We start from the raw sequence: 288,358 nt of genomic DNA, 5'->3' as shown, positions 1-288,358 counted from the left end.
TTTGTAGAGATGAGGTCTCACTATGTTGCCCGGGCTGGTCTCAAGTTCCTGGCCTTAAGCAATCCTCCCGTCTCAGCCTCCTCAAAGTGCTGGGATTATAGACATGGGACACAGTGCCTGGCCTGAAGAGTTATTTTGATCATTTCATCATGATTACAAACATCAGAATAGTGAGTTTTAATTCAGGGTGGGGGACAGGAGTTGAATACTGGCTGTAGTATTGCCTAGGGCAAAACATCCAAATTATTGCCTGCCTCAAGGTCTGACAGATGAAAATTCCTTTTCATAGACTAGAAGTTAACAATTACATTCCTAGAGTTAAAAGGCAAGAGAGAAAAATGGAAAAATATGATAGCAGTGAGGGGAAAAATAATTAATGGGAAACCACAGAAAGATCCTGGGAGTCTGTCCTAAGCAATGTCCTCGGTGTTCCGCCAGACTCCTTTAAGGATTATCTCTCGTCTTCTGAAAAGAAAATCTTTCTCGACTCACCCCTGCCCACGCGATATACTTCACTGTTGGTCCTCTCCAAAGGTCTCCTGATTTTTAAAAAGGATCTACACATATATTTAAATATTTACAAAGACAGTTTCATTGGAAATCCACATGAGAGCTCGGTGACTTCTAACTTTGATTGTGGTTATATTCTTGGGCTCAGGCAGTGTTTAGATTGGCAAACGTACTTCAGTTCAGTCAGACTGAAATCCAACCCCTCCCTAAAAATAGGACGCACAATTTTGCATGGATGTTTGCTTCAGAACCAGCAGTGCTATGTGTTTTATAGCACTTGGACTTGCCATCTAACTTCCTACATTCTCTCACTTCTATCTATCTGTCTGCATGGCAGGTTCCATCTTACTTTGCAGTCACAAATTCCCATCACACTGGGGCACAGCAGTTAATCAAGTAGGCAGAAAAATCAGGAAAAAAGAAAAACTTTTATCTTTTGTGGAATGTAACTGGCGGCGCTATATGTGGGAAGAACTATCAGAGATACCAAATGGAACAGCCCTGTGGCATTTGGCACCAGACATGAGGCTTCAGCAGACAATGGGCTGATTCCTTGGACAAAGGGAATAAAGGGCCAGGAACTATAGGAATTGCCTTCTTTGAGCACAGTAGGCCAGTTCCTCTCAGCATATTCCCTGTTTGGGGCTACTATTTCATTAGCAGCTGCAAGGGAAACCCTTTATCTTTCCATGTATGAATAAAAGAAAGCTGTCCTACAAGGAAGAATAAACTGTCTGCTACAAGCCAAGTCTGAAATCCTCTTGATTCTCTGGCAATCTGACAGTCTGTACAACAATGTATAGTACTTCTCTATTCTCCTGGACTGTGTGCCCAAAACTCTGGACATTACAAGGCAATGATGGTTTGGTTAAAAACTGTTCCAAGTCACTTCAGATGAGTATAAGGCTTTTATCTTAAAACTGATAAAACTAAATTATTGTTTTATCTAGAGAAGAGACATGTTTAAAAAACAGTATGTATGCCATTAGAGAAATAAAGAAACCTCTTTCTCTTAGTAGTATTATTTCTGATTTTTTTTTTTTTAACCACCATACTGTCAGTGGTAAAAACCACTGAGAGATCAAGTAAAAACCTACTCCTGAAAGATCTGTCATAAATCAACACCACCACCACCACAAAACCTCCAGAAAACCCTCGTTAACATTCTGGAGCATCATCTGACGCACACAATTCTTTCTTACGACAGATAAGAACATGCTTGATTGACCTAAGTGACCCTCCCTGGTAGTACATGTGGGTGGAGCCAGCCACATGGAATATTCCGCTGCCAGGAAAGTGGTATTCCTCGTGGCCCAGATCTGTGCTCAGAGGCGTGCTGATAAAACAATCTCCAGAAATGCTGAAGCTGCAAACACCACTAGATTTGTGTCCATTTTCGATGTGTTTCTCTGATGCCGTCAAATCGCAGATTTGTCCTTGCTTGCTAATTGCAGTAGGGTCATTGTACAAAATTACAGAATTGTCAAGGCCATTTTCTTTGAAAAGGAGAGAAATTAGCATAAAAAAGGGATATTCCTGGACTGTGCCATTAAAACCATAGTCACGTAACAGTAAGTGGTATCCCTGGAGAATTTTGGTCTCTCATTCCCGCACAAAAATCCGTGACAGATGATAAATGAACCAGGCGGCTTCTTAGACAAAGGTGCAGCTTTCCTTGGGGCTACAGGACCCAGGTCAAGAAGTGTGTCAACGCAGGGAGTTCACTACCCACTTAAGCCATTACTTCTCTCCCAATGAAGGATGGCAATTACTGAAACTGAATCACAGTGAGTCTCCAGGGAAGTATTTATGGGGAAAGAGGAGGAGGAACCCAATAGCGTTTTCTCCTTGAGGCTTATGGTTGTGTTAAAAAATACCTAGAGTAAAGCATTCTGGTTGATATAACATTTTATATGTTCAAGATTCTTTCTGAATTCTATCTTGGCATAAAAGGCAAAACAAAACAAAGATAAAGCAGTCCCTCTCAATAATTTCCACCAAAGTAGCCTCAACCATAGAGGAGGACGCACTTCTAGCGTGTTTGCAGCCCAAAACACTCTCTGTGAGCTGGAAATTTCTTTGAAGTCTATTTGTTTTATCTTTAAAAGCCATAAACATTTTTCATTCTACTTCATAATATGTCTCAGAGACATATAAACCATTTGTAAAACCGAGACTGTCAATCTTGGGCTTTTCCCTCCTTGGGATTTAAAAAACTTCAACAGATAAGATGTAATGAGTCGATCTTACTGCAATATGTCAGATAGGTATCATTCTAAAAAATGGCATGCAGAAACCTGTTGTGATTAGGAGTCTAAACACTTAGTATTATTTCCAACTATTCCTATTTCTCTCATTGCTAGTGTACCACAAACATTAACAGCTGACTTCACATCATTGTACTTGTAAGTCACTGACAAAGCTTAAAAAAGTAGTGATTGGAAGTGGAAGTACAGAAAATGGAGGAGAACAATTTTTGAACTTCCTGGTACAAATCATGATGCAGAACACAACCAATTTAACTGACTACAATTAGGATCCTATAGTAAAGGGTTTCTTTCTGTCACTGCCACCATGCCTCCTCTTAGCATTTTGACTAAGAAACATTTTTTGAACTTTAAACTTGTACTGGAACTCTATGTAAGTGATTTCTCAGACTCCCACTTTATTCTCCGGATACTCCTGTGGGGAGGCCTGGAGAAGTTTCCATTTCTTCCAGCAAGTGACGAACAAGAACTACAACTCAGGTCTTCTTAGGCACAAGCCGCAGATCGGATGGCTTTCAACACAAACACTGAATCGGATGGTGCAGTGCTTAAGAGCAGGGCCTCTGGGCATTTGAGCAGACTTGAATCCCAGGTCCCACTAAGTGATCTTATAAGCATGTTAGTTGGCCTTTTTTGAGCTTCAGTTTCCTTATGTGTAAAGGTTGGTAACAGGACCTGTCTCACAGGGCTGTTATAAGGGTTAAATGAGTTAGTAACGCTAAGGTGCTAAGCCCAGTGCATTGCACATAGTTGAATGCTCACTCACAGGCACCTTCCATATCATTACCTGGTCTTTTCCACATAATAAGCATAGTTTTAAAATTTTATGTAAACCAAAGCTTTCTTTAAATGCAGAGGGAATGTTTATAGAGGAATCTTAGTGTAAATTTCCCTACAGTGTGAATACTGACACTCCAATTTATCTTTTGTAAAAACCCAGATTTTTAAATATGTTTGCCAAAATCAAGCTACTTATAATCTCAGTCCTTGAACACTGACTGAGCCACTGCAATTGTAAGACTATGATAAATAATAGGTGAATAAAACAGGATGAATAAAATGTAATTCCTGGCTCAGGGCACCCTATATCTGACAGAGAAGCTACAATAATTATCCCAACCCGAAACTGATGCTCTACTGAAACTTTAGAAAGAGAACATGAGCACAGAAAAGGGACAAACTGATGAACATCAGAAAAGGTTCTAAGGCAGACAGCTCTGAATTTGAAACTTGAAGGGTTTACTTTTACATGTGTGTGTGGGTGTGTGTGTGGGGGGGTGTGTGTATTAGAAGGGACAGAAAAAGCAGGAAAAGAAGAAAAAGAGGGGGACATGGAAGGAATAACATCAATGACTGTAAAAATGTACTAGGCCATGAAACTGTATGATGCATTTGGGAAACGGCATGGAGATGAAGGACTCAGAAATGAGGCTAGAAATGAGAGTGAAGAAGAAAGCAAGACAATGCGTCAACGCTAAGCTAGCAAGTTTCTACAGACGTTGGGGCACAATTAACAATTTTTGAAATAAGGAAAGAAATTATTGCAACTGTATTTAATTACACAACATTAAATGGCCCAGAAGGAATTGAGACTGGTGAAAGCAGAGAGGAGAAAAATCAAGAGGTCCTTCAATGAGAAAGATATGCAAAGACGTACACTGGCAGTGGCAGTGAAGTAAATAAAATAGCCAAACTGAATATACTGTTGCTTGGAGAATATGTGTTCTCTGTTCATCTCATGAGACTGTAGAAAATCTGTTTATGGAGCTAGTTCTGGCTCAGTGAACCCTTGCCACCAGCTTGGCATGATTTGGGCAAACTCTTGGATTACCAGGAATCCACCAGGAGGAGTAGGGTAGGGTGTGCTGCTGGAGCTCAGCCTCTGTTTTGTGAACAGAGTGCTCAGGGTATTATGAGGGGAACAAGGGCCATCTTAGACAAACAATAAACAGTATGCAAGACAACTAAGGAGGAGGAAGAAGAAGAAGAGGGGGCTGGGAAGAGGGAGAGGAAGAGTAAAGTAGAGGGGCAGAGGATAGGGGAGGAGGAGGAGGAATAATAATGGCTAACGTTTACTTAGTGCTTACTATGTACCAGGTATCGTTCTTTAAAGTCATATATAAGTGTGCCAGTCAACTATGTGTGGTAGATACTATTATTTTGTCCACTTTATTTTGAGACAGTGTCTCTGTCTGTCACTCAGGTTGGAGTGTAGTGGCACGATCATGGCTCACTGTAGCCTGGATCGCCTGAATTCAAGTGATCCTCTTGCCTCAACCTCCCAAGTAGCTGGGACTACGGGCATGCACCACCATGCCTAGCTAATCTTTGTATTTTTCATAGAGACAGGCGATTGCCATATTGTCCAGTCTAGCCTCAAACTCCTAAGCTCAAGTGATTCATCCGCCTCAGCCTCTCAAAGTGCTGAGATTACAGGCATGAGACGTCGCATCTGGCCTGCTAATTTTAAATATGAGGGAATAGAGACACAGAAAGGTTAAATAATTTGCTCAAGGTCAAACAATTTAGAAATAAGCAGTAAAGGCCAGGCGTGGTGGCTCACACCCGTGAGTAGGCAGGAATTTGAGGCAAGGGAGTCCAATTACAGAGTTTGTGCTCCTAAACACAAGTGTAATATCGAGGCAGCAACAAAAATTTCAATTCATTTTCAAGGCCAGCCTGGTTTTATTGATCCACACTGATCCAGGAGGGAAAGTCTAGAGTCTCCATCAGAACAAGCTCCTTTGAGACCCTGAGATGCCTATGAAGACTGGCCAGTGTCTGGTTCCTGTCAAGACTGCTCCAACAGCTCTTCAGGCAGTCCCCGAACCACCCCAAACTCCATCCAGTGTGGAGGTCACCTTTCAGGGGGAAACTCAGACTCAACCTTCTTGAAAGATCAGGAAAACAGAAATGACCTCCTCTGAGGTCCCTACCGGCAGTGGGGGCAAAAACAAACCTCTGAGCGAATATTCCAGTCTAAGTCCATTCTAGTCAGTAAGACTAGAAATAGAATTTACCCAGAGGGGAAGTCAAGGTTACAAGCTCACTAAAGGGCTGTAAAATTAAGAGTAGTATCTTCAGTATGAAGGCAAAGCCTTCCCTCTTCAGTCTTCTAAATAAATACAACATTATATATTTAATATTTTAAATCTGTGTATATTAGTGTGACACAACGCCTGAATCAGCAGCTATTTTTCCTCAAAGTTTAAGATATTTCAGTGTTTTATATAACTAACCTTCTGTTATTTTACCACATATATGTAAAATGAGGGAGGGGGGAACTGAGAACAGGACCAAGGCAGTCATCTTAAATGTCTTATACAATATGTTTAAATTTAAAGAGATGTTCTTTAATAAACTACTTGTCTGAATCTTCAAATTCCAGGTTTCAAAGTGTGTTCAATCCTAGAACAGCCTGGGTAGGCTACCTTAATCAACTGTCTATTATCTTATGTGCCCAGATTTCTCCAAAATTGTCTTCTACAAAAAGGCAACACCTTATATTTGAGTCCTTTCAAAGTTTCATATGACATGGGCCTCTTTGAAGAACAAAGAACTCCTCCAGGAAGACACTTCAGCTTGAAATAACCTAAAAATCAATGCAGTTTTGATTGAAAAAAGAAGAGTCATGTAATCAAATAGTCAAGAGGGAAGCAAAGAAATTTAATGCAGATTTAGTTCTCATTCTTGAAGGGACACATGACCTCATAATTTCTAATGTTAGAAACTGTCATAAGCAAGCCTTTTAAAGATTTCTTTAAAAAGTAGTAGTATTATGTCTGCCCAGAATACATAATCTGAATTCAATCACGAGGAAACATCAAACCAACTGAATTGACAGACATTCTGTAAAATAACTGGTCAGTATTCTCAAAAGATAAAGGAAGACTGAGAAGTCAGGACAAGTAACTGCTTTATGATCCTGAATTGGACCACAGACTGGAAAACGGATATTAGCATTTTTTCAAAGGGAGTCTCAGTTACTTTGGTCTGTTAAAAACCTGGAATTCCCCTAGCTATAGTGAAAATGATGTCTACTAAGAAAAGCATGATACTTCTTAAAGATTTTTTTGTTTTGTTTTGGCCAGCATAATATTAATAGCACACATATCTTAGTGTCTTAATTCAGTCATAGGCATACAAGTACATTCTTCTAATGGATTCTTGAATCTGAAAGATCAGCCGTAATCATATGACAAACAGAAGAATAATCCCATTTTGTCTGTATTAGGAAACAGTGAGATCAAGTGCATATTTTGCTAGATTACTGTGAAAGTTGTTGTGGGTGTTTACACTTGTTTACAACGCATTTTTGCTAGCAAGAATGTGAATTATCAAAATACCCAAAGTATATAAACCAAATATTTAAAACAAAATTGACATGGTGGGGAACCATTAAACATTAACTGCATAATGATGAACACTATACAACTTTAGCATATTCACAATGGTTAGTGTCATCACAAGTATGTCCACTCTTGGCAGAGCTTGCAAACATTAATGCCAGGAAACATTATTCTTTTTCAAAACATTTACTCCACATTCAAATTCTGATAGTTTTAAGTTTTAAAATCCTTTGGCAGTGGGTTTTAACAATTAGTTGGTTAATAAAAAATATCGGGCAGGATAAACTAAAACGATTCTGCTGTTTCTGCCACACATATAATCATTAGAAGCCATCATATTTTGGAATTAAAGGTGGTATTCCATAACACGCCTTCTCTCCCTGCTGAATTTCAGCAGACATTCCCCTCTCTCACTGGTTCAGGCAATATAGCTCTAGATCCTTGGGAGTCTGCAAGGGTACTAGGGCCCTGCTTCCGCAGCCATGCCAGATCCTGTGGCCACATCAGCTTGCAGAGGTGCCTCCCACCCTTCCACGCTTCCAGGAAGCTGGGCAACAGCTGCACAGGAATGTCCACTCTCTGAGCGCCAGCCACTGAAAGACAAAGCACTTCTGTCTCCTCCTCCTTCTGCATTCCTGGAGGATGTTCAAACAGACCAGGGGTTTATTTAACTAAGTTAAAATATAGGTCGGGTTAGTGTTTTTGGTCACCGGAAATCTTTAAAGTAGCCACAAAAGAGAGAAATTCTGAGCATCATTACATAGTTTATCTTAAGCACATCCTCAATCAAAAATACTACTGACTTCTTGTGTTTTAGACGAAATTGCCGCATAGTGTAATAATGGGCTAGTCCACCCGGGAAGGATGATAGTGCAATGTGGTTTTTTGGTGATGGTGAAACCAGGAGACAACAGCAGTGGGAGTAGGTGTCTTGCAGCCACAGAGACACAGATATAAATCTCTCTTTCACCCCAGTTGTACACTCTTGGGATCTTGGGCATGTTAACCTAATCACACTGTGCCTCAGTTTCCCTATCTGTGGAAGGCATTGATTATTTACCTTGGAAGGTGGATTAGGGGATTCTAGACAATATATGTAAGAGCCAAGCAGGTGCCTGGCATACAATAGGCACTGAATATATTTATTTCTATAATGAGTATACATTTTATTTCCAAAAGACAAACATTCAATTTATATAGAAAAAAATTCAAGGAGAAAAATTACTTGGCTTTATTGCTATGAATGAATTGCAATTCATTATTCATTTTCTAGTGAGGCATCTAAGCTTGAAAGCTCAAGAATCTAGAAATGAGGAGGCAGATCATGATCACCTTGCAAGCTGGCTTGAGATATGTAGTTAATTCCATTATTTTCTGTCTTTTTTCTCTTATAATATAGAGATGGGGGTCTCACCATGTTACCCAGGCTAGATTGCTTGAACTCCTGAGCTCAAGCGATCATTCCTCCTAGGCCCCCCAGCGTTAGGATTACAGGCATAAGCCACCGCCCCTGACCTTTTCTGCCTTTGTGTATATTTATGAATATACCTCAAAGATGATGGAGGAAACTCCCTGGTGTGGGAAAGCCACATCCATTCTCCACATCCTGCTTTGGGAGGATTTGCTTCCCTTAGTTGCTCTCACTTCAGCCTCTGACGTGACAGTCTTATGCAACAGAATGATTCCTCCACTGTTATGTCAGCAGGTGGAATGAAATGCTCATCTTCCGGGCAAGGCAGATGCTTCCCCAAAGAGACCCGTGTGGAAAAGCTGCTTCCGGCCCTGCAGCACTTTGCATCACTTTTCACACTGCGTCTCTGACACTCACCCCCTCCTCAAAATCTGAAAGAAACCTCCTGGCTATTGAGGGACTCCCTGACAAATGCCTCCATAAGTTAACACACATTAGATTACCAGAGGTAATGGAACAATAAGTGTTCCCAGGGGCCTTCAGCATCCCTGGAAGTGTCATCCTGCCCATTTGAGTCAAACTACAGTTACAAAGTTACCAACAATTATATGGAAATTACCATCTTGACTCTGTCGGAGTAACTCAACCATCATTAAACAGACAATGTTCCTAGGGATTAAAAATCGATCTTAGATCTTTTTATCCCATGGGAGCTGGTTTAGATCTCTGAATTGTCACAAGGCTTGTCTGGGCTTCTAAACTGTAGGAAGAGGCAGCAGGAGTGAGGAAGCAACTCTGAGTGCAAAGATCAAGACAGGTGAGAAAGCTGTGAGTGTCTGAGAAATTATCAGTAGAGCTAGCAGGCAGACAGGATTTTACCTAAAACGTGTATCATTTTTAAAGTTGTGTGCACAGAGAATTTCACAAAATCTCTATACTCAAAAGAATGTATGCAAGATTTTGTTATCGTTTTCGAACTGCCCACTTTCCTTGGGCTTAGGATCAAAGGGTCATTGTGACTGTGATTTCAGGTTCCAGTGGGCTAACAGCACATCTCACAGCACAAAACACTAAATTTCAAAGGCTACTCAGGAAACTGAGCTTTGCACTTGCCATTTTCTTCCCCAGAAAACTCTGAACCCAGTCATACCTAAAGAGTCCATTCCCTTACCTCGTTTTGGGTCTCTGCTCAAATGTCCACTTACTGATGATGCCTCCCTACCATCCCATTGGAAGTGGCACAAAAACAAAGGCAGGCTCTACATCACCTTTGGATGCCTTCATTTTCGTTATTCCTTTTCTTTCTCACCATCTCTCATACTACAGATATATTTGCTTATTTTCTACCTTCCTCTCCCCGCAGATGCAAGTTTCATAAAGGAACTTTGTTTTTTCACTGTTACACTCCAGTTCCTGACACAGTACCTGAAACATAGTCACTCTTCTATTCAATAAATATTTGTCAAATGAATAATGAACTGTAGATGGTTTACCAAATGTCACGTATCTCCAATTCTCTCCCCAGCAGCACTGACACTCACTCAAAGGTTCTGAGACACACACAAGGTTCACATCTCCTTAGATGTCTTTTGCTGTTTCAGCTTAGGAAGTAAATGTATTCTTCTAAGTTCCCCCCAAGAGCTTACACAAGCAAGTTTCTCTTCTAATCTTCTCGGGATATACTGTTCATTAACAAACCACTTGCCCTTCTCTGCAAATATCGAAAATTTTGATGCTCAGAGAAACCCCGGTCTCTTTTCTTACCATATTGATCTGAAGAGCTGGTGAAGAGAAGATAGTCAGAAGCACAGGTCTGGGATTCGATATCCAAATCTCCCAACCTCAGAATCAGTCTTTTCCCCTTTGGTACTGTAATTGTCTTTTCGCAAACAGTGTGATTGGGGTAGGTCCCGGGATAATTCTTAGATGTCATTGTACCACTATCCTGATAAGTCACTAGGTGTCCACAGCCATCACCTGGTAAAGAAAAAAAGGCGGGGGGGAATAAAAGAAGAAAAGGTAATTAATTCTTACTGAGGACTGAGAGTCCAATACAATCTCCAAGCTACGTATTTTATTGTTTTGGGGGAGAAGGAAAACCAAAAAACAAAAAAGAAGATTGAATTATTAAAACAATATCTATTGTTATTTCATCTCTTGTTTTCCAGTTTTATCTTCTTGTTGATCAAAATGTTTCACATATTAGAATGGAAAGCCCTTAGGAAACAAATCATTTAATCATTATTTTTTTCTAATAATCTATTCACCCATCCAAACTTGCTCAGCAGGCCTTGCATGCATTTGCCAAGCCACTCCCAAAGTCGATGTCATATAATAATTTACAATGGAGAAAAAATATTATTCACTGTAGAAGGTGGTTGTGCTGATTAAATGAGATAAAGTACAGAAAATGCTCCTGTCAGAATCTGAAGCTTAAGCTGACATAACTCAGTTTAGCTGCAAGTTATTTAGCTGGGGACTGGGCCTAATAATCATTTGAAATGTATGTCGTAGTTAATGACAGTCACAGATTCTAAGGTTCCTCATAGACTTGGGATGTACAATCAGAAAATGTCAAGGATCTACTCTGTTGAGTGCTTTTCATAACCAGACATGGTGTTAAAAGCTGGGAACACAAAAGCAGCACTTGTTACCTCATAGAACTCAGAGTAAAATGGCAAATAGTCACACATTCAGATAACTGTAAGTCTAGGTGCTATGTGTTATATACATCAGGGGTCTAAACAAAATGCAAAGGAGAGAGGCAAGAAAGAATGTTTCAGCAAATTATCAGCATTTCATCAAAACAAGACATTATCTGAAGACTTTTCTGAATAGGGAAGTTCACCTATTAACCTACAAGTTGTTCTAGTTGATTAAAGTGACCAAGTCGGTCACACAACTATCTAAGGACATGCACAACTAGGTGGGCTGCAAGGAGAATGAGCATACGCTGCATTTAGGTTGCAAAATGCCTGTGGTTAGTATAGCTTCACGTTTCAAAGCAAAAATTTCTGGTCTCAGCTGGAGGGAGAGAGGCAGAAAGCCGCTGAAGTAGGAACTCTCAAAGGTAGTAAAATAAGACCTCTCCGTCCCAAAGTCTCTGATGGAGAAGCCTCAACTTGGGTATACTGGGAATCTGAGGACTTCAAAGCAGCCTTCTTCCCTCTCAGCATCTTCCCCAGTTAGAGCTGGATTCACCTGGAGTCTTCCTTTATTCCACTTCCTTCTTGCCTTGAGGTGTCAGGGCCAAATGGTAATAGAGGTTTATCAAAAAAAAAAAAAAAAAAAAAAATTAAAAACTCCAGAATCTACGTCACCTCAACAGCCAAGGCCTAGGGAAAGGATCTACCCATTATCCAGAAACTCCCACAAGATTCCTGGCAGCCCCGGAAAGGGGGCTGAATTGGGGAAGTAGAGTTGGCTTTAATGGATCAATGGGTTAAGGAGTGCCGGGGGGAAATTTAGACAGCCAAGATAAAACTACTATGCAGCCCTGAGATCTAGGCAGAATTAGTGAAATTTACACAGTAGGCAACAAGCACACATAGAATTTTTGGAGTAGGAAGATAACAAAAGAGGTATTAGAAAAAGATGATCAACCTGGCTGGACAATGCTACAGGAACTAGAATGGGGACAGAATCTGGATCAGAGGAGCAGTAGGCGGGCTAGCAACAGGGGTGGCTGGAACAGGAAGGAAGGGAACAGAAGACAGGGAAATTCTTGAGACAAAATCAACAGACTCAGGTTTTGGGGAATTATAGTGGGAAGGACAAGAGAAGAAAAAACACCAAGGCCTTGTTCAGTTCAGAAATGACTGGAACACTGAGGCCAATATAAACAGCAAAAAGAGTCCAGAGAGGGAGCAGGTTTAGGGATAAAGGTTGTAAGTCTGGTTAAGTGTGAGGTGACAGCTAAATTCCTTGGGCTCCCTGGCAGTTGGTAAACATAAAATTGCCAAGAATTAAATGAAAATGATACTAGAGAGAAGCATACTGTGCAGGAGCACACAGTGCACAGGGCTTTGATTTAAAATCTGAATTCTTTGTTGGCTTTAAAGGGCTTTAATAAAAAATACAATTATAGTTTCTCTTTAAAACTGAAGGACAAACTCTGAGTGGTGGCTCATGCCTGTAATCCCAGCATTTTGGGAGGCCAAGGTGGGCGAATCACCGGAAGTCAGGAGTTCGAGACCAGCCTGGCCAACATGGTGAAACCCTGTGTCTACTAAAAATACAAAAATTAGCCAGGCGTGGTAGTGCGAGCCTGTAATCTCAGCTACTTGGGAAGCTGAGGCTGGAGAATCGCTTGAACCCAGGAGGCAGAGGTTGCAGTGAGCTGAGATCATGCCACTGCACTCCAGCCTGGGTGACAGAGTGAGATTCCATCTCAACAACAACAACAACAAAAACTGAAAGACGTGGCAACCACATGATCGGCCATTCTCACAGGGCTAGTGATATAGTGGCTGTCCCTGAAAAGGAGCCAAACACCTTAGTTCTTCACCAGGTCCTTGTTACTTCTATTACCTGCCCTACCTTTGTAAGCATGTATTTTGAGCACCCCCATAAAGCAATCCTAGGGTAATTAGTACAAACGAATATGCATCTAAATATAAACACAACACAACCTCTCCAGGCCACCAAGAAATCTCCTGTTCAAATATTTAAATGTCACTTTTCTTAGGACTATGAAATTCTCCTTTCATAAAAGAAGAGAAAAACTTTTTTTTTTTCCAGAAAACACAGTTAAATAAAATAAGGAGCAATTATATGAATCAACCTACATGTGACTATCATATTCTAAATTTTATTTTTTTAAAGTAACATGTGTCAGCAAAGGAAAATCTTAGGGTGTCACTTTTTTCTTTGAGACAGAGTCTCGCTCTGTCGCCCAGGCTGGAGTGCAGTGGCCGGATCTCAGCTCACTGCGACCTCTGCCTCCTGGGTTCAAGCCATTCTCCTGCCTCAGCCTCCTGAGTAGCTGGGATTACAGGCGCCCGCCACCACGCCGGACTAATTTTTTGTATTTTTAGTAGAGACGGGGTTTCACTGTATTAGCCAGGATGGTCTCGATCTCCTGACCTCGTGATCCGCCCACCTCGGCCTCCCAAAGTGCTGGGATTACAGGTGTGAGTCACTGCACCCGGCCAGGGTATCACTTTTATTCAGCCCTGTAATTATATTTCTCTTCCACCACTTCCACTCTAAGGCCCAAGAGGAAACTTCTTTACCCAGCAATGCTGGCACAAGGCAGGCAAGTTCAAATCGTCAACATTTCCATCGTTACTTTGCCTGGGGATCTGTACTTCCTTGGGAAAATTTCTCTCTTCCATTAACTATCAGAACAAAACCCCATGAGTCTTTGTTCTGCCAAAGACCTGAATCGCAAAATAAGTGCTAAGTCCTAATTTATTAAAAAGCAAACTGTCATCAGAAGTTCTAATATCACTCTAACCTATGGAAGTAGACTATTTATGGAGTTTTCTGTGGCAAGACTAATATAATAAGTTTATTCCATGGGTATTAACCACATCAGGAATTTCCCACAGTTTGGGTGATTTCAAACGATTAGGTAGAAAGACACCAAAGGGTAAAATGAAAAACTGCTAGGGAGACAAAATGCCTACAATGTCATGTGTTGAAGAAGGGAGATGCATACACATGAAAACCAATGGAGAAGCATTATTTATTTACTTTTGAGATGGATTTTCGCTCTTGTTGCCCAGGCTGGAGTGCAATGGTGCAATCTCATCTCACCGCAACCTCCGCCTCCTAGGTTCAAGTGATTCTCCTGCCTCAGCCTCCTGAGTAGCTGGGATTACAGGCAGGCACCACCGTGCCCAGCTAATTATATTTTTAGTAGAGATGGGGAGAAGCATTATTCTTATGACCTCATTCTGACACTCAGGTAGCCTACCTCTCATAGCCTGACTCTCTAATTGACAATAACTGACAAAGAAGACAAAAGTTACTTAAAAATCTATTTGTTTATCTTCTTTGTCTTATGTCATATCCTGGTTGTGATATGGTATTGTAGTTTGCAAAGATGTTATAATTGAGGGAAACTGGGAAAAGGTATACAATATCTCTCTGTGTTAGTTCTTCCAATTGCATGTGATCTACAATGATCTGAAAATAAAAAGGCTAATTAAAGAATTGAAAAAAGAATGTAAATCAAGTTTGCCTGGCTGAGGATGGAAGTAAGGAGGCTTTTACTTTTTCTATTTTATACTTTTTTATACTCTTTGTATTTTGTTATCCTGTATGCTTTTTCTTTTCTTTTTTTTTTTTTTTTTGAGACAGGGTCTCATTCTGTTACCCAGGCTGGAATGCAGTGGCACAATCACTGCTCCCTGCACCCTCGACCTCTGGGGCTCAAGCAATCTTCCCACTTCAGCCTTCCAAGTAGCTGGAACTACAGGCGCACACCACCACACCCAGCTGATTGTTTTTTTTTTTTGGTAGAGACAGGGGCTACACTATGCTGCCCAGGCTGGTCTGGAACTCCTAGGCTCAAGCAATCCTCTCGCCTTGGCCTCCCAAAATGCTGGGATTACAGGTGTGTGCCACTGCACCTGGCCTAATTTTTTTTTTAATTAAAGCATTTAAACAGATCTGCAATAAAAAGATCTCTATGAAATACAGTTGACCTAGTTTCTTCAGGATTGAATTAAATGAAGAGGCACACATAAAGAAGTGTTTATTTTAGATTTAAAAGACACTTATGTGCCATAACAATTAAGTGAGACTTGCTTGAATCCTGATTTGAAAAACCAACCTTATAAAATCTTTTAAATAGATAATTGGGATATTAAATAATTTCAGATGATTATTAATTTTATTAGGTGAGATAGTAGTATCGAGGCTACATAAGAAAATGCCATTTTTTTGAGAGATGCCTACTGACATACGTAGGGCTGAAATGACATAAGGTCTGGGATTTGCCTTAAAACACCTGGAAAAAAAGGGGAGAAGCAGAATAAATGAAAAAATATGGAGAAATGTTGACGGTTGCTATAGCTGAATGATGAGGGCTCACGGTTCTAAGAATATTAAAATTAAAAATTAAAAGAAATATTAAATTAAAATATTAAAAATTAAAAGAAATAAAGATCCATCTTTAAGGGAAAAAAATAAAACCACGGTCTTATGACTAAACTCCAAGTAGGGTTGTGGGCAGTGACACAGTAAAGTGCCACCTATCTAACATCAAAATAGGGGGAACGGGCAATGAAAAGGGGAGGAGGAAGTTTTGCCATACGGAATCTGACCACTCTTCAAAGTGGCTACTACACAATGTTTATCTGTTCCTTCCTTTCGACTGTAATTTCTTGCCAAAGCACATGATGACTAAACTAAGTATCATTTCCTCCTCTTCTAGACTGAAAGCTCCTCTCGACTATAGAATACTTCCAGGGTGGTCTCTCTGTAATGGGCCTAAATCCTGGTGTCTGTTTGGAGCCACAGCTGGTTTGTGACACTGACCACCACTTCCTCAAAACAATGTACAAGAATAAAACTGATGTATGAAGCTTAGATTCTGGAAAAAGGTGCAAGTATTCATGAATATTTTAGAATTCCCAAAGTGATCTATGTATAGAATTTAAGTATACAGATTTTAATACTGAACATTTGGAAACAATCTAAATTAGAAAAGAACAGCCAAACTGATATCTCCAAGCAATGTGATGTTAAGGAAGTTACTCATGTTTTAGAAGAATATTTAACATAAAAACACTTTAAAACAGAATATATTGTACACGCATAGATATGTAATATTTAAAGTGTTTACTTCTATGGTATAAGTTTACAAGTGATTTTCATTTTATTTATACATTTATCTTCTGAATTTTCTATAATATGAATACATATAAAGCAGAAAAATAATAAAATTAAACCTACCAAATTCACCTAACATTCTTTGTAACACTAAAGGCTACTTTCAACATTAGCCTCATAATACAGATAGGAAGAAGTCTCGGACTGTCATTAAAATTTCAGGAAACAAACAACTAGGAACTTAGTATACTGTAGTTCTCACTTCAAGAAGTCCACAGTCAAGAGGAGAAACATATATTAACAAGTAAATTATTGAGACTAACTTGACATGTACAAATATAGAGATATGGACTCAATATCTATTCTCTAAATGCCTGAAATTAATGGATAGGTCTTTACCTTTTAGCCTTTAACATCCGCTATTCAGGGATTGTGGATATACATGCTACTTTCTAAATAAGCTTAGAACAAATCCTAGATGCCTGTATACACAAGCCAATCCTTTATTTAGTCTACTTTGATTCCATCCACTACGAAAGGAAAACAATAACTTCCCTAAAAAACTACTTCCCTTTGATAAGAAATCATGTTCCACTAAAAGAAAAGCAAAAAGTAAGATATACCTGGTATGGACTAAGTTCTGCAATACTAGAAAGCATGATTAGACTTTAAAAGAAAACTTGTAACTGAATTGTACTTCTTGGAGAATGATTTGGGTGGAGTAAAATGAATAGTGCAAATACACTTTTTAGATTGATTATTAACTAGTCCCTAGAGTAAGACAGAAAACTCAAGCTTTTTAAAAAAATTATTATTATGGCCTATAGTTAGAACAGATTTTTTTTATCACACCCCAAGTAATCACATATGCATACACATGCATAAACAATGAACAAAAATTAAATGATACAATTATTTTATTATATGTAATGCACTGTGATTATTTCCTATTCTATTAGGTTTCATTTTTGTTTTTGTTAAAGCATACTGGTTGTGCCTACTGAAGTGATTTCATCACCTATTAATGGGTCTCAACCTGCAACTTAGGAAAGAGTGCTCTAAAATATCACAAGAGTAAAACCATTTCTAGAAACATGATTTCATTAGTTGTATCCTTGCTCTTCTAATATTCAAGTTACAACAAGTCTCAACACATATACAATCATCCATGTGTGGGTGTGAGAAAATTTCTTCCCATGTCTAAGATCAAGTGAGCTCTTGATGACTACTATCTTTTCAACCACAAAGGAGAGCTTGCAGTTATTACAGAGTTTTGTCTGATGGTAGGGCAAACAGATTTTCCAAGGTATCATTAATTCCATTCTCAGCCTTAGAAACTTTGCTCTTCTTCAATTGTGCTTAGCTTTTTACCTTGCATGCTGTCAGAAGCAAAAGAAAAACAGGGGCAAAAGGGCCTCAGTTGCTATGTGAGGATGAACAAAGGCAAAACAGAACTTGTAATGAAAAAACCAAATAATTATTCAAAATATTTAGTTTTTCTGAAAGGAATAAAGATAATAATACTATGCTGAAAGAAGTTACAGCTATAGACTAGAAACACATGGCCATGTTTTATAAAACTGACAATCTCTTTCAACTTTATTCTCACCACATATAAAATAGATGCTAATGATATGACTAGTGATCTAATGAGGTTGATAATGCTGTTGACTCAGCAGATGAAACATTTGAAAGTAAAATAAAAGGAAACACAAGGAATCTGTCAAAAGTCTCTCCGTGGAAACTTTCAACATTCCTATCAGCTAAAAGTATCACTTAAAATAAATCAATCTGAATGTATGAAAATGAACCAAATCATTTCAAGAGGTCCTATCTATGATTCCTCTCTGATTCCCTAAATAATGTGGGATTACTTCCATCAGTGTCCAAAGACATCGATGATTACCATGTTAAAATATTTAAAAGATTCCTAATTTGCTGCCAATGGAAAAAAATCCCCAAATCTAGCCAATGCTATTCTTTAATGTGCTATATGTAAAATCAGTGAACACTGCAGTTCTTGGTCACTCTCCAGTCTTGAGACTTCTGCTGAAAAGCAAAAGATTAGTAGGAGGCTTGTGGATGTGGGGGAGGAGAGTTGACACACCTATCATTTCCTAATTCATAAATTATTTCCATATACTTGGGAGGTGACAGAGCATAACGGTTACAACCTGGATTCTGGCACAGCCCTGCCTAACACCGGTTTTGTGGCCTTGGGTGAGTCTTTTTACCTCTCTAAGGTAAAACTGAATTCCATCATCTGCAATATAAAGACAACAATAGTGCCCAATTTCATGAGCATTAAAAGGGAGAATGCTAATAAAAGCAAAGTATCAAGCAAAGAGGCAACCATATAGTAAAAGTTCAATACATTAACTGCTACTACTTTTATCTTAAAATTCTACACATTATTAAAGTATCAAAAATATTGCTTTGAATTAGTTGACTTTGTCCAAATGCCATTACCCATTGGCTGTATGATCCTAAGAAATCCCCCATCTAGTGTGTATCAATTTTCCTCATCTGTAAAATTACCAACCATAACTGGGTGTGGTGAAGATGAATGAGGCTGTGTGCGTGTGCTTTAATCGGCTGAGAAAGTCTAATTAGAATGCATTTCCCAGTATTTATCTAATGCCCACTTACTGCTATGTCAGCATGTCCTGAAGTAGACACTGTGGTATTAGTCTGGGCGGTTTACCAGGAGGTTATGCCCTCGCCCTCCTCAAAAGAGCTGCAAGGTCAGTAAGCTTGCAGAATCCCACCTTTTTCTTTACCACAGAACATCTCAAAGCCCTTAGAGTGCACAGTGAAGCTCTGATGCATGTTGCAGTTTACAGCATTTCCCAGAAAACTCTTTCCTCTTGGGGCATCTCCTGGGAGTAGTGTTCTGTGAGACATACTGGTGAACTCCTGGGTTAGACTCTCGCAAGTGGGACACACAGAGACGTCCTATGATAGGGCTTCTGGGATTAAAGATCTTATGTGGAGAAGTGGACTCTGGCCTCTGGAGTTCTAAAAATGGTACTGAAATTATATTATGTGACTCGATTCAAAAGCAAGACTTTTCCCACTGTTGTTGTTAAGTTATAATTGCTTTGTGGGCATCTACAACAAATTGGACACACTGGTTAAGAGAAGTTTCTTAATTTCAAAGACTTTTAAGGAAAAAAAACTTGTTTGTACAGCAAAACAATTCTAAGAGAACTGTTTTATCTCTGTTCAATAGATGCTTAGAATAAGGAAGTCAGAGAAAAGAGGCTGCTGACCTTTGTTACTAATGTCAGGATGCTGATGTAATATCCAAGCTGCCACTGCTTCAGCTGAAGGTAACTCAAGAAATCTTTCCTGCCACTAGAACACGCTATCTTTCTAACCTTGGTTTCATGTTAAATATGCATACTGCCAGTATTCAGATAAAGTATAATGCTGATATTGACTTTTCTCTATGGAGTCCAGAAAATCCAATATTACCATGTAAAGACAAAGTTAAACTGAGTTTTATAAATTAAAACTGTAAACATTTCTCCTTTGCACATAGACGTGAGTCTTCACTTTCACAGATAATAGTTTTTTAAAAATTGAGAGCCAAAAAGTTATTGGGAAAGGAAAAAAATAAAATGATGAAAGGGCCCTTACTAAAAACTAGCATTTACCAGAAATTCGTTGTAAAAAGTAGCAGATACAGTGTTCTAAGGACTTTATATTACCTTATTTAGCCTTCATGACAACCATATCTGATGATAGTTTTTAAAAATTGATTACAAATTATTTCACATATATATACACACACACACATATATATACAGATATACATATACAAAGAGTAATTTCACAAACATCAAAGTGTATACCCAGTAGCTTATAAGATAGGACATCTCCTATACAACAAAACTGAAGCCCACAATACCCTTTCTTCACCACACATCCCTCTTATTATCTCTATTATGTGTGTGAAGGAGTCAAGGCTCTGAGATGCAGAGTAACTCAGCCCATGTGGCTGGGCTGGGATCAGATCCTAACCTGAAACTAGTCTGACTTCAAAGACGATGGAATGGAATCACATGCTCTAAGGCCACTATTGCCTAAGTGGTGACAAAACTGAGGTAGCGATATTTAAGACATTGTCCAACCTCACATTACTGCTGAGCAGCATAACTGACATTTAGTTTTTTGTAGTCATACTCTTTTTGTCTCAAAATTAACATGAGAAAAACAGTCATGTTTAATTAGGAGGGTTTTTTTTTTTGTAAAAATGATGATATGAGAAGTTCTATCATCCCGTTTTTTTAATCATCGAAGTACTCTTTACTAGACTGTTAAGGGAAAGGTCTAATGAGAGGTGCCTATTTTACTTCCAACAAAAGTTGTTCACTTTGCTTAGCTCCTGAAAGATGCTTTGTAAAAGAAGGTGTCAGTGTATTGAAGTGCTGCTTCTCACACTTCAGTATGCAAACGAATCACCTGGGGATCTTGTCAAAATGCAGGGTCTGGAAATACTACATTTCCAAAAAGCTCTTATTAGTGACTATTCTATTGGATCCTGTAAGATATATTCTATTGCCATGAATATTTTTTAAAGTGAAAGAAAATCCTCAAGATAAAAGTTTTTATGGTTTAATTTTAATATCTATTCCTGCAATTGGAACACATCTGTATCTGATACTTATTTTCACTCCAGATTTCATTTATATGTCTAGGACAGACAACAATAAGTTCCAGGATCTATAGTTAAGCCAAAATGACATTTCTGAAACCTGGATAAAAGTGTCAATTCAGAAATTACTTGAGCATTCTGTGGAAAATAAACAAAGAAATAGGATGAGAAGGTTTGTGCAAGCGTAGGTTTATGCACCATATTCAGGGAACAAGCAATCAAGGTTTACTGACAAGAAAATAGCAAATCTCAGTAGGGAGACAGATGGTATCTTATCATACATCTAATAAGGTATGAAACATGAGAGAGAAAAAATAAATCTCATAAAACTCATATCACAGTCCAGTCCTGAAAATTGTACTACTTTTGCACATTCCATATTCTGCACTGCTGGATGTATTGCAATACTCTTAAGCAATGGTTAGCTGCCAGCTGGGACTTTTAAAAAATCTTAGTATTTCTATGGCAAATGTGATCACCTCTAAGAGAAACCAAAGACTGTGAATTTCAGGCTTAATTGCATAAGTAACCCCCTCAAACTGTGTTCCCCCATGACTTCTTTCCTAACTTTTTCTCCCCTGGATAGGAACATATGATGGGTATCCTTGGAGACAAAGGGCAGGAAACCATTTCAACGCATTTAGAATTGTAAGGTACGTGCCTGGGTTCCACTTCGGACACACAAAGTAAATGTGTCTTGGTAAATAATTGTTTCTCTGAATCTCAGTTCCCTCAACAGCTCTCAGAATTGTTGGGATTAAATTCGATGTAAAAAACATACAATGATTCAAAATACATATGAAGATAGAGGTTTAAAATTTGTCTATATGAAAAACCAGACTGGACAAGCAACAACAGTGATTGGATGCTTAAACCCTAGAGTGAATTGTTGATGGGGAAGTACTTTTATTGAGTAAGAAACTAACATTCCAAAAATTACTTGTAAGTCATAGAGAAATGGCAGTTTTATAATGGAGAGATCAATGTGTCACTTCTTAAAGTCACTGGTGATTCTGAGCATCACTAAAAGTGGAGCAATAATCACAATAATAATAATATATGCGTCCTATTGTGATACAATTAGAAGTACATAGCACCTTTGAGTACTTTTACCAAAAACACTTAGTCTGAATCTAATCAAGTCGTTAGGTCAGATTTCGGGCTTATACAGAAATACACGGATAATGCACCAAGTAAAAGATAAACTACTCTGAAGTGGTGAGTACACTGTAGGATGTGAGCTGTGTCACAGAACAACTGAACCTGGTTTCCTTGCAGGAAAAGAAAAAGTATGTGGGTGGGGGTCAGCAACAGATTAAAAGTGACTAAAGAGACATAATAACTAATATGTAGACCTTGTTTGGATCCTTGTTTGTACAAACCAGAGGTTAAAAGACATGTCTAGGACAGCTTGGGAAATGTGAATATGACTTGAGTATTAGATGATATTAAAGAACAACTATTAGTGTTCTTAGGTGTGCTCATAACATTGTGGCTATGCAAGGAAATATTTAGAGATTCAAATGAAATAGGAAAAAAGTCAAGAAATCCTTAATAAATTTTTAGTTTATTAACAGATTTTGGAGTCTCAAAAGACTTGTAGACCCTTCTGAGCCGGCAGCAACAGTAGGGACAGGGCCATTTCTCTGTCTGCAATAGGCCATCTCTTATTTTAGTCTCTTGGCAAAGCCCCGGAGCTTTCCAGGGATCCCAAAAAAATGGTGGGCAGGGTGGGGGCAAACTTTGGTTCATTTTATTCTCAAAATGAGCAGCCTCCATTCTAAAATCCTCAGAATGGAAGCATTCAATACATGAACCTCATGTTCTAGTGGTCCCATGGGTTATTAAGTCTCTACAAGTTTTCTCTTTTGGGCTGAAATCAACCACATTTTCATATGAGGTAAACTTTCTTTTGTGAAAAGCAATAAAAAGGCCGAATTAAATCCACTCAGCCATTTAAAAGTTAGGCAACAAAACGCACAGATGTTTATCTATTTTCCCTGTAGGAAAGTTTACGCCTTGGTAATTCAAATTTAACTGGACATCACACTTTTAATATCCTTTTGTCTTGTTTTCTGTCAGAAATAGTGAAATAAAGATTTTCTTTCCTTTGTTTTTCAAGAATACTGTGCTTCATAAAAATCATTTACACACCACCTTTAAGCACAGCCACTAAATGTGCTCAAATGCAAAAATGACGCTATATATATTATTAGTTTTCAAGGATTTTAATTTTGTGATGAAAGAAAATAAAGACTATTCTTTTTCAGTAAATGTAAACATGTTGAACACTGAATAAAAAGGCCACAATAGCAGTTATAATTTGAGTTTGAAGATGCTGACTATAAAAAGTAATGTGGGTCTCAACAAAGATAAACTCCAAATAGTCTAGCAATGAACAAGCCTGATCCATTCAAATGAAGAATCTCACCAAAGAAGGATAAAAAAATACACCTTAACTTTCTGACACTTAGTATATTTAAACTTATGTGCTTTTCTCAAATAAAGTATGAACAGGCAAATTATTTCTGACTCCCTTAGTAAGAAAGAGTTATTTGAATAACATAAAACAAAAACATTGACAAGACACATCGATTATAAGTTTGCCCAGACAAAAATTCCACCTTCCCATTATATATTTCTCAGTAGCAATAAATGACTTAGAAATAAGTTTTTGGTTTACTTCAAGGCAAATTCTAAAATAAATAAAAAGATGCAATTTTTCCAAGTAACAAAAACTTTCAATAAAACATAGGTTTAAAAAAGCAGAATATAAAAGCATACACAGACTAGGTAGCAGAGGGGGGAACCTAGGTATTAGTTTTATTGTTGTTCTTTATACCTTTATTTATAGTCTATAATTTTGTGTCTACATAATATTCAATAAAAACAATAGTAAATGTGTATGTACACACATGTATTTGCTATAGGGGTGTGTGTGTGTGTGTATTTACAAGAATATATAGAACCAAAACATGTCCTCAATGGTCCTATGTGTAACAGTTTCCAAGATTATGATATATCAGGACAATGTTATTTATTGACACCCTACTTTGTTTCACAACTACTCTGCTTCTGTTGTAAGCATTAGGGAAGATCATTGGGAAAGTAGGGAAGAAAGCTGCAATCTAAGAGAAATTTATTCTTTTTTGTTTTTTAAAAAAGAAGCTCAAGCACAGCTCTATTTTTAAAAGGGAGGCGGTATGGGGGTAACACAGAGCTACTTAAGCTGTTACCTTATTTCAGTATTATCCTTTGCAGCTTTTCCTACAAAAAGATCTACCTAGCCTAAAATTATTGTTGATACGGTTTGCATGTTCTGTCCCCTCCAGATCTCATGTTGGAATATGATCCCCAATGCTGGAGGTGGAGCCTGGTGAGAGGTATTGGATCATAGGGACAGATCCCTCATGAACGGCTTGGCACCATCCCCTTGGTGATGAGTGAGTTCTTGCTATTACTTCACACAAGAGCTGGATGGTTAAGAGCATCTCTCTTGCTCTGTTTCTCACTATGTGATGCACGCGCTTCTCCTTCTCCTTCTGTCATGATTGCAAGCTTCCTGAGGCCCTCACCAGAGGCCAACCACATGCTTATGCTATGCCTGTACAGCCTGCAGAAGCTTGAGCCAAATACACCTATTTTCTTTATAAATTTCCCAGCCTCAGATATTCTCTCATAGCAACACAGAACAGACTAATGCAATCATATATAATTATATACAAGACACAAGACATTTCTGCAAATATTAGGTGTATTACTACACAGCATGTAGCTCCTAAGGAAACAGCTAATGAGATTAATAAATCAAGTAGAAATGGCAGTAAACAGTAAAGTCATACACGACAATATGGCTTAACACAGTGCTGATGTCACAAATGCCTAGACACTGTCCCCAAATGATCTTTGAGGGGAAGTAGGCACCTGATGCCCTAAATGTGTAAGCATTAGCAGACCGTAGGGGACCCCTGGTCTAAATCAGGGGATCATTTGCTCCTCCCTCTAATCTCAAGACTGCCAGTCCCTCACTCATGGCAGTTTTCCTGCTGTTGCCTGTAAAAGGGTCTTTCTTGGAGATTCCCAGTTCTTTTCAGAATTGAATTTAGTTATTTTCTTTTTCCTTTTTCTTTTTGAGACAAGGTCTCACTCTGTTGCCCAGGCTGGAGTATGGTGGCACCATCACAGCTCACTGCAACAGCTGCCTCCCGGGCTCAAGGGATCCTCCCACCTCAGCTTCCGGAGTAGCTGGGACTACAGGCGTGTGCCACCACGCCTGGCAATTTTTTGTAGAGACAGCGGTTTTGCCATGTTTCCCAGGCTGGTCTGGAACTCCTGGACTCAAGTGATTTGTCCACCTCAGCCTCCTAAAGTTCTGGGATTACAGGAGTTAGCCGCCCCGCCCAGCCTAGTTATTTTCTTAAATACATGCACAGTGTTTCCTAACGCTCCACAATAGCCATATATACAATTTCTGTTTAAAATAACATAGTGAATATTATCCTCCTTTCAATTCTTTCAAATCTCAACCACAGCATTTATGCGCTGACTCAGGAACTAGTTATCTGGAGCCAGCTATGTGCCAGGCACCGTACTGAGTGCTAGTGGTGAAAGAAGAGGCTGAGATTCATCTCTGCTTTCATGGATCTTAGGGAATCCTGCAATGTTTATCCCCCAACCCCTGAAAACCCCTCCTCTTCAACTCCCACTGAAAGGCAAATTTGGCAGTTGGTTCTAGATTCAGCATACCAGGGCTCACAGTCACGACTCTATTTCCACATCGGGTAAGAAGTCATCACATGGGTTTGTTTTATTTTTCCCATAAATTAAGTCTCCCTCACCCAGTAAAGCAAACAACTATTTTTTTAATATACAAAGCAGACAATGAACATCTGGAAGATGACATCCACATGACTCCTCAGTTTGCAAAAAAGCAAAACTACTCCTCGGTCTAATGAAAAAAAACAATCTGAAATTCTGGCTATATTTTTCCCTTCACCCTCAATGCCAAATTTCTAATATGCCAGAATGAATTTCTCTATTTTACATACATACTTTCAGACTTTTACATTCAACGTTGGATTAGACATACAATTTCATTACTTTGCTGTGTCCAGGTTTTAATTTCTTTTCTTTTTTAATTTGAGACTGGGTCTTGCTCTGTCTCCCAGGCTGGAATACAGTGGCCCAATCTCAGCTCATTGCAACCACTGTCTCCCGGGCTCAAGAGATCCTCCCACCTCAGCATCCCAAGTAGCTGGGACCACACGACACCACCACACCTGGCTAGTTTTGTTCTATTTTCGCTAGAGATGGGTTTTCGCCATGTTGCTCAGGCTGGTCTCAAACTCCTGAGCTCAAGTCTGCCTCAACCTTCCAAAGTGCTGGGATTATAGGTGTGAGCCGCCTCCAGCCGGTTTTGCTTTCTTAACTAGAGTGAGGTTTGAGTCTTACAGGGCAGGAACTGTGTTTTCACTGCCTTCTCACCCCATCCTCACTAAGTCCCCATCGCCTATTGAGCCCCCAGTATGGTCACTGTTCAAGGCACAAAACTCCTCATGGACCTTATACTCTAGTAGGAGGAAGGCAGACAATTTAAAGTGTAAATTATACACTTTGTTGGAAAAGCGTAAGTGCTCCAGAGCAGTGGTCCCCAACCTTGTTGGCAACAGAGACCAGTTTCGTGAAGGACAATTTTTCCATTTATGGGGATGGGTTGGAGGGGGATGGTTTCAGGATGAAACTGCTCCACCTCAGATCATCAGGCATTAGATTCTCATAAGGAGCATGGCAACCTAGATGCCTCAAACACGCAGTTCACAATAGGGTTCAAGCTCCAATGAGAATCTAATGCCTGGCTGATCTGACAGGAGGCGAGCTCAGGTGGTAATGCTCCATCACCTGTTGCTCACGTCCTGCTGTGTGGCCCGGCTCCTAACGGGCCACTGACAGGCACCAGTCTGCGGCCCAGGGCTTAGGGATCCCTGCTCTAGATAAAACTGAAAGCTAAGAAGGGGAACATGGAGTTCTGGAAATGAAGAGAGGGTTTCAAGTGGTTAGGAAAGTTCTCCCTGAGATGGCAACATCTAAACAAACACTGAAGGAGGAGCAAGCTTTGTGGATATTTGTGGAATAAGACTATTCCAGGCAGAGAGAACAGCAAAGGTTCTGATGTAGAATGGTGCCTGTCATTTTGGAGAAATAACAAAACAAAAACAAAAACAAAAACAAAAACAAAACAAAAAAAATACGGCTAGAGGCCTGAGTATGGGGGAGCATTTCAGGGAATGAGGTCAGAGGGGCAGTGGAGGGGACAGAACAAAGAGGCCTCAATATTTGTCAAATCAATAGTAATAAACAGTAATGAATACTACGATAGCTAACATTTATTGATTTATTTATTTTAATAAAGAAAAATAACTAATTGCTCTAATATGTACAGAGTTGACTTCATGCTTTAAGACACACATAGAAATAGGTCTAAAACGCCATGGGATATATTTCCCAGAACGAATTTTTTTTTCTGCTTTAACACAACTAAAACCTTTGCTAAATGCTGCAATTAAATTAATGCCCCCATGTGTCTTAAAAATAAGACGTAATTCCTCATAAATGTCAGATGCCTTACTTGTTTCCAAGTTGTGGTTTTTTTAAATATGATTTTCAAGTCTGTGGCAGTTCTACAAGGCTAAAGGGTTCAAATTGTAACATGAAAAGTTAATAAAAGCCGTTTGGGACATTATTCAGAGTTCGAATTCTGCTTTAAACATATCATTTGATTTGTTTAATGAATTCTTTAACATAACCTCTTTCCTCTCTGAAATATTAATATATAACTTACTGTTTCTGAGTGTACAAATTATATCTACCAGAGCCAAAAGATATTGTACATATTGTTCTGCTGGCTTGTTCCCTTTTTTCTGCTGTATTTTCATTTAAAAGGCATCCTTACATACAGAAATAAGGATGCCAAGAGAGCTGGGCTTGATAAACAAAATTAATTAGTAGACGCAGCAGATGTACACCTTTATAAAGAATGTCAGTAGGCTCTTTATTACTTGGTTTCCACTAGTTAGGAAGTAATTTGAAAATATATCCTAAACACAAAGAGATTGTTCAGTTCAACTCAAGGAACACTGAGCACCTTTGTCAGATACTAGGAAGACAAAGACTATATAGTCGCAGTCTCTGCCCTCAGGATCTTAGAGTCTACAAGGCTGGCTGTCCAGATGAGACAAGAGAAGGGTAAGTGCACACACTGGTACAGAAGGTGACTGAATAAACTTGTGCTGACTTCTGAAAAAGCCACTCACCTAAAACATCATCTATCAGTTGATCCTATGTCTAACCCAAAATAAATGACAGATGATTTAACAGCAGACCTTCTAAATAACAAATTAAGAGTTGGGCAGAGGGTTTTGAAGAATTTTTAAGTATGCAAGATTTGAATCTATACTTAGAAGTTTCCTCAGAGGTCAAGCGCTCATTTTGATTCTTCATTTATATCACAAGGGGGAAAACTTTAGCTAATAACCATTTGCAAATCTTGTGGTGGACAGAGAAGCAGAGAGTTTTAGGTTGCAGAAATTCATTACACAAATGAAGGGTATTTTATGCTACAAAAATCTATGTCAGGGTAAATTTGGACTAAATCCAGACCTATGAATTTATACAAGTTGAATAAAAACTAATGATCAACTTAATGTCTTATTATCAAAGGTCAAAATTATGTGAAACAGTCTATGTAAATATGTACCTTTAGTTAAGTGGATCCAGAGGAACAGGGCCATAAGGAGCCGAAATAATCCCAAGCTCTGGCCACTAAACCCAAATGCCTGGGAGCTGGCTGGCTGCAAACAGCGGGAGGGGTGGACACTTTTTTAAAAATGTAATTCAAGAGAAACACCAGATAGGCAAACAGTTGCCCTACAAAGGACCCAGTATAGCTTTATGAGGTCATCAGACTCTGACACACAAAAATTTAATTAATTGTACTGATTAGGCTTATAAACATTGAGGTTAAATTATGGCATTTGTTTCCTAAAACCATACAATAAATAAAAGTCTAACACGAAATTGCTTGTAACACAGATGGTAGCATTTTATCACAACCCTAACATTATAAAATGTTTTCACGGTCTCATAGCTGATTAGAATCAGAATTACCTGAGGTAACTTTTTCCAAGTGTATATTCCCAAGCTTCACCCACTAGAATTTGATTCAAAATAAGGGGTGGGAACTTTACATCTCTAGGGAGATGCGTGATCAGATAGGTTGGGAAGCTTGGGAGAACCAAGAAGCACCAGGTTAAGCTGACTACAAAAACAATGAAACTGAAATGCAAAAATTGCTATTTTCTTCTCGCCAAAAACAGACAAAGCTGCTCTCTCCTAAACACTGAAAGCACTACTATCATTTATGACCACCATCCAATTAGATAGCCAAAAGTATATCTCAAGATCTAAAAATAGGAGTGCATGCTTAACTCCGTGAAAACTCAAAAAATAAGTGACCAAGTGCTAGTTGGGAAAATCACAGATGTGAGAAATATTCAAAAATAATATTCAAAAGTAACTGATATATCACTCAAGAAGTATCAGCACTGGAATTCCTAGATGTGTTTCAGTAAATGTCTCAAATCTAAGCTTTACTCTTTGTGTGTGATTGAATATCTGCTCCTTCACTGGTTCTTTTAACATCCTGAACATATAGGATGTTTCATGGAAACTCCAATGATACTATCTTCTTCCATCAGTCAACTGCAATAAAGTTTCAGATTTGAAGCCCAGTAAGAATCTAAGCAACTACATGCCTGTTGTCCCAGCACTTTGGGAGGCCCGGGTGGGCGGATCACTTGAGCTTAGGAGTTCAAAACCAGCCTGCGTAATATAGCTAAACCCTGTCTCTATAAAATATACAAAAATTAGCCAGGTGTGGTGGGATGCCCCTGTAGTCCCAGCCACTCAGGAGGCTGAGGCGGGAGGATGGCTTGAGCCCAGGAGGTTCAGGCTGCAGTGAGCTGAGATTGTGCCACTGCATTGCAGCCTGGGCGACAGAGTGAGACCCTGTCTCAAAAATAATAATAATGATAATAATTTTTAAAAAAGAATCTAAGCAATCACACTTGTTCCTAGAGAACTGCTCTCACAAAGTGCCCAGTTAACAGCCTGGATGACCATACAAAATTTAAAACTTTATTGGGAAAGATTAAGTGACAGCTTTGGCCAGATTAGTACAGGAACACACTGTTGGAACGATTCTCACAGACATATAGTATTAAAGGTGCACCTTCAAACAGTGAGTTGAGAAAAAAATAAAAATATTTAAAACATCCATTATAAAAGTCCTACGCATTTAACAAAATCTTACGTATTTGTTGTAATTTTACAGTCTGCCTAGTACTGTGCTACAGTACCAGACAAAATAACTTCAGGGTTTTAGGGATTTTGTTTTTTAAACAAACTGGTATGTCACATAAACTTAGGAACCACCACCACCATCTCGAGTATCAATGTTTCAGAATGGAGGCATAGTTCAGTGAAAAAAAAAAAAACGCCAGCACCGGTTTTAGTCTTGATTGTTGTTTCACCAGAAAGCACGGTGGCTGGGGGAGCTGTCAAAGTACTCCGGATAGACTCAGAGCCATTAAATAAGCTCAGGCATTTAGGGCCAGGAGCAAGGGAGGAGAGGAAACACTGAAACAACTCGGCAGAAAGCTGGCCCTTGCTATGAAAAAAAAAAAAAAAACCAAAAAACACTGATTAATGAGGATGAATGAAACAGGGACACCCAGGGCTGGTTAACGGGGTTGCTGCTTTAATCTGCTGGACAGACAGAGTGTAAACTCGGTTGTGGGTTAATTAGGTCTAACTCCAAGTCAAAGACCAGCTCCAGAGAAAAAGCAGCCTGGCTGAGAGTCTACCCGCTCAGATACACAGGAAGCCACAGGATTCCAACTTGCGGCGCCAGCAGGACACTCGGGAGGAGGTGGCAGCACCGCCTGCTCGCCCGCGTCCAAGGCCAACCTCGGCAAACGTGCCCCGGCCATTCCGCACGAGCCCAGAACACACACGCCAGGATTCCAACCCCGCGCGGGAGGAGCAGCGGCAGGGAGGGCAGGGCCCAGCGCCGGCAGAGGAGCGGCTTTGTCAAAAGGCGGCTGGAGAGAACCCGCCCTAAACACGGCTGTCCCCTAAGGCGACCCTCGGGGTCAGGTCACTTCTCACGGGGCCAGCAGAGTCAGGAAGTCTGGAAACTAAGTGAAATGGGCTGGGGGGCGGCGAAGAAAGTGCAGAGACGCCAGGTTGATTCTCTGGTTTGGGGGGAAGGAAGGAGTTTGGTGGGGGAGCGATACGTAATGCAGTAACCTACTTCGCCCCCAGCCCCGCGGGCAGAGCCGGACTCCGCGGATAGCAGGCAGCGAGCCCGACTTCCTCCCGCGCTCCGTCCCCCGAGGCCCGGCCCGGCCCGCCCCGCAGCCCGCAGCCCGCAGCCCGCCCCCGGGGCCCCGGGTCCCGCCGCCAGCCGGACGCTCTCCACTCACCCAGCTCCTCCGCCTGCAGCCGGAGCGGGGCGCAGACCGTGAGCAGCAGGGCCAGGAGGCCCGGCCCGGCAGCCCGCGCCAGCGCGCCGCCGCCGCGGGCGCCGGGCACCATGACCCCGCTGGGCGCCAGCTTGGCAGGCTCGGCCTCCCCTCGACGGACCCCGCGCCGCGGCTGCCGGGGCCGCGCCGCCTCCTCCGCGGCAGAGCGCGGCGCCGGGACGGGGCGCAGCCGCTGCCCCGCACCGAATCCCATTGGGGCGGCTTTGAGCCCAGCCCTGCGGGGGCGTCTCCCGCCCCGCCCCTCCCCTCCCCGCCCCGCACGTCGGCCCCCAGAGGAGGAAGTCGCGCTCCCAGGCAGTGACCTACGGCGAGGCCGGAGGCGAGCCAGGCGCCGCCCGCGCTCCCCTCCACGTATCTGGCGCTCCCTGCTGCGCTCCTTCCTTCCCCTCCTCCCCACCTGCACCAGTACACGTGAACCTGCTAGGCAGCAGGACACCTCGCCGCCGGACCCGCCCCTCGCCGCATGGTGCGCGGGGAGTCCTTCCTGGAGGGGCTGAGTCCGCGGCGGTGCCTTGGAAGGCTGCCCCCTCCAGGGTTTTGCCAGCCCGCGGGGATGGGCATGCCAAGGATAGCAACACCGAGGGACTCGAAATATTTTGATGATAGGATGATGACAGTGCCAAGTAGGACCTTCACTCATTCATTCATTCAAAAGTTACTCAGTTCAGCAGTGTGCTTGTCAGGAGCAGGGCTAAACCCATGTGGCACTTGCAGACGTTAAAAATAATCAGGCAAGTATTCAATGCAAATTGCAATCAGTGACATGAAGGGTGCTGTTGAAGCACATTTAGAGAGCTCTAATTAGATGGCGGGTAACGGGGGTGAGGGCGGGAATCAGCTAGGAAAGGCCTATGTGGCATCAAAGCTGAGATTAAAGCAGGAGCCAAAACAGACCAGTTGTGCAAAGAAGCTGGAGGAAAGGGCCAGGTGGCTGAAGCACGGTGAACAGGTGGATACACGGTCAGATGTAGAAGCTACTGTACAGAGTAGGGGCCAGGACGTGCAGTTAACAACCTCAAGGATGTTTAACTTGATCTTCGGAGCAGTGAGCAGCCACGGAAGGTTCAGAAGGGACAAGGACTCCACCCGGTGATCCTCTGAGGAGCTGCCTACCGAGAAGGGTTTGGGGAGGGCAGATTGGAGAGTGGAGAATTACAAGGTTATTACTGAGTAGTTGAATAGGGTGGTGGCTGTGGAAAGTGACAAGGACAGATTAAATATGCATTTTAAGGACTATCTCACGTCTCTGGTCCCCTGCAGTCCCCATTTACTTCCTCTGCGCACTGCCCTCACCTTCGCATCACCGCGCAGCACGCTGAAGGTTCACCTAGAGGTGCAGCGCAGGGAAGCAAGGAGGCGGAGAGGAAGAAACAGCCCCTCCAATGGCAAATACTGGCCCCTCGTGATGTTTGGATACCCTAGACAGACTCATTTCATACATGCGTTCCTTTTTTCCTCTTTCTTTTCTTTTTTTAACTAAATAAACAAGCTGATAAAATCTCAAATGAGATTGTCTTTGGGGCTTTGCTTTCTCTGAGGCAGCATATGTTAGGGGAAAGAACTTGGGCTTTAAAAATGGAGAGAATCAAACTGGGTATATTTGTGTATATTAAGTGTATACTGAATGTATATATTAAGTTCTATCATGTAGAGAAAGTACCTAACTGAATGTGTATAATAAGTTGTAGTATGTAAAGTACCTAATACATGGTAGGTTTTACCATTTTTTAATATAAAGTAAATTCACGCCCATAAGAATATTGAGTATTCTTACACTCAAAAACATAAAATGATACTTTGATACATTGAATCTCCTCCTAACTTCAGTTTACCCTTTTTTCTTGTTTCTCTTCTTTCTTTTTTGCTTTTTTCTTTTTTTTTCCCGAGACGGAGTCTTGCTGTGTCGCCCAGGCTGGAGTGCAGTGGCCGGATCTCAGCTCACTGCAATCTAAGTGAGTTTGGGCAGCTGCTTCCAGGCTCTAACAGGTTTGACACTGTGAGCTATGAATGAAGCAAAGACAATGGGGAGTATTGTTTGCCAGTGAGGAATTCATAATGTGAGGCAGGTGGGGTTTCAGGGGTCACCCCCCCTTTTTTTTTTAATCTCAGTCAATACCTTGATGGGAATGGAATTATCTGCTGTACACCTGAATCCTGAGCCAGATAAGGGGAAAGATTTAGAATCTGGTAACAAGAAACAGAAAGACCAGCCAGATCTTATTGGTTTCATCATGCCATTCCTTCCTTGAAATATAAAATCTCTAGTTAAGAAAATCATAATAAAGGAAAAATGTAAAAATACAACAGATTATCAAATATATATACCTGAGAGGTGTGTGTGTGTGTATACACACACATATATATATGTATGTATCGTTTTTAGAGAAAGGGCCTTACCATGTTGCCCAGCTGGAGTGCAGTGTCTATTCACAGGCCTGATCATAGTGCACTACAGCCTCCAACTCCTGAGCTCAATCCTGCTGCTTCAGCCTTCTGAGTAGCTGGAACTACTGTATATTTTTGTATACAATGAAATAAGCCTTGTTGAATTAACATACTTGTTTTAATCTTGAGAAGATTCCATTTTGATTTTTTTAAATGATGCATGATGGAATCCCAGAACCAAGTTCCATTAAGAAAAATTATACTTGTTAGGATCTATCTATAAACATTTCACATACTGAGATGGGAACTATCTCTACGGAAGTGTCTCTCATAGGTTATTTCACTTTTAACCCATCCCCCCCTTGCCATCCAGTCTTTATTTTGCATATCTTACTGCAATTTATGCTTACATTTGCCAGCTCTTCTGTAAAAATACATAACAGCTGGTCAGGAGCTGCCTTATTTTATATTATAAATTATGTGCTCTGTCTTGCTTAGGTAAGACAGAATTTAAACAGAACTGCAAACCTAGTATGATTCTAAATAGTTAGATAGCTTCAAAATAGATTGTAGTCCAGTTCAATGACCTACTTCAATCTATCCTTAACATTTAGTAACCCTGCCTGAGACTCTATGAGGAAAACTATCTCAGCTATAAAACTGAAGCCCTTATAGATGTCTGATATGGTTTCAATCTGTGTCCCCACCCAAATCTCAAGTTCATTTGTAATTCTCAATGTTTTAGACATTTTCCATATGTGAAACAACATGACGACGGTACAATAAAAATACAGTTACCTTCTCTTCCTCATTTATGATCTGATAAAAATTTGAGAAAGTTAATTACACAGACAAAATGAATTATATAGATTGACAAGCACAATGATAGAAGAGGTGCAGGGTACCATGGAATCACAGAAGAAGGGCATATAACCCAGATTTTAAAAGTCTGGCAGGGCCTGAGAGAGGTGAAGATATTAATTAGAAAGAAAACAATGTTTGTTAGACAAGGAAAAGATATTATTTTAAAAGCTCAGAAACAGAGATCACAGGGTGCTTATAAAGATTGAACCTGGCCAGGTGCGGTGGCTCATGCCTGTAATCCCAGCATTTTGGGAGGCCAAGACGGGCTGATCACCTGAGGTCAGGAGTTCGAGACCAGCCTGGCCAGCATGGCAAAACCCCATCTCTACTAAAAATACAAAAATTAACCAGACATGGTGGTGGGCACATGTAATCCCAGCTACTCAGGAGACAGAGGCAGGAGAATCACTTGAACCCAGGAGGCAGAGGTTGCAGTGAGCCAAGATCATGCCATTATACTCCAGCCTGGGCGACAGAGCGGGAGCGAGACTCTGCCTCAAAAACAACAAAACAAAACAGTTCATCTGTGAACTTGAGCCTACTTCATCAGTGAACTTGCGCCTGAATACAGAGTGGGAGGCAGGAGCAGAATCTGAGGGTTCCCGGGGGTAATGGGAAGCAGGGAAAGTGTAGAAACTTGTTCAGATTTGCATTGCAATAGGTGTCAAGATTACGGCAATAGAGGAGCAATCAGGCTCAACTTTGAATTCAGGGATTTCTAACCAGTAAGCAGGGTGAGGGGGTCCGTCACAAAAAATCACTAGGAGGAGACATCAGGGATAGAGGGGATTCTTATAAAGTGGCTTAATGGGATTCTTGCTGAATTCCGGTTCAAGGACTTATATGTCAAAGACAAGGGAGGAGAAACTTGATCCAATATAGAGGGTGGGGGATTCTCTCTGAACTAACTTAGCAGAATTCTTGCTATAGCTGGACTAGGCAGGCCAAAGACAGGGTTCAAGGACAAGGCCTAGATAAAAAGAAGGCTCAGGGGAGCTTGACTGTTTGGTCACAGAGAGTCTTTGTCACCCCCATGTGGATATTTTTGCCACAAGCACTAAACAGCTAGGCTACAAAGGTCAGACCCCTCCCTCCCTGTGGCAGAGCTCAGCAGGGCACGGTCAACACTTCCCTCCCAAAGCAGCCTTTCTCTAACTTCCATTTCTGATAAAACTTACCATTGTCCTGCGATTCCTTCTTTAGGCATTCTATTGAGGCAAGCAGGCTGTCTCCTATCCAGGCTTTCTCCCTTATTCCGTCATTGTGTTTGATTCAGTATTCATTGATTTATGGTATAGCTTTCCAGGGCCAGCCCTATTTTTAAATTCTAGTTGCCTCTGTACTACCTGCGATACATTTGTGTCCTTTCAAGAAATAGGTTTTAAAGAAGTTTCATATACTTGATCTGAGTTGGTTCTTATGACAACCCCCGGACAGCTGTTTCCTAATTGTTTCTCTTTCTCTTCTTTCTGTTTTCTGACTTTTCTGTTAGGTTAACTGTCCACTCTTTCATCTTGCCCAGAGACCACATGTTGAAAAATGTCCTTGGGAGCTTGACCTTGTAACCATGTGGCGGTACTTTCTCTTGGTCTCCGCCATCCAGGGAACAGGAATTTGGGAGTTCATGTCATAGTTATTCCCAAAGTTTATGCCTTTGCAAGCTCAAAATTGGCTGCTCTAGGCTCCTTCTGGAAAGTGCAATGGGAACTTCCCAATGCTGTAGCTTAATAGTTAAGGCTTATGGGTTTCACCTGTGAGGTTATTTCTGGTAAAGTTCAAAAGCCAGAAATATTGGCAGTTTGGCGTGGCTAAAGGTGGTAGTAAGAGACTTAAAAGGACTTAAAAAAAAGAAAAAGAGTGCTATGGTGAAAAGTCAGCTTAATTAAAAATGGATATTCAAGTTCTGACAGCCTGGGACTCCTTGGGAAAAACAGAGGAGATGCCACAGACCCAGTGTTGAGAAAAACCTCTGTTTTCCTCAGAGAACCTAGGAATTGAAAGTGGACAGATCCCTCTCAAAATCTTAGGCTCTGTTCTGTTTTGCATTGCGTTGTGTTATCTGATGTTTTAACTCTTGGGGGTATCAAAAACTACTTTGTGCATAATAACTAGGTAGGAAATATACTTTTAGGAAAGGCTAATGGCAGTTATGGGCGAATACTTGGCTCTTTGGTGTTTGGATTAGAGAAGTATGCGCTTGGCCACCTGGAAGGTATGCAGATGTGTCTGCCCAGCCCCCACACGCCCAGCGATAAGGCTTCTATGAGGGATGGGCTAATGACAGAATTGGATGATTGGCTTTAGATTGCTTTGCAATGAAATGCATAGTAAAATCATTGTACTGTCTTTTTTCCGTAGCATTTCTTTTTTTGGAGATTCAGGATCTGGTATAAAATGGGACCCTTTTTATAGTTGGGGGATTATAATTTTGGGAGATTTGTTTTGCCTTACAGCTGTGCCTGCTTATTAGGCTGTACAAACTGCCTGTTTTCCTGTCCCTGTTCCACCCTGAAGCCAGTAATTCAATTATGAAACACTGGCAAATTAAAAATCTTACAACTACTGGATTTTCTTCTATTTATATGTGTTGTGCATGTGATGTTTATATATACAAGAGTTCTAATTAATTAGCTTAAAAATAATAAGTGCTTAAATCAAACATTTTGTCAGAAAAGTAAGAAGTGTAATGCCTTTTAGTTCACATAACTTAAGTAATCTTTGGGAAATTAAAACGGTTTTACATGCAAGTTGTGTAAGGAAAGTGAAATGTGTTTTTGTTAAAGATTATATAAGAAATCATGGGAATGTGGATTTTTGCCTAGATAAAAAGGTTAAAGGATTGTTTTAAGTTAGATACGAAAAAGCTGAAGGTTTGGGCAAGTTGTGGAATGTTTGTGAAAAATTAATCTTGTAAAAGAAATTCGGTATATGAACATATTAGCTAAAGTTAAAGGAGTATTATTATTTTTCATAAATTGAACATTGGAATAAAAGTACAACAGGCTTTTTCTTACAACACTGGTCTGCTCTGTCACAAAAATTGTAAAGGGTTACAAAAGATTTATAAGAATCTTAGCGTATGGTCATAATGATTAAGATTGGACAGATTTGTCTATAAGGTTTTATTAAGAATTAGGTTTGACATCAATAATGCACTAAGGCAAGGGAAAATTTGGCTTTCTCTCTTGAACAAGATTTTCATGTAATGTTTTAAAAAATGAAAGTTTTTTGCCTACCCTTTTGAATAAACTGTAGAAAAAAAAAAGGAAAATGACAGATTGTTTGGAAAGCTAAGTCTTCCCTCTATTGATGAGTAAACGTTTTGTGTTTTAAAAATTTTTGTGGCCTGGCGCAGTAGCTCAGGCCTGTAATCCCAGCACTTTGGGAGGCAGAGGCAGGCAGATCACCTGACATCAGGAGTTCTGGCCAACGTGGTGAAACCCATCTCTACTACAAATACAAAAATTAGCCAGGCATGGTGGCAGACACCTGTAATCCCAGCTACTCGGGAGGCTGAGGCAGCAGAATTGCTTGAACCTGGGAGGCGGAGGTTGCAGTAAGCTGAGATCTTGCCACTGCCCTCCAGCCTGGGCAACAAAAGTGAAACTCCATCTCAAAAAAGAAAAAAATTTTTTGAGCTCCCATTTTGGCTAAATTAATGACTTATGGTAACCTAGGATTTGATATTTGACAAACTTTCCAAAATCAAATTATAAATTGTGAGTTTTTCTGACCTAAATTAATCATTTAGATATTAGGGGGTCCCTGTCCAAAAATGACATTTGGCTTATTTGGTATAAAAATCATACAGGAAGCATTGTTAAATATGAAATGGTGTTTGACTTTCTTTGGGTTGTATTGTATAAATATGTTATCACTATGTGTTCCAAAATTATGGGAAACTCCTATAATTCTGATACGACTTCGTCTATGTTATTAATAATTATCATTGTTATGTAAAATTGTCTTATGCCACAGAAGTAACCAAAATTTCTAGTCAGTTGTGGTTTTAATAATGGCTGTCCTAGGACTTTTTGTCATCCACAGACAGTTATTATCTTGTTTAGATTCTCTTCAAACGATAGTTTATAGTCAGCTGTAGGACTTTGACGGGTGCTCTTGAATGCAGGTTTCTAATAATTTTGGAGATTGTGACATTAGAATAGAGGAAAATCATTCAGGACTTTCATGGAGAGCTGGAATGTTCATGAATATCCATCAGAACAGGAGTTAACTGCATGGACTGAACCAATTAGAAGGCTGAAGTATTTTTTTTTTTTTTTTACTTTTTCTTAAAATATTGTAGATCCTTGGTTTTGTTTTTCAGAGTTGAGAGAACTTTTGAGCTATTGGCAGCTTTTAACAATTGAATGAAGTATACTCCCATGAACAAAATTTGGAGCATATTTATTTCTTTGTACCTGATTTTTCCAGAATTTGAAGACTATTTGTGAATAGCTTTAACTTATGGAAATATAATTGTTTGCATAAGTGCAATAAGAATGTTTTATTTTGCAACAGGACACAATTGGAGAAACTGATTATTTTTCCAAGGCTTTGACTGGAATTGTGTGTTTTCCTTTAAGGAATCTAACTTGACTTCCAGAGTCAATAAAACTCCCTTGGGAAGACTGGCCCCATACCTTGTCTACACAGTCCCTGTTCAGGATTCCTGATGTGTGGTAGGTAAAGAATATCACTTTGTGACAGGCCCAGGAACTTCAGGTTATCTTGGGACCTCAAGAGGAGAGGAAGTTACCCAACTCATAGGTATTTGAGGGTACAAACCCATGGCTGGGCTTGGCTTTAAAAAAAAGTATTTTCTGAGATTCCTTATGAAATGAGTTCCACCAAAGTCAATTGAAAAAGCCTATGTGAAAAATAATTATTCTTGCTGTACTGTGTACAAATAATCAGGCCAAGTGTAAAAAAGCATACCGGTCTTTATATATATATATATATATATATATATATATATATATATATATATATATATATATGTACTTTAAGTTCTAGGGTTCATGTGCACAACGTGCAGGTTTGTTACATATGTATACATGTGCCACGTTGGTGTGCTGCACCCGTTAACTCGTCATTTACATTAGGTATATCTCCTAATGCTATCCCTCCTTCTCTCCCCACCCCACGACAGGCCCTGGTGTGTGATGTTCCCCACCCTGTGTCCAAGTGTTCTCATTGATCAATTCCCACCTATGAGTGAGAACAAAGTATATTGATCTTACCATGATTTGTCTTTAGTAAAAATGGGAGTCTGGATGGAGAAAAATTATGTTTCAAAAACTGTGGTACACCTGTTATTAGATTCTAGTGTCATCAGTTGTTTTTGAGTTTTTTTTTTTTTTTTTTCCTGCAATTCAGATTAACCCTGCTTATTCTTGTGAACCAACAAGTGATCTCTGGCTGCCCAGAAGAAACAAAAGAGATGGGTAATGTAAAAATCTGGATTAGTATTGTAATTCTGGGCATGTACTGGAATCATCTGGTGACTCCGTATTAGCTTGGTTTCAGCAATTGCCCAGTTCATGGAAAGCCTTCTTATTTAGTTTACTTGGGATAGTATTACTTATTTAGCCTTACTCTTGCGGAATATATTGTTATTGTACTCTATATGTAGGAATGCAGGATAAGCTTAATCAATGTTCTCTTAAATTAAACACTTATTAATCTTCCTGATACTACTTTCTGTCAGAGCTCAAGAGTTATGAGTGGCCCTTGACATACTAATGCTTTCTGACTGATCTCCTCTCTACCCTGAATACAAGAGACCCTAATAGTTAGACAGGAATATAATTGCCCCATTCAGTCTGAAGAAGTTACGGAAAATGAATCTTCATCTCTCCAGAACTCTTAGGATGAAGGGTTCCCTTGTAAAAGGGAAGGGAGAAATATGTCAGAGGCGTTTGAACCACAGCAACTCCATATTGTATAGAGGCTGGTAAAATAAGACTGAGACCTAATGGGCTGTATTCCCAGGAGGTTAGGCATTCTTAGTCACAGAATGACACAGGAGGTCAGCACAAGATACAGGTCACAAAGACCTTGCTGATAAAATAGGTCGTGGTAAAGAAGCCAGCCAAAACCCACCAAAACCAAGATAGCAATGAAAGTGATCTCTGGTTGTCCTCACTGCTTATTACACCATTTTGCACTAGTTATAATACGACAGCATGCCAAAGACACTCCCGCCAGTGCCATGGCAGCTTACAAATGCCATGGCAACATCAGGAAGTTACCCTATATAGTTTAAAAGGAGGAGAAACCCTCAGTTCCAGGGATTGCCCATTCCTTTCCCAGAAAACTCATCAATAATCTACCTCTTTTTTAGCATATAATCAAGAAATAACTATAAGTATCTTTAGCTGAGAAGCCCATGCCACTGCTCTGCCAATCGAGTAGCCGTTCTTTTATTTCTTTGCTTCTGTAATAAATTTGCTTTCACTTTATGGATTCGCCTTGATTTCTTTCTTGTGTGAGATCCAAGAACCCTCTCTTGGGGTCTGGATCCAGGACCGTTTCCAGTAACAGTGGCATGAAGCTGCAATGTGTTGAGATCAGTTGATAAAGGTAAAAGTTACCAGAGGAATTTAGAGAGGGTCCAACTTCCCAGGAGTTGGTTCACTAGATGTATAAGGAAATACAAACTAACAATGAAAAAATGAAATCTTCAATCTCTTGGTTATTGTTATCTATAACAGCTAAAATGAAATTAAAAGAGAATGCTGTGTTGGATTTCAATCTGGGCTTAGGCCACCCGCCTCAAAGATGCCCCCCAAGGGCAGAATTAGGCAGGAACAACAGAAAGTACCTCTAAGACCTGTGGTTACCAAGAGGGCAGTCAATGTGAGAGAAGGGCAAAACCAGGTAACTATTGAAACCAGAGGACACAGTATGAAGGAATTGTTTTGCAGATTGGTATCATTAATTTCCTGTGGAACCTGTGCTATAATAAAATGGATTATGAGAGTGACTAATGTAGGGGCAGTATTTTCGGTTTTAAATGCTGCAGAGTGGAAGAGTGTGTTTGGGTTGATGCCGGACCCACGGCTCACCATTGAACAACTGCGGAAGAATATATGATGCAGACACACAGGAGGTTATTCCTAAGGGAACAGCCAGCCTGGTGGACAGGGTAAAAGCCAACTGAAGGTCTGTTTACCCTGAGGGAGGGATTATCCAAGACCACCTAAAAATGCCAAGTAGAACACCCCAGATGAGGTAGCTGACATGCTTTGTATGCAAGCCATGTGGGACTGGCTTTATGATGATAGGAATGTTCACCTGCTGAAGTGTCTATTACCCAAGTCATGGTTAACGCTGTGGTTAAAGGGGCCCCTTCTATGGGTACCCCATGTGTTATTAGTCCTGCAGAATTGAAGGACTAGAAGTTCAAGAAGTTCAAGAAGCCTTGTCAAATTTGCTATCTCAGCTTGCCAAGTCTTACAAATGCTAAGAAAAACATTAAGTTAATTAACAAGAGAATTGGGGAAGACAAAAAGGAGGGTCAAAACTCATTCAGGAAGGTGGAAATTTTTAAACGGTTATTAAGAAATAAACTGAATAAAGAAAGTAGTGATGGGGTAAAACTAAGAAGAAAAAGAAAGGGAGAATCATGGGTCTCACCTTAGCAGGATGGAGATCTCTAGATGGTTATTAAGAAATGAAACGAATAAAATGGAAATTGACGGGTTAGAACAAAGGACTTACAACACACTGAAAGTTTGGTGGACCAAAGGGAGCCCCATCTTGTCCACTATCTTTAAAGGGCCCCAAACCACCTTGGTGTATTTCTCCCAGTTTGGAGAAACTTTAAAACCTGGAAGACAGAGATTATAATGAAAAATCTCATCTGAAACTGCCTAGGGCAATAGTCAGGCCCACTAATCAAGAAAGATGGACAAAAGGGCCAGGGTTCTTTGGTTCAGCCCTTTGAGTCCCCCTTAGCTGAGGACTCAAAGCCTTTTGCACAAGAGGGGGTAAATTGGTCTGGGGGTGGAGAAGAGATGTTCCTGAAACTAGGATATAAAAATGTAAGGGTTGACAGGATTATGAAAGTTAGTATATTTGAGTCGGCCAGGCACGGTGGCTCAAGCCTGTAATCCCAGCACTTTAGGGGGCTGAGGCGGGCGGATCACGAGGTCAGGAGATCGAGACCATCCTGGCTAACACGGTGAAACCCCATCTCTACTAAAAATACAAAAAATTAGCCGGGCATGGTGGTGGGTGCCTGTAGTCCCAGCTACTCGGGAGGCTGAGGCAGGAGAATGGCATGAACCAGGAAGGCGGAACTTGCAGTGAGCCAAGATCGCACCACTGCACTCCAGCCTGGGTGACAGAGCAAGACTCCGTCTGAAAAAAAAAAAAAAAAAAAAAAAAGTTGGTATATTTTAATACACTTCAAGAGAAGTGGTTGCATCTTTTTTACCTGATTGTGTTGTGGGAATGAACACTGTATCTGATTGGGGAATGTTTCCCATACCAGGTACCATGAAACGGAAGGCATGTAAATCTGCCCTTTAAGCAGCCCATGTGGCTGGGCTGGGATCAGATCACCACTGAACAACTGCAGATGAATATATGATGCAGACACACAGGAGGTTATTCCTGAGAGAAAAGCTGGCCTGGTGGACTGGGTAAAAACCACCATAATCTGTTTAATGGGAACCAGTGAGATTGCCCAAGTGCACACAATGCATAGCAGAACGTAGAGTGCTGGTAGGGACAAATTCTCCACTTGATAACCCTCTGTGAAGCATTTCCTGGAGCTTATGGCAAAAGCCTCTGAGCTCCTCCCAACGACACCTACGGAGAGACTGGACTAGAGAATTTCCACATGAGAAGCATTTACTGCTTTGCTATGAAACGTTAACTGAAGCTACCCTATGACACCTGAAATACCCGTGCCATCTTGAGTGATGTCAGAGAAACATTCTGATGGGGATGGCAGTCCCCAGAGGAGTTCCATAATAAAATGGAGATGGTTTGCAGAGGATCTTGCTACTTAGGGAATGCAAGGAGGAGATACTCTCCAGCAGGGAGTTTCTTTTCTCCTAGGACTGACTCTGAAACTGTGTAAGAAACTGCTGGATTCTACAGTGCCCAATAAACAGGTCTCAGTTGACCGACCAAGAGCTGCTTGGTGTGTGGATGGTAATTCAAAGGCAAATGGACACCATCCTGTCTAAGAGGTCACCACTTTGACAAAAAAGGTGGAAACAGATCTGCTTGGTGGGCTAAATTGCATGCTGTTTTTCTAACAGTGATGGACGAATTGAGCAGTGGTAAAAGCCCCCGAATTTGAGTTTTTACTGACTCATTGGCAGTTACCGATAGCTTGGCCATACTCATGGAAGAGGGCAATGGAAATCTGGCCTATTAAAAGGATGCCCATATGGAACAAGCCCTGTGGAAATGTGAGGGGTGTACTAATGTAGAACAAATCGATGACCATAAGAATAATGAACTTCCAGGTTCAGAAGGTGACTAGAATCGACAAGCAGATATTCCCATGTTTTCCCTTGAGGAAGCTACCTGGGTCCGTGACATGAGTGGTTACTGCAGCAGCACAGATATGGGCTGAGTCTAGTCATGTTCCTTTTGCACCCTCTCAGGCACAAAATGCCAGGAAGAACTATTCTGTTTCTCAGCAAGAGTGACAGAGACTGCTGATGGCTATGAGGCACATTCTCTGGTGGGAAGGCCCTGAACACAGTAGGCAGGTAAGACTGGTCCTGGTAACCTTGTGGGGCTACAGATGGGTCTTTACAGGAATAGACAGTGCCTCTGGAGTAAGTTTTGCTTATTCAATGAAAAATGAAAATGCTCAGAGTGCCATTAAAAAAAACCGGAAGAGAAGATATCGCTAGGCTGTTTGGATGGCTGACCATCATTTCTTCAGACTGATGAACTCACTGTACAACCCATAAAGTCTAACAATGAACAGAGAGTTATCCATGTTGGAGTAATAGTTTGATAGAAAAGTAGAATGGGCAATTGAAACATTGATTGTCTAAAACAAGAGGAAATAAAAGCATGAAGGGCTGGCTTCCACATCTTCACAAGTGGGTGCTCACACGCAACATGAATGGGACTAGAGTGTGCTGCAAGATTTTTTTCTCTGTTTTTCTGATTGACCTGGGGAAGAGGAGGTGGGGAAGATGCTGGTATGATGTTGCAATTCTTGCCAAGAGAGGAGTACATTGGTATAACGACTATAATTTTTTCTTTCTTCCTGGTCACCTTGAAAAAAGATTAGTTTTTCCCCTCTACCTGATGCTGCGGTCCTAAGACCAGGGCTGCAACTACAAGTTGCAACAGCAGGGATGATTTCTAAGCAAAAAACTGTAACTATGTTTTTAAACCTTATGTCAAAATTCCTAAGGGCATAATGGGAGTAGGTTGTGCCTTTACTCCCTCTAGCAATATTGGGGCTAGGAGTGAATGCAGCTATATTGCCTGGTGGTAAAAATAGTTCACTAGTTCTGCACCTATGTGACCTTACCCTGTCTGAATGAGAATGAACTGAGGAGGAGCTAGTTGATTGATTTGTATTGCTCCCTACAATCTAGACCAGCACAGTGGTGATTCTAGTGTCCCCTCCAAAGGCAAAAGTTTGGGTAATAATGGAGAGAAGGAGAAATCGTAGCTGAGAGTAAAGAAATGGATAAATGAGTTGCTGAGAAAAATTTAATTTTATATTAACAAGGCAAAATAGTCTCAGAGCAAGAGACGATGTTGTCTCTTAGTTCAATTATCCCAGATGCCTGAAAGGGCACATGATTACTTTTGCTTTTGGAAGCTGACAAGATTGAGAGGAAGCCTGCAAACCTGAGTGGCCTCATCCTGGGAGACATTCATACAATCTGATGAACTGGATTAATTATTAATGATTGTGTGTAATATATATTTCACATGCATGTTTACAGCAGCACAATTTTCAGTTGCAAAAATATGGAACCTGCCCAAATGACCATCAACTAATGAATGGATAAAGAAAATGTGGAAGGCCGGGCGCGGTGGCTCAAGCCTGTAATCCCAGCACTTTGGGAGGCCGAGACGGGCGGATCACGAGGTCAGGAGATCGAGACCATCCTGGCTAACACAGTGAAACCCCGTCTCTACTAAAAAATACAAAAAAAATAGCCGGGCGAGGTGGCGGGCGCCTGTAGTCCCAGCTACTCGGGAGGCTGAGGCAGGAGAATGGCGTAAACCTGGGAGGCGGAGCTTGCAGTGAGCTGAGATCCGGCCACTGCACTCCAGCCTGGGCGACAGTGCGAGACTCCCTCTCAAAAAAAAAAAAAAAAAAAGAAAATGTGGTATATATATATACCATGGAATACTACTCAACCATAAAAAGGAACTAAATAATGGCATTCACAGCAACCTGGATGGAGTTGGAGACCATTATTTTAAGTGAAGTAACTCAGGAATGGAAAACCAAACATTGTATGTTCTCCCATATAAGTGGGAACTAAGCCATGAGGACACAAAGGCATAAGAATGATAAATTGGACTTTGGGCACTCGGGGGAAGGGTGGGAGGGGGATGAAGAATAAAAGACTACACATTGGGTACAGTGTACACTACTCTGGTGATGGATGCACCAAAATCTCAGAAATCACTACCAAAGAACTTTCCCATGCAACCAAACACCACCTGTTCCCCAAAAACTATTGAAAAAAAATCACTGTGGGAAGGCGGTGGTGTTATGATATGTATTGGTTTATATCCATGGTTCCTGGCTCACAGCTCCCATCGTCCTTGTTGCAATCTTTTGTTATAATATTGGGTTTGTCAGGCTTCAGGGGCAGGCCTCTGACCTTTTTCTGCCCTCCTTTTACTCTAATGTCCCCCCACTTTTCTGATTGTGGGTCTTAAGGCCCTCCCATGAGAGGGTCCCCCCTATCCTCTGGAGGAAGGAATGCTGATATCACGAAGCTTCCATAAAAACCCAAGAAGAGGAAGTTCAGTGAGCTTCTGGATAGCTGAGCATGTGGAGGTTCCTGGACAGTGGCACGCCAGGGAGGACATGGAAATTCTGCATCTCTTCCCCCATAACTCACCCTATGTGTCTCTTCATCTGCATCCTCTGCAATGTCCTTTATAATAAATCGATAAGTGGAAAAAAGAAAAAGAAATTGAAACTGAAGGGACAGACAAGTGTGCAGTGCTTGATAAAGCAAGCCGGAGGAGAATTCCAGGCTTTACTGTCTTCAGAGTTTCTATTTCTTACTCAGAGGCTAGGATTCCACTGTGCCTTGAGGCATTCACCTGGGTAATGTGGAGAGGAGGGGAACGTGGAGGCTCAACATCCACGTGTCAGGCAGAGCTAGGGTCCTTGTACTCTGGGAAAATTCTCCTGGAGTCATGCACATCTATAACAGTACAACCATCATTCAGAGCCCACAAGATAAAGATGGAAAACTCTCCGTTTCACTCATAATAGCCACAAACTATTGACCTGAGCATTGGAATCAGACCCAGAAGCTGAGTCTCAGGAGGCTCAGCTAATAGGCTCCAGTGCCTCACCCTTTTTGCTCTGGGCCCCTCCATCTGAGCCAGGAACCAAAGTAGGAAGAGCTGGAGAGGAACCCTGGAGAGCAAGTGGTTAACAGGGAGAGGGCAGCGGGAGGCAGAGGATACCATTGGTTTGGTAGAGGGCTGGAGGGTCTTCCCATACTGAACCCAATACTGACCTTCAGCCTTTAGGCTGAACTGAGAGATTAAAACCTCTGAGAAATTAAAACCAATATGGTCAGAGCAGGGGAGTCTGAGAGGAGGGAGTAGGAGAACTGAAGAGCCCTGAGCACAGCCTTGCTCCTGCCCTCAACTGCTATGCTCATGTGATATATGACACAGTGAGAAGGTGCTGGACAGGCAGTCAAAGAAAACTGGGTCCTAGCCCTGGTTCCACAACACCACGACCTGGTGCAAACCCCTCCCCATCTTTCAGCCTCAGTTCATTCATCTATACAAGAAGGAGGCATGGATGACCTGGATCACCTCCTGTGTGGCTGTCAGGATGCTGTGAGACTCCGAGGAAGTGGAGGCAATCTCTTGGGATCTCTGGAAAGTATTACCGGAAGCTTAAAAAATAACAGAAACAATAAAAATGCGGTTCCCATCCCCTGGCCTCCCACTGTGACTCTCAGATGTTCAGACCTGAGATCTGAGAGTTCCCAAATACAGGTATCTGACATGGATGGGGCAAGAATAGAACATCCACGAACACTGCAGTGCCCACAGAGAGGAAAGGTATGAAGCGTGGGACAAATGAGAGTATCCGTTCAGAAGTCACTTTGGTGCCGATGTTGCTAATGTGGGGGTCGTTAGTGTGTGGGGAAAGGGAGCGTATGGGAACTCTGTACTTTCCACCCAGTTTTGCTGTGAACCTAAAATTGCTCTAAAAGTAAATTTTACTAATTAAAAAAAACCTATCATCCGCTTTTCTAAAGCATTTTATCTCCTACATTTACAAGTTGTATCCTGAGAAAAGGTCCTCATTTAGTTAAATACATTGAATTTCAGCATGTTTGAGAGCAGAGAGGCTTTGCCTTTCAAAGAGATTTTTTTTCCATTTTCTCTGAAAATGTTAATGTTGTGTCATGTGATTTAAACATTTTCCTGATTCCAGACCAAATGAAGATGATCAAAGTTCAGAGAAAAACAAGAGAGATAAAAATCTTGAAATCAAGAAGTTGAATAATCTTTCTTAGCAGAGATTTCTAAGTAAATAGGGAATCCTTTATGAAGTTTAATTCCAAAGTCTTTAGTCAGACAACTATTCTCTTAGTTAATGGAACTTCTATTTGGATAGAGAGTATAGAATTAGGAGATTGAGAGGCAGGTTATAAGGGATCCAGAAGCTCTGACACTCGGTTGGCAGAACTCCTGTTGGAAGCCAAGCAGTCTGATCCCAGGCACTTTCCTTTTCCCCTCTCCTTGCCCCCTGTCTTTATGTCTTTATTTTTTGAGACAGGCTCTTGCTCTCTCTCTCAGGCTGGAGGGCAGTGGTGCGATCCTGGCTCACTGCAGCCTCAATCTGGGCTCAAGTAATCCTCCCATCTCAGCCTCCTGAGTAGCTAGGACCACAACTGTGTGCCACCACTTGCTCCATCTTGGCACCCTGCTCTTTACTGCCTTCTCAAAGTTACCAAATGAGATCTTTAAGGAGACAAATTTAGCGGACTGTGGTTAAAATATGAGCTAAACAGGTTTTCCTCCACCTCCTTTCCACACTGTTCCTCTATGCGGTTTTTTTTTTTTTTTTTTTTTTTTTGAGACGGAGTCTCGCTCTGTCACCCAGGCTGGAGTGCAGTGGCGCGAGATCTCGGCTCACTGCAAGCTCCGCCTCCCGGGTTTACGCCATTCTCCTGCCTCAGCCTCCCGTGTAGCTGGGACTACAGGCGCCCGCCACCGCGCCCGGCTAATTTTTTTTTTTTTTTTTTTTTGTATTTTTAGTAGAGACGGGGTTTCACCGTGTTAGCCAGACGGTCTCGATCTCCTGACCTTGTGATCCGCCTGCCTCGGCCTTCCAAAGTGCTGGGATTACAGGCCTGAGCCCCCGCGCCCGGCCTCCTCTTTGCAGTTTTAAAGGGTGCTCCATGCTTATTCTATGATCCATTTTTTATAAAGCTTTGCTCTCTTGTTGCAGCTCAGAGATCTCTTTGAGATGGTAACTGATCGCATCTTACCAAAGATTTATATTTTAAGAGGAGCTATTGAAAACTAACAGTATCAATCCTGTCTCATTTCCTCAGCCAAGGTTTTCTGTCCTTCCTTGAAGGTGAACCCAATTGGCTTTATTCCTAAGACTTCCCCTGAGTGCTGGGACACATTTGATATTCTTCCTCACTAACAAGGGGACTTGGAATTAAGTACTGTTCATCAGATTCGGGGCCTGGGACCCACGACGTCTTCGTACCTATATTCTTAAGTTTTTTCTCTAGTTATCGAGTATAACTGGGATTCAGAGCATAAGCTTAGGGTTTCTGGAGTCACCAGACCCTCCCTGGGAGACTAAGAGGGTCTTGCTTTTCCTTGGAAGGAGCTAGTCTGCCTGATCTCCAGTTAGAGACATAACAGGGAACTGCCAAAGACAAAATGGCACAACGCTGGAAACTGTTGAGACCAAGAAAAATGTCAAGACTAGGCCGCAAGTAGAATCAGGGTTGGGTTTTCCAGAGCCAAGCAAACTAAACAGTCTGGTTTGGGGACAAAAAAATCTACTCATGTGGGATGGTAAGGCCCCTATTATGCTTCTCATGCATGTCTGACTAACGTATTAAAAGAAAGCTTCTATGCTCAAAGAATAAAAGCACAACACTGGGAATGGCAGGCTGAGGAATTGAAGCTTTTGTTGGAGTCTCAGCCAGATACTTCTGCACACTATACTAGGTCACTGGCTCTCTTCTGCTAGTGCACAAGAGTGACTCGATTATTATTTTAGAGACAACTGTTTCCTTTCTGCCTTCCTGTCTTTCATGATGGCGAAGCCTATTTCTCCCTTGTTCTTCTGTATGTTCACATATCACAGAAATCCCATAACCCTCTTAATTCGCTCTGTGGGAAATCTGCTCTAGAAATGTACAATGTGCTGTGTTCTAAAAATGTGTTATATAAAAAGAAGCTATTAGATTTCAGCTTCTGGGAAGATGGAGTAGACACACTTTTCCTTATTCCTTCCACTAAGTATAACTAAAAATGCAGAATATTATATATAATACAAACATAAGATTTCAGAAGGAAGAGAGAAGGCAGACTGCCTAGAGACATTGGGACCTGAGAAGTGACACAGTGGTGAGTCGCCTGGGTTTTCTTTTTGCTTTACATACACCAGACTTAGAGCTGAATGAGCCTGCAACCGGCAAACACCAGCAGGCACAGACAAAACAAAAACAACAAAATAAAAAGCAACAAAAGCCAGTCCTCTCCAGTCAAAGGATCAGAAAAGGGTCAGCACAGCGTGAGATAAAACTTTTAGATAGTAACCGCTCTAATCCATTCAAACACCACCGTCAAAAGGTGGCCCTACTGTCACTCACACCAGCAAAGTGGGGCACCTAGACTTTCACCCTCTTGAGGCCGTAACAAAGCATCCCAACATCCCCTCCACTTTGTCTCCACTGACTCCACAAATGTCCCTCCACCTCAAATGTCAAGGAGGTCAAGTGGGGAACCTGGACTTCTACCTCCACCTGAGAGCTCCATGAGTCAGTACATCACTCTTTTGCTGGAGATGCATCAGAGAGAAAGCCAGCTAAAAGAGAAAGTATAAATAAACTCCTGGGTCTCATAACATAATTCATTCATGTGTTACTTAATGTTGGGGGAATGCATTGTTAGGTGATTTCATCATTGTTTGAACATTTTTGATATGGTCTGGCTCTGTGTCCCCACCCAAATCTCATCTTAAATTATAATCCACAGACGTCAAGGGAGGGACCTAGTGGGAGGTCATTGGGCTCATGGGGGTGTTTTCCTCTTTTCCTCTATGCTATTTTCATGATAGTGAGTAAGTTCTCAGATCTGATGGTGTAATAATGTTTGGCAGTTCCCCACCCACTGCTCTCTCTCCTGACACCTTGTGAAGGAGATGCCTGTTTCCCCTTTGCCTTCTGCCATGATAGTAAGTTTCCTGAGGCCTCCCCAGTCATGTGGAACTGTGAGTCAATTAAACCTCTTTCCTTCATAAATTATCCAGTCTTAGGTAGTTCTTTATAGCAGGGTGAAAATGAACTAATACAATTGTATAGTGTACTTACACAAATCTTAGGTAGCTCTTTATAGCAGTGTGAAAATGAACTAATACAATTATAGAGTGTACTTACACAAACCTAGATGGTATAGCCTACTACACACCTAGGCTACGTGGTACAGCTTATGGCTCCTGGGCTACAAGCTTGTACAAAATGTTACTGCACTGAATTCTGTAAGCAATTGTAACACAATGGTAAGTATCTGTGTATTTAAACATATCTGAACATTAAAAAGGTATAGCAAAAATACAGTGTTAGAATATTATTATTTCAGACAGTCTGATGTGTTTAAAAATGTATGTGGAAGAAATATACTGTATAAGACTATCTTATTATAAATGAAATAAGTAAAAGGATGTAAAAGGAGGTAACATTTTTATACTTCACTTGAACAGGAAAAATAATGGCACCAGTAGATTATGATTAAGATCGCTCTCTCTCCATATCTCGAATAAAAGGTGTAGAGAGATACACTCAAAAACATTATAGATAAATCCAAATGAAATTCTAGAAAATGTTTAAGTAATGCATGGAAAGTCAGGGAAAAGAAAATAGAGAAATGTAAAACAGAAAGAACAAATAGAAAAGAAAAAATATAATGGTAAACTTAAGTCACCCCATCACCCAACTATATGCTGTTTACAGGAAACTCCCCTCAAATATAATGATATGGGCAGGCTGAAGGTAAAAGGATGGAAAAATATATCATGCAAACATTAATCAGTGAGAAGCAAGAGTGGCCGTTTATCTAATAAGGTGACTTTAGAGCAAAGAAAATTATCAGAGAAAAAGACATTGTACATATATAATGATAAAAAAGTGAGTCCAACAGGAAGATGTAGCAATCCAAAATATGTGTACATCAACAACAGAGTCATAAGAAGAGTGAGGCAAAAACTGATAGAAATGAAAGAAGAAATAGACAAATACATAATTATAATTAGAGATTTCAACACCCCTCTTTCAGCAATTGATAGAACAACTGTACAAAAAGTCAGAAATTACATACAAGAACTGAATGACACCATCAATCAACAGCATCTATTTAATATTTAGAGAATGCTTTACCAACTAACAGCAGAACACATATTGTTTTCAAGTGCTCACAATACATATACCAACATAGACAATATCCTGGGCCATAAAACAAACTTCAATAGCTTTAAATAATTGAAGTCATACAGAATGTGTTTTCTGGTTACCATGAAATCAAACTAAAAATCAATAGCAGAAATATCTCAAGAACTTAGAAAAAGAGGAGCAAACTAAAACTAACGCAAATAGAGAGAAGAAAAGAATAAAGATAGGAACAGAAGTCAATGAAATTAAAAACAGAAGGCCAGGTGCAGTGGCTCACGCCTGTAATCCCAGCACTTTGGGAGGCCGAGGCAGGCAGATCACCTGAGGTCAGGAGTTCGAAACCAGCCTGGCTAACATGGCAAAACCTTGTCTTTACTAAAAGTATAAAAATTAGGTGGGTGTGGTGGTGGGTGCCTGTAATCCCAGTCACTCAGGAGGCTGAGGCAGGAGAATCCCTTGAACCCAGGAGGCGGAGGTTGCAGTGAGCCGAGATCACACCACTGCACTCCAGCCTGGGTGACAAAAGCAAGACTCCATCCCCCAAAAAAGAAAAAAAAAAATTAAAAACAGAAAAACAGTAGAAAAAATAGGTAAAATAGATTTGGATCTTTGAGAAGATCGACAAAATTGACAAACCTTCAGCAAGACTGAGAGAAAGAATAGAGAGAATATATAGATTACCAGTATCAGTATATAAAACAAGGGATATCATTACAGATTTTGCAGACATCAACAGGAAAATGATGAAATGCATTACTATAAACAACTCTACACACATAAATTTGACAACTTAGATGTAGTGAATCCCTTCCTTGGAAAACAAGAATTACTACATTTTACCCAATGTGAAACAGATAAGTTAAATAGCCTTTTAGCTATTAAGAAAATTGAACTTATAATTTAAAGCTTTCAAAAAGAAGTCAGTAGGCCCAGAAGGTTTCACTGGAGAATTTAAGGAAGAAGTAACATCAATTATACACAACCTTTAGAGATTGTGTATTAGCTTTTATAAAGCTAATTTTACTCTCATACCAAAACAGACAATACAAAACAAAACAGAACAAACAACTTTCAGGCCAATATTTCTCATGACTATATATACAAAAATCCTTAACAAAATACTAGCAAATAGAATTCAGCAATACATAAAAAATGTACACCATAACTATGTTTATTCCAGGGATGCAAGGCTGGTTCAATATTTGAAAATTAATCAATGTAATTCACCGTAACAGCAGACTTAAGAAAAAATTTACATGGTCATATTAATTGATGTAGGACAGACATTTGACAAAATTCAGCAGCCACTAATGAAAAAAACTTTCAGAAAAATAGATATAAAGGGGAACATTCTCAACTTGATTAAAAAATCCACAAAAAAATCTGCAGCTAACATTATACCTAATGGTGAAAGCATGATGCTTTTTTCCCTAGGATTGGGTACAAGGTAAGGATGTTTTCTCCTCTTACCATTCTTATTCAACAGAGTGCTGGAAGTTCTAGCCAGTTCAGTACGGCAAAAACAGAAACAAAGCAGCCAAGAAAAAAAAATTAATCAAAACAAGCAAAATAATAATAATAATAATAATAAAAATAAAAGGCATATGAAAAGGAATAAATAAAAAATAAGACTGTCTTTATTTGAAGATGACATAATTGATTATGTAGAAAATTCCAAGGAACCGACCAAAAATTTTCTAGGCCATATAAGTGAGCTCAAGAAATTTGACGAATATAATGTAAGCATTCAAAAATAATATTTCTGTATGCTAGCAGTAAATGGTAGATGTCAAGAGTGAAGCTATAAAACCATTTTCAACTGTGAAAAATATAAAATATTTAGGTGTGAATCTATGAAAATGTGTACAAGACTTGCATGCTGATGACTACAGAAAGCTGATGAAATAAACCAAATGGAAGAAACCAAAAAAGATCGAATTTAAGTGGAGAATCATACTGTGTTGATGAACTGGAAGTCTCCACATATTGAAGATGTACACTTTGCCTAAATTGCTATATAGGTTTAATGCAATTCCTATCAAAATCTCAAAAAATATTTTTTGTAGACACAGATAAAATTATTTTAAAATATATATGGGAAGGCAAAGGAACCAGAATAGCTAAAACAATTATGAAAAAGACCAGTAAAGTGAGAGGAATAGGTCTTTCCCATATCAAGTCTTAATATGTAGCTACATAATATAGCACTGGTAGAAAGATAGACACATAGACTAATGGAACAAAACAAATAACCCAGAAATAGATGTACACAAATATGCCCAACTTATTTGTGAAAGAAGTGCAAAAGAATTTCAATAGAGGGAAGAGAGGCTTTTCAACAAGTGGTGCTGAAGCAACTGGACATCCACAAGCAAAATAAAAACAAAAACAAACAAGAACCTTAACAAACACAATTTATCCAAAAATTAACTCAACCTGAATTATATCTTAAGTGTTAAAACTATGAAATTTTAGAAAAAACATGGGAGAAAATCTTCAGTGTGTAGGGCTAGATAGAAATTCCTAAACTTGGCTCTTAAAATGCACAATCCATAAAAGGAAAAATTGATAAATGGAACTACATAAAAATTTGCTCTGCACAAAAAAAAAAAAAAAAAAAAAGCCTAAGAGGATAAAAAACCGTGTTACAGAGTGGAAAACTATTTTCCAACCACATGTCTGACAAAGGACTGCTATCTTGAGCATATAAAGAACTCTCAATATTCAACAGTAAAAAACTCGAGCAATCCCATTAGAAAATGGGAAGAAGACATGAAGAAACATATGACATAAGAGGATATATGGATGGTAAACAAGCACATGTAAAGATGCTGAACATCATTATCGCTTAGGGAAGTGCAAGTTAAGACTATACATTATCAGTAATACTTATCATAATGGCTAAAATAAAATGGTGACAACACCAAATACTGGTGAAGACATAGAGAAACTGATCACTCATTCATTCTTGGTAGGATTATAAAATGGTACAGCCACTCTGGAAAACAATTTGGCAGTTTCTTAAAATACTGAACATACAGCTCTAAACAAACCAGCAATCACACTCATGAGCGTTTATCACAGAGAAAGGAATACTTATATTCACATAAAAACCTGTACACAAATGTTTATAGCAGTTTTATTCATAATATCCAAATTCTGGAAACAATTCGGATGTCTTTCAATGAATGAATGAGTGGTTAAACAGTGCCACGTGCATATCATGGAATACTGCTCAGCAAAAAAGGCAAGAAGCTATTGATATACACATCAGCTTGAGTAAATTGCCAGATTCATTCCATTTTGTACTGAGTGAAAAAAGCCAATAACGAAACGTCATATGCTATATGTTTCTGTTTATATAACACTTTTGAAATGACAGAGTTGTAGAAATGGAGAGTACATTGGTGGTTGCCAGGTGGTAAGGGGTAGGGGGCAGCAGTGAGGAAGTGGTATGGCTGTAAGAGGGCAACATGAGGGATCCTAGTGGTGATGGAAATGGTTGTGTCTTGACTGTATCAACATCAATATCCTGGTAGTGATACTGCACAATTGTTTGTTGATGGTACCAGTAGGACAAATTGGGTAAAGAGTGTCCACTAGATCTCTCTACATAATTTCTCACAACTGCATATGAATCTAAAATTATCTCAAATTTAAAAGTTAAAAAAATTTTTAAAGGTTGTTGATGATCTACACTATGCTGGAGCACCACAAGGCAAGACTACAATGAAAGGCCTTGCAATTTCCATGTCAATCTAAAGATGTTAAATTAGTTTGAGTCTGTGCCCTTGAGATTTGGGCTCAGGCCTGATTTAGGCTTGGCTTGATTTATGGGTTTCTGGACAGGTCTCCTCCCATTTATTAATCTACTGCTTAGAGAAATTTGGTTCATATCCACTGAAGAAGTTAGGGGAGGAGATTCTTGTTCAACTCCTATTCTGTACAGTTACCAAGTCTGTTTGCCCACACAACCTTAATACTAAAACCAACGAACCTTTTTTCATCAAAAGCAAAAAGGTATTATTTGTATGTAGATACGTAGGTTATATGAATCTTTCATTAATGAGTTCATAGATAAACTCATCATGTAACTTGATTGTGAGGGGCAAAAATAAACTTGAATAGCCTATCCTAAGCTGTCATAGGAAGAAATATAGGTTCATTGGTATCAGAACAAAAATGCAACCGTAAGGCAATATCATTTCAGAATTTTCTTGCAAAAAAAATAAAGTTTTCTATTTTGCAAAGGATGCAATGGACAAAATTTATAGAAGGATGGAAAGATTGGGAGAAGATATTTGTAACTCCTAAACACACAAGGGACCAATGTTTGCAACATTTGTAGATGTTTGCAACATCTACAAATTCCTCAGAAAAATACAGAAAATGTTACTTAAAATGAGCAAAATAAATATGACAATCATTCACAGAAATCCAAATGCCTGACGAGTGTATAAAGAGTTGTCAAAATTTCTTAGTAATAAGAGAAAGTGAATTTTCAATGCAATGAGACACCAATGTACACTGATGAGAATGGCAAAAATAGTTGGATAATACAACATTTGGTGGTGGTGTTGGGTCACAGGCAACCTTCTGCACTGCTGGAGGGAATGTAGGCTAGTATAGTTTATGGACAGTAATTTTGCTGTCTTCAGCCACATTAGGTACCCATAGCTCTACTCCCCTGCCGGGATCATAACAGGACATGAATAAGGAAGTAGAGGAGTTAGGATGTCCATCACTTGGAATAAGCAAGTGAAACTTGGTGATGCACACCATGGAGCACAATATCACATTTAGAAGCAATGAACTAGATGTACATGTAACAGCACAGACAGATCTTTAAAACATAGTATAGAGTAAGAAAAGTAAGTTGCAGATCGGAACCATTATATGTAATTTCATATAAGGGTTTAACATACACAAACAACAATACTTTTTTTTTTTACAAGGTTGCACACAAATTCAAGAAAGCATATAAACCACATTACGACTGTTGCCTGCAGCTGGAAAGAGAGCAGGGTTGGAAGATAAATAGTATATACGTAAATAAACAAAAATGAGCTGGGTACGGACCTTGATGATACCGAGCCTTGAAATGAGTATGGTTAGCTCCATCCTGGCACCTGAGGTAATTAAAGGAGTAAGAGATGAAGAAGTAAGGGAAGGCTGGTTATCTGGAGTTGAAAGCTGGGTAGATTGAATGTAAACAGCAGCTAAGAGGTATTGGTAAATTTAGTGCTCGCTTTGGCAGCAGCACATATACTAAAATTGGAGTGATACAGAGAAGATTAGCATGGCCCAGCGCAAGGATGACATGCAAATTTGTGAAGGGTTCCACATTTTTTAAAATTTCCCACTCATCAACCAGGAAGAACCAAATTTACTCTTCATTCACGCATACATTCATTTACTCATTTAGTAGATAACTTCTCCCTGTCCACTGGGGAAAAAAAAAAAAAAGAGGTATTGGTAAATTTAGAAAGACACCTGAAACATGCATAGCTCAGCTCTTTATCTTTCTCTTGGGAGCCAGCCTCCGTTGTGAGGTCTCGCTTAGGTTTGGGCCTCCTAGGATTGAGTGGGCAAATCTTAATTCTGTGGTTTAGCTAGTAGGCCCATTTGGGTTCCACACTTCCAGCTGAACTTAATTAGTAAAGACTTCCATTCTTACTTTCTTACTCAAATTGCTCATCACTGGGTAGGTAAGAGGGATGCTATTAATTGGGAGCCCTTCTTGGAGACTACAGCTTTCACAGGCACACAAGTAGCCTGAACTTTGTTATTATGATGATTTGCCAGCCAATTTTTCCATCATCTTATCCACCTGGATCAAGGTACAGCCTGGACTTAACAAAAAGCAGCGTATTGAGCTAAGGAGTAAAGGTACTATTCTCACCACTAGAGAGGAGTGTAGCTGTTATCGGAGCTTCCTATCAGAATCTGTTGACTCAGGTTAGTGTGTAAAATTAAATTCACAGATTAAACAAGCTTGCTTATCAGGCTTTTGCTGGACATTTTCAATTATTACTATGTTACTAGGGTAGGGTATTCTAGAAGGAAAAATGAAAATAGGGCTGCAGACATGCTGGGAACAATGGGCAGGAGGCAGCAAGAGAGTCAAACAGCACTTAGAAACCTTAGCCATGGAGGAGAGCCTTGTCCAGTACAACAACCGACATCCGTAGCCTCAGGACAAAGCAAATTTCTGCTCCATATTCTGCTCATTAGGTGAGAAAATATCTAATCCATTTTCAATAGATTGTCATTTTTAAAAAGGCATCTGAAATGGCTAACTTCAGCTATTTGAAAAATCAGTAATGTGCAATATCTCATCCCTCAGTCTTATTTGATAAATGAGATATGGTCTGATATTACTGTCTTAAAATAATTATATATTTATAAAGTCTAATTTTGATACTCTTCTAAAAATGTACACTTTATTCCTCTCTGTAGTGATCTAAATAATAAAGCCAAGTTTATTATTATGAATGCTTTGTACTTCTAAGGTCTTTTCTAAATCCAGTTAAACATGTAAGTGTGTTAAACAAAGAAGTATCTTCAATTTAAACCATTATCCTGGATGCTCTCTGGCTTTATAGAATGCTGTGGATTTGCAATATGTGTGTTTTATATTTTGCAATGGTAGACTTTGATCAGGTGAAACATAGTTAAATAGTAATCCGTAATAAATTTATATTACATATACAGCCATGTTTGCAAAACTTCTTTCCATCTTATAATGATAATAATGACTTTAACTTTTAATTTCTTCCGTTCTAGTTTGAGGAAACTGTGAGTGTGTTTGAAAACTTTGGCTGGCAGTAATGCTTCTAAGATCATTCGAACACACATCTTCCAGTGCGTTAGAAACACACATCTGATCTCTAGAGTTGTTATATTCATGCAAATGCTTAGCTCTTCATGCACACTGAATTAGAAGGAATCAATATAAATATGAGTAGATATCTTTACATTGCAGAGTAGAAATCTGCTGAGAATTATTTATCACATACTCCAGAAACTGAACATAAAAAAGTTAACTATTTTTATGCTTAAAATGCAATATGTGATTATTCTATAAAGGTAAACATTTAAAAAGTATAGGATGGAGTGAGGTTTGTGTCTTCTTGATTCCCTTTCCTGACCCTCCTCAGATAACCACTGTTATATTTTGTGTGTATCCCTTCAGAACTTCCAAAACTGGGCTTTTGTTTTTGGCACAGGAATGTTGCTATTCAAATATAATTATTATACTGTGACTACACTGACCATCATACAGGTAAAGTTTTTAAATGCAGATAAAATGTGATTTTATATAGGTAAAGTTATAATAGGGACTTTGAGGAATCATTTTACAGTGTTAAACCTGACTCATTTCAAATTCAATTCTTTTGTACCGGAAGAGCTGGTTAGGCCTGTTTTTCCTGGTTCCCACAGTCTTCCAGGCTCAATCCATCTTTACCCCAAATTCTTATACACCCAGTGAAAACTTGTTTTTGCAATATCTATATATTTAACTTTTAATAATTGTAGGATAAATTGCTTTTCTACTTTTCTTCTTTGTAGAAAAAAAGTCGACTAGTATAGGCAATAGTAGCTTGAACTTTGCGTCTGACAGACTGAATACTTTGGAGATGGTTATTGCCAAGTTTTTTGGGTCTTAAATAAATAAAAAGCTTAACAATTTGTCATTTCACGCTTTTAAGTACATCAAAAGCGTTGGATGAACGTAAGTAGTGGAGTAATTTTCAGTTTTACATTTTCAATTATCAATGCTTGGTTAAAGTGAGCAAATACTAAATAAATGCATAAAAGTGCTTACTAAATAAATGGAAACAAAAAGTGGCTCTAATAAAAATGTTGCAATATTTTCTCATCAATAATTGAAAAGACAAATGATTCCAAGTTCATTCATTCATTCATTCACTCATTCATCTGATGTTTGATTAGTGCACCCAACTGTCCATCTATCCATCCACCTGTCCATCCATCTTTCTACCCATGCCTTCTTTTAAAAAATACTTTTTAAACACCTTCTCTGCGCATGGCATGTAAGAGGATATTAAGACAAAATGAAACAAAATATAAAACACCAATGGCATCTCCAAGAAGGTAAACATCAACAGTCTAGTTACAATTCTTGAAGTGGATATTTTGGGGTAATATTTCTCAAGAAAAAAGTCATAAAGTTGATTTATACAAGCCTGAAGTAAATTGTCTTGGAAATTAAAATTCAAGATAGACATTTGTAGTTAATGACCTTACCCTGGAGGATCTCAATTTAATAGAACTGGATTTGCATACATAGTTATTAACTGTGAGTTCTTGATCAAATTGTTTTTTTGTTCAGTGCTGGATTCCTCATCTGTCATAGAGAGATAATGAAACCTACTTCTCAAACTCATCAGGAATATTAAAATATGATACTTGAAAGCCTTTGTAATTCTACAGTGTAGTACAGTTCTAAGGTCACTTTTACAGGCATTTCTTTCTTCCTTTCACTTTTCGAAACAAGGTCTCCCTCTGTTGCCCATTCAGGCATGAAGTGGTATAATCTTAACTTGCCACAGCCCCTACCTCCTCGGCTCGGGTGATCTGGGACTACTGGCATGCACCACCACGCCCAGCTAATTTTTTGTATATTTTGTAGAGACACGGTTTCTTCATGTTGCCCAGGCTGGTCTTGAACTCTTGGGCTCAAGCAATCCGCTTGCCTTGGCCTCCCAAAGTGTTGGGATTACAGGTGTGAGCCATCGCACCCAGGCACATTTTTGATGTTTTGTAGAGACAAGGTCTCACTATGTTGCCAGGCTGGTCTCAAACTTCTGGATACAAGTGAACCTCCCACCTCGGCCTCCCAAAGTGCTGGGATTATAGGTGTAAGCCACCATGCCCAGCTTACAGGTATTTCAGTGAGGTAAAGACACATTTTCAGAAGTACAGAACACTTCTCCTTATTTTGTGCAACCATTGTGTTTGCACGATCGTTAATGATATTTTGTTCCAATGTAAAATTAGTCAATGTTGGTAAGCCAAGATAAATCTATATCTAAATATTTGGTCTAGTTGATTCTAGTATAGGAAGGAGTGCTGGAAGTGAGGAAGGGTGGACAGAAGAGATAGAAAGTGCTGCAATGTGGGGTGAGAAAACAGGAGTGGGCAGTGAGAGATGGTGTGGAGTGGTAGCTGTACAGAGCTGGCCTTACCATAGATTGTTTCATGCTGGCGATCATTCTGGAGCTGATTCTCTAATCAACCTGAGGGCCCATGGATATTTTGAAAGTGCACCTTAAAATTCTAGAATGTTAACTCTACAAGAGAATGCACCATTATCCATTCCAACCCTTTCATTTTTGGAGGAAGAAATGATAGCAGCGATGTTAAGTGACTTGCCCAAAGTCACATAGTGAGTGGCAGAAACATATGATAATTTGACAGTTGTTTTGACATGGGACCATTTTAGAGTCCTAAAAAATAAGTTATTGAATTTTATCTGTTCTTAGTTTTAACTAATGCGTGCAACAGACTTGAGTGTCATCCTCTATATAACTAAATCACCTTTGTGTTAGAATCAAGGAGGGGGCTGGGGTGGGTGAGGCACAGACACTTGCTGCCAGAGCATGTGTAACCAGCAGTCCTTTGTTCACCATACCTGCTTCAATCATTATTAGGAAACCTAAAAATGTCTATTACAGATAAGACAGGTGATGGTGGGAGGGATGTTTGGACCACAATGTGCTGATTCCCATCTTCACTTCAAACTGCTCAGAAAGCCGCGATTCAATTTCATAATTTCTCTCATTGCTGGGTGTGGTGTCTCATGCCTATAGTTCCAGCATTTTGGGAGGCCAGGGTAGGAGGATTGCTTGAGCTCGGGAGTTCAAGGGCAGCCTGGGCAACATAGTGAGATCCTGTCTCTACAACAAATAAAAAAAGTAGCCGGGTGTGTTGGCATGCACCTGTAGTCCCAGCTACTTGGGATGCTGAGGCAGGAGGATTGCTTGAGCCCATGAGGTCAAGGCTGAAGTGAGCCATGATTGTACCAACCCACTCCAGTCTGGATGACAGAGTGAGACTCCGTCTCAGATAACAATCATAATTATTATAATTATAATTGTAACTTCTCTCAGTACTTTGTATCACACACCACACTTAAAGCTATCAAATACCTCTATGATGTTAGCTTTGGACAACATTGTTGCAACACGTTACAACTGTATCTTCGGCCAGGCACAGGTGACTCAGTACCTGCAATCCCAGCACTTTGGGAGGTCAAGGCAGGAGGACTGCTTGAACTCAGAAGTTCAAGACCAGCTTGGGCAACATGGCAAAACCCTGTCTCTACAGAAAACAAAGCACCAAAAGTTAGCCAGGTGTGGTAGCACACACCTGTAGTCCCAGCTACTCAGGAGGCTGAGACAGAAGGATCACTTGAGCCTGGGAGGTGGAGGCTGCAGTGAGCTGAGATGGTGTCCCTGCACTCCTGCCTGGAAGAGACTGTCTCAAAAAGAGTATCTTCATTGCCTTAAAAATTACAAAAGTAATAGATATATGGAAATTCCAAACAACACAAAAATGAGTAAAGCAGAAAAAGCCTTGAAATGAGGCAAGGTTAGGGAAGGATAAGAGTCGAGATATCCATAATAAAAAACCACTGATGACCTTTTGATGGAGGTCAAGTGGTTCTGTCTCAGTAGTTCTAAGGCAGGGGCCACAGCTGTCCAGCTTTCTAACTTGCATTAGGACCCAAGTCACTGCCTTACTGCTTCTTGGGTTAGCCTTACAGGTATTTCCCGTATAAGCCTCTGTCCTCCTTTGTGTAAAGAGCCCCAGGACATCTCTACTAAAAAATACAAAAAACGAGCCGGGTGAGGTGGCGGGCGCCTGTAGTCCCAGCTACTCAGGAGGCTGAGGCAGGAGAATGGCGTAAACCTGGAGGCGGAGCTTGCAGTGAGCTGAGATCCGGCCACTGGACTCCAGCCTGGGCGACAGAGCGAGACTCCGTCTCAAAAAAAAAAAAAAAAAAAAAAAAGAGCCCCAGGACAGCAGGATGCTTTGGTGGAAAAAGGTCAAGGTCAGTATCAGGCCCAGGTTCAAACCTTGCTCTGCACTGAGTAGGTCACTGAGCTTTCCAGTTTGTTTATTCATTTGCACCTGTGGATAAAAACCACTGTGTGGTGTTGCGAGGATTAGACACCTCGCCTTGGTAGTAAGGAGTTCAGTCAGTGGAAGCTATTGTGATTGCCACCGTCAGGTAGTTCTAGTTTGAACTTCAGGACCTCAAAAATAGTAACTCAGATTTTCAGAAGTCAGCACAGGCAACTCTAGGGGAAGATCCTGTGAACAAACCTTAATGAGCTCAGAAAGCTGGTTTTGCATGCCGGAGCAACCAACAACACACAGGTTGCCTTCAAGGGCCTCTGAAAACTGTTACGAAGGTGAGCAACCATCCCAAAAAGAAACATTGAAGATTTAGTTTTCAAAAGCATCATTCATCTCAGAAGAGTGCTTGTATTGCCTATTCTACCAAACAGGATGTTATTATGCAAACTTCAGGATCTATCGAGAAACTCTCCAAGTGGGAAGTCCCTGGCCTTGGGGGAAAAGAGAGTAATTGTATTAACTAATTAGTGAAGGATCACTTCACACATACCAGGCAATACTATTTAGAGAAAAGATTGTTTAACTCAGACTAATACAGGAGTTTTCACCCTCCTCGGTATATATTTTATGCCTCAAAGATCCTCTGCAGCAAGAGGATTGCAGTCCTGGAGGGCACTTGTTAATATTAAAAACAAACAAAAACAACTCAGATCAATCTAATTGTTATTATCCAGTAGTTTTGTTTAGAAGAGTTATAGAAGTAGGCATTTAGATTGTCAAAACAAAAGTTCATAGACAGAACAGGGTGATAATTTAAACATGTGCTATCTTAGTCTCTCCTAGATTAGATTTTCATTGCCTACATGTTTGGATATCAGCAATGCCATCATAAATGTCTGAATCAACGTGGCTAAAAGAAAATATCACTAAGATCGAACTGAAGACTCCTAGAAGAAAACAGATAATAGCAGAATTAGCCCTGAGAGATCAAATCGCTTTTTATTCCATGGACATCATGATTTGACACAAAAAGGGAAGAAAATACAAATATATATCACTGAGTTCAAATTTAGTTTGTGTTTATCTTTCTTTTGCTAAATTATCTTTGCTCAACTGTTGAGCCTATAGTGCTTCATTATTAACAGAAGGTGAAAGCTGACCTGGGATGCCAGTTACAAACCATAACAGAGAAGCTGTTTTTCTCAGAGATTTCGGTGTTGTTTTTGAATCATGTAAGTGGCTGGTGCATACATTTTCCCTTACCTTTAATCACATGAACTAAAATAACTTCTAAATTCCAAGTCTGTTGCTGCTTGCTAGAAAATGTATACATTTCCCCAGGAGGGAAAAGAGAGTCGAGAAGAAAGGAAAAAAGAATTTAGAAGAAAAAAATATGCAAAATAAATGTCCGGCTTGCAAACACTGGGTTTATGCTAATGGAGCCAATGCACAGTAAAGGTCATTGCCTTCATGCCCATTTCCCTGAGAGTAGATATCTGTTAAGGATGCTGTAGGAGTGGGTCCAGCATTCAATGATAGGTTGTGCTACGATCATACTTTCTCACTTTGAGGACTTTGACACACTCATGTGTTGGGATTGACTGTAAACCATATAGAAGTAATTTATTTCTAAAAATCAAGGATTGAAGCCAGGGAGTAATTAATTTAAAAATAAAGAGTTGAGATTACCCTTATAATGCCCCTTAAAGTCACTCATGTGAATTTGAATATTCTTTCTTAAGTGAAGGGAAAGAGGTGATGTTGCATTCTATTAAATGTTATAGGCGTATATAGCACTAGAAAATGTGACCTGTGTTTTTTTTGGTGAGAAAATGTCTGAAAATACTGAGTTGTGTGATTTCTAAGGTTTCTATGATTCTATAATTCTGTCAAAAGCATTTTTAAAAACAAGCTCAAAAAAGGCATCCAATTTGTATTTCTTGTCTTTACCCTGTGGTTCAGATATATCAATAGTTAGCCATATGTGGCTGTTTATCAGTATAAAATAAAGCCACTGGTTTCACAAGTAGTTGGTTGTTCTTACCCATTTTCCCATAAAATCACATAGTTCAAATAAAAGATGAAGTTTGTTTAATCTAGCTTTTACGTCAATTCCGAGTTTGTAGAGTGTTACACTGCCACCCTGTGGACGTAAGTTTTTCAGCTTCCGGCAAGGCTTTTTTTTTTTTTTTTTTTTTTTTTTTTCTTTCTTTGAGACAGGGTCTTGCTTCTGTCAGGCTGTAGTGAAGTGGTGCCATCTCTGCTCAGTGCAACCTCCGCCTTCTGGGCTCAAGTGATCCTGTCATCTCAGCCTCCCAAGAGGGCTACAGGCCCGTGCCACAGCCCAGGTTAATTTTTATATTTTTTGTAGAGATGGAGGGTTTTGCCATGTTGGCCGGGCTGGTCTGAAACTCTTGGGCTCTAGTGATCCACCTACCCCAGCCTCCCATCTGTTGGAATTACAGGTGTGAGGCACTGTGCCCAGCCCCAACAAGGCCTTTGAATGTGTAACTAGGATATTCCACTTAAAAAATATGCAAGGCAAATAGCCTCATCGATTGTAACTCTAAAATGAGTATACATGAAAATGTTAGGCATTGATCACTATGCAAGAATTAAAATAATTGCTTCCTGTTAAATGAAAGTATGCAAAATGATAGTTGCTGCATAAGCCGGTTTCTTTAAATATAACTACACTTTTATCAGAAACCACAAAACATCCCAGGAAATAGATATTCTAGAATTGTCTTCTGAGCTAAATCCCAGTCTAGGATGATCAACTGTTCCATTTTTCCTGGGGCAAAGTTTTCCCAGGACTTTAAGCCTAAAAGTGGGAAAGTTGTGGGCAAACTGGGCACAGTTGGTACATATGACACACATATGGCTGTTTTGCCCATGGATTTTAGCCTTTTTTGCTTCTAGCAATTTGTTACAGACTTATGGGAACTCACAGTAACCCTTAGGGTAAAAGGAAAGTCTGATGAATTAAAAGTAAATGGATCCAATGTTATTAGCAATATTATTTATTATAGTCAAAAAATGAGAACAATCCAAATGTGAACTGTTGAGCGGGTGAAGAAAATGTGGCATATTCATATAATAGAGTATTATTCAGAAATAAAATGTAATGAAGTACTGACACATGCTACAACCTGGATATACCCTGAAGACATTGTGCTAAGTAAAGAAGCCAGACACAAAAGACCACATATTGTATGATTCATTTATATGAAATGTCCCAAGTCGGCAGTAAAGACAGAAAGTAGATTAGTGGTTAGCAGGGACTGTGGGGAGGGGGAATGAGGAGTGATGGTTAATGGGTCGGGGTTTCTTTTTTGGGTGATGAAAATGCTCTGGAATTTGATAGCAGTGCTGCTTGCACAACTCTGTAAATATACTAAAAGCCTCTGAATAGCACACTTTAAATAGGTGAATTGTATGGTATATGAATTATATCACAGTACAGCTGTTTAAAAATAAAGTAAATAGGTCCTTGGTGTCATGTTTTCAATGCAGCAGACTGTCAGCAAAAGGGATGATGAGTAGAAAGACAGTATATGAAAAACTACTTTATTTCTCAACATTTCCATGATTAACTACTTTCAGGTCTATAAACTGTAGAATCAATTAACTTAGAAATGATTTAAGAGAGTAAGGAAGCCATGAATTTCAGATGCAATGTTTGCAGATATAGAGATTTGGAGATGTAGTGTCAGACACATCTGGGTTGGACCTCAGGCTCAATCAATCAAGCTTCAGTTTCCTCACCTGTAAAATAGATTTGATAATTGAGCTCACCGAATTGAGCGTTAAGGATTAAAGGAGTGGGGATCTTGAGCGATCTGGTTGGCCTTCCAAGGCAACTGTGACTGTGGTGCGTGCACACTCTCCTTTTCCTATTGTTGCTGTTGTTTCCTATTGTTGCCAGGTACAGACCAAGTGCTGAGTCTGGGTGAAGGAGAGAAAGCTTCTCCTCTCAGGCGATGTTGGCTCTTTGTCCCTTGGAGAGTGGCTGTGGTCTGGCTATGTTGATAAGTTCCACAGAGCTGCTATTCATCAGAAATTCAGAGCAGCAGATTGTTACTGGGAGAGCTTTCCACCCTGAGCTCCCTGGAGAGTCAGGGTTTCAGGCGTCCTGGATCGCAAGCAGCTCCTGAGGTGGGATGAGGGACAGGGTGTGATGTTTTCAAGAACCTTCCTTCTGAAGGACTTGCTCCTTTCTTCTTATACCACTTGTTCTTCCTTCATCTTTGTTTTCTTCTGGTTAGCCCCAGGCATCATTTTAGTTCATGATGCACAACACCTCTCTTGTCCTCTATGGAAAGCAAACATTCTCTAGTGCTCCAAAGCATGGGCACTTAGCAAAGGTTTTAAGTTTTAGCAGCAAGCCATTTCAGTTGCTTTCTTTTAGATCATTCCTATTTTTCTCTGTATCATCAAATCATCTCTTCTTCTTATTTAAAATTATTTTTATTTTTTTGATACATGGTCTCCCTCTGTCACCCAGGCTGGAGTCCAGTGGTGCGAGCATGGCTCACCGCAGTCTTGACCTCTTGGACTCAAACATTCCTCCCACCTAAGCTTCCCAAGTAGCTGGGACTACAAGCATGCACCCACCATGACAGACTAGTTTTTTGAATATTCTGTTCAGATGAGGTTTTGCCATGTTGGCCAGGCTGGCCTTGAACTACTGGGCTCAAGTCATCCTCCTGCCTCAGCCTCCCAAAATGTTGAGATTACAGGCGTGAGCCACCGTGCCTGGAAAATCGTCTCTTCTTTACCTTCCTTGGGCTTCATGAGCCAGGATGCCAGTGCCTCTAAGGTGCTGATTATCACAGGACTGGCACATAGAATGTGCCTGTTGAATGCTTGCTTGAGGTAGGCAAACTGTTTAGTTTATAACAACCAGCCTTTGGGGTGAAGACAGAATTCTGTGCAGTATTTTTCAAATCCTACGTCACTGCCTTTTCCTGTTCTTCTGGATGTTTTCCTCCCTCAGTATTCCCCTCATCCGGAGTCTCTGAGGGGGTGACTCTGTGGGAGGAATAAAATGGAATATTTTTAAAGTGCCTTAGCATGGCTTAACTATGATACCTCAAAACTGACATCGCCATACCACTCATTTTTTGTTGCGCTTGAATGAAAAGAGTTATACAAAGTTACAAATGTTAGGGGAGTTTGGGCCAAGCATTTCCGGAGAGGAGTTTCTGTGTGGGAGAACAGTCATAGACTTAAATGGCTGAATCAGTTTCAGGAGGAGAGAATCAAGAAGTGCTTCTGGCCACTATTGTCTAGCCTCACGCTCAGGGTGGGAAGGGGATGACGGTGCAAAGTTTGGAAATGTTCCTTGTTCCTCCTTCTACAGCTTGGAAGGAAGTCATGCAGAACTCACCTGCAAGGGATCCAGGGAGCTCAACAGGAGGCTGAATTTAATCTCACAGAATAAAGAAAACTCAGGAGAACAGAAAATTAACCTAAGATCAAAGGAGCTGAGGGAAATTGCCAAACTTGTATTTCTAGTAGGGACCATTTTTGAAATTTGTTGTTGTGTTTAACTTTGAGAAATATCTATGAAACCCAATGAAATACATTTAAAAAGTTAGCAGAACTTAAGGAGTTTCTTTTAAAATTAAAAGTTTACATTAATAGCTGATCATACACACACACACACACACGCACGCACGCACTCACACACACCTAAAACCACAGTGCACGGTTTATTAATGTATTTATTTGATAAACATTTATTGAATGGTTATTGAATTGGATCATATCAAATTGACTTTTCTTTTTTTTTTTTTTTTTTTTGAGACGGGATCTCACTCTGCCACCCAGGCTGGAGTACAGAGGGATGATCACAGCTCACTGCAGCCTTGACTTCCTGCGTTCAAGTAATCCTCCTGTCTCAGCCTCCCAAGTAGCTAGGACCACAGGCATGCACCACCATGCCTGGCTAATGTTTTCTATTTTTTCTAGAGACAGGGTCTTGCTGTGTTGCCCAGGCTGGTCTTGAATTCCTGGACTTAAGTTATCCACCTGCCTCTGCCTCCAAAAGTGCTGGGATTACAGGCATGAGTCATTGCACACAGCCTAAAATTGACTTTTTTAAGGTCAAGATGTTGGACTATCAGCCATTTCACATGGTTGAATCTATCAGCCAAAATTGTTGTTCAAGGAATCAGCAGTGAAACCTTCTCTAATCTCAGGGGATTTACAATCTAATGTGAAATAAAGCCTTTAAATAAACAATCAAAAGTTATATAAGACAACAAAATAATTATAAGTGTGGCAACTGTAGGCAAAAAAAAGCATGCAAGGAGCCCTGGGACCATATAATGAAGAAAGAACTTAGTCCTGGGGGTTGGAAAAGGTGCTCCTGGGGAAGTGATGTGAGGGATGGGTGGGAAGAATCTGATGGGGAGGGGGGTGGGCTTTCCAGGCAGTGGAGATTTATGGGAAAGTCTCATGGGGGAGGGAAGGACCAGAAGGAGTCTGGCTGGTTGGAGGGTGATGTAGGAGAAGAAGGTCAGAGAGGGAGAGGATGACCAGGTAGGCTGGGGAAGCCCTTGTACACCACATCAACTTTAGAGATTTCAGAGACTGTTCTAAGGAAAATGGAAAGGAACCAAAATGTTTTAAGAAGGGGAACAACTGATCTTTACACAGTGTGTTGGTATAGAATTAGATTTGGTAGACTGCCATGTTGACATTTCCATGTGTTGCAGTAAGATCCGAAGAGAATGAAATGTCCAGAGTTTGAGTTGGTATCCAGCAACTCAAGTCTTCGGAGAGCAAAAGAAATGTGTATCTCTCCTTCTAGATAGAGCATTCACTCCTGATGAGGCCAGTGCTTGTCCTGGGGACCGCAGGCCCGTTATCTTAACACAGCCCTCACAGTTGGGTCTCTTGAGGCCCGTTTCCAGGCTCTCTTGTTCCCCTGGGAACCCCTGATTATTCAGTTCCCAGAGGAAGAGACAGAAGTAGAGGTTTAGGAGGCAAGTGGGGTTAGGAAGAGAACATAGTTTTCTTGTAACTTGAAATAAATGGCTTGGGGTATACCAGCTATTGAGAAATCCTCTTGAAATCAATTGAGCAAGGGTTTCGGAGTGAATATTACAGTAAGAATTCAGGGCAGATATAAAAGCAACTAGAAAAGCACAAAAATGCCTACACTAACTGTGTCATCTACACTACATACACTATGGGAACATATAGGCGTCTTGGTTGTGGACAGTAAACTGTAGTTGAGCAAGACTGTTGTATCTGGGACAAACTTTACGGGTAAATAAAGGCCATGTACTCCTGACGTTTAATTGGGATACATCCTGCATTTGTTAGTGAAATAAGCTCCCAGAAAAATAGACTTTTTTGGGGATATTTTTGACATTAAAACTTTTCTCATTTGATAGTTATATTCATCATCCATGAACATTTTTGGAATATTTACTACGTCCAAGGTGTTAGGCTTCATCTTTTGTTGTTAACATTTTATATTCTTCTTGCTTCTATTATAGTATATCAACTGAGAGTTTCTTGACTAAGAATTAAAATAACAAACTGAAAATATCAAAATGGCTATGATTCTATGTCAAAGGCAGAAACCATCAGAACCATTCTGAATTACATGTATATTTCAAAACAAGGGAATTAAATTTTGATATGTTATGTAAACATTTAAATAGCTGATATGGTTTGGCTGTGTCCCCACAGCCAAATCTCATCTTGAATTCCCACGTGTTGTGGGAGGCACCTGGTGGGAAGTAATTGAATCATAGGGCCGGATCTTTCCCATGCTGATTTCATGATCGCACATAAGTCTCATGAGATCTGATGGTTTTGAAAAGAGGGGGTTTCCCTGCCCAAACTCTCTTTTTGCCTGCTGCCATCCATGTAAGATGTGACTTGGTCCTCCTTGCCTTCCGCCATGATTGTGAGGCCTCCCCAGCCACGTGGAACTGTAAGTCCATTAAACCTCTTTTTCTTCCCAGTTTTAGGTATGTCTTTATCACCAGCATGAAAACAGACTAATACAACAGCATATCTTCAAAATTCCTGCTGCAGACTCTTTTTTCCTTAATAATGACCTTTTAAATAGGAATCTTGAAAGAAACTCCCGAAGCCGTTTACTTCCCACTCACTAGGCAGGCAATGGGCACAGAAGCCTGCTTTCTTGATGATACTGCAGCTCTGCACTGAGGTCCACTCTCTAGACTCTCTCCTATTAATGTTCTGATGGCTGTGGTTTGCACTAACCTGTTTTTGAAGCCCAGTCTTTGAGATAAAGTAAATATTGTGTTGTTATATGTTGGAGGAATTTTGCAACCATTTTGCATTGGGAAATTTTGTATCAAAGGGTACAATCGAAAACTTTATCTGAAATGTATTTGCGAATGCAGACTAATAATAAATAAAATTGTGTAAGGTGTAAGTAAGTTATATTTAAAATAGCAGCCTGCACACCTGGCCCTCAATCCCTACAAGCCTGTCCTTTTTTCTCTTTAATACTTTTCACCATATAATAACTTACATGTTTTACTTGCTTATGTCTGCCCTTTCCTCCCCCAGCCCTACCCAATGAGGACAGGGATTTTTATCTGTTTAGTTCACTGTTGTCTTCACAGTGCCTTGCATAGTCTTTGGCAAATAGCAGGCACTAAATAACTGTTAAATCTTTATGTGACAAATCATTATGACTAACTTACCCTCTAACTTAAACAACATGAACTTCTAAAAGTACAAAATTTTAAAACATGTGAGGTAATTTATTAGGAATTTCCCATGTGGCGGGTACCAAAATTTTGAAGTTGAATCAGTTATTACTTCCATTTGCAGATGAGAAAATTGAGGCAGACAGAACTTAAGTAACTCCTGGGGTCACTTAGCTTATAAGTGGTGACATCAGGGTTGAACATTGACTAATATGGGAGTCCATGGTGTAACTACTGTATTATTTCTAGGAGATGGTGTCAGATCAAATAAGCAGGAGGCCATTGGCCTGAGGCTATCTCTATTCTTTAAGTTTTTATGTAATAAACTGAAGCATAGCTTAGTACTTAAATAAATAAACACTTAATTTAGAAGCACACTTTTGTAACAAACAGTTGAGCTTCAGCCAGTCATGGGCTGGCAACTGATCCGACCATGCTCCAATAAGTCAAAAGACTCATCACACCATGCCCAAATAAGGCAACTGTCTAGCTGTAGCCAACCAGATGATTTATATACTTTCTTCAGTGTTCAGCCTATAAAAGCTCATTGCTCATGCTGCTGGGTGGAGCTCTCTCAGCCTCTCCTGGTTCTGAGTGCTGTCTGATTCATGAATCATTCTGTGCTCAAATAAACTTTGTTTAATTTGTCTTAAGTTTTTTTTTTTTAAAATTTTTTTTTTTTTTTTTTTTAACAATAGAAACGGTGAAGGCTTTAGTGCCACAGGCCTGATGTAGGGGATAAGAGAAATAAAGTGCATCAAAGTATCTAACAACATGTTCTACCACGTGATAAACTCTCCATACATGTTAAAGTTCAAGAACCATTTCTTGATTTGTCAAGAACCTCACTTTAACACTGCAATAAATTTTGAAGCAAAGAAACCTGAAAGATTCTCATTCTTCTTGTTCCTAGATGAACTTTAAGGTAACTTGGAAGGATAGTTTTTTAGTCTGAACTCAGTATTCAGAGTTGATTTTTTGCTCAGACTAATTAAGCATAAATGGTAAACAACAATAGGTGATGTATTTAGTAGTGTTTCCTTTTCTTCTTCTAAGAATTGGTTCTCGCGGGTAAAAGTTTGTGTCCCCACCCCCTTGACCTAATCCCATCTCTCATTGAGGTTCTCTTCCTCCATGAGTCTCCACAAGGTGGGTAGTCTGCGCAGTGACTGGTGCTGCAATGGTATCATGTAGGATTCATGGGCCTCAGTATACTGGGAGTGGAGAAACTGCATAGAGGACATGGTTGGGGATATTCACGAGGAAGAAGAACAATGAAAACCCTATTTCAACTTTGGCTCCTGTATCTCTGGAGCCTGGGAGAAAAAGAAAAGGCTCAGAAGCCTGGCTTTGCTTTTGAAAATCTCTTACCTTTACCACTAAAGCAGTTTTCACTTCAGGGCTACTTTAGGTAAAATGTGTAGAGGATCATCCAATATCTGGGCTCAATTTCTAGAAATAGCTTCCATTAAGACACCCAATGTCTTTTAGTCTACTATTAAATTTAAAAGGCTCAAAAATGCAAATACTTGGGATAATTAAATAAAAGGCAATGCTTTTGTTAAGAAGAGGAGTTAAGAAGGCAATGGATCTCTAGAAGGAGCGGTGGTAGGTTGCACTGAAGCTATGGACAGCAGGGTTGAGATAAACCATAGGGATATCAGTGCATGAGGCACAAGTAATATTGTTGGAGACTAGTGGTTCTGATGCAGAAAATTCAGCTAGTAGCCAGTGAATGAGAGCCAGTCATCAGTATGCAGATTATTTGTGAAGATACAAATTTAGATGTGTCTAACAGAAGTTTATGGAGCCCTGACTCTGGCCAGAGACTCAACAGATGGAAATGAGTCACAAGGCTAAAATGAGAAATTGAGCAAAATTGACCCAATACAATCTTCATCTATGGAGTGAAGGTGCCTTAAATTCTGACCAATGGCAGCAGTGAAAGCCTAAACCTGGGGGCACATATGAGTTACCTGTTGGAGGTGTCACTCGAGAGAAGCTGGGGTCTATGAGTGCTGGGAATCAGAGGAACAGACAAAAGATTTTATGAAATTTGTATAAACAAATCTCTAAAGATAATACTGGAAGTAATAAAACTACTGCTGTTATTGTAGCATTTGTCTTGCAGAAAATATGTAAACTAGGGAAACGTGTGAAGACATAGAAGTTTTCATTTTTTAAACCACTCAGAGAAAAATATTTTGGTATATTTCTATCAATTTTTTCTATTTTATTTTACATAGATAAGATCATTATCATAAAAAATATATGGTTTTATATACAGTTATGCATCACTTAATGATGAAGTACATTCTAAGAAGTGCATTGTTAGGCAATTTTGTGTGAACATCATAGAGTGTACCTTCACAAACTTAGATGGTATAGCCAACTAGATGCCTAGGCTGTATGGTATAGCCTATTGCTTCTTGGCCACAAACCTATATAGCATGTTACTATATTGGAAGATGTAGGCAATTGTAACACAATGATAAGTATTTGTGCATCTAAATATATTTAAACATAGAAAAGGTACAGTAATATATGGCATGCAAGATAAAAAGTGGTACACCTGTACAGGGCACTTACCACGAGTGGAGTTTGCAGGACTGAAAGTGGATCTAGGTAATTCAGTGAGTGAGTGGTGAGTGAATACAAAGGCAAAGGGTGGTATTGTACACTACAATAGACTTTATAAACACTGTATACTTCAGCTGCACTAAGTTTATAAAAATATTTTTCTTTCTTCAACAATAGATTAACCTTAGCTTACCATATAAACTTATAAAAAAGGTTTGACTCTTGTAATAACACAGTTAAACACACACAATGAACGGCTGCGCACAAATATCTTCTTTGTTTATATCCTTTTTCTATTATCTTTCTTCTATTTAATTTTTTTATTTTAATTTTTTACTTTTAAAACTTCCTTGTTAAAAACTAGAACACAAACGCATTAGCCTCAGCTTACACAGGATCAGGATCATCAGTATCTCTGTCTTCTACTTCCAGATCTTGTCCCATTGAAAAGTTTTCAGTGGTAATAACACACATGAAGTGGCCATCTCTTTTAACAAGGCCTTCTTCTGGAATTCCTTCTGCCTAAGGACCTACCTAAAGCCATTTTATAGTTAACCTTTTTTTTTTTTTTTTAATAAGTAGAAGGAGCATACTCTAAAATAATATAGTTTAGTAAACACATAAACCAGTACATAGTCCTTTATTATCATTATCAAGTATTATGTACTCTACATAACTGTATATGTAATACTTTTATACAACTAGCAGTGCAGTTGGTTTATTTACACCAGCATCACCACAAACACATGAGTAATACTTTGCACTACGATGTTATGACAGCTACAACATCACTAGGCAATAAGAACTTTTCACCTCCATTACAGCCAATGGGACCACCTCCATATATCTGGTCCGTCATTGACTGGAACATCATTAGGTGGCTTATGGCTGCACTTCTTTTTACCTAATATCATAGCATTAATTTCCTCAAGTGATAAAAAATTCTTCATGAAACTTTTTTTTTTAAAAACAAGTTCTCGCTTTGTCACCTAAGCTGGAGTGCTCACTGCACCCTTTGCCTCCTGGGCTCAAGTGATCCTCCTAACTCAACCTCCCAGGCACTGATTTTTAATGACTATTAAATATACTCATTCAAAGAAAGAGCAACCACTTAAAATCCAGCCTTTTCGAACTTTAGGTTTCTGAAAAAGCTCCAGACTTGGAAGTGGCTGGGGAAAATGTTCTGAATAATAATAACAATGACGATGATAAAAACATCCCCTGAGCACTCAAAGTAAATATTTGAGGACGGTAAAAAAAAAAAAAAAGGCCCTAAATTATGCCTTTTACAATGTGATTTTATTTTTATCATATAATGCAAAAGGCATGCTGTGATTGATTTCATTTTCATCTTCAAGCCTCAAGGATGGAATGCAGAGAACAAGAATGTCAAATAGCCCACTTCTGCATTTCAACAACCAAGTTCCTAGCCTAAAATAACATTTTAATTTAAAAATTATATGGCATTAACAAATTGCAGTCCAGAAACTAAACTTATCTGTTTTCAGATAAGATTCTGTTCTTCTAGGCTGGGACATTGGCTTTTAAAACTCAAATACTAATTATTTAATATTTTTGTTCTTTGCACTCTATGGCATCATCTCTTCCCTAAGGCACAAAGATGAGATACACTGGGTATAAGGAACTTAAATGAGGACAATATCAGGTGTGATATCTTATGATATCATTGATTAATATATCAATATTATATTATATATTAATAAAACAAAATATTCCCTGAGAGAAATAATTATTGCTCTGATGATGTTCAGTGTATCTGTGTTTTGGCCAATTTCAAGGTTCAACCTATGGTAGATCATGACCAGGCTTGTAGTGGGCCTGATACTGCAGTAAGACATGATGGCAAGCCAGAGCAATTGGGCAAACAACAAAAAAACAAAAAACAAACAAACAAACAAAAAACAAAAACAGAATCCTAAAAGCAGCAAGAGAAAAGAAACAAATAACATAAAATGAGCTCCAGTATGTCTGGCAGCAAACTTTTTGGTGGAAACCTTACAAAGAGAGAGTGGCGTGATATATTTAAAGTGCTGAAGGGAAAAAACCTTTTACCCTATGATAATACCAGATCCATCCTACAAGAAATGTTAAAAGGAGTACTTCAATCAGAAAGAAAAAGACATTAATGAGCAATAAATAATCACCTGAAGGTACAAAACTTACTGTTAATAGTAAGTATAATAGTAACCACAGAATATTATAACACTGTAACTGTGGTATGTAATACTCTTATCCTAAGTAAAAGACTGAACAACAGGGCTGGGCACGGTGGCTCATGCCTGCAATCCCAGCACTTTGGGAGGCTGAGGTGGGTGGATCACCTGAGGTCAGGAGTTCGAGACCAGCCTGGCCAAACTGGTAAAATCCCATCTCTTCTAAAAATACAAAAATTAGCTGGGCATATGGGCGGCTGCCTGTAATCCCAGCTACTCGGGAGGCTGAGGCAGGAGAATCACTTGAACCTGGGAGGTGGAGGTTGCAGTGAGCCAGATTGCACCATTGCACTCCAGCCTGGGCGACAGAGCAACACTCTGTCTCAAAAAAAAAAAAGAAGACTGAACAATAAACCAATCAAAAGTAATAACTACAACTTTTCAAGACATAGTACAATAAAATATAAATAGAAATAACAAAAAGTTAAAGAGCAGGGGAGTAAAGTTAAGGTGACTTTTTTTTTGTTACTTAGTTTTTATTTCATAATCATAAACTTAACTCTGCAATCCAGCTAGGCATGGGAGAGAACAAGGAAAACATGGAACCCAAAGGGAACTGCAGCGAGAGCACAAAGATTCTAGGATACTGCGAGCAAATGGGGTGGAGGGGTGCTCTCCTGAGCTACAGAAGGAATGGTCTGGTGGTTAAGATAAAACACAAGTCAAACTTATTCGAGTTGTCCACAGTCAGCAGTGGTGATCTTCTTGCTGGTCTTGCCATTCCTGGACCCAAAGCGCTCCATGGCCTCCACAATATTCATGCCTTCTTTCACTTTGCCAAAGACCACATGCTTGCCATCCAACCACTCAGTTTTGGCAGTGCAGATGAAAAACTGGGAACCATTTGTGTTGGGTCCAGCATTTGCCATGGACAAGATGCCAGGACCTGTATGCTTTAGGATGAAGTTCTCATCTTCAAATTTCTCCCCATAGATGGACTTGCCACCAGTGCCATTATGGCGTGTGAAGTCACCACCCTGACACATAAACCCTGGAATAATTCTGTGAAAGCAGGAACCCTTATAACCAAATCCTTTCTCTCCAGTGCTCAGAGCACGAAAATTTTCTGCTGTCTTTGGAACCTTGTCTGCAAACAGCTCGAAGGAGACGCGGCCCAAGGGCTCGCCGTTGATGGCAATGTCCAAGAACACGGTAGGGTTGACCATGGCTAGTAGTACAGGACTTTCCTCGGCGGCAGTGTCTGCAAAGCCGGTGACTTTTTATTAGCTTTCTTTTTGCTTATTTATGCAAATGGTGTTAAGTTGTTATCAGTTTAAAATAATGAGTGCGTGTGTGTGTGTGCTTTTTTTTTTTTTTTTTTTAATGATGCAAACCCTTGCATGGCAATCCAAATTTATTGAACTACTGATGCTAAGTTATGGAAAGTTGCACCACCTTAATTAGGGCTTTTAGTTTACATTTGGCCATTTCAAAGTAGTTGTAACATTAGGTTGATCTATTTAAATATTGTGGCTCTTTGTTGGATAGACATACAGCCTTTACATCCAAACATTAATGCATACAAGTCAACAAGGCATTGTTAGGTAAAACAACAACAGGTACTACAAATTAGCCCTTGTGACCAATTACACATGATTAAAATTACTTCCCACATTCACGTCCACAGTACTCATCCACCATTTAACATGTCAACCAAAATGTTACACATGTGAAACAATCAATAACAGGCAAAAATACTAAACCTGTATATTTCATATTGCAAATACACTATGCATGAGCAAGCAAGGGATTCACAGTGAGAATCCATAGCTGCAGAAGCCTGAAAGATTTAGAAAAATTGTTAAATCATTAAAAAATTGTTTGAAAATATCCACTTCTTGTAGACTCTTACTGTACACACAGCTATAAACATTTTTCCTATGTAAACAAAAAAGGAAAAATATAATAAGAGATTTGAAAAGTCTGAACATTTCTTTCCCAACAGATATTAAAGGCAACATCTTCAAATTAAGATATTATACTGAAAGGACTATCATATTTTAAAGACAAGATCACTGCTTCATAGTTTCTCTTTAAAAAATTAAAAAACTCTATAGCTGTGTTAATCAAAATGCATATTTTGTACAATGATAATGATCTTGAATTTTTTTAAAAAAAGTATGATAAGCTACAAGTATCAACAAAACAAAGGTATCTAGAGCAGTCTGTATAGGATCTCTTTGGACTTTCTTTTATTATGCTAAAATAGTGGTGGTTTTAGAATTTGCATTATTGTACTCTCCAATACAAAGCATGGGGCATGTTCAAGTATACAGTACACCATTTTCATACATGTACAACATTGGTGGATGAAGAATGTCTCTTAGCAGTAATACTGGATGTAGCTTCTGGTTTTACCAGCTGCATATTCTACAACTATTAGATAAGTAAAAATCTCTCTTGTGCTACTGGAAAGTTATTAGAATGTGCAAATTGATATGGCATCTTTCATCTGTCTCTTAAAGGGTACCACCACAAGAGAGTCCACTTAAGATGTTGCTAGGTTTAACAAAGTTGGAATTGCTCAGGCACTGTTGAATTGGGCAACATTCTTCAGACCTGGCTCAGAGCTACAGTGCATTTAGTATATTAAAGCAGTTGACATGATGACTTTTTGCAAGCCTTCCCAGGCACTGGAGGTTTTCTGTTAATTGTCACGCTAGGTCATAAAAGTTTCATTACCTTATTTTTGAGATGGAGTTTCACTCTTTTTGCCCAGGCTGGAAAACAATGGCATGATCTCAGCTTGCTGCAACCTCCACCTCCTGGGTTCAAGCGATTCTCCTGCCTTAGCCTCTCGAGTAGCTGGGATTAGAGGCATGTGCCACCACGCCTGGCTAATTTTGTGTTTTCAGTAGAAACAGGGTTTCATCATGTTGGCCTGGCTGGTCTCAAACTCCTGCCCTCAGGTGATCCACCTGCCTCGGCCTCCCAGAATGCTGAGATGACAGGCATGAGCCACCATGCCTGGCCTTATTAAGATTTATTTTTTATTTTGCCAAAGATTCTAAGAATGCACAGTTGTTCCACTGTCTTGCTAGATTTTGACCTTGTTCCTTCCCTACAACTCTTTTATTTTCCAAGTCACACCTATTACTAACCATCATTGGGACAATATCAGTGTCTTTAACTTGAATAATCTGTTCTCTCAGATCTTGTAAATCATAAAATGTGAACTGTGCTGGGATGGTATAAGCTAATACAAAGCCTTTTCCATTTTTATGTACAAACGCTTTATTGTTGTAAATTGTTCTGTTCCTGCAGGATCCAATATTTCAAGCATACAGAGTTGTGCATCTGTTTCAACTTGCTTTCTGTAATATCTTTTATTGTAGGATCATGTTTTTCAACAAAAGTTCTTTGTACAAATTGTACAGTCAAAGCAGAATTTCCAACACCTCCTGAGCCAAGAATGACTAATTTATACTCAAGCATGATACAAATTTTTTAAAACCTAGTACCTCTCATGCTGTCACCAGGTCTCTGCCGTCAGTGTTGCTCTGTGCTTTCTCTGAGTTGCTACTGCTGGTGCTATGGGGGTCTTGCCTCTGCCACTGCCACTCTGGCTGGTTTATATGCCTGAATAATGAGTTTTAAAATAGTATTTGCAAGCGTCATGGTAACCTCACATTGAAATCATATCACCAGAGAAAATCATCTTCAGTAGAGGAAGACAAGAATGAAAGAAAGAAGGAAGGCCAAAACACAATAAGAAAACAACAAAATGACAGGTGTAAGTCCTTACTTGTCCATAATAACCTTAAATGTCAATGGGCTAAACTCTCCAATCAAAAGACATATACTGGCTGAATGGATGAAAACAAAAAACAAAAAACAAAAAACCAAAAAACCACAAAAACCAAAAAACCCGTTGATCTTCTGCCTGTAAGAAACACACTTCACCTATAAAGATACACAGAGATGGAAAATAAAGCGTTGTAAAAAAAAAATTCCATGCCAAGAGCAGGAATATACTTACATCAGACAAAATAGAATTCAAGACAAAAGCAATAAGAAGAAAAGTAGGTTACTATATAAAGATAAAGGGGGTCAACTCAGCAAGAGGATACAACAATTTTAAATATATATATGCACCCAACACTGGAGCACCCACATATATAAAACAAATATTATTAGAGCTAAGGAGAGAGACAGACTCTAATACAATAATAGCTGGAGACTTCCACACCCCACTTTCTGCATTGGACAGATCATTCAGACGGAAAACCAACATAGAAACATCAGACTTAATCTGCAATATAGACCAAATGGATCTAATTTACAGAACATTTCATCCAAGGGCTGCAGAATACACCTTTTTTTTTTTTTTTTTTGAGAGGGAGTCTTGCTGGGTCGCTCAGGCTGCAGTGCAGTGGCGTGATCTCGGCTCACTGCAACGTCCGCCTCCCGGGTTGACGCCATTCTCCTGCCTCAGCCTCCCGAGTAGCTGGGACAACAGGCGCCCACCACCACGCTAGGCTAATTTTTTTGTATTTTTAGTAGAGACGGGGTTTCACCATGTTAACCAGGATGCTCTCGATCTCCTGACCTCATGATCCACCCGCATCGGCCTCCCAAAGTGCTGGGATTACAGGCCTGAGCCACCACTCCCAGCCCAGAATACACATTCTTTTCCTCAGCACATGAATCATTCTTAAGGATAGGCCAGATGTTAGGTCAAAAAACTAATCTTAAAACATTAAAAAAATTGAAATAATATCAAGCACCTTTTCTGACCAAAATAAAATAAAACTAGAAATTAATAACAAGAGAAATTTTGGAAACTATTCAAACACATAGAATTTAAACAATATGCTCCTGAATGATCAGTGAGCCAATGAAGAAATTAAGAAGGAAATTGAAAAATTTCTTGAAACACATGATAATGAAAACACAATATACCAAAACCTATGGGATACAGCAAAAGACGTACTAAGAGAGATTTTTATAGTTCTAAGTGCCTACATCAAAAAAAAAGGAAAAACGTCAAATGAACAATCTAATGATGCATTTTAAAGAACTAGAAAAGCAAGAGCAAGCCAAACCCAGAATTAGTAGTAGAAAAGAAATAATAAAGATCAGAGCAGAAAAAAACAGAAAAAACAGAAAAATCAATGAAACAAGTTTTTTTTGAAAAGTTAAACAAAATTGTCAAACCTTTAGCCAGTTTAAGAAAAAAAGAAAGAAGATCAAAATAAATAAAATCAGAAATGAAAAAAGAGACATTACAACTGATATCTGCAGGTTTTCCAAGGATCATTAGTGGCTACTATGAGCAACTACATGCTCATAAATGGAAACATATAGAAGCAATGGACAAGTTCCTAGATACATATAACCTGCCAAGATTGAACCAGGAAGAAATCCAAAACATGAGCAGACCAATAACAAGTAATGAGATTGAAGCTGTAATAAAAGTCTCCCAGTAAAGACGAGCCTGAGACTTAATAGCTTCACTGCTGAATTCTAGCAAACATTTAAAGAAAAACTAATACCAATCCTACTCAACTTATTCTGAAAAACAGAGCAGGAGGGAATACTTCCAAACTCATTCCATGAGGTCAGTACTTCTCTGATACAAAAATCAGGTAAAGACACACCAAAAAAGAAAACTACAGGCCAATCTTTGATGAATACTGATGCAAAATTCTGCAACCAAATACTAGCAAAATGAATTCAACAATACATTAGAAAGATCATTCATCATGACCAAGTGGGATTTATCCCTGGTATGGAAGGATGATTCAACATATACAAATCAATCAGTATGCTACATCATATCAAAAGAATGAAGGATAAAAAGCACATGATCATTTTAATTGATGCTGAAAAAGATTTGGTAAAATTCAACGTCCCAGGCCGGGCGCGGTGGCTCAAGCCTGTATTCCCAGCACTTTGGGAGGCCGAGGCGGGCGGTTCATGAGGTCAGGAGATCCAGACCATTCTGGCTAACACGGTGAAACTCCGTCTCTACTAAAAAATACAAAAAACTAACCGGGCAAGGTGGCAGGCGCCTGTAGTCCCAGCTACTCGGGAGGCTGAGGCAGGAGAATGGTGTAAACCCAGGAGGTGGAGCTTGCAGTGAGCAGAGATTGCACCACTGCACTCCAGCCTGGGCCACAGAGTGAGACACGAGACTCTGTCTCAAAAAAAAAAAAAAAAAAAAAAAAAAAAAATTCAACATCCTTTTATGATAAAAACCATTAAAAAACTGGGGATAGAAGGAACATACCTCAACATAATAAAAGCCATATATAACCTACCCACAACTAGTATTATACTGAATGGGGAAAAACTGAAAGCCTTTCCTCTATGGTCTGGAACATGACAAAGATGCCCACTTCACCACTGTTATTCCACACAGTACTGGACATCCCCCCTAGAGCAGTCGGACAAGAGAAGGATATTAAGGGCATCCAAATTGGAAAGGAGGAAGTCAAATTATCCTTGTTCGCAGATGACATATCTTACATTTTGAGAAACCTGAAGACTCCACAAGAAAAGTAGTAGAACTGATAAACAAATTTAGTAAAGTTTCAGGATACAAAACTAACATATAAAAATCAGTAGTAGCATTTCTATATGTCAAGAGTGAATAATCTGAAAAAGAAATCAAGAAAGTAATTCCATTTACAATAGCTACAGATAAAATTAAGTATCTAGGAATTAACCAAAGAAGTGAAAGATCTCTATAATGAAAACTATAAAACACTGATTAAAGACATTGATTAGGACACACAAAAAATGGAAAAGCATTCCATGTTCATTAATTGGAAAAGTCAATATTGTTAAAATGTCCATACTCCCCAAAGCAATCTACAGATTCAATGCAAACCCTATCAAAATACCAATGACATTCTTAACAGAAATAGAAAAAACTGTCCTAAGATTTATATTGAACCACAAGAGACCAAGAATAGCTAAAGCTATCCTAAGCAAAAGAACAAAATGGGAGGAATTACATTACCTGACTTCAAATTATACTACAGAGCTATAGTAACCAAAACAGCATGGTACTGGCATAAAAATAGACACATAGACCAATGAAACAGACTAGGGAACCCAGAAACAAATCCACACACCTACAGTAAACTCATTTTTGACAAAGATGCCAAGAACATACACTGGGGAGAAGACAGTCTCTTCAATAAATGGTGTGGGGAAAACTGGATATCCATACACAAAGGAACAAAACTAGACTCCTATCTCTCTCCTTATACAAAATTCAAATCAAAATGGACTAAAGACTTAAATCTAAGACCTCAAACCATGAAACTACTACAAAAAACATTGGGGAAATCTCCAGAACATTGGTTGGGGCAAAAATTTCTTGAGCAGTACCCAACAAGCACAGGCAACCAAAGCAAAAATGGACAGACGAGATCACATCAAGTTAAAAATCTTCTGTACATCAAAGGATACAATTAACAAAGTAAAGAGAAAATCCACAGAATGGGAGAAAATATTTGCAAACTACCCACCAGACAAGGGATTAATAACCAGAATAAATAAGGAGATCAACCAACTCTACAGGAAAAAATCTAATGATCCAATCAAAGGATAGGCAAAAGATTTGAATAGACATTTCTCAAAAGAAGACATACGAATGACAAACAGGCATATGAAAAGCGTTTAACATCATTAATCATCAGAAAATGCAAATCAAAACTACAATGGGATATCATCTTACCCAGTTAAAGTGGCTTATATCCAAAAGACAGGCTATAACAAATGCTGGTGGTGATGTGGAGAAAAGGAAACCCTTGTACATTTTTGATGAGAATGTAAATTAATATAACCACTATGGAGAACAGTTTGGAGGTTCCTTAAAAAACTAAAAATTAAGCTACCGTATGATCTAGCAATTCTACTGCTGGGTATATGCCTAAAAGAAAGAAAATCAGTATATCAAAGAAATACCTGCATGCCAATGTTTATTGCAGCACTGTTTACAATAGCTAAGATTTGGAAGCAACCTAAGTGTGCATCAATAGATGAATGGATAAAGAAAATGTAGTACATATACACAACGGAGAACTACTCAGCCATATTCAGTCATTTCCAACAACATGGATGGAACTGCAGATTATTACGTTAAGTGAATTGAGCTAGGCACCGAAAGGCAAACATTGCATGTTTTCACTTTTTTGTGGGATCTAAAAATCAAAACAATTGAATTCATGGACAGAGAGAGTATAAGGATGGTTGCCAGAGGCTGGGAAGGGTAGTGGTGGGTGGAGTGGGGAATGGGAGATGGGGACAGTTAACGGGTACAAAAAATGCAGAAAGAGTAAATAAGACCTACTATTTGATAGCACAACGGGTGACTATAGTCAATTCACTGTACATATTAAAATGACTTAGAGCATACTTGGATTGTTTGCAACTCAGTGGATAAATGCTTGAGGGGATGGACACCCCATTCTTCATGATGTGCTCATTTCACATCGCACATGGATGTTTCAGAACATCTCCTGTGCCCCATAAATACATGCACCTACTATGTACCCATCAAAATTAAAACAAACAAAAATCTAATCAAAAAGACGTTCAGCTCAAAACAAAATCTCATGCATGTGTTACTCATAATGAGAACCTTATATCATTAAGAAAAGTTTAAGTTACATTTAGTATAATTTATTTAAGCAAACAAGGAGGTTGGCCTGGTGTACCGCGGTGACTCACGCCTGTAATCGCAGTACTTTGGGAGGCAGAGGTGGGCGGATCACGAGATGAAGAGATAGAGACCATTCTGGCCAACGTGGTGAAACCTCGTCACTACTAAAAATACAAAACTTAGCTTGACGTGGTGGCGTGTGCCTGGTAGTCCCAGCTACTTGGAGGCTGAGGCAGGAGAATCGCTTGAACCTGGGAGGCAGGGGTTGCAGTGAGCCGTGATCACGCCACTGCACTCTAGCCTGGGCGACAGAGGGAGACAGACAGACAGACAGAAAGAAGGAAAGGAAGGAAGGAAGGAAGGAAGGAAGGAAGGAAGGAAGGAAGGAAGGAAGGAAGGAAGGAAGGAAGGAAAAGAAAGAAATCTTGTACAATGTTTCCTTCTCAAGGCAGACACTTGAACATATCTTAGGTTTCTGGTAACTAGTTTCAGCTTTCTCAATAGACCTGATAAGGCAGTATTTTAGTTAATATGTAGTAAAGTTCTGAGAGTGCTCTAACAAACTTCCTTGTTTTTAACTCACTCCCAGGCTATTTTTCTATTAATTTCAGCTTTGTTTGCTCTTAAATTTAAAAACATGTATTTGGCTTCTGAGTTCTGTTTTCTCTTTCAGTTGCATTGCTTGATTTGGGTGCCTCTATTTTTTCAATAATTCTTTATTATAGTAGGGCTACTGTTTGCTAAAGCGTACGTGGTCAAAACCCAATTCCCTGCAGAGCTGAAAAGAGCTCAGAGAAGTAACGTGGTGGACGACCCACTGAAATGTTCCAGTTTCAGACTATGGATGTGTCACACCCTTGCTGAAATACAATTCGTTTTCTTTGTTTAATTTCCACGTGAAGTGCTCTTCTAAGAACTAACCTTTAATCAGTGGGTGACTTTCTTTATGGGAGTAAAAGGAAGCTATTATGAAATAACTCTTATGGAACTGTTACAAGCTTTCAAGGATTCAAAGGTCTAAACTAAAAAGGCTAAATGTTATTTCAAAAGGCAAATATATCCTAATATAGCAAAACAAAACAAAATCCATCAGCTACTCCTCCAATTGAAGTGATGAAGCCCAAATAATTCATACAGCAAAATGGAGAAAATTAGAAGACCGGCCATCTAAAAATCTGCCATTGGTGGAGTGATGAAGAACATTTACTGTCTTATTCCGAAACTTGTCAATTTTGCAACTCTTGGCTGCCTATGGATTTCTGTGGTGCAGTGTACAGTTTTAAATAGCTGCCTAAAGTCGTGTGTAACTAATCTGGTAAGTCTGTAACTAATCTGGTAAGTCTCACAATCTAATATTTGTCTTTGCAGGAACTGGAACATGTAGAATTCAGCTTGTTATAACTGATATAATTGTTTTCTCTTTATGAGGAGTTTTCTTATGAGAAGTGGTAGCAACAACGCAAGATAGATTAGTTTTTCTTAAATAAGTTAGCAGCACTTATAATTGCAGAAGATAAAGCCGGCTATTTTATTTCTTTAGGGTACCTGGTCATATATTTTTTGGGCTAGAGGATTGGGTAAAGGAAGTTTAAATAGAATCAATTTTGCCAATTTTATACACTTGAAAATTTCTATTTAAACTCATTTATTACAAAGTCATTAATAGTTGTCTTGAAACATGAAATAGGTTTGGCCATAGGATAATGCCTGCTAATTCCAGCTGTGAAGGAAGCTGGATGAAAAAGGAAGCAGATACAGATGCCATGTAAAATAATATTATATTTTAAAGCAATACTTATTTGTACATTTCTTTATTTCTGTTTGTGCATTTGTAATTTTAGTTAGTGAGTTTTTTATATGGAAATTTATGCTTTCATTCTCATTTCTGGGTGTCATCCCTTCTCTAACTATTGTACCATCTCTTCAGTTGTAATTTAGTTGTGCTTGAAACAGTTACTGAATTACCTTTAAAAACCAAATACTCTATAGACAGAGAAATGCACTCTTCCTGTCTAAAGACAAATAATATATCATGATAGTTTACATATGCCCCTATCTACAGCCATACTTTTAAACATAATACAAGTACTAAATATAGTACTCATTATATTATGCTACAATGTTGGAGATAGAATTCTGTGACAGATTAAAAAAGAAACTTGTGCTTATACACTTTTGATTTAAACTGTAGTTTAAAACACTACTTAGGCTTACCATGGTTAGTAGCATTTTTAAAAAAGTTTAGTATTTTATATAAATCTTTGCCAAAGACTTCATTGCTTTTAATACAGAATTGCATGCTCTGGTTTTTTATATTTGTAACCCAAACATAAAAATGGAAGAATGGAACTACTAAATATTTCAACTACTAAATGGAAAACTAAATATTTTCTTTTCTAAAAAAGATATTAATTTTTTTCTAATTATAATAAGAATATACATTTTAAATAAAATATTTATAAGATAAAGAACTAGAGAATAATAAAAAACGTATAATTCCACCCCTAGTAACCTTTAGATTGAATTTTCTCTTAGTATTTTTCCTCATATATATATGTGTACATATATATCTATAATTTACACACAGTTATGCATCCAGTTTTTTCATTACATTATATTGTGAGTTTTCCCCTAGACCCTAAAATGTTTTTAGAAACAGAATCTTTAATATCTTTAGAGTATTCCATTATATGAATGTACCACCATAATTTATTTGTTAATTTCTCTGTTACTGAAACTGATTTTAGTTGTTTCCAATATTGCAGTCTCCATTTTATTTTACTGTAGTTTTATTTATTCTTATCTTTTTGTGTGGGCTCCTTGCTTTCAGGGTTTGGCAGTAGGAATAGACAGTTTGTTCCTTTGTTGAGTTGCCTTCCGTTCACCACCTACAGAGAAAGGCACAGCTGATGTGTGGCAACAGCAAGAGAGACACGGTCTGCCAATTTGACCAGTGAAAGTACTACACGTTCCGACATAAAGCCTGGAGGGACAAAAGTGAAGTGAATGTACAATTGAATGTAACCATGGTTCACAGGAGAGGATATACGAAGTGCTCAAGTTTATTATATTTTCTGCATCATTTTAAAAACATGGGCATTTACTCTGAAGGTCATCTATAATTTTTTGGGTGATTCTTGATATTGAGACATGCTTTCTTACACACACACACACACACACACACACAGACACACACACACACAAGAATGTCTTGTCTAAAAAAAAATGTTAAGAGTTGCAGGCCAAAATGCACAAAGCATAGTTCTATGCTTGAGCATTGGTATTTCACATTAATTTTAGCTTACGTTAACAGAGATCTACATGTACTGGTTGGAAGTATTAACTGAAATTTTTTTTTGAATTCTAGATGCCATGTGCTGTAGAAAAACAAAAAATAATTAATGCTCTTCAGAACACTAGTGTTGTGAGATCTTTTATGAGAAAAAAAAAGAATTCATGGTTGAATAATTTGTGGAAGTGTATTTTGCTATGCCCTCTTTTTGTAGATTCACAGGCCACAATAACATATTAAAGGCTTTGTTTAATCATAATTTTCCCATCTTCTTTAGCAACAAAACCCTTTTTTAGTGTTTCCATAAGTTATTGGGGTAACAGGTGGTAATTGGTTACATGAGTAAATTCTTTAGTGGTGATCTGTGAGATTTTGGTGCACCCATCAGCCATGTATAGACTGCACCATGTTTGTAGTCTTTTATCCCTCACCCCGCTCCCACTCTTTCCCCTTAGTCCCCAAAGCCCATTGTATCATTCTTATGCCTTTGTGTTCTCATAGCTTAGCTCCCACTTATCAGTGAGAACATACGATGTTTGGTTTTCCATTCCTGAATTACATCACAACCCCCCTTTTCTTTTGAATTAACAAATCACAACAACTGAGGAACTAACATTGAGAATGGCTCAGGAGTATCAATTCCATTCAATAAATTTCATTCAATATCAATTTATTGAATGGAATCCATTCAATACATTTTCCTAGGTATCTATGTATATTCAGCTCTGTGGTGGATGCAATTGGGAATACAAAAGAAGTAAATTATGTAATCAATACCCTAAAGTAAGTTATCAAATATTGAGGTATCAAGGTTTCTATCACTGTAGACAGTTAAAGGCTATTACAAGCATGACATGTTTTTATAATATTAAAGGGTGATGACAATATATTTATTTCTGATTTGTATCTCAAGTTCCAAAGAAATAAACTGAAAATCAACTTAAAGACTAGTAGAAATAATAGGATTTGGAAGATTTTTAAAAAATTAATGTACAGACATGAAAACTTGTCTTGTATATCAATATATAACATTAAAACAAAATAATATAATAAGATCATAATTCTGACATTTTATAAGATATTCACAAATTAACATAGTTTTTATTCATACAGGAATAAACCTATGAGTAAAACAGAATACAACAAAAAAAACTATGTACATAAAGGAATGTAAAATATGATAAAGATGATAATTCAAACCAATGAGTTGCTATCCATTTAGAATAAAAAATTATTCTACCTAACTGTATATTCTACATAACTGAATAAAAAATTATTCTACATATTCTACGTAACTGCCAGATTCAAATAAATTTCAGGATATATTTTGTAAAAGGGTATGACTTTTGATTGAGTGCAATGGCTCATGCCTGTAATTCCAGCACTATGGGAGGCTGAGGCGGACAGATCCCTTCAGCCCAGGAGTTTGAGACCACCCTGGGCAACATGGTGAGACTCCCATCTCTACAACAAATACAAAAATTAGCTGGGCTTGGTGGCGTGCACCTGTAGTCCCAGCTATTCAGGAGGCTGAGGTGGGAGGATTGATTGGGCCGGGAGGTCGAGGCTGCAGTCAGCTGTGATCATACCACAGTGTTCCAGCCTGGGTGACTCTGTTTCTAAAAAACAAAAACAGAAAAGTTTACTTAAATACAAACAGAAACAAAACAAAGCAAGAGTTTACCTCATAAAAATATTAGAAGAAATTAGGGGTGACTGTTTCTGTAATCTTGAAGTGGAAATGCCTTAAAAAGCCTAATTAAAAAATTTAGACTCCCAGAAAAGAAATTATCAATAAATTTGACTACTTTCAAACTCAAACTCTTATGACAACGGAATACAATAACAGCAAAGCCAAAAAGTGGAAAAAAGTATTACACATGATAAATAATGTTTTTAAAGAAAAAATCCCTGATACACATAAAAGCATGTAAGATGAATTTAGAATATAAACAGCCGCTTCAAAAAAGAAGTGTAAGTTTCCATCAACCAATGAGTGGATAAAAAATGTGATATATACACACCATGGAATACTATTCAGCCATAAAAAGGAATGAAATAATGTCTTTGCAGCAACTTGGATGGAGCCGGAGGTCATTATTCTGTGGAGGCCATTATTAGGCCAGGAATAGAAAACCGAATACAATATATTCTCACTTATAAGCTATGGGTACACAAAAGCATACAGACTGGTATAATGGACTTTGGAGACTCAGAAGAGGGAGGGAAGGAGAGGAGTGAGGGATGAAAAACTACATGTTGGGTACAATGTATACTACTTGGGTGACAGGTGCACTAACATCTCAGACTTCACCACTATACAATTTATGTAACTTGCACTCCCAAAAGTATTGGACATACATACATACATATATATAATAAATGGCTGAAAAGCATGTGATAGATATGCAACCTCACAGCAACCACAGAATTGCAGAATAAAAGCAAATTATCAATTTTTCTTCTATCAAATTGGCAAAGATAAAAACATTTATAGTTGGAAAAAGTATGAGTAAACTGCCATTTTCATGAATTGTTGTTTGGATGTAAATGGATACATTTCTAGAAAAGAATGGGTTATTAAATGTCAAAATTGAAAGAGAAAATATACCTCTAATCTTATACATCAAATTTTTCTGAGGATATTATTACATAACTAACCAAAGATATGTATGCAAAAGGCTGTTAATAGCAAGTTGGGACATAATACTACTAATACATTTCTAAGTGCCTACACTGAACTATAATAATTAATGCATTTAATTGAATCTTCACAGAAGCTTATGAATTAAGTATTATCCTACTTATGTCCTGGATGCGAACACTAAGTTTAGATGGCACAGGTAACTTTCAGAATATCACATTGGGAGCAAATATCATGTGAAATTAAAATACAGATCATTCTGCTCTGTTCCATTTATTAGGGCAGGAAGTACAGAATGAAATTAGTTCTGGCTGAGGTGGGCAGAATAGGAAAGCTTATCTCAAGAAGTAGGTATTAGGTTAAGAAAGCTTGAGATCTGGGACTGAATTTGACTCTTGGAAGCAGATAATTGGAGCAGTTGGAGCTAAGGTAAACCAGCGGGGATCCTAATGTTCAAAATGAAAAATGTGATTTGGTGGAGATTATGGAAGGCATCTGGTTAAGAGCACAGGTTCTGGAGTCAATCACTCTGCCCCCTTCAAATCCCAATCCAGGTAATTTACTAAACTTCCCTGTGCCTCAGCTGTAAAATGAGGTTAATTATGGCACCTACCTTATAGGGTTGCTGAGATGATTCAATCAGATTTAGTGTAAAACACCTGTAAGAGTGCCTGGAACACAGCAATACTTCAATAAATGTTAGCTATTGTAATTGTGAGGAGAAGAATGGGGAATGAGTGGAGATTAAGGAAGAGTGTTGACAAAATCTGCCTTATCAGAAACTCTTAGACCTGACTGTGGAGGCTACCTTGCGCAAGACCACTTGATGGTCATTTCACTTAGCCCGTTAAATTTCCTCCTGAGAAGAGCCATCGGAAGGACTCACTACCGCTACAATGTGACTATGATCATCAAGAAATATCTCTGCTCTCCTACTGTTTAAAATGGAAGACAAAAACTACCCAGCATCCACCCTTTTGCTTTTATGAGCTAACATGCATTTCTGAAGGGGTAGGAAAAGATTCCATTTTGAACTCATTGTCTCTCACCTGATTTTTATTTGATTGTGATTCAACCACCTTTTGAACAAAATCATGAAAACAAAGTACTATTAAGCACTTGGTTGCAAAATTCATCAACAGATAGAATTCTTACCATCTAAATGTTTATTATCTAAAAACAAAAGCAAATAATCATCCTTCTTTACCTACAAATATAATCAGTTAGGGAATGGAGTTTAAAGGAATCCTCACTCATGCTTCAAATTTAAGAAAAAAATAGGCAACATTTGTTCTTTGGTTCTTGAGTCTGATTATTTTTCAAGTCAACCCACACAATATTAAGCCATCGGATAATGTTTTCAAGGAACTTCTGAAGCACTTGAAAAGTGGGAAACCACTTGGAATTAATGGATTTACTCCTTTAGCATATCAGTATTTATTGAACACCTATTTCTATCAGGCAGTGTTCTAGGTGCTGAGGATGGAGTGAAGAGCCAAATGGATAGAAAGGAGGAGCATGCTTAGTGAGCTCGGTGAGCTCAGTGACAGAATGCAGCTCTCTTCTCTCTACCAAGCACGGAACACTATGTGGGTACTTACATGATTATGTGATGGCCCAGTATTGCCATCCTTTATAAACTGTCTTGTTTATGAAGGACTCTATTCAAATTATGACCAGAGAAATAATGAGCAATTTATAGATCTTTGTCCTTAGTTCCCATTTCTTTTATTTTCCTCCAGTATAAAAAAGTTCTATGCACAGGTACCCTAGAACTTAAAGTATTAAAAAAAAAATCTAAAAAAAAAGTTCTTAAAATTTGTATGTGGCCGGGCGCGGTGGCTCAAGCCTGTAATCCCAGCACTTTGGGAGGCCGAGACGGGCGGATCACGAGGTCAGGAGATCGAGACCATCCTGGTTAATATGGTGAAACCCCGTCTCTACTAAAAAGTACAAACAAAAAACTAGCCGGGCGTGGTGACGGGCGCCTGTAGTCCCAGCTACTTGGGAGGCTGAGGCAGGAGAATGGCGTGAACCCGGGAGGCAGAGCTTGTAGTGAGCTGAGATCTGGCCACTGCACTCCAGCCTGGGCGATAGAGCGAAACTCCGTCTCAAAAAAAAAAAAAAAAAAAAAAAAAAAATTTGTATGTGAGCGATAAAAGAGTGATCTTATGTTTTACTATATACCAATTTGCATTTTCTCCCTGCTCTTAATTTTAAAAAGGAAAAGTCTGAACACAATTCATCACTACCCTAGGAGTCCTTTGACTAGATTAACTGACCAATGCCACAGGATTATTTAATTCTGCGTGAGACTCTCTCTCTATAGCCACACTCTTACTCCCACCTTTGTAGTTCCTGCAAAGTTCTTAGACATTGTATCTATAATTTGTGTTATACCTATAATTTGTCTGGTAGTGATGAATTTAATGCCTTTAAAACATTTGGCTCCTTACTTTACGTTACAAAATGCTGAGGAGAACGTTATTTCAGGAAGCTTTTTAAAAAGGTGTGTTAGTTACACGGAACCCAGTACTGATAGCTGGTGTTTACTACCTCCTTCTTCATTTCAGGGCCAGCAGCTTGACCTTGGCACACCACATAATCTGAGTGAACCGGTAAGTAATTTCTTCAATTGTCAAGAATTTTACAATGTTTGTGTTGATAATGAAGGGACAATGATCAAGTTTTATCACAGTAAGAATTGCTAAGTAAAATCTCATTTATCCTTGCTGGAAGAAGACCAATTGAAAATAATGAGAAGTCCGAATTTATATAAAAATGAAGTGTGTGGAAGTGGAAACAGCACAGGACCAATCCAAGTGCATGATTTTGTCTCTATATAACTGTGTGGCTTTGGACAAATTACTTAATTTTTCTGAGATTTAGTTTTATTATGTGTTATTTGAGATCATCTCTAATATTTCTTCTAACAGTTCCATTGTATGGTTTTATTACTGTTCTGCACATGTATTTCTTTGTTTACCAAGTGTTCAGTATAAGTAAGACTTAAGGTATAAGTATGCACAAGGCGCTGTGCCAGGAACTAGAAATTTAACAATGAAAAAAATAGGGCCTCTGTTTAAAAGGACTCTCAACCTTTTTGAGATACATACTTGAAACCAGAGAGATAGACATATGCATAAAATTAGGGCCAGGCAGCATCATCAGAACCAGAATTGTGGTGTGGGTGAGGAGTGAAGAGAGAATACACAAGAGTAAAAGGCACCTCACTTGCCTGCAAAGCCTTCAAACTAAAACTAGAAAGAGGAAGCGTTTTCCAGATGGACCTAGAGGGGAAAAGGCATATTGATCAGAGAAGGCCCTTTGTGTCAAGAAAGCCCTTTGTGTCACAAAGGTGTGAAGTAGCCTAAGTTGTGAAGGAAACTGAGTATTTCAGCTTGCTTGGAAAACGGGGTACATGTATAGAGGGTAGGGAGGTGGAAGACCAATTGCCAAGTTACATGGAGCCAGATCATGAAGGGCTTTGTCTGCTATGCTTGCTAAGTTGGTCTTAACTCACAAGGTGATGGAGAGACATATAGAATTTTAGGTAAGAGAAGAGTGTGGCCAGTGGCCAGGTTTTTTTTTTTTTTTTTTTTTTTAAAAGTCACTCCAAATGTGGGAACAAGAGGGGTCCCCCCTAAGGTTTTTGGCAAGTGGTAAATGGCAAAGCAGAAAATTGAGGCAGTGAGTGATGAACCCAGATGGATTTTAGTTAATGACCAGATAAGTCAATAGGACTTGGTGATGGGTTTTCCATGAGAGGGGAGAGGGGGGTGAGAGAAGACACCCTGGTTCCTGGCTCGGACAACTCAGGAGAATGTAGCATGTTAATGGGAAACACAGGAGAAAGAGCAAATTTAACGGTGGAAAGTGAGGAATGGAATTCCACATGATGAATTTGAAGTCCTTGTAGGAACTTCAATGGAGACATCTAATGAACCAGTGGATATCTGGGTCTGGGGCTCAGGAAGGAGCCTCAGCTGCAGTTAGAAGTTTGGGGTATCAACATCGAGATCACTTGAAGTGGAGGTAGGGGATGAACTCGCTCCAGGAGAACTAGAAGAGTGAGGGGAGAAAAAGCTGAGGATAGAACACAAACACCAAAGGGGTGGAGAGAGGCAAAAAGAGATGGCAAAGGAGACTGAGCAGGAAGAAAAAGGAATCCAGGGGCCACCATGGCCTGTGGAAGGAATGGTCAAGACAGGCACAGCTGAATCAAGTAAGGTAAGAAAAAATGTGTCAAATCTGTCCAATAGCAGGTCAGGGCAACTCAGGGTTTTCAGGGCAGCTATGGGGTGAAAGCTGCTAGTAGGCAGCTTACTCCCCAAACTGTCTACCTATTTAGGTTTTGACATGCTACCATCTGGTTGAATCTCCAGTTTTGAGTTTTGCTTGATATGTGAGGACACCTTAGGGACCCAGGATATACTCAATGCCACATTGTCCTGGGCTTTACCTTTGACAGCTACCCAGTGTACAGTGTCTTCCCTGAAGGTTGGCTGTTCTCTGGCTTCTAGACATACCCATGCCAGGCTTAACTCCACTCAGCAGCTCTGCTGCTCTGCAGTGAGCCACAAGCCTTGTTCTACCTGTGGATATGACAGCTCTGTTTGGAATCCCAAAATTCCAGATCCTTTGGAGGCCTCAGGTTTCTTGGTAGATTTCTATTTCTAAAACACAGGGTGATGCTTTTTGTTACTACATTGTACTTTCAGGTAACAAGAAAAAGTCACATCTCTTCAATCACTCACCATTGTCTGTTATTGTCTCTTGCAGTGCATCCAAGGATGTCACTTTTGGAACTCTGTAGATCAGAAAAACTGTGCTTTAAAGTGTGTAAGTATTAATTAGGTTTCTATTTTGATACTGGTGTTTGTTTCAAGAGGAAAGTTGTGTAAGAGAATTCCCATTTGCATTTCCATTGGCTTTCAACTAGTTTGCTTGACCCCAAGACAAAACAAAACAAAACAAAACAAAACTGAAAAACCGGTAGCCTGGATAATACACAGTAATGGAAAAGAGATTGAGATTAACATTTTTAATGCAATTGGAGGTCATGGAAGGTTATTGCAAATCACAGAACCCAGGAATGCGCAATTGCTCCAAAACTATAAATGTCTTGTAGTGGAATGTTCGGTATTTGTTAAATTTCCTAGGCCTATGCTTCTCAAATTTTAATGTGCAATTATCTGGGATCTTATTAAAATGCTGATTCTGATTCAGTAGGTCTTGGGTGGGCCCTGAGATGCTGCGCTTGTAACAAGCTCCCAAGTGTTGAAATGCTGGTGGTTCCCAGACCACATTTTGGATACCAGGGTTGTAGGTCATGTTCAAAGTTTCTGTGTAGAAAATATGGTAGGTATCTAATTCAGGGCCACAAACACCTGGTTTATTCCACTTTATGTAGGAAATACATCCCCAGATACTTTATTTTTCATTTTATTATGTAGCCTGGCTTTTGTCACTCAGTATGTAATTTAAGGCACTTAACCCCTTGGTACTTTACATTCCTTATCCATTTTAGGATAATAAGAGAATCTTTCTCCTAAAGATAGAGCCTGTCATGCTGTAACTACTCTGATCACATGATTAAGAATTTTGCCTTTTAAAAGTGGGTTCCCTTATTTAGGTTGTTCACGTCAGGGTTGTTAAATCAATAAGAATTGTGGTAATGCTGGGGAATCCTAATGCCGTTTTCTATTAATGAGTTAAATTATAACATGAGATTTAAATAATGCTTTAACCTCTTTTTATATACATAGTTTTTAGAGCATATCCATAGTTTTTCTTATATAGTGTGTCCTTGCAAACTTCTATTATAGCAGTTACTTATGCCCACTCTCACATTTGTGACTGAGTGCCTCACAGAATGAAAGTTACCAAAAGGTACAGCATATGTTAGCTGGACGTAGTAGCTATTAAATATTTCTCAGAAATTGCAACTCAGACAAATAATTTGTCTATTGTGTGTTTATATCTTTTATCCCAACATGTAAGCTCTGTTGGGGCAGGATGCTCTCCGTCTTTTTTAGATTGTTATCTCACTGAATATAGTGCGGGGCATATAGCAGCTGCTCAGTCAACATTTGCTGAAGGAATGAATGGAAAGCACCATTTGTTGCTGGGAAACAATCCAGGAGGCCGTGTGGCTGCTGCAGGGGCCAGCACAGGCAGAGGAATCTGCTGTCCTTTGCTAGCAAGAGCTATTGGTGGTTTCATTTCCTGTTCTGTTTACCTTTGGCATTTGCAAATACTCTTTCACTCTCTAACTTGGTCCACCACAGATTACCTCAGCCTGCTGAGATTTTTCTGGTGGACATCATATTCTCCCATTTTTCCAGTGATGTAAACAGCTTAATTTTTAGACCTGTTTATACAGTGTCCTGCCTAGACAGGAGGTCTTGCTCTGGGCTCCTTTGTTTTTGTTGGCTTTTTGGTTGTTTATCAATGGTGGGGCAATAAATTAATTTGAAATGAATGTACAGCTCAGTGTCACTAAAATTATGTACAACTTTCGAGATTTTAAGTAGTCTTTTTTGTTTTTCTATGCAGAATGATACTTATGCCACCATTTGTGAGGTGAGTTGGCAATCACTAAAAAGATGTCATTAAGCCACATGTCTTTTTCTCTGGTCTCTAAAAAGTTTTTAAAATAGGAGTGAAGAAACCTAAGGTATTCTCAGTGCACTGAGACATTCTTCCTGAAAGTGTTATTATTCTGAGTATACAAATGACTGTAAAATTCAATTTTGGCACAAATATTTACTGTTTTGTGTATCTATGTGCATGTATATAATATATATGTTCCTATGTACATATATACACATTCACTATATGTATATATGTATATTACTGTAATCTGGTTTGGGAGGTTATAATCCCTGGACTCTGGGCAGAGTTGGAGTTGGGGTAATGGAGAGGAGAGAAGGAAGAGGCACATTCAGAGATATCTCTGCTGACTCCATTTTCTTCCCCACAATGTATAGTGCTCTATCATTAAATATAGGACATGAAAAGAGAATGCTTTAATTGCAACTCTTTCTTTCTTTCTTTCTTTCTTTCTTTCTTTCTTTCTTTCTTTCTTTCTTTCTTTCTTTCTTTCTTTCTTTCTTTCTTTCTTTCTTTCTTTCTTTTCTTTCTTTCTCTCTCTCCCTCTCTCTCTTTCTTTCTTTCTTGCTCTATTGCTCTATTGCTTTCTTTCTTGCTTTCTTGCTTTCTCCCACTCTTTCTCCCTCCTTTCTCTCTCTCTTTCTTTCTTGCCACAGTCTCACACTATCACCCAGAGTGGAGTGCAGTGGTGCATTCTTGGCTCACTGCAACCTCTGCCTCCCTGGTTTAAGTTATTCTCCTGCCTCAGCCTTCCGAGTAGCTGGGGCTACAGGCACGCACCACCATGACTGGCTAACTTTGTATTTTTAGTAGAGATGGGGTTTCACCACGTTAGCCAGGCTGGTCTCAAACTCCTGATTTCAAGTGATCCACCTGCCTCAGCCTCCCAAAGTGCTGGGATTACAGGCATGAGCCCCTAAGCTTGGCCGCAATTTTCTTTCTTATGCAACAAAATCCTTTGCCAACATTTTGCAACACAGCTTCTCTCCACCCCTTCTCCCAATGGTAAGCGATGTCTCACATTGCCCTGCCCAGGTGTACTGACGGTCCTCTAAGCAACCTCTGCTGCACTTGATTTTCTCTCTTTCAAAGAGACCTTGACGTTTTGATGTTTCCTACTTAGTCTTCAGCTGAGCTTATCTGTCCTGTATTTCATCCCTTCAAAATAAGGTTATTTGACAATAGGTGATATGAAGAAGCTACATTATTTATGAGTTTAAAACCTGTGTTCGCTGGGTATGGTGGGGTGCACCTGTAGTCCCAGCTATTTGGGAGGCTGAAGTAGGAGGGTTGCTGGAGGTCAGGAGCTTGAGAGCATCCTGGGAAACATAACACGACTGTTCCCTGAAGAAAAAAACTTTAAAACCTATGTTGTATTCTTTTTAAATATCCTTGAAACTGGTAACCAGAGCGTGGGGAAGGAGTATAAATTATTGTTCATTAGTAAAACAGAAAAATTCCCTCTTAATAGGCAGCAAAAATACAAACGAAAAATTAAATTGGCATGTTTTCTCAGTTATAACTGGTTGGTTATAAAAATCACATCTGAGCAATTTTTCTTGGGAGTGGGTGGAGGTGAGGGTTGGGTAAGAAGAGAGAAACCAGAGGAGACAAATCACCCATATGTAAAGAGACAATTAAAGGTCTCTCCTGATTGAGATAGAAAAAAAAAAATTGCCTGCGAATCCTTTTATGTGATGAAAGCAAAATTACCCCAAAGAATAGTCCCTAGAATAAATGTACCAGTGTCAGAAAAATCAGGGAGAGAGAGCCTTTAAAGCATCGAAGAAATCCAGGATTAGATTTGTAGTGTGCTAATTCTTTGTTAATCATTATGCTGCTCAGTTTTCTGTGCTTATGTAGTATAAATCTTTCCTCTCAGTGTTATAACTTGTATAACTATTCTTTCTCTTTATACTTTGCTGTTTTACACTTTAAAATGTTTCACTTTAAATAAAGTAGAACCGAACAGGAATATGTGCTATATGTTTAACTATCTATATCTATCTATCATGTATCTATCAGTCTATCATCTATCCATCCTATCTATCTATCTATCTATCTATCTATCTATCTATCTATCTATCTATCTATCTTTCTGTCACCTCAGTTGTCCACACCTTTAGGAAATCAGACTCTTTACTGGTGTTTGAACATAGGAAGGTTGTCATTTTTGCAATTCGTATTTCTTGGAAGGAATAATCTTGAAAGTGATAGCTCAGTGAAACAGAACTTGGAAAATGATGATAGGTAGTGAGATGGCTTATCCCTGATAATTTAAAATGCAAATTAGATCTTATCATCGCATCTTGGCCTTTGGCCATATAGCTATATATAGAATTAAACAATAGAATATATATATATATAAATAAAATATACAATAGTCAAAATAGATCTTATTATAGCCAATTGGTCTTATTGTACCTGAAACATTTCAATGGCTTTTTACTGCTCTTTGGAAAGAATTACAAACTACAAAGGTCTACCAGCTCCACTGCCTGCCTGTCTTGACTTCATCTCACATTCTCCCCTTGGTCTCTGTGCTGGCCACACTGACCCTTCCCTCTTTCTTGACATAGAAGACACATTCCTGCCTCAAAGTTTTCATCCTGTTGTTGCTTCTGCTTTTACCCAGATCTCTGCAAGCCCAGCTCCTCCTGATGACTGAAGTCTTGGCTTGGATCACCCTAATAAAGTCTCCTTCTCCACCTAGCTATACCTGTGGCTTTGACTTATTTTCTTCCCAGCAATTTTCATTATCAGAATTATTTTTTCTTGTTAAAAATTTGTCACTCAGTTATTATCTACCTCCTTCTAAGGGAAGTCCTATAAGGCAGGGAATTTAACTTTCGTGCTTACTGTCGTATTCTTAGACCACACAACCATGCTTGGCATGAAAAGGCCAATTGTTCAAATATTCTGAATGAATGAATGAATAATTTTTAAGGGAACAATGCCTTAATTCATATGGAGGGCGGTGGCGGAGGCTTCCTTGTGTTACAGAAGCTGGAAAGGGCACTGGCAGCCTATGTGCCAGTCTGGGAAACCAAGGGTGGAGCCAGAGAGGCAATAAAGATGGACTGACTACGATGAGGAAGATGGGAATGTGGGTGGGAACAGAGAGAGCTAGCTGAGGTAGCCCCTGGGAAGAGTAAACTTGGCCTCCACTGTGGAAATGGCAGCTCAGTAATGTGGAATGTTCCACATGAATGTCCCATCCAGGGGCTTCAGGCTCAGATTCTGTAAATTCCTTAAATCCAACCATCTTTAGATTCTCTCCAGGCAACTCAAGCTTGAGAAACACTGGATAACTTTATTTGAAGTCCAATGTCAAATTGCCACCATGGTTCAGGGAGGGGTGAAGGGAGGTGAAAGGAGTGGGGGGCTGGAGTGGGGAAGGAGAGAGAGAGAGAGAGAGAGAGAGAGAGAGAGAAGGAAACATAGTTGTTAGCTTTACCTCCACTTGAGATAACTTTTAAACTCCCAGAAGGATGGGAATTTTATTATCTATTTCCCCTGAACATGTCAGAAAAAACAGGACCACAATTTCCCCTGATTGTCAGGACTAGCTATATTTCAAAATAATCTGTATTTCCAAATACATCTCCTCTCTTCTCCTTAGTTTTCTTTTACGGAAAAAAACCCCCTCATGTTATATAATAATTTTGCTGTAAATTGGTTTGTTTATTCTCTGCAGTTAATAAATATGTTGAATGCTTCACTAAAATATGTAAACAGGATGTGAAACATATACTAAACCTTGAAATTAAATAATTCCAAACCCAAACTAAGGTATTTAAATTAATCCTTAACTAAGCAAACCTGGGTTTATCAGGCACCCTTCCTTTCAGTGTGCAAATCAAACGTTGAACTGTTCATATTTGCAAGTTATAGTTCTTCTTTTTAGGGCAAATGTATTGTGCCTGCTTTCTGCTATTACCATGAGAAACTATAGCATGTTGTCCTAGGTGTTGTAGTTACATATTGAAAGACAGCAGGGAGATTGATCATGATTGTGTTGTGGTTTTACAATATGTGCCTTTTCTGCAAGTATGTGTGTGTGTATGTGTTTTGTAGCTGATGTTAATGCATCTGTTAAGAGTTGCAGGAAATTTGTGTTTCAGTCATCAAGTTATGTACTGTATTTTTCATTAATGAGATAAAATGTAAATATCATTAAGTTTTCATCGATTTTAAAACTCAACATTGGTATAAAGATATTCATTAAAATGTTCAGCTACTATACAAATTTATAGTCAACTTTTAATTTTCCAAGGAAGACTGGGATATATAAAATAAGTAGTTAATCCCTAAGCATCATTTTACTCTAAAGTTTTAGGTTTTAAGCTCATTAAAACATTGACCAAGATGGCAAGCAGATGATTGTACTGCTAAGCTCAGTGTTTTTTCAAACTATATGATGTGCCACATTAGAAGGTCATCAAATCAATTCAGCCAACCAAGAGTCGCATTAAACAAAATGAAACAATAGAATAGAATATCATTGTACATATAAGAGCACATCACAGAAAAGGAGTTTCTTTTGGGGACAATGAAAATGTTCTAAAATTAGATTGTGGTGATTATTGCACAACTCTGAATATTCAAACAGCACTGAACTGTGTACTTTAAATAAGTGAGTTTACGGCAGGTGAATGTATTTCAATAAAACTTCTAAAAATGGAGGAAAAAGTAAAGATCATTTCAGGAATCTTTTTTTCAACATGTATGTGTGTACTAAGTTGTTTTGTTAAGTTATTTTTTGCTGTGGAGCATGGTCAAAAATTTGGGAAGCGCCAGTCTAGCAAGTGGGAATTTTACTGCAGGGGAAATAGTTGACATAAACATGTACTTGCGTGTTAGGCACTCAAAGTTAGGCACTCAGAGTAGATTTCAAAGATTTACTCACATATTGGGCAAAGATATACTTGCATATTAGATATTTGGATTTCAAAATTTAGTTGAAGCTTATCAGCAAAACCAGTACCAAGGCTGCCCTGACTGTCATGCTCTCCGTCTTCCACAGCGGGAGTCGTGTGAGGTTGGCTGCAGCAGCGCGGAAGGTGCATATGAAGAGGAAGTACTGGGTAAGAAGACACACACGACTTTTAAAAAATAGGCTGCACCACTCTAGTGACTTGCACTTTTGTAAAGATAATGAAACACCTCTCAAAACATCTTGACTTCTACATCTTAGTATGATCAAAAATATCTACTTAGAGAAATCAGTAATTTCAAACGTGTAGGCCATTCTGATAAAGATTCAGCAAGATTCTTCTTTCAGAACAAAAAAAAAAGGAAACAGTCCATGACTAATGTTTAGGACCAGATTTTGCCCTCAAGTTCAGTAGATACACTCACTTCTGTCTTAATGACAGACAAATGTACATCCTGAGCAGACTTGATGTCAGAGAATGCCACTGTTTTAATGACTGGAAAGTATACACATATTGTACTGAATGTACCTTTCATTATTCAGCTAACAGTTATCCAATAGAGTGCCTACTATGTGTATGACTCCTCAAAAGGCTCTAGGAACTTGTAAAATGTACAGAAGCTATACTTCTCAGTGTTAGATTTTGAGCAAGTAGGGGCCTTGGGTGTTTATCAGCTCCCTCTGCCTGATTTTGGAGTAGGCTGGGCATGTCACAGTAGCTTTGCCTTAGAGTGTTAATTCTCCACTAGTTTCTAAAAGTCCAATGCTTTGATAAGTCATAGCTTCGATGTCAGCAGATATCATTTCCAGAATTCCCTAGGGCATCCTCCCACCGCGATGTAGACAGTTCCCTTAAGTCTGAAGGATGCTTGGCTCTTCCATACGTTGTAGTCCTTGACTCAGTGGCTTGTTCCTTGCTCTCAGTGGCTGATGGAAATCGGAAGGGGAATCTTGTCTTGCTGTTCTGATTTGCTTCTGCCCTTTAGTGTCCCACAAAAGACACCCTAGACATTTCTGTGGAGAGGTAGTGATACTACATTTTTTTTCTATGTTGTGGGAATTAGCTGTGGATAAAATGTATATTTTATGGTTTCCAAGCTGTGCACTGATGTGCTCCAGGCCATTACAGCAATCTCATGGGGAGCCATGGAGTATTTTAAACACTCAAGGCGGGAGCCATGGAGATTTTAAACACTCAAGGGGAACACAGAGATATGAGAAATCTGTTGGATGGTGATACCCAATCTGATCATAATATTGGAGGAGTTGTGCAGTAACCAACAGGTACACAGGCTCCATTAGTATGCAATTATTTTTATTTCAGGATGAAATAAATATACAGTTTCATCTTTCAATTTCTTATTTGTTTCAAACATCTACCAAATTGTTAGATACCAAATTGTTAGTCAATCTGGTATTAACACATACTTATTAAGTTATACTACTTAAAAAATGGAACTGTTAGAGAATTGTTTTAGTTCAGAGAACCATAAAAAATTTCTGAGAAACTAAGGACACCAGAACTGAGGAAGTGTGTAATCTTTTATTTACATTCCTTTATTATATTCTAAAATTATATTATCAGCTTAATTATATAATTCTGTTAGAATACAAGTGCAATCAATGCTTTATTTTTATTTTCTCATTGGCTATGGATCAATGTCTATGTACCACTAACAAATGAGATGTATCAAGTCTAAATAAAAGCATTTGTACTTAAAGACCATATCTGTAGTCTGTTATAATTAATCCTTTCATCCATGATCCTAAGACCTTATTTGTATTTAACTCATCTGATTTCTAGGTCATTTATCAGTGGGTATGCTATGTTCGTTTTAGATACCTCCCGTATCTCTTTTCACATGATGGAATATGATACTAGCTAATAATATATTAAAATAAATAAATAAAAATACATATTTGCCTATACAAAATATAAATGCATACACACACACACACACACACACACACACACACATATATAAGAGACAGAGAGAGAGAGTCTCGCTCTATCACCAGTGGCACAATCACAGCTCACTGTAACCTCAAACACCTGAGCTCAAGCAATCCCCCCTGCCTCAGACTCCTGAGTAGCTAGGCATGAGTCACCATGCCTGTCCAAAAATAGCTATTTTTTATTAGGCATTTATGAGTTGACCACTTTTCTCATTAATTAATATGTGTTAGCTCCTTTTGTCCTCAGAGTTATACATACTATTATTAACCTCATTTTACAGGTAAGAAAATTGAGGCACAAAGTTTATATACTTGCTTGAGGCCACGTAGCTGGTAAGGGATATCTCTGAAATTATAACCCAGCTGCCTGGTAACAGAGCCTTTTCTTACCCACTCTGCCATGTACTGAAAATAGGATGGAGCTCAGTCTAGCTTCCCTTTTTCATTTGGCTCTCTCTTTGCCTTGATATTTTAGCATAAACCTACTTTACCTTTTTTTTTTCATATGTATCACCACGGCTTTGAAATATGTCTATGTTTAGCTATGATATTTACATTTACTTGTACTTATATAACTGATCACTTCTGCCTAGTTCTCAACTTTTGTCGTTTCTGGTGCCTCCTGGTTATTTTTCCTCACTCTGCTGATAACTCCATCATTGGAGTCCTCTTCAAGGTGTCCACAGCATACCTAATTCCTGCTATTGAGAGTCTCACAACAAGAAAGGGAAGGAAAGTGGAGCTGTGCTTTGCTTATTCAGTTATAATAGTCAAAAATAAACTATAAAAAGAAGAATCACTGAGAAAGGTTGTGCTAGGCCTCTTTGTGAGCTAGGTCCTCAGATGACAATGGCTTTGATTTTTCTGGATTACAGAGTATGCACTTTAATTGGTCCATGTCTGGTATCTGTAGTGATGAGAATTGTATCAATTTTCTCTTAATCAGAAAGAATGAGGTCCTGGGAGTTTGTATTTAACTATTTTAAGCTCCCTACCAAATTTACCATGCTTTCTCAACCAGAGTGCTGATTCTGTTTCTATGAAAGAAAGCTGAAGCATTAAATTCATCACAATTTTGGAAAAATATAAAAAGTAAAGTAAAATCATTTCTTCACAGTGACATACTATTCAGAAGTCTAGCCCTTTGTACCGTGCCTGGCAAGCAGCACCTGGGAAATATGTGCTGCCATTTGTAATATGTCTAGTGTTTAAACGTCCTGAAATATTTTATAATGTGAGGCAGCCGATCATAGCGTCCTTTGGAGTAAAGGCAATTGCTCTGTACATATAAAAATTATTTGTTGTTAAGATGCACAGCAATAGTAGAATTAGAGGATAAAATTTCAGAAACATATTGGGGTACACGTCCCAGGATAATGAATGGTTCTGTTGTGCCACTGACATGCTCTGAGCACTGGGCCCCCCGGCCTGTAAGAGAGTAGTATTGTCAGAGAAAACTGAACAGCTCAGAACCCTCTGTGTCATCTGCCTGTAAAACCAAAACCTGAACAAAAAAATATTATGTTCAAAGATAACAATAAATGCTGTGGAAAAAAGACTGACAGACTGACTGACTGATTTTTAAAAATAAATTGAATATGCATACCATTGATTATTCAGGTGAGTTAATGTGGCAAGACGGTTTTAGCAAGAGAATACAGAGAGCCCTAGATGAGACAGGCACACACTCTCTTGTGCTGATGCACAGGAGTGCATGGTGAGTGAAATCTTCTTTTCTCCCCAGGAAATGCAGACCTTCCAACTGCGCCCTTTGCTTCTTCCATTGGAAGCCACAATATGACATTACGATGGAAATCTGCCAACTTCTCTGGCGTAAAATACATCATTCAGTGGAAATATGCACAACTTCTGGGAAGCTGGACTTACACTGAGGTATGAAAGACTGCCTTTGTACCTAAACCCAGACCCTTTCCCAATTTTTAAAAGCGCCAAATTTTTACTTATAGTAAGCATAAAGGCCTTCTAGAAAAGATTCAACTGTAAGATGGGTAGTTGGATTAGATGAATTTTAATCTCAGCTACTCTGTAACATGTTAATGCTAAGCCTTAACATTAAGGCTTATTTTATAGGGAAAATATAATATTTATGTTATAAGGAAAATATAATGTTGGATGTATATACTATTCCTTCAGTGCAGCATCACATAACCGTTCACCCCATTAGTCATTATCTGCCCATCCCAGCTAAGATGAGTCCAGCTAGGATGGAGGGCAGAAGAAAGATTCTCATGGGGGTTGTTGCAATTTAGAAGTACTGTCTATGGTGGTCATCCAGGACTGTGTCTTTTAGGGAAGCATGAGAAAGTTTAGAAAAAAAAATAGTCCCAAGATACTATGTGTACTAACATAGAAAAATTTAAGTCCTTGAGATTATAAATGCCAAATAATTGAATCCGTAATTTTGCTATTTCGAAGGGAAGAATTTCTGAGTGAATTCTGCATGCTGATGTCTGAATGGCTTAGCACTAAGCTCCAGGCCTCTATTTCATCTCTGTCAAGCCATCCATCTTCCACAAATTAATCTATGCTCTTGAGTCCCAATGTGGCGTGGTGATTCTATACATGCTGATTATTGATCACTCCTTGATTTAGACCGTGTCCAAACTGTCCTATGTGGTCGAGCCCCTGCACCCCTTTACTGAGTACATTTTCCGAGTGGTTTGGATCTTCACAGCGCAGCTTCAGCTCTACTCCCCTCCAAGTCCCAGTTACAGGACTCATCCTCATGGAGGTATGGTGTACACACATTGCTTATAAAAGGACATTATTGCAAAGCTTTGATTTAGTTTGTTTTTATTTTAAACAATGAAATAAATATAATCCTTCCTATTAATCGATCCATTCAACAATTGGGTACATAACTATGTGCTAGGTAGTATTCTAGGTACTCACAATACCTTTAAGATCAAAAGAGACAATGACCCTTGCTCTTGTGGTGCTCACTTTCCTTTCTTTTTCCGAGACAGTCTTGCTCTGTTGCCCAGGCTGGGATGCAGTGGTGTGATCTTGGCTCACTATAACCTCCACCTCCCGGGTTCAAGTGATTCCCCTGCCTCAGCCTCCCAGAGCAGCTGGGACTCAGGCATGCACCACCATCCCTGGCTAATTTTTTGTATTTTTAGTAGAGATGGGGTTTTGCCATGCTGGCCAGGCTGATCTTGTACTCCTGACCTCAAGTGATCTGCCCGCCTCGGCCTCCCAAAGTGCTGGGATTATAGACGTGAGCCACCTCGCCCAGCTGGAGCTCACATTTTGGTGGAAGAGGAATATTCTGCAATAAACATAAGAAATAAATAAAGTATATTGTAAGTGGGATGGTGCTGTGTGCTATAGTAAGAGGAATATTTTGAGCAGGGTTTGTCATTTAGGGGATTGGAAATAAAGAGTGAGGAGGGAAGGAGAGGCCAGTGGCAGTATGAAATAAGGTGGCCAGAATGAGCCTTGATGAGCTGGTGGGGTAAAGTTTGAGCAAAGACTTAAAGGAGGCGAGGAAGTCAACCACGCAGTTGTCTCAGATAGAGAGTTACAGGCAGAGGGATGGTTCATGTGGAGGACCTAAGGCAAGAACATCCTTGGCCTGATCAAGGAGCAGCTAAGGGGCCCATGTGGCTGAACCAGAGTGAAGGAGGCAGAGCAGTAACAGCTAAGGTCAGAGAGATGGGGGCCAGATCTCAGTCTACCTCGGGGATCTTGGTAAGGCATGTGGCTGTTATTCTGGAAGGAGAGTCACTGTAAGGTTTTGAGGAGAGGAGTGACATGATCTGATGCAACTTGCTTTATACATTAAAAGGAAAACTGGCTGCTGTATGGAGAATGGACTGTGGGGTGTGGGAGAAAGCAGGAAGAACTGGTAGGAAGCCATGTGGTGACCCAGGTGAGAGGCCCAGGAGTGGTAGTGGTGTGGTATAGATATGTTTGAATTCTATTTTTATTTCTTCATATAATTTTAGTCTTTTTATTGCCTAGGTTGTAAATTCTTTGGCTGTGGAAAAATAACATCTGTAAATAAGTTCACCTCCTTTTTTGTTTTATTTTTTTACTGGAAAGGTGGTTATTTTTTGTATTATATTTTTAATATAATTGAAAGGAAGATTGGGCACTTTTTTCGTTCATTCGAGTATTAATCAAGGACCTATTACATACCAGACATTGTTCTAGACACCAAAGATGATAAAATTCTAACACTTATGGGGTTGCATTCCAGCTAGGGAAGACAGTCGGATAAGTAATTAAGTAAAGGTATTTGTTGGGTCATGAGAAGACCCAATGAATAGCACCCTTCTTCTTAGTCTGAGTTCTGAACCAATAAAAGATAAAACAAAAACAGCCAGAAGATGGCTGCAGGAATGTCCGTATTATTTCTGATAAGGGCCAAACTGAATGATGATAGATTTTAAAGTAGGAGGTGGGATCTGACAGGTAGACAGAGGCTTGGTTGCATAGGGCCATACTGACCCTGATAAGGAGTACAGATTTTATTCTAAGTGTAACAGAATGTCTTTGGAGTGTTCTAAGGAGGGGAGGCACTGGTTCAAGTTTTAAAACTCTCAGTATGGCTGATGCGTGGAGAATAGACTGGGAGGGTGGAAGGAAGGCCAGGGAAGTGGGGGAGCTGTTAGGTGGCCAAGTCCGTCAGGCTTGATTTGGTGATGGCTCTGACTTGGGTGATGATGGGAAAATGGGGAAATGTTTGTCATGTATTTTGAAGACTGAGCTGTTGGGGTTGCTGAATGGATTTGGTGAGGAAGAAGGGAAAATCAAAGTTGCTAACTTAGACTTTCAGTCTGAACACCTGAGTGTCATCATTTACTGAGACAGGGACAAGGGTAAAGGAGGAGTAGCTTTCCTAGATAAAATCATCAGTTCTGTTTCAGCCATGTAAAATTTGAGATGTCTATTAGATATCCAAGTGGAGTTGCTGAGGAAGCAATTAAATGGAAGGATTGGGAACTCAGGAGGTAAGTCGAAGGTATCCAAACGACCAGTTTAGGAGTTATCACCATAGAGATGTGATTCAAGCAATGGGCCTGGAGGCAGCATGCTAAAACGGAATGTGGTTGAAAAAAAGGAGTTCAGTGTGTCAGCCCAAGGGCCTTCATATTTGGTGGCCAGGAAAAAGAGGAGGGACAGCAAAAGACACAGAGAAGGAGAGACTCGGGAGCTTGTGGTGTCCCAAAGCCAAATGATGAAAGTGTTTCAAAAATGAAGATGATTGAGTATGACACAGTGACGTTATCTCTGGAAAGCAACAAAAAGCTTTTTGTCTGCTAGATTCCTGCTTCCTCATTTTCCCACCCTTTGTACAGAATGTTGCCCTATCAGACTATAACTTTATCTGAGCTGCTGTCCTCTGAATACTAATGCATCCTTAGAGCAATTCTAGTTCTAATAGAATTCTAGCTCTAAATAAATGTTATTGTTCTCTTGTTCAAAATATATTCATGGGATATCTATAGATGCATGGATACTGACTTTAAGAAGCTTACTGTCTTGTAGAAGAGATAAAGCATATGCCTAACTAACCTCACAATAAGGTAAAGCTTTATTAAACACATAGAAAAGGTACTGACAAATTCCCATGGACGTTTAGAGGAGGGAAATATTATTTCTGAAATGAAATACCAAAGAAATCTCTCTGGAGGAAGTCTCATTTGTTGAGTTAGACATGAGGTGAGGAGAGAAAAGGGCAGGTTCAGGTGTCTATGGGACCAGGGTCACCAAGATTGGATTCCAAGGCATGGAGGGAAAACAGTCATATTCCGTCTGCTGGAAGCTTGCAATACAGGAAGAAAAATAGTGAGAATAACATTGGGAAGGCTGACTAGGTCCATCTTACCAAGAATCTTAAATGTCCTGGGTAAGGAGTTTGTACTTTATTTACAATGCATTTAGGAGTTATGGAAGATTTTAAAGCAGAGCAGTAATTGCTTCACATGCTTCTGAAAAAGAGAATTTTGGCAACTGAACATAGAATAGATTGAGAGAATGAGAGAGATTTGAAAGTACAGAGGTAGAGACCAGATGGGAGGTTACTATATTATTTTAAGATTTTATCAAAACTGCTTTTTAAAAACAACATATATTGGGGTATTCTCTGACTCATTATTTTGAAGATGTGACTTCCATACCAGGAAAAGGATTCAAGCCTAGAAGCCTTAGAGGAAGGCAAATGCTGGGGCAGACACTGAGGGAGAGTTGTCTGGTCCCCTCACCCTCAGAGTTAGCTGAGGCAACCCAGGAAGACATGCTCCAGGCTGGATGCCCTAACCCTCAGCTCTGGAGATGTGCCTATGTACAGAGAGCCTCAGGCTGAACTAGGCCTTGGACCTCAGCAGAGCTGAGTAGCTGATGAAGTTGGTTGGGGCATTTTTCCCCTTCCCTGATGGGTGCTGTCTCCTTGCTTGTCAGATCTCAGGGTTTGTGTGGCCACCTCTGCTGATTATTCTGACTGTTCTTATTTACAGCCTCAGATCAAACACTGGCCTAGGACCATGTTTGAAATTTTCCAGATCAGAGTAGAATGAATTTTTCCTTGTTCCAAGCAATGCCATATGTTATCCAACAGTGCTGGGACATTTTCTGGTGCTACAGAAATACCATGCAGAGACATTGGCTGGGCAAATCAAAATAATGAAAGCAAATTTTGCTGTCCATTTCTTGGCCTCTCTCCTGGATAAGCAAGCTCACATACCCTCTGTGTCTTCTGGACCCTACATGGGTGTCCTTAGGGATAGCATCTCATCTCATGTTTCTGATTCTCACTTTTCTAGCTACATCAAAACTTAGAAACTTATCTGTATTGTGTTAATTGCCTCATAGTCCTATTCTCTTTTAGCTGTGGGAACGACATGATTTTAGATGGTGCTATTGCCTTTCTTTTTTTTTTTTTTTTTAAAGACAGAGTCTCGCTGTCGCCCAGGCTGGAGTTCAGTAGCACGATCTCAGCTCACTGCAACCTCTGCCTCTCAGGTTCTGGTGATTCTCCTGCCTCAGCCTCCTGAGTAGCTGGGACTACAGGCGCCCGCCACCACGCCCAGCTACTTTTTGTATTTTTAGTAGAGACAGGGTTTCACCGTGTTAGCCAGGATGGTCTTGATCTCTTGACCTCGTGATCCGCCCACCTTGGCCTCCCAAAGTGCTGGGATTACAGGCATGAGCCGCTGCACCCGACCTTTTTTTTTTTTTTTTTTTTTTTTTTTTTTTTTTTTTTTTTTTTTTAGATAAGGTCTCACTCTGTCACCCAGGTTGGAGTGCAGTGGCATGATCTCAGCTCACTGCAACTTCTGCCTCCTGGGTTCAAGTGATTCTTGTGCCTCAGCCTCCCAAGTAGCTGGGATTACAGACATGCACCACCATGCCTGGCTAATTTTTGTAATTTTAGTAGAGATGGATTTTTGCCATGTAGGCCAGGCTGATCTCGAACTCCTGGCCTCAAGCGATTGGTCCATCTCAGCCTCCCAAAGTGCTGGGATTATAGGCTTAAACCACCGCACCCGGCCTAAATGGTGCTATTGCCTTTTAACTGGGTCCTTTCAGAAAATAATTTCTTAACAAAAAGGAATGATTGTCAGGCAAGGGATACCAGCATTTCAGGGAAGATTTGTGTGTGTGTGTGTGTTTTTTTTTTTTTTTTGGTGAAGAAGACCTGGACAACGATCACATCTGCCATGTAGGTGACATTTAACTTGCTTCAACAGTAGAAGATCACATTTGGGCATTGACCGTAATGAGTTAAATTTTGACATTCCAATTATATTATAATTCAGTGGGAGAAATTTATTTCTTCTCTGTTTATCATAGTGACTGACTACATGGAGCCGAGGAGTGATGCAATGATGCTTGTGTTTGCTGAAAATTAGTCTGAGAGTTAGAGAGGAATTGCATCAGAGAAAGGCTGAGAGAGCAATTAAAAGGGCTTTTAAAAGTCAGTGGTGATGCAGAGCATTTACCAAAAGTGTTCAGAGGGAGAGAAATCTACTCAAGAGCAAAGTAACTTCTAATTGTGTCTTTCTATGGATAGAGGAAATAAAAGAGCGTGGTTTCAGGGGTTTGGTTTGAAGGCAGGTGGAGACACAGATGGAAGCTAGGCTGTCAGATCATTTGTTGTCCTTTCTTTTTCCACTCAAGTAGCTGCTGGAGACTGTGTGTGAATGCTCAGTCGTTTCATATATGCTCCTTTAATCCTTTGCCAGGGCAGGGGTGCTGAAGCTCAGTCAGCCTGGATTTCCAGGACCTGAGAGCCGGGGTAAGGAAAGTGTAGTCTGGGTCATTAGAGCTGATGCCAACAAAAGTGAAGCCAACTCTTCGAATTGCAGCTTATCTGAACCCACATCTCCAGCTGGAACCAGCAAGGCTGCCCCACTCAAATGAGTGAAAAGGCCCCAGGATGGACTTTTTATTTAAACTCATGTTGATCATTGACTCCAGTTTTGGTCAGACTCTCCTCTTCTTCCTAAACTGGTTCCATCCCATGTTTCAACTCATTTAAGTCTCAGAGATTCCTGATGACAGTTTTTAAAGGACCATTATTGTATTCGTATACACTATATTTAATTTTATTTCATTAATTAGAAGTAAGGAAAGTAACATTTGAAAGAGCCTCTTGGGAAAGGAGTGAACTGGTTTAGACATCTTATCACCTTTCCTCTATCACATATTTTGAATATTAATAAAATTATTTCATTTCCATTAAGTTTTCAAAAAAAAAAACAATACTTTTTTCCATCTTATTTTAAAAACATCACGCTTGCACATTTTTCTGCTCACTATGTCACCATTATCTCTTCCAGTTCCTGAAACTGCACCTTTGATTAGGAATATTGAGAGCTCAAGTCCCGACACTGTGGAAGTCAGCTGGGATCCACCTGAATTCCCGGGTGGACCTATTTTGGGTTATAACTTAAGGCTGATCAGCAAAAATCAAAAATTAGATGCAGGGACACAGAGAACCAGTTTCCAGTTTTACTCCACTTTACCAAATACTATGTACAGGTAAGAATTAAGCGATGCAGAGGGAAATGTAACCAGCATGGCTGCAGGCATGATAATTATTTAAGAAATATGGCTGTCAAATAGTTTAAATGTACACCCACGGTGTTGAGTTGAAGTCATTGTGGTTTTCCTCAAGCTTATATGCTTATTAGATTATAGCGTCCTAAGCAGAAACATTCTCAAGTATTTCTATTATATTCAGAGGGTACTCACAAATATGGCTAATAAAAACATCATAAACACCATGAATTTCAAATTTTCTTTTAATCCAATAGGAAAAAAGTGAGGAGGTAGAGTTCTGTTTAGGTATTTTTATTAACCATTAGGGTAATTATTTTATTACTGTTAGCTTTTCTAGCATTTACTAGGGCCTCTTTAAATTCAGAGAAGAATGGGGGTCATGCAGATAGCAGAGTTCGGCTTTTGACCTCTATGACCCTGAACTGTGCTAGGGGATGCAAACAAGGATGTGATTGATGGTCATTTTAGTGCTGAGCAGTGGCACCATGTAACTGGACTCATGCGTTGCCACATCATGCTTTAAATAGAAACGTTATTGCTCCTTCTATTTTTATCTCATGTTCACACCATGCCATGTGAAACATGTCTCTCCAAATTGTTTTTGGAATAGGGTTTCTACTGCAGCAGTAAATGAAGTTGGTGAGGGGCCAGAAGCAGAATCTAGTATTACCACTTCATCGTCAGCAGGTATGGCTCAGGCTTGCTCCTTTAGCTACACAGGAATGAGGGTGGCAAGGGTGGTTTCAGAGCCAGAGGCCCTGGGTCACCTGGTAGACCTCAAGACCCACCTCTTCTGCCCAAATGAATATTGTCTTTTGGGTACTTGTTAAGTTTTCAATTTTAAATGAACCCAAGTATTTGATGAATTAAAGTAAGTGGTTAGATTGAAAGTTTTAATATTAGAATTTGGGAATTGAAAATCAGAATGAAAAATTCAGGGTTTTAAAAAAATGGCCTCAAATCTTTGGTTTCAGTTGAAATCACTAGTGTTTCTGACTCACATTTACACACTTAAGGGATACATATAACTTTTCTGTCCTAATCCCTATTTTAGATTGTATATAATTATTTAATATATGTCAGACATTGTTTTTCCAGTATCTTTGTTTTTAAATATATCTGGACTTTAATAATTTGCATTTTACTATATAAGTATTCAATCTGTCAAAGTATCTTGTTATCATTTTGTAAGCACCCTTTTTTTTTTTGGCTTTGGTGTTTTATTGATTACCTCAAGAGACTGAATGCTTACTGTATGATATATGTGTGAGCAAAATAACAAATGAAAATGCTTTCTAAGAAGTACTGGGAATTTGAGGGGAAACTAATAAAAGATTTTTGAGAACATGCAAAGATTCAGAATTCTGGGAGCCTGTTTTCTATTTTTACTAGAACCCTATTTGCTGACTTGACTGCCCCTTACTCTAATCTGTACTTGTCTATGCCAATGGGTATTGAATGTCATCTATCATCAGTGTTTGTTTTTTTGGCTGTTCCTAGACTCTAGGAAAGGAGAGGTATTTTTGTTATGTAAGAAGCATGTCCAAAGGGTGAGTTAAATATAGAGCAGGGTTAAGGTTGTTGTTACTGTGATTATTGCATAACATTCATTAAATACCCTAAAAATGTTCACCCATGCACGTTGCATCAGTCTCCTCTTGAACAGGACTTCAAGCAGAGTTCTGCAGCCTTCCAATGTCTTTCCTCTAAGGACCTTTCCTCTGTCCCAAAGGGAAAGATACTGAAGACAACACAGAGCCAACCAGTGTCTGACAATATGTGTGTGTTATGCATAACCCACTCTGGCCTGGGGTGGACCACCTCCACCAAGCCAATTCTCATGACTGAAAATAATGAGCTGAGCTGGGGCAAGGCTGTTGAGGATAGTGATACATCATGTGATGTCATTTCTGGGTTATTTAGGTGCATATGAACATAAATCCTATTTGATTGTTACTGTACTTCCTACCTCCAATCATAGAATAAATGAATTATACCATAGATGCAATTCTCCGTGCCCTTAGAGAAAATTTGACCAGCCTCTTTCAAGCACTAGTCCCCTTGCTTTGAAGGGTAGTACTGATCTTTTTTTGTATGTGTTAGTGTACCTGTGGTTGGTCTGCCTGTCTGCAAATCATGTTGATTTTTTCAGTCCAAGAAGAGGAGCAGTGGCTCTTTTTATCCAGAAAAACTTCTCTAAGAAAGAGATCTTTAAAACATTTGGTAGATGAAGCACATTGCCTTTGGCTGGATGCTATATACCATAATATTACAGGTCAGTATGACAAAGATAAATGATTTCTGTGTGAAAAAAAGATTCTAAAAGAAGCACTTCTAGAATAAAAGAAAAATCCTGAATATTTCTAGAACATATTCTCTTAATATCCTAATATATTAGAATAATTTAGAAGAATATTTTCTTTTAAAATAAAATCCTTCTATTTTAATTTATTAAGCATTAAATAAATAAATTCTCATTAATATAAGTTTTTTCTTCTGGTTGTTATATAATAATGTATGTGCACTTGCATGACTCTTCTAGGAATATCAGTTGATGTCCACCAGCAAATTGTTTATTTCTCTGAAGGAACTCTCATATGGGCGAAGAAGGCTGTGAACATGTCTGATGTATCTGACCTGAAAATTTTTTACAGAGGTTCAGGATTAATTTCTTCTATCTCCGTAGATTGGCTTTATCAAAGAATGTATTTCATCATGGATGAACTGGTTAGTCTGAGAAGTTAAAGAAAATAGTGATAGACAGTGATACTGATATGCATATCTTGGTATATTTAATACTAAACACAATCCTCTTATTCAATAAATACTCAAGTATTTTCTATGCCTTAGATACTAGGTTATCAATGAATCATAGATCTGGCCTATAGGAGGGTGTAAACTTCACCTAGTGCTAGTTCCGACATAGCATTAAATGACCTTTATTTGTACTGTTTTATAGTCATGAGTTTATACTAAAAATAATTCATCTTCCATAAGATAGTGGCAGTAACTGTGTTATTATTAGGTAACACTACCAGTTATGATCAAAGTTAGCTGCAAGCTTTTAAAATTATATCATACCCAGAGGGAAATTTAGTAGTTCTCCACAAACACAGTAGTACTGAACTTTTCGGAAGATCATTTTTTTGTTTTTTTTTTTGTTTGTGTGTTTGTTGGTTTATTTTTGTTGTTGTTGTTGCATAAGGATTATTTTGACCTAATGAAGACACAGTCTTGACGTGTTTCAAATTCTACTTCTTTGGAAGGTACAGGCTTATCACAATAAGCAACAGCCATTGCTATGGTTGAAAGCCCATAAACTTTGATATAGCTTAAATGTTAAAAATAGTCGAATGCCTCTACAAGTCAGGAAAATAGGCACTTGTATTGCATTGATCTCAATAATGTATAAACTCATTAGGATATAGGATATAAAACTGCCATTTAAGGGCTTTTTTGTTCATTTATCTTGGTTAGTGCTCACTGCCTAGTACAATTCCAGCAGGACAGACTCTTAGGGATACTTGTTGACTGAATTTAATGCTGTATAGACAGATGCTAATCCTACCGGTATATTTTTAATTTTGTTTAGGTATGTGTCTGTGATTTAGAGAACTGCTCAAACATCGAGGAAATTACTCCACCCTCTATTAGTGCACCTCGAAAAATTGTGGCTGATTCATACAATGGGTAAGTGTTAGCCTTGTAAAGATGAATTCTCTTCCATCGACAATAAATAATCTTTGAGAAACTTGTTAATGAAACATTGTAGTACCAGATGAGCCTATCTATGCATCTTACTTTAGGTAAATTTAATTAAATTCAGGCAAAGTTTTCATTCTGTAGAGCCAGGAGGGAATTTTTTTCCAAACATAAATCAACTCCTCTAAAGTAGTTATTCCTCTCTCCTTCACAGCCAAATATGGACATATGGGAAAGATCTCCTGTCTGGGAGTCAGGGGCCTCGGTTGTAGTCCTGGATTTGCCACTTCTTTAGCATGGAATTCAGAGTCTCACTGCCCGCTTCAACACTACCTGTGATAAAGCCCCTTCATTCCACATGTTCCTTTTGCTGAGCCATTCAACTTTAGTTCATTTCTCTGGTCTGGTTCTCACATCTATCAAGAGGCTCTTTAATAAGAAAGCTGCTAGCTTCCACCTTAGGAGACAGGAGCTAACTGATAACTCTGCCTCCTACCCACAAATGATACGGACACATTGTACCGCAGTCTTGCTGTTAAATTGGAGTAGTACCTCAAGCAAGTAATATCATGTCTATGAGCATTGGTTTATCAATCCACATAGGGAAGGTAATAAAACTTACCCAGTCGGGTTATTTTGAAGACAAAATGAGGTATTTATTGTGAATGTATTTTGCGAACTCCAGATATACGTGAATATGAAGGATAAACACATAGAAAGTTATTTTGGAGTTATTATTTCTCAGATATGACCAGATAATAACAGATCAGTAACCAGTAGGCAAAGCCCATGTTTGTAAGATTAAACTTTTTTCTCTCCTGTAGGAATAAAGTTGCTTTCATTTTGAATGAAAAAAAAAGTACAGCTCGTAACATGTTTTTCACAAACAAAACCTCTTTTAAAAAAGATTGTTCATTATTGATTTTAAAATCAAACTTTCTATTCCTATTCATTCACAATTTACTAAAGATTTATTTTAACTTCTGGTTTTGAATGAATTACTGAATTATGGAATATTTCAAAACGCTTTGTGATGTAGGACAAGGATTCTCTGGATCTTACTGTTTTCATATGTAAAGGTCTACGGTCCTATGAAATGTAACTTTGTTGTTGACACTTACACAAAATGACTCATTCTGAGGATAATGAACTTTACCCACTAATTGATCATTCAAATGGGATCAGTGAGGTCTTCCGCGGCTCTTTTTTTCCTATTAGGATAAAATGGATTTGTGCTTAGATTTTGCAATGTGACTAGAAATGATAATGATAATTAGTATTTATACTGAATGTGTGTTTCTAAGTGTATTATGTCCAATAATTCATTTAATTTGTATTCAACCTATGAAATAAGTACTTTTATTATCCTAGTTTTATAGGTGAGGAACAGGAAACACAGGTTGATTCAGTAATTGTCCAAGATTATACAGCTGTTTTGCGATGGAACCAGTGGAACCAGACAGGCCCTGGAACAAGAAGCCTTGCTCCAGGACGTCTAGCTCCAGGGCCTGTCTCCTAACCATCTCTCTATAGCGTGATAGGAGAGTTTTTATAAAAATCAGCATGTAACTTTCAGCAACAGTTTGTGTATAGTAGTCCTAAAGGACATCAGATGTGTGAAACAGTGTATTGTCCTGGTATTAGACATATTTTCGCCGGGCGCGGTGGCTCATGCCTATAATCCCAGTACTTTGGGAGGCCGAGACGGGCGGATCACGAGGTTAGGAGATCGAGACCATCCTGGCTAACACGGTGAAACCCCATCTCTACTAAAAATACAAAAAATTAGCTGGGTGTGTTGGCAGTCGCCTGTAGTCCCAGCTACTCAGGAGGCTGAGGCAGGAGAATGGCTTGAACCCAGGAGGCGGAGCTTGCAGTGACTCGAGATGGCGCCACTGCACTCCAGCCTGGGTGACAGAGCAAGACTCCGTCTCCAAAAAAAAAAAAAGAAAAGAAATATTTTCTTTTTGCACTGCTGAATTGTCTTCTCATTGACTTCAAACTTCCTATAAAACCTCTGCTCTTCTTCCTACCACCACTTCCCCATCTTCTTCCATCCCAGCTTCTCCTCCTCAGTCTGTCCTCCTCTTCCCATGCACCAGATCTCTTCACTTTCTTTCTATTTTTCTTTCTCTTCCTGCTTCAATATAATAATTGTAATCTTTACCATATATGTTTTTCCTTTTATCTACTCTGAAATTCCTCCAAATTCCATTAACAATTTTGAATTCGGGAAACAAAAGCAGAAAATTAAGAGCCAAGCTGTTTTTGCTTTTTGCCTGCTACAATCCGTCCTCAGGGAAAAGAACATAGCTTCATATCTCAAAATGGAGCTTATATCTCAGGATATTATTCTAGCATAGGAGTTTTGAGAAAATTGATGAAGATTTGGAATAGTCATCAAGGCGAATTAGAGCAGAACTAAATAAGGACAAGGAAAATGATTTGACAGTTGTGATGAGAGGTTGGAATGTTGCCCGTTCTTGGGGTTAGGATGAGAAGAATTTATCAAAGTATACTTCTGTTAGCACCTTTCTCCATAATCACAAATTGTAAATTAGCTACATCCACATTAATGGTTTTATGTTTTAGTTAAAAGTTTATTTACAAATTTCATTGTCAATGAAATATTTTGGCAGTTTATTTTCTTTTTCATTATTAAGATAACCTGCTTCGTTACTGTGAGGTTTGATTTTAAATTGGATGTACTTCTCCTCAGCAAATATAAAAGAACAAAAATTATAACAAACTGTCCGTCAGACCACAGTGCAATCAAACTAGAACTCAGGATTAAGAAACTCACTCAAAACCGCTCAACTACATGGAAACTGAACAACCTGCTCCTGAATGACTACTGGGTACATAACGAAATGAAGGCAGAAATAAAGATGTTCTTTGAAACTAATAAGAACAAAGACACAACATACCAGAATCTCTGGGACACATTTAAAGCAATGTGTAGAGGGAAATTTATAGCACTAAATGCCCACAAGAGAAACCAGGAAAGATCTAAAATGGACGCCCTAACATCACAATTAAAAGAATTAGAGAAGCAAGAGCAAACACATTCAGAAGCTAGCAGAAGGCAAGAAATAACTAAGATCAGAGGAGAACTGAAGGAGATAGAGACACAAAAAACCCTTCAAAAAAATCAATGAATCCAGGAGTTGGTTTTTGGAAAAGATCAACAAAATTGATAGATCACTAGCGAGACTAATAAAGAAGAAAAGAGAAGACTCAAATAGACGCAATAAAAAATGATAAAGGGGATATCACCACCGACCCCACAGAAATACAAACTACCATCAGAGAATACTATAAACACCTCTACGCAAATAAACTAGAGAATCTAGAAGAAATGGATAAATTCCTGGACACATACATCCTCCCAAGACTAAACCAGGAAGAAGTTGAATCCCTGAATACACCAATAACAGACTCTGAAATTGAGGCAATAATAGCCTACCAACCAAAAAAAGTCCAGGACCAGACGGATTCACAGCCGAATTCCACCAGAGGTACAAGGAGGAGTTGGTACCATTCCTTCTGAAACTATTCCAATCAGTAGAAAAAGAGGGAATCCTCCCTAACTCATTTTGTGAGGCCAACATCATCCTGATACCAAAGTCTGGCAGAGACACAACAAAAAAAGAGAATTTTAGATCAATATCCCTGATGAACATCAATGCAAAAGCCCTCAATAAAATACTGGCAAACCGAATCCAGCAGCACATCAAAAAGCTTATCCACCATGATCAAGTGGGCTTCATCCCTGGGATGCAAGCCTGGTTCAACATACCCAAATCAATAACTGTAATCCAGCATATAAACAGAACCAAAGACAAAAACCACATGATTATCTCAATAGATGCAGAAAAGGCCTTTGACAAAATTCAATAGCCTTTCATGCTAAAAACTCTCAATGAATTAGGTGTTGATGGGATGTACTTCAAAATAATAAGAGCTATTTATGACAAACCCACAGCTAATATCATACTGAATGGGCAAAAACTGGAAGCATTCCCTTTGAAAACTGGCACAAGACAGGGATGCCCTCTCTCACCACTCCCATTCAACATAGTGTTGGAAGTTCTGGACAGGGCAATCAGGCAGGAGAAAGAAATAAAGTATATTCAGTTAGGAAAAGAAGAAGTCAAATTATCCCTGTTTGCAGACGACATAATTGTATATTTAGAAAACCCCATCGTCTCAACCCAAAATCCCCCTAAGCTGATAAGCAACTTTAGCAAATTCTCAGGATACAAAATCAATTTGCAAAAATCACAAGCATTCTTATACACCAATAACAGACAAACAGAGAGCCAAATCACGAGTGAACTTCCATTCACAATTGCTTCAAAGAGAATAAAATACCTAGGAATCCAACTTACAAGTGATGTGAAGGACCTCTTCAAGGAGAATTACAAACCACTGCTCAACAAAATGAAAGAGGACACAAACAAATGCAAGAACATTCCATGCTCATGAATAGGAAGAATCAATATTGTGAAACTGGCCATACTGCCCAAGGTAATTTATAGATTCAATACCATCCCCATCAAGCTACCAATGACTTTCTTCACAGATTTGGAAAAAACTACTTTAAAGTTCATATGGAACCAAAAAAGAGCCCGCATTGCCAAGACAATCCTAAGCCAAAAGAACAAAGCTGGAGGCATCACGCTACCTGACTTCAAACTATACTACAAGACTACAGTAACCAAAACAGCATGGTACTGGTACCAAAACAGAGATATAGACCAATGGAACAGAACAGAGCCCTCAGAAATAATACCACATGTCTATAACCATCTGATCTTTGACAAACCTGACAAAAACAAGAAATGGGGAAAGGATTCCTTATTTAATAAATGGTTCTGGGAAAACTGGCTAGCCATATGTAGAAAGCTGAAACTGGATCCCTTCCTTACACCTTATACAAAAATTAATTTAAGATGGATTAAAGACTTAAATATTAGACCTAAAACCATAAAAACCCTAGAAGAAAACCTAGGCAATACCATTCAGGTCACAGGCATGGGCAAGGACTTCAGGTCTAAAACACCAAAAGCAATGGCAACAAAAGCCAAAATTGACAAATGGGATCTAATTTAACTTAAGAGCTTCTGCACAGCAAAAGAAACTACCATCAGAATGAACAGACAACCTACAGAATGGGAGAAAATTTTTGCAATTTACCCGTCTTGACAAAGAGCTAATATCCAGAATCTACAAAGAACTCAAACAAATTTACATGAAAAAAACAACCCCATCAAAAAGTGGGTGAAGGATATGAACAGACACTTCTCAAAAGAAGACATTTATGCAGCCAACAGACATATGAAAAAATGCTCATCATCACTGCCCATCAGAGAAATGCGAATCAAAACCACAATGAGATACCATCTCAAACCAGTTAGAATGGCAATCATTAAAAAGTCATGAAACAACAGGTGTTGGAGAGGATGTGGAGAAATAGGAACACTTTTAAACTGTTGGTGGGACTGTAAACTAGTTCAACCAATTGTGGAAAACAGTGTGGCGATTCCTCAAGGATCTACAACTAGAAATACCATTTGACCCAGCCATCCCACTACTGTGTATATACCCAAAGGATTATAAATCATGCTGCTATAAAGACACATGCACACGTATGTTTATTGTGGCACTATTCACAATAGCAAAGACTTGGAACCAACCCAAGTGTCCATCAATGATAGACTGAATTAAGAAAATGTGGCACATATACACCATGGAATACTATGCAGCCATAAAAAAGGATGAGTTCATTTCCTTTGTAGGGACATGGATGAAGCTGGAAACCATCATTCTCAGCAAACTATTGCAAGGACAAAAAACCAAACACCACATGTTCTCACTTATAGGTGGGAAATGAACAATGAGAAAACTTGGACACAGGGTGGGGAACATCACACACTGGGGCCTGTTGTGGGATCGGGAGGGGGAGGGATAGCATTAGGAGATATACCTAATGTAAATGACGAGTTAATGGGTGCAGCACATCATCATGGCACATACATACATATGTAACAAACCTGCACATTGTACACAGGTACCCTAGAACTTAAAGTATAAAAAACAAATAAATTGGATGTGCTTCTCTAATTCTTCCATTGGCTTCTTTCTCCTGATTGCTGGATTGTCCTGCTTCAGTCATGTGTGGGGTATTTCTTTGTGGTTTATAAAATGGTAGCTGTATTGCCTGAATCAATTGTAGATTAAAAAAAATTAGTCCACTGCAAATGCAAAGTAGCCATGCTAGACAGTTATAGCAAAATGATAACTGTACAATTAAAAATGGTTTAAATGTTTTACTTTCTTCCATTTATCACTCAGAATGCATGAGAAAATTTACTGATAAAATTAGACTTAAGGATGTATGTTTTTAGAGGAAAATGTTTGATAGTAATTACCGTATTTAGCCATGTGATTTCTATATAGTATGTTTTCCTTTAAAATTTTGGAAAACCCTTCCTGGCCAGGCTTGGTGGCTCATACCTGTAATCCTAGCACTTTGGGAAACCAAGGTGTGCAGATCACTTGAGCCCAGGAGTTCAGGACTAGCCTGGGCAACACAGTCATACCCTGTCTCTGCAAAAAATACAAAAATTAGTGGAGCATGGTGGCACACCTGTGGCCGTAGCTACATGGGAGACTGAGGTATGGGAGGATCACTTGAACCCAGAAGGTTGAGGCTGCAGTGAGCTGTGATTGGGTCACTGAACTCCAGCCTGGGTGACAGAGTAAGACCTTGCCTCAGAAAAATAAAAGACCCTTCCTGTTTTTGAATTTTTTGATTTCTTTAAAAAGTCACTTATAATAATTAAGAGACTAAGCATTACAAGCGAGGCTGAAATTTTCTAATGTTCCAACCTGTAACTTAAACGAATAGAGTATATCTTAGGAAATTACCTTTTTGCACCTTGGAAAACCCTGTTCTTAGCAACATCAGAGATATATACTGATTGTGCAACAGAATAAAGCAATTAGCCGAGGAGGTTACTCATCCACCTTTGGACTGAATCTCATGAGGTTTCTTTTGTTCCTATGTCAGGTATGTCTTTTACCTCCTAAGAGATGGCATTTATAGAGCAGACCTTCCTGTGCCATCTGGCCGATGTGCAGAAACTGTGCGTATTGTGGAGAGTTGCACGTTAAAGGACTTTGCAATCAAGCCACAATCCAAGCGAATCATTTACTTCAATGACACCGCCCAAGTCTTCATGTCAACATTTCTGGATGGCTCTGCTTCCCATCTCATCCTACCTCGCATCCCCTTTGCTGATGTGAAAAGTTTTGCTTGTGAAAACAATGACTTTCTTGTCACAGATGGCAAGGTCATTTTCCAACAGGATGCTTTGTCTTTTAATGAGTTCATCGTGGGATGTGACCTGAGTCACATAGAAGAATTTGGGTTTGGTAACTTGGTCATCTTTGGCTCGTCCTCCCAGCTGCACCCTCTGCCAGGCCGCCCGCAGGAGCTTTCGGTGCTGTTTGGCTCTCACCAGGCTTTTGTTCAATGGAAGCCTCCTGCCCTTGCCATAGGAGCCAGTGAGTGCTCTGTCCCCAGGGTGGTTACTGGCCTTGCTGGAATAAGAGGAAGGTTTGAACTGCTTGGTGTTGTGATTCAATTTTGAGAACCCCATGTGGCTATTCAGTCATCAACCAGAAGCAGCTACTTAGCTTAAAAAAAAAAAATTATACATTTGTCCTATGTTTATTAGTTTTACAGTAGGAGAATCTCTATATTTCTCATGTATATCCCAATAGAATAATTTGAACATTTATTGAGTGTCTGCTAAGATCCAGGCATTGACATTCTATTCAGAACAAATAGCCAGGGAGATAGAGTACTTGGGTTGAGATTTTTTGTGCCGTCGAAAGCTTGCATGAATTTCAGCAATTCCCTAAAACTCTCTGAACTCGAATCTCCATCTCTGGAGAGAGGTAGTATGTGGGTGGATAAGCAGGTGGGCTCTGGAGTCAGCCTGCATGGATTCAAATACTTGTCTTGCCATTTGTTAACAGAATGACCCTGGGCAAGTTACTAAACCACTCTGTGCCTCAATTTCCACATCTGGAAAAGGGGAATATTTATTATATCTTTTAATGGAACTGTCGTACAGATAAAATTAAAATACATAAGTAGGGCACTTAGAACAGTATCTAGCACAGAGGTCAGCAAACTTTTTCTGTAAAGGAAGGACCAGATAGTAAATATTTTTATTTACTTTGTGGGTCAGATGGTCCCTGTCATAGCTACTCAACTCTGCCATTGTAGTGTGAAGACAGCCATAGATAATATGTAAATGAGTAACTGTGGCTGTGTTCCATTACAACTTTATTTACAGAAACAGTGGGCCAGGTTTGGCCTGTGAGTGGAGTTTGCCAACCCCTGGTCCCCTAGGCAATAGTAAGTATCTAGAAAACATCGGCTGTTTTTTGCTTTAGAACAAAGTTAATTATGTCTGTTTGCTGCGTGTCTCAAAGATGGCTGAAAATGAATAGGTAATTTTTTTTTTTTTTTTTATTGATTGGGCTTCTTGGAGGAAGGTACTATACAAACAGCGGTAATTACATTAGAGATTCATCATTAAGCATTTTTTATCAAGAGCCTGATTATATCTGTTATTGTTGTAGAGAACCCCTCTGGCAATTGTATGCACCAAGCATGTAGCTTTGACTGAAGTACAGTCCCATTTGTCGGAAATGCTGTTTCCTTCAATGCAGCCAAGCATGAGGAATGAACACTGTCCTAGCCTCATCAACAAATTATCCCTGGTGGTTATCGAGGTAGCGGATATTACTGCCCAATTGCTCTCCCATTTGAGATGAGGCTGTAGGTGAATTTATTGAGAATCCTTGGTTTGCCCTTGCAGATGTCATCCTGACCAGTGATATTATTGAACTCTTTGAATTAGGCCCTTCTGCCTGGCAGAACTGGACCTATGAGGTGAAAGTATCCACCCAAGACCCTCCTGAAGTCACTCGTATTTTCTCGAACATAAGTGGAACCAGGCTGAATGTACCTGAGCTGCAGAGTGCTACGAAATACAAGGTTTCTGTGAGAGCAAGTTCTCCAAAGAGGCCAGGCCCCTGGACAGAGCCCTCAGTGGGTACTACGCTGGTGCCAGGTGAGAGAATGTTCTGGATTTAGGGAGTGGCTCTCACAAAAAGAGGACTAGCTGAGTGTCCTTTAAATTTCCTTGCCTTGGATGTAAAGAAATGAGAATGAGGGTGTACTGACCTCTTGAGTATGTGTTTGAGTAAACACATATTGAGTTTGTATTTATTTTCTGAGATTAGGAAAGCAAATAAGGCGCCGTGTGATATTTAATTAGTGTTTCTAACCTGCCATTTTAAACTTTCCAAGATATTTTTAAGGAAACACTATAATTGATTCTTTACAGGTTTCTTCTTTCTTATGGTATATTAAGCAGTGGCATTCCTGAACTCTGAGGGTCTAGCTGAGAGAAGTTGAGGGGCTGTGAATTGTGCTGAATTCCATCCTCTTGGCTGAAAAGACATGGAAGAATGACTATACCATTCACATTACTATTGTTATCACAATCTCTTCTGGATGCTCTGAATGGGACCATGACAAACAGTAGTCAAAGCCCCCTCAAAAATAATTCTACAATGATCAAGACACTGTCATAGGGGCAATCTCACCGTGCGTTTTTCTTCACATTTCAAAAAATTATGTGAAAATCAGAAAGTATGTTTAATGGGATCGTTCTTGTTACACAGATAACAATCACTCATATCCTTTTATAGAACTCTTCAAAGTGTTGACATTCTTTTACTTTATAAAGAAAATCATAAGATATAAGACATAGATATAAGTATATAAGATATCTTTAAAGAGTTTGCTTTCCCTGATGTTTCTTTTAATTTCTTTTTTACTAAACAGCTAGTGAACCACCATTTATCATGGCTGTGAAAGAAGATGGGCTTTGGAGTAAACCATTAAATAGCTTTGGCCCAGGAGAGTTCTTATCCTCTGATATAGGAAATGTGTCAGGTAAACACCAAGTCCCCTGTTCACTTGAATGACAGATTTCTCCTCAAAAGGCTTCCCATGTCATTCAATAAATCAAAAGAATAGGGTATTTTGGTATTAGGTCAATAGTGAAAGGAAAAAATATTGACTCGACTCTACTTCCAGTGATTCTGTTAAGAAAATGTCAGTTCTTACACAGGAATGCTATTTATTAAGTCACAAAATGTGAGGTTGTTTCTAGTTTTATGCCCACCAGGATGGCTTTGATATAATGCTCATGTATTAATCTACCAATGTCATCTCACATTAACAGCCTGTCTTGTTCCACTAAGGCAGTTATACTTAAGTAATTTACTATGTGTTTGCTATAAGACAGGAGCAGAAACTGCTGCACAGAATTCTAAATAAGGTGTAAGGAATAATTGGTTGAGAAAGAGGATTATTAAGTAATGAATGGGTAATTTGCCTGGAAGGCATTAGAAGGAAGAAAACTCTTCATTCTGGGGTGTTGTAACAGTGATCTTGCCTGAAGATGACATCTTCTATAGTTATCTAATTGTTTATTGATTTATGTGGCCATTAAAAGTACAACAGCATTTCCGACCAACATAGGAACCAGATGTAGGTAATGTAGCACCAATGGAGAGAATGCCACTTTGGCATTGGCTGAGTCTGGGCTTCTTCTTAATGTACCTGTGAGCCCTCAGGCAGAACACATGATCTCACCTTGTCTCAGGTTAACCATCTCTCAGGTTAACCATGTCAAAAATGGGAATACTTCCTACTTCATATCTTTGTTTTAGGAACTAAGTGAGATCTGTAAAGTGCCTGGGACAATGTTTGGCAAAGAAGAGATGCTTGATGTGTATCCACTGTTCTGTCTAGTTCCAGAGGTTAAGATTTTGGGAAACGTTATTGAAATATTCTTGACAGATCAAGTTCTAGTGAATATGTGTCAGTGTGTTCTTTAAAATTATGTTGAGGTGCAGATGTGATTTGTTGACTCATTATGTTTTTGTTGGTATGTATGAAAAATAACTGCTAATCATTCACTTTATTTTGAGACATGGATTGGTATAACAACAGCCTCTACTACAGTGACACGAAAGGTGACGTTTTTGTGTGGCTGCTGAATGGGATGGATATCTCAGAGAATTATCACCTACCCGGCATTGCAGGAGCAGGGGCTTTAGCTTTTGAGTGGCTGGGTCACTTTCTCTACTGGGCTGGAAAGACGTATGTGGTAAGTTAAAGCATGGCATTCTGGGTGCTCTGGAACAATACTTATCCACTTCTGTGACTTGCACACCAATTTCATGTTTTGTTTTGTTTTGTTTTTAAATACTTGTGTACCACCTATGCTATTATTTATTTAATGTTTATCTTTAAACAAACTCACTTAAAATTTTTTGTTGTTGTTTTTTTGAGACTCAGTTTCACCCTGCTTCTCAGGCTGGAGTGCAGTGGCGTGATCTTGGCCTCCGCCTCCCAAGTAACTGGGATTACAGGCATATGCCACCATGCCTGGCTAGTTCTTGTATTTTCAGTGGAGATGGGGTTTCACCATGTTGGCCAGGCTGGTCTCGAGCTCCTGACCTCAAGAGATCTGCCTGCCTCAGCCTTCCAAAGTGCTGGGATTACAGGCAAGAGCCACCGCACCCAGCCCCATCTCACTTTTAAAATGTGTTTTTGTATAAATTAAATTTGTTATCGCTATTTGTTGAATTAGCTATTTTTTCCCCAATAATAGTTTAAAGTAAATACATGGAAATGCTCACCTGAGCATTGGTGTCTTGGCAGGAACATGGCATGCTCCAAAGGCATGATTCAAGGAAACTAAATAAAGAGACAATTTTCAAAGGTGTACACAGGGCTAGAGAAAATAAACAAAAGATCGTGAAGCATCCTTATGGTTTACAAGTGTGGGAAGATATAAGTCTAGGTGTGAAGAGGCAAGGGGAAGAAGTGGAAGAACCTGGTGAGGGCTGTAGCTGTGGGAGAGTAGCTGATATGGACTGTGACTTTAGGCACACAAGCTGGCCACTATCAAGATGTATGGTCTGGCAAGGAGCCAGCTAAAGAACCCCAACCCCTCCTTCCTCCTGCCCTCTGATCTGCCAGTGCTTCCATTGGCTGAACCTCACCAGAAGCCAGACAACAACCCATTAGCCTAGCAGATAAAGTCCATAGATGTTGGCCTATGGGGGCACAGAGTAGGGTGGAGAAGGTTGGAGATTAGACCTCGAGGCAAAATAAAGACATCCAGCACACCTGTGGAGTGATATATTTTGAAGAGAAAGATGATGGTTAATGACAAGAACATTGGCCTGACAGATGAAGAAATATGATATTGAAATCATTTTTCATCAGGAAAGTGCTTGCTGTCCATTCATTTATTTGTCCAGCTATCATTTATCTACTACCAATGCGTTGAAATTCTTGAAAGAAGGCAAAGTAGGGAATATAAAATAAATAGCCGACATGTCCCGGCTCTTTAAAAAAAACAGCTTTGTTGTGATATAATTCACATAATGCGAAATTCATTCTTTTATTGTGTAGAATTCAGAGATTTTTTTGTGTGTCCAGTGTTGTGCAGCCGCCATCAGTTGTCCCTGCTCTTCTGATGAGATAAAATACATATATGAAATAAAGAAGCATGTGAAGCAATGTATTTAGAGACAAAATAATATGGTACAATCTGAATTCATAAGTGCCAAAGATGTGCAAGCAGAATGAAATTGAGTGGGGTTAGTCAGAAAACACTCCCTCAAATCGGTTAGTTTAAAAATGCTTTTGACAAAGGAAATGGAAGAGTGGCCATAAAAACCAGTTTTAAGTATTTTCTCTATCTCTTACAAAAGTGTTTAACTTCAGGACAAATTGTTTAACTTTAATCCACTTTACCTGTGAAAAAATAGGGAATAGAAATCCTTCATAAGCTTAATGTGAGGATTAGAAGAGTTTATATTTTAAAGATAAAAAAGTACAGCGCCTGGCACATTATTGATACTCAATCATGAAATATTAGGGAACTATAGTGATAGAGAGGAGCAAGTAGAGATGTCATCATTTATAAGGACACATATATCTTTTTTTACATATAATCAAATATATTCCTATCCAGCAGTGTTCACATTGTCTGGATGTATTATTAGGAAAAGTAGTTATTTTTATGCGAAATAAATTTATTTCCCTTCTCTTTGGAGGCATGAAAACAGATAAGCCCTGTGAGAGCAGATGCCATGTCTGTTTGCCTGTTGCTATGTTTCCAAGGCTTATCACACTACCCAGCACATAGTGCCAATCACTATTCGTGGTTGAATGAATGAATGGATTAATCAAACAATTTATTAATGATTGCAATAAACTATTCAGAAATAATAATGTCATTTGAAAGCCATTAACTGGCCATACAATTATGTTTTTTAGATACAAAGGCAGTCTGTGTTGACAGGACACACAGATATTGTTACCCACGTGAAGCTATTGGTGAATGACATGGTGGTGGATTCAGTTGGTGGATATCTCTACTGGACCACACTCTATTCAGTGGAAAGCACCAGACTAAATGGGGAAAGTTCCCTTATACTACAGGCACAGCCTTGGTTTTCTGGGAAAAAGGTGACAAATTAAAAGATCTGATCATTTAGTAATACTAAATAGCTCTATATTTATGATAATACTGTCTCTCGCTTGTTGTGAGTACTTAAAGCAGACTTCTAAAGGAAATACTGTTTTGGGAAGATCTTGATTTAACCAAGATTTCTGTTATTTGAAAAAAAAAGCCTTATTTGATGGTCATAATTGAAAACCTTATTTGATGGTCATAAGTGATTATATAAGTTCAAATGTACTATGGAGATTTTTTTTAGTTGCTTTATTTTGAGTGAACCCAACTTAAAAGTATTTTAATTTATAACTGTTTTTATAGTCTTAAGGACTTCTGTTGAATATTTTAGAAGCTTTGAATCAGGTGGTGATTAGGCATTTTACTATTTTCAATCAGTTTTGGGTACTGACTGTTCTAAAAACTGTTTCTAAAAACTAGGCAAATTATTTGACTTCTCCGTGTTTCTTTCCTTATCTGAAAAATGGGACTATTAACTATTATTCTACCTCCTAGATTTTTTAAAATAAAGATTATATGAGATTATTCATGAGAAGGAATGGGAATAGGTCCAGGTACAAAGTAAATACTCAGTAGTTAAGCTCTTATTATTATTACTCAGCCTGCAAAATATGCCAGATACAGGAATGTTTCTAAAGCAAATGTTACTTTTACTTCCTCAGCTTCTACAGCAATACCCATTTTTGTTGAATCTGTTTAGCTACCCACCAGGTATCCATCTAAGTTTCTAAATTTTAATTTTTTCTGATCATAATGGTGACATATTTCAACTATAGAAAACTTGAAAATTGCAGGAATGCGTTAAGAATAAATAAATTATTCACACTATTTCTACCTAATACATCCCTTAAGATTTCTTATTTTAAGTCATTTTTGTCTGCAGAGATAAAATATACATAATACAGAATACCAGATCATTTAAAAAATATATGTGTATATATATGAACTAATAGTTGAGTCACTTGATCTCCAATTCCAATAACATATATGGGCCATAATTCCTAGGATATTTAAAGAGACCTGATTTGCATTACATGGATTATAACACAAGCATTTAAAAGAGATGGAAATTTATGTACCATATCCAAAGATTAATCATTCTTGTCAAATAACAAAAAGGTCCCTTAATTCTATTTTGGAGTCACTTGAGTCTGAATGCAAAGAAAGCGTTTTTTTTTTTTTCAAAAAATATAATTGTTAGGGAAAAGCATTTTCATTTTTGTAAAAACATATTGATAATATTATCTCAAGAGTAACTTCTTCTCCAGCTCAGGGACTTTGTCAGTAATCTTCCCAGTATTCTGATATGGTTGTTTGAGTACTCTCACTAGCCAGGAAAAAGCTCTGGTGTGACCTTGGGGACTTTCCCATAAATGAGTGAGTCATCTCAGCATGTTTGGGGGAAATTCATTCTTCTTACCCCTCTTTAAATTCCCCCTCCAAATGCTTATACACTGCAGATGGGAATGTAAATTAATACAACATCTGTGGAAAACAGTGCAGAGATTTCTTAAAGAACTAATAATATTTCTATCATTCGATCCAGCAATCCCACTACAGGGTATCTCCCCAAAGGAAAAGAAGTCACTATATCAAAAAGACACCTGCACACGTATGTTTATGGCAGCACGATTTGCAATTGTAAAGACAGGGAACCAACCTAAGTGCCCATCAACTGATTAGTGGATAAAGAAAATGTGGTATAAATACACCATGGAATACACTCAGCCATAAAAAAAAGAAGGAAATAATGTCTTTTGCAGCAACTTGAATGGAGCTGGAGACCATTATTCTAAGTAAAGTAACTCAGGAATGGCAAACCAAATACTGTATGTTCTCACTTATAAGTGGGAGCTAAGCCACAGGTATGCAAAAGCATACAGAGTAATATAATAGACTTTGGAGACTCAGAAGGAGGGAGGGTGGAAGTTGGGTGGGGGATAAAAATACCCTACATATTGGGTACATTTTTACACTACTCAGGTGACTGGTGCACTAAAATCTCAGTCTTTACAACTGTACAATTCTTCCATGTAACCAAAAACTACCTGTACCCCAAAAGCTATTGAAATTAAATATATATATATAGAGAGAGAGCAAAAGAATGGAAATTTAAAAAAACACTCCTCTCCAAATCCTCTCCCAGGTTGTGAAGTGCTGTTGTTGCTTTTGCAAATCTGTGTTCTGGTTCCATGGTTTGATGTCTAATCTGTCTGACTCCATTAGTGCCAGTGGATGCTCTGAAGGCAACACATTTTGCATCCAGCAAAGCTCTTCATCTCTCTCTAGCTCATTTATGTCATGTACAGATTTATTATGCAGTAATAATATATTTTGCAATCAGCAGATATAATGAAATACAGTCAGGCAATTATTTATAGAAAGGCCCAATTATTTGTGTGATAAAAAAAGAATGAACAAAGTAAGAGATTCTTCTAAGGTAAAAAGATACCTTTTGCCACATCTGATGAGCTCAACTTACAGCATATGGTACATTTTTACCATAGAATTAAAATTTAACATAAAGATTTCAGTTTAGATCAGAGAGGTTTATATACAAGGTATGGATTACCCTCTGACTGTTTAAATATGAAGCTGCTGACTGCCCGGAGGAATGGGATGATGACCCAGCACCTGAATTTTACTTAGAGTTTGAATAGTTTGTTGTATTCCAGCAAAAAATTGTAGAATCTCCTTCTTAAAATAGATAAAATAGACTTAATTTGTAATGTAGAAACTCTAGTGCATCTCGTTGTAAATAACCAAACAAGGTTAACCTGATTTCTCTTTAACTGAAAAAAAAAAAAAATCAGTAAATTTCTCTCAGCACGGAGCAAGGACTTGATTCAACTCCTAAAAGGCTGGGAATTGCCAGAATACATTTTTACCTTCTGGAGAATAAGTTGGTTGAATTTTCCTGAAGATAGAAGGCTGTGATTTATATGACAACCGAAGGGTTTTTGCCATCATGTACCTTGTAACTGTTTCTTTGTAGAAGGGTAACTTTTCAGGAAGAATTTTTACCTCTTGGATACCTTATTATTGTAGTCTTTTCACATCTTTCACTGGCTCATGATTTTTGTCTAAATGCTGCTGTATCTTGCTAAAGATATAGTCATCAACTTTAATTCTACTGGGGATACCTCACAACCTCTAGGTATGTTACAGGGAGATTCCACTGCTTTGAGATCAGGCTACTGGCAATCTTAGCCTATTTCGAAAATATTTGTAAAGCCAAAGAAAGCAAAAACAGGATCTTTGGATAGATCTTTGGATAGTAACTATCTTCGGAAAGCCAAAGATAGCAAAAACAGGATCTTTGGATTCTATGCCATAGGAAAAGCAGCCTTTCTTCAGGCCTCACCTCGTCGACTGGATGTAAACTTAAGATATACATTGCAACAAGAAAGCAAAGAATAGTAAGAAGTGGTTCTCATATGTCATCTGGAAATAGGGCTTTATATCCACATTACTATTCAATTTTAATACACAAACATCCTTTGTGTATGATCTTTTTAAAGTGTGTAAGAATGTTTTGGGTTGCAATTAATAGAAAATACAATTCAAAATGGTTTAAACCATTGTTGCCATGTTGGAATCACCTGTGAAGTTTTAAAGCATACTGGAGCCTAGATTCCATCCCCAGAGATCATAATTTAATAGAGTGCAGCCTGGGAATTGAGATTTCTTGAAAACTCCACAGATCATTCTAATGTGCAGCTATGTTTGATAACAACAGGTTTAAACAACAGCAAAATTCACTGGCCCATGTTGCTAAAGAGGCCAGAGTTATCACTATCTTTAGACAAGCTTGGCGCAGGTCAACGCTTCAGATTCAGTAGCTCTGGAGTGTGATTGATAATTTGTGTTTGTTCCAAGTTTCCAGGTGATGCCGTTGCTGCAGGTCTGAGAATCGTACTTTGATAATTACTGGAGCTAGGTATATAAAAGTGAATAATATACTCGTTGCCTTTTTGTAAAATTTTAGGACACCAGTGTTTATATCCAAATAGCATAGTAATAAGTGTGATCATATAACTCTTATATTCAGAAAAAAGTAAACATTATTGAATTTTTTATTCCAAAGAGGATGTTAAAGAGAAATCTATAGCATAAGTGTGACCTGGTCACAAAATATGCTTCAAACATGTATTTGGTTTATTTTCTTACCTTACTTTCTATTTAGGTGATTGCTCTAACTTTAGACCTCAGTGATGGGCTCCTGTATTGGTTGGTTCAAGACAGTCAATGTATTCACCTGTACACAGCTGTTCTTCGGGGTCAGAGGTAAGTAGAGTCTCTCAAAGGCAATTGATTGAGAAGCATACTTGTCAGTCATAAATGAGAATACATAAAAATTCATTTATTCTTTCAATAAACATTTTCTGATTATCCACTGTGTTGCAGGCATTGGGCTTTTAGGATAAAGGGGTTTGTAAGTAACTAGTTACAGTAGAATATGGTAAGTGCTGTGAGTATAGGCACTCAGGAGAATGCTGCTTAAGAGCCCAGGAAGGGTATGGATAAGCTTTTCTGCTTCTTCACAAAATAGAGTATGAATTATGGAATGAAGGCAGAACTCTTCCTGTGATGTCTTAAATGAAAACTAGAGAGTGAAAGGGACCACATGAATTACCTCCTTGATCTGTGTCCTCAAACTTATCCCCCTGTCCTGCTCTTGTTGGCATCTCTACATCTTCCACATTAGCATTGTGAGATATTTTAAAAATAAATTTTACACTTTTATTTTAAAAAATCAGTTAAAATATACATAACATGAAATATTCCATTACATCAGTTTAGACAAATGCATTTTGAGACATAGAACATATCTATCATCACAAAAATTCCTGTGCCTCTTCCCAATCAATCTGCACCCCTCCAGAAATACGTACTTTTTGTGTCTGGCTTCTTTTACTTGGCATAAAATCTTTTGCGATACATGTCGTTATGTGTATTAGTTTTTCCTTTTTATTGCTGAGTAATATTCCATTGTGTGAAGATACCGCTGTCTGTGTATCCATTCTATGCCTGTCTTCATGGACATTTTAATTGCTTCCCAATTTTGGTTATTATGAATAAAACTGAATATTTGTATACAAGCCTTTTTGTGGATGTATACTTGGATACATACCTAGGAGTAGAATTGCTGGTGATAAGGTAGATAGATGTTTATATTCTTAAGTAATTGCCAGTTTTTCAAAATGTTTGTGCCATTTTACATTCCCATAAAAATGTATGAAAATTGTCGTTCTTCCATATCCTTTCAACAGTTGGCTTTGGCAATCTTTTTTATATTCACTGTTCTTTGGTGTGGGGAGCAGTACATGTTGTGATTTTAACCAGCACTTCCCTGGTGACTGTCAATTTTGGTCACTTTTGCATTTGGTATCGGCCATTTATATATCTTCTTTTATGACGTGCCTGTTCTGTATTCTTCTCATTTTTAAATGAATTGTCTTTTCATTATTGAGTTGTTCTGTATATAAGCACTTTGTCAAAATGTGTTGTGAATATTTTCTCTCAGTGTTTAGTTTATCTGCTTATTTTCTTGGTGGTGTGCTTTGATGAGCAGAATTTCATTTTAATTAAGTCCAATTTATGAATTTTCTATATTCTGTGCTTTCTGTGTTTTCTACAAGAAATCTTAGCCTATCCCAAAGTTGTGAAGATTTTATACTGTATTTTTTCTAGAAGCTTTATCGTTTTAGCTTTCATGATTAGATCTGTAATTCATCTTAAATTTATTTGGGGGTATGGTGTGAGATATGAGTTAAAGTTTTCTTTTTTTCCTTTCTATAGGGATATCCAGTTATTGTAGTACCATTTGCTGAAGAGATTTTCTCTTTATTTAGTTGCTTTGGGACCTTTATTGAAAATAATTTGGGCCGGGCACAGTGGCTCACGCCTGTAATCCCAGCACTTTGGGAGGCCGAGGCCGGTGGATAGCCTAACGTCAGGAGTTTGAGACCAGCCTGACCAACGTGGTGAAACCCCATCTCTACTAAAAATACAAAAAGTAGCCGAGTGTGGTGATGGGTGCCTGTAATCCCAGCTACTCAGAAGGAGTCTGAGATGATTCTCATGCTCATCCCAGCGTAAGAATCACTTGAACCTGGGAGGCAGAGGTTGCAGTGAGCAGAGATTGCGCCATTGCACTCCAGCCTGGGCAACAAGAGTGTGTATGTGTGGATCTATTTCTGGACTCTCTATTCTGTTCCTTTGATATATTTATCTATTCTTTTTGCCAGTGCTACATTGTCTTGATTACTGTAAATTCAGAGAAAAACTTGAAGATAGGCAAATTCAGTCCTTCTACTTTGCTTTTCTTTTCCAATATTTTTATTTTGGCTATACTTGATCTTCTGCCTTTCCAAATAGATTTTAAAATCATCTCACTAATTTCTAGAATAAATCCTGCTGGAATTTTGAATCTCTTTTCAGTTTAGGGAGAATGAATATCTTAAAATTTTGAATCTTCCAATCAATGAAAATGATGTATCTCTCCATTTGTTTAGGTTTTCTTTAATATCTCTCAGCAGTGTTTTATAGTTTTTAGTGTAGATGTCTAAAATATCTTTTATTAGCTTAATGCCTAGGTATCTAATTAGTCGTCTCAAAAATGACTTAGGAAGCATTCTGTCAATTTTCTGAAAGCATTTGTATAGAATTGCTATTAATTCTTCTTTAGTTTTGATAAAATCCACAAGCAAATTCATCTGGACCTGGAGTTTTCCTTGTGGAAAATTATTTGATTACAAATTCAGTATCTTTTAAAGATATAAGGCTATTTATTTGTATTTCTTCTTGAGCCAGTTTTGGTAATTCATGCTTTCAAGAATTTGTCATTTTCCATGGGTTGTCAAATTTAATAATATCCTCTTATTATAATTTTAATGTCTACAGTGTCTGTAGTGATATCCTTTTATACTTCTGCTATTGGTACATTTTTTTTGTTGATCACTCCTGCTAAAAGTTTGTCAGATTTATTTATCTTTTCAAATAATCTGTTTCTGGTATTATTGACTTTTTTCTGTTTTGTCAATTTTTGATTTCATTAATTTCTAATCTTATTTTTATTATTTTCCCTTTTCTATTTATTTTAGCCATAATTTTGTGTTATTTTTCTAGGTTTTTAGATTGAAAAGAAAGGTCATTGTTTTTGTATCATTCCACTCACTGGCATTTAAAACTATGAGTTTCTTTCAAGGTCTATATTAGTTGTAGTCAACAGATTTTGGTATGTCTCCAACTGTGATTATAGATTTGCCTATAGTTCTTTTTGGTTAATGTATTTGGGTGCTTTATATTTAGTAGGTTGATTATCTATATACTTGATTATATTGCCTTTTTATCATTATAAAACACTCCTATTCATCTATGCTAATATTCTTCATCTTAAAGATTCCTTTGTCTGATATTACTATGGCCACATCAGCTTTCTTTTGCTTAGTGTTTGCAAACTATTTCCATGTATTTACTTTTAAACTGCTTTGAATATTTATATTTATTGTATTGTTTTATTGTTGGTTTTAAAATTTTTATTTTCGTTTAAGGGGTACATGTGCAGGTAAGTTCTATAGATAAATAGTTTGTCCTGGGGGTTTGGGGTACAGATTGTTACCCAGGTAACAAGCATATTACCCCATAGGTATTTTCTCTTTTTTAAAACATTTTATTTTTTAATTCAATAGGTTTTTGGGGAACAGGTGGTGTTTGGTTACATGGATAAGTTCTTTAGTGGTGAATTCTGAAATTTTGGTAAACCCATCACCTGAGCGGTGTACACTGTACCCAGTGTGTAGTCTTTTATCCCTCGCCCTCCTCCCACCCTTTACTCCAAATCCCCAAAGTCCATTGTATCATTCCTATGCCTTTGCATCCTCATAGCTTAGCTCCCACTTATGAGTGAGAATGTATGATGTTTGGTTTTCCATTCCTGAGTTACTTCACTTAGAATAATGGTCTCCAGTTCCATCTGGGTTGCTATGAATGCCATTATTTTGTTCCTTTTCATGACTGGGTAGTATTCATATATATATATGAATATATATATGTATATATATGAATATATATATGTGTATATATATACACACATATATATGTGTATATATATGTGTGTATGTGTGTATATATATGTGTGTATATATGTGTGTATATATATATACACACACACCACATTTTCTTTATTCACTCACTAATAGGTGTTTGTGCTGGTTCCATATTTTTGCAATCATGAATTGTGCTGCTATAAACATGCATGTGCATGTATCTTTTTCATATAATGACTTCTTTTCGCCCAGTGGATACCCAATGGTGGGATTGCTGGATCAAATGGTAGATCTACTTTTAGTTCTTGAAGGAATTTTCACACTGTTTTCCATAGTGGTTGTACTAGTTTACATTCCCACCAGCAGTGTAAGAGTGTTCCCTTTTCACCACATCCATGCCAACATCTATTTTTTGAGATGGTTTGTTTTTTTTTTCTTGTTGATTTGTTTGCATTCCTTGTAGATTCTGGATATTAGTCCTTTGTCAGATACATAGTTTGTGAATATTTTCTCCCACTATGTGGGTTGTCTGTTTACTCTGCTTATTATTTTGCTGTGCAGAAACTTTTTAGTTCAATTAAGTCCCATCTATTTATCTTTGTTTCTGTTGCATTTGATGCTGGGTTTTTTGTCATAAAGTCTTTTCCTAAGCCAATGTCTAGAAGGGTTTCTTCAATGTTATCTTCTAGAATTGTTAAGGTTTCAGGTCTTAGATTTAAGTCTTTGATCCATCTTGAGTTGATTTTTGTATAAGGTGAGAGATGAGGATCCAGCTTCATTCTTGTACATGTGGTTTTCCAATTATCCCAGCACCATTTGTTGAATAGGGTATCCTTTCCCTACTTTATGTTTTTGTTGGCTTTGTCGAAGATCAGTTGGCTGTAAGTAATTGGCTTTATTTCCAGGTTCTCTATTCTGTTACATTGATATGTGTGCCTATTTTTATACCAGTGTCATACTGTTTTGGTGACTATATCCTTACAGTACAGTTTGAAGTCAGGTAATGTGATGCCTCCAGATTTGTTCTTTTTGCTTAGTCTTGCTTTGGCTATGTGGGCTCTTTTTTGGTTCCACATGCATTTTACGATTGTTCTCTCTTGTTCTGTGAAGAATGATGCTGGTATTTCGACGTGAATTACATTGAATTTGTAGATTGCTTTTGGCAGTATGGTCATTTTTCACAATATTGAGTCTACCCATTCATGAGCATGGGATATGTTTCCATTTGTTTATGTCATCTATGATTTTTTTTCTTTCCTTCTTTCTTTTTTTTTTTATTATACTTTAAGTTCTAGGATACATGTGCACAATGTGCAGGTTTGTTACATATGTATACATGTGCCATGTTGGTGTGGTCATCTATGATTTCTTTCAGCAGTGTTGTATAGTTTTCCTTGCAGAAGTCTGTCATCTTCTTAGGTACATTTGTGAGTATATTTTTGCAGCTTTCGTAAAAGGGGTTGAATTATTGATTTGATTCTCAGCTTGATCACTGTTGGTGCATAGCAGTGCTACTGATTTGTGTACATTAATTTTGTATTCGGAAATTTTGCTGAATTCATTAATCAGTATTAGGAGCTTTATGGAGAAGTATTTAGGGTTTTCTACATATATGATCATGTCATCAGCAAATAGTGATAGTATGACTTCCTCTTTACTGATTTGGATGCCCTTTATTTCTTTCTCTTGTCTGATTACTCTAGCTAGGACTTCCAGTACTATGTTGAACAGAACTGGTGAGACTGGGCATGCTTGTCTTGTTCCAGTTCTCAGAGGGAATGCTTTCAACTTTTCCCTATTCAGTATAATGTTGGCTGTGGGTTTGTCATAGATGGCTTTTGTTACATTAAGATATGTCCCTTCTATGCCAGTGTTGCTGAAGTTTTAATCATAAAAGGATGCTGAATTTTGTCAAGTGCTTTTTCTGCATCTATTGAGATGATCATGTGATTTTTGTTTTTAATTTATTTATGTGGTGTGTCACACTTATTTACTTGTGTATGTTAAGCCATACCTACATCCTTGGTATGAAACCCACTTGATTATATGGATTATTTTTTGATATGCTGTTGGATTCATTTAACTAGTATTTGGTTAACGATGTTTGCATCTATATTCATCAGGGATGTTTGTCTGAAGTTTTCTTTTTGTGTTATGTGTTTCCTCGTTTGGAATTAGGGTGATATTGGTTTCATGGAATGATTTAGGGAGGATTCCCTCTTTATCTTTTGTAATAGTGTCAATAGAATTAGTACCAATTCTTTGAAGCTCTGATAAAATTCAACTGTTTATTATCTGTCTAGTCCTAGACTTTTATTTGTTGGCAATTTTTAAATTAACATTTCAGTCTTGCTTCTTGTTATTGGTCTGTTCCCAGTTTCTATGTGTCCCTAGTTTAATCTGGGGTGGGGGGGGTTGTATATTTTCAGGAAAATATCCATCTCCTCTAGGTTTTCTAGTGTGTGCATATAGAGGTGTTCATAGTAGCCTTGAATGATCTTTTGTGTTTCTGTAGTATTGGTTATAATGTCTTACATTTTGTTTCTAATTGAGCTTGTTTGGATCTTCTCTCTTCTTTTCTTTGTTAATCTTCCTAATGGTCTGTCAGTTTTGTTTATCTTTTCAAAGAACCAGCTTTTCGTTTCATTTACCTTTTGTATTGCCTTTTTCTATTGGTTTCATTTAGTTCTGTTCTGATCTTTGTTATTTCTTTTCTTCTGTTGGGTTTCAGTTTGGTTTGTTCTTATTTTTCTAGTTCCTGAGGTGTGACCTCAGATTGTCTGTGTGTGTGCTTTCAGACTTTTTGATGTAGGCATTCAATGCTATGAGCTTTCCTCTCAGCCCCGCTTTTTGCTGTATCCCAGATGTTTTGATAGGTTATATCACTGTTACAGTTCAGTTCAAATAATTATTACATCTCCCTCTTGATTGCATTGTTGACCCAATGATCATTCAGGAGCAAGTTATTTAATTTCCATGTATTTGCATGGTTTTGAGGGTTGCTTGTGGAGTTGATTTCCAATTTTTTTTCCACTGTGATCTGAGAGTATACTTATATATTAATTTCGATTTTCTTCAATTTGTTGAGACTTGTTTATTTGGCTATCACATGGCCTGTCTTGAAGAGTTTTCCATGTGTTGATGAATAGAATGTATATTCTGCAGTTGTTGACTAGAATGTTCTGTAAATATCTGTTAAGTCCATTTGTTCTAAAGTATAATTGAAGTCCATTTTTTTTGTTGTTGACTTTCTGTCATCACAACCTGTCTAGTGCTGTCAGTGGAGTATTGAAGCCCCTACTATTGTGGTGTGGCCTATCTCATTTCTTAGGTCTAGGAGTCATTGTTTTATAAATTTGGGAGATCCAGTGTTAGGTGCATATATATTTAGGACTGTTATATTTTCCTGTTGGACTAGTCCTTTTATCATTATATAATGTCCCTCTTTGTCTTTTTAAACTGTTGTTGCTATAAAGTCTGTTTTGTCTGATATAAGAATAGCTACTTCTGCTCACTTTTGGTTTCCATTTGCATGGAATATCTGTTTCCACTCCTTTACATTGAGTTTCTGTGAGTTCCTTACGTGTTAGGTGAGTCTCTTGAAGACAGAAGAAATTTGGTTGGTGAATTCTTACCCGTTTTGCAATTCTGTATCTTCAAAGAGGTGCATTTAGGCCATTTACATTCGATGTTAGTATTGAGAAGTGCGGTACTATTCTATTCATTATGCTAGTTACTGCCTGAATGCCTTGGGTTTTATTGTTTTTTTTTTTTTTTCATTGTGTTATTGTTTTACAGGTTCTTTGAGATTTATGCTTTAAGGAAGTTCTATTTTGGTGTATTTCAAGTATTTGTTTCAAGATTTAAAGTTCCTTTTAGCAGTTCTTGCAGTGCTAGCTTGTTAGTGGCAAATTCTCTCAGCCTTTGTTTGTCTGAAAAAGACTGTGACTTTCCTTCATTTGTGAAGCTTAGTTTTCCTGAATACAAAATTCTTGGCCAGTAACTGTTCTGTTTAAGGAGGCTGAAGATAGGACCCCAGTCCTTTCTAGCTTGTAGGGTTTCTGCTGAGAAATCTGCTGTTAATATGATAGGTTTTCATTTATAGGTTACCTGATATTTTTGCCTCACAGCTCTAAAAATCCTTTCCTCCATCTTGACTTTAGATAACCTGATGACTATGTGCCTAGGCAATGATCTTTTTGTGATGAATTTCCCCGGTGTTCTTTGGGCTTCTTATATTTGAATGTCTAGATCTCTAGCAAGACCAGGTAAGTTTTCCTCAATTATTCTCTCAAATATGTTTTCCAAACTTTTAGATTTCTCTTCTTCCTTGGAAACACCAATTATTCTTAGGTTTGGTGATTTAACAGGATCCCAAACTTCTTAGAGGCTTTGTTCTTTTTTTTTTTGTTACTATTCCTTTTTTTGTTCTTGTTGGACTGAGTTAATTCAAAAGCCTTGTCTTCAAGCTCTGAAGTTCTTTTTTCTACTTGTTTGATTCTATTGCTGAGACTTTCTAGTGTATTTTGCATTTCTCTAAGCATGTCCTTCATTTCCAGAAGTTGTGATTGTTTTTTATTTATGCTGTCTATTTCTCTGGATATTTTTTCTATCCATATCCTGTGTCATTTTTTAAATTTCTTTAAGTTGGTATTCACCTTTTTCTAGTGCCTCCTTGATTAGCATATTAATTGACTTTCTGAATTCTTTTTCTGGCAATTCAGAGATTTCTTGGTTTGGATCCATTGCTGGTGAGCTAGTGTGATCTTCTGGGGATGTTAAAGAACTTTGTTTTGTAATATTACTGGAATTGTTTTTCTGGATTTGGGTGGACTATGTCAGAGGAAGATCTGGGGCTCAAAGGCTGTTGTTTAGATTCTTTTGTCCCATGGGGTGCTCCCTTGATGTGGTGCTCTCCCTCTTCCCCTAGGGATGGGGCTTCCTAAGAGCTGAACTGCAATGATTATTATTTCTGTTCCGGGTCTAGCCTCCCAGTGGAGCTACCCAGCTCCAGGCTGGTACTGGGAAGTGTCTGCAAAGGCTCTTATGATGTGATTCATCTTCAGGTCTCTCAGCCATGGATACTAGCACCTGTTCTGGTGGAGATAGCAGAGGACTGAAGTGGACTCTGGGAGGGTCCTTTGTGGTACTTTTGTTTAGTGCACTGGTTTTGTGTTGGTTGGCCTCTAGCCAGGAGCTAGCACTTTCAAAACAGCATTAGTTGCAGTAGTATAGGGAAGATACAAGCTTGCCCTAGAGTCACCCGGATAAGTATTCAGGTTTCTCAGGCAGTGGGTGGGGCCATAGAGCCCCCAAGAGAGTATGTCTTTTGTCTTCAGCTACCAGGATGGGTAGAGAAAGACCATCAGTTGGGGCAGGATTAGGCATGACTGAGCTCAGACTCTCCTTGGGTGGGGCTTGCTGTGGCTGCTGTGGGGGATGGGGGTGTAGTTCTCAGATTGATGGAGTTATGTTCCCAGGGGTATTATGGCTGCCTTTACTGCCTTATACAGGCCACCAGGGAAGTGAGGAAAAGCCAGCAGTGACAGGCTTCGCCCAACTCCTACACATCCTGAAAGGCCAGTCTCACTCCCAGTGTGTCCCCTATGCAGCCAGTGAGTAGGGCTAAGAACTTGCTGCAAGTTACAAGCCTCCCTGCTGAAAAAGCAAGCAGGGCTTTCAGGTTTCATACCTTCCACCTGTCATGGTTTCTGTGTTCATATCTGCACTCCCTGTTTGTCCTCTTTTCTAGGTTCTGTCCAGGAAACTTTGTATTTGGTTGAAATTTTTACAAAGTTCAGCTGGAACTTTTCTTCTCTCTGTGGTCTTTCTCCAGTTCCACTGTTAGCCCTCCCCAAGGATCTCAGCAAGACAAAGTCAGGAATGGCTTCCCTGGGGACTGTGAGTGCCCACAGAGCTCTTCCTGCTGCTTCCTCTACCCCTATATTTTGCTTGGCTCTAAATTTGCCTCAGTTCCAGGTGAGGTCAAATCCTTTTCCCATGATCTGGACCTTCAGGTTTCCCACAGAGGATGTGTGTTTGGGGGCGGACACTCCCCATATCACACTTTGGGCACTCAGTGTTTTGGCTGTCTCACAAAGCCTGCAGCAGCAAGCCTCTTCCTTCAAAGGGTCTGTGGATTCTCTCAGCTGTCTTGGTATGTTCCTGTGGTAGTTCTTGGAGCAAAAGTTCATGATGTGAGTCTCCACATGCTGCTCTGTCCATTGAATGAGAGCTGCAAGTTAGTCCTCGCCTCCTATCCAGCATTTTGGGAATTGATCTGAGTCTTTACATTTAAAGTGTCTTTCTTGTAAACAACATGCAGGATTTTGCATTTTTACACAATCTAACAATTTCTGCATTTTAATTAAGGTGTTTGGTTCATTTACATTTAATATAATTATTGATATGTTTGGATTTAAGTCTATTATCTTGATGTGTGACTTCCATTTTTCTCTTAGCTCTTTGTTTTTCTGTTTCTACTTCTTTGCCATTTTTGTGGGTGAATAAAATAATTTTTAGTATTCCATTTTATCTCCTCTAATGACATTTTAAGTATGTCTATTTGTATTTTTTAGGTTACATTAGAAATTAAAATATGCATTTTTTACATGATACATTTTCAACTTACAAGTCAACATCCAAATATATCCTTCACTTCATAAATGATTTAAAACTTTATAACTATATACGCCTAATTTTTACCACCCTACTCTTAGTGTTCTTGGTGTTATATGCTTTAGTTCTACTCATACTTTAAAATCCATGTTCTTTTGTAAATAGCCAATAATTTAAAAATATTTAACTAATAGTTTTTAAGGGAGAAGTTACACATCTAAAATTAAAATATAGAACATAAAGTCATTAGAACCCAGCATTTAGAGGGAGAATTTAGAGATCATTTTATTTCATTGATGAGGACACTGAGGCCCAGAGATGTTCATGCATTTTCCTAATATCACATTGTTAATCAGAGGAACGGTCAGGAAGTGATTAAAGCAAAATGTCATACTCTAAAGGAAAGATTTCTGGTATTAGGTTCTTGGGTCTCCAGAGGGTTCATAGAAGGCTTTAGGATGTGTCAGTGCTCTGAAATTGAGGATTCATATCTTTCATCAAAATTCCAAAAAAGTCTCATAAAGTTCAATAATTGTTTTATGAAGACAATGCTGACAATATTTTTAGAATAAAAATTACTTTTTTTGGTAAGTAGAAAAACTCCAAGTCATGGAGACTCTGAAAAAGGAGTGTACGTATGTGTATATTTATCTTTCTATCTATAGATATAGATTTATACACATACATCAGTATGTATTCATATGTATATATCCGTATATATCCACATACATTTATATGCATATACATATATGTATATAAATATATGTATACATGGAAGTGTATATGGATGTACATATACATATATGCATATATATGGATGTGTATATATGTATATGCACATGGATGTATGTAGGTATATATTTATGTATATATCTATATATACACACACACACACAATGCATATAAGCACATAAACACAACAAATCTGATTGATCAATTACTTCATATCAAGTATGGTACACAGCTCAGCTGGTTTCCTACCTGTGAATCAGAGAAAACTGATTATTCTTTTCCTTAGGAGCTTAAGGTACTGACAATCTGATTGCCAAAACAAGTTGTCTAAAGTGAGACATAGACAATGTTCAAAGCAACAGTGTCCTGAAGGATCATAGTCCATTCTCTGCATTCTCTGTGTCTGTATATGCTGGTTTCTTTAGTCTAGCTCCTCAAGCATCCACAGACGCAACATAAAGTAGAGGAAGGAAATTCTTTCTTAAAAAATATATTTCCTCATCTCAAGGTTAGTAATGTTTTCTTGTATGTATGCATGGTGGAGTATAGCAGCTCCCAGTGAAATAACACAAAGGGCAGGCACTTTTGCCCTCCAAGTAAGTCTTGCCTTTTAACCCTATCAGGAAAAAAAGAAGTTTTACATATAGAGATTGGGATTCCAGAGTCATCTTATAAGGAGAAAGTATTTTCTAACATATGATCAAAATTCCTTCCCTTTAGTTTAGATCAGCTTTGTCCAATACAAATATAATGCAAGTCACATATGTAATTATAAATATTCTACTTGACTCATTTAAAAAAAAGTAAAAACAAGTAAATGTAACTTTAATAGTACGTTTTAATATTTTGATAACATATCAAAATGTCACTTCAATATGCAATCTGAATAAAACTTATAAAGTTACTTTATATTCTTTTTTCACATTAATTCTTGGATGTCCTGTATGTATTTTATGTTTATAGCATATCTTAATTTGCAAACTGAGTTTTCATAGAAAATCTTTGATCTGTATTTAGATTTCATGAAATTTACAGGCAAAATAGTTGATTTACATACTCGTTCTAAAATACTCAAAAATATTTTAATATATTATACATGATCCATAATATATGAATCAAATATTAGTTTTAAAATTTAGCACAAATTAATTAAAATTAAATAACATTAAGTTTTGGTTCCTTGGTCATACCACATTTCAAGGGCTCAGTAGTCACATGTAGCTAGTTGCTGCTGTACTGAGCAGTACATCTCTAGTCTGTAGTAGAGATGAGATAAACTGATTGCTGTCACTCATCATATTCTGAACTTAAGAACTGCAATTGAACTGCCCTTCAAACTACTCTTCCCTCTCCTATGTACATCCATTCCCTTTAGTTGATACAAATACAACCTATTTGAGGCACTGTGAAATTCTCAAAACAAAACTTTTATTTGTATTTTTCTAAAGAGAGAAAAGGGAATGCTTTAAAATGATTTACAGAAATCACTGAAAAAACAATCAATCAATCACTCCAAAATGCTGAGGATAACTGAGATAGTTCTGTTTTTGAGTACTAAACAAGTGTTATAATTTTAGATACAAGCAGATTTTTCAAGTAAAAATAATTGCAAAATTTCCTTCCATTGAGGGAAAAAACCTCTAAACACAATTTAAGTAACAGGTTTTTTACTTGAATTTCCTAGTCTGAAAAGGAGCATTTTGATCAAACTATTGAAACTGATAAGCACTTCGAAATAACAGACAGTTGTGAACAGTATAAAGTGAAGGACCTAGCATGCTAGAATAATAAATGGCAGGTAAATCAGATGACTAACCAAGAGTAGGAGGAAGGCATGGTTCAATGGGAAGAAACAATTCAACAGATCATGCCTTCTGGATTGATTTCCTCTGTTCATCTTGTTATGCCTGGCTGTTCATTTTGGGGTTGTGGGGTCATGGAATTGATTTTTTAAAATCCATCTTTTTATTTCTTGAGAAAACCATGATGAAACGTGATCGGCTTCACCCAGATGCAGACTTATTAGTGTTATACCCACATTTAATAGATGGTTCAATGAGAGGTTAAATTATTTGCCTGAAGTCAAACATTTAATAATTGGCTGAACTGGAGTTCCATGCAGTTCTGTCTGTTTCTGAAGAATCCCCTACGTTGCAAATTCATTAATTCACAGTGGGGCCTAGTCTCATTCAGAAATGAGAATAGTCATGTAGGCATGCAGGCCATGCCTTCTTGGCATCATGTGAACTGGGTTAGATGTGAAGTGGTTGCTTTAAGAACAAGGAATCTGAGTGAGCGTTGTCGGATACACTAGAAGGCTGCCCACACAGGCCAGTGTCAGAGCAGTGACGAAATCTGCTCATAACAGAGTTATTCTGTGTGCCTAGGGACTGGAGTCCTCATGGCTACCACATTTAAGAGCTGTCATTCCTGTCAATTCCAGCTAAATACTTGGAAATTCTTGCGCTTTGGGTGTGTCTTTTTTTCAAATCCCTCAATGCAATAGGCATTCCCTTTTAAAGTAACATGTACCTGAATCCTAACTTGCTGTCTCCATCATGATTTATTGCATCGGCTGGTCTCAAAGCCCTTCTGCTTCACATCCATAGGCTAACTTCACATCTATAAGCTACTTGATTGCATTGGTTGGTCCCAAAGCCCTTCTGCTTCACATCTACAGATGGCAAATTTATACTTCAGGCATTGGTTTGTATGGGTCTCATTTCTGGATGATTACCTTATTTCCAAGTCCTGTAAGAACCTTGCCTCATGTCTTTCTTATGCTAATGCAAGTGTTGTAGAGCACATAGAATAAACCAAAGATGCAATCTCTGAACTAATGAAGTAATGAGAATCCAGGTTGTGCCTTTGTTGTAGAGTATTACCAAAATCACAAGTATTTTTTAAAAAGCTGCAACCTATCTAAACACGCTTGATATTGTAATATCACATTAATAAGAAAAGCCCCCAGAGAGGAGCACAGTGCTCATGCCTGTGATCCCAGCACTTTGGGAAGCTGAGGCGGACAGATCACTTGAGGTCAGGAGTTCGAGACCAGCCTGGCCAACGTGTGAAACCCTGTCTCAACTAAAAATACAAAAAAATTAGCCAGGCATAGTGATGTGTGCATGTAATCCCAGCTACTTGGGAGGGTGAGGCAGGAGAATATCTTGAAGCTGGAAGGCAGAGGTTGCAGTGAGCTGTGATCATGCCACTGCACTCCAGCCTGGGCAACAGAGTGAGACTCCATCTCAAAGAAACAAGAAAAGCCCCCAGAAAATTTACTTTAGGTCTACTACTTTTAAAAAATGTGAAAAAAAACCCCAACTTAATATGAAACAAAAAAAGACAATAATTGTTACAAAGTATTTTCTTTATTTTAATGTACACGAATACGCACAGATACTCACAAACACATATTCTCACGAGTACTTGCATGGACTAGCCCTTCCACCACTCCAGAAACACACACTAATTGGCGTTATGTTTTAGCAGCACTGGGGATACCACCATCACAGAGTTTGCAGCCTGGAGTACTTCTGAAATTTCCCAGAATGCACTGATGTACTATAGCGGTCGGCTGTTCTGGATCAATGGCTTTAGGATTATCACAACTCAGGAAATAGGTCAGAGAACCAGTGTCTCTGTTTTGGAACCAGCCAAATTTAATCAGTTCACAATTATTCAGACATCCCTTAAGCCTCTGCCAGGTACAGTATTGCATTCCTGCTTACCCTACTCCATTATACTTTTGGTTAAATAAATACTTAGGCTGAGATTTTCTTTTTCTTAATAATTAAGTTTTAAGAGGAACAAGGCTTCAGTAATTTCAGTTCATTTGCTTGCAGTGAGTTTAATCTTAACCCTAATTTACAGCCTGAAAAAGTCAGAAAAAGATGATTTTTTTCATGATATGTTAAAGAAAAGAAAAATTTTGTTTCAGTTCTAATTATTAGTAATTGCTATTGATGTTCTATGATTTCTATATTGTTCAATAATCCCCAGTTTTTTATCCTATTTCTTTTTTTTCTTTCATCCTGTAGGGAACTTTTCCTTTACCCCTAAGGTTATTCCAGATTCTGTTCAAGAGTCTTCATTTAGGATTGAAGGAAATGCTTCAAGTTTTCAAATCCTGTGGAATGGTCCCCCTGCGGTAGACTGGGGTGTAGTTTTCTACAGCGTAGAATTTAGTGCTCATTCTAAGGTATGGTGTTGGTTCTAGTTACTTTCATTTCCCAAACAGACCGTACCATCTGTGTCAGCCCTACCCACACTGATCTGTACCATCTTGACTTAGCCAAGCCCATCTTCTTTGTCATTCCCATAGCATTTGATTATTAAGGGTATTCCCCAGAAGACTTGTTTGCAGCCAGTCTCTGACTGCTTGGTGCTGACTGCTGTGCTGGACACACTTTAACTGGTCTGTGTGGCACAACATGGAACTTGCCAAAATTAGCACTTCCAAAATTGCAAATTTTGGTTCTACATGTGAACCAAAGTTTGGAGATTTTAGGTAATAAGGAATGAAAGATTTTGTAATTCTCTCCCTGAGAAAATAATGTTTTCTGTTTATATTTTAGTTCTTGGCTAGTGAACGACACTCTTTACCTGTATTTACTGTGGAAGGACTGGAACCTTATGCCTTATTTAATCTTTCTGTCACTCCTTATACCTACTGGGGAAAGGGCCCCAAAACAGCTCTGTCCCTTCGAGCACCTGAAACAGGTACAGGGGTTAAAATCTCTCTTTTTTAAAAAAAGCAGAATCTCACTTTTCGTGATCTGGAATGGGTAGTTGATATTTAAAAGTAACTTTCAGTTTTATAGATGTTTTTAGATTCAATATCCTTTCAATGACTTTTGGGAGATTAGAATAGCTTCATTAACATAAATATGCATAATTTATTCCAAAAGAGTATTTCAAAGATTTCTTAACAGCCATTTCATTTGATTGTAGTGATGTAGAAGATGCAGATGCATAATTCAGGTAATTTGCAAAATCCTTTATAAGGAAAATGGGCATTTAAGGGCGAGACAGTTTTCTTGGAAGGCAGACTATCCTCATAGACGAGAACTCAGAATCTTCTGTAGGGGAATAACTGATACATAAATTTAATGTTCTGAGGAAAATATATTTTAAAAAGGATACTAGCCATATCATTACATGTGTATATCACCTTAAAGTGTACAAAGCACATTTTTATGTATCACTCCTTTATTAAATATTTACTACATACCTATCATTTGTCACAAACATCATTTCGTTTGATCCTCACATAGCTCTGAGACGGGTAGGAAAGTCTTATTATCTTGATTATGCAAGAAAGAAAATGAAAGCCTAGTGGCTGCCCAAATAAAATAGTTACTAAGTAGTTTAATCAAATCTCCAATCAGTCACTTTTACAAATGTTGGTAAATGATAGGAATTTATGTAAAGCTAATACAGGATTTGGCAGGTGGTAAGAGCTTAATAAATATAGATATCCATTCCCCATTGCCTTTTTTACTGTTAAGATTATTTCAACAATATTCATCTATGAATCACACAACAGGAACATAGTGAGGCCTGGGCAGGTTCCAGAGCAGTTAGCATTGGATCCAGGCATGTTCTGCTTGAGATTTCCTTGAGATATCAGCTTGGTCGAATTGTCCTGTGGAAATGGACTTGACTGCATCCATCAGGGGAGCCAGTGGGAGCAAGAGTCAACAGCACTCTGCTGGATATTGGAGGCAATAAGAAAGGATGATAAGATTTGGCCTTTGCCTTCAGGAAATTTACAATATAACCAGGAAATTATCTAAATTGACCAATATTTATTAACCACTTACTGTGTGCTCATTCTATACTAGACTTGGGAGGATTTAACAAGGAATAAGAAGAGATGCTTTCTCTGATGGAGCTCATAAAACAGGGGAGAGATAAACACATGCACAGCAAATGATAATAAATACTAGAGAGTTATTCCTGAGCAGCAGTGGCATAGAGTGAGTAGACAAGCCTATGAAACCTTCACCTATATCAAGCTGCCTCAGGCATTCTTAAGAGGGAAGATGCCTTTGGGAAATGGAAACTGTAGTGCACCCTGAAAGATGGAGCAAGAAGAGCTATCCCATGTAGGAAGAGAAGCCTAATGTAAGAAGGCCTGGAGATTGAATAATAGTGTGAGTGTTAAACATTAAATAGCAATGTGATTGGAATGAGGGAGGGAATGAAGACCTTGTGGAGGAGTCCTAAGAGAGGAGAGGGCCGTTCAGAGAGAAGGACTTAGAAATCAGGCAGAGACATTTCTCTTGATTAAAGGACTGAGAGATACTGAACCGCTTGGTTTGGCTCTAGAATAAATAAGTACTCCCAGACCTTGCTCTTGGGGTACTATCAGCCTCCCCTAAAACTTTCTGCTTCCTAGGGACTTCAGGGTGACAGGGCCTAGGTCTCTGATTTATGCTGTATTTTACACCCTGAACTGGCTGAAGGCTGGTGGGACTTTACTGCCAGACGTCCCTATGATAACATTTTCAGCTTCACTGAAATCACTCTGTCAGGATGAAAGTGAATGTTGCCTTTTATAGGGAGAACCAGACACCTTCTATCTATACAAGGCACAGACAAGAAAGGTGTGCTTAAATGGTAGTAGGAAGGATTTGAGTTGAATGTAAGGAAGCCTTGCCTGTCAGTCAGATGTGCTGAAATTATCAGGATGAGTTCCTGAAGAAATCTATGGAATATTCTCTCCTGAAGATCTTTAAGACTACACCGGGGCCTATCATGGGGAGGGGGGAGGGGGGAGGGATTGCATTGGGAGTTATACCTGATGTAAATGACGAGTTGATGGGTGCTGACGAGTTGATGGGTGCAGCACAGCAACATGGCACAAGTATACATATGTAACAAACCTGCACGTTATGCACATGTACCCTAGAACTTAAAGTATAATAATAAATAAATAAATAAATAAATAAAAGAAAATAACCCCCCCCCCCAAAAAAAAGAATGCAATAAATATACTGCAACTGCCTGGAATGAGAAATGTTGTTAAGTTGTTTACAATCTCATCGTAAGTGGTAAAAGTCAGTCTTGTATTCTTTTCTGCTCTATCTGTGCCTCTACTTTTCAGTTCCATCAGCACCAGAGAACCCCAGAATATTTATATTACCAAGTGGAAAATGCTGGAACAAGAATGAAGTTGTGGTGGAATTTAGGTGGAACAAACCTAAGCATGAAAATGGGGTGTTAACAAAATTTGAAATTTTCTACAAAATATCCAATCAAAGTATTACAAACAAAACATTTGAAGACTGGATTGCTGTCGATGTCACTCCCTCAGTGATGTCTTTTCAACTTGAAGGCATGAGTCCCAGATGCTTTGTGGCCTTCCAGGTATGAGAGAGAAAACAGAAGATATGAGAGTGCAAACAGATTTAAAGGACTATGTTAAGAATTCTGTCACCCTGTCAATAGTTTAGGTATACTGTGATCAAAGAGGTCAACTGGGCAGCAAAAGTAGAGAGGCAAGAGGGGATTGCTCGGGTAAAGGACATTTTCACAACTTTCTCATATTCAGGGAACTTTGCAATTTCAGAGTAAGTCATTCGTTTTCTTTTTGCTTTTCTTTTGAAGCTGTATCGCGATTTAAATTTTTCTATGTTACATATTACCGATTTGTTTTACATTTTTATTGATATATATTATAGTTGTACATACATTTGGGGTACATGTGTTACTTTGATAAACAATTATTTTTCAATAATATCACTATAGGCCTTGCACCACAGTAGGTACTTTGTATTCATTATCTCATTTGATCATCATACTATAAAGAAAAAGTTAAGTCCTTGAGAGTATCAGTCAATTACCAAAGCTGTGTGGCTGAAAAGCACTGTGCTGTAATGCTTTCCACCATTTCTTTTTGGGGAAAATAACATCATGGGGAGTGTTTTGGAGATTTGAGTTGCCTAAGGATTTGTTTTACTTTTCATAAAATTCTAATTTAATAATTATTTTGATAATTTATTAAGTCCACATATACTAATCAAATAAGTTATACATGAAGTTAAAGATACTACACATTCCTGTTTGGTAAAAATTAGGAGTGTTTTGGTAAAATAAATATTCTGGCTAAGTGTGTCTATATATAGAATATATAGTGTATATATGGAATATATAGTATATATATGGAATATATAGTGTATATATGTGTATAGATATATAGTTTCAAAGTTTGGTCACCTTGGAACCATGCAAAGTGATATGCATGGATATATATGAGTTTCATTTAACACAGTTTTGTACAAAAGTAAACACTACTATATATATATGCACCATTATAAATCATACACAGATAGTAATATATAAGATATAGTAAAATGTGTTTAATACTAAAAGTATAATAAAAATAATACAATGTTTTATTGATAAAGCACTTGGGGCTTTATATTTTGAGTCCACCATTATAGATGTCAATTTTCTTTGCAGGCTATTGTACATATGCAAGGTTTGGAAATGGAAATAATTTATTACATAATAGAAAATATCTAAAAAAATAAAAATAAACTTTATTGTTAGAATGTGACATGGCCCAGTGGGAAAAAAATGTATGCAGACTTCAGAAGACTTGGTTCTGATGCCAGTTTCTACAAATGTCATTGTGCATGAGTTACTTCCCTTTATTAGTATCCTGGTCCAGTTTCTACTCTTAGTAGTTGTGCAGATCAAAAGAGACAATGTATGTGAAACTGGTTTGAAATGCACAATCATTTTCAAATGTAAGGTTTAATTATTTTTAAAAGTTACTTTTTAAAAAGTATGGAAATTTAGTGTTTTGAAGCTTCTAGTTGTTGAATTCAAGCAAAATGGAAGTTTATCATAATTTGCACAGTTTTATTTCTGTTAAATGTTCTATGTAACTTAATTTTGCAAATAATGACCTTATTTTGTTTAAAAGCATTCAATTGACAAATATATATATTCAAGCTGTACGACATGACTTGATAAATGTATACATGGTGTCATTATCACGATTGAATTAGACATTCATCACCATCCATGCTGTACATTAAATTCCCAGACATTTTTAGAAATTCATTTTTTAGCAAGAGAGATTTGTTCCAATTCTTGCAGTTTTCTAGATAAAAAATCTATCAACATAAATATAGAGCAATATTTTTTCTCTTGGTGATTTACATTGCTGTATATTAATGTAAATAACTATTTGAAACTATTAATATTGTGTATCAGCAGTGTGAAATGAAACATTCAGTAATCTCCCAGTCTCAGAACTTAATTGTTGCCACTGAGAACGCTATTGAATGCAGTTTTTGTTTCCTTTTCTTTAGGTTCGGGCCTTTACATCTAAAGGGCCAGGATCATTTGCTGACGTTGTAAAGTCTACAACATCAGGTATTTGTTTTCTAAAATCTGTGCAAATAATAATTTATAGGCTTGTGTGTATGTGTGGGGTTTTTTTCCCCATTGGTATCTTTAGGGTTATGAACACTGTCTCTGAGCTAAAGTTTAGCTCAAAAACATGTTTTTGACCCCAAAACATCACCAAAATATGTTTAAATAAACCTAGTGGTAGAGAGCCTACAAGGTTATCACTGAGACAGATGTATTAGAGGAACCAAAGGGAGCCCATGGACTTCAAAACTGCCTGATATTAAATCAAGAGACTGTGCTAAAGCTGGTTTTCTCATGCATATTATCTACATGTTTTTTGCTTTCAGAAATCAACCCATTTCCTCACCTCATAACTCTTCTTGGTAACGAGATAGTTTTTTTAGATATGGATCAAAATCAAGTTGTGTGGACGTTTTCAGCAGAAAGAGTTATCAGTGCCATTTGCTACACAGCGGATAATGAGCTGGGATATTATGCTGAAGGGGACTCACTCTTTCTTTTGAACTTGCACAATCGTTCTAGCTCTGAGGTATTTCACTATGTAATTCTTTTGAAATAAAGGAAGTGAAGTATTTGCATATGACACTACTCAGTAGTTAAAATGACTGGAAAACGGTTTAGTCATTAAGATTAGAATGAAAAAGACAGATAGTGTGTAATCATTTAGCCACACATGAATACAGACCACATTTTGGGCAAATGTCATTCAGCACTCAGTTAGCAAATAGTTACTGGATTTAGGATGCTGTGTTAGAACCTGGGATATTATAGGTGAAAGTTTATAGACTTTGCTCTTACTAAACCCAGTCTAGTATTTGTCTAACACTAGGAAGGCAGTATTGCCTAGTGATTAAGAAGGTGAGTTTTGGAATTTGACCACCTAGAATACAATTTGGGCTCTACTGCTTACTAGATTTGTAACCACTGGCAAGTTATTTAACCTCTATGGTTAAGTAATACCTCATCATAAGGTTCCCATGAAGATTAAATGAGATAATCCATGTAATGCACTTAGCACAATGCCTGGCATGTGGTAGGCATTCACCAAATGTTAACTGATAGTGAAGACAGACTAAGATAACTGTTGTGCTGAGAGCAGGATGTGGTGGAATCACAGAGAATGATGGAATCACAGAGAATGAACAAGTAGTCTAGGTTGGCTTGGTGGTGGTAGAATGGAAAAACATCCTGGAAACAAAGATGAGCCAGGTGAAGGCCGAGGGGGTACAAAGACAGGAAAACAAAGAGCCATAGAGTGTTTGGATGAGAGTGGAGTGAAAGGAAGCTGGGAAATCTGGAGAGGTGGGAGCCTGAGCATAATGGGTCTCCTTTACTGTGCTAAGGAGGCAGGTGTCATTCTAGAAGCCAACAGCAAGTCAGTAAAGATATTTAGTGGGTCATTAACATGGTCAAGTTGTGTTTTAGAAAGGCCTGTCTGTTAGCAGTGTGAATAGTGACTTAGAGAGGGTTAAGTCTGAGACAATTAGGAGGCTGTCACAGAAATCCAGGTAGAAAATGTTATGGGCCTGAGTGAGGGGATGAGCATGAGGTGAGAAAGGAGATGACAAACTGGACATTTAAAATGGGACTAGTTCAAGCTGGGTGCAGTGACTCACGCCTGTAATCCCAACACTGTGGGAGGCCAAGGCAGATGGATCACTGGATGCCAGGAATTCGATACCAGCCTGGCCAATATGGTGAAACCCTGTCTCTACTAAAAATATAAAAATTAGCTGGACATGGTGGTGCGTGCCTGTAGTCTCAGCTACTCATGAGGCTGAGGCAGGAGAATCATTTGAACCCAGGAGGTGAAGGTTGCAGTGAACCAAGATCATGCCACTGCACTCCAGCCTGAGTGAGAGAGCCAGACTCCATCTCCAGGGGAAAAAAAAGGGGGACTAATTTACTATGGGTAGTAATGAGAAGAAGAAGTCAAGGAGGACCATATTTGTCAGGATTAGCTCCTTGGGTAGGTGTTGAAAATCCATAAAAATATAAAATGCAGGAGAAAAAGAGGTTTTGGGGTGGGTGATGAAGTCAGTTTTCTGGGATAATTCATATGGAAATGTTCAGTTGGCAGTTTAATATTTGAATCAGTAACTCATTACAGATCTTGTCTGAAGGTATAAATTTGTAGCACTGGTTTGTAGATTGCAGTTAAAGCCATGATAGAATCATTTAGGAAAAATGTGAGAAGAGGACCCATGTTACAATGGTATACTATCCAGATCGCTGAGGTTTGGGATTACAAATGAGAAGTGCAGTAAACAAATGATATGGGTGAATATAGAAAAGTCTCCAAATAAAAAAATAACCACTCTCTTCTTGGCTGTGTTCTCTACCTGTTGTTAAGCTTTTCCGAGATTCACTGGTTTTTGATATCACAGTTATTACAATTGACTGGATTTCAAGGCACCTCTACTTTGCACTCAAAGAATCACAAAATGGAATGCAAATATTTGATGTTGATCTTGAACACAAGGTGAAATACCCCAGAGAGGTGAAGATTCACAATAGGAATTCAACAATAATTTCTTTTTCTGTATATCCTCTTTTAAGGTATGTAAATGCAAGTATCTTTTTATATTGTGATGAAAGAGATAGAGACATATTTAATGGAATGTCTTTGATTTAGTAGTAGAAGACAATTATGGGAAAATAAGATGCTTAGGGCTCTTGGACCACTATATTATAGTAAGTAATTCTTCCTGTAAATTAGGAGCCACAACCGCAACTATGTAAACTTAATGCATACTGACAATTTGACTAACAAAGTTAGGCTAATTACCTAACAGGAAACAATAGCAGATTTTTATACTAGTGAATGCAATAGCATCATCAGTTGGCAAGGACAAGAAGAGGATTGACACGGTGGCAAGAGATGAGCAGGAACAGATGGGCAGCATGTCTTGCACAGCAAAAGTTATTCTGTGCTCATCCATCTTAGTTTAACTCATATCCTCACAAGATGAGCTTTAAAGTCTCCTTTTAGCACCTAAGTAGCAGTTTCCCAGGCTAGAAAGATACATTTCTGTTTGTGCCATAAGCATGGGGATAGGCTATTTTGAAACTAGATCATTAACTAGTATTAAGAAGCAGAAACAGACATGAGAGGAGCGGAATAGAGATGGACATTGATGAAAATTATGCAAATACATTTTATATTTCAGTTATTAAGTGGGCCTTTTAATATAGCACCTAAGGTCATTATGTTCCCAGACTTTAGTTGTAAACACATCTATTGAGAAATCATTGGAAATGCTACAAGTTAGACTTCTTGTGACTTCTTCCATCTCAGAAAAAGGTTATTGAAAATGTGACCATGCTCTCTCCAAAGGCTCCATTTGTCCCTCACAGTCATTAGGAATGGTTGCTCTGCATTAGAAACCAATATTTGAAATGATGTATTTTACTCATTAAGTTGGGGGAACTTTTTTTTCCTCTATAGTCGCTTGTATTGGACAGAAGTTTCCAGTTTTGGCTACCAGATGTTCTACTACAGTATTATCAATTGCACCTTGCACCGAATTTTGCAACCCACAGTTACAAACCAACAAAACAAAAGGAATCAATGTTCATGCAATGTGACTGAATTTGAGTTAAGTGGAGCAATGACTATTGATACCTCTAACCTAGAGAAACCATTGATATACTTTGCCAAAGCACAAGAGATCTGGGCAATGGATCTGGAAGGCTGTCATTGTTGGAGAGTTATCACAGTACCTGCTATGCTCGGTAAGATGCTGATGTATGTGCACAGATACTTGTTAACAAGAGCAGCTCCTTCAATTGCATTTAAAAAGGGTTTGCATTCCCCATATACTCAAAAGAATATACACATGATATTTGCTCTGTACCATGCCAAGTGTTCTTGTAGAATTCAAATGAAGTTGTTTCCAGGAAAATTGTATGTAGGCATTCACATAATTTTCTAAATCTGTGTTTTAAAAAATTGTAATTAATAATAGAGCTACAATTTAATGATCTTAACTGTATGTTCTTAACATGTACTAAATGCATTATTTTATTTAATCTTCATAATGCCTCAGTGAAGTAGGTACTAATATCCTCATTTTACAGATGAGGAAACTGAGGCTGAGAAAAGTAAGGTAACTTTTCCCAAGGGCCACAGTTAGTAGAAGTTGAAACTGGGTCTAACTACAACATGCATGATCTTCCCGCTATCCTAAATTATTTCCACTTTGATGATCTCATAGATTCCACTTTCAACATGAATTGGTCAATACTTGGGTCTATCTGTTGAAATTCAAATGCTTGTAGAATAAATATTCGAAAGTCGAGTACAATTTGGAAGTCTCCTAATTAGGAGTAATTCAACAGAAAAAAATATATACTCTAAATAGCTCATATACTCTTAAAATTATTCTTCATTGCCCAGTGTGGTAATCACTAGCCATATGTGGTTATTTAAGTTTAAATTAATTGAAATTAAGGCCAAGTGCAGTGGCTCATGCCTGTAATCCCAGCACTTTGGAAGGCCGAGGTGGGTAGATCACTTGAGGTCAGGAGTTCGAGACCAGCCTGGCCAACATGGTGAAACCCTGTTTCTACTAAAAATACAAAAATTAGCTGGGCATAGTGGTGCATGCCTGTAATCCCAGCTACTCAGGAGATTGAGGCAGGAAGACTCGCTTGAACTCAGGAGGTAGAGGTTGCAGTGAGCCAAGATGGTGCCACTGCACTCCAGCCTGGGTGACAGAGTAAAACTCTGTCTCAAAAAAATAAAATTAAATAAAATTAAACATTTAATCTCTCAGTCACACTAGCTAAATTTCAAGTGCTCAAAAGCCACAAATAGCTAATGGCCACTGTGTTGGACAACATAGGTATAAAACATTTGCATCATCACTGAAAGTTCTATTGGTCATTGCTGGGTTATACAGTAAAGTTTTGAAATTGCAAATATGTGTGTATGTGTTATAATTGTACATAGGTTTTGTTGGCATGTCAACCAAGGCCTTTTAGAAACAATTCCTATGTTTAGAGGCCTTTTAGAAACAAGGCCTTTTAGAAATAATTCGTGTCATTAAATAGATTTAATGATAGAGGTAATGTTTTGAATGATTCCTCCTTAGGTATGTTACTTGTTTCTGTTAAACCTGTGACAAAAACCCTTTCCTTGATCAAAATGTAGTTATGCTCCTCTGAGTCCTCTTCTTGACTACGCCTTAACCTTGGTCTTCATGTGTCCATCCTTGCTGAGTTCAGTTTTAGCAAGAATCCTACAAAGTCAGTTTAGAGAGAACCCCCTACCACTGATACCCGATCAAGTTCTTCATTGCCCACCCTTGATGGACATTGGTCTGACTTAAGTAAGAATCCTGTTTAGGCTCTTGGCCTGCCTTTAACAAGAATCCCATTAGGCTAATTTAACAAGCATTGCCCTATCCTGGATGCCATCTCTTAATATTTCTCCACCCAATGACTTCCTCACTCAGTTTTTTGGCTATAAAAACCCCAACTATCTGTTACGTTGCAATATTTGTCTTTCCTAGTGCACTATTGCTCTTGTCTTGACCAAAGTCTTTCTTATCATTTTAACAAGTGTCAGAATAATTTTCTTCTTTAACATTTGATACACAAGACAGAAGAATTATCTAGTAGACCATTATATATGTATAAAAATGGTCAGTTTTTCATAAACCTGTAATTAAAATCCTAAAATTAGAAAATTAGAAAGATTTTAGAGATCATTTAGATGTTATGATGTTGTAAGAATTTTTTTCTTTAAAAATAGTCATGCTTAAAAAAAATAAAAAAAAATAAAAAAAATAAAAAAAAATAAAAAAATAAAAAAAATAAAAAAAATAAAAAAATAAAAAAAATAAAAAAATAAAAAAAATAAAAAAATAAAAAAAATAAAAAAATAAAAAAAAAATAAAATCTTTAAGCAGCCTAAAAAAAAAAAAAAAAAAATAGTCATGCTTAAACAACTGTTTCTTTAAAAAACCCTGCTACTTTATAAGGAAGTCTGTTTAAGCTTTTGGACAATTCTGAACATTGGATTTTTTTCTTTTATTTAGCCAGTCTTTTCTTCATTCCTCCCATTCATTAGTCTTAGTTCTTACCTCTAAATTTACAAAGAATAATTTAATCACTTTCCACATGATAGCCATTCAACTATGTCGAGATAACTGTTGTAGCTCGTTGTAAGCATTTTTTTTTTTTTTGAGACAGGATCTCACTTTGTTGCCCTGGCTGGAGTGCAGTAGTGCAATCATGGCTCACTGCAGCCTCCATCTCCCAGGCTCAGGTGATCATCTTGCCTCAGCCTTCCAAGTAAGCTGGGAGTACAGGTGCACACTACCATGCCTCACTAATTTTAGTATTTTTTGTAGAGATAGGGTCTTGCTATGCTGCCCAGTCTAATCTTGAACTCCTGGGCTCAAGCCATCTGCCTGCCTTGACTTCCCAAAATGCTGGGATTACAGGCATGAGCCACCATGCTGGAATCAAGCATTTTCTTTGGAGGAAAAATTCAAGTATCTGCAATTGCTCCCCAGGCAATGTGGCATCTAAATCTTTGCCCTAGTCACCCTCCCATGATTTCATTTCAGCTAGTTAATATTCTCTTAAATATTGCCCCCATAAAGACACTTCACTCTCAATGTGTTCTCATCAGTGAAGGGAGACTCTTAACTATGAAGGTCTTCTTTTTGCTGTAGCCAAAAGTGGAATCAGATCTTTAGGATACCTGCCATTGAAAGACCATAGTCTTTTCCACATTCGTTGTTATTAAGCCAGATCCCTTTCATTTGTTCATTTACAGAATTGATATGAAACTTAAATGTAGGATTTTACATTTGTTCCTATCAAATTGGAATCAATTTCCTGATTCTGTTGTGATATTTTTGAATTTCAAGGCTGTAACTGAACCTGCTAGTGATGGTGATAATCACATAATATCTGCAAAGATGATAAATGTGTTTGCTATGCATTCATTCCAAACCATTGATAAAAATATTGAGAAAGGCGCTGAGCCCTATGCCTATCATTTAATACTTCCCTCAGGTTGGCATTATTTGATTTTGAGTCACCTAGGTGGGTTTTAAATCCTGGGTCTGCCCTTTGGTGGCCTTGAGCAGATTATTTAACTCCTTTAAACTTCAGTTTGCCTTTCCACAAAATGATGTTGGTAATAATAGTAGTTACCTGATTGACTTGATATGGTGCTAAAATGAGAGAACACCTCTAAAACCCTTAGCCAAATGACATAAAATGAAGATTTTTTTTTCATATTGAAATAATAGATTCAAAAGTTAGTAATTATATGTAGGAAAATAATTTCATATATTATTTAGAGTAAAAAATGTAAGATATTTATTTTGTTCTTTATATTCCTTACGTTTTTAACCTCAGGCAAAACCCTTGCTAGCTTAACTGTGGATGGAGATTTTATATATTGGATCATCACAGCAAAGGACAGCACACAGATTTATCAAGCAAAGAAAGGAAATGGGGCCATCGTCTCCCAGGTGAAGGCCCTAAGGAGTAGGCATATCTTGGCTTACAGTTCAGTTATGCAGCCTTTTCCAGGTAATAAAGTCACATTCATAATCAGCTTGTTCTCCCAATTTAGGGTCCGAAAAATCTCATTATGTCTCCTTCTCCAAAGCTGTCCCTTTAGCCCCTCTGTTGTGCTCTGATCCTTGCTCCAAACTCTACCAGTCTTTAGTGTGCACTGTGATTGCTGTTTGTCCTGGATCACAAATTACCTCTATGTGTAAACACAGCTCAGGGTGTGGTGGGCAACTTTAGTCATTGGAAAACTACGTCCTGTTGTTCTGTCTGCCTGTTCTCTTTCTCTTCTCAGTCCCATAATTTCTCTTCTTTCTCTTCTTTCTCCTTTACTGATATTTTAGGCCTCCCAGTGGTGTCAAAAAGTATTGCATACAACTGTGTTTTCAAGGTAATGGGTCATACTTGTGTTATTATGCAGTATGCAGTATTATGTATCAAATCATTAAGTATTAATATATACTATTATAATATGTAGTACTATTTAACATAAGACTGTGCTACCATTTTTATTGAGTTTTTATCTTTTTTAAAAAAGTGTTGCTGTTTTTAGTGTTATGCCCCTCATCCTACTTTTCCTATAAACTGTGAATTTTATTGTGTGATTTGTATACCGCAATGATTCCTAGAAAGGCATGTATCATGTTATAGCAGAACTGACTATATATTTTCTACTGACAGTCATCATAAAACATTGTTGAAATCTAAAAAACACACAAACAAAAACAAAAACAGTATTGCATGGCCTCATTGGCATTTTGTCAAGGCTTTGTTTGCCACTAAGGTGCAAATGTCATTCTAAATTAAATATAACTGTCCTCTGGAGAGGGACAGATATGAATGACATAAACTCCCTTTGTTTAAATGTTTTCAGTTATAAAACATGTAAATTGAAAAATGTTAAAATTTATAAATAAAGCCTACTTTGTATTTTTGTAAATAATTTATTTTTCACTTTGAGAAATTTGAGAAATTTTAAAGGTTCATGTGGCACCTGGTTTCTGGCCCAGGAGCTTAGAAATTGCCACTCCACCCAAAAACAAGTAAAAGGCTGAGCGAACTGAAAACTTAATAGCTCTTCTTGGATCCACAAGAGAAATGAGGTCACAGAGCAAACTGCTGTCCCCAGTTGGAAAGACAGATTGGTAAATACAGAGAATTATAATTTACCAGAGCAAAAACCCATGAGCTAAAACCTTTTTAGAAAGCAGTGTTAGCGGTAGAAAAATCTAAACAGTAATTGATGAATTGCTTGAGGCTCAGTTGGGTAACTCTGAGAGTTAGAAACTCGAAGGGGATCCAGTTATAGGGGGCTTCACACTTTTATAAGTTTTACCTCCAGGAGCTTTAACTGGTTTTTTTCTTAGAAAATCTCCTTGTGCTTCCCACGGAGGAAAGGAAAAAGGAAAAATTTTGGAAGGCACCAGAGCATTTTGTTCTTCTTAACAAGGTCTGCATTCAAGCTACACTAACCACAGCTGGACCTGCTTGGGTTTTATCAGAGCTTAATTGACCAGGCAAAGAGAAGTGCCCAACCCCAACCCATTCCAGCCATCGTGTCCCACCCAAGCGGTGTGGGGGAATGAAAAGAACCTGTGAAGTTCACATTCGAAAAGCAAAGCAAAAACCTACTTGAAGACTGAGATCTAATCTAAGACTATAAAATGCCTCCCCTCCCCCTACACCTTACCACCACATTCCTAAAGGCCCACTTACAGCACTTGCTTTCACCCAGTACAGCATATTCGGCTGTCAAGAAAAAATTACAAGGCATACTAAAGGGCATAAAACACAGACTGAAGAGATAGAGGAACTATCACAACCAGATTTCAATATGGCAGGGATGTTAGAATTATCAGACTGAGAATTTAAAACAACTATGATTAATATGCTAGGGGCTCTAATGAATAAAGTAGTCAGTATACAAGGACAGATGGTCAATGTGAGCAAAGACATGGATATTTGAGGAAAAAAAAGAAAAATTAGAGATAAAAACACTGTAACACATGAGGAATGTTTGATGGACTTAAAAGTAGACTGGATGTGGCTGAGGGAGGAATCTCTGAGCTTGAAAATATCTCAATAGAAACCTGCAGAACTGTAAAGCGAAAAAAAAAAAAAAAGCCAGAACAGAATATTCAAGAACTGTGGGGAAACTACAAAAGGTGTAAGATATGTATAATATGAATACTAGAAAAAGATGAGAGAGAGAAACGAACAGAAGAAATATTTGAAATAAATATTTGAAACAATAATGACTGATAATTTCCCCAAATTAATGTCAGATACCAAACTACAGACATGGGAAACTCAAACAATACCAAGAAGGATAAATGCCAAAATCTACACCAGGCCTATCATATTCAAACTGCAGAAAACCAAAGATAAAAAAAAAATTTCTGAAAGAAGCCAGAGGAAAAATTACTTTAGCTATAGAGGAACAAAGATAAGAATTATATCCAACTTCTCCTCAGAAACTATATAAGCAAGAAGAGAGAAAAGTAAGATATTTAAAATGTTGAGAGAAAAAAACAGTAAACTAGAATTCCGTACCTTGTGAAATTATCCTTCAAAAGAGAAGGAGCAATAAGGACATTCTCAGACAAAAATTGAGAGAATTTGTTATCAGTAGACCTGCTTTGGAAGAAATGTTAAAAGAAGTTCTTTAGAAAGAAGAAAAATGATACAGGTCAGAAATTCAGATCTACATGAAGAAAGGAAGAGCATTAGAGAACAAATAAGTGAAGGTAAAGTAAAAGTTTTTCTTTTTCTTAATTGACCAAATGGATAATCGTTTGTTGAAAATAATAATAGCAATAATATATTCAATTATATCCACTTATGCATGTATGTGTGCATATATATGTGTATATTTATATTAAGCAAAATGAATCACAACAGTGACACAAGGGATAGAAAAGAGGACTTGGTATTATTTTGTTATTATAAGGTACTGCACACCTGTGAAGTGGTATAGTGTTGTTTGAAGGTGGACTTGAATTAGTTGTAAATATACATTGCATATTCAAGGACAAATAACTAAAAAGTGTTTTTAAAAAAGTATAACTGATTCCCAAGAAAGGAGAGAAAATAGAATCATTTAGACTGCTCAGTTAAAACCACCAAAGTCAGAAAAAAGTGGAAGACAAAAGTAGGAACAAAGAACAAGGGCAACAAATGAAAAATAATAACAAATATGGTAGATACTAATTCAACTATATCAGTAGTCACTTTGAACATCAATGGTCTAAATACACCAACTAAAATACAGAGGTTGTTTGAGTGGATCAACAAATAAGACTCAACTCTACATTGTCTATAAGAAAACCACTTTAAGTGTAAAGACACATCATATAGATCAAAAATAAAGGGATGGAGATAGTAGATCATGCTATTGCTAATCAAGTGAAAGAAGAAACAATTTCAGACAGAGCAGACTTCAGAGTAAGGAAAGTTATAAGTGATAAAGAGGGACATTATGTAATGATAAAGGGATCAGTTCTCCAAGAAGACATCATAATCCTTAATGCATATGTCCCTAAAAACAGAGCATCAAAATGAGGCAACAACTGATAGAACTGCAAGAAACAGATGAAGCCACTATTACCATTGAAGACTTCGCAATGTCTATCTGTCAGAAATGGGCAAATCCAGCCAAAAAAAATCACTAAGGATATACTGATGAACTCAATAACACCATCAATTAATTTGCTATAATGGACATCTATCTACTAATAATAATTTATCCAACAACAGCAGAATAAACATTCTTCTCAAGCTCACATGGAACATTCAACAAGACAGACCATAAAATACACTTTAACAAATGTAAAAGAATAGAAATCATACAATATCTGTCCTCAGACTACAATGCCATTTAACTAGAAATCAATAACTGAAAGATAGCTGGAAAATCTCAGAACACTTGGAGATTCAACAACATATTTCTAAATAACAAATGGGTAAAAGAAGAAATCTCAAATTAAAAATATTTTGAACTAAAAATGAAAACAAAACATCAAAACTTATGGGAATCAGTAAAATCAGGGCTTAGACGGAAGTTTATAGCACTGACTGCATGCATTAGACAAAATGATCTAAAATTATTTAAGCTTTTACCTTAGGAAACTAGAAAAAGAAGAGTAAATTAAATCCAAAATAATAAGAAGAAACAAAATTAAAACAAAAGAAAAAAATGAAGTATAGTAGAAATCAATGAAATTGAAAACAGGAAACCAACAGAGAAAAATCAGTGAAACCAAAAGCTGGTTCTTTGAAAAGATAAATAAAATTGATAAGCCTGTAGCCAGGCTAAGAAAAAAAGAGAGTGGATGCAAATTGCTAATAGTAGAAATGAAGACGGGGACATCTCTATAAAACCCATGGAGATTAAAAGGATAATCAAGGAATACTATTAACAACTCTATGCTCACAAATTTAATAACCTGGATGAAATGGACCAATTCTTTTACAGACACAGTATGCCAAAACTCACAGAAGAAGAAATAGACAATCTGAATATGTCCACATCTATTAAATAAATGGAATCAATAATTATAGCCTTCTGAAATAGAAAGCACCTGGGCCAGATGGATTCAATGGTGCATTCTACCAGACATTTATGGGAAAATTGTACCATCTCTACAATGTCTTTCAGAAAATTGAACCAGAGGGGCTACTTCCAATTAGGCCAATGAATGCATTTATTCTAGGCCAGAATTACCCTAAAACCAAAACTAGACAAATATACTACAGGAAAAGAAAATTTTAGACCAGTATCTCGCTTGAATATTGCAAGAATTGCAAAAGTCCTGAACAAAATATTAGCAAATCAAATTGAGCAATATATTAAAATAATTTTATATTACAGTCAAGTGGGATTTATCTCAGCTATGCAAGTTTGAGTCAACATTTGAAAATCAATTAATATAGTCCACTACATCAACAGACCAAAGAGGAAAAATCAGGTGACCACATTGATAGATGCAGAAAATGCTTTTGACAAAATTCAACACTAATTAATGATGAAAAAAACTTCAGCAAACTAAGAATAGGGGTAACTTCCTTGAGAAAGAACACCTATAAAAACTTTGTTAACATCATTACTTAATAGTGAGAAATTAGAGGCTTTCCCACTAAATCAGAAACAAGGTAAGGATGTTCCCTCTCCCAATTTCTTTTCAACATTGCAGTGGAAGTCACAGCATGCAACAATACAAGAAAAGGTATACAAAGCATACTGATTGGGAATGAAGAAATAATGCTATCTTTGTTCACCGATGACATGATCATGTATGTAGAAAATCTGAAAGAATTGACAGAAAGACTCCTGACACTCATAAGTGATTATAGCAAGTTTGCAGGACATGAGGTTAATATACAAAAGTCAATCATTTTCCTATATACCAGCAATGGATAAGTGGAATCTGAAATTAAACACACAGTATCATTTAGATTAACACCCACAGAAAATGAAATACTTAGGTATAAATCTAACAGCATATGCATAACAATCTATATGAGAGAAACTACAAAACTCTGATGAAAGAAGTCAAAGTACTAAATAAGTGTAGGGATATTCCACGTTCATAGATAGGAAGACTCAATATTGTCAAGATGTCATTTCTTCTCAGCTTATCTATAGATTCAATAAAATCCCAATGAAAATTCCAGCTAAAGTGATTTTGTAGATATTAACATCTGATTCTAAAGTTTATATGGAGAGGCGAAAGACCTAGAATAGGTAGCACAGTATTGAAAGAGAAGAACAAAGTTGGGGAAGGCTGATATCAACTATATGACATTCTGGGAAAGTAAAAGCTATGTAGACAGTCATAAGATCAGTAGTTGCCAGAAGGCTGGGGGAATAAGTGGTGAATAGAGCACAGAGGACTTTGAATGCAGTGGAACTATTCTGTGTGATACTATAATGGTGGATACAGGTCATTACACATTTGTCCAAACCCGTAAAATGTACAATACAACATTGAACTCTAAAGTAAACTATGGACTTTGGGTGATAATGATGTCATTGTAGGCTCACTGATTGTAACAAATGTACCACTTTGGTAGGGGTAAAAGTTATGCATGTGTCGAGAAAAGGAGCATCTGTGAAATCTTGGTACACTCCTCTCAATTTTGCTGTGAATCTAAAACTGCACTAAAAAATAAAGTCTTACCAAAAAAAAAAAAAAAAAAAAAAAGAAGTCCATGCAGTATCTGAAGTTGAACGACCACACATAACCTCCCCCCAGCCCCATATACGAACACACTCCAAAATGAAGTCCTAAGAGTAGCATGAGCTTTTTTTTTTTTTTTTTTTTTTTTTTTTAACTGGAACTCATTAAGAATATGATTAATACTCATTTTCTTTAAAAAATGGAGTCAATTTTATGTTGCTAGCGTCTAGGTACATTATTAAGAGTACTTTACCTCCATCTGCTGGAAATTTTAGCAATTACAAGTTACCTTGGTCCTTTTTTTCTGAAGGCATTCAATTATCTTCAAAATGTGTGGGATTAAAAAAAATATAAGGGAAAAACCTGTCTTTCTGTCCTGAATAATGTTTCTGACACTTCAACATATCATATTATATCAGTCAAATAAAAGAATGACAAAATTCTCAATGACCTTTGAATTAGATAATTGCTCTCATTGCTCACATGTGTATCCCATTCTCTGTTGAGATCTGAAATCAGTACAAACTGAATATTATTGGATAAATATTGGTTGAACTGGAGAATAGTTCATCTTGTAACTTTAGTAAGGTTATCCATCTCCAAACCCCCATACTTTCCAAATGTCCTCAAACTTAGGTTCACAGTGTCCTTGAGTATTCTCTGTTGTTGGAGATTTTAGATGTACTTCTAATTTTAAACATTTTTTTCCCTGCATTTTGGAATTCATATTTGGAATTCCCAGACCAGACCAGCATTATTTTCTCTAATTTTTCATTTTAGTCTCAGTAGTGATGATAATAATAGCTAACATTTATTTAATGTGCTCACCATGTGCTAGGGATAGAGTAATATATAAATATCTGTAAAGCAGGCCATTGTCTCTGTTTACAGAAGAGCTGGAGTAACCTTCCCAAGACCAAAAAGTTAGTAAGTGAAGGAGCTGGCTCCATCAAGTTATTTGCCACTTAGACATTTACCCCCTAATTTTCTTACTTGTTGAATGCTAAGGATGTATTTTATATGTGGCTAGTATGAATCCGTAAGGATCGACAACACTTACTAAATACCTAATTATGTCAGACACCCTCCTGGGGCTCTGGGGGAACAAAGACAAATCAAGCACAGTCTCAGCCAAAGATGTTTACATTCTAGTGCTAGATGAAGAAAGAAAGCAGCAAAAGAAAACCAAAACCAAAATCACATGTGGCTAGTGCACTGGTAGAAGAACATGTGAAGTGGAATGAGGACAGAGAGGAGATGTCCTTTACCTGGAATAGGAAGGCAGAAGGGGCTTCCCAGGAAAAATGTGCATGAACTGAGCCTTAAGTAAGATTAGGTAGATGGGGAAGATCATTCCAACCTGAAGAGACTACCTATGTGAAGGGTTGGAGGGGTAGAAGTCCTGCAGTGTGTAGATAGTGTACTGTGGTTAGAGTGAAGGATGGCTTTGCATAGCAGAGATTGGATACGCGGGCAGGAGCCAGATAGCACAGTGCCACGCACAATGAGTTAAAGAGTTGGCTAACTGGTGTAAGATTGTTAGATTTCATATTAAAATCATATTTGGAGTTATTTGCATATTATGTAATTATGCTGCATTTTTAGGTGATATTTTACGTCAAGACTTAGACTGAATAGGTCAAGAAGTTGTGTTCAGGTGCAAGTGACAGATTCGTGATTTTTTGAGGCTTAAGCCTGCAGTATGATTGTGCTACTGCACTGGTCTAGAACAGACCATTGCCATTGTAGCCTCCATGACTGGGGCTCCCTGGAGTTGTGCAGCGTGCAATGTGTTTGGTTGTAAGTGGTGGCTAGGGAGCTCCACAGTGCCATCAAGCATCTGGACTTGATCTTTCCCCAAACTTCCTTAGTGAGTCTTTTATTCAATTCTCACAAGATGGCTGCTGCTCCTGTTGCATAGTGTCCACCTCCTGTGTTGGGGGAGGGTGAAGGACAGAGGTGTGTGACAGTGCTAAGCAGATCTGACTAACCAGACCGTGTCACATGATTGTCTGGGTGGCAATCAAACTTTAGAAACAGTTTTTCCTCCCAGCATGCTGCCCTGAACGATATCAGATATATATGAACTTGAAGAAAAGGAGGAGGACGTTGGGTAGACTGTAGCAATACATACTACACATACTACACACAGCATCAAGATGCAGCCAGTTTTGTTTCTTCAAAGAGAACGTTATTTCAAATCATTTTCATATTTATCTTTTCAAGCAAAAGTTATGTGTGCTCTACAAATTTCTTTCTAACCTTTGATATTATTCTTGTTAAAAAATCTGCTTTTCCTCTCATATATTTATGCATAGATATTTAATCTTTTCGTTTCTTCTTATTTTAGATAAAGCGTTTCTGTCTCTAGCTTCAGACACTGTGGAACCAACTATACTTAATGCCACTAACACTAGTCTCACAATCAGATTACCTCTGGCCAAGACTACCCTCACATGGTATGGCATCACCAGCCCTACTCCAACATACCTGGTTTGTTATGCAGAAGTCAATGACAGGAAAAACAACTCTGACTTGAAATATAGAATTCTGGTAAGATTGGAACTAGTGGTCTTTGTCTTTTCACAAGATGTTCTTTTTTGATACAAATTTATGAGCCATAGTAAAGTGTTTCCTGTATGTTCTGAAGTAGACTAGTATGCAACTTTTTTACAGCTAATGATTCATCAGAACATTGTGTTCTAGTTTTCTTGACTGGGAGTAAGTTAAGCTTCAAGGAAGTATATCAACTCTTGTCCATTGATGGATTGCCATGGTAACAGTTTTCTGAGTGTCCAGAAAGAATTGGGTTTATTCCCCTCCCTGATTATCTAATTATCCTCAGAGAGAATGATAGACACTTATTTTTGTGGCCTATGGAGCAGACTGAAGATTGAGGAGTAAGAAATGAGTTGGACGGAAAGAACATTGCCTTATACCTCTTCTCCATAGCATTTATCTAATATGAAAATTGTACATTATATTTTTCTTTTGTTTCCTATTTGCAGAGAGATATACTGCTATGCAGATACTGTTTTTAGTCATTATTGTATGCCTAGCACCTAGCACAGTCATTGGCACCGTCCAGGCATTCACTAGATATTTCTTGAATGAATTGGCACTATCATTCAATCATTGAATGATGAAATATATTCATTAGTATTTCAGTTGTCTTAGTGATGGAATCACATATATCCAATATTTTGCTTTGTGCTTGGCTTTATTTAGCCTATTCAAAAGGTGAAATTGACTAACTGTTGGACGTTAAACACTATATGCTTTCCCATAAAGTGTATGTGATTTTTCATTACTTCCTTAATTTTGTCTAATTAACCATTTTTACACATTTCTAAAATGAGTAATTTCAGATAGGTTAGATCATTTGACTGGTCAAGATTGGACTTGCAGCATTGGACACGTCTGTAATTAAATTTAATCTGTCTTATTGCCTTCCCATTGATTAACAGTGATCTAAGACAGTGGTTCTCAACCTTGGCGGCACATTGAAGCTTTACAAAAAAACCCGCTCTGCATCTAGGCTTCACCCCAGATAACTCAGTCAGAATCTCTGGCAATAGAACCCAGGGATAGTAGTTTCTTAAAGCTTCCCAGATGATAGCAAAGTATAAACAAAGTTGAGAACCACTGGTCTAAGGAAAATCTTTTTACTCTTTTAAACTTTATTTCTAAGAATGATTAGATAACATAAAAACCTCTTATTGTATTCACATATGTATCACGTTTTCTATCATCTTGCTAAATTTCTAATACAATGTTAGTGAAATAGTGTCCTCTTCTAGGAATTTAATTTCCCCTGTGAAATGATTTATACCACAAAACCTACTGAGGGCTACCAATCATTTGGTATTTATTCTTGGAAATATTGAACAACTCGAGTCTGGGTAGATTGCACAGTGGTATTATCATTAATAATCCAGAATCTAAAATAAATTAACTTTTTTGAGCCTTTAACTTTGTTCTCTCTTTGATTAAATAATTTCTACCAATTTGTATAAAATGTCAAGAATAAGATATTGATTTTTAAAAAATCTATTACAGGAATTTCAGGACAGTATAGCTCTTATTGAAGATTTACAACCATTTTCAACATACATGATACAGATAGCTGTAAAAAATTATTATTCAGATCCTTTGGAACATTTACCACCAGGAAAAGAGATTTGGGGAAAAACTAAAAATGGAGGTGAGTTATGGGCTTGGTGTGGGTTTCTCAAGCAGAATATTGCGATACATGTGATGGGTACATCATCGATGTTTATTTTTTAAAATCTGAATGTGAAGTAATTTTAGTATGTAAGCTTTCTTACGTTTAATAAGAAAAATGTGTTTGCAGAAAACTTTGAGCTGACCCTTACTCTAACCCCTGAAGTTGACTAATAATATTCTATCAAAATAGAAAGCAACTAGGAGGTAAAACATTGAAATCAATATTGTTTGACTAAGAAACACATTATTTGGTCTCACCACACAGTGTCACTCTTTTTCCAGATACTCATAGGTTTCTGTGCATGTGGTGAGCTACAGAAAAACTAAGCCTTTTTTCTATGTGAATTTTACTGAGGCCTGAGGTGTAAAGTTATACAACAGTATTGCCTTAAAGAAAATAGGTCAGAAAAGGTTTTCTAAGAACTGATGAGGTGGTGATTATTATGAGGTGATGACATTTATTTCAGATGTCTCTGATGTTATTCAGAAAACTCACCCAAATTGAGTTACTCCCCATTCGCCATATCCTTGAGCTGGAGTCAGAGAATGATTTGGTCACTGGGCCGAAATAAGTGGGAGCCCTTTAGGCAGCCTGTTAACCTACCATTGCAGAAGAGGCTGGCTTTCTTTCTGGACATCTGTTATTTATTCTGCTCATACCGTATGCTTATTTTTCAACCCAAACTCCGTTACTTCTTTCCATCTTTCAGCGCTATTGCAGCATCCTTTATCATTCCTTCCTATTTATTTCAGTACCAGAGGCAGTGCAGCTCATTAATACAACGGTGCGGTCAGACACCAGCCTCATTATATCTTGGAGAGAATCTCACAAGCCAAATGGACCTAAAGAATCAGTTCGCTATCAGTTGGCAATCTCACACCTGGCCCCAATTCCTGAAACTCCTCTAAGACAAAGTGAATTTCCAAATGGAAGGCTCACTCTCCTTGTTACTAGACTGTCAGGTGGAAATATTTATGTGTTAAAGGTACAGTAAGTATACTAGGCACTCTTTATTGTCATTCTCAAGTGCAAGGCTCTCGAAAAGTTAAGCAATTGTTCTTTTTTACCAAAAGGTTCTTGCCTGCCACTCTGAGGAAATGTGGTGTACAGAGAGTCATCCTGTCACTGTGGAAATGTTTAATGCACCAGAGAAACCTTATTCCTTGGTTCCAGAGAACACTAGTTTGCAATTTAACTGGAAGGCTCCATCGAATGTTAACCTCATCAGGTTTTGGGCTGAACTACAAAAGGTAGACTTTTAATGCAAATCTTTATTTTATGATATAGAATAAATTGGAAAGGCCTTTTTCAAACATCAAGAACATGCTCATGTATAAATAAACAATATATTTGACAACTTCCATTGATTTATGTTTGGCATGCAGAAGCAGTAAGTTATCCAGACTAATTTCTGGTGGGAAGAATTCTCAGGGAGATTAATTTGCTTTTAAAAGACGTTATGTAAAAGGATATAAGTTATAGGGTACTAATTTTATAATAATTTACTTAGTTTAGATGTTAGCATGGTTCTCTGGTTTAAAGCCCATAGTAACTTGGTGTTTTCTATGAAAACAAAATGAAAAAGAACTGAAGAAACAAAAAACCAAAACCTTGTTCTTTTCATCATTTAAGGGCTGTGCAGTAACAAGACAGAAGTAAACCATAAAACCAGCTTATTCTAAAGTAGTTTTGTTGTTGGCTGGCAAACTTTAAATGATTCCTCATCCAAGACTTTTCATGCTTTAACCAAAAAGAAACCACCCACTGAATTTTAAGGCATCAATTAACCTGATTAATTCATTGATGGAGAAAGCCTACATTGACTTTTATGGTGATAAACTTAAAATTGATTATTTTTTATAATTGCTACTTGTTATTTTAACTATTATATATTTGCATGTGCATATTTGTGTATTTCTGGGCCTATGTATGTGTACATATTTTTAAAGATTAGTTGGAAATGTTTTGTTCAGTGGTAACTCAAAAAGCAAATAAGTATAATCATAGCCTCACTACTTCTTAAAAATGCAGTTATTCCCCAGGATGTTTAAAAATTATTATGTAAGGTATTTTTGTGATCTTATACTTTATAAATAAAAACTATGAAAACTGTGGAACAACACTGAATCTTGGGTTAATAAACTCAAAGGCCATAGTTTAATTGGACTTTTTCCATTGAGCATGTTTCTGATGATTTGTTGCCTATTTAAAAAATTGCCACCTTATAAAAATGCAGTTAAATTGGAGAAATTGGAGGAGTGCCTTTTAAAATGACATCTATTTTAGTAAACTTAACGCAGTTCAATCTAAAGTCAAGGGGAAGGATGTAAAGTTCATTTCCAAGATTATCAAAGAAATGGAATGGGAAAAGACTTTAGAGATAATTGACACCCTAGCCTACCCTTTTATTGATCAGAAATGGAGACCTAGACAGATGCCAGATGTCACCAGGCAGAGAAAAATCCTAGGGCTGACTTCTCCCTAGAGCAGTCCTATTAGGGTGTTGTCTGTGGAAGGAATAGGAGTCATTAAGTCATCCATCCCACTCTTTAAAGTTTGGGGAGAAGGACAGCAGACAGAGATCTCCTGGTCCAGTTCTCGTGACTTTCATGCAGTGTTTTTTATTTCTAAACTTCGTCTGTTTTCACACTTACTCAACACAGGTTCCAGGCAGACCATTTAGAAAATGATGAAGCTGCAAATACAAGATAGGGTCATTTGTACATGAGTGGCCATCTAGAAACACTAACTATGAGTACAGTGAAAGTCTGTGGTTCTGCAAGGGTTGATGAGTGCTATCTAGTCAGAAAGTGCTGTCTCTTTTGAACAACTTGAACCTATCTCACAATGACAGGACAGCTGGGAATGATACCGTAACTCCACACTGAAACTCTGAGGAGTGGGCAATAAAAGGGAATATTTGTCTTTTTAATTAGCAATTTTTAAAGAAAGGAAACAGGAAGAAAATGATAAACTTGCTCTCTGTCATTTCTGTCAAAATTTCCTTATCTGAAAAATGAGGGAACTGGAGCACAAGGTGAAGTTTCTATCTAGATCAGGGGTGTCCAATCTTTTGTCTTCCCTGGGTCATACTGAAAGAACTGTCTTGGGCCACATGTAAAATACACTAACATTAATGATAGCTGATGAGCTCAACAAAATTCCCTTAAAAAAATCATAATGTTTAAAGAAATATTACGAATTTGGGTTGGGCTACATTCAAAATTGTCCTGGGCCACATGTGGTCCACAAGCTGAAAGTTGGACAAGCTTGATCTAGATCTTAAATTCTACATAATATAAGCAACTCACAACAGTGTACAGAAGAAGAACATATTTAAAATGGTGAGGAAAAACGTAATTTTGTTTGGTAATTTTTTCATGGAAGCCCATTAAAATTGTGTTTTTCGCAGCAGTTCAGGCAAATCCCTATCGAACCACAAGTTTCTGAAGTTCCAAACTCTCAGACATCTTAGCTGACGCTCCCTCTCACTGCCACCCAAATAATTTGAAAATCCCCCTGTGGTAGCCTCCACTCCTGCACTTGTCGGCCTCTGACAAATGGAAAGTCCTGACACCCTTGTGATTTACTGGGATATCCTGTGGCACCTCTCCAGGTTGGTGGTCTGCCCAGACATTCATTGCTATGGTGATGCCAACACTCTACCGTTTTCCAGCGGTACCCTTGGTCAAACATCTGCTGACACTTCAAGGAGCTCTGAAAATTTCTTGGTGGTTTGGAATGTTGGGTCAGCTAGACTATTCACTATAGGTAATTTCTCCACCAGATCATGAAGGAGAGAGAACCAAAAAGAGTTAAGCCATCTTTTTTTTTTTGGCCAGGAATTAATTTCTCTCTCTCTGAGGTTCACAGTAAATATTATGGATTCAATGCACCTGTTTCATTAAGCTATTAAGCTATATGTCTCAGCGGGATTGATACCTTTATGAGTTTAGTGCAGGCAATGTTCCTGACATCAGCAGTTCTATTTTTTAAGTTTTAATTCCTTCCATTCCCTTATTCCCCTTTCTTATTGTACATAGTGATCTACTGAGTGAAAATGCTATAGAGAATCATTCCTTACTGAATAGAAAACTAATATAAAGTGTCCATTTAATGAAATGATGTGACCCCATGAGTGTTAAGTGAAAAAGAAGATATAATTTAAGTTTATTTATGGAAACTGACCTTTTCATGAAACTCTACGAGGGAAAATATATCAAGAACCCTTGACAAAGTGCCATATCTTTTTGTCTTTTCCTATTTGTATGTTAAGAAATCATCATTTTCAAATCATGATACTAAGGATCCAAATATACAAGTTTTTAAAAAGCAATATCACAGAGCAAGAAAGTTCAGATAACTATAATTAGAGGCCCAATATCTAAAGTGGAATGAAAACAAGATTTTCTGTATTTAGTTTCTAGCTTTGCTACTTAGTAGCTTCATAATAGTGGGCAAAAATTTTCTTCTTTTGGCTATGTAGGTTTCCAGTGTATAAAAATAAAGAATTCTGGTTACATGTCTGAAGAGGGTGTTAGGAGGAAAAAAAATGTCTTAGTTTGTAAGTCACTGTGGACTTCTTTATCAAAGATTACATGTAATCAAAACATGTGAAAATATTATTGCTAGGAAATTAACAAATCCCTGGGATCTGAAAGTACCGTTGTTTTGATCCATCGTTGTTCCACAGCTGTGGATTTGCATTCTTAGCCATCCTGATTAAATGTAGGTATCTACCCTTTGGGATAACAAGAAGCGGTAGCTCTGAATCTTCCTCAATGATATATAGTCAGAGGTGTATGTCCCACCTTGAGCTTCTCCCATGAACGGTCATGTAAGTCAGTTATATCTTATCATAAAAAGCAAAACGACTATAGGCAGTGGGGTAATGTTTGGGATCATTCATAAAGAAGTTCTTATTCTTTAATAGAAAAGAATGCTTGAATTTTAATCACTTGCTATAAGCCTATATATTTTTGTGTTTTGAGAATATTTTCTTAGAGAAACAAAAATATTAATTGAAACTTCTTTTTCTAGTGGAAATACAATGAGTTTTACCATGTTAAAACTTCATGCAGCCAAGGTCCTGCTTATGTCTGTAATATCACAAATCTACAACCTCATACTTCATATAATGTCAGAGTAGTGGTGGTTTATAAGACAGGAGAAAATAGTACCTCACTTCCAGAAAGCTTTAAGACAAAAGGTAAGTACTAACATACTCAACACTCAGAAACTCTGTGTTTCAGTTCCTTTTTTATCACTTATTTCACTAATCCTAGAGATACATGAAATTGTTCTTTAAAAGCAGTACATTATTATTTCTAGAACTTGAATGAAAAAATTGAGAAAATGTAGGAGACCTTGCAGGCAGTAATGAAATAATGCTGGCTGGGTTTGGCTGGATCCTGAACTGGGCAAAATTATTTCTTCTTTCAGTATCCTTATTTCACGTCTAGCTATGACAATTTTGTGGTGATAACTGTATGAAAATAGTGTTACTGAATGTTCAAAAAATATTTATTGGCTACTATATTTGAGATACTAAAATGCAAAATATACGAAGTTCATTAAAAATTAACTAGTGTTCTGAAAGATATAACTTAACTTTGAGTTGAGCTCTATAAGAATGGAGGGAACAAAGGTCTAGAACCAGAAATACCATTTGACCCAGAAATTACATTACTATCCCAAAGGAATATACATCATTCTATTACAAATATACATGCACACGTATGTTCACTGTAGTACTATTCACAATAAGGAATCATTTGGAATCAATGCAAATGCCCATCAACATTAGACTGGATGAAGAAAATGTGGTACATATACACCATGGCATACTATGCAGCCATAAAAAGGAGTGAGATCATGTCTTTTGCAGGGATATGGATGAAGCTGGAAGCCGTTATCCTCAGCAAACTAATGCAGGAACAGAAAACTAAACACTGCGTGTTCTTACTTACAAGTGGGAGCTGAAAAATGAGAACGCATGGACACAAGGAGGGGAATAACACACGCTGGGACCTCTCCCCCAGGTAGGGGGAGAGAGAGCATTAGAAAAATAGCTAATGCATGTGGGCTTAATACCTAGGTGATGGATTGCTAGGTTTAGTAAACCACCATGGAACATGTTTACCCATGTAACAAAACTTCATGTCCTGCACATGTACCCCAGAACTAAAAATTAAAAATTAAAAAAAAAGAATGGAGGGAAAATGCTCCAAAACTTATAATAATTTTCTTTATTTTCATTTATCACTTATTTTGTGCCAAATTGAGACATATTGTTAATCTTATCACTAATTCATGAAATCCATCACTAATAAAAACTTCAAATGCTCATTTAAAAATATTTAATCATATTAGAGTATTTCTGAAAATTTCTTTTTAAAAAATGTCTTCTTAAAAAATGGGATACATGTGCAGAACGTGTAGGTTTATTACATAGGTATACATGTACCATGGTGGTTTGCTGCACCTATTGACCTGTCCTCTAAGTTCCCTCCCCTCAGCTCCTATCCCTCAACAAGCCCTGGTGTGTGTTGTTCCCCTCTCTGTATCCATGTGTTCTCAATGTTCAACTCCCACTTATGAGTGAGAACATGCCGTGTTTGGTTTTCTGTTCCTGTGTTAGTTTGCTGAGGATGATGGTTTCCAGCTTCATCCACGTCCCTGCAAAGGACATGATCTCATTCCTTCTTATGGCTGCATAGTATTCCGTGGTGTATATATACCACATTTTCTTTATCCGGTTTATCACTGATGGATTGACTTGTTCCATGTCTTTGTTATTGTAAATAGTGCTGCAATAAACATATGTGTGCATTTGTCTTTATAGCACAATGATTTATATTCCTTTGGGTATATACTCAATAATGGGATTACTGGGTCAAGTGGTATTTCTGGTTCTAGATCCTTGAGGAATCGCCATACTGTCTTCCACAATGGTTGAAATAATTTACTTTCCCACTGACAGTGTAAAAGTGTTGCTATTTCTCCACAGCCTCGTCAGCATCTATTGTTTCCTGACTTTTTAATAATCGCCATTTTGATTGGCATGAGATGGTATCTCATTGTAGTTTTGATTTGCACTCCTCTGATGATCAGTGATGTTGAGCTTTTTTCATATGTTTATTGGCTGCGTAAATGTGTTTTTTGAGAAGTGTCTGTTCATATCTTTTACCGACTTTTTGATGGAGTTGTTTGTCTTTTTCTTGTAAATATGTTTAAGTTCCTTGTACATTTTGGATATTAGCCCTTTGTCAGATGGATAGATTGCAAAAATTTTCTCCCATTCTGTAGGTTGTCTGTTCACTCTGATGATAGTTTCTTTTGCTGTGCAGAAGCTCTTTAGTTTAGTTAGGTCCCATTTGTTTATTTTGGCTTTTGTTGCCATTGCTTTTGGTGTTTTAGTCATGAAGTCTTTGCCCATGCCTATGTCCTGAATGGTATTGCCTAGGTTTTCTTCTAGGGTTTTTATGATTTTGGGTTTTGCATTTAAGGGTTTAATCCATCTTGAGTTAAATTTTGTATAAGGTGTAAGGAATGGGCCCAGTTTCAACTTTCTACATATGGCTAGCCAGTTTTCCCAGCACCATTTACTAAATAGGAGATCCTTTTCTCATTGCTTGTTTTTGTCAGGTTTGTTGAAGATCAGATGGTTGTAGATGTGTGGTGTAATTTCTGAGGTCTCTGTTCTGCTCCATTGGTCTATATATTTGTTTTGGTACCAGTACCATGCTGTTTTGGTTACTGTAGCCTTGTAGTATAGTTTGAAGTCAGGTAGCATGATGCCTCCAGCTTTGTTCTTTTTGCTTAGGATTGTCTTGGCTATATGGGGTCTTCTTTGATTCCATGTGAAATTTAAAGTAGCTTTTCTAATTCTGTGTAGAATGTCAGTGGTAGTTAGATGAGAATAGCATTGAATTTATAAATTACTCTGGGCAGAATGGCCATTTTCACAATATTCATTATTCCTGTCCGTGGAGATGGAATGTTTTTCCATCTGTTTGTGTCCTTTCTTATTTCCTTGAGCAATGGTTTGTAGTTTTCCTTGAAGAGGTCCTTCACATCGCTTGTTAACTGTATTCCTAGGTATTTTATTATCTTTGTAGCTATTGTGAATGAGAGTTCATTCATGATTTGGCTCTCTGCTTGCCTATTGTTGGTGTAAAGGAATGCTTGTGATTTTTGCACATTGATTTTTTTATCTTGAGATTTTGCTGAAGTTGCTTATCAGTTCAAGAAGTTTTTGGGCTGAGATGATGAGGTTTTCTAAATACAAAATCATGTCATCTGCAAACAGAGATAACTTGACTTCCTCTCTTCCTATTTGAATACCCTTTATTTCTTCCTCTTGCCTGATTGCCCTAGCCAGAACTTCCAATACTATGTTGAATAGGAGTGGTGAGAGTGGACATCCTTGTTTTCAAAGGGATTTTTTCCAAGTTTTGCTCATTCAATATGATATTGGCTGTAGGTTTGTCATAAATAGCTCTTATTATTTAGAGATATGTTCCATCAGTACCTAGTTTATTGAGAGTTTTTAACATAAAGAGATGTTGATGTTGAATTTTATCAAAGGTCTTTTCTGCATCTATTGAGATAATCATGTGATTTTTGTCTTTGGTTCTATTTATGTGATGGATTATGTTTACTGATTTGCATATGTTGAACCAGCCTTGCATCCCAGGGATGAAGCCAACTTGTTCGTGGTGGATATGTTTTTTGATGTATTGCTGGATTCAGTTTGCCAGTATTTTATTGAGAATTTTTACATCGATGTTCATCAGGTATATTGGCCTGAAGTTTGTTGTTGTTGTTGTTGTTTTTGTGTCTCTTCCCAGTTTTGGTATCAGGATGATGCTGGCTTCATAAAATGAGTTAGGAAGGAATTCCTCCTTTTGCATTGTTTGGAATAGTTTCAGAAGGAATGGTACCAGCTCCTCTTTGTATTCCTGGCAGAATTCAGCTGTGAATCCATCTGGTCTTGGGCTTTTTTTGGTTGATAGGCTATTCATTACTGCCTCCATTCCAGAGCTGGCTGCTGGTCTAGTCAGGGATTCAACTTCTTCCTGGTTTAGTCTTGGTGTATGCATCCAGGAATTTATCCATTTCTTCTAGATTTTCTAGTTTATTTGCATAGAGGAGTTTATTGAATTGTCTGGTGGTAGTTTGTATTTCTGTGGGGTCAGTGGTGATATCCCCTTTATCATTTCTTATTGTGTCTACTTGATTCTTCTCTGTCTTCTTTGTTATTAGTCTAGCTAGTGGTCTATTTTGTTATTTGTTTTATTTTTTTAAAAAAATGCCTCCTGGATGCGTTGATTTTTTTGGAGGGCTTTTTGTGTCTCTATCTCCTTCAATTCTTCTCTGATCTTAGTTATTTCTTGTCTTCTGCCAGCTTTTGGAATAGTTGGCTCTTGCCTCTCTAGCTCTTTTAATTGTGATGTTAGGGTGGTGATTTTAGATCTTTCTGGCTTTCTAATGTGGGCATTTAGCGCTATGAATTTTCCTCTTAACACTGCTGTAGTTGTGTCCCAGAGATTCTGGTACATTGTCTCTGTTCTCATTTGTTTCAAAGAACGTATTTATTTCTGCCTTAGTTTCATTATTTACCCAGGAGCCATTCAGGAGCAGGTTGTTCAATTTCCATGAAATTGTGTGGTTTTGAGTGAGTTTCTTAATCCTGGGTTCCAGTTTGATTGCACTGTGGTCTGAGAGACTGTTTGTCATGATTTCAGCTCTTTTGCATTTGCTGAGGAGTGTTTTACTTCCAATTATGTGGTCGATTTTAGAATAAGTACCATGTGGCATGAGAAGAATGTAGATTCTGTTGATTTGGGCTAGAACGTTCTATAGACATATACTAGGTCCACTTGATCCAGAGCTAAGTTCAAGTCCTGAATATCCTTGTTAATTTTCTGTCTTGTTGATCTGTCTAATACTGGCAGTAGGGTGTTAAAGTTTCCCACTATTATTGTGTGGGAGTCTAAGTCTCTTTGTAGGTCTTTAAGAACTTGTTTTATGAGTCTGGGCGCTCTTTTACTGGGTGTGTATATATTCAGAATACTTAGCTCTTCTTGTTGAATTGTTCCCTTCACCATTATATGATGCCCTTCTTTGTCTTTTTTGATCTTTGTTGGTTTAAAGTCTGTTTTGTCAGAGACTAGGATTGCAACCCCTGCTTTTTTTTTTTTTTTCCTTTCCATTTGCTTGGTAAATTTTCCTCAATCCCTTTATTTTGAGCCTGTGTGTGTCTTTGCATGTAAGATGGATCTCCTGAATACAACACACCAAAGGGTCTTGACTCCTCCTTATCCAATTTGCAAATCTGTATCTTTTAATTGGGGCATTTAACCCATTTACATTTAAGGTAGGTATTGTTATGTGAGTTTGATCCTGTCACCATGATGCTATTTTGTTATTTTGCGTGCTAGTTGGTGCAGTTTCTTTGTAGTGTCATTGATCTTTATACTTTGGTGTGTTTTTGCAATGGCTGGTAACGGTTTTTCCTTTCTATATTTAGTGATTATTTCAGGAGCTCTTGCAGGGCAGGCCTGGTAGTAACAAAATCCCTCAGCATTTCTTTGTCTGGAAAGGATTTTATTTCTCCTTCACTTATGAAGCTTAGTTTGGCTGGATATGAAATTCTGGGTTGAAAATTCTTTTCTTTAGAATGTTGAATATTTGCCTCCAGTCTCTTCTGGCTTGTAGGGTTTATGTTGAGAGGTCCACTGTTAGTCTGATGGGCTTCCCTTTGTAGGTGACCTGGCCTTTCTCTCTGACTGCCCTTAACAAATTTTACTTGATTTCAACCTTGGAGAATCTGATGATTATGTGTCTTAGGGTTGATCTTCTCATGGAGTATCTTAATGGTGTTCTCTGTGTTTGCCAAATTTGCATGTTGGCCTGTCTTGCTAGGTTGGGGAAGTTCTCCTGGATAATATCCCGAAGTGTGTTTTCCAGTTTGTTTCCATTTTCTCCATCTCCTTCTGGTACTCCAAGCTACCATAGGTTCAGTTTTTATGAAGTCTCATATTTCTTGTAGGCTTTTTTCATTCTTTTTTCTCTCTTCTTGTCAGCATGTCTTATTTCAATAAGGTGGTCTTCAAAGTCTGGTATCTTTTCTTCCACTTGGTCAATTCAGCTGTTGACACTTGTGTATGCTTCATGAAGTTCTTGTGCTGTGTTTTTCAGCTCCATCAGGCCGTTTATGTTCCTCTCTAAACTGGTTATTCTAGTTAGCAATTCCTCCAACTTTTTATCAAGGTTCTTAGCTTCTTCGCGTTAGGTTAGAACATGCTCCTTTAGCTCATCATAGTTTTACAGTTTTTTACTACCCATTTTCTGAAGCCTACTTCTGTCAGTTCATTCACCTGATCCTCCACCCAGTTCTGCACCCTTGATGGAGACATTGTGATCATTTGGAGGAGAAGAGGCACTCTGGTCTTTTCGGTTTTCAGCATTTTTTTCATTGATTCTTTCTCATCTTTGTGAGTTTGTCTAGTTGTGGTCTTTGAGGCTGCTGACCCTTAGATGGTTTTTTTGTGGGGGCTCTTGTTGTTGTTGTTGTTGATGCAGTTGTTGTCACTTTCTGCTTGTTTGTTCTTCTTTCAATAGTCAGATCCCTCTTCTGTAGGGCTGCTGCAGTTTTCTGGGGTTCACTTTAGGCCTTATTCATCTGATTTGCTCTCACGCCTGGATATGTAACTCAAAGAGGCTGGAGAGCAGCAAAAATGGGTGTCTGCTCCTTCTTCTGGGACCTCTGACCTCAAGGGGCACCATCCTGATGCCAGTAGGATCGCTCCTGTGTAGAGTGTCCCGACAATCCCTGCTGGAGGGTCTCACCCAGTTGTGTGGCACCAGGAGCAGGACCCATTTAACGAAGCACTTTGTCCCCTGGTGGAGAGGGTGTGTTTCGCTGCGGGGAAGCCCACTTGTCTACCAGGAGGAGAGGCTAAGTCTGCTGGTCCGCAGAGACTGCAGCCACCCCTACCCCTAAGGGCTCAGGCCCAGGGAGATCTGGATTCTGTCCCTGAGCCTCTGGCTGGAGTTATTAGAGATCCTGCAGGGAAGCCCCACCCACTGAGGAAGGATGGGTCAGTGTTAGACCTGAGGAGGCTCTGGCCGCTGACTACCACAGATGGTGTGTTAGGCTGTGACAAGTCTTGGGACCAAGCTGACCAGCCTTGCTGACTCCAGCAGGGGAAAAGCACAGCCTGGAGCTATAGAAATGGATGCTGCATTTCCCCCATGCTGCATTACTACCCATCTTCTGAAGCACAGAAGCACAATGTCAGGTCATCCATCTGATCCTCCCAGGGAGATTAGCGTGTTAGGCAGCTGGGAGTCCCAGTGCTGGCTGCTGCCCCTCCCCCAAGGAGCTCAAAGGGCTTAGACAGCAGGCAGCAGAAGCCTGTGCTGGTCATCCCTCCCCCAGGGAGTTCAGTAGGCTTAAGCAGATTCCAGCTGAGAGGCCATAAGAATCTGCATATTCTAGGGTTGGAACGCTAGGCCCTGGTGGCGTGGGTTTGCGAGTGGGATCTTCCAATCCATGGGTTGCACAGTTCTGTGGAAAAAGCACAGTTTCCCTGGCTGGGTAGCATGCTAATTCCCTGCTCCCCTTGGCTGGAGGGAGGGGGTTCCAGCCAAGAACCGTGTGGTTCTCAGGTGGGCTCACTGCTCTTCCTTCGCTCTGTGGGTCACGCCAGCCTTCTAGTCAATTTTGATGAGCGAATCTAGATACCTTGGTTGCCAGTGAAGGATTCACACACTTATTATGGTTTTTTTCAACAGGAACCTCTGAACACAGTTGCTTCTAGTCGGCCATCTTGGCCCTGCCTCTCTGAATATTTCTTTAATGTTATTTATCTTTCCTCTTAATATATTCTACAGGAAGATTTCAATGCAGAAGATTAATACTTCAAACATATCAAATCAATATTTTCTTTTTTTTCCCCCAAAGCTGGAGTCCCAGGTAAACCAGGCATTCCCAAATTACTGGAAGGGAGTAAAAATTCAATACAGTGGGAGAAAGCTGAAGATAATGGATGTAGAATTATATACTATATCCTTGAGATAAGGTATGTGTATTTGCAAAGTACTTGTAAATGACAAAGAACTAAGAAGATAAAGTAATAAAAAGTAACACTATTTGTGCAAATGTATTTACATATAAACACAAAGATCTTTAGTTCAAGGACTCACATGCATCATTATGTTCTTTGCTCAATTCCTAGAGGTTGGTCTTGGCATGCTAATTATAAAACAGATCACATCATTCTCAGAAATCTCTTAACTGCTCATTGACACTTTATGGAAATTGTTTGATCATAGGCTCATGCAACCAATCTTTACTTAATATCAGTTTTGTTTAAAAAGCTTAGCTGATGTTTAATGTTAAATGATGACGGTGTGTAAATTCCTGAGGATAATTTGCTTTAGCAAGGTAAATACTCTCTAGTGAGAATCGGTGATGAAGTAGGTATTTTTCATACTGTAAAATCAGGTCAGGTTCTGAAATTGTCTGAAGCATAGAGGTCACACAGGATTCTCAATTCATTGTGAAGATTACAGTTTGTAGTGTGTTCCCAGGGACTGAAAACACACCATCGATGAAAACCAGCCACTGATGAACAGCCTCAGACCTGGCCAGTATGGGGAGCGCGTGAACCATAACTGGCTCAGAAGGACTGATTTCATGCCAACTTGAGGGGAGAATTCCAAATTCCAAAGACACTCCTCTCACAGGACTATGAAACCATCTTTTAAGAAGTTCCAAGGACAAAAGTCACTTCCATAATTATAGTCCTGGCAACTTGATCTTTGATCTATTTTTGCTTCATCTGTCTCTGGCATTCCCATAACCTTAAAAAATGTTCCTGTTCATACTAGAGAATTCCCTTGGCCCTTATTTCTAATTGAAACCTCCTTGAAGTTTCTGTTACTGCTTTTCATGCAGAGTGAAATACATTCTAACCTGCAGAACTGTCTTGGTGGTTTTTGACTCTAATGATGTTCATCAGTCAGGTTACACATCAGGTTTTTGCTAGGACCTCTTTAATGTGTTACCCTGAGTAACACCTTAAGTGCTACTAAAATGACTCCATCTAAATACTTTGCATACTCCTTGCTCCAGGTCTCCACTGTCAGGACATGGACTATAAGATGACTGAATCATTGTTGTAACTTCAGTATCTCAAAATAAGTCCTTCAGTCAGGATACTAGTTAGACTCTGTGTACTTGCTGACAGGGTAGTGGAAATGCAAAGTGCATGAACTTGGGAGTTGAACAAGCCTTATTAGTTTCCAAGGTTGCCACAATAAAGGACCACCAACTGGGTGGCTTGAAACAGTAGACAGCTCTAGAGGTTAGAAGTCTGAAACCAAGGTATCAGCAGGACTGCTTGTTCTGATGGTTCTAGGGCAGGTCCATCTTTGCCTCTTAGCTTCTGGCATTTGCTGGCAGTCCTTGGTATTCCTTGGCTTGTAGATGCATCATTGTCATCATCACCTCCTGCATCACAAGGTTTTCTATGTGTCCAAATTTCCCTCTTCTTATGCAAGTGCCAGTCATTGGATTAGGGTCCATCCTAAACTACTATGACCTCATCTTAACTCGATTACATTTGTCAAGATCTTATTTCCAAATAAGGTCACTTTAAAATATTCTGAATGGGCATGAATTTTGGGAGGACATGACTCAATCCAGTACACAAACCATGTTTAAATCCTTGTTCTTTTCCTTTTTTGAACGTAAGTTTCCTCATCTGTAAAATGAGGATGATAATATCTATCTCACCTCTTTAGGCTATTGTGGACTCAGTGAATGAAAACAACATTATGTAAAGCCCCAGTACAGTATGTTGTAAATAGAAGGTGCTCAACCAACATCAGAATTCTTCCTTCTTTTCTCAATGGCCATTGTGTAGAGCCACTTCACAAATTCTCAAGGGCCTCTTTCTTTTGGATCAGAGTTGTTTGGTTAAACAATGAAATGGCCAGTGCTAAAGGTGAGACTTCACAAAATGTGTAAAAACACTCTGTCCTAATGCTTTGCTCAGGATGGTCCTTAAAGAGACCCTCAGCTCCTGGGAACAGCTGTGACCAACTCTGCTGCCCTGCTGCTCCCGATGTTCTTACCCGTTCCCTGCCTCTTATGAGGGCCAGCCCTCACTCTCTGTCAGTCTTCAGAAGGTTGAGTCAATTAGCAGGAACAGAACCAGATTCTCCCACATACCCCTAACCTTACTGCGGATTGGCACCAAGCCCTAAAACTATTGCGGTCTGAAAAGTTTCAGACCTGAAATGTTCTTCATTGTTAGAGAAGACATAAATGGAAGACCTTGAGCTTGCCTTTGATGATTCTGTGAAAAGTCATTCCAGTTACGTCTTTTGAACCCAGCCCTTGTGCTCTTTCCATGTTTCAAATGAAAAACAATCGGATTGACTTTGAGGTGGAATGTAGGTCAATACAAAAAGAAGCAACAAGCCTCAGAATCTCAGATATAACGATAACTTTGGTAGCTGAACTGTCACACTTTTCCTTATCAATTTTGTATTCTGTATTTTATTGAACTATGGCATAAGTAAACTACAAATAATGTAAAAGACTGGAAATTGAGCAAATGGAAACTTCCCAGTTAAAAATCATGTAATAATTTTCTTATAGGTTTGGAATTCTGGAGAAAGTTTCCCCTTACTATTAGTAGGAAAAGGGTACTCAGCTCTCTCTTGACCACGGATTACTCACAGCTTTCTTGGTGGGCTGAGTTAATTGGCTCCATGCCTCACTAGGATCATGGTAAAACCATGCTGTTAGCATCTGTGTTGCCAGATTATGGGAGAGGAATGAGGTCAAGGGTAAACCGTGCCAAAGGACACTCTCAGGAATTCAGTCACTAAGAAGATCTATGAACAAGTAGAAATAACAGGTATATTGTCATGTATATTTTCTGTATTTATTATTTTTTGCAGAAAGAGCACTTCAAATTTACAGAGCCAGAATTTAAGGTGGAAGATGACATTTAATGGATCCTGCAGTAGCATTTGCACATGGAAGTCCAAAAACCTGAAAGGAATATTTCAGTTCAGAGTAGTAGCGGCAAATAATCTAGGGTTTGGTGAATATAGTGGAATCAGTGAGAATACTATATTAGTTGGAGGTATGTTACCATGTCTGTCTACACACTAGCTTATTACCTAAAGGTTCAGTAATAAATATCAGTACATTCTTAACATTAGCAATAGATAACGGTTGCTATATATATATATATCTTATTATCCAAACTATTAAACGATTCCATTCATGTGATGTGATCTTCCTAAAACATCATTATCATCATGTCATTTTTCTCCCCAATAATAATCAGCCACCCTCTTAATTCCTACCACATCAATTCCATGCTCCTAATTAGGCTTCCAAGGCTGTTCACAATCTGTTCTATCCAGCCTTATTATTCTATTCACATTATACCAGCCTTATGACCACTCTCACATTATACATAACAGGCCTAAGACCTTTGTTTCTTCCCCAATATCTACCTCTTCCACTGTGTATTTTATTTTAGTTTATGATATATTGTCTTTCTTATCACATAGGCAGGAAATCTCACTGCCATATGTGATTCTTCCCTCTACTCAGTCATCAGGTCCTGTTGATTTTACCATCTTGATTTCTCTCTGATGACTTCTCATCTTCCTCTTTCTACCTTGGCTTTCTTAATTTAAGGTATCATTTATTGCCTGTGTCCTTGGCTTATGCATACTGCTGACAGTTAATCTATTTGAAGCACAAGCTGGATTACTTAGCCCCTCTCTGAGATACCCACAATGGCTCTCCATTCACTGCTTTCAGAATCAGCTACAAACTTCTTTGTGGCATGTAAGGTCTTCCGTAATTTATCCTACAATTGTGGTTTATCTTTTCCAGTATTTATGTTTGTGCTGTAGCCATATCAGACCAGTAAAAAGTTTTTATGTCACTTGGTCTTTGGCCCTGTGTTTGCCTCAGCCTATAATACAGGTCCACACCACCGACCCTGTGCCCCTTAGCTGTGACTTCCTATTCTTTATTTTCTGCCAGTTGAAATTCTTCTCATCCTTCAAGACTTAACTTAAATGAACTCATCATAATGCTTACCTGATGCTCCTTAGTCAAATGAATTACTGCATTTTATACACTCACATGCTACATGAAACTTATATTATTCTTATTTATATTATAGTTAGTTATCTAGTTAGTTGTGTACAAAAGTTTGCTACCCAGCTCAGCAAACTTTTTCTGAAAAGAAGCAAATAGTAAATATGTTAGATTTTGCAGGCTACATATGATCTCTGTAGCATGTTCTTCTTTTCGTCTTTTTCTCTTCTTCTTTTTCCTTCTCCTTCTTCTTAAAAATAACACTTTAAAAATGTAAAACTTATTCATAGCTAATAGGGGGTACAAAATCAGGCTATAGCCAGATTTGGTCCTCAGGCCATAGTTTGCCAGACTCTGGCCTACATGTTTGTTTCCTCTACACAACTGAAACTCCTAAGAGAAATTACCATGTTTGTTCCTCAGTTTAATATCCATGAAATTGAATATGTATGAAGATATTATACAAAATAATAGTGTCAACTATTTAGTATACAAACACTGAGATTTCTTGGTCCTAAATTTATTAAAAAGATATACATGTTTCCTCAGTCATTTTAAAGTACAAGACTGAGTGGGTATATTCCAGTGGTTTGTTGGTAAACTAGCTCTCTGCAAAAAAAGCAAAAACACCTTGATTTTGATTTCACACGGCATAAACACTCTCCGTATGGATGCTTTCAAGCTACCAACTGTCTAGCAAACAACTGGCTTGCAAAAATCCAGTAGTAGCTAGCTCTGCTATATTACTCTGTGTGCTTAGGTAGAGCTGGGGCTACTTAGCTTTTATCTATGAATTAATTTCTTTTTCTGATTTATATTATTAGATGATTTTTGGATACCAGAAACAAGTTTCGTACTTAGTATTATAGTTGGAATATTTCTGGTTATTACAATCCCACTGACCTTTGGTAAGTATAATAGAATTTAAAAAATAGGCAACAAATTGTTTATTTAATCATATCGGATTGATTTATCTCTTAGTTGATCTAATCTTCCACATGAAATATTGTCTGATTAAGTTAATAAAATTTACATTGTTACCTTCTACTATACATTTATAACCACTAACTTCTGTGAATTGTTTTCTGATCTAGGCATAACTATTTTATGGAAAATAAATATGTACATTTCATGTTATACTTTAGATAAAACTACTTGCAAGGGCACCAACTTTTAGCTTTCTTTAAAACAGTATTTGTTTCTGATTGGCTGCATACAAATGTTTTGTGGCTTATAGTTTAAAATAAATAAAAGAAAAATAACCCTGGGTACAGAAAAAAAGTATAGAATTAATGGGAGGCCAGTGACAATCTTTGGTTGGGATAGTTTTGGTTTCTAAGCAGACAGGCTGGTTTGGAATGAGTACGGCCACTGTTGCAGAAGATCCATTTCTGGCTTGTGGGATCCACTCTTGCTTTCAGACATCTGATCTGCTTATTTCAAATCCCTGCTAATTTATAAATGACCAGGAAAGCAGAAAAATTAGATTAGGTAGATAGAAAGTTATTTTTTTCTAAGAAGGTGTACTTTAATGATGATAAAATGCAGTGAAAACCTCAAAAGGAATGGTCAAGTATTGATTGAACTTTTAGAGTTACCATAGTGATCATACATTCTTGTTTATTTCTGTTTCAGCACAAATAATAATAGCACTTTCTCTCAGTCTCCAAACTGTTTGAGTTTGGCTTATAAGATATATGGACCCCTATCTATTGCTAATATTGAGAGTCCCCAACACAGTGAATCATTGAAAGAAGGGCATGATTCTTACCAGAAAAGAACACTCAAACACATATTAAAAAAGTTGTAGCTTATTTTGTTCACAAACAGGAGTAAGTTACAAGGGAAAGTTGACGGAAAAGTCACAAACATAAAGTTGAACTCTCAGGATAAAGAAAGCCAACACTTTACTGTGTTCTAAATCTTTATTCTTTCTGCAAAGTGATTGGAATCACAATCTATATGAGAGCACTTTGAAGCTTGATTTCAGATTTTTTTTCAAAGATTCCACCCAGACAATATGTGAAACTCCTTCAGCAAACTTGGAAAGCTAAAAATTTCAGCTGACCCTGCCAGGATTTTAACCTGTGGTTCCAGAGAGTCTAAGCATTGCACAGCTGATGTTTGTGCCACTAAGCCAGCCCCTCCAGAATTACGCATATGACTGCAGTATATTTGGCAGTTGGCATATAGGCTTGACTGCTTGTCTGCTTTCCTACTGGGAAGGAGAATTACATGAAGAATCCTTCAGCTGACCTTTGCTTACTTTCTTGTACATCACCATTGTTTAAACCCATAACTCTAGTGGATGAACATGAGATAATTTCAGACAACCTATTGTGCTTCCAAGACATCCTATGGATATCTGACTTTCTCAGGACTTAAAAGGTCTTTATTCTGTTTGAAATTCATGAGTTTTTGAGTCTAGCTAAGCTAATTCGGTTCTTTGCTTTTAGCAGCAGTGCATGTGGTTTTACTAGTAAGAGTGTGTGCGTGCATGAGAAAAGGTTGACTCATTAAAATAACAAAAAAGTCACAATTATTTTAAAATTTGTATTGTGCTGAGGGCACTCATCAGTTATAAACATAAAATTAAGACAGGTTTTTATTTTTTATTTATTTTTTTTGAGATTGAGTCTGGCTCTGTCGCCCAGGCTGGAGTGCAGTGGCCGGATCTCAGCTCACTGCAAGCTCCGCCTCCCGGGTTTATGCCATTCTCCTGCCTCAGCCTCCGGAGTAGCTGGGACCACAGGCGCCCGCCACCTCGCCCGGCTAGTTTTTTGTATTTTTTAGTAGAGACGGGGTTTCACCGTGTTAGCCAGGATGGTCTCGATCTCCTGACCTTGTGATCCGCCCGTCTCAGCCTCCCAAAGTGCTGGGATTACAGGCTTGAGCCACCGCGCCCGGCTAAGACAGGTTTTTAAAATGAGTGTTGACAGCCTTTGCTTCTGAGCGGTCGTATCTAATGTCTAACATTAGCCTTCTGCTGGGAGTAGAGGAAAATATAAACCTGAAAATACAACTGCTGACGTCAGGAGCTTGCCATTTAATGAGGGAGGTAAGACATGCCTGTGTGGAAAGATAAATAGCAAGATATGTGTTAAATAATAACGAAAGACAATAATAGATGAAATAAACAAGACAGTGCATAGGATAAGCACTCACAGAGAGGCATAATTAGTCTTTCAAGTTCAGATATGAAAGATTAGTAGAGATTGCTGAGGTTTCAGAAGGCATCATTGAGGATGTGGGCTTACATTGGGCCTTTAAAAGTGAAGCCTAAAAAAGAGGTGGTAAGAACATTTCAAGTTTGAAAAATTAATTTAGCAAAAGGTACTTGTGATCTATCACCGTGTAGCCCCTCAAATTGAATTTCATGTGAGTAAAACTCTAACTTCTTGAATATGGAAACTACTGTGAAATTAAGTTCAAATTTTAATGATCATCTCTCAAAGCATGCTTGCTGTTTTCAACTTTTGAGTCAACAGTACAGTAAAGATGGACAATCTTATTCACATAATTGTATTTTAATATTTAAAAAATTCTTTTATTATAAAACTAATACTCCTTATTATATAAAGAAGACAATACAAATTACTCATGATTCTACAGGTAGGGCAGACCACTGCTAACATTTGGTAAGCTTCGTTCCAATACTTTTTCTACATATTTGAGTATGTGTGTATGAACAACAATGATAAACACTCTTGTACTCTGCAAAAAAAAAAAAAAAAGAAAAAAGAAAAATTGCCATTATACTGAAAGCATTTTCTTTTCTACTGAGGAGTATAACCTGGATGTGACTGAACTCAAAAATGAATTTGTTTCACTAATAATTATGTTTGTTTTGGTTTACTTTGACTCTAGTTTATGGGTGATTTTGACAAATAAGTTTTAATATTAAGATACTTTAATTTGTTTATAACAGCAGTAAGAAATACATTAAATTTTAAGAAGTGAGATTAAAACTGGTGTAGTATGATTTGTGTACTTTTATATGACTCTTTACCTGGATTTAATTAGTTTTTTAAAAGCTATTTTAAAATCAAATTATGAAAACTTCTATAACTATTCTACTGATAGTGGTCTTACATAAAAACACTTAAAATGCATTGTTAGCGTTTCCTAAAGGGAAAAAGAAGCAATATTTTATTTTGTAAATTATGTCATTTTTTCCTTTATAGTCTGGCATAGAAGACTAAAGAATCAAAAAAGTGCCAAGGAGGGGCTGACAGTGCTTATAAACGAAGACAAAGAGTTGGCTGAGCTGCGAGGTCTGGCAGCCGGAGTAGGCCTGGCTAATGCCTGCTATGCAATACAGTACGTAGCGTGGGCCATCATTATGGAGCACCTAGGCAAAGGGTGGGCAACAGCAGTGAGAGTACCTATGAATTCTGCATTGCCCAGGACAGTAATGGTTTATACCCATTTTTCTGGCAGAATTATTGAAAACTTCCTCTTCCACTCTCAAATGTGGATGGCAAATTATGCGGTTATAAGAAAAATACACAAAAATACACTATTTTCCAGTGTTTTGTCATGTAGCTCAAAAACAAATGAAAGAAAGAGAAAAATATTACATTGAAGAGCATAGATGGTAACGTGGTTGGTTGACCTGGAGGCAGTGTTTGAGAGGAGAGTTTTGAGAGCCTTGTGTATGTGGTCAGCCTTAAGTATCTTACTCCATTTCAGAAGTTGTATGATGATTGCCCACAAAACCTTCTTAAAACAGATGAGTTTCGAACTTTTGTTGTCATCATAATTAAGGAAAATATTCAAGTGTCTTATGCAAAGCTTCATGATATTAGGATCTATGCAAAAAGGAATTAAATGATCATAGGCCTTGCTTTCAGAGATTTATAATGCAAGGTGTAAAAGCAAAGGATTTGAAGTAGACACAAAGGGGATCTAAATCAGCTGTTTAGAGGTGACTTTCCTTTGAGCAAATACTGCGCATATCTGCTACTCAAGATTCCCTATTATAAATGGAAAGCATTTTCAACATAGCAGCATTTTCCCCCCTTGTAGTATTCCAAGTGAGAAACTTGGCTTTCTAAAAGTTAACCTTATGGTGATGGGGTTGATCCTTTTGGTCGTAGTAAATTTTGTTTTACATAAGATGTCACATGTATGAAATAGCTAAAGGAAAAGCTGATAAACCCAGATGCATTTATTACTAATTTGCAGTAGCTTTTTACACAAATTGGCAATCTGAAGAAGTTAATACCTACTAACTTTGACACAACAAGTTACAATAAAAGTCTTGAGGCAATACATACACATATACGTTTTTATCAAAATTAAGTTGCCTAGAAGTGGACCATCATGCTCTGTCTGTGTAAAGGGTGGTAGAATAGTAAAGTAATTAGGAACACAAAGTTCCACATCACCATGTCACATAAAACACACAATGCTGCAAAGCCATGAGATATTTCTTTCTCTCTCAAACACAAATACCAATATGAACACAAACTTGTACACCCTATATATGTGGAGGGTGGGAAGACAAAAATGTTGCTATTTTACAGTACTCTTCCAACCCAAGAGGAGATTGAAAATCTTCCTGCCTTCCCTCGGGAAAAACTGACTCTGCGGCTCTTGCTGGGAAGTGGAGCCTTTGGAGAAGTGTATGAAGGAACAGCAGTGGACATCTTAGGAGCTGGAAGTGGAGAAATCAAAGTAGCAGTGAAGGTAATGTGAATCTTCGAACTCCTTGACACATTATATCACCATATCTACAAGGATTGATGTGGATATAATTATAATAAAAGTTGAGTGCTCTTTGTTGAAAAGAGGACAGGTTGAATGTCGAAGCGTATCCATAGCTATAGAAATCACATTTTTAAAAAACATTTCCTACATAGGAACACTGTTTGTAATCAACAATCTCCAGGATTTGCATTACCTCTAAGGCTACTAATTAGCTAAGATCTATCAGACAATAATTTTTCTTCAAACATGTCATGAGAGAACTGGAGTTGTAAAACACATTCTTAAGGTACTAGACCAAGGGTCAGCAAACCTTTTCTTAACTGGGCAGATAGTAAATATTTTAGGCTTGCTGGCCATACAGACTCTGCCGTTGTATTGTCATAGACAATACGTAAATAAGTGAGTGTGGCTGTGTACCAATCAAACTTTATTTATGAACACTGAAATTTGAATTTTATATTATTTTCATATGTCATGAAATAGTAGTATTCTTTAGACTTTTTCAACCATTTAAAAATGGAAAAGTCATTTTCAGATCATAGGCTATACAAAAAGAGGTGACAGGCTAGATTTGGCCCACAGGCTATAGTTTGTCAGTCTCTGACTACATGATTATTTATCATGGTATATTTAATATATTTTTAAGGAAGCACTGGATATACTCATATTTTTGTAAAACTTTCTTTTGATAAAGGGAGGATGAATCTTTTATGTATTTGGGCAATATCCTGATCTCTGCTTATCAGAGATTTATTGCTTTGAGAGTTAGCTTTACAACTAGAAAAGTTGGCAAAATTCTCTCTGCTTCCAAATGATGTCATTTAAAAGTTCTTTAACTTACTCCCACCTTGACTGTTTTAAACAAATGTTTATTTCTCTCATGTAACAAGATAACTGTTGGCTTCAGGATAGTGTGTCAGGTCAGAGCCAGTATCTCTGAAATTTTCTTGGCTGCTGTTCATGCTTGCTGCCTCATTGTTCCAAGATGGCTGACAAAGAAGCAAGCATCACATCTTCATTCGGACCAGGGAAAGGAGGAAAGATGGTGCCAGATGTACATGTTCAGGAAGGCAAACGTCTTCTTCAAAGTTCCCTCCCCGCCTTAGCAGTTTTTCTCTTATATACCATTGACCATCACCGAGTTATGTGACCACCCCAATTTCCAAGGGAGGCTGGAGAATTTCAGAACACAATTTTCATGATTAGCTTTGATCAATTGCTTGGGACTGGGAACTTTGCCTTTAAGAAATAGATTGAAAGCAAGGAGATAAAGAAAACATATTAAGAAGAAAATTTTGAAAATTAAGAAATTAGCCTAAATAACAAAACTTGGTCTCTTAAAATTCTACCTTTTGGAGGAACATTGTATAAACATTACTAGACCTTTTATTTTGCATATTCTACTAGAAATAACAGGAGGTAACATTTGAAGGGTTTATAGAATACGTGCACATGCCTTATCTATGATCTGTTTCCAGCTTTCAGGGTAGATATTACAAAACAAACAACAATCTCCATTAACCCGCTGAGCTCACAGAAATGTCTGCTATACTGATTCCTGACTTGTTTTTATGCTGTACAGACTTTGAAGAAGGGTTCCACCGACCAGGAGAAGATTGAATTCCTGAAGGAGGCACATCTGATGAGGTAGCTCTGAAATAATTTTCTCTTGGTATGGGTAAGAAGTTTTAAGTCTGCTTGACTTGTTTTTAACATCCAAAATGACCTGACATAACAGATCATGCCTAAAACAACATGGTTGAAACATTTCAATGAAATCACATCTGCAGAGCAAGTAGTCTATAGAAGCCAATCTTCGGAGCCTGGGCACAGGCACTCCTCAGGCAAAAGGTTCTCCTTTCTTTTATATTCAGTAAGGAGCATGTTTTGCAAGTGAATTCTGAAGCTATTTGACTTTTGACACACTTGTATTCATCTAAATGTGGGATAATGGTCAAGTATACCCAGTAAGAGAGAGTTCTCTCAAATGCTGTGATGTCAGTGAAAATATCTTTGTCTTCGTAAACTTGTCTCCAAGTTTGAGTCTGTGGTCATAAAAACTGCTCAAGCACATCCTAATGGGAAAACTTGAGGCAATGGTTGATTGAGTCTCAAGCTGTGGGTTCCAATTATTAGGTTGGGACTTGCTTGGTTTGATGTCTTGAGAAAACTGTGTAGCCAAACCTGCATTTCTGGGTTGTTTTCCTGAAAGGGAGAGTACATATTTCATACCTGTAATGATCCAAAACACAGTGTTTTAAAATATCTTTTCAAGGAGGCTACTAGTCAAAATTACTTTCTTTTCCAAAATATGCTTAATACAAATGTTATTCCTTCTAAAAACCAACCTATGTTATCCATACTCATGGCCACTAGGGGTTGCCATATTACCTCCTTAAGGTAAGCACAAAGACCAGTAGTTGGAAAAGGAAGCATTAGAGACACTCACTAAGTCAGGGGTTTTGAAGGAAACTATTGATAAAGAATTGCTATACTCCATAAAGACCCTTGGCTAGGACTCCTGCCTCTGTCATGTCATCCAGCCTGTGTCTTTCCACCTTTCAGCAAATTTAATCATCCCAACATTCTGAAACAGCTTGGAGTTTGTCTGCTGAATGAACCCCAGTATATTATCCTGGAACTGATGGAAGGAGGAGACCTTCTTACTTATTTGCGTAAAGCCCGGATGGCAACGGTAGGCAGTTGGGATCTGTAATATTGGTTTCATAATGCAAATGCCCTATAATTCCCCGTTAATTTTCTTTAGATTTAATAGGCTGCAGTGGTAAAACCTTAGAAGACTTATATGGAAAGAATTATTCTATTTACTTCATGTTAGATTTTGACAATCAGAACCGTGGGCTAACATTCTGGCATTTTCTGGTCATGTGAACCCGAGCCTGTTTTTAGTATTTAATGGGAGAACATGACCCTCATTGCCAGAATCATGTTTTTCTGGAGCACAGGGATCGTGTGGAGTTGGAAAGGCATATCTCTGTACTTAATCTATATGCCTGTCTGTCCCAAATTGTATTTCCAGTCTTAATGTCTTTACTGAGTACCAGACTTGTATGTCCTTCTCTAGTTGACATATCTATTTGGATTTTAGTAGGCATCTCAAACATATTTTGCCCCAAACAGAGCTCTTGATTTCGTACATCCTCTCCTACTCCACCCATCTAGTTCCTTGCTTTCTCTTTCCCTACATACATGCTAACAAGCTCTGCCTGCAAAACACAGCTGCAGTCATTCTTCTCTTGTAATCCCAGTGCCTGGAGCAGTGCATAGCACATTATGAACCCTGGAAATACTGTGGAATGGCGGACAGGTCTGGGGGTGACTACCTGCAGGAACCTACTTTATACCTTAGATGAGAACACGTGAGATAAGACAAGTCACCAAAGTTTAAATCTGGTGGATTAAAAACTTTTTTTAATATCAAAATAAACATCATATGGCTAAAAAATTAAAATGTGTGACAAAGCATATAGTGAAAAACAGGAGCCCTGTGCACTGCCTCATTCCTACCTCTCAGGCCTGCACATATCTTCTGGTATTTACCGCCAAGTTCCTAAATAGTCTGCTCATACGGACACATGTTGATTTTTCAATTTGGGGTAAATTGACTGCCCAGTATGGAAGAGGAGGATTTAACTCTCTTAGACTTCTTCATAATATACCTGTCCATCCCCCACCACGCTACACACAGGAAAACTTTGCTTGCCTCATCCTCTGACAGTTATCACAATTTGCAGATAAATCATCCTTCTGGTTTTGCATTATTAGAACTATTTAGTTATTATTATTATTTTTGGAGCTGAATTATCCAAATGTTATTATTGTAAGTATTTTTCCTGAGGCTAGTTTAATAAATATCTCTTGTTTTCATTTTAGTTTTTATATACGTAAACTCCCCAACTGAATGGTAACACTTTTCTCAATATGTTTAACAGTATCAGATAATCTGGTACTTAGTTTTTTCTTGGACACTTCCTTCCTGGAAGCCGTGTAGATGCTTGTGCTCTAGGCTAGCTACACAGCTGCTGTTGTAGGGGTTTCCTTCATATTAGACCTGGGAATCTTCCTCAACTCTTGTCCATGTGGGGCTTTTTCCTTGTATCTCATGACTTTTTGTTTGTTTTAGAAAAGAGAAAGTATGAGAAAGTATGCATGTGCAGCAAAAATCTGCTTTTTTTTTTTTAATTTTTGAGAAAATGCCCTTTATTCTTCCCTTATACTTGATTGATAATTTGGTTGCACTTTTAGGTTGAAAACTCTTTATCTAACAGATAAAGCCACTACGTCTTTCTTTCCTCACTTCTACAATTGCCAGGAAGAATTCTTATGCCACTCTGATTCCTGAACTTATTATCAGTGGTCTGTTTTTTGCCTCCTCCGCTTCAAAAATTTGAGGAGAATTTTACCTGTGGTACTCTTTACTCACAGCAGAGTAACAGTTGCTTCGCTAATCATTCCCTTCAGTTTCAGGAATTTTTTTCATTGTCTCTTTGATAATGAAGAGAATTCCTTATTCCCTCTATTTCTTTGTTCTAAAAATCCTGTTATAATGGACTGCTTTGTTTCATCTTCTCATTCTATTAGCTGCTGTCTCCTATTTTCTAGCTTTTGTCATTTTGCTTTCCATTGTGATAGACTTCCTCAACTTTGTCCCCTAATCTTTCTGTAGGATTAAGATTTTTTGTTAACATATTTTAATTTTTCACATACTTATTCTTGTGTTTTGACGGCTTTTTAAAATAATATTCTGGTTTTCTTCATAGATGCAAAATTTTACTCATCTTTTTTAGGGTATTAATTATACTTTTCAAAAAGTGTTAATTTGCTTCCTGCATTGCCTTGGCTTCCTTGTTCCTCTTTGTTTTGGAATCTGATTCAATGTGAGAATCTTTTTCAAATGTCTAGTATTCTTGGCTGGTTTCATATTTAATCATGAGGCCTAACAAAATGATGGGAACCTGTGTATCCAAGGAAGCTTCCTTTTGGTGTTAGGTGGGACCCTGCTCTTCCACTGGGGATCCTCCAATGTCAGTAACTGAATCTCTTCCCTGACATATGCCAGTTTAACCAGGGAGGAAATTGCTCGTTTCTCCTCTGGACAGTAAATGCCTGATGCATCAACTCAGAGCATTTAGAGGGGGCTGGAGGTCTCAAGGCTCAGTATGTGGACTCTTATTTAATTTTAATTCTCTCCATTTCAGTACAGTGCCTCAGTGTGACTGGTAGTATCTCCGAACTTGGAGTTGTTCTGGTTCAGGTTTCTGTTGTTTTGATTTGTTTGTTTTCTATAGACAGAAGCCTTCATCTGTGGTAGAAGAATCTATGATTTAGTTAGGCCTTAAATAACTGAAACGTTCTTTTTGCTTTCAGTCCTTCTCCTTGTCCCTGTATTCAGGGACACCTGCTGCCTCCCATTCTGGAGACTTTATGACCTTCCATGATGAAAAACAGCTTAATTCTTGCCTTTTCTTTCTGTAGGCAGTCAGCTTTCATCCTCTTGGCTCTGCTAAATGACCACTCCTCCATCTGCTTTTCCTCTTCCAGAATGCTTTGTCTGCCATGTCAGTTCTCATGACAGTTGCTTTGCCCTTGTGAAATTATGAAAATGTTCACTCTACTGCCATGTCAGTAAGGTTTGGGGAGAGAGTGGAACTAAAAATGCACACATTCAATCCCTCATCTTAAACAATACATTTTATTTGTAGACTGTCTTGTTTTGTGGTGGCGCTAAGTGTATGAAAAGTGAAGAGAGGATGAAAAAGGATGGACTGAAAAAAACGTGGATCTACTTTTTCCAAATCATTTTGATTCACCCAGGATCCTAATGCTTATAAAGATTGGTTCTCACATGCACTTCAGTTGTTCCGCAGCCTTTCCTGGTGGCTGCCAAAAACAGCTTGCAGGGCTTTGTCTCCTTCGCTGCAACCATAGAGACATCGTTAGGTGCTGAAGGCAGAATGAAGGCCTGAGGCCTATGGGAACCATCACAAATGCTGCTCCCTCTCATGCTGAGTTCTTTTGAGGCCAGCGTCTCCCCACGTGGAGTGCTCAGAGGCACCATAGCAGAAGAACCAGCAGAAGCCTTTCTCTCTCTCTCCCTGCATTCAAAGGACTGTTTTGTTGGGTTGGATGCCTAAGAATTGACTGCAACTAGGCCCAGAAAGCTTAGTCTAGTCCTTTGCTTTGAGGACTAACTTCTTTATCTACAAAATGAAATTTTGAATCAAAAACTTCCTAAGGTTCCTTTTAACTTTTTTTTTTTTTTTGGCAGAGTCTTGCTCTGTGGCCCAGGTTGAAGTACAATGGCATGATCTCGGCTCACTGCAACCTCTGCCGCCCAGGTTCAAGTAATTCTCCTACCTTAGCCTCCTGAGTAGCTGGGACTACAGACACACGTCACCATGCCCAGCTAATTTTTGTATATTTTTTGTAGTAGAGACAAGGTTTCACCATGTTGGCCAGGCTGGTCTCAAACTCCTGACCTCAAGTAATCTGCCTGCCTTGGCCTCTCAAAGTCCTGGGATTACAGGTGTGAGATAACACACCTGGCCTTAACTTTTGTTAAAAGGATTGTATTAACATAGAAAAAAGTGAAACAAACAAACAAAAACTGTCAAAGTAATATGAATATGTAGTAAACGTGCTGCCTTCCAGATAAAATTCAATTCACCAAATTTTTGCTGGGTGTTTATACAATGGTGAAGGATGTGGTTCTTGCACTCAAGGAACTTGTTACATGGTAGAGTTGTAAGTCTACAGATGAAAGTCTACAGATACCTAAATAATCCACTTAAAGTAGGAAGTGGGTGGACTCATTAGAGTGCAGTGGAGAATATACTGTAGAAGCCCAGAGGAAGGAGCGATTCCTAACTGAGGAAAGCTGAGAGGGCTTCATGGAAGAGGTCTACTGATTCAGACACAACCAAAGCAGGAGGTAGAACAGTAGCTGAACTGTGCTTTGCCACTGAGTTACGAAAGGCTTTGACTGGGGATAGACTGAGATCAAAGTTTAATATGTCTGAAGGTTTTAACAAGAGATGACAGGTGGCAGTCCAGGGTGGCATCTAGAGTCAAGGAAACCCAACATGGGGTGATGCGGTATCCCGACAGGTTGATACATGGTATATCAGAAGGAGAGAGTAGTCAGAGATCCAAGCAGGCACAAGCATTATGAAAATCTGTCAGCAGGGAACAGGGCACTAGCCACCAGGCTGAAATTAGGGAGTAGGATCCTAGGCCTAGAGAAAGACTTCACAGGTAGAGTAGGTTTGGCCGAGAGCAGAGCAGGGTTCCGTTCACAGGAACCAGTGAACCATTCAAGACACCCAGCAAGGATTCAGATATGGGCCATGAGACAGTGGACCTGAATTAGGTTGGAGAAAGATTGATTTGGGAGTAAGGTCAGAGCCTAGTTATTAGCCCTAGGTGTGGCTGTGAAGAACCACAGCAATAGTGAGCCCCAGAACATCAGAATATTCCTAGTTTGGGGGCAAGAGATAAAATGTGTCAGAGGAGGTAGGGAGAACAGCACTTAAGAGCATTTGTTTTTAAGGAATTGAGGGACTTGGAGGTTGGGAATCATTTGAGATACTCAGCTAAGGCTGTGGATGGAAATCAAGAAACAGGAGGACATTCCAGGGGAAAAAATCATAGCAGGAATAAAGAAGAGAGGCTGAGAAATGCAGAGTAGGAATAAAGAACTGCAAGTGGACCAGTGTAACTGAAGCACAGATTGAGAGAGGAGAAACAGTAGGAAATTAATAGACTTGTAGAGAGGCTTGTGCAGCCTGGGGGTGCTCAGGAATTCATAATAGACTCTACAGGAAGGGGGTCACAACAAAGCAAGCTAATGAAAGCATAGGAGGCTGGAGACATGGGAAATTTTTGAATGCATTAGATTAGGGATGACAAAGGCTTGAACCAGGGTAATTGCAGGGCACTGGAAAGGGACAGACAGTATAATATAGCTTCAGGGCAGGATCTTTGAATTTTCCCAATATGGTACTAATAAACACTTCAACTGGCTTTTTTCCATGTAGAAATCATTGCAACCAGTACAGGCTCAAGTGTATATTTGTGCTCGCTCTCTTAGATGAAGAGGAGTAATTTGAAACTTTGAAATAGGGTATTGCTAACAATTTATATGGGGTTCATACAGGAAACAAGCCCATTGTCATGACTGGCAAGACAGAGTGTCATTGGGTCAATAATTAAACCAGCTAGCACTAAATAAGTCATCATTTTGACTACTTATGAGAGCAACAAATGTTTATTAAGTGCCTGTTATTGACCAGCCATATTATGTAACTTACTTGAATTTTGCAAGGTCAGTATTATTGCCCATTTTACATGTGAGAAATTTGCTAAGGGAGTTAAGTAACTTAAGCAAGTTCACAGAACTAGTAAATAGCAGAACTAGGATTCACATCTCGATCTGGCCTGACACCCGGAGGTCTTTCCAATAAAGATTCCATATTGCCTCTACTTACTAAACACAGCTGTCATTTTTTTTAACGTATATTTGCATAGAAAACATCTATGTTTTCCTCTTTGTTTGAATTCTTATAATCATAACTAAAAATCCCTTTAAAACATCACAAACATACATGTATATGCATATACATGTATCCACTTATATTCACACATGTATGTATATATTTCATGCAAACTAGAAAACTACCTGTAATTTTTCCTTCATTTCTTACAGTTCTATGGTCCTTTACTCACCTTGGTTGACCTCATAGACCTGTGTGTAGATATTTCTAAAGGCTGTGTCTACTTGGAACAGATGCATTTCATTCACAGGTACGTTTCTTTTCTGGATACAGGGTTATTATGGATATTGGCACAATAATCACCTGAAGTGCAGGTACAGCACACAAGATAATTAAACATTTTAATTCCTTCAAACTAGGAATAATTTCTATTAAAAGTCTCTCTTATAAATCATCCTACTGTAAAGACACATGCACACATATGTCTATTGCAGCACTATTTTCAATAGAAAAGACTTGGAACCAACCCAAATGCCCATCAATGATAGACTGGGTAAGGAAAATGTGGCACATATACACCATGGAATACTATGCAGCCATAAAAAAGAATAAGTTCTTGTCCTTTGCAGGAGCATGGATGAAGCTGGAAACCATTATCCTCAGCAAAGTAACACAGGAACAGAAAACCAAAGCAGGTTCTCACTCGTAAGTGGGAGTTGAACAATGAGAACACATGGACACAGGAAGGAGAACATCACACACACCAGGGCCTGTCCGGGGTCGGGGGCAAGGGAAGGGAGAGCATTAGGAGAAATACCTAATGCAAGCAGGACTTAAAATCTAGATGACGGGTTGATAGGTGCAGCAACCACCATGGCACATGTATACCTATGTAATAAACTTCACGTTCAGCACATGTATTCCAGAACTTAAAGTAAAAAAAAAAAACAGTTTCTCTTCTTTACAGACCTACTAGGGTTACTTGTTTGATTTCTGGAACTTTATTGTTGTTATTATTATTATTTAATATAACTTCTGCCATAGGGATCTGGCAGCTCGAAATTGCCTTGTTTCCGTGAAAGACTATACCAGTCCACGGATAGTGAAGATTGGGGACTTTGGACTCGCCAGAGACATCTATAAAAATGATTACTACAGAAAGAGAGGGGAAGGCCTGCTCCCTGTTCGGTGGATGGCTCCAGAAAGTTTGATGGATGGAATCTTCACTACGCAATCTGAAGTATGGTAAGTTTAACAGGACACAGAGTAATGCTGACAGAATCATCAAACATTAGAGGGGATTTTAAAAGGACATCTAATCTTGCTTTTTTAATGTGAGAAAACAGAAGACCAGAGACCAGCTCAAAATGTAAAGGTTTGTTCAATGACTTTTTAGTTGGGCTGGCCCTAGGCAAAATTACGAATGAGATGAAATTTCTCAGTGCTGCCAATTTTTATTCATGCCTTCCCTCTCAATGTTTACTGGCACTTTATCCCCTGCAAACTTGGGAGGAAAATGCTGAAGTGTTTTTGTGCTCACCCTTAGGTGTGTCTGCCTGTCAATGCTCTGAAATTCTTAGATAATGGAGGCCTACAATGGGGTTTCAGTCAGGGAGAGAAACAGAGTATGAGTGTGTGTATACGTGTATGTATGTGTGCATGCATGTGTGTGTGCACGTGTTTCTGTGTGTGCATGCATGTGCATGTGTGTCTGTTTCTGTGTGTGCATAGGTGTATATGTGCATGGATGTGCATGCATGTGAGTACACATATGAGTCTGTGTCTCTGTCTGTGTGTGCACATGTGTGCCTCCTCCAAGCCTTCCTATCACCTTTGAAGTATTTGCTCATACGCAGTGTCTTGTTCTAGTTTTTCTTGTCAGCCTGCTTTTATATCTCCCATTTGCCTTTTATGAGGCCAATAATACCCTGACAAAGTAGACCCTGCTAGCCCCAGGAAAAATGTTGTTGGAGAAACTACTGTAAACCTGGTGTTTGTAATAAGTATAATTAAAGCAAACCCTCTACTATTCTTAGGTCTTTTGGAATTCTGATTTGGGAGATTTTAACTCTTGGTCATCAGCCTTATCCAGCTCATTCCAACCTTGATGTTTTAAACTATGTGCAAACAGGAGGGAGACTGGAGCCACCAAGAAATTGTCCCGATGATCTGTAAGTTAATTATGTTAACATAAGCAACCCCCAAACAAAAACATGTGGTTATACAATCTTAGGCCTCTTGATACAGTTTGTTAAATTGTTAAAATAAAAACTGGAACTTAAACATTGTATATCCCACATAAAATATCAATTCATGGTGTCAATTTATGAATACATTATGGTTTCTTTTTATTTCTATATACAAATGATATTTCACTGAGAAACAAAATTTTGGAGAGTAAAATACTTCTGGGTAAGTGAATTCTAACAAAAGCACTCTGTGTGTGTGTGTGAGAGAGAGACAGTATACACACGTGCATGCCTTTTATTTTGGGGGATATGATCTGGCTAGTATCTTAATCTACATATCAAAAGATTATACTAAATAGGAATATATTGTTAAAAAGTTGGATTGCCTTTGTTGATATAGCTGACATTGACTAATAAGAAATAGTGTTACTAAAAATTATACAAGTTGTGATCTGTTTATGAACATAACAAAAAAATGACTAAATATTGTAACTTTAGCGAATCCTGGCCATTACTGAATTCTAATAGTGATTTCTCAGAAGAGTGAGCGACTTTTAGTCAAATTATAAGGAAAAAAGCTTTTATTCTGAGTATTAATCTGCCTCCTTGTGGAAAGTCTCAGCAGAAATTTAAGTCTTGACAACTTTTTCCAAGAATTGTCTTACCCAAGAAGTTTCTAAAAGAGCAAGTAAGTATGAACTCTCTATGTGCCAAGGATTGTATGGATGACAGAGGTGTTTAAACCAGGGACACAGCTCTTCAGCATCTCAGAATGTGTTTTGAATGAAAAGACACCCACACGGAGCAGCTGGATGCCAAGCCAACATGTAATAAAGTGCTAAACTGTGTGGTACAGGCAAGTGCAAAAGGAATTAGCAGTATGCGGATGCACACCATGGTTGTACTGCCTTGACTATGCTGTGTTATTTAGAGGATTATTCAGACTTGAGCCAAAAGATGATTAAGAGCTGGGCACCTTGGTTAGATGTTCTACTGGTGCATATTTTTGTATTATTTAAATCTTCCAGCTTGAAGAAGATTGGAATCACTACTTGCTTCTGATTTAGCTTAATAATCTCTGGGATATTTATAGGGAGATCAGATACACACACATCTGACCAAATTAGATAATAGTGCATAAAAAATGATTCATAATCATTTTGGGGAGAAATGGTGAAAATTATATAAATTAAGGATAAGAAATTATACAAAATTTGAAAACCTTGCATGTAGGGCTTAAGAAAAAAGCCCGGGATACCTAAATACAAAATAAATTTTAACTAAATATTTACAAACTAATCACTTATTCCACTCTCTCCCCAAGGGTTAACGTGCCTCATCACAATCATGCAATATTTTTGGATAGGCAGCTTAGAAATTGATCACTAAACTATCAGTTTTGACTGATGTGTTTGATTATTTTGTTCGGGGCAGGGAAGTTAATAACAAATTGCTGTATTGTGGAGCAGAAAAATGTAGACAAGTTGAACTTTAGCTAAAGGTATAAAAAATGCAACTAGAAGGAGGAAGGAGGAGCGCTACAAAAGTATTCCTGATTATGAGTGGGAAAATGTATTATCTTGAATAATTTATTGATTGAATTGCCATTGTTTTAATAAAAATATAGTTCATTTGAAATGAAAATTTTAAATTTTCATTTTCTGGTTTTGAAGTTCATTTGAACATCATTAATACAAATAAGCCCTGCATCAAGCCCTCCAAGTGCTGCAGGACTCTAACAAGCCCTGGGAAGGGTTAAAGATCTATTGCCAACCAGGAAAACAAGCTGGGCTAGGAAATGGAGATCTCAGCAATACCATTCAATCTGGCCATGGCCTTAAGTTGTCATGATAAAGATTAACTACTCTCCTTAGAGTACAGAGGGAACTGATATTTATTTGAGACAGTTTTCTGAGATCACAGGCCCAGCTTAGGGGGTTGAAAGTCTGCACTGAGCCCTGCTACACCTTCCATTTACTGCTTAAATACTCAGCACCTGGATGCACTCTAGGTCAGGGGAGCCCATAGATAGCTGTGCTGTACTCAGCTATTAATGGAATGCCAGGTTCAGAGCATTCCTACCCTTCTCTTCCTATCCTGGGATGTATGATAGAAAGCCCAGCCATCAGGATTCTCTTCAGTTTTTAGTTTGCACAACAACCACACAACTCCTGAGAAGAAATGGGATCAAAGGGCAATCTACTTCAAGTGAGCTTTTTTGGGGTTTTATAATAGATACATCACAGTAGCAACTGGAATTACTGGAGAGTCCCTCAGGTGTAGGAGGCAACCATGGGAGAACACAGGGGTTCACCATGTTATTTTTACATCTTAAAAACTGTGTACATCTGGATACTAATTGGATCTCTCCAGGATTAGGTATAATGAGTAAGGAAAATTTTGAAGTCTATATTTTATGTACTTTGTTTAAATAACTGTAGAAACTTTTCCCTTTAATACTGAAAAATACTATGACGTTTTCATGTATCGAACTTCAACTGCTTTGTGAATTCGAAGTCTTTAATATTCATAGAGGCTAACACTGGATATAGCTAATGAGTCCTGTGCTATTTTGAAAAAAAAAAAAAAAAAAAAAACTTGAGGAAAAGAGTTATAAAGGGTTTGCATGGTGAGTGGAGGAATTGGAACCTCTACTTAGCCAAATGAGATACTTCAAGTATAATGAGTATTTTTCTGGAGCCAAAACAACCAGCCCAGGTAAATTTTAACAAACTTGAAGGAACTGCAAATTTGTTTAGAGTAATATGTTTGAATATTTGTAGCTATAACTTGGTGCAAGTATACACTGCATGATATAGAATGGTGACAAGGACATATTTGTAAGGGAAGATCCTCTATGCCAAGGCTGTAGTTTTCATTGTTAAATTACTTACAAGATATAAGAAATACATTTAGGATTATTAAAAGCCTCTTCATTTCATTCCATTGCCAATTCATTGCTGTTTGAGAACACAAGTTTTATTCTTTACTTTTAGATGACTATTGCTTTAGATAGCTCCTCTTTTCTTAGTCCTCATTTGTCCCTGCATGGTGGAACAGGAAGATTTTATATATTAACAGGCCAAATGTGTTTGTCATCAGAAAATTAAGTACAGAGTAATGATTGGATTAAATGTAAATTAAAACCTCCGTAAATGAAAAAAAGAGGAATTTCTGCTTAAGTGGATTTCACAGATTAAACAAGAGGCTGAACTTTTGGAGGTAGAATGAGTGGGTGATGTGCAAGTGGCTAAGTGGCAGCTGTAAGGATGGTTTCTTTTTCCCCCTGCCTTCCTCTTCCCTGGCCTCCTCTTCCTTCTTCCTTTTCTTTCTCTCCTCCTAAATAATCTCACTAAGTATCTTGATTTTTTGCATAATAAATCAGGTTATAAATAAGTATGGCAATGGCCTTTTTTTTTGTGGGGGATATGTTCCAAGGCCCCCAGTGGATACCTGAAACCAAGAATAATACCTGTATTAGTTCATTCTCACACTACTATCAGGAACTGGTAATTTACAAAGAAACTGGGTAATTTATAAAGAGAACTGGGTAATTTATAAGAGGTTTAATTGGCTCATGGTTCCACAGGCTCTGCAGGAAGCACGGCTCGGGAGGACTCAGGAAGCTTACAATCATAGCAGAGGGTGAAGGGAAGCAGGCGTAGTCTTTCCATGGCCAGAACAGGAGGAAGAGAGAGAGCAAAAGTAAGAAAGAAGGAGGTGCTACACACTTTTAAACAACCAGATCTCATAAGAACTCTATCACCAAAGCAGCAAGGTGGAAATCTGCCCCCATGATTCAATCATCTCCCACCAGGCCCCTCCTCCAACACTGGTGATACAATTCTTCATGAGATTTGGGTGGGGACACAGAGCCAAATCATATCAGTACCCAACCTTATATGCACTATGTTTTCTTGATCTGACAGCTTAGTCAGCTAATGGGTAGGTAACATACACAGCATAGATATGCTGGACAAAGGGATAGTTTCATGTCTCAGTTTCATGTTTCATTACACTACTCAGAATGGCATGCAATTTAAAACTTATGAACTATTCAGTTCTGGAATTTTCCATTTAATATTTTTGGACCATGGTTAACCTCAACTAACTGAAACCATAAAAAGCAAAACTGGGAGGGGCGGAGCAAGATGGCCGAATAGGAACAGCTCCAGTCTCCAACTCCCAGCGCGAGCGACACAGAAGACCGGTGATTTCTGCATTTTCAACTGAGGTACTGGGTTCATCTCACTGGGGAGTGCCGGACGATCGGTGCTGGTCAGCTGCTGCAGCCCGACCAGCGAGAGCTGAAGCAGGGCGAGGCATCGCCTCACCTGGGAAGCGCAAGGGGGAAGGGAATCCCTTTTCCTAGCCAGGGGAACTGAGACACACAACACCTGGAAAATCGGGTAACTCCCACCCCAATATTGCGCTTTAAGCAAACAGGCACACCAGGAGATCATATCCCACACCTGGCCGGGAGGGTCCCACGCCCACGGAGCCTCCCTCATTGCTAGCACAGCAGTCTGTGATCTACCGGCAAGGCAGCAGCGAGGCTGGGGGAGGGGCGCCCGCCATTGCTGAGGCTTAAGTAGGTAAACAAAGCTGCTGGGAAGCTCCAACTGGGTGGAGCTCACAGCAGCTCAAGGAAACCTGCCTGTCTCTGTAGACTCCACCTCTGGGGATAGCGCACAGCTACACAACAACAACAACAACAACAACAAAAAAGCAGCAGAAACCTCTGCAGACGCAAACGACTCTGTCTGACAGCTTTGAAGAGAGCAGTGGATCTCCCAACACGGAGGTTGAGATCTGAGAAGGGACAGACTGTCTGCTCAAGTGGGTCCCTGACCCCTGAGTAGCCTAACTGGGAGACATCCCCCACTAGGGGCAGTCTGACACCCCACACCTCACAGGGTGGAGTACACCCCTGAGAGGAAGCTTCCAAAGCAAGAATCAGACAGGTACACTCGCTGTTCAGAAATATTCTATCTTCTGCAGCCTCTGCTGCTGATACCCAGGCAAACAGGGTCTGGAGTGGACCTCAAGCAATCTCCAACAGACCTACAGCTGAGGGTCCTGACTGTTAGAAGGAAAACTATCAAACAGGAAGGACACCTACACCAAAACCCCATCAGTACATCACCATCATCAAAGACCAGAGGCAGATAAAACCACAAAGATGGGGAAAAAGCAGGGCAGAAAAGCTGGAAATTCAAAAAATAAGAGCACATCTCCCCCGGCAAAGGAGCGCAGCTCATCGCCAGCAACGGATCAAAGCTGGACGGAGAATGACTTTGACGAGATGAGAGAAGAAGGCTTCAGTCCATCAAATTTCTCAGAGCTAAAGGAGGAATTACGTACCCAGCGCAAAGAAACTAAAAATCTTGAAAAAAAAGTGGAAGAATTGACGGCTAGAGTAATTAATGCAGAGAAGGTCATAAACGAAATGAAAGAGATGAAAACCATGACACGAGAAATACGTGACAAATGCACAAGCTTCAGTAACCGACTCGATCAACTGGAAGAAAGAGTATCAGCGATTGAGGATCAAATGAATGAAATGAAGCGAGAAGAGAAACCAAAAGAAAAAAGAAGAAAAAGAAATGAACAAAGCCTGCAAGAAGTATGGGATTATGTAAAAAGACCAAATCTACGTCTGATTGGGGTGCCTGAAAGTGAGGGAGAAAATGGAACCAAGTTGGAAAACACTCTTCAGGATATCATCCAGGAGAACTTCCCCAACCTAGTAGGGCAGGCCAACATTCAAATCCAGGAAATACAGAGAACGCCACAAAGATACTCCTCGAGAAGAGCAACTCCAAGACACATAATTGCCAGATTCACCAAAGTTGAAATGAAGGAAAAAATCTTAAGGGCAGCCAGAGAGAAAGGTCGGGTTACCCACAAAGGGAAGCCCATCAGACTCACAGCAGATCTCTCGGCAGAAACTCTACAAGCCAGAAGAGAGTGGGGGCCAATATTCAACATTCTTAAAGAAAAGAATTTTAAACCCAGAATTTCATATCCAGCCAAACTAAGTTTCATAAGTGAAGGAGAAATAAAATCCTTTACAGATAAGCAAATGCTTAGAGATTTTGTCACCACTAGGCCTGCCTTACAAGAGACCCTGAAGGAAGCACTCAACATGGAAAGGAACAACCGGTACCAGCCATTGCAAAAACATGCCAAAATGTAAAGACCATCGAGGCTAGGAAGAAACTGCATCAACTAATGAGCAAAATAACCAGTTAATATCATAATGGCAGGATCAAGTTCACACATAACAATCTTAACCTTAAATGTAAATGGACTAAATGCTCCAATGAAAAGACACAGACTGGCAAACTGGATAAAGAGTCAAGACCCATCAGTCTGCTGTATTCAGGAGACCCATCTCACACGCAGAGACATACATAGGCTCAAAATAAAGGGATGGAGGAAGATTTACCAAGCAAATGGAGAACAAAAAAAAAGCAGGGGTTGCAATACTAGTCTCTGATAAAACAGACTTTAAACCATCAAAGATCAAAAGAGACAAAGAAGGCCATTACATAATGGTCAAGGGATCAATTCAACAGGAAGAGCTAACTATCCTAAATATATATGCACCCAATACAGGAGCACCCAGATTCATAAAGCAAGTCCTTAGAGACATACAAAGAGACTTAGACTCCCATACAATAATAATGGGAGACTTCAACACTCCACTGTCAACATTAGACAGATCAACAAGACAGAAAGTTAACAAGGATATCCAGGAATTGAACTCATCTCTGCAGCAAGCAGACCTAATAGACATCTATAGAACTCTCCACCCCAAATCAACAGAATATACATTCTTCTCAGCACCACATCGTACTTACTCCAAAATTGACCATATAATTGGAAGTAAAGCACTCCTCAGCAAATGTACAAGAACAGAAATTATAACAAACTGTCTCTCAGACCACAGTGCAATCAAACTAGAACTCAGGACTAAGAAAGTCAATCAAAACCACTCAACTACATGGAAACTGAACAACCTGCTCCTGAATGACTACTGGGTACATAATGAAATGAAGGCAGAAATAAAGATGTTCTTTGAAACCAATGAGAACAAAGATACAACATACCAGAATCTCTGGGACACATTTAAAGCAGTGTGTAGAGGGAAATTTATAGCACTAAATGCCCACAAGAGAAAGCAGGAAAGATCAAAAATTGACACTCTAACATCGCAATTAAAAGAACTAGAGAAGCAAGAGCAAACACATTCGAAAGCTAGCAGAAGGCTAGAAATAACTAAGATCAGAGCAGAACTGAAGGAGATAGAGACACAAAAAACCCTCCAAAAAATCAATGAATCCAGGAGTTGGTTTTTTGAAAAGATCAACAAAATTGACAGACCACTAGCAAGACTAATAAAGAAGAAAAGAGAGAAGAATCAAATCGACGCAATTAAAAATGATAAAGGGGATATCACCACCGACCCCACAGAAATACAAACTACCATCAGAGAATACTATAAACACCTCTACACAAATAAACTGGAAAACCTAGAAGAAATGGATAATTTCCTGGACACTTACACTCTTCCAAGACTAAACCAGGAAGAAGTTGAATCCCTGAATAGACCAATAGTAGGCTCTGAAATTGAGGCAATAATTAATAGCCTACCAACCAAAAAAAGTCCAGGACCAGATGGATTCACAGCTGAATTCTACCAGAGGTACAAGGAGGAGCTGGTACCATTCCTTCTGAAACTATTCCAATCAATAGAAAAAGAGGGAATCCTCCCTAACTCATTTTATGAGGCCAACATCATCCTGATACCAAAGCCTGGCAGAGACACAACAAAAAAAGAGAATTTTAGACCAATATCCCTGATGAACATCGATGCAAAAATCCTCAATAAAATACTGGCAAACCGGATTCAACAACACATCAAAAAGCTTATCCACCATGATCAAGTGGGCTTCATCCCTGGGATGCAAGGCTGGTTCAACATTCGCAAATCAATAAACATAATCCAGCATATAAACAGAACCAAAGACAAGAACCACATGATTATTTCAATAGATGCAGAAAAGGCTTTTGACAAAATTCAACAGCCCTTCATGCTAAAAACGCTCAATAAATTCGGTATTGATGGAACGTACCTCAAAATAATAAGAGCTATTTATGACAAACCCACAGCCAATATCATACTGAATGGGCAAAAACTGGAAAAATTCCCTTTGAAAACTGGCACAAGACAGGGATGCCCTCTCTCACCACTCCTATTCAACATAGTGTTGGAAGTTCTGGCTAGGGCAATCAGGCAAGAGAAAGAAATCAGGGGTATTCAGTTAGGAAAAGAAGAAGTCAAATTGTCCCTGTTTGCAGATGACATGATTGTATATTTAGAAAACCCCATTGTCTCAGCCCAAAATCTCCTTAAGCTGATAAGCAACTTCAGCAAAGTCTCAGGATACAAAATTAATGTGCAAAAATCACAAGCATTCTTATACACCAGTAACAGACAAACAGAGAGCCAAATCATGAATGAACTTCCATTCACAATTGCTTCAAAGAGAATAAAATACCTAGGAATCCAACTTACAAGGGATGTAAAGGACCTCTTCAAGGAGAACTACAAACCACTGCTCAGTGAAATAAAAGAGGACACAAACAAATGGAAGAACATACCATGCTCATGGATAGGAAGAATCAATATCGTGAAAATGGCCATACTGCCCAAGGTAATTTATAGATTCAATGCCATCCCCATCAAGCTACCAATGAGTTTCTTCACAGAATTGGAAAAAACTGCTTTAAAGTTCATATGGAACCAAAAAAGAGCCCGCATCTCCAAGACAATCCTAAGTCAAAAGAACAAAGCTGGAGGCATCACGCTACCTGACTTCAAACTATACTACAAGGCTACAGTAACCAAAACAGCATGGTACTGGTACCAAAACAGAGATATAGACCAATGGAACAGAACAGAGTCCTCAGAAATAATACCACACATCTACAGCCATCTGATCTTTGACAAACCTGAGAAAAACAAGAAATGGGGAAAGGATTCCCTATTTAATAAATGGTGCTGGGAAAATTGGCTAGCCATAAGTAGAAAGCTGAAACTGGATCCTTTCCTTACTCCTTATACGAAAATTAATTCAAGATGGATTAGAGACTTAAATGTTAGACCTAATACCATAAAAATCCTAGAGGAAAACCTAGGTAGTACCATTCAGGACATAGGCATGGGCAAAGACTTCATGTCTAAAACACCAAAAGCAACGGCAGCAAAAGCCAAAATTGACAAATGGGATCTAATTAAACTAAAGAGCTTCTGCACAGCAAAAGAAACTACCATCAGAGTGAACAGGCAACCTACAGAATGGGAGAAAATGTTTGCAATCTACTCATCTGACAAAGGGCTAATATCCAGAACCTACAAAGAACTCAAACAAATTTACAAGAAAAAAACAAACAACCCCATCAAAAAGTGGGCAAAGGATATGAACAGACATTTCTCAAAAGAAGACATTCATACAGCCAACAGACATATGAAAAAATGCTCATCATCACTGGCCATCAGAGAAATGCAAATCAAAACCACAATGAAATACCATCTCACACCAGTTAGAATGGCGATCATTAAAAAGTCAGGAAACAACAGGTGCTGGAGAGGATGTGGAGAAATAGGAACACTTTTACACTGTTGGTGGGATTGTAAACTAGTTCAACCATTATGGAAAACAGTATGGCGATTCCTCAAGGATCTAGAACTAGATGTACCATATGACCCAGCCATCCCATTACTGGGGATATACCCAAAGGATTATAAATTATGCTGCTATAAAGACACATGCACACGTATGTTTATTGCAGCACTATTCACAATAGCAAAGACTTGGAATCAACCCAAATGTCCATCAGTGACAGATTGGATTAAGAAAATGTGGCACATATACACCATGGAATACTATGCAGCCATAAAAAAGGATGAGTTTGCGTCCTTTGTAGGGACATGGATGCAGCTGGAAACCATCATTCTTAGCAAACTATCACAAGAACAGAAAACCAAACACCGCATGTTCTCACTCATAGGTGGGAACTGAACAATGAGATCACTTGGACTCAGGAAGGGGAACATCACACACCGGGGCCTATCATGGGGAGGGGGGAGGGGGGAGGGATTGCATTGGGAGTTATACCTGATGTAAATGACGAGTTGATGGGTGCAGCAGACCAACATGGCACAAGTATACATATGTAACAAACCTGCACGTTATGCACATGTACCCTACAACTTAAAGTATAATAATAATAAATAAATTAAAAAATAAAAACAAACAAACAAACAAACAAACAAACAAAACTCTGCTCCCCAAATGCTCGGGAGACTGATTTGAGTAATAATAAAACTCTGGTCTCCCGCAAAAAAAAAAAAAAAAAAAAAAAAGAAATGCATTTTGAGGAGCAATTTCATGCAGTCACAGAGTAAGTGAACTAACTGAGCTATGAAGCCAGATTTTCCCTCCTGGGCGACATATTTCAGAGGCACATAACTCATGCTTGCAACACGTATTCAAGAGAGACCAGCTACACTTGGTAGAGAGAGCCATAGGAAAGTGAAATGACCCCAGGGTTTAGTAAAGCCAGCTGTTTCCACTTCCGAAAAAAAAAAAAATTTTAATGATACAAAGTGCAAAGTTTAACAAATACATCTGAAACCATTTGCAGCATATACATCTGAAGTCATTTGCTGGCTCTAGAAAGTGTGGGGTCTTTGTTGTGGGAACAGTGTTACCGATTTAGCATTACTTATATCTGGCAAATGATATTTTTGAGATAACATGTTATGGAAGAAAATGAACTGAACTTGGAAGTTTAAAAAAAAAAAAAAAAAGCAAAACTGATAAGGAGGGACAACTGTAAAAACCTCCTAATTGAAATATGACCAACCTTGAGAGATTCCATCTATGCCTTGGCAGTATTTTTGAATCACAACTTTATTTTCAAAAATAAAATGCTTCCTATGGATAATTATAATTCTTCATTTTTCCTCTATACTCTGAGGACAACTCTTAGATTAATCATCAAAACTCTATTTTTTAAATTCTGTGATCTGACATTGATTATAATATCACATTTAGAAGTCTAATGATTCTTCATTGACATCTTTGTATCATCCCCATTTCTAAATGGCACGGGTTATAGAGAAATATGTAAAAGATTAGGTTGTCTTTTGGTTATTTCTCAGATATGATTCTAATTTTAAAATATAGAGCCAAGCTTGGCATTGTATACCCGGTATGTAAATTCCTTGAAATACATGTAAAGTCATCAGATCAATACATTGAAACAGTCCCGTATTAGTTTTTCCTGATACCATTTATTCTGATATGGAGTACCAACTCTGACCTGAGGTGCTTGTCAGGAAACGAAATAAATGAAGTGGAGTTTGCTTGCCACATTATAATGGAATGGAGATTACATTATAATTCCCCAAATGGATACTAGCTATTTTAAATACAATACCTATAATGATTTCTGGGCCATCGTTACCTAGTGATTATAATCTTGTTCTAGCTCCACAGGCATTACCTCAGTCCATACCATCATTATCTCTCATCTAGTCTTCTTTAATAGCTTCCAACCTGCCCCTTTATAATTTATTGTCCACATATCTGCTAGAGTAATCCTTTAAAAATGTAAAGATTATGTCTGCTTAAAAATCTTGAAAAGCTTCCCCTTGTAGTGTTGTAAAACCCAACTCTTTGCCTGCCCTGTGAGACCTGCATGATCTCGCTTCCCTCCTCTGATCTCATCTCATCCTTTCCCCTCAATGACTGCACTTCGGCGACACTGGCTTTCTTTCAGGTACTAAAATGTGCCAAGCTCTTTCCAAATTTAGGACTTTACACATGCTTTCCCCACTTGTAGTGTGTTCCCTGACTCCCATCCACACCCTATTCCCATGACTAGTATCTTATTTTCTTACGAAGTTCTTTGGCTTAAATGTCACCTCTGCAGAGGGGCCTTCTGTAAGCAACTTTCCAAAACTGTTTCATGTCTGTTAGAATTCGTGTTTGTTTTCTTTATTACTTTGCAAAGAACTTATAATTTATAAGAGTATATTTATTCATATAGTAGTACTAATACTTTAAGTACCTCCTAATCTGTTTCTTTATCACTTCTCTCTCCCTGATCCGATCTGCCATATAGCTCCAGAAAAAAAAGAGAGCAAGTACTTGTTTATAAGAAGTCAGTAGGCTTGAAAACCAGGTTTGGAATATAGAGAGCATCTAAAGTCCTTTAGCTCCTTTTTAAGTACTAGGTTTTAATTGTCTCTATAAAAACATATAATTTTATATAAGGATAGTCAAATTAAAAAAGGTAGTGAGTAGAGCCCTCATTCCTTCCAAGCCCTGAGGAAGTGAAGAAAGAAGAGAACTTGATAGAGGTGGGAAGGTGAGATACTGGATATCTGGGTTTGGAAACCTCCTCTGTAGGCTTCAATTAGAAGAGATGGGTGCCACCAAAACCAACTGCTCACTCACCCCTAGTTCGGGAGAATTACAAATAGATCATTGAGTGGAGGACCTTCACTTTGACATGGGAGACTCAGCATTGTCGAGAAGGCAGAATGACTTGTCCAGACAGAAATGTCTAGCTTATGCTTCCAAACTTCCTTTGTTTCCTATATTGGGTGAACATTTTGTTGAGAGCTAGAGATTCTGCCAAGTACCTCCCTGTGGGCCTACAGCAGAAACAAGAATGGATTCCCTGGGCCTTGAGAGCATATATAGGGTTTCATAGCATCTGAGAATCCTACAGCTAGAGAGAGACAAGGGTGGACCACTTTAGTGGGAGAACGTCAAAAGAATAGGTAAAGAATTCACAGATTGCCAACAGGGGCTGATGCCTAGGCTGGGTCAGATCAGTTACTCCTTAATGAATTCTGGATTAGTCACTGAGACTAGTAAAGATCTGGAGGGCACAGTGGGGTTCAAAGGATTCTTCACCATGCCTTTACAAGTCACATAAACCTCGTACCCAACATATATCCTGACACTACCTTAGAAAGGAAAGCAGAAGGAGTGGGGATGGCCTGAAAATAAGAGAGGTTGGGTTATTATCCAGAAAAGACTGAATAATACTTAAAAAGATTGTTTAAAATAGTGAGACTAAGTTATAAACAACATTGTACTAAATGAAGTTTCTTTTCTTATGCTAGGTAGGGACTCTGAGAAAGACCTAGTTAATTATAAACAATATAAAATACTTAAAATTTTTCTGCTTATATGAGTTGAGGCGTGATGAATTTTGCCTTTCAACAATTTTTATAGCTATTAGTTTCTTTATGTGTTGATACATTATGATTGACTATAAGACTGACAGTGCAGGTGAGACCTTTACCTTGAAAGCTTAAAGAGCTACTTAAACACCCTTGATTAAAGAATGGTCCTCTTCTATCAAGGAAGGTCATCCTCTTCAACCAAGTTTTCAACTTGAGGAGGGTTACATATGGAACACTGGAGGAAGGGGACACCTGTATAGCCAGACATCAGCTGAATCAACTCTGGTGATCAGTGGGTGGCAAGGATGAAGCCAGATCACCTTCACATGAGACCTTCACCTTGAGTAGTTGAGTGTTGAGTAGACATTTTGCCACCATCTACTTATCCATCTATTTATTTGGAATAATAACTGTTAAAATAATGTCACCTTTTCAAAAGAAAGATGTTGTCTAATAAACGTAGTGGTGTTAAAAGCCACTCTTAAATAAGAAACCAAAGCCTTTGTTATGATTCGTTTATATTAATTAAGGAAAACTGGCAATAACTTGGATTCTTTCCTTTCTAAAATGACGCTACCTGGGTTATCAGTAATTATATCCAATTTCTATTTACTTTCCCATCTTTCCCCACATATTTAGGTGGAATTTAATGACCCAATGCTGGGCTCAAGAACCTGACCAAAGGCCTACTTTTCATAGAATTCAGGACCAACTTCAGTTATTCCGAAATTTTTTCTTAAATAGCATTTATCAGTGCAGAGATGAAGCAAACACCAGTGGAGTCATAAATGAAAACTTTGAAGGTAAGTTTGATTCTTCAGAATATTCTAGTTTTCTCTGCACTGTGAACTGAACAAGGTTAAAATGGAATGTACACAGAAAGCATTTTGGGGTAGGCAAAAAGAATAATATACTGGCACCTTTGTTATCATAATTAAGTGTTTATTGCATTCCTCTGTGAAAATTATTTGTATTATGCACTGAATTGAAAAAATAAAGGATAGTACTATGGCCCCTGGATTTATAATCTAAGATAGTAAGGAGGAGAATTAACATGTTAGACTATATTTTCATAAGGTCTGTTCTCCTCTTCTCCCCCTACACACCAGTTTGGACCTTGACTACAGAGTTAATTACAGACTCTGCTTATGGTACATTATCATCATTGGCCTATGCAGAGCTCCTATCTTGTTCGTTTGTTTAGCCATTTTATCCCCATATTCCTCTCCTCTTCAACTTCCTCCCTCCCCGTCAGGTAACCATTCTAATGTCTTTAGTGTGTATCTTTTCATTTGTATGTTTTCCTGCAAAATGTGTATTGTTTTTTGTGAAATGAATGCATTTTTCTTCCTGTTTTCATTAAGCACTGTATTTTTAAGGTCTATCCATGTTGCTATGTATATATCTAATCCTTTGCTTCTAACTGATGAGTTATTTTGCTCTGATTATTGTAGTGGATCAGGTCTTGCTAAGATCTAGTCTGATTCTATGACTTTAGTATTTGGTGATTAAGATAATAATATTCTGGGCTGGGCACGGTGGCTCAAGCCTGTAATCCCAGTACTTTGGGAGGCTGAGGCAGGTGGATCATGAGGTCAGGAGCTTGAGAGTATCCTGGCTAACATAGTGAAACCCCATCTCTACTAAAAATACATAAAAAAAAAAAAAAAAAAAAAAAAAATTAGCCTGTCGTGATGGCAGGCACCTGTAGTTCCAGCTACTCGGGAGGCTGAGGCAGGAGAATGGCATGAACCTGGGAGGCAGAGCTTGCAGTGAGCTGAGATGGCACCACTGCACTCCAGCCTGGGTGACAGAGCGAGACTCTGTCTCAAAAAAATAAATAAATAAGTAAATAAATAAATAAATAAATAAATTCTGGAACCATTCTACTATGATGGACAGACTAAGCCTTTTAGTTAAATGTAAACAGACTTAAAATACAGTAGTCACTTAATTCATTTCTAAAGTCACATTTACTGTATGTGTGCCTAATTGGCTGCAGAAAAATGAATTTAAAATATTTCTCCTTCAGCTGATCTAGAACTTCTTGTTATTAAAAGTTTGCCAGGCCCTTTGTTTATTTAAATGCAGATGTCCTTGCTTACAAACTAAACTGGTGAGATGGATCACAACTTAGAATCTCTCAGAAATTAGGCTTCTTGCTATTTGCAGTGACTGACTATAAGACTGAGTGCAGGAGACACCTTTACCTTGAGAGCTTACAGAGCTACTTGCACATCTTTATTAAAGAATGGTCCTCTCCTATCAGGGAAGGTCATCCTCTTCAACCAAGTTTTCAACTTGAGGAGGGCTACACGTGGAACAGTGGAGAAAGGGGACACCGGTGTAACCAGACATCAGCTGAATCAACCCTGGTGATCAGTGGGTGGCAGATGTTGAAGTCAGATCACTCTCACATGAGACCTTCACCTCGAGTGATGCACTTGACTAATAGCAGATAAAAAGAGGAAGCCTATGGACAGACATCTACTTGTCTATACATCTTACTACATATTTTGGGTGACTTTGGATCCATTATATGAGCATAAAACTCTGATCATGTAACTTCTTTAACACAAACTGCTAAGTGACAGATTGGAAAGGGCTGCATATGCCTTGGCCATGTGTCATAACCCTCATTAAGTAAACCTTGTTAATAGTCTCACATTGTTTCTACTCACTATCACCCTGGACAGAGCTGATTCTAAGAATGCCAATGGCAGAACACTTGGGTATTTTAACTGGCACAGCAACTCCATCCTTTGGGGGGCTCTACATATATACTTGCCTATATGAAGATCACATAGGATTAGGCAAACATACCCTTCAGCCATTCTAGACACTATTAAGGCCTTGTCATTTTCTAAGAATTTACTTAATGAGACATTTCTCTGAATAAAATTTTGATAATTAAAAAAATTATTTCAACAGATACTTACTGATTTGGGGGCAAGGCATAGTGTAAGCACCTGTATTTAATGTGTTCATTTGTCTGCTTTAAAGAAAAACAAGAGGTGAGAGTATTTCTTTCTCTTGGAAGCTAGAATCAGTTTCTTTAATTTTGTTTGCCAAATTTAGTAGTAAACTGGCTTTTACTGGTGATATTGAAAGTTGTCCTTGTCATAAGACTATATATATATATCCATAGGAAATACTGGTGTCACCAGTTCACTATTTAATAATACTGTTCTGCTCAAGCCATTTTAATCTGCTCCAGCCTGGCCTGGTTCTTATTTGTCATAACTTCACTTATGGAAACTTTAGAGGAACAATCATGCAGAGCGGTTTGCCAACATGTAAAATTAAATCTTTTGTTCCTAAGATAGATAACAGTAACTGGGTTGAATTGAATATAGACATATCTGAAAGGCAGGCAGAACATGGTTTTGCTTGCTTGGCATTGAAAGCACATTTTCTTGACTATATCACTCCTCTTATTTTTTTCTATAAATTTATGGGGTACAAGATTATTTAGTAATGAAGTCAGGGCTTTTAGGGTATCTGTCACCTGAATAATGTACCTTGTACCCATTAAGTAATTTCTTATTCACTCTCCCACAACCTTACCCTTTCAAGTTTTCATTGTCTGTCATTTCATACTCTACCTCTATGTGTACACGTTGTTTCAACCCCACTGATGAGTGAGAACATGTGATATTTGTCTTTCTGTGTTTGACTTATTTCATTTAAGATAATTGCCTCCAGTTTCATCCATGTTGCTACAAAATACATGATTTCATTCCTTTTTAGTGGCTGAATAGTATTTCATTGTCTATACCACATTTTCATTATCCAGTCATCCATAGATAGACACTAGGTTGATCCCATACCTTTGCTATTATGAGTAGTACTGTGATAAACATATGAGTGTTAAGTATGTTTTTGATATAATGATTTCTTTTCCTTTGGGTAGATACCTAGTAATGGAATTGCTGGATTGGTTGCTAGATTGTATTTTTAGCTTTTTGAGAAATCTCCGTACTGTTTCCCATAAAAGTTGTATTAATTTACATTCCCACCAACAGCATGTAAGTGTTCCTCTTTGCATCCTCGCCAATATCTATTATTTTTGACTTTTTAATAGTAGCCATTCTGACTGGGGGAGGATGATATCTTATTATTTTAATATGCATTTCTTTGGTGATTAGGGATGTTGGGCATTTTTCTATATACCTGTTGGTCAGTTGTATGTCTTCTGTTGATAAAACACCTATTCACGTCTTTTGCCCACTTTTTAATGGGATTGCTTGTTTGTTGTTGTTGAGTGTTTGAATTCCTTGTATATTCTGGATATTAGACCCCTGTTGAGTGAATATTTTGCAAATATTTTCCCCCATTCTGCAGATTGTCTGTTTATTCCATTGATTATTTCTTTTTCTGCACAAGCTTTTTAGCTTAATTAAGTCACATTTGTCTATTTTTGTTCATGTTGCCTGTGCTTTCAGTGTCTAAGTCATGAATTCTTTGCCTAGACCAATATCCAGAAGAGTTTTCCTTAGGCTTTCTTTCCCAGTTTCATGTATTACATGCAAGTATTTTCACAGTTTCATGTATTACATGTAAGTCTTCTAATTCATCATAAATTAATTTTTGTATATGGTGAGGGTAAGGGTCCAGTTTCATTCTTTTGCATATATCCAATTTTCCTGGCACCATTTATTGAAAGGGGTGTTTTTCTCCTCAGTATGTGTTCTTGTTGACTTTGCCAAAGATCAGTTGACTGTAAATATGTGGCTTTATTTCTGGATTCTGTTCCATTAAACTATGTGTTTATTTTTATATCAGTACCATACTGTTTGATTACTATAGCCGTGTAGTATTATTTGTTTTTTTTAAATTTATTTTTGGCTGGGCGTGGTGGTTCATGCAGGTAATCCCAGCACTTTGGGAGGCCAAGGTGAGCGGATCACGAGGTCAGGAGATTGAGACCATCCTGGCTAACACGGTGAAACCCTGTCTCTAGTAAAAGTACAAAAAAAAAAAAAAAAATTAGCCGGGCATGGTGGCAGGCTCCTGCAGTCCCAGCTACTCAGGAGGCTGAGGCAGGAAAATGGCGTGAACCTGGGAGGCAGAACTTGCAGTGAGCCAAGATCGCGCCACTGCACTCCAGCCTGGGCAACAGAGCAAGACTCTGTCTCAAAAAAAAAAAAATTTTTTTTAAATTTTTGTGGGTACATAGTAGATGTATATATTTATAGGGCACGTGAGATGTTTTGATACAGGCAAGTAATGTGTAATAATCACATCATAGAGAATGGAGTATCCACCCTCAAGCATTCATCCTTTGTGTTACGAACCAATTTTTTATTTTTAGTTATTTTAAAATGTACAATTAAATTATTATTGACTATAGTTACCCTATTGTGGTATCAAATATTTAGTCTTATTCATTCTTTCTCTTTTTTGTACCCAATAACCATCCCCAACTCCCGCCCTGTCCCTTACTACCCTTCCCAGCTTCTGGTAACCGTCCTTCTACTCTCTGTCTTCATGGGTTCAATTGTTTTGATTTTTATATTTCACAAATAAGTGAGAACACGAGATATTTATCTTTCTGTGCCTGGCTTATTTCACTTAACATAATGATCTCCAGTTCCATCCACATTCTTGCAAATGACAGGATCTCATTGTTTTTATGGCTGAATAGTACTCCACTGTACTATATGCATATACCACATTTTCTTTATCCATTTATCTTTTTTTTTTTTTTTGAGACAGTCTCACTCTGTCACTCAGACTGGAAAGCAATGGCATGATCTTGGCTCACTGGAACTTGCCCCTTTCAGTTTCAAGCGATTCTCATGCCTCAGCATTCCAAGTAGCTGGGACTACAGGCACACACCACCATACCTGGCTAATTTTTGTATTTTTTTTAGTAGAGACTGGGTTTCACCATGTTGGCCAGGCTAGTCTAGAACTCCTGATCTCAAGTAATCCGCCCACATTGGCCTCCCAAAGTGCTGGGATTACAGGCGTGAGCCACTGCACCTGGCCTATCCATTTATCTACAGATGGACACTTAGGTTGTTTCCAAATCTTAGCTATTGTAAACAGTACTGCAGTAAACACAGGAGTGCAGATATCTCTTTGATATACTGATTTCCTTTCTTTTGGGCATCTGTCCAGCAGTGGGATTGCTGAATCAAATGGTAGATCTATTTTCAGTTTTTTGAGGAACCTCCAAACTGTTCTTCATAGCGGTCGTAATAATTTACATTCCCACCAACAGTGTATGAGGATTCCCTTTCTCCACATCCTTGCTAGCATTTGTTGTTGCCTGTCTTTTCAATGTAAGCCATTTTAACTTGACTGAGCTGATATCTCAATGTAGTTTTGGTTTGCATTTCTCTGATGATCAATGATGTTGAGCATTTTTTTCACATGCTGTTTGCCATTTGTATTTCTTTTTATTAGAAATGTCTATTCACGATTTCAGGAAGCTCTGGGACGTAAGGGCTGACCCTAGTTTTCTGATACCTATCTCTGGGGTGATTAGCACAGGTAAATAGTGGTATGGAGAGTAAGAGCTTAAAAAAGGAGGTGGTTGGGGTGTGGGGTCTGGATTGGTTGATCTGCATTTGAAAAGTACATTTCAAGGCCGGTTGTTTATTAGCTCTAGAAATGGGCAAACACTGAGAGGGGCTGTGCTTCTAGGGTCAGCAAAACACCAGAATGTCAAAACATCAGAATACAAAAAATAAAAGATATGGTTAATATTAATATGTTCATTCAAAGTGTAGAAACAATCTGCTGAGAATGAGAATAAGCCCAGTGCTATTATAAGAAAAACTGAGTACTTTTTCTTTTTTTCTTTTCTTTTTTATTGGCCACTGGGAAATCCTATTTGGCAAAGTACTTGTTCAAGTCTCTTGACCATTTTTCTATTTGGTTGTCATTGCCTTATTATTAAATAAAGTTTTGTATATTCTAGATATAAAAGAAAAGAAATGTCTATTCAAATCTTTTGCCCATTTTTTGATCAGACTATTAACTTTTTTCCTATTGAGTTATTTGAGCTCTTTATGTATTCTGGTTATTAACCCCTTGTCAGATGGGTAGTTTGCAAGCATTTTCTTCCATTCTGTGAATTGTCTCTTCATTTTGTTGATGGTTTCCTTTGCTGTGAAGAAGCTTTTAAAATTTGATGTGATCCCATTTGTCCATTTTTGCTTTGACTGCCTGTGCTCGTGGGGTGTTGCTCAAGAAATTTTTGCCCCAACCAATGTCCTGGAGATTTTCCTCAGTCTTTTCTTGTAGTATTTTCATGGTTTGAAGTCTTAGATTCAAATCTTTAATGCATTTTTAGATTTTTGTATATGTAGAGAGAGGGGAGTCTAGTTTTATTCTTCTGTATATGGATATCCAGTTTTCCCAGCAGCATTTATTGAAGAGACTGTCTTTTCCCCAGTATACATTCTTGGCATCTTTGTAAAAAATGATTTCACTGTAGGTGTGCAAATTTATTTCTGTCTCCTTTATTCTGTTCTTTTTTATGGCTAAATAGTATTCCATTTTGTATATGTACAATATACATATACATACATATATGTATATACATACATATATATGTATATACATACATATATCTATATATATATACATACATATATCTATATATATATACATACATATATCTATGTGTCAGATTTTATGCCAGTACCATGCTGTTTTGGTTACTATAGGTCTGTAGTATAATTTTAATCCAGTAATGTGATTCTTACAGTTTTGTTCCTTTTGCTTAGGATAGCCTTGGCTATTCTGAGTCTTTTGTGGTTCTACATAAATTTTAGGATTTTTTTCTATTTCTGTGAAGAATGTCATTGGTATTTTGATAGGGATTGCATTGAATATGTAGATTACTTTGGGCAGTATGGTCATTTTAACAATATTGATTCTTCCAATCCTTGAGCATGGAATCTTTTTGCATTTGTTTGTGCCTCCTACAATTTCTTTCATCAGTGTTTTGTAGTTTCCCTTGTGGAGAATTTTCATCTCCTTGGTTAACATATTCCTAGTTATTTCATTCTTTTTGTGGCTGTTGTAAGTGGCATTGCCTTCTTGATTTAATTCTCAGCTAGATTATTTTTGGTATATAGAAATGCACTGAATTTTTGTACATTGATTTTGTATCCTGAAACTTTACTGAATTTATTTATCAAATCTCAGAGTTTCAATGATAAGAGCATGCTAATATCCCTGATGAACACAGATGCAAAAATTCTCAACAAAATACTGGCAAGCCAAATCCAAGAGCACACGGAAAGGATAGTATACTACGATCAAGTAAGATTTATCCTAGGGATGCAAGGATAGTTCAACATATGTGTATATGTTGAAGACACATTTTGTGGAATCTTTAGGTTTTTCTACATATAAGATAGTATCATCTGTGAATGCCTTTTATGAGATGCCTTTTTATTTTCTTTCCCCTGCCTGGTTGCTCTGGCTAGGACTTACAGTACTATGTTGAATAAGAGTGGTGAAAGTGGCCATCCTTGTCTTGTTCCAGTTATTACAGAAAATGTTTTCAACTTTCCCCCATTTAGTACAATGTTGGCTGTGGATTTGTCATATATAGCTTTTATTATTTTGAGATATGTTCCTTCCATGCCTAATTTGTTGAAAGCTTTTATTATGAAAGGATGCTAAATTTTATCAAATGCCTTTTCTGCATCTGCTGATATGATCATATGGTTTTTGTCTTTCATTTTGTTGATGTAATGTATCATGCGTCTTCAACATATACACATATGTTGAACTATCCTTGCATACCTGGGATAAATCTTACTTGATCATAGTGTACTATCTTTTTCATGTGCTCTTGGGTTTGGTTTGCCAGTATCTTGTTGAGAATTTTTGCATCTGTGTTCATCAGGGATATTAGTGTGCTCTTATCATTGAAAGCAACAAACAAGGCTCAACATTTTTGACTGATAAGGCTCAAATTCTTTGTGATTATAATTTTATAGACTTTATTAATTAACACAATCATGAACTTCTTAAATGTTTAAAAATAATTTTTATGTCATTTTACAACAACCATAAAAATGACTCCTGATTCCTTTTTGTTTTTCTTGTAACTTTTCCAGTAATTAATCTCAGTAACTGTTCTTGCTATATTATTTTATAACTGTATCTACGTTTTAAAGATCTTTATTGTAAAAGTAATTTATGTTTATTATAAAAAATATAAAATTATTTAAGCAGTCTAAAAAGTAAAAGTTTCCTAATTCATCCTTATCTCAGTCCCCAGTGCTAGCCACAGCTAACAATTTGGTTATACATTTGCAGATATTGTATGTGCATATATAGCCATTTACAGAAATGCTCATTTATGTATGTTTGTATATATACTATCTGAATTCAGATATTAAATTTAGGTAATCTAAAGGAATTGGTGGGCTGTAGATTCTGTAATAGGTTCTCCAGCATTTTTTTCTTACCGATAGGCTTATTTTTAAGGATTTAGTGAGAAGATGATTTTGTATTACATCTTCTGCCAGAATCCAGGAGAATGAGCATTCTATGTTGTTATTGAGAGGAAATCCATGTTCTGTGGGAGTCCAGAGGAAGGATGCCAAGTCTACACTATGGCAGAGGGACAGTCAAGAAAAGCCATGGGGAGGAGGTTACGTCTAAGCTGAGACCTACTTAGAAGCTGAGATATGAAAAAAGGAAGCTGAGGAATCCTATGTATTTTAGGATAAAAGGAGCAGCATGTAGAAAAGCAGGGAATAATAGAGAATGAGATATTCATAGAACTGCACTTAGTTTATTATACATGAGAATGTGGCAAGTGATAAAATTGGAGGGTTATTGGTCACACTAATCAAAAGTAAGGTATGAAAAATAATGAAAGCTGAATTAATGAGTGGCAACAGGTGTAGAGAGAACACAAGAGAGTCTGGAGTTACCATAGAGGTAGATGCTATTGGACTTGGCAACTAAGTGGGTGAAAAAGAGAAAGGAGGAAGTTGGTAAAAACCAACACTATATTCCTGGAGATGAGGAACACAGGAAGAGGAATAGTTTTGCATATGTTTGGTTTGAGTTGGCTGTGGCATATCTAAGTGGGTAAGTCCAGGACACAGTCAAGATATGGGGTCATACTCAGTTGAAAGATCTGTCCTGGGGTGGTTGAATTCCAGGGTGCAGATGAAGTCATTAAATTAGAGTGTATGAAATAAGAAGAGAGTGACAAGTGGATGGAACCCAGAGAACAGCCAGTATAGGAGGGGCTTACAAAGATGGTGGATATGGGGAGGAGCAGCCAGAAAGGGAAGAGGAAAGCCATAGGGAGTGTTGTTATGGAAACCCAGAGAAGACAGACTTAGAAAGGAGAGAGTGAACAAATGCTGCAGAGAGGTAAAGCAATCCAGAGGGTTGCACAGATTTTGCAGTTGACTCATATTCTAAAATTCAACTCTTTGCTCCTGGAATCCTTTCCTTCTAATGTACAAAGACATATTATAAAAGTCACAGAGGGCCAGGCACAGTGGCTCACGCCTGTAATCCCAGCACTTTGGAGGCGGATCACGAGGTCAGGAGATCCAGACCATCCTGGCTAATGTAGTGAAACCCCATCTCTACTAAAAAATAGAAAAAATTAGCCAGGCATGGTGGCAGGCGCCTGTAGTCCCAGTTACTGGGGAGACTGAGGCAGGAGAATGGCGTGAATTCAGGAGGCAGAGCTTGCAGTGAGCCGAGATCGCGCCACTGCACTCTAGCCTGGGCGACAGAGTGAGACTCCATCTAAAAAAAAAAAAAGATCACAGAGGCTGCCATAATGGGTATTAGCAGGCCTGAGAGCTTAGCTTCACCGTAGGTTCTACTTGAAGTCTCCACGGACCCTTGAGAAAATCTTTTCACCATTTTGCATTGCATAGTTCATCTATGAGGCTGAGATAGGTAATAAACAATGCTCACACTCAATATAAAGAATAAAATACCTCTGTGAAAGGCTTTTAATTAGAATAGTAGCTAATTTTATTTTAGTACTTTTCCATGTGCCACTCACTGTGCTATGTAGGTTAACTCATTAAATCTTTACGAAAGCCTTATGAAGTGGGTATTACTGTATCACGATTTTACAGATGAGAAAACTGAGGTTTAGTAACTTGCTCATAATCATACTGCTGAAATAGGGCTAGAATTTGTCTCCATTGTTGAGCCTTTCCTCTCAGCCTTCACAAATCCCTGGCTGTAGTAGGGAAATGACCCACATGATATCCCCAGTTATGTTATCAATAGTGTACTGCACAGCTAGGTATAATGAAAGCAATGATTACTTATGACCTGCTAGAAAATATACACCATTTTTTAGGATTATACCAAATCTATTTAGGTACCAATTTGTTGGCAGAAAGAATTAAAATTCTAAATAATATTCATAACAATAGAGAAGCAGACAAATATTAAAAGTAATGATGCAGGAAGAATTTAACAGGGAATATCATCGAACTATTACAATTTAGAAAGAAGCATTTCTGGGCCATGACAGAAATAAAATTTTAGGAAAAGAGAAATTACTATTGTATTATTTACAATGAATGTAAATCCTGAAGAAAAGGAATGAAAAGAGATGTGGAAATCACTAAATTAATAATTGAGTTTGTGACCGAACAAGAGAGGCAGGGAAGAGAGAAGAAATTGAACTAAAGCAGAGTTTGCATATCTGCAAAGGATAGAAATAGTGGAACAGACCCTTCAAGGCAAACCTAAACTTAATTATATTTTCAATAAAAAAGAATGTGTTTAATAATAGCTTACTGCTTTGTGGACTGGTGGGCATATTTAGCAAAGCAATAAAATGAGTATCTTCATTGTTGTTGTTGGAGATATGTAAGTAGATAAGAAAAGCTATTGAAAGGACTTTTTTAAGCAAAAAAGTGGGGGTGCTTATGAAAACAGGGAGCAATAATACCATGCCTACCCTATGGTCCTACTGACCTAATGGGGTGGAAAGGGGATAGAGAGAGAAGATTAGTAACATATCTGGGCATCTAGTAAAAATATCCCAGTGACTTCATCCAAACATTTGTGTAAACATCACCTCATCAGTCCCGGAGAGTTCTACAGGAAACAAATCTAAATGCTCCTCTGCTGTTCTAAACATAGCCAGTCAGCCGGCATATGTCTAGTCTGTAAATACCCCGTCTTACTTGGAAGTCTTTATTTTAATATTTCTCTCTTAAAGAGGTTGCCGAGTGCATGCTATCTTTGTTCAGGATACCTGCTTTAAGATCTGACCCATAGACTACTTATTAAATAATTTTTAAACAAAAACAAACAAATAAGACAACTTATCTCTACTATCGCAATCTCTTGTAAGCTCTTTTTGCAACAAGAAGATGTACTAATTGCTGAAAGCTTGCCAGGGTCAAGTTACTAAATATTGCTACAAGTACTATAAACCAATAAAGTAGTTAGCTAATGATTTTTCTTTGCCACATGACAACAGAATTTGCAAAAAGAATTTATTTGCCTCATATAAAATATTATTTTTCAGACAACTCAACAAGCAAAAAGTTTAAAAAATTAAAATCATTTTTTAGTAGGAAGTTTTCCAATATGCTTATTCATGGATTAAAGGTATGACAATGAAATAGCTGATATGAGTGGGTAGACTATATTGTAGATTTAAGTTTTTGTTGAAATTTTAAACTTTCCTTTAGCCTGATTTCTTTAAGCCTGTTAAGAACCTCCTACTTTCCCCAATTATTGGATTAGTGTACTACTTAAAGTTAAATATCTTATTTTTTCCTAACATTTAAAAACATTTTCCATCGCTATTATTACATATACCAAGTTATTCTTATGGGCATCTTAATGGCTATTAGTGCATATTGGCAATAATCATAACAGTTGAATACCTTCCACAGGTGTTGAATAGCTTCCACAGGTGTTCAATACCCAGGTACTAACCAAACTTGGCATCTGGTAAAGTTCTTTCTATTAGGGAGATAATTTTACAACACATCTAACTATTCATGTGTTTTGAACTATGCTATAATGATGTTTGAACAATGAAGAGGAAAATTAGATGATACCTGTAGCTTGGCTATCTTGTTCTTCAGCAGTTTGGAGGGTCTGCACAAAGGAAATGCATACCTAATGATATGGGGAGAAGGGATGTAGTTCATATGCTCTTATCAAATAAGCTTTGTAGTTCAGTTAAACTTAATAAATAGGTAGATCCATTAAATTTTTGTTGGGAAAAATAGGTACATTGGTACCTCCCTTAGTCTTTTTAAATTATGTTATTTTCCTCATATTTCAATTTAAGTTCATTACAAATACATCAGACCCGGGTGTGAGTCAGGGCTGAACATAGAAATGTTGTTTTATTCATTGCTATATCCATCAATAACTAGAATACAGACTTGGAATATAGTAGTCATCAGTAAATGTTATATTAAGCAATTAATTTAGCAAAATTACTAAATCTAAAAAAACCAATCTTTAAAAGTAGATATTTCAGTTGCTGTGGAAGTATGAAAAGTAAATAGACAAAAAGGGCCCTCTTAGGGCCAATTAAGTCCTATCACAAAGACCATGACTTGCTCCGCTTATTAAGGCAGAGTTAATCACCCCTGTGCTCCTACTACATTTTAAAATATTCCTTTATTAAAGTGCATGTCACCTTCTATAGTAATTGATCTGCTTCCCTACTAGACTGCAGCAGCCTCAAGGACAAGAAGCATGTTTTATTTATCTTTGTATTCGCAACACTTAGTAGTTCTCATAAATGTTTGCTGAACAAATGTATAAGGTTGGTGTTGCTATAATTCTGATATAGCCTTATATTATTACAATAAATACTTAAACACATGCTAGAATAACATTCATATTTTTTTCACAGGTGAAGATGGCGATGTGATTTGTTTGAATTCAGATGACATTATGCCAGTTGCTTTAATGGAAACCAAGAACCGAGAAGGGTTAAACTATATGGTACTTGCTACAGAATGCGGCCAAGGTGAAGAAAAGTCTGAGGGTCCCCTAGGCTCCCAGGAATCTAAATCTTGTGGTCTGAGGAAAGAAGAGAAGGAACCACATGCAGACAAAGATTTCTGCCAAGAAAAACAAGTGGCTTACTGCCCTCCTGGCAAGGCTGAAGGCCTGAACTATGCCTGTCTCTCTCACACTGGATATGGAGATGGGGCTGATTAATAGCGTTGTTTGGGAAATACAGAGATGAGATAAACACTCTCATTCAGTAGTTACTGAAAGAAAACTCTACTAGAATGATAAATGACATGGTGGTCTATAACTCCAAATAAACAGTGCAACATTCCTGGGTTCTTATCTTGGTTCTGAGAGCCATTTGGTTTCAGTTGTAGCAATCCCCATATCAGCTGCCTGACTTTCAGTAGAATTATGAGATGAACACTAAGCATGTGGAAAGCTTAGGAAGACTCAGAAGTCTGGAAGGGAAACACTGCTCTCCCTCTCCCTTGAGGTGCTTTAGATTCTTACCCACCTTTCAGTTTGGGCTGTAATAAAATTATCTTGGCCACATGTTTAGAGACAGAATAGGTGTGTTCAGGGATCTGAAGAAGAGGCTAAGTGTAGGCTCAGGGGGTCAATTGAACTACAGATAATCTCAAATGGGACCGAGGAAATGAGAAATAATTCGACACATACAGAAGAAACCAGTACCTGTGACATGAGAAATCACTTGGAAAGCTATTACTGCAATGATATATATTATCTTTTTCTTATTTTTTATGTTTTTATTTTTGAGACGGAGTCTCACTGTGTTGCCCAGGCTGGAGTTCAAAGGCACGATCTCGGCTCACTGCAACCTCCGCCTCCTGGGATCAAGCAATTCTGGTGCCTCAGCCTCCTAAGTAGCTGGGATTACAGGCGTGTGCCACCACACCTAGCTAATTTTTGTATTTTTAGTAGAGACGAGGTCTCACCATATTGGCCAGGCTGGTCTAGAACTCCTGACCTCATGATCCACCCACCTTGGCCTCCCAAAGTGCTGGGATTACAGGTGTGAGCCACTGCGCCTGGCCAATATATATTGTCTTTAATCACTACTGTAAAATATTTTGTATCTTTGAGGCTTACAACAGTAGATTCAGTCATATTGAAACATAAGACTATGAAGATCTTTAAGTCCTGAAGTTTTGCATCCTGTAATCTTCAGTTGTATAAAAATCATTCTGACTTGTGTGCTATTATGGAAATTAACTAGTATAAGGGTTGCTATTTGCCATATCTATTTTATACATAAAATACTTAAGATTACATTTTATATCGAATTATGCTTAAAATTAAATATAAGTGATTATACAATATTAATTCAAGCTGTGTGATTTTTAACAGCCACATGAAAAAATAAATACCTAAATGAGAGCTATTATTAAAAAAAGCTGTTCAGCAAAACACCTTAAAACCAATATATATATTTTGCAGTTGTCCATTTAAATCTTAAAGCCACAATTGCTCTAACAGCAACACCAATGAAGCCATTCTCTGTGTTATTCAGATGCAGTATTTAGGAAGCTTGCTAGATATAGAGAAGAACATTTTGATTATAGCATTTGCTAAAATCTGTTGTGGAGGAAGGTCATGTATCCTTGGATACTTCCACCTTGGATAATTCAGTTAATCTTTTAATTTGCCTACTACCTGAGAGCCTGCACAGATGATCGGCAAGGAACACAGAGAAGTGAATGTGTTAGTTCTATGATGAACAGGCCCCAAGTTAAAGTCCAGGATTTGTGGTCACTCTGCCACGTCTGATATGCTGCTGAATAAGGCAGGATATTTTGTTTCTGATCTTCTCACCCTCTAATGGGCATTTGCCATTCTTTTTGCTATGCCATGGTATGAAGCCCCTTCCTGTGCTGGGTAATTACTCTGCCTTTATAATCTGGGTGGGAACTGTGTTCCATTTGCTCCCCCAGTGCCTCTTGCAGCAAGAAGGCAGGCATGTGACCCAGCCCTCACCACTAAGACCCACCCACCCACCTGCTCCAGGCTGCTAATTGAGACCTAGGGATGCAAAGAATCAGAGACCATGGGAAGTCTTCTCTGGTGATGGTGCCAGCTGCAATAGTCTGTGTGTTAGTCCATTTTCATACTGCTATGAAGGAATACCTGAGACTGGGTAATTTATAAAGAAAAAGAGGTTTAATGGAATCACAGTTCCACATGGCTGGCGAGGCCTCACAATCATGGTGGAAGATGGAGGAGGAGTAAAGGCATGTCTTACATGGCAGCAGGCAGAGAGCATGTGCAACGGAACTGCCCTTTATAAAACCAGCAGATCTCCTGAGACTTATTCACTGTCACAAGAACAGCACAGGAAAACCCACCCTGATTCAATTACCTCCCACTGGGTCCCTCCCACACACATGGGGATTATGACAGCTACAATTTGAGATAAAATTTGGGTGGGGACACAGCCAACCCATATCAGTCTGGCTCCTGGCACAAAGGGGACACTGGTGCTAGAGGTGGCGTCTAGAGTCCAAGGCCAGGAGAGTCAGCAGAGCTAGGCTGGAGCCTGGTGCCTCAGATAGCTTGGGCAGCCAGGGTAGACCCATTCTGCTGTCTGCTCTCAAGTCCTCTCCAAGGTTCTCAGAGTTATCTCCATATCCTTTTATTTATTTATTTATTTTTATTTTTATTTTTTTTTTTTGAGACTGAGTCTCGCTCTGTCGCCCAGGCTGGAGTGCTGTGGCCGGATCTCAGCTCACTGCAAGCTCCGCCTCCCGGGTTCCCGCCATTCTCCTGCCTCAGCCTCCCGAGTAGCTGGGACTACAGGCGCCCGCCACCTCGCCCGGCTAGTTTTTTGTATTTTTTAGTAGAGACGGAGTTTCACCGTGTTAGCCAGGATGGTCTCGATCTCCTGACCTCGTGATCCGCCCGTCTCGGCCTCCCAAAGTGCTGGGATTACAGGCTTGAGCCACCGCGCCCGGCCTCCATATCCTTTTAATAAACACTTATCTTTTAAACCAGCCAGAGTCAGTTTCTGTTGCTTGCAGTAAGGTTTTTGCTCTGACAGTGGTATGGACTTTTAACTTTGGAAGGTACAAAAAGACATCAGAAGTGTATAAAAGAATTAGATTTGCAGTATAATACACTTGCATTACAATTTGAGCAATAGAGAATGCATAGGATATCTGAGGGGAAGGGCCTACAAAATTTTCATGTTTCAGCTAAGAAATAAGTGCAAATTAGCAGCAGTGGTTTTTATAATTCAAGATGAATAACAGTGGTAGAAATATTTAATTCAAAATAAAATAGTGGCTAAAAATGTTGTGTGTAAAATGTATTATAGATAAAAATAATTTGATAAAGTGTAGTTAGTTGGTTAATTCTGAAATTGTAGTACTACAATTGGAAGTTAATTCCAGAAAAATTAGATCTTAAAATCAAAAGGAAAAATTGACAGTGGCTAAAAATGGCACTTGTTTAAATATGTTATTCACTAAAAATTAGCGTAAGAACAAAATCTTATTGATAATTTTTTTTTTGAGACGGAGTTTCATTCTTGTTGCCCAGGCTGAAGTGCAATGGCATGATCATGGCTCAACGCTACCTCCGCCCCCCGGATTCAAGCGATTCTCTCCTGTCTCAGCCTCCTGAGTTGCTGGGATTACAGGTGTGCACTGCTACACCTGGCAATTTTGTATTTTTAGTAGAGATGGGGTTTTCCATGTTGGTCAGGCTGGTCTCGAAATCCCAACCTCAGGTAATCTGCCTGCCTTGGCCTCCCAAAAGTGCTAGGATTACAGGCGTGAGCCACTGCACCCTGCTGATAATTTTTTTAAATCTGCAAATGTGATCTAGGAAGACTTGAGAGAAGTAATGACTCACAAAGACAGAAGCTATAGCTGGAAAGAGTTTATATGAAAAAGCTGATCAATGAATCTAACCTTCATTTAAAATTGTTCAAGGAAAAGAAATAATCCATAAGAAAAATATTTAAATAAGTTGAAATGCAATATAGGGTTGGAAGCAAATGCTATGTTGTTTGTGGTTTAACACTGACAATTGAGGAAACATTTATCTAGATAAAATTAATATGTTGATATAATTCTGATGAAAATGCTTTACTCCAAATGTTCTTGAGAAAAGTCTGTTTCTGGACCCAGATGCACTCTACATTGCTTACCTATGTTGGCTTTCACTTTCCTATTGGACTCTCCTGGCCTATTCTTTCCTGCTTACTAAATCTCACTCAACCTTTATAACCAGCTCATATTCCAACTTTTTGGAAAGGCCTGCCCCTAATCCTCTCCCTTCTCAGAATGACTCTTGCCCTTATTGTCTTTAAATCTCATTTGGCAGTAACTGCAAGTTTTTTCCATTCTATTTCTATGCATTTTACCTAATCAAATAAATTGCAAGCTTTATAAAGATAGGATGGTGTATTTTATTCCTTTATGTAGTCTCTGTGCCAAAGTAGGTATTTGTTTTTAATGAATTGATAAACTAATTTTCTCATCATCTTCTTCCAGCCTATTTCAGGACAAGTCCTTGCTTATAGCTCATACCAGGGATACCAGAAAATTGATCTAATGCCACTGGGGACTCATGAGGATTCTTTCAATAATGAGTTATCATTTGAGACCCAGACAGATTATAGAAGTTGGGGAACTGCCTTGAAGTTCATTTCAATCATAAGTAAGGCCCAAACTTCTTCTTGAAGCCCTTGAAGTAATAGTGAACACACGCTAAAGGAAGCAAACATTTATTTTATCACTCTCAGTTTCTAACCTGTCCCAAACCCACCTTTTACCCTCAGAATAGCCCCTATGAATGTAGGATGAGTGTTAGAGTGTCCTTGACTTCTCTTTGATACTCCTTGGTGAAAGGAAGCCTGTCCAACTTTCCTTTTGGCAGCTGGTCAGGGTTGCAGGGAGCCTGAATCAGATGACCTATCCTGATCCTTTCAGGCTTCTTCACACACAACCAGAAGAATTAAGGGGCCAAAATATACCCCCCAAACACTATTGTGAATAACTTAGGATATTTCCTTCCAGTTTTTTCTCCCCAATATGAGCTTATTTTCGTGGCTGGAATAGTTGTAGTTGTACCTCTCCTAGTTTTTTTCACTTAACATTATTACGTAAGCTTTCCCTCTAATTATTAAAAATATTTTGGGAGTGTTTCTGATGACTGCATAAAATCCCTTAGGGTGGATCTACTATCATTTACGCCTCCTTTGTAGATCTTCACATTCATTCATTTACTCATTTAATAAATATTGAGCACCTAAAATGCAGAAAATATTCTTATAGGTGCTAAAAATAGAGCATTAAATAAAGCAGTCTCTGTCTTGATGGAGGCTACAATTCCAGCATTATAGTTGGAGGAGGAGACATAATAAATAAAAAATGCACATACAGGTGTGGAGCAAACTCAGCATTCCATAGTGTTGCAGAGCTTGAGATTTTTAAGTGCTCATTCAAGGTGGGTCTGTTGAGAAAAGCTGGTGCCCTGAAACACAGAATAAAGATATTTAGATAAACACCTCAAAGATTTTGGCTCAGTAGTCCCTTCTGATCCCTCAGAGCTTGTAGAGGTGGCCCACTCCTCCAAAGTAAGAGCCAGCACTTTCTCTGTAGAGAAAATGTGACAGAGGCCTCTTCTCATCCAGGCAACTGGTGTGCCCTCAGGAACCACATTCATCTTTCCTGACAGCCAGGTTGATAACTATGCTGGATAAATCCCAGTATAACTTGACTAGGGATATGCTGAGTCTGATAAGGAAGGAAAGAGATTACATCCCATAGGAGTTCCAAGAATTAGCTAACATGCACTGGAAGGGGTGAGGGGGCTAATGCTGGGATTGCATTCTGAAGGTCAAGGAGATGGGAAGATAAGACTGGGTAAGCAAGAATTCATTCACTGGGTGAGACTTTACTGGGACATGAGATTTAACATTCTGGGACAGACCAATGGAGATGAGGCAAATTTGTAGCTAGGGTGGCTTCAGAAGCCCGGAGAAAACAAAGACCCTTGAGTTTCCCTGTCAAAAGGTAGAGGAAGGAATCAAAAGGCTGAGGAGTGGGAATGCTTAAGTAGACATATAATGTGAAGCCAGAAGACCCATCAGAAGATGCAGCATTCATCAAGATCATCAGGAATGTGCTGATGAAAGGGGCCTCACAAGCATCATGAAGAAGCTCAGTGATGGTCTCCTCTGCAGGCAGAGCTTTTGGCAGGAGAGGCAGATCCAGAGCTGAGCTTGTTAACATCCATGGTCATGACGTGGGCCTAAAGTAATAGAGGCCAGATGGCTGCACTTGACCACCAGAAGCCAGGGACCCTCATCACTAATGACAGAGAGGACACCAAAGGGGCTTGAACCTAGATATTGTGGAGATAGTTAATAAAGCATGTGTTAGTTTCTTCTCACACTGCTATGAAGAAATACCTGAGACTGGGTAATTTATAAAGGAAAGAGGTTTAATTGACTCACAGTTCTGCAGAGCTGGGGAGGCTTCAGGAAACTTAACAATCATGGCAGAAGTGGAAACAAAACATGTCCTTCACACAATGGCAGGAAGGAGAAGTGCTGAGCAAAGGGGGAAAAGTCCCTTATAAAACTGTCAGATCTCATGAGAACTCACTCACTATCATGAGAACAGCATTAGGATAACCATCCCTATGACTCAATTACTTCCCACCAAGTCCCTTCCATGACACATGGGGATTATGGGAACTACAATTCAAGATGAGATCTGGGTGGGGGATACAGGCAAACTGTATCAAAGCATGTTATCTGTAGGGCAAAATAAATGAACAGCCAGTCCTTAACATCCAAAATCAGTAGAAGGCTTTATTAATCAGGTTCTTAAGATAAGCACAACTGATGGGATATATAAATAGATGGTAGATAGATATATGATAGATAGATAGATAGATAGATAGATAGATAGATAGATAGATGAGATGGGACTTACTAAGGGGATTGGTTCTCATGATTATGGAGGTAGAGAAGTCCTGCGATTTGCCACCTGCAAGCTGGAAATCCAGGGAATTTAGTAGCCTGACTCAGTCCAAGTCTGAAGGCCTGAGAACCAGGGGAGCCAATGGTGTAATGCTCTTTCCAAGGCAAAAGTCTGAGAACCTGCAGGGAGCAACTAGTGCAAGTTCCTGAATCTGAGGGCCAGAGAACCTGGAGTTCTAACGGCCAAGGGAAGGAGAATATGGGTGTCTCAGCTGCAGAAGAAAGAATAAGAGCAAATTAGCTTTTCCTCTGCCTTTTTATTCTATCCAGGCACCCAGCCAACCAGATGATGCCTATCCACATTCAATACAGAAAGATGTTTCTTACTTAGTCCTCTAATTCAAATGTCAATTTCTTTCAGAAACACACTTTCAGACATATACAGAAACAATGTGTTACCAGCTATCTGGGTATCTCTTAATCCAGTTAAGTCGACACCTAAAATTAACTATCACAAAGGCAAAAATGTGACACCTAAGGTTAATGATCACAAAAGCAAAATTGAAGAAACACGGGGCTATCGTGGTGTTTCTGATAAAAATTGTGATCCTTGCCCAATGCCCAGACCTGAGGCAATTTTTGGGTTTTCAACTTGTCAACTGACAGTGGAAGGACCCTGCAACATCATCACAGGCATATACTGCAATGGGAACTATGGCCATGTGTTCCAGTGACTGTACACTGAAGGAAGGGGGAATTCCCAGACATTTCAGACAGTTGGATACCGGGTCTGAGTTGATATGGGTATCCAGAAACCTGATGCATTATCTTAGTCCTTCTGTTAAAGTGGGGCTTATGGGAGCAGGTGTTAAATTACATTCTGGCTAAAATCTAACTTACAATGGGTCCACTCGGTCCACAGCCCCACCCAGTGGTCATTTTCCTACTCTTTAAATGTGTAATTGGGATCAACATATTTTGTGGCTGGCGTAACCCCCTCACTGAATCTACGGCCTGTGTGGCAAAAGATACCATAGTGTGGAAGGCCAAGTGGAAACCTTTAAAACTGGCCCCCTTTTCCTTCCCCTCCCTCAGCCCAAATTGTAAATCAAAAACAACACAAATCTCAGGTGGATGACAGTGATTAGTGCCACTATTAAAGATCTAAAGGTTTCAGGGTTCATGGCTTCTATCATATCTCCATTTAATTCACTAGGGCTCCTGCCAAAACTGGATAGATCTTGGAGAAGGAGTGTAGAATACCATAAGTTAACTCCAATAATGGTCTCAGTTACAGTTGCTATGCCTTATGTAGTATATTTGCTAGAACATATTAATAAAACTTCAAGTGCATGGTATGTGTCTTGGCATTTGCTTCTTAGAGGATCCAAACTTATATATCATCCTATTGATGGGACAATTTAAAAGACTACTTAGGATAACTGCTCTTAAAGTTTAAACACATGGAGCTAATGGTTGCCGTTGACAAGTTTGTGTGTAGGGGAAGCTAAATTAAAATAGGTGCAGGAGAAAATGAAAAAGTAAATGGAGAGAACAAAGATGACTCATTTAAGGCATTTTTCCATGTAAAGGGAACAGAGAAGTGAGGTAGCAATTGGAAGAAGATGGGTCAAGGGAGGTTTTGTCTTGGGTTTGTGTGTGTTTTTAAAGACAGGAAATATTACAGCTTGTGTTTATTAATGGGAGTACTTTAATAGAGAGGGAAAAGAAATGATGCAGGATGAAGAGAAGATAATTGTTGAAATGATATCTTTGAGCAGAAGACAGAGATTGAGGCTCAGGATATAAGGGCAGGAAAAGGATATCTGATACTAATTGGCTCCTATGAAATGTGAAAGAATCTCTCTCCACTCCTTTTAATAAGAGGATTTTCTTTAATGAAACAGGCTTCCAGCCAGTTTTTCTTTTTCTAACTTGTATTCCAAACTTCAGATCAACCTATATTTTAAAATTTGTTTCAATACAGTAAAATATTTTAATACACTGTGTTTTTTCATAATAATTGGTGATACTTGCTCAGTGTACTTAATATCTAGCTAAGGTTAATGAATATTGTAAGTCAAGGGTCAACAGAATGATCTGTAGGACTACTGCAATCTCAGAACTCCTAAACTTGTGTCATGAAATGTTATTGCTACATAAGTGCCAAATAAGTGGTGTAGCCATTAGGTGGTAAGAGTTCCCTAAGGGTGAGACCATATACTGTGGTGTGGTGGGGAGACAAGGTTTCGTAGAAGAGACAGAACTAATCTAGACTTGAAGAACAGATTGCATTTGATTAAGATGACAGTGAGGGTGAAGGTTTTCTAACCTGCTGGGAGGTAGGAATTCACAAGGACCTTCTGTGGAATATAAGAGAAAATGTTGCAGACTACTCAGGGGAACAGTCAACCAGAACAATTGTGTTTAGGTACTCTGGTAACTTCTTGTGTACCAGTGGGCTGAGTTCTTTCCCAGTGATGACCTTGATATCCTCCTGAAAACTTAGACAAGATAACTCTAAGTTAATTCTGATAATTGACATGGAGACACAGGATAGGCAAGCACAATAAATAGATCAGTAAACTAAAAGCTATCATGTGAAACATTTTTTAGTGTCACTTCTAGAGTTTTTCTGTTTACAATAAGGACAATGAGAATTAAGGGTGTGTAATTGAGTTCAAATTAGAACTTCCTCTGATAAAGAAGAAAAACTAAATATGCACCCTAAAGTAACACTAGAAAATGTAGCCAGAAGATTTTATGATGTGAAAAATACATACTGTTAAATTGTATAATTTATTTTATTTTAATAGTTAATGTGTTGCCCTTGTTGCTGTTCTGTGACACAGGAAGATTCAGTGGTACTTGTACTTTCTGCCTCATTTGGATCTGTAAGACCCAATGCTTGCATTAATTGGCAGCATGAGTGTATATTATGATTGTGAAACATTGTTTATTTTTCTTTTTTAGTTTCAATACTTTATATCTCAAGCAAAATTAAGAGATGGCAGTATTCCATGATAAATTTATAAAATTTCTAGTCTTATCTATACACCATTCCTTAAACATCGAATGACCAGACATCCCAAGTTTCAATGTGAGATGATGGTGTCTGGTATTACTGTGTTAATTTATTAACTAGTTTGGAACTGTTAAGTATAAAATTATGAATAATTCTTCATCTCACCAATTCCAATTGAATATAACCTCATAGTTGTTTTCCCTCAGGGTGTAGGCCTCTTCCCCGGATCATTTGTTATGTCTTTAAAAAAGTATAAGTGAAGAATATGTTTTTAAAAGAAGTATTTGAACAAGGAAGAACAAACATCATAAGCCCTGTTCTCTACGTTTCTTACCAATATCTGTCCATCAGCGACCTTTGTCAGTTTCTGAGTGTAGAGAAGAAAATGCCTGAGGTAAAAATGGGATTTCACGCTCCACAAAGCAAGGTGGAATACTACTTGGAATATTACTAATACAGTACCTTTAGGTAGTACTTCTAAAGATATCAGAAAATCCCATCAAAAAGCTGTTACAATGAATAAAAAGTCATTTGATACTAGAGGGAAAAAATCCAATTGCTTATACATTGTATACATTGGGAATAACAGATTATACATTGGGTAAAATACTCTTAGAAAAAGAAAACATGAAATAGGATTGTACTGGTAAAAATAAATTTAAAAATAAATCATTTTTAATCCAATTTCTTGATAATACCATTATTGCCAAAGGGCCAATAACGTAGTTGCCAAAAATAAGAGCAACACTATAGTTTGAGAATTAGCAGGAAAAGAAATGAGTTCGGGACATTCCCATCAATGATCTCAATCATAATTGTTGTTTCTAGCAAGTGCGTGCTTAGAATTTTAAGATCCTTAATTTTTTTTCTGAGTGAAAATAATTTTTATTTGAAGTATTCTAAAGAAGCTTCCAAATTACAATGTAAATGGAATATTTTCCTAGTTGTAAATATAGTAGAGATTAAAGTATGTACTCCAAAAATACACATTAGTAAAAGTTTCTAATTGCCTACTAGATCATTTAGAGTGGTGCAAATATTGATTAGGAATAAAAAAAGTTCTAATTCTTTAATTTCATTTTTGAAAGTTTAGTTTACCTTTAACTTAAATTTCTTACATGTAATAATAATATATTTATTCATTTATACATTTTTGATAGAAAGTGGAAACAATTATGAGAGGATAGTTTGAGCAAAGCCATTGTAGCCATTTTGAAACACTTGGAGATAAGCAGAAGTAAAGCTTACTGAGTCTAAGGACAAAACAAAGGAATGGGAAACATGCTGCTGCTGCTTTTCTAAGTGAAATAACTGAATTCCAGTAAGACAGAGCAAATTCGGATGTCTCCATTTTTGTTTTAGAGGAGCTTAGTTTCACAAGAATACACCAGAAACTCACAAAAATACTATAATTTGAGGTAGATCTGACACTGTGTTGTGGAGAACTTCAGGTTTTCTCCTACTGAGTTAACTCAGTAATTTTAAAGTGAAAAATTCCAAATGAAGGGTCACATGCTTTACCAAAGTAATAATTATTCTAGTGAGGTACATATATAGACACACATTCTAATAAGGTGTGTATATATATATACACACATATATATATACACACACATACATACACATACATAATGTATGTATTTCTCTAAAGATTAAAAATTAATTATTCAGCAAAATATCTTACTCTTTTCCCTAGAAAAGAAAATTTGCCTGTCTCTTAAAGTCAAATTGGATTAGCAGAATCACCTCTGCTGACACTTGTCAGTGGCCGCTCCTTGCCTGGACGTGATATTTGGAGGTCATGGCTGGAAACAAATGGGAGCTGTTTTTGGAGGCTACATTGCCTTTTTAGGTTATGAGGGTCTCTCTGTGTTTAGGATAACATGATTGACAGCTCCATTCTAGCTCCAATTAGCACCCTATAATTTATTAGCTTCTGCTTTCAGATTATGCGTTAACTTCACAAATATTTCAACCACGGAAACAGCAGCTATCAAGTGTCTCTTTCCTGATCCAGCCCTCTGGGGCTGGAGTGAAATACAAGGAAAGAGCAGTACAGTTGGTCTGTCAAGTGAGAATAATCATTTGTGCCTGTGCCTGTCTGAGGGCATAATGTCTCTGATTTCTCTTTAGGTCTGCATCTGTGTGTATGTGTGTGTGTGTGTGTGTGTGTGTGTGTGCGCGCGCGCGCATGTGTGTGTATATTTGTGGATAGATTCTATTGTGCAGACACCATATTTGTATTACTAAAGCTTTATATTTATAGGCAATAAGCAAAAGTTGGTATTTAGGAAATGTGAAATTTATGTTTGCTTAACCCTGCTGCTTTTATAAATGGCACAATTTCAGTTACATACAGACAGCAACGGTAATAATGACACTGTTTTATATTTATTCCTTTACTCCAGATTTTAGGAATATATAATAAATCCTAAAAATCTAGTAAGAAAAAATGAAATATACAAAGAAAACAGCTTGGCGAGTACCATAAAAATGTGAACTATTTGCATGCGAATTGTCAACAAACTGTTAAAGCAATTTTACAAAGTGATCTTAGGTTTTTCAGTTTCATTTATTTTTAAAGTATTTTCACATATCTTTCCATTTTTCTTCCATGTTTAGATGACATCCTAATTAATTACATTAATAAATTCAATGTATGGACATAGCATTTACATGAAAGCAGTTTGTTTAATTCTATTTATTTTTTATCCCCTCCAACTGCAAAGTAATTGATCACTAAGTGCTTAAAAAAGGAGCTTCTTTATTTTGACAGAATATGTGCACGCCTGCACAGAAATGCAGGCTTTTTGATTCTCAGCAAAATGAAAATTAAAGTTACCTGAAGAGTTGTTTTTTCCAGATGTAGAAGGGCACAGAAAATACAGTACTTACCCAGAAAGAGCGAAAACAGAAGTGCTCAGCAGGGTTTCTGAGTCTCAACATCCGCCATCTCCCATCCAGACCCAAATCAATCTTAAGATATTGCTAGAATTTGCCATGCATTTAAATAGAACTTCAAAGGGGAAATGAGACGGGATAGCAACTCTTTTTACACTGAAGGAATAGAACAGATAGAATTCCCTGTAGCTGGGTGACCAAATTCTCAGCCAGAGGGCAATCGGCAAAAGGATTACTTGGTGGTGGAGAGTAGTCTCTTTCCTTTTCATCACCTCTCCTTCGACCAAGGCCAAGTGCAAAGAGAAAGCTGTGGGCAAGGAGGACACTAGTGCCAAAGGGGGTGATTAGAGGAGAATGTAACCTTTCTCTGAGCCCCCTGACCAGGTATAACATATGTAAAAAAGTCATGTTTGCCTTTCCTTATGCCATCCCTCGTTTCCTTGAATGTCCTTTTTTCAACTGCTGGAACGTTATCGAATCTGCATGGTTTGACTACTATTAACAAGACAGGTATGAGAGTTCACATTTTGTGTGACTTGAAGTAAGCCCGAAGAATGTCAGTTGGGGCTACCATTTCTCCAAAGTTCTCTTTGATGCTCTTATCACACAGAACCGAATCATTATGGATCTAGGTCATCTTGCATTTCTACCTTACGAAGGTGTGGAATGGAGAGAAATGCTGTGGTTCGTGTGTCATACGTGCCAGGTCGCTGGAGCCTGGACTGGCTCAGCAGTCTGGACGGTCTGTTCAGGACCGCCCCAAAGGCCAGTTCCAGTGAATGAGTCTCCTCACCAGCAACCTGATATTCGGGTCAGATGTAGCTTAGGAGAGAAGTTTCAGTAATCAGAACCTTGTGGGTGGGAAAATGTTCCCTGTGGGTTCTGATCACAGATCTTGTGAGTGTTAACGCAGGTGGGGTACAGGTAAACAGCCTCTTCCAATGGGGAATACATGGAGATGTCCAGCAGAAAACGCACTGCCATGCTTTCTTCAACAGTATATTTAGTAGGAAATTCTGAAAAGCGCACTGGGACTTAATGCATTTTATTTACACTTGTATATACCAGGGATTCATGCCAGTGGAACATGGATTAAAAAAATCCACAGAGAAGTCCAAAGTTAATTTTAGTTATTGCTTCAATGTCCAAACCTCAGGCTAACTCTTACACAGCTTGATCAGGTTGGGTGTGAAGAATTTCAGAGTGGTGAAGGCTGTTAAACACTGAAGTGAATAAGAGAAGCAATAATAATTCCTCGTGGAGAATAGAGAGCTGTACCTTACTGAATGGTCTAAGTAGTGTCATTTGATGGCGTTTGGACAATGTCTTATGACAGTTCTTTTGAGAATTGGGATTCTGTAAGTTCTACCAAAGCATCATCAATCTGTGCTTCTCTGACTTTTTTCCTTTCTTTATACATCTATTGTGGAGAAAATAAGCCCAACGTTGAAAAGCAAAGAGACAAATCAGAACTAGACAAGCAGTCATGCAGTGAATAACAGTGCAGCCCTGCACGGGGGCTACCCGGGTTTTCAGCCTAACTTTGCCACTGATGAGCTTCATAACTAGGCAAATTATTTCTCCTCTGTGTGCCTTAGTTTTCTAATAGGTAAGGAGGAGAACATCACAATAAATACCATATAGAATTGTTGTGAGGTTTAAATGAGTTAATCTATAGAGATCAGTGCCCAGTGCATGATAAACAATTAACATTAGTTATGATTATTGCTTTCACATGTGATGTACGTAATCCTAGAGTATCTTCCATCAGAGTGCAAACCATATTTCTGGAATGATCATGTGTACTTCACAGGTAGCCAAATGACAGAAAGAGGGTATGGGGAGCTCTGCCAAGCTCATGCTGTGAGTTAGATCCCTTAACTGCTTCCAATTCTTGAGACTTATCCAAGATAAATTATATTTGCCTCTCATGTTATAATGAAGATCAAGATTTGGACTAATATTTTTATGCATTAACGAGGTACAAGGGCAATTTGAGCAGCACACAAAATCTCTCTACCAGACACTTTTGTGAAAGAACAGAAAGAACTTTGGCATCAAGAGGAAACAAGGGGAAAAACTACCAGTTTCTTTCTTAAGCATCTTCTTTGCCTAGTGAGAGATTTGGTTTCTTAGCCTAGTTTATTAAAATATAAAATAGCCAATATTTCAAAAACACTTTTAACTGATGACTCTACTGTCTTGAGTCTAGAATTAAACATGTAACAATAATTCTTTTCTGGAAAATAATAAATCTGTACTTGACTGAATGGTCTACAGGTAGTGCTTTTTGTACCATCTTTGCTTCTAACTTCTGAATGCTAACAGGCAAGCCCTTGGCCTCTGTAGGCCACAATTTTCTTATCTGTAAAACAGACAGGGGTACCTAACTTCTCATTCTCCAAGGTTGATGTGAGATGGGAACAGCTAACATATTCATAGCACAGCAAACACGATGGAAACACGTAAAGATCTATCTATCTATCTATCTACATCTATCTATATCTATACATATGTAATACTACTGACATCAAATCATACTACTGTGTTATTTTATTCTACTAGAAAAAAACTAAGTTATTTATTTTCTTTTTATGAAACAACACAGTGAACTCATAGTAAATAGACATCTTTAATGTTCATCTCTTCTTCCTTATCACCTTCAGCTTTGCCCACGCACAGACCCTTTCCCCTGCCCCAACACTAAAGTGACCAAATCGCAACCAGAGAGGCTGAGAAAAAAATTCGAGGTAATGGAGACTTCATGTACATTTCTTCCCCTTGTGGTGATTCCTAGTTCTTCTCCATGGAGACAGTTGGGGTCTTTCCTCGCTTTTTACATCCAGAGGATACAGGGACAGAATTCGTGGGAGAGAAGGCAGAGAAGCGTTTCTTCTTTCATCGTAAAATGTTCCTTGTAAAAAACATGATATATATGCATACATATATATATATAATATATCCAGTGCAATTGCAATTGTTCTGCCAAATACTGAGAAGTGCCACCTTGGGTGATGTATTTCTGGAGTTTTAAACAGTTGTCTAACAACAGCTGCATTTTAGTAAGACTTGGGCAGGTGGTTCCAGATAAGCCACTTGCCACTCACATTCAGGCTGAGGCTTCCATGTTCACAGTCCAAAGGAAAAAAATGTATCTTTGCGTCTGGAGTGGGCATTGTAGGGAAGGGATGGGCAGGAAGGGATCTGGAGGCTGAGAGGTGAGGAAGAAGGAATTGACTTCTCTTTACTTCTCTACCACAGTCTTAAATGCAAGTACACATACAATTTAAAATCTGACAGTAGTAGTGCTATAATCACACTACCTAACCAAATAATTCACATCAGCATAAAAAATATTCACACCAAAAAGTTTCATTTTCTTTCCCCCTTTCCAAGAAAGCTTATGATATCATATCACCTGACTCAGCAATCTCACCACAGATATTTCCAGTGATTCGGCCAAAAGTCATTAAACATAACTCGGAGTCTTTGGATTTGCTCTTTCAGCAGCAGGACTTATTTTTAGATGAATTTCTGTAATTGTGGTTTTTGGTTTTCCCAATACACTGAGAAGTCTGAAGTCTCTGCCTTCCCCCATGTCCTCATCCACGGAGTGAGAGGCACAGATGCTGAGCCTCCAAGTCTGGTCAGAAGGGAAGGGGAAGGGGAAACCCTGGGTCAGCAGATCAGCTCAGGAGGGATGCACCACAGAGGGAATAACGACGAGCTGCAAACCAAGATCAGAAGCTGTTACAAACCCACTCCATTTCAGCTCTGAGTGCCATCAATTGCACTATGCAGAGACCTACAGGGAAGAAGGTGGGCGGTCTAAAACCAGTACACATCCTTGCTTTTGTCCTGAGGCTGCAAACCTGAAAACAGAGAGAAGATAGAGAGAGGAGGTGGAGAGGGAGGGAAGGAGAGGGAGAGAGAGAGAGAGGGAGAGAGAGAGAGAGGGAGAGAGAGAGAGAAAGAGAGAGAGAGAGAGGAAGAAGAAGGAGGAGGAGGAGGGAAGAAGAAGAAGAAGAAGAAGAAGAAGAAGAAGAAGAAGAAGAAGAAGAAGAAGAAGAAGAAGAAGAAGAAGAGGAGGAGGAGGAGGAGGAGAAGGAAGAGAAAGGGAGGGAGAAAGAAGGAATGGGGGAGGGAAGGCACAAGATATTTAAGGAAAGAAAGACAAAACACCACTGTTTTACTGTGAAAGTCACAGACTTCACCTAAAGTTGGGGGCGGGGCGGGGGTGGGTGACTGAAAGTAAAAGCAAAGCAAACAGAAAAGTCAAATCACGTGAGGAAAGGGGCAGTGGGCAGACTATAAACCCAGCGATCTCACTTATTATATAACTATTTCTTTCATTTGCCCTAAAAATAAGAAAAGACAGCAAAAAAGCAAACCCTTATTAGACTGTACGTTTCAAATACTTTAAGCCAAAGACTTAAGATTGTCATTTAAAAATATTCTTTAAGATTTACATTTTTAAGAGATCTATTTTATTTGGCAATTAACTTGATATCAGTATCGCATTTTTCTTTCCTTACAACTGTCACTACGTGACAAGATCCCCCAAGACACAGAAGACTTCAAATTGTACTCTCAGCGGCTATTCTAGATCAGCGCTGTCCAATAGAAATACAACGGGAGCCATAAGCATAATTCTAAATATTCTAGTAGCCACAATTGGAAAAAAAGTAAAAAGAGATGAAAATTAATTTTTATAATCGATATGCAATGTGTCGAAAATATTTCAACATGTAATCAATATAAAAGTATTAACGAGATGAAGCTTACATTCTCTTTCTGCACGAAGATTTGGAAATCCAGTGTGTATCATACACTGACAGCACATCTTAATTCGGCCTCACCACGTGCCAAGTGCTCAGTAGCCCCATGTGGCTAGCGGCTACAGTATTGAACAGCGCAGAGCTAGAACTTTTCCACTAAATTTTATTATTATTATTATTATTATTATTTTAAAAGTACTCTGTAACATTTACCAGCCAGGTTAGGGTAGGGTCCTACTACACGCATGGCACACGGCCATCTATCAGTGGAAACACGACCGTGGCATGTAGATCCTTGAGTCACAGAATTAAAGGTGTCCAAGGAGGATTAAGGGGGTCTAGGTACAGCCCAGGGTCGGGTACGGGGCCGAGGGGCTCCGCGGAGACCAAACTTCTTCCTCTGCTTACCTGAGTCCACGCTGAGGCCCAGACCCTGGGCCACGTCTCCCGAGGAGCTCGAGAAGGGCCCCCCAGGCCCGGCCCACGCGGCGCCCGCCGGCTCGCCCTTGCCGGAGAGCTCGCAGGGAGGACTACCGGGCGCGGGCGCTGGGGCGGGTGCGAGGCGGGCCGGGCGCCCCGAGGCGGCTGGCATCAGTAGCGGCCCATAGCGCGGGTCGAAGTGCGGCGCGTAGACTTCGTGCACCGCGGCGGGGCGCGGGTAGGGGGCGGCCTGGGCGCCGAGGGCGCCGCCCAGGGCGTAGGGGTGATGCGGGTGCGCGTGGTGCGGGTGCGCGTGGTGCCAGGGCTCGGTGGCGCCCTGGTGCAGGTGGCCATGCAGCGCGGCGGGCGAGTAGGGGTCGGCGGCGGCGAAGGGCAGCTCCGAGTGCGCGGTGGCCAGAGGGCTACCCAGCGGCGCGGGCACCGGCGCCTGGTACGCGCTGTTCCAGAAGGAGGCAGGGAAGCTGCGCTGGCTCATCGGGAAGGAGCAGTCTGTAGGCCGGGGAGGCGGATTGGAGGAAAGGAAGAGAGGTGCGTGTCACTGCGGCTGGAATCAGGGCCGACCTGCACGCCCCGCCCGAGAGCCGAAGGCGCCAGGCGGGCACAGGGCTAGCTAGCCATGGTCGGGGGCGGATGGGCCGCCCCCGCCTCTGCAGCGGCATTTTTCTAAGGGGGCTGCAGCCTGTGAAAGCGAGATGGGGGAACTGCAAAATGGGGGCTTCTGGGAACCCTCTGAGGAGGAGGCCTGCTTTCTCCCATTTCGCAGCCTGGTCCTCAGTGCGGAAACCAAGTGGCGGGGAGAGTAGTAACAGAGGAGAGACTCCTTCCCCGACTCAAGTCCTTGAAGCTCAAGGAGCTTCCCGAGACTCAGCGCAGACACGGTCTCCCTTTCCCAGCCTTAACGTCTCCTCAAGCTAAAGATACCTCTTCCCACTCTTGGTCGGCCGCCTAGTGATCTCACTACCCCCTCTCGCGTTTCAGCCGTCTTGCTCGAGAAAATGTGCCCCCCCACAACGTCTCTGACAGACTGAAAGTCTATCGACATATTTTGAAGTCCTGCTATTATTAGTTTTCTTTCTAGAAACCTTCTTTCAAATATTTTTCTCCAAGAACTCAAGCAAAAGAGTAAACTAGTCACCTTAAAGGGCAGCTCTATTATTTGCACAGAAGGACACGAATAGACAGGTCTTTTATCCTAAGTTTTCATTAACTTTCTGCATCAAAGCAAGGACGCCAGGGATAATAATAATCATTATTACTATTGTCAGTTTCACTGTTGGTTCCTAGCCCGTGATAGCATTTTAAGAGAACAGCATTTAGATCAAATTTGTTGCCATTAGTAAGAAGGGAGAGAAAGACAGATATGTAATTCATGGAGCCTTTATGGAACACCTCCTCTGTAGAAGGCATCTGCACTATATACTAGAGAATTTAAATGATTTGAAAATGCATTCTAAGTGGTGAAGAATCTTCCTGTTAAACATATTTAGACAGAGAATAAAAAGAATGTTCTGTATTTAAAATGAATGTTTTTTGGATCTTGTCTAAGGGCAAGGCTTATGCAAACTGCCAGAGTCTCCTAAGGAAAAAAAAGGGGGTGAAGGTTGTCATTTCCCTCCCAAAGACAAATGAAAATGTTTTGGTTTTTACAACAAAGTCCTCCTTTCTCCCCTTGGTACACATCAAATACCGCTTAGTGAGCCAAGTTTACTTAATGGTTCCCCCACTTTGTCTTGTTGGTAATAAAGGGAAGTTGAGATTTCAGAATAGAAGGAAGATTTAGTTGAGTTGTCCAACAAATAATTGTCCTAGGGTAGAAAAAGCAGTGTTTTGTGGGGGAAGGTAGAAAAATAAAAAGGGGATGTGTTTTGGGAAAACTCTTAGAAGTGTTTTGGCTGTATCTAAATTTTTGTTTCTTTGTTATTTTACTTGCTATTGAGACGCTTCTGCTTCAAGAGTTCTCAAGTCATTGGAGCCTGGTGAAAGGCAAAGGTAGGTTTTTGGAGACATTCTCAAGCAGGTTTTGTCTGTATGGAGCTCTAGAACTGTTTCCTCTGGGAAAATGTTTGCAAATTGGGAAAGTGTTCTTGGCGATGAAGCTCCTTTGCTCACTGGTTTGGGAGGGTGCTGGAAACCTCATATTTTTGACAGCATATTTACATCCATTTTCTTGTTGGTCTTACAGCCTTCTCTGGGGATCGTTAGGAGGGTAAGTGTTATTCTAATTTAAGAAAGCAGTAAATAAAGTGACCTCAAAGAGGTTAAAAGACTTGTCCAAGGTTATATTGCTAGGAAGTGGTGGAACCAACACACAAACCTAGGTGTTCCAATTCCAAGCATAGTGTTTTTTTCAAGGAGTTTTTTTCTTATACCCATGCCCTTTACCCCTGCGTTTTCCTTACCCTTTCCAAATGCTCCTCTGCACACCTTTGCTGACACCTAATATTCTTTCAGCTGCATATCTTTAGGCTCCTGTAGGTGAACCCCAGGCTGAAAGGACCCTCTATGGGTCGTTCCCAGCAGAGCCCCATACTCACCTCGCCAGGGCCCAGAGCTCCTTGGTGTTTTGCTGCTGGTACAGCTGGGAGAGTAGCTGCTGGGTTGACTCAGGGCCCTGCTGAAATGTTCATCTACCACGGAGCTGATGTCCCCCTGGAAATAAGTGAAGAGGACGCAGCGGGAGTTGATGTACTCTGCCTCTGGTGGGCGCTCTTTCTCTGGGCTGCCTTCTTCCTCTTTTATACTGGCTGGGGTTTGGCTGGAAAATGAGGAGCTGCCGCTGCCACTGCTGCTGGGGCTGGCATTGCACTCCTGGGCTTCCTGCATTTTGGAGTAATAGGCTAGTTTCTGTTCAGAGAGAGAATGAACAGAGATGTCAGTTTCAAAAGCGATGGCAAATTCAGTTCAGACTAACTCCCTCAACCTAATCCCTAAGGTATTCATGGGGAAACTGGCATATGGGCCTAAGCCTTGTGCTGTTCGTATAAAACTAGCAATGGTGGGGCAACTTAGTTAGCAGGCCTCCCAACCTGCACCCAAGCAAGGGCGAGCTTCCTTAAAGGAAGATTGCTGTCCTTGGTCCCTCTGACTCCTGGAAAATTTCTCCTAAAATGTCTGGGTGAAGGTCTCAGGAGACGCCTAAGCAGATAGGTTTGGAGCTGAGTTTGACCTCATAGCTGGGCTCAGGGCAGATATATTTTTAAAATCAGACTCCAAGGGTAAAGGGCACCCAAGTCCAGTTAGAACCTGACTGTTCCGTGCCTGAGAATCCAGGGCAGAAGCACAGGATACAGGATAAACATCCTCCTGAGGAAATAGGAGCGGGGGCAACCCCCTACCCCGACAAAATCCACTCCCTGCAACTGCGGATGTGTGAAGGAAGGCAACCAGAAATATAAAGGAAGAAATTTTACATTTAGTAATGAATTGTGTGGGGTAAAAATCTGGGGTAACATGACTGGGGAAATACGGGTCATTTTAATAAATGCAAGTTGATATTTGTTTGATTACCCCTACATCAGTTTTTAAACAGATCTTCTCTTTAATAAGGAAAGACCAGTGGATTATGAGTATTTCCACCCCATCATCTCCATACACATTGAGGAAATGATAAAAAGGAGCAGACAGAAGAAAGTTAAGATCCTGGCTGTGAGGTGGTGTAAATCGTCAGGTCTGATAGTGATTTTAAAAAGCAAGCGCAGCTTCTGTGAACATTTTCTTAGAAATGAGCAACGGACTGAAAGAAGTGTTAAAACATTCTGCAGGCAGAGATGGCCTTGAAGAGGCGGCCCGAATCATACAAAAATGAACAGAGATCTTCATGCAATAGATTGGTTCAGGGTCTGGGAGGAGAAAGGGCCAGTCAGAAAACCAATCCACCTCTCTCCTCTTGGCTTGCCATAGTCCCACCCTGGGAAGAAGTACATTTCAGAAGCTGGAGCCAAAACGTTTGAGTTATTTGGGGCCAAAACGATGTAAGATTTAGCAATATCACCACTTCCTAAATGCCATCTTCCCCTACAATGAGTAACTCTGGTGATTCCTAAAATTAACACGGAGGCAAAACAAACTGCAAGTTGTGAAGTTTAAAAGAGGAGAAGAGGAAGTAAAAACAAAACAAAACAAAACAAAACAAAAAACAACAACAACAAAAAAAAACAGCCCTACCCGGTCCATCATTAATTCATCGGGAAATTTCTGAATAGACATTCTAAATTTGCAGACAAAATTAGCAAAAGCATCCACTGGGGCATTGGGGTGTATTTCAATTTCCCCAAAGTAGGTTTCCAACCCTGAGGGGACCCCCTACTGCCTCCCAGGTGTATGATTTCATTCTTTTCCTGCACTACTGTCCTCAGTTTCTGCTACCTCAGCTGAGGAAATGGAAGGAAAATGGTTCAAACAGACGTTGCCTGAAGAAAGGAGAAATTGGCAGAATTAAATGGAACTTGAAGAGTTTGCAGAAGCCGGGTTGAGTGGTCTTCTTAAAGTGTTAGTTGGGAGCAGGACTTCCCCATTCAGCTACTCAGGCTGGACAAAGGCAAAGTATTGTCTATCAAGCTCGCCTCTGCTGGGTTAATCGCACTCCGGAAAATACTCCCAGAACTTCGCAAAGGAAAAATTATAAAACTGCGTGGTGCTCTTTGAAACGAATTCGCTGGATCTGGAATTAATTGCCCTGGTCGCCAGAGAATTGAAACGGAAGAAATTATTCCTGAGACGAACTTGCAAGGATGAGAACACTGGCCCTTGCATCTCAGAAAGAGGCTGACCTTTGCTTTTGGTTTTGTTGTTACTTTCACCATTGGGACCAAAGTTTGGTTTTCCTTGCGTCGGCTTTGCCTGCATTTCCTGGTACCTGCACCTGGCTTGGAAGAATCTGGAGTCCGGCAGACCCTAAGAAGAAAATCCAGCCCGTGCCATCTTCCTCTGATTATTCCAGGGAAGACCTAGGCTCACATTAGCAGGGCTTAGCTGCTTCCCGAGAGCAAACAGGCGAGCTAAAGGGGTTAGCTAATTGCACTACCAACTGGGGGCGGCTCCGGCAACCCCCGCATCCCGGCCGCGCCCGCCCTGGTCGGACGCCCGAGACGCGCGGAGGCGCAGCGGACCTTCCCGTATAGGCCGTGCCGCCGCAAGCCAGGGGCGCGCCACTCTTCCCCAAAATCCCCGGAGGAGACACGTACCTGGTGGTAGGGGGTGTAGGCGGCTGCGAAGTAGGGCTGCGGAGGACCATAGACTTGGTACATAACATCCAGACAGCTCATGACTCTCCGCAGCGGAGAAGGTTAAGTGTTTTTTCATTAACTCTCCTTCCCCGGAGCTCAGGGGTGCTGCATGGGCGGTGCTTGGACCCGAGCTCCGGAGTCATCAGGCGGAGCGAGGTCAGCGCGCTCCGCGGCTCGAAATCCCGCTGGCTCACTCCCCTCCCACTACAGCGATTTTACTACCGCGCTCCAGGGCAGAAGCGCCTGAGCTCCCGCTAGTGGGCATTTAAAGCCCACGCCCGGCGGGCGTGCTGACGCCACTCGGGGGCTGCGGAGCGGGAGGGGGTGGTGGGGGGCGGGGACCGGGGGGCCAATGGGGAGCCAGGGACGCCTGTTGGCGGGGCAGCCGGTGTGTTTCCCGGGGCCCCCCTCTGACAAGCATGAGGCCAAGGGTGCAGGAGACTATGCGGTTCTCAGCGGATCCGAGGCTTCGCACCTCGAGTAGGAATCTCCCAGGACAAAATAGGAGACAGAGAGAAAGAGAGAGAGAGAAGGCGGCGGGGACGGAGGGATCCGGGCTCATACATGCAGAGAAAGAAAGTTGGAGAAAGGTCTCTTAGGAGAGCCTTTGTCTCATACTGTGGAGTTGAGTGGGCGCTTCCAGAAGTGCCCAGGTAGGGCAAGTTCTCTGCTTTCGGTTCCTGATGATTTGTGGGGAGGACGGTGCTGTCCCTTGGAATCCCCTAGGGAGTCCGGGTCGTTGCAGACAGGATGTGGGAGTCCGGGTACTTCTCCAGGGCATGGAGCAGCTCCCTCTGCGGGGAAATGGCAGTGACTGACACCTGTAACCGCTGTCCTCTAATCCACTTCCTTTCGCTCCCTCTAACCTGGTCCTCCCGCCGCCTGTCCCACAGCCCAATTCTGCTCTCTTGGGCCATGCCCTTCAGTCCCTCTAAAGTTCGATCCTGCTCCTTTCTCTTTGATGTTCTTCACCCGAACCCGTTAGCTTCGCATAGATCTCGCCCCGCCTCCGGCTGCTCCAGGTGTGAGCTGCTTTCGAGGAGTCCAGGAGGCTTTACCCGGCCCCGGACGCCTGGCTTTCCATGCTGGGGACTCCTTGGCCGGCGTCCTTTAAAGTTTTGGCAACTTTGGGGACAAAGACTCGTTGGCGCTAAGAAGCAGCACGCTAGGACCCGCACAGAGAGAGGTCTTTTGCTGCCTATTCAGCCGGTAATACCAGCTGCGATGGTATGTTTCATTTTGGAGAGCTGGAAATATGTGCACTCCAACTATAAAACCTTCACCCCTTTGTCTCTCAGGCCCTCCTGGAGAGCTCTGCTGGCTTCGCCCTCCTTCCTGCGACTCTCCCCATCCTTCTCAAGCCTACCCCCCACCAAGCCCTCTGGAAAGGGGGGTGTAACAGTGGAGTCTTCAGTTCTATAAGTTTAGGAATGCATTGAGACAAGGCTATCTCCATGGCTGGGTCAGGTGGCGGAAGGGGCATTACGAGAATAGTGGCGGGCCAGACTCAGGGGACCAAGGGAACAGGTTGGGAGTATTAAGAGTCTAGACTCAAGAAAAAGGCAGCATAGATTTCAAACCTTAGTTATTCCCCACCTTAAATACAACAGAAAGTCTTTACAGATTGTCAAGCTATAAGACTGTGAATAAATGAACCCTTGAAGATCTATTTGTGTTTTAAAAGTAAGTATTTTAAGCCAAATTGTTTTAGGGTTGCAGTTTTGATTTTGCCCAATTCATAGATGGGAAATGACTCTGTGTCTCCAACTGCTTGTAACTGGTGAGCCATCTTGAGAGATTCGACAATTTCATTAATTAACTACAATATAATCTATGTAAAGTTATGTAATCAATGAAAAGTTAAAATAAAGACACTCTTGTAGTGTAGACATTTCCATGCAAACCTCTTTTTAGGGGCCAAGCTGCCTCTTGGATGAACTCCGCCGGCTTCTTTAGCTTCTGATTATCCAGGCGCAAGGGTGAAGCAGAACAATCATCCCACCTCCACCCCAATGCGCCCTCCCTAGGAGTTTCTGAAGATAGGTACAACCGCCTATGAGCATTTTCTTTGGGGCAAGAGGGGAAACCCTTATCCGAAGAGCCACGGTGCTCTCTTCTGTGTGCGGGAGATGGGGACTTCAGGTCCCAGTCTCGCTGGCCACTGCTGCGCACCCTTTCTGCTGGGTCGGCTCCACCCAGGCCCGCAGGAGTACAGGTGCCAACGCAACCATCGCGCCAGGGACGCCGCGCGGCGGGTGGGTGAGGCTCCGGGGGTTCCCTTACCCCACTTTCGCGCAAGTCCCGCAGTACCTCCTTGGACATAGAGGTTCCGCTTTGGGCATCTCTGGGCGTGAGCATCCGTCGCTGAAGCCCGCTCCTTTTCGAGCAGCCTGGGCTTGGCAGTGTTGTGCGGGGGGAATGGGGGTTGGTGGGCGGAAAGCGGCCAGAGGCAAGCTCCACTAGCATGTCCAGCCAATGCATGGAAACCTTGCTCTTGTCCTCGCTCACCTTCCAGTAGCTGCCTCCTATTCCCTGTACCTGGTCACTTTGACATTTTCAAATTTTACTATGGCTACAGTACTGGAAGACTTTCACTTTTTTTTTCCCCCCCCCAATTTCCAGAGAAAATCACAACAACCTCTCCAAGTCCAACAAGGTCCAGCAGAAAGTTATTTTCGAAAAGGATTACAGGAAGAATGATTTTGCATATTTTAGACGAACAAATTGAAGAGAATGTTATTCTAGTTGCCTAAGGCTGCTTTATATTCACATTGCTCAATCTCCTCTTATTTGAAACAATTTTAAAAATCTCACTGAAACTAAGCGAGGGTATGGACTGCACAGGAGTTGGAAGGAACACAAGGAATTGGGTCGGTGAGCATCAATCTAAAATTTAGGAAGGAAACCATTTTATTCCCCCTAAATCCACAGTGAAGGAAGAAAAACAAACATCCCAGAGTTTTAAAACACGTTCCAAAGATTGGAGAATGTTTTGTCTTTTCTCTATGTCTGAAAAGTTGTCATTTACAGGAGGGTGGTACTTCTCAATCGCCTGAGATTGCCTCTTGTTTCTACGCTGAAGCAGAAAGTAAAACACAGCTAAATTTGATCCCCTTTACTCTCCCGGCCATTCAAACCACCAGCACATTAACAAGGTTGAAGAAGTTAGATTTTGATTCAGAGCCTTGGGAATGGGCTACAGGTTGAGAAAATTCTCTTTCCTTCCCACTGGAGTCCTCTTCCTCAAGAAGAGGCTGAAAAAACAGTGAGATGTCCCTGAATTTGGGCCCCAAGCCCCCAGTGAGATAAACTGTTCCCAATTGCGTGGAATTGGCTTTTAACTCCTTAATTGGGCAGAGGTAGTATCAAAACTTCTCTTTGAAATGAATTTCACTTTATGATCGATTAATGGCAATTTACTGAACTGCTAGGAAGGAGCTGCATGAAAGTAAATTCCACCAAAATTTCTTTTTAATATCCTAGTTTTATTCTGCAATTCTAACAGTATCTATACTGTGAAAATAAAGACACCTTTAGTCTTGAAGTTAATAAGTGAAATTAAATCACTTTAGCACTAGTAAATGTTTCAAGATAGAATCTCAATGAAATAATTGTTTTCTCTTCAGAAAGGTTTACCTGTCACTTTCGTAAACTAGCTGATTTCATTATCTCTGAATCTGTCATTTGTGTCATCTTATTCTGAAAACTGCAAAGACACTGCTTAGCAAGGATATATGAATAGAGCTGATTTGGAGAACTGACTTGCAGCCAGCCAGGGCTTTCCTTGCCAGTGGTTTATTTAAATCATGAGTTGGCATTTCATGCTACCTTATTCTGCCAACCAAAGGGGATAAACACAATGGTAACCTCAGAGATTTTCCTCCACAAACTCATTTTTTCATGTTTTACTGACAGGAGTTGTGTTTGGATTTGGGAGAGTAGCTGAGAAGATTTTGTGGATTCAAGCTGTTAATAATATTAGTTAAAAACATTTCTGTAAAAGGTGGGGTTTTCAGGCATGATCTGTTACTTAGGAATAATACTCTAGTAATGGACTGCATGGTGATTTAATTTTAAAGAAAAAAAGGAGGAAATAGAGAAATCTACATATCCTGAAGCCTCACTAAAAAGCTAAGTGGGGAGGAATTACAATTTGACTTAGTGAAAAAAAATAAGTAAAAGATGGTTCAGTTATTTTCATACAACTTTAAGTAGGTCTTAACGGTGCTTCCAGGTAAAAATCTTCCATAGTCAGTTCAAATGAATAGATAAAGCTACTTTTATTGACATATAGATGATTATTAAAAGAATGTTGAACTTTTCCTTCTTTACATATTTAAAACCCTATTTTTATGTTATGTACATGTCAACTTTAGCTTTGGTGAAATAATTACAATCTTTTGAATTTAGTTTATCTTGTGTTCACGTTAACATTTGTGCCTATTTCTAAGACTGGGGAATATGACTAAAACCATATTCATCTTTTAGAAATGAGTTCTTTTTAATGAGTCTTTATGAAATGGTTATATAAAGATAAGATTGTACAAATTCAATTCATATGACCTAATCCTTTAATAATGGTAACATACAAATCGCAAAAAAGGGACACTTAAAATAGATGTGTGTCAAATATTTTGCCTTGTCATTTTTTACAAGAGAGAAAAAATTAGAAGGAAATTTACATTATATAAGATATACTTGGACATTCATAACTAAGTCTGAGAGCACATATCAATTATTTCTTAATAGGAAGAAATTGCCTTTCATCTCTGCTTTGCCTGGAAAAGTAACTCTAATTGCTTATAATTTCTGATGCTATCATTTGCTTTTCTTTAAAGATACACAGTTTGGAGAAAACCGCATAACTAACATATTGTGAAACTGCTTTTGTAAAATATAGGGATATAGAGGAATTTATGGATTCAGAAAGTTGAAGTAGACTAAAGGATTTAAACTGTTGACTTAGATATTTGACAGTGTTGGTGTTGATCCATTCTCAAACTTCTGTTTATAAACTTGATTTCAACAGGATGCTGAAGGGATTAAAAGGAGACCACAGCAATAACAGACCGAAGGTGAAGACATCCATCTGAGTGTGGTGACCTGTCACTTGTATCAAAAGCTCTTAAAACAGCTTTTGAAAAATTCTCATAGGAAGTTTTTCTTTGCATGCATGGAATAATTTTTAGCATGGACTGCTACACTGTCATTGTTTATTTTATTTATTTGGCACTTAAAACATAATAAAAAGAAGTGCTGAATGGAGGCAACCATACACATTAGAAAGGCTGAGGCAGGAGAATTGCTTGAACCCGGGAGGCAGAGGATGCAGTGAGCCGAGATCGCTCCACTGCACTCCAACCTGGGTGACAGAGCAAGATTCCATCTCAAATAAATAAATAAATTAATTAATTAATTAAAAAAAAAAAGAAACAAAGGTCCTTTTTACATTGGAAAGCAGACCTCAAAGCTATGGAGAGTTACCTCGGCACAAAGGAAGTGCAAATAGTAGTTGTCAATTAAGGTACTTTTAGTTTTTGTTCTTAACTTCATACTATAAATGCTTCACATCATATTTGAAGATGAAAGTTCAGTTGTGGACTATGAAATTAAACCTCCCCAGGTGGTGTTATTGTTTCATCTTTCTTTAGGGGAAGGATGAGACAACCAATTTTTAAAGTAATGAAACTCACAGTATTATCCAACAAATTTAAAATATTGCAATGTAAATTTAAAAAAATTGTATGTCATTTTATATGGCTCATGCAGTGTACTGTCACAGTGAATCAGAGTGGAAATTTGGCAGTTGTCCAGATAATTCGAAAAACAAAACAGCTAAATATGACCATATAATAAATAATACTGAACAACTCAGGTCTCAGAGTAGGCTTTCACTAAGAAAAGTTCTTCCCATTCAGTAAATTATTGCCTATCCTCCTAAGCATAGCTAATTCTTTCTTCAAACATACATGTGCTCAGAATATAGCCATGACCTTAGTCGTGTTTATTGGTATTTGGAAATATTTTAAGAAGACAGTGATTCTCAAGTGCTTCAAAACGACTACATATTTTTACCCCTGAGCTGTCTTTTTCTCTGTGGATATTCAGTGGCAAAATAAATTAACACTGTAATCTGTATCAATTTATGCAACTTTGCCCCTGTGTTTATGAGGGAGTGGCTATTACCAGGCAATTAATGCCTTTTATTATTTTTGGTAATGAATGTGGTAAAACATCTTTTCAGTAATACAACATAATAGCTCAATTATGAAACAACTATTGTCTTTAGAAAAACAGGCTGTATCTGTGCATTTAAAGTGAAGTGCTGTGGGGGTGGGAGATTGAGAAATGTTGGTCAAAGGACACAAAAATCCACTGACAGGAGCTATAAGTTCAAGAAATCTATTGTATGTCATGGTGACTATAGTTCATAAATTGTACTGAAAAATTGCTAAGGGAGTGGATGTTAAGTGTTTTCACCCTCTAAAAAATTCATAAGCATGTGAGGGGATTGATATATATGTTAATTAGCTAGACTTCGTTATTCCACTAGTATACACACATAAATATATACAATTTTTATTTGGTAATTAAAATATAATAAAACGAAGTGCTAAATTGAGGCAACCGTACCAACAAATTCAAAAGAAACAACTACGCTTTTTTACCTTGGGTAGCAGACCTCAAAGCTATGGAGAATTACCTCAGCAGAAAGGAAGTCCCAATAGTAGGTGTTAAAAAGAAGACGTGTCAAAGCACATGTTGTCAAATAGTTATGTAGGCGAGTAACTGGAGAACTGGAGAGAACCCCCAGGTTTTAAAAGTGGAATGGAAAGAGGGAAACCTGGTGCTGATTGCCACCTTTGAAGCACACAAAGTGGCAGACCTGATCCCTGGATGCCCAGAGCTCTAAAGGTCACATATTTTGGGAACTCAGCCTACTGGTCTCATTTCATGGGACATTGCCCTACCTTCTCTGGGAAAGCCCTACGGCTTCAACCAGATGAAATTATCTTAGCTACTTTCTTTTTTTTTTTTTTTGAGACGGAGTCTCGCTGTGTCTCCCAGGCTGGAGTGCAGTGGCGTGATCTGGGCTCACTGCAAGCTCCGCCTCCCAGGTTCACGCCATTCTCCCGCCTCAGCCTCCCAAGTAGCTGGGACTACAGGCGCCCGCCACCACGCCCAGCTAGTTTTTTGTATGTTTAGTAGAGACGGGGTTTCACCATGTTAGCCAGGATAGTCTGGATCTCCTGACCTCGTGATCCACCCGCCTCGGCCTCCCAAAGTGCTGGGATTACAGGCTTGAGCCACCGCGCCCGGCCAGCTACTTTCTTAAGAATGTAGGAGCCTGAAGAGTACGGTGGAAAGTATGATGAACTGGATATCAGTACCCTCGGTTCGAACCCATGGTGAGAAGCGGAGTCACCCTTTTAGCCCTCAGTTTATTCATCTGTGCAACAAGGAAACAGTACTAGATGATCTCTACAGATGTTTATGGCACCAGACTCTGAAACTGGAAATTTGAAAGTGGAATATAATGTTTGCAAACGTTTCTGACATAAGCTATATTTTCAACCTGAGATCTTTCTTGAAGAATAGCATATTATAAACTTTACTGGAAAACCAGTAATTCTGTGGGGCATATTATTAAAGGCCTGGCAGTAATAGCCAGAGATTCTTTAGAATTCCAGGGAAGTGTAACTCAAAAAGGAGCCATGTTTTCCAAGCTTCAGAGAATGAAGTTGAGATCTCTCATATCCATTTTCAGAAGCCAAAGTATCCATGTGTTTTATGTGGGCTTGAGTCAACATGGTATGTATATCTAGTGGCTGCTCCTTGAGAAATAAAAGTTCAACCTTTCTAACTTTCATGAGACTAAGAACAAAAGATACCCATTCTTATATTTAGTAAAGTTGGGGCTTCAAAACTAGAACTTTTTAATGTTCATCTATTATATAGTTCATGTATATTTCAATGTGCAGTAATAAATAGCCTATTTAATAGAGGAGATTACTAGCATTATTAATTACAGCATCCTTTTTGGTGATTAGGATCCCCAGACCCTCCTGCCTAGGATAGGTGAATGCTTAAATAATAGATTTCTGGAAGAAAATGAGCAATAATACATATTTTGCTAGGGTTCTTAGCTTAGTCAAAAATGTTGTTACTTTGTTTATTCTAAAGAATATTTGAAAATCACTTTTTGCAGAGCTGACAGTAAATTTACTATTAGACTCACCCATTTTGTTTCAAACCTGTGGAAATAAATCAAATGTAGAAAGAGACAACTAGAAAACATGACTAGACCCCCAAACTAGGGGGTCTAGGTAAGCATTTTGAGGCAAAACTAGGTAAGCATTTTGAGGCAAAAAATTTAAAAGCCCATTTTAGGCTGCTAAAGCAGAGTAACACAGACTGAGTAATTTATAATGAACAGAAATTTATTTTGCTCATGGTTCTGGAGGCTGGGAAGTCCAAGGTTGAGGGGACACATCTGGTGAGGGCCTTCCTGTTGTGTCATGACATAGCAAGAGGCATCACATGGTGAGAAAACATGTGAGAGCTGAACTCCTCCTTCGTAAGGACGTTACTCCCTTGATAATGGCATTAATCTATTCACAGGGGTTCTGCACTCATGAATAGATTAATGTCATTAGTCTGTTATGGAAGAAATGTCCTTATGAAGGATGAGCTCAGCTCTCACATGTTTTCTCACCATATGATGCCTCCCACCATGTCATGTAGGAGGCATGACATGGTGTGAGGCATACAGAGCCCTCATGACCTAATCACCTTTCAGAGTTCCCATCTCTCAGCACTGTTGCTTTGGGGATTAAGTTTCCAACACACATGAACACATTCAAACCATAATAAAAAGACACAAAGTGATAAGCAGAGCTGGTACCATGGGCTTGCTGGGCTCTGGGCTGGAAGATGGCCATAAGGCTTTGGACTCTTACAGGGGAATACGACTAAAAGTCCTGAGCTGGGCTCACTTAGTGAAAGGCTTGTCTGCGGATCTCATGCCTACACAGGAAAGTGAAAATGATTACTGTTGACTTGCTGCCCTGATTATAACTTTATTAAAGCTTTTGCCCTGACCAAGCAGGAGGAAAAAGCTATAGACTCATGACCAAGAACTGGGCTAGATGGTCCTCTGACTTTGTACTGGGATTTGCATAATCTCTGCTATCACAGCAGAGCAGGAGCTCTGAAACACACAAGAACAGGCAGTGGACTGAGACGTGTGCATGTGGTGATGGGAGGGACAGGTGCAAATGGAAAAGTGTTAGCAGGGAAGATAAGGGAGTAATTGCTTATATACTAAAATACATTGTTATTATTTAGTCAGAATTCACCATGGAAGTAAGGATACTTCCCAAAACAAATATATGTCAAATCAGGGTTCTGTCAACAAGAAAGAAGGGAGAATGATATTGGGTAGACAACTAGAAGTATCTTATACAAAATAATGAGGCATTTAAAAAATCATAGTATTTCATTCAAAATACAACATATACATATTGTTCCACGGAGAAATTTTATCAAACCCTTTTTTTAACAGAGTGTTTGAGAGACTAGATGACCTTACTAACAAAACTGGACAAAGATATGATAAGAAAATGAGGTTATTGACCAGATCATTTGGAAACACTGATGAAAAAAATCTTCAATATATTTCAGTCTATATTAGTCCATTTGCATACTGCTATAAGAAACTACTGAGATTGGGTAATTTACAAAGAAAAAAGGTTTAATTGACTCACAAGTCTACATGACTGGAGAAGCCTCAGGTAACTTACAATCATGGCAGAAGGCGAAGAGGAAGCCAGGCACGTCTTAACATGGCGGCAGGAGTTGGGGGCGGAACTGCCACACACTTTTAAACCATCAGCTCTCATAAGAATTCACTCACTGTCATGAGAACAACAAAGGGGAAACTAACTGCCCCCATATTCCAGTCAGCTCCTGCCAGGTGCGTCCACACTTGGGGATTACAATTTGAGATGAGATTTGGGTGGGGACACAGAGCCAAACCATATCACAGTATAATTTAGAAAAAAGATACAGGTAGGAGGGATTTGTCCTAGAATTGAAGTTAAGGTCTGTCAATTAAAACATACCACCTTAGCAGATAAAGGGAGAAAAAAAATACATGATGATCTCAATGGATGTAGAAAAAGCATTCAATAAAATTTCACCCTCATTCATTGTGAAAATCAAAATAACCAATGGACACATGTACATATGTAACAAACCTACATGTTCTGAACTTGCACCTGGAACCTAAAGTAAAATAATTGAAAAAAAAAAAGAAAATCCAAATAGATGGAATCTTCCTTAATTTGATTAAGTGTAGTCATCAAAAATCTGCATAAACATACACAATGGATAAATTTTAGAAGCTTTCCCACTGAAGACTAAAACAAGATAAAGATGTCTACTATAGTTACTCCTCACAAACATTATTTTGTTGGTCCTAGCCAATCTAACAAGACTAAAGGGGAGAAAAAGTCATGAGCATTTGAAAGGAAGAGGCCAAATATACTTATTTATTAGCTGTATGATTATATACTTAGAAACCTTAAAAGAATTTGTAGACATTGAAATAAAACTACTAACAGAGATCAGCAAGATTGCTAGACTCAAGAGATCAACTTAAAACAATTAGTAACCTTAATATACTAAGTAATAATAACTTAGAAAATGTAATAGGAAAAGATCCCAATCAAATACTACAATGTATGCAGAGATAAAATATGTTCAAGATTATGAAGTAGAATTATGAAATATTATATAAGGCCACATAAATGACCTGAATAAGTATAAACAGATATCACATTATGGATGGAAACAGTTAACATTATAAAAATAGCGATTTTTCCATCAACAATTTAAAAATCCAATCTCATTTCAATCAACATCCCAACAAGAGGTTTTTCGTCAGATTTGACAAGGTGATTCTAAAATTTCTTTAGTAGAACAAAGACTTAAGAATAATTAAGACAATTAAGAAGCATGAAGTATCTTCTTTGTGCTTCTTAATTGTCTTAGAGATTGAGATATTTATAAAGCCAAAGAGATTGAGACATTTATAAAGTCATAGTAATTTATACAAAATGACATTCATATTATAGACCAATGAAATAAGAATATACAACCTAGAAACAGATCTATATAAATGTAGAAACAATAAATGGCAGAGGTAATATTAAAAGATGCAGAAATAGGTTAGGCTGTCAAATACATGGTGCTAGGATGATTCCTTTTCCATATTTAAAAATAAAATTTGATGTTTAACTTACAACATGTGCAAAAAATATACTCATCAGACTTATTTTAATGCAAATTAAACCTTGAAGAAACCTTGAAGAAAATAAAGGATATATCTTTATCAACATGCTGTAGGAACATACTTTTTTTTTTTTTTTTTCTCTGAGATGGAGTCTTGCTCTGTCGCCCAGGGTGGAGTGCAGTGTCGCGATCTTGGCTCACTGCAAGCCTGCCTCCCAGGTTCAAGCAATTATCCTGCCTCAGCCTCTCGAGTAGCTGGGATTACAGGTGCCTGCCACCACACCAGGCCAACTTTTTTTGTATTTTTAGCAGAGACGGGGATTTCACTATGTTGGCCAGGCTTGTCTCAAACTCCTGACCTCATGATCTGCCCGCATCAGCCTCCCAAAGTAAAGAACATACTTTTAAAAATACATCAGAGAAAGGGTGAGCCATATTGGAAAAAATTAGTAAATTTGACTTTGTTAAAATTAAAACTTCAGTTTAATAAAATACACAACAAAAATGGAAATACAAGTTGTGTTGTGAGAAGATATTTGTGAAGCATATGGCCAATAAATAATTAGAATCCAGACTTTATAAGAATTCCTATAGATAAATCAAAAAGACAGTCTACTAGAAAAAATAGTAAGGAATATGAACCATTAATTTGCAGAAGAAAAACTAGATAATTATTAAATATAAAAATCTTACTAATAGTGGTAACCAGAGTAATGAAAGTGAAACCAATAAGATAACTTTTACAACCACTGGATTGGAAAAAAATGACGTGAATTTGAACAATACCAAAATTTGGCAAAGATATGGAGCAAAGGAAAATTTCAAACACTTGATAGAAATGTAAATTGTTACAGTCAAATTTGAAAGAACTTTGAAAATGTGTAGTATTACTACAAAGATTCACATATTCTTCAAGCCAGCAATTTCATTTCTAGGTAGTATATACTCTGGAGAATTTCACACACATGTGCATAGGAAAATAAGTACAAGAAATTCCTTTGAAGCATTATTTGTAATAGCAAAACCCAAATATATTCCATGTTCTCACTGTCCTGTGAAAGCATTAAAAAAATTGGAATTCATGGAGATAGAGAGTAGAATGATGGTTACCAGAGGCTGAGAAGGGTGGTGGAGGTGGAGGATAAAGAGGAGATGCCTAAGAGGTACAAAAATACAGTTGTGTAGAAGGAATAAGGTCTAGTGTTTGGTAACACAATAGGGTGACTATGGTTAAGAATAACTTACTGCGTATTTCCACATAATTAAGAGAGTGGAACTGGAATGCTCCTAACACAAAGAAATGATAAATATTTGAGGTGGTGGATATCTCAATTACCCTCATTTGATGATTACATATTTATGCTTGTATCAAAACATCACATGTACCCCACGTATTACTCTGCTCTTGTATTGCTAGAAAAAAATACCTGAGACTGGGTAATTTAGAAGGAAAAGAGGTTTAATTGATTCACGGTTCTGCAGGCTTCATAGAAAGCATGGCGCTGACCCCTACTCAGCTTCTAGGGAGGCTTCAGGAATGTTACAATCATGGCGGAAGGTGAAGGGGCAGCAGGAACATCTCAGGGCGAAAGCAAGAATAAGAGAGAGAGATGGGCAGGTGCCACACACTTTTAAATGGCTAGATCTCTTGAGAACTCACTCACTATCGTGAGGACAGAACTCACTATCTAGAGGACAGGGTCTTGTTATGTTGCCCAGGCTGGTCTCAAAGTCCTGGGCTAAAGGAATCTCTCCTTCTCAGCCTCCTTAGCAGCTGGGATTACAGGTATGAGTCACTGTGCCTAGCTGAATTTTTAAATGAACATCACCTTACATATTTTTCCTAGTTTTATCATTTGTGATAAATATTCTTAAATAATAGATTGTGTAGTTTTGTCTTTTATTAATTACATGTAAATTGATTCATACTGCATGTGGTGTTCTGTGACCTGCTTCTTACACTCAAATTTGGGTTTTTGACATTTATCCGTGTTGATATATAAATTGTACTCTATTCGCTACTGTTTAATAGTCTATTGCAAAAATTTACTGTATACTAATACTAGTTCGTTTTCATGTTGCTGATAAAGACATATCTGAGACTGGGCAATTTACAAAAGAAACAGGTTTAATGGAGAACTCAGAGTTCCATGTGGCTTGGGAAGCCTCACAATCATGGTGGAAGGCAAGGAGGAGCAAGTCACATCTTACGTGGATGGCCTCAGGCAAAGAGAAAACTTACGTTGGGAAACTCTCGTTTTTAAAACCATTAGATCTCACCATACTTATTCACTGTCACGAGAACAGCACGGGAAAGACCCACCCCCTTGATTCAATCATTTCCAAGGGGGCCTCCCACAACACGTGGGAATTATGGGAGCTACAAGATGAGATTTTGGTGGGGACACAGAGCCAAATCATATCAATAACATTATAGTTTATTCATTTTATAGTTAAGGTTTTTCGATCTATTTAATTTTTTGATATTAAAAAATGCAGCTTTGAATATGTCTCCTGGTACATATTTGTACAAGAAGTTCTCTAAATTATATACCTGATAGTGAAATTGCTAGTCATAGGGTTTATGCAGGTTTAACTTTACTAAGTAATACCACCATGTTTTTCTGATTGTACTCATTTATATTTCTACTGATAAAGGATGAGAGAATTCCTATTTCTAAGTATTTTTTTCCAGTACACTGCCTTGTCAATTCTTAAATTGGCCAATATGTGTTATATATATTGAAATCTTATTTTCATTTTCATTTCCCTGATTCCTGATGACAATAAGCCATTAATGTTTCTACTTCTGTGAAATGTCTGTTATCTATTTTGCTCATTTTTTTTTCTAATTGGTTGCTTATCTTTTTCTTATAGATTTATAGGAGTTTTACGTATATATTGTATACTAATCTTTTGTTATATGTGCTGTAAATATCTTCTCTTATGACTCGCCTTTCCACTCTTTCATGGTTTCTTTTGATGAACAGAAGCTCTTAATTTTAATGTTGAAAAATTATCATATATTCCTTTGTTGTTTTGTTGTCATGTTTTGCTTATTAAATTCTTCGCCTTCCTGAAGTCAAAACAAAATATTGTTATATGTTGTCTTTTAAACATTTTAAATTTTCCCTTTCACATTTATTTCTCTAACTTACCAGAAATTAGTTTATAGTGGTTTTTATTAGAGTGTGAGGTAGAGATTCATATTTTTCTATATAATCTATCATCCCAGCATTAATTGACTAGTTTACTCTTTTCCCAGCGATTTACTGTCTGAGAAAAACCAAGTTTTTATATATGCATGGGTTTGTTTCCTGACTCTATCTTCTATTGATTACATTGATTAATTCTTCCTTTACCAATGCCATACTGTCTTAATTAGTGTAGTTTCCATACATTTTTGATTTGGTTGCTAATGTCTTTTATAGGATTTTTTTCATTGATTACATTGATTATTTCTTCCTTTACCAATGCCATACTGTCTTAATTAGTGTAGTTTCCATACATTTTTGATTTGGTTGCTAATGTCTTTTATAGGATTTTTTTCATCTATGTTTATGAGTGAAATTGTATTGTTATTCTCATTTCTTATAGTACCCTTAGATTGCTTTGTTACCTAGACAATGCAAGCCTCAAGTAAAGAGTTGGGAATGTTTTCCCTTACTTATTTTCTGAAAGAAGTTGCTTATGATGGATGTTCTAGCACTATTGCTTGCAGGGGTCAACACCAAAGCAGCTGATCCTATTCCTGGAGTCATTTTTAAAGACATTGTATTTGCCTGTTTTTAGGAAATTTAAATATTGGCATTTTAAGAGATTAGATTTTGGGGTTATTATAGCAGCAGAGAAAGTATATTCATCTTTTCCTAGCCTCTGTCACCTATAATCTTCTTTATGATGGAAGTAATTCACATCTTTACAGTGAGGTCTGATTGTGTATGAAGTCTTATAACAGTTAGATACAGAGAAAAAGGGAGGTATTAATTTACCATTTTCTAACTCATCAGTAGTCTCGGAAAGTATCCAGCAATTTGAGAAAAAAATTCTGCTTGTTAAAATTTTCGGATTTTCTTGCTGAGGAGCGTGAGGTTTTAGGTTTTTAAGTTTTAGGCAGGGGAACTACAATTATACCTCAAGTGTTCCAATCCTCAGCTGATAGAAAAGGAAGATCTCCTTTACAGTAGCTCATCAAATACATTGTCCTCAGAAACTCAGGGGACGCAGCATCTTCTTCAGGAACAAGTGTTCCTTGTTTAACTATTACATGGTTGAAGCTCACAGTTGTTAGATTGGGTCCCCATACCAATTTATTCCAGTGGATTATCATTGCAACCAATTCAGAGAAACATTTCCCATATAACCATTATTGTAAAAGTTCAGCTCCTTTACAATTGTTAGAGGATTAGGTTACCGCTTCTAGTAACTGCTCACTTACGTTCTTCAGTCTCATAACAAGGACTTTCAAAACATTTTACTTAACACATTCCATCTCTACATAAAAGATAGGCTTCAAGTGAGATGCTTTTCTTGTCTGGGTTAAATTTGAGACATAAGTGCACTTCAGAATTTAAATGTAGTAGAATAAATAAGTGAACCATGTGAGAGTGACCTCACCTGCATCTGCATTTTCAGACTAACTGTTGAGATTTGTCAGGAGAGTCTGAAAATACACCAATTACTGATACCTACTCTTGATTTCCAACTTGCAGTTAAGACCTATCTAAATATAGGCAGTGAATAGAGTGTCAAAAATAGAAGATGTAAGAAGTTGGAGAAAAATTACCTACCATGTTGTAGTATTGCAACATTTTAAAATATTTTCTTTCTCTCCCTTTTTCTTTTGGTGTATTAAAATAATTTTTAAATTAAGGTATAGCTTGCATACAGAAAAGTTCGCTGTTTTCAGTGTATAGTTAATTTTGACAAAGCCATACAAAAGTATAACCCTTACCACAATCAAGATGTAGAACAATTTCATCACTCAAAAAAACAAAACAAAACAAAACAAACACAGAACCCTCATCCTCCTTTGTACAGGCATAATTCAGAGATATGATAGATTTGGTTCCAGATCACTGCAATAAATGAATACTGCAATAAAGAGAGTCACACAAATTTTCTGATTTCCCAGTATATATAAAAGTTATGTTTACACTATACTATAAAGTGTGCAATAACATTATGTCTAAAAAATGTACATGCCTTGATTTCAAAATATTTTGTTGCTGAAAATGCTAATGATCTATTGAGCCATCATAATCTAATCTTTTTGCTGGTAGAGAGTCTTGCCTTGATGCTGATGGCTGTTCAATGGTCAAGGCAGTGATTAATGAAGGTTTGGGGTATCTGTGGCAATTTCTTAAAATAAGGAAACAATGAAGTTTGCCATATCAGTTGACTCTTTCTTTCACAAAAGATTTCTCCATAGCATGCAATGCTGTTGATAGCATTTTACCCATAGTAGAACTTTTTTTCAAAATTAGAGTCAACCCACTCAACCCCTGCTGCTGATTCATCCAATGGGTGACTGTAATATTCAAAATCCTTTGTTATCACTTTAACAACGTTCACAGCATCTTCATCAGGAGTAACATTCCATCTCAAGACATCCTTTTCTCACACTTAAGAAGCAACTCCAAATCCATTCAAGTTTCATCATGACATTGCAGCAATTCAGTAACATCTTCAGGCTCCGCTTCTAATTCTAGTTCCCTTGCTATTTCCACCACATCTTCGGTTTCCTCTCCTATTGAAGTCTTGAACCCCTCAAAGTCACTTATTTTGACCACATTTTGACCTGTTCCTAGATTCATGGATGTTCTTAATGGCATCTAGAATGGTGAATCCTTTCTAGAAGGTTTTGAATTTACTTTGCCCAGATCCATCAGAGGAATCACTCTCTATGGTAGCTATAGCTTTACAAAATGTTTTACTTTTATTTATTTATTTATTTTTTAGACAGAGTCTCGCTCTTTCACTCAGGCTGGAGTGCAGTGGCAAGATCTCGGCTCACTGCAAGCTCCGTCTCCTGGGTTCATGCCATTCTTCTGCCTCAGCCTCCCGAGTCGCTGGGACTACGGGCGGCCGCCATCACGCCTGGCTAATTTTATTTTATTTTTTGTATTTTTAGTAGAGACGGGGTTTCACCTTGGTAACCAGGATGGTCTCGATCTCCTGACCTTGTGATCCACCTGCCTCGACCTCCCAAAGTGCTGAGATTACAGGCGTGAGCCACCACACTTATCCACAAAATGTTTTTCTTAATTAATGACTTGAAACTCACAATTATTCCTTGATTCATGGACTATGGAATGGATGTTGTATTAGTGGGCATGTAAACAGCATTAATCTCCTTGTACATCTTCATCAGAGCTCTTGGGTGACCAGATGTATTGTTAATGAGCAGTAATATTTTGAAAGAATTTTTTTTTTTTTTTTTCTGAGCAGTAGGTCTCATCAATGGGCCTAACATATTCAGTAAACCATGCTGTAAACAGATATGCTGTAATCGAGGCTTTGCTGTTCCACTTATAGGACACAGGCAGACTAGATGTAGCATAATTCTTAAGGGCTCCAGGATTTTTGGAATGGTAAATGAACATTGCCTTCAACGTAAAGCCACCAGCTGCATTAGCACCTAACAAGGGAGTCAGACTGTCCTTTGAAACTTTAAAGCCAGGCATTGACTCATCTAGCTATTAAAGTCCTAGATGACATTTTCTTCCAATACAAGGCTGTTTTGTTTACAATGAAAGTCTGTTGTTTCATGCGGCCATTTTATCAATGATCTGAGCTAGATGTTCTGGATAACTCGCTGCAGCTTTTGCATCAGCACTTGCTGCTTCTCCTTGTACTTTTATGTTACAAGGAGACAGATTCTTTTCTTAAACCTCATGAACCATTCTTTGATAGCTTAAAACTTTTCTTCTGTGTTTTCTTCACCTCTCTCAGTTTTCACAAAACTGAAGAAAGTTAGGTCTTTGCTCTGGATTAGGCTTTGACCTCAGGGAAAGTTGTGGTTGGTTTGATCTTCTATCCAGATCACCAAAACTTTCTCCATCTTTGCAGTAAGGCTGTTTCTTTTTGTTCTCATTCATGTGTTCACTGGACTAGCACTTTTAAATTCCTAGAGGAATTTTTCCTTTGCATTTATAACTTGGCTAACTGCTTGATGCAAAGGGCCTAGATGTCTTTTGGGTTTTTTTCACTAAACTTAATCATTTCTAGCTTTTGATTAAAAGTGAAAGACATGTGACTCCTCCTTTCACTTGAACACTTAGAGACTATTGTAGGGTTATTAATTGACCTAATTTCAATATTGTTGTGTCTCAGATAATAGGGAGACTTGAAGAGAAGGAGAGAGATGGGGGAATGACTGGTCATTGGAGCAGTCAGAACACATACAACACTTTTCCATTAAGTTTGCCATTGTATATAGGCATGGTTTGTGGCACCCCGAAACAGTTACAATAACAACATCAAAAAGATCACTGATTACAGATTTCCCTAACAGATATAATAATAATAAAACAACATCAAAAAGATCACTGATTACAGATTTCCCTAACAGATATAATAATAATAAAAAAGTTTGAAATACTGAGAGAATTACAAAAATGTGACACAGAGACACGTGCTGTTGGAAAAATGGTAATGGTAGATTTGCTTGATGCAGGGTTGCCACCAGAAACCTTCAATTTGTTTAAAAGAAAATGTAATATCTGCAAAGTACAATAAAGCAAAGTTCAATAAAATGAAGTATGCCTGTAGTTAAACCTACCACCTCTCATTCCCAGACCTTGGCAACCACCTTGGCAATTCTCTGTCATTGTAGTTTTGCTTTTTCTAGGATGCCATATAAATGGAATACAATGTCTAGCTTTTCTTGATGTAGCTGCTTTCAACTAGCAATATATATTTGACATTCATTTAAGTTGTTGTGTGAATTAACCGTTTTTTCCTTTTTATTGTTGAGTAGTATTCTATTGTAATGATGTGCCACAATTTGCTTATCCATTTGCCAGATGAAGAACATTTGGTTTTTTTTTTTTCGATTTTTGCATATTTCCTTTGTATTATATTTTTCATTTTCTAAGATTTAAAATTAAGCCACAATTTATAAATGAATAAAAGTATGTGACAGGTTATTTCCCAGTCACATAGTGAATGTGTGCTGCCTTCAGATACACTGCTGATCCTTTCTCTTACCTGTGCTTTCCTTTTGCTTGCCTATTAAGTTCTAGAGTTTCTGTCTTATGACGTGCTTGAAACTGCATTTTCAAACCTTTCCACACTGATCTTCCTCTCATGGAAGCATGACCTTATCTCAGAACTCAAGTTACAATAATATATTCAGTGGTTTGAATATTTGATCAATTTCTATACTTCCCAATTGATTTTAAGCTCCATAGGAAGGAGGCCCTATCTCCTTTTACCAACCACTATTACCCTAGGACCTTACACAACACAGAGCCCATAGTAGGCTCTCAATAAGTATTTGTGGAAGGCATGAATCCTTACACTATTAGTCTAAGCAAATTATTTCCCTTAGTGCATTTCTGAGTCCATCTCATCTTCCACATCTCAAAATAATTCATTTATCTATCTTTCTTCTATCTATCTGTCTGCCTCTCTGTCTATTTATATTTTTCTCAGAAGAAGAAATGCGTATCATTTCCTTCATGGCTAACCCCTTACTATTCTACCACTGTAACTATTACTAATCTCCTTACTATCATTCTTACCACTCTCCCTAAATCCTTCAGTACCTTGTCATATAAATCATGCCAATATTCTCTTTTTCTCTCTTTTTTCTCCTCTTCCTCTATTTACTGCTTCCCTTCATTCTGGAAACATGTGGTACTCCATCTTCTAGGAGTCATCACTTTGTATTACTGTCCTGTCTGACTGCCTTCCCCTCTCAGGCAGCCAGCTGGTGGAGACTTAAAAGCTCCAGGGCCTGGGATAAGTTGGAGTGTTGGTAGGAATACAGGAAAGGATGTGCGTTAGATGATCTGAGAAGCAGCATCTGGAGGACAAAAAGGATACAAAGACCTGGGAAGATTAGTTATGAAATTCCTCAGTCTAAAGCAACTACAGAGGTGGAAGAATCTGAAGCCTGAGTCTCCTCACTCTGTTGAGTAAAAGCATGTATGGGGACTGGGACAGGAGTGCAAATGGCAACCCATGTACCATTTGTCTGAATATTTCACAATTAAAAATCAAGCTAAGAAACTGCTCAACAGAATAGGTTCTACTTCCTACTTCGAAAATATACTTCATAACAATAAATACAACACAACATGTGAAGCTATATTTATGGGACTCACATTTGTCAAAAAATAAAAGACAACTGGGTTTCATTGTTATTGCACACATTTAAGAACTCTGTTGATGTTTGGATGAGTAACAGTATAGCCAAAAATGACAAAATGGATTTTTCTTGCCTTTATTTCAGTAAAATTGCTAATTAGGTTGTTATGAAGATTTTAACGTAATTTATTTTCTATTAATAATGTCAAACTACACAACTTTTCTTAAGTCATTGTAGTTCTTTCATAGTTTTTACTAGTTTTAACTTGAAAGAATAATTAGATTTGAAAATGAACCATGTACTTTATGAATCAGGTTAAACATTGTTATGGGTTAGCATATGAAAAATTATTACAGATAATATTACATGATACTTTTAATTTCACCACATGAATTGCTAGCACTTAGATTGTGACAGTCATCATCTCTTATGGCAGTATCTAGATCTCAAACTGTACTTATTAAGTTCTTTTTCCTTAAGAAATTTTAATGGCAATATATTGTAAAGAAAATTAAAAAATAGCAGTACATTGATCAACGATAACTTGATCTATATTGGCCAGAAAATAGTACAAATAGAAATTTGTTTCAGAATTATTTGTATGTGAATCATCAATTTCATAGTCACGTAGACTCCTCCATGTTTGAATTTCCTTGTAGTTTATTGGAATATTACTTTTGGAACGTATTTTATATTTTTAAATTTAACAATTGCCTTTAAATTAAAAAAATAAAATTTATTAAAAAGTGGATCTACTAAATTTATATCTTTTTTAAGATAAATTTTGCTAATATTATTAATAGCAAGCAACAGTTCATACCAATAGCTATGGCTATCACAAATTCAAAATTAGTTTCACTTCCTGCCAATGTCCATGACTCACTCTTTGAGGATCTTCTGTGGTTTGGCTTACCTCTCCTCATGCATCTCATATCTTGGCTAAATTAAGTTTAATTGCTTTAACAACATTTTGTCAAAATTCCTGTCATGTATTTGAGAGTGGTTTAAAAGTCACATTCATTTAATCAATATGTTCTATCTTTGAGCAGATCCAGAAAATATTGTATGTAGTTGTTAAAACTATTCCCCAAATTTATTATCTTCACAGTAGAGTTTATGTCTCCTAGTAACAAATTCAAACTATGCATTGCACCTGACAGAAAGAATGTTTTCTGATTTTCAGCTAAGATTCTGGTTTCTACACATTTTTTTCACCAGCAACGTTAGAGTCATTATCTTAGGCTTCCCCTCTAAAACTTTAAAAATTGATCTCTAAATTTATTTTCTTATTCTTCACATAATTCAGAACCAAGGAAATACTAATTAACTGTGATATTAATTAGTTAGGGAAAGAACTAATTAACTGGGCCAAGTTAGGGAAAGAACCAAAGCTTCCATTGCCCTTCTCATAGGGAGAATAATTAGGATCTTAGTGGAATTTCCATTTTATGCATTCTTAATGATCTCATTCAATATCCCTAATCTGTCTGGTAGTTAATCTAAAAAAGATCAAGAATTATTATTATTCTTTCTTAACTAGTGTGCTTTGTGAGTTGGTTTTTATGGTGCATCATGCACTCTTGGGTTTATGAATTAAAGTTTACTAAGAGTTACCCTGAGTGCCTGCAAAACTCTGTCCAAGCTTCAGTGTCTAATCCAAAGCTCTTAATTGGTGTGGAAAGTAAAACAGCAAAACAATTATCCTCAAAATAATGAGATACTGTTTAGTCATGTTGTTTCACTTTGTTTGGTTTAAGCTAGCAATGGAGTCCTTTTATCTTGCATATTTTTGAGAGAGTGGGGAAATGTTTTATTGTCAGATATTCCATTTTTATACCAAGAGAAAAAGGTTTTTTAAAAAGGATCACTTAAAGGTATGGCTCCTGAGGGAGGGAAAGTGAAAAGATGGCATTTATTGGAAGTTGGCAATAGTTTGAGGACAGCTAGCTTTCTGCTCTTTCTGCTTTGCCATATTTAATGCTTTTCTCCATTAACACTACTATTAAATGTTAAGAATTGTTCTCTATGGTCTAGTAAAGTGAATTCTATTGCTTTTTAAAACACACACACAAACGCACACACACACGCGCGCACACACACATGTGTGAGCAAGCACAGAACTCTACCTTTCATATCTTCTCAGCGTAAATCAAGTTATGAAAGATTTGAGAAAAGGACACCAAGTCTCAAGTGCGAGGGATGTTGTTCATAAAAGGGCTGAGATTTTCCAGATACCCTATTTCGGTAGTCAGTGAGCTGGTGAATAGAAAGATTATAATTATAATTTTGTTACACACAGTCACATGCACATGGATGTGACTTCCTTCACAGAAGTGATGGCATGACACCCCAGACGAACTTCTCCCATTCTATGTATTTCACCTTGACCCCAGTTCTGGATCACAGCTGACTGGTGTCACTTGAGTTACAGACTGGGCTGAATATCAGCCATGAATATAGCAAGAACCCTGGACTTGGAAACATAACATCTCAGGACAAGTTTCACCTTGGTCTTCTTTTCAGCTCTGCTACCTGGGACCTCTTTTGACCTTCTGTGTTTTCATCTCTGAAATGGGGATGCCACCGCATATTATTCTTATTTCCTAGAGTTTCAGATGTAGTTGTGAATGTGGAAAATGCTATGTAAATGCTGTGCATGGTTCAGAGGGAAGATATTGTTAGTATTATTATCACTATTAATAACCACAGCTTTTGAGAAATAAGACTATGAAAATAGTGGTGAGGAGCAACCCTGAAAGACACCCACACATCCTGAGTGCAGAGAGAATTGCGGTAAGGTTGACAGCATTTTAAGAAGCATTGAGGCTGGGTGCGGTGCCTCACTCCTGTAATCCCAGCACTTTGGGAGGCCGAGGCGGGCGGATCACGAAGTCAGGAGTTCGAGAGCAGCCTGGCCAACATGGTGAAACACCGTCTCTACTAAAAATACAAAAAATTAGCCGGGAGTGGTGGCGCATGCCTGTAATCCCAGCTACTCAGGAGGCAGAGGCAGAAGAATCACTTGAACCCGGGGGAGGCGGAGGTTGCAGTGAGCTGAGATTGTACTACCGTACTCCAGCCTGGGTGACAGAGTGAGACTTCATAAAAAAACAAAACAAAACAAAACAAAACAAAACAAACATTGAATGCTTGCTTGTGTCACAATTTTTCTTTTTCTCTAAATGACATTTTGGGGCTCCTGAGGGGCAGTGTTTCTCACTGGGTGTTCAGCATTAATCTCAAGAAAATGAGGAAACTGAATTTCTTCCAGGGCTGCCACATTGATTTCCCTCTCTGAGGACATCCCTATCACTTTCCCAAAGACTGCATTGTGCAAGGATGTTGAAACCTTGAACTCCCCTAGTGAAGGGACTGGGAAAGTGGCTGCACACTGAAAAATGCAAGGCATCTGGAAAAAGTGCCCAGAGGATGTAATGTGTCTCGGTGACCAACTGGCTGACTGTATCTTGTTCTCTCATTCTTTTATTCCCTCCAGACATCCTCCATTTCTTTTCCTGCCCTGAATAGAAATGACTTCTTCATCCGGCACAGCCACTGAAGAGGGAGAATGAGGGCCTTCCCAGGCCACACCGGCCATGCCCTATTTCTATTGGCCAGAAGAGATGATGGATGAATGGCAGATGCTGCTGTCAGCCCAGCTCCTTTGCTCAGCCTCTGGAGATTATTGATACCCACTGGAGACCAGTCAGCTGCTCAGTGGAGGTGCCCTAGGGTCAACATGGGTCCCAAATCCAGGAAACTACGTTGGTGTACACATAGTAATCAAATCAAAACTTGAGGCTAAGTATGCCCCCAAAAGTCTGCACTCTCAGAAAAGCAGCTGTGCAAAATTTATTCATCTCCCCGTTCCAGAGACTCTAAGAGGTCCTAGCACCAATGGGATGTTGCCTCTTTCCTGTCTCACTTCTTCTTTATTACTCACACTCTATTTCACAGATTCAGTGAATTCAGTGTTTCTAAGACACACCTGGCAAGAGTTGTAAACACCAGTTTGTGCAACACTATTCACATTATTGACCTGGTTACAGGATGCCTAGTTGAACCCTTTCCATTTTGCCTAGCTTTTGCTAGCTAGCAAAAGAATTTCATCCAGAAATGAGGGCTGGCCTACTAGTTACAAGTTTGCATACAAATCCATGCAGCACTAGGACCTAGTTTGTGCTTTAGGTTTATGGCTTGTGCGGAGGTGAGGATGGGACTGGACACTGTTTATTCTATAAACTGGACATAGATTCATTTCATGCATAGGTACATAAGACGCCAGCCCTATATGTGGGTTCTTCACTGAACAGCTGAGTGGTCTCTGATACATTTCAGTCAATGATCTTTTTAGACTGAAGGTAGAGCCCACAACTGACTGAGGACAGCAGCTGCTGCCATCCATCACTCTCTCCCTGGCCAATAAGGAGAGTGTACTAGGACCTGCCTGTGGGTAGGAGAGGCTGACTGCTAACTGTTAAATGAAGTAATCATTACTCAGGCTCGCAAGAAAACCTCATAATGTCATGATGGAATATATGAATATATCAGTCCTTTGTTAGGTCAAATACTTCTCAGACTCAGAATGTCTATTTACAGTGTATTATTGCATAGTAATTTCTTAACTTATTATCTGAGCGCGTGGTTTAGGGTGAGTGTGTTATTTTGGGCAAAATGACATAGCTCATAGGGCTGTCTAAATAAATTATTAATGTTGAGGAGTTGAAATTTGAAAAATTGATTATTACAAATTAAATCCAACTGGTAAAAACAGTACAGAGTTAATGTATCCTTTAATAGATTATAAGAAGTCTAAGAAGTAAATATTTTTAAAATGGCATAGCAATAAAACATTTCATTTTTCCTCTCAAGCAGTAACCTTTCTAGAATGTAAAGGTAAATAAAAAAAAGCAGTGACATGAATTTCTGTTTGTCTTCTTCTCTTACTTTTCCGATAGGCTTAAAAATTATGAGCATAAATATATGAAACAAAGTTTGATGAAAATGCAAATGATAATGTAATATTTTTGCTTATACAACTGGCGAACATTTTAAAAACAATAATACTTTGCACTTTCAAGAGTGTGGTGAAATGATGGGAATAAATTGCCAAAATTTGTATGTAGGACGGCTGATATGGTTTGGATTTATGTTCTCATCCAAATTTAATGTTCAGTTGTAATCCCCAATGTTGAAAGTGGAGTCTGGTGGGAGGCAATTGGATCATGGGTGTGGTTTCTCATGAATGGTTTGGTACCATCTCCTCAGTGCTGTTCTTATGATAGTGAGCAAGTGAGTTATGATGAGATTCAGTTGTTTAAAAGTGTGGAGCACCTCCCTGCCTCTCTTCCTCCTGCTCCAGCCATGTGAACATGCCTGTTCTGGCTTTGCCTTCTGCTGTGAGTAAAAGCTCCCTGAAGTATCCTCAGAAGCAGATGCTGCCATGCTTCCTGTACAGCCTTTAACTGTGAGCCAATTAAACCTCTTTTCTTATAAATTACCCAGTCTCAGGCATTTCTTTATAGAGTGCGAGAATGGACTTCGGATTTTTGAGTTAATTCCAGAGTGAGTTAAGACTTTGGGGGACTGTTGGGAGAGCATGATTGTATTTTGCAACTTGAGAAGGACATGAGATTTGGGAGGGGCTAAGAATAGAATGATATGGTTTGGATCTGTGTGCCACCCAAATCTCATGTTCAATTGTAATCCTCAGTATTGGAGGTGGGGGTCTGGTGGGAGGTGATTGGACCATGGTGGTGATTTTTCATAAATGGTTTAAAACCATCCTCTCAGTGCTGTTCTTGTGACAGTGAGTGAGTGAGTTACCATGAGATCTGGTGGTTTAAATTGTGTAGCCAATAGCAAAGACACAGAATCAACTTAAATGCCCATTAGTGATAGATTGGATAAAGCAAATGTGGTACATATACATCATGGAATACTATACGGCCATAAGAAGAATGAGATTATGTCTTTTGTGGGAATGTGGATGGAGCTGGAGGCTATTATCCTTAAGAAACTAACAAAGTAGTGGAAAACCAAATACCACATGTTCCCACTTATAGTTGGGAGCTAAATGATGAGAATTCATGAACACAAAGAAGGGAACAACAGACACAGGGCCCTACTTGAGGGTGGAGGGTGAGCGGAGAGAGGGGAGCAGAAAAAACTATTGGGTACAGGCTTAGGACCTGTGTGATGAAATAAACTGTACAACAAACCCCTGTGATACAAGTTTACCCATATAACAAGCCTGCAATATACCCACAAACATTAAACAAAAGTTAAAAAAAATTTAAAACTAAAAGTGTGTAGCAACCTCCCTGCTCTCTGTCTTCCTCCTGCTCCATCCTTGTGAAGAGGCCTGCTTTGGCTTTGCCTCTGCCATGAATAAAAGCTCTCTGATGTCTCCTCAGAAACAGATACTGCCATGTTTCCTGTACAGGCAGGTTTGCAGAACCATAAGCCAATTAAACCTCTTTTCTTGTAAATTGCCCAGTCTCACTATTTATAGCAGTGTGAGAATGGACTAACACAACAGTTGAACAGTAAGCACCAAAATCCTCAAAAATATTTGGCACCACCCTGCACATATATATTGACTAGTAGCAACACCATTTACCTCACATGCTAAAAAAAAGAAGACTGTCCTTTAAAGGATCTGATTGCTGTATATGAAAAAGTTTAAGGTTTAAAGTGGGAGGTAGTGTTTCAGAGGAAGTTCTCTCATTTTGATATTTAGGATAAAGGCATACAGACTGCCTGTGTGGACCTTTCCAGAGCACCTTGAAGAAAAGCCTACCAGCTAATACTACCTCTGGTTTGTGGTCAACACTCCCAATTAGGAGAAAAGCATGTTGGGGAAACAGACCCATAGAAGATCAGTAGACTCTCATAATAATCAACATAGCCTTTCATCCTCAAACAACCAAAAGGCACGATATTTTGAGGGAAATTAACAATACAGAAAAACCAAAAATCAAAATGGATCATAGAATCACTGACCTTAAAAAAACTGTTGATTTAAGAAATAGCAAGAATGTTTCACAAAGTTTGATTATTATCCTATTAGAAAGTTCAAGCAGATATTGCAACATAAAACAAGAATAGGCTATTATGGGCTGGGCACAGTGGCTCATACCTGTAATCCTAGCACTTTGGGAGGCCAAAACAGGCAGATCATGTGAGGCCAGATGTTCAAGACCAGCCTTGGCCAACATTGTCATTGGCAAAACCCTGTCTCTACTGGAAATACAAAAATTAACTGGGTGTGGTGGTGCACACCTGTAATGTACCTGTAATGTAATGGTGTGGTGGCTGAGGCACAAGAATTGCTTGAACCCAAGAGACAGAGGTTGCATTGAGTCAAGATCATGCCACTTCACTCCAGCCTGGGCAACATAGTGAGATCCTGTCTCAAACAACAACAACAACAGAAAGAATAGGCTACTATGAAAAAAGAGTAATCAGATAGCATAATTGCAGTAGATACTGTTGGTGCACTGACCAGGTTCCTTCTTCTAGGATGGAAACATTTATTCTTCCAGCTGTTGGGATTGTTGACAGCCAACAACTCCCAGCTAAGTTATTCTTTGAGCCTTGCCTTAGCTGAAGAGAGCCACCTGGCCCAGAATCATATTGGGGTCATCTTTGCTAGCCAATCAGCTGGTGATTCAGCTCCAAAATCTCATTTTAGGTCCTGCTCTCTCCATTTCTGGGAAGAAGACTCTAAGCTAGATATATGCATTCAGGAAATTACTGGGGAGGCCTCTTGGGGTCAATGCCTTTAGGGGAGTAAGGGAAGCAGGACTGCAGAGAAAAAAAGTGAGGAGGGATGCAGTTGTAATAAAGACCTCAGCAAATTCTAGAGCAGCTCTGGAGCTAGGATAGCCCTTCACAATTGTTCCAAATTTTGGAGGAGGAGCTGTGTCTTTTACACTCTTTTATTGACCAATGTAAGATACCACCAAAACTATAAGGCATGCACTGGTGAGAGGGTCACCAGCATTAAAGATAAGTCAATTATGGCAGTACTTTGTAGGCCAACATGAACAGTAGAAGATGCTGTATCAGAATGATACAATGGAGACAACAGGATGCCAAAGTGATAGAAGCCAGGTGGTAGCACTTAGTCATCAGAAATAAGGTGAGTGTAGTTATTATAATGATCTACAAGTGCACACTGGCAGCCAGAGGGGGCCAACATGCAGAGAAGTAGGAAGATGGTTAATAAAACACAGTGTTCCTAGTCACAAGATAGTTGGACAGCCAACAAGAGTATTGCTCAATTTATACAACAAAAATAAATCAAGGATGGATGATCATGAGGTAGGGAAACTGCCCCAATAAAATATCATGATCCTTTGCCTTTTTTTCTGGCCATGGGCCATGTTACAGACTGGGATCCCTTAGACTGAAGGAAAGGGCAGGTCTCTAGGAGGAAAGACTGCAACATTACAGCAAGTGGTTTCTCAGTCCTTCCTTAAAGGAATCTACGACCATTTACTTACGTAACCATACACTGGGCAAAGAGAAGTATGTACATTTCCTCAGAACTGTTGGCAGAGGTTCCAAGATGGCGTTGATGCTAGGAAACCAGTAGCACTCTCATGAATCTCTTGTTAGAGTGGAGGCCCAGTAGTAACTCCAGTCCCATGATATACAACTAACCTGTCTATTCAATTGTGAAATTGATCCCTGGCCTGTGGAATAAGAGCTATCATAATGAAACAGGCTAAGAAGAAACCTCTGGTCAAGAGGGTGGATTAAAACCAATATCGGATTTAGGGGAAATGGCAAAGATTATTGCCACTCTTAAAGACCTAAAAGTTCAAAGGGTGGTGGTATCCATAATGTTCTCATTTAATTTACAGGCCATGTTTTTTTTTTTTTTTTTCTTTTTTCCTAAAATCACATGAATCCTGGAAGATGATAGTGAACTACCTAAAACTTCTCCAATTAGTGGTCTCCATTGTAGCAGCAATATCAGAGGTGATGTCTTTCTCAGAGCAGATAAACATAGCCTTAGGTACAAGGAATGTGGTCATTGATATGGTAAGTGTGAACTTTTCTACCTTTAGGATTAGGAAAGACAACTGTATATATATATTTAT

The 288,358-nt window shown here is 38.5% G+C and overlaps 3 protein-coding genes, 1 non-coding gene and 2 pseudogenes across 7 annotated transcripts in view; 2 read left to right on the top strand and 4 right to left on the bottom strand.

Moving 5' to 3' along the window:
* The window catches only part of DCBLD1 (discoidin, CUB and LCCL domain containing 1), an 86,632-nt gene extending 54,828 nt beyond the window's left edge, over window positions 1-31,804 (bottom strand). The window contains exons 1-2 of one of the 2 annotated variants that reach the window (XM_025382357.1): window positions 31,521-31,804; window positions 10,302-10,514 (exon numbers count right to left, since the gene is read on the bottom strand). In XM_025382357.1, the coding sequence (XP_025238142.1) occupies window positions 10,302-10,514; window positions 31,521-31,773 (466 nt within the window). In that variant the 5' untranslated portion in view covers window positions 31,774-31,804. The remainder of the gene's footprint in view (window positions 1-10,301; window positions 10,515-31,520) is intronic. The other variant, XM_025382356.1, reaches the window with a different exon arrangement.
* A 26,121-nt stretch (window positions 31,805-57,925) lies between these two features.
* Window positions 57,926-58,034, top strand: LOC112623877. The gene has a single exon (XR_003119236.1). It is a non-coding gene; the product is annotated as a U6 spliceosomal RNA (small nuclear RNA).
* A 19,735-nt stretch (window positions 58,035-77,769) lies between these two features.
* Window positions 77,770-78,520, bottom strand: LOC112622812 (annotated as a pseudogene). The gene has a single exon (XR_003119030.1). The product of XR_003119030.1 is annotated as a peptidyl-prolyl cis-trans isomerase A pseudogene (transcript).
* A 1,384-nt stretch (window positions 78,521-79,904) lies between these two features.
* Window positions 79,905-80,750, bottom strand: LOC112623467 (annotated as a pseudogene).
* Window positions 80,751-87,124: 6,374 nt separating this feature from the next.
* ROS1 (ROS proto-oncogene 1, receptor tyrosine kinase) lies at window positions 87,125-235,545 on the top strand. The gene is made up of 43 exons (XM_025383434.1): window positions 87,125-87,247; window positions 94,442-94,486; window positions 96,651-96,710; window positions 103,510-103,570; window positions 107,120-107,268; window positions 107,989-108,127; window positions 114,186-114,387; window positions 115,019-115,095; window positions 116,561-116,683; window positions 116,951-117,135; window positions 118,001-118,098; window positions 125,186-125,682; window positions 127,011-127,265; window positions 128,045-128,155; window positions 129,199-129,377; window positions 131,564-131,755; window positions 135,949-136,049; window positions 150,659-150,873; window positions 151,207-151,367; window positions 151,744-151,888; window positions 154,278-154,540; window positions 156,496-156,559; window positions 156,886-157,088; window positions 158,913-159,118; window positions 160,008-160,294; window positions 163,940-164,116; window positions 172,628-172,830; window positions 174,337-174,481; window positions 175,258-175,490; window positions 175,579-175,755; window positions 179,546-179,714; window positions 187,479-187,596; window positions 190,490-190,677; window positions 192,479-192,562; window positions 195,839-195,974; window positions 197,183-197,345; window positions 198,949-199,013; window positions 199,932-200,061; window positions 206,092-206,189; window positions 206,924-207,124; window positions 207,916-208,050; window positions 221,984-222,147; window positions 235,206-235,545. The coding sequence occupies exons 1-43, from the start codon at window positions 87,125-87,127 to the stop codon at window positions 235,514-235,516; spliced, it is 7,038 nt and encodes a 2,345-aa protein (XP_025239219.1). The 3' UTR covers window positions 235,517-235,545.
* Window positions 235,546-250,803: 15,258 nt separating this feature from the next.
* Window positions 250,804-258,875, bottom strand: VGLL2 (vestigial like family member 2). Of its 2 annotated transcripts, XM_025383735.1 has the most exons (4): window positions 258,593-258,875; window positions 255,944-256,253; window positions 253,377-253,898; window positions 250,804-251,917 (listed from the first exon to the last, which is right to left on the bottom strand). In XM_025383735.1, the coding sequence occupies exons 1-4, from the start codon at window positions 258,671-258,673 to the stop codon at window positions 251,877-251,879; spliced, it is 954 nt and encodes a 317-aa protein (XP_025239520.1). In that variant the 5' UTR covers window positions 258,674-258,875; the 3' UTR covers window positions 250,804-251,876. The 2 variants fall into 2 exon arrangements, with proteins under 2 accessions (XP_025239520.1, XP_025239522.1); XM_025383737.1 differs by lacking the exon at window positions 253,377-253,898.
* Window positions 258,876-288,358: the final 29,483 nt, after the last annotated feature.

Source organism: Theropithecus gelada, chromosome 4 (genome assembly GCF_003255815.1).
Source record: "Theropithecus gelada isolate Dixy chromosome 4, Tgel_1.0, whole genome shotgun sequence".
Lineage (NCBI taxonomy): Eukaryota > Metazoa > Chordata > Mammalia > Primates > Cercopithecidae > Theropithecus > Theropithecus gelada.
This window is presented reverse-complemented; position numbering and strand designations above follow the sequence as displayed.

What these genes read in the sequence shown, in the direction of transcription:
- ROS1 (XM_025383434.1), top strand. Translation starts at nt 87,125, where the DNA reads ATGAAGAACATTTACTGTCTTATTCCGAAACTTGTCAATTTTGCAACT. An exon ending in AGTCGTGTGTAACTAATCTG is followed by an intron (nt 87,248 to 94,441) that starts GTAAGTCTGTAA and finishes TCTTCATTTCAG; the next exon opens with GGCCAGCAGCTTGACCTTGG. An exon ending in ATATGAAGAGGAAGTACTGG is followed by an intron (nt 103,571 to 107,119) that starts GTAAGAAGACAC and finishes TTTTCTCCCCAG; the next exon opens with GAAATGCAGACCTTCCAACT.
- VGLL2 (XM_025383735.1), bottom strand. Translation starts at nt 258,673, where the DNA reads ATGAGCTGTCTGGATGTTATGTACCAAGTCTATGGTCCTCCGCAGCCC. An exon ending in CCTACACCCCCTACCACCAG is followed by an intron (nt 256,254 to 258,592) that starts GTACGTGTCTCC and finishes CTCTCTGAACAG; the next exon opens with AAACTAGCCTATTACTCCAA. An exon ending in GAGCTCTGGGCCCTGGCGAG is followed by an intron (nt 253,899 to 255,943) that starts GTGAGTATGGGG and finishes CCCGGCCTACAG; the next exon opens with ACTGCTCCTTCCCGATGAGC.